At 45.7% G+C, this 288358-nt stretch overlaps 5 protein-coding genes across 10 annotated transcripts; 1 reads left to right on the top strand and 4 right to left on the bottom strand.

Annotated features, from left to right (window-relative positions):
• The first annotated feature begins 52228 nt into the window (after window positions 1–52228).
• LOC147437331 (uncharacterized) lies at window positions 52229–52618 on the top strand. The gene has a single exon (XM_086485927.1). The coding sequence runs from the start codon at window positions 52229–52231 to the stop codon at window positions 52616–52618; it is 390 nt and encodes a 129-aa protein (XP_086342053.1).
• A 13394-nt stretch (window positions 52619–66012) lies between these two features.
• Window positions 66013–275757, bottom strand: LOC147437327 (uncharacterized). Of its 6 annotated transcripts, XM_086486880.1 has the most exons (28): window positions 275599–275757; window positions 257855–257966; window positions 257611–257720; window positions 257275–257358; window positions 235072–235152; window positions 234828–234988; window positions 234644–234719; window positions 234453–234536; window positions 229303–229446; window positions 228295–228429; window positions 227978–228208; window positions 227763–227885; window positions 199562–199713; window positions 198997–199150; window positions 153429–153545; window positions 153185–153310; window positions 152554–152637; window positions 152362–152474; window positions 141394–141484; window positions 140492–140680; window positions 89619–89674; window positions 89446–89533; window positions 85581–85673; window positions 85304–85420; window positions 70831–70923; window positions 70667–70738; window positions 70482–70568; window positions 66013–66517 (listed from the first exon to the last, which is right to left on the bottom strand). In XM_086486880.1, exons 1-28 carry the CDS (start codon window positions 275686–275688, stop codon window positions 66491–66493), a joined length of 3090 nt encoding a protein of 1029 aa, XP_086343006.1. In that variant the 5' UTR covers window positions 275689–275757; the 3' UTR covers window positions 66013–66490. The 6 variants fall into 6 exon arrangements, with proteins under 6 accessions (XP_086343006.1, XP_086343007.1, XP_086343009.1 ...); XM_086486881.1 differs by lacking the exon at window positions 85581–85673; XM_086486882.1 differs by lacking the exon at window positions 229303–229446 and having other exon boundaries at window positions 66014–66517.
• Window positions 174352–175143, bottom strand: LOC147437330 (uncharacterized). The gene is made up of 2 exons (XM_086485926.1): window positions 175001–175143; window positions 174352–174905 (listed from the first exon to the last, which is right to left on the bottom strand). Exons 1-2 carry the CDS (start codon window positions 175043–175045, stop codon window positions 174471–174473), a joined length of 480 nt encoding a protein of 159 aa, XP_086342052.1. The 5' UTR covers window positions 175046–175143; the 3' UTR covers window positions 174352–174470.
• Window positions 175297–176364, bottom strand: LOC147437329 (uncharacterized). The gene is made up of 2 exons (XM_086485888.1): window positions 176341–176364; window positions 175297–176285 (listed from the first exon to the last, which is right to left on the bottom strand). The coding sequence occupies exons 1-2, from the start codon at window positions 176362–176364 to the stop codon at window positions 175722–175724; spliced, it is 588 nt and encodes a 195-aa protein (XP_086342014.1). The 3' UTR covers window positions 175297–175721.
• Window positions 176284–177262, bottom strand: LOC147437328 (uncharacterized). The gene has a single exon (XM_086485925.1). It carries the CDS (start codon window positions 177223–177225, stop codon window positions 176428–176430), a length of 798 nt encoding a protein of 265 aa, XP_086342051.1. The 5' UTR covers window positions 177226–177262; the 3' UTR covers window positions 176284–176427.
• Window positions 275758–288358: the final 12601 nt, after the last annotated feature.

Here is a 288358-nt window from a genome sequence, read left to right as displayed (position 1 = left end):
GATAACGATCTTTAGTAGTCTTCAACATGTCCTGATGCTTCTAGGGAGAAATAAATATTAAGGTTGTAAGTTATTGTTACCATATACATGTGGTAGTGATGTGTGTGAACACACTAGGACCGCCGGGGCATTTTTTCCCTCTTTAGGAGGTTTTTTCCCCCGTGCATTGTATATACGCCCATCACTCTAGGGCTATCTATCTTTCCATTGCACACTAAGTAACACACTCTCTATTGTGTGCCTTGAGCTTCCTTCATCTTCTCCAAGCTGTGTGCATTTCGTTGCAACCCTAATTCCAACAATTGGTATCAGAGCAGGTCACGTCCTCCCAGGCTTAGTCGCTAGCTGCTCCAACACACGCCTGCTCACTTTCTCCGATTTCAGTGAGCTTTGGCGAGCCTTCGCAGGTCGACAAATATTTTGGGTCAGCTCGAAGAGCTGGGTCTGCTCAGAATTTTGATTTGGGCTCATTTCAGCCTCCGTTTCCACTACAGGTAGTACTGCACAGGCTATTTCGTCATTTTGTGCAGAATTTCTGTCAGTGCCGTTTTCAGCATAACAGGTGCCTTATAGTCTTCTACGGTTTGTGCTATATAGCACAGGTTGTTCCCGCTCCGTTTCTCCTATTTTCGGGCAGTTTTCACATCAGGTGCAGCATTTACCATGGCTGACAACAACAACACAGATGTGTTCAAGATGTTTGCTGCTAAGGACAGGTTGGATGGGGACAACTACCCTATGTGGGCTTATATGATGCAACATGTTCTTGTGTCAAAGGGTGTCTGGAACATTGTGCAAGGCATTGATGTACGTCCTGGTTCTGAGGATGTAGGCGATGTTGAGGATGTTGCAGGTCTTGCTGCAAGGATTGTAGCTGTTAGAGTTGTTTTGCCTATGGCAGAACAAGCTCGTTGGGATCTTAAGGATGCGCAGGCTCATGCATTGATTGCGTTGTCTGTGAAGCGCACCATTGTTCCTCACATCCGTTCAGCAAAATTTGCAAAACAGGCTTGGGATATTTTAGCAAGTCTTTATGCAAGCCGCAATGAGGCTAAAATTGCTTTGCTGCATAAAGAGCTGGAGTCGAAGATTATGCATGAGGAAGATGATATGGACACTTTCCTTGCTAGTGTCAAGGATATCAATGAGCAGCTTATTTCTGCAGGTGAAGTCATTTCAGACAGTTCCCTTGTGCAGACTGTTCTTGATGCCTTACCAGATTCCTACCAGACTTTTGCTAGTACTTGGAGACTGATGACCGAAGGAAATCTTGAAGTTGTCAAGTTTGATGCATTATGCACATTGTTGTTGCAAGAGTCACTTTTCAGAAAAAACAGGACTAGGCAGCGTGCAGTTGAACAGGCTTTTATTGCTTCTCAAAGAAAGGGTGGTAGCAGCAATGCAGCCACTTCTTATGGTTCTGCTGCGAGTGGCAAAAATTATGTTCCTAATGCTTCTGCTGGTAGTACTTCGTCTGGCAATTCTGGTGATAAGGGCAAAAAGAAGATGCGTTGCCATTATTGTAAAGCCAATGATCACTTGATCAAGTCGTGTCCTAAGTTGAAGGCCAAAGAGGCTAAGAAGAAAGAGGGTGGTTCCACTGCAAATGCTGGTTCCACTACAAATGCATCCATTGTTGAGTCTTCTGTGAAAGGAGACTGTGTTGCTGATGTTGATGTAGAATGGGCTTTTAGCGCAGAGTGCACTTACAATCTTGCTGTCCATGATGCATGCTTGTCAGTCGTTGCTGCATATTCACATGTGTGGTATTTCGACAGTGGTGCTATAAAGCACATTACCTCACATCGTGAATTGTTTACCTCTCTCTCGTCTGTCCCTCATGGGAATTCAGTCACTTGTGCCAACAATGCCTCTTATCCAGTTCAGGGAGTTGGAAAGATTGTGCTCACTGTTGCTAATGGAAGTTCCTTCACACTTGTTGATGCACTTTATGTACCTGGGATCAAGAAGAATCTCTTATCTGTATCCGCACTTGCTAGACTTGGACTTGTAGTCAAATTTGTGGATGACAAATGTACAGTTCATGATCTCAATTTTGGTGATGAAATTGTTGCATCTGGGCTTTTGTGCCGTGGGCTGTATAAGCTCACTTTGTATGACAAGTGTGGACAAAATTTTGCAAATGCTGTTGTAGATTCAAGGGCTATTTCAGATGCAAAACTTTGGCATGCACGTTTTGGTCATCTGAGTTTTTCCAGTTTGCTACGTTTGCAGAAATCTGATATGGTTGCTTCTTTGCCACCTCTTGAAGCACCTGTCAAACATGTTTGTGAAGGCTGTATTTTGGGTAAGATGCAGCGTTCTAAGTTTCCAAAGGATGGTTCAGTTCGGGCCACATGCAGGTTGCAGCTTGTGCATAATGATGTTTGTGGGCCCATGCAAACTCCTTCCTTGGGAAATTACCTGTACTTCGTGACTTTCATTGGTAATTACTCTAGGCATGCATGGGTATTTCCGCTTAAAGCGAAGTCCGAAGTTTTTATGTGCTTCAAACAATTTCTGGCTATGGTTGAAAATGTCTCGAAATGTACTATGGGAACCCTCCGTTCCGATCGAGGGGGGGAGTATATGTCTCATGAATTTAATGCATTTCTGGCTAGTCGTGGGATAAAACACCAATGTATAGTGCCTTATACGTCTCAGCAAAATGGTGTCGCTGAGAGGAAAAACAGGTCACTGACGGAAATGGCACGATGTATGGTCAAAAGTCAAGCTTTACCGCATTCTTTTTGGCTTGAGGCCATCATGTGTGCCGCTTATGTACTTAACAGGTGTCCTATGAAAGCTTTGCAGTCTATTAATCCATATGAAGCATGGCATGATAGAAAGCCTTCTATTGAGCACATGCGTGTTTTTGGTTGTTTGGCATATGCTTTGGTGCCACAAGTGCAGCGCAGAAAATTGGATGATAAGGCTGTCAAATGTATTTTTGTTGGTTATAGTGCTGAAAGCAAAGGTTACAGGTTGTATCATCCGCAAACAAAACGTATTCTTGTTTCTCGGGATGTAGTGTTTGTCGAAGATTCTGTTCAGCCCTTGCTGTCATGTACTAGAGATAGTAATGTAAGCTCACAGGACATTTATGACACTTTGTTGCCTCTTTTTAGTGGTGGAAATACGAATGTAAGTTCCAATGAGGCAAATGTACAACCAATGGGGGTTTCTGAAAATGTTTTAGATCAGCCTATTACTGATGCAGATGTACATGATGTACTTGATGAGGAACGGGCTGAAAATGAGCAGGCTAGAGGTATGCCAAAATGGCTGGTGCACACTTTGCGTGACAGTAAATTGGATGAACCTTTGTCTAGTCATACTCGTTCAGGCTCTCGCCATGCATCTTATGCATCAGATTGTTATGCTTTGGCTGTGTCTAGTTTACATGATGTTGAGGACCCTCTGTCTTTTGATGAAGCACAGAATTCAGAAAATTGTATGGCTGCCATGCAATCAGAATATCATGCACTTATAGAAAATGACACATGGACTTTATGTGATTTGCCTCCTGGAAAAAAGGCCATTGGTACGAAGTGGGTTTACAAGTTGAAACGCAAGCCAGATGGTGAGATCCATCGCCATAAGGCTCGACTTGTTGCAAAGGGTTATGCACAGCAAAAAGGCATAGATTATGAAGAGACTTTTGCTCCCACTTGTCGTATGACTACTGTGCGTTTTCTATGTGCATTGGCAGCTCATTTTGGTTGGGATGTACATCAATCAGACATTGTTACTGCTTTCTTGAATAGTGACATGTTTGAGGAAGTTTATGTAACGCAGCCTCGCGGTTTTGTCATAAAAGGACAAGAGGACAAAGTGTGCAAATTTAACAAGGCTTTGTATGGGTTCAAGCAATCTCCTCGTGCTTGGTATCAGAAAGCTGACACTCATTTGGTCAAACAAGGCTTTCGTAACAGTCCAACAGAAAGCACATTGTATGTAAAGCGTGAGGGTGATGTATTTCTCATCGTGGTTCTTTATGTTGATGATTTGCTGATCACTGGACCAAATGATAGACATACTGCTGAATTTAAGACTGATTTGAATGCTACTTTCAAGATGAAAGATTTGGGGGTGTTGCATCATTACTTGGGTATACAGTTTAAGCAGTGTGATGGTGGTATTGCCTTGTGTTAGAAAAGTTACATAGAGACATTGCTATGTAAGTTTGGACTTGAGGATTGCAAACCTATTGCCACTCCCATGGAAACAGGATTGAAGTTGAGTCTACATGATGCTGGTGATCCTGCTGATGTCACTCTTTACCAAACTGCTGTTGGCCGCCTCATTTATGTATGCAACACGAGGCCGGATATTCAATTTGCAGTCTCACAAGTCAGCAGATTTATGCATAGCCCAGGGTCTAAGCATTGGCAAGTTGTCAAGAGGATTTTCTGCTACCTTAGTGGCACTTTACATCTTGGCTTGTTTTATCCCAAGGGGGGATCATTGCCGCCAGACTTACATGCTTTTTCGGACTCAGATTGGGCTGGTTGTTTTGACACGCGAGTGTCCACAAGTGGTTTTTGTTTCATGCTTGGCAGTTCATGTATATCATGGTTGAGCAAGAAGCAACCTACTGTGGCCACTTCGAGTTGTGAGGCTGAGTACAGGGCAGTCTTGATAGCTATGGTTGAGTGTGTATGGCTCAGACGCCTTATGGCTGATTTGGGTGTTGGACAGGACACTGCCAACACTATCTACACTGACAGTCAGAGAGCATTGGCAATTGCGAGGAACCCAGTTTTTCATGCTCGCACAAAGCACATTGAGGTGCATTACCACTATGTTAGGGAGAGGATCTCAGCAGGAGAGATCAACTTGGCTTATGTGCCAACACAGGACAACCTTGTAGATCTTTTCACAAAGGCATTGCCTCGTGAGAATCTTGAAGCTTTCCGCAAAGCTTTGGGCTTACTCCCCTTTGTGGACTGATCTTGTCCTCAGGGCATGGCACTTCCCTTTACTCAAGTGCCAGCTCTCGTTCATCGCATCACTCCAGGGGGGATTTGTTACCATATACATGTGGTAGTGATGTGTGTGAACACACTAGGACCGCCGGGGCATTTTTTCCCTCTTTAGGAGGTTTTTCCCCCCGTGCATTGTATATACGCCCATCACTCTAGGGCTATCTATCTTTCCATTGCACACTAAGTAACACACTCTCTATTGTGTGCCTTGAGCTTCCTTCGTCTTCTCCAAGCTGTGTGTGTTTCTCTGCAACCCTAATTCCAACAGTTATGACCATATTACAAAAATTGTCAAATCCTGTTTTTTAGCCAATTTTAGCTCTTCTATGATTCTTTGGGTGGATTTCATGATATCCAAATGCATTTTTTTTTTCTATTTAGCATACTGTAACATAAAGCTAACATTCCTTGAGTTTTGGGGCACCTAATACCCTATTTTGCATAGTACACAACGATGGTTGATTTTTTCAATTATAGAAGAAAACGAAACATTCTAGTATATCAAGTATAGCTTTTTCAATATTGTTAGTTTCTTGTGACAACTACATGCATTTTGTAGGTAGTAACCATATCTAGTCATAAGGATCAATTTTGGCTAGATATTGAATAGTTTCTATGGGATTATACAACTCATAATGTTGAACCCAGTTTTTTTTCATGTTTGCTGTATTTAACACTTCATCTTTGTCCCCAAGATTCCCCTTGGTAAGAGATGTATTATTCTTTTGACATGATCCATGGCTCCTTATGAACATAAAGGACAATAGGTAACTAAGAAAACATGCATATATTATTTGTATTGAGCGTGGCTATAGAAACTTTGATGATATGTTTGCAGAATAGTAAAACTTCAACTTTTTTGAACCTATTTATATTAGCAAAACAAAAAATAGTGAGTGAGAAGCAATGATATGTTCTGATCACCAACCCATTGAAGTTAACTAGGGAATTTATCTCAAGTCCTACAAAAATCCCTAATCTTATTTTTATGCAACAAAACGTAAGAAATGACTGTTTTGATGAAAATGCACTGGTCCATCAACTTTGGAGGCTTGGTGTGACCAAAAGATCAAAAATTTTACAAGTTTCTTATTTTTTCCATATGTAGTAGGCCTTGAACTATAACCTCATGAAAGGATTTTACAAAATGAGTGGATCTACTATGGTTTTGGAGGTTTTTTTCAAAACCCTGAAAGGACACTTTTATGTCCTGTTAGGTTACCAACCTAGTGTTAAGCTAGCAGACTGGCCACAGTAGGGATCCAAAGGAGGGAAAATAGGGATCCAAAGGGGGGGCCATCTGTAAAAGACCCATGTGCAACAATGGGCTTAAAATACCCTAAGGTTCAGCCCATTAAGACTTCCAAAATGCTAAGGTTCCCCAAAATTCAAAGGTTGTGTCCAAAGGTCAAACATTGGGGAAATTGGATGCTTTGTGTGCATCCCAAAAGTCTTTAACAATCCCTACATAGGAGGGGGCGAGCCTTGCAAGTAGGGGATGAGAGAGAAACTCACACACACACACACACACACACACACAAGATCCCTTTACACAAAGGCAATGAGGGACACATGTCAGCTCCCTAGCCGAGATGCCCACAAGGTATACCCAATTCCTATTGGATGGCCTTGGAGGTAGACCAATGAGAATTAGGCTAGAGTAAATATAGTTTAATTAATTTAAAAACACTTAATAAAAGAACCAATAAGAATTAAGCTCTCTAGAAGACTATTGGACAGTCTCCCAAGGGGACCAATGAGCATTCAGTAGCCCAATGGCTTGCCTGATTCCGATTGGCCAGGCGGCAAAGGGGTCCAATGAGAGTTTAGTTGAATTAAATAATTACGTGAAGCTCTCACAAAAGGCGAAAGGGGGACACATGTCAAAAGGCTATCACTTATGCTGCTTAATTACCATTGGCTAAGCCTGGGGAGGTCCAATAGGATGCTAGCAAGAGCAAATAGTAAGAGGGGTCGACCAAGAGAGAGAGGGGGCTGAGTTTTCAAAGGCATTATCACCTACACACTCACACTACCTCATGTGTGAAGTAAAGAAGACTCTCTCTCCTTCTCAAGCTTAATGGAAAGCTTATCGCCTACTCCAAGCTTGTGAGAAGGAAGGCCTACACCAACAACTCTTGGCTTTGTGATGCAAAACCAACCAAGAGCCAAGCTTCATTGCATGTTCATCTCCTCTACCATGCTAATTACTAAGCTAAGCTATGCTAATATGAGTGATTATGTGAGGAGATGTACATCTTTCTCATAAGAATACTCCTTCTTCCTCTCAATCTACTCTCATACCTTGCTAGCTCTCACCATCTTTGAAGGTGTGTGAGGTCTTGGATCTGAGACCGTGAGGTAATTGATGTTGTGTTTGATAAGTGTTTTGCTTAGTGCATGAAGTTTCCATTTTCATTGCACTAGCTAGTATTGAAGGAACACAAGAAATTGTGTTGTAAAATGTCTCTCTTGATGGGAGAAACCATAATACAAAGCCTTTTGGAGGGGGACTGGCTCCATGCAAATCCGGTCCTCCATTGTTGTCAATTGATTAATTTCTCTCTCTTTTGAAGTATTGTTCATGCTATCTAACTAGGTGTTATGCTTTTTGTTGCTTTCTCCACCCAAGCACTCTTGTTAATCTCATTAGGAATCTATTCTAACGAAGTGCTCACTATGTTCATGCTATTTTCCGCTACACACAAGTTACTAGGCCAATAATGTTACATGGTCTACCTATGTACGCAGCTCTACTGCTAAAATTGGAAGCCATCATGCAGATTCCAGTGACTCCTTGTAGCTCCACGTGTGTGCAAAGTTATTTCTTGCACAGGTAGGTAGGCTGAGAATAGGAGCATTAACATGCATGGTTGGGAGTTACGAGCTCAGCAAGGACAGGGGACGAGGTGATAAACATGTAGCCCATCCACAGTTGACAATATGGGGAGCCCTGTTGTGCCAAGGTGGTGGTGGATGCACAGTATGGCCAAGGACAACCCTTCATTCATGGCAACAAAGATGGAGGGGGGAGCGCTATGCAGACCTGCATCTATGGTCTGACGGAGGCGAGGAGAGAGACGCGTTTATTTTTTTGTGTGTAGGCTATCAGGATCGAATTGAGTCACTTGCCGATGCACGTGGTTGAAAATCAAGATGGTGTTACTCTGATGGTGCTACTCCCTTGTTACAAAACATGATACCCGACTGTAATGTAGACCTAGATCATATACAAAATAGTTTTTACACCCCATTAGCATTCAAAGAGATGATCATATTCTGGATCTTTTCTATGAAGTCTCTAGCTTTGGAGACCGTCTCATTAGCCTCCTGCATAGCTTCTCGATTAGCAGCCAGCATATTCTTAATTTTTGTAAGTTTCCTCTTGTTGATGAGAAACTCCGAATCCTCCTCAGCCATCTCCATGGGTACTCTGTGCGCATCTTCGACAATCTTGTTTCTGAGATAGTAGATGTTGACTTCATTGATTTTAAGTTTGTAAACCTACAGATTGAAATCCACAAAGAGAGGTTCAGGTTCGGAGCCTGGTGAGCCTCATTAAACACACAGTTGTTTCTCAGTTTCCAAATGATCCACAAGAACTCAGCCCTAGTGCGGTTCCAGTAGTAGGTTAAGATGCCTAAAGAATCTCCTAGAAGAAGTCGTCTCCAAGGGATTGGCTTTTTAAGGACAGTTCTAATAGGGGACAGAATGACTTCAAATTGGGGACAATTTATAAAATAAGTGACCAATCAATTCTACCATTGATTTGCATTTGAAGCAGATTCCGTAAGATTACCTTGCATTTAAACTTTTCTCCCCAGTCCATAGGGCTTTATGGAAGATGAGCCATAGAAGGACCGATTTCTTAGGTTGAATTGTCTTATCCCACAATTTCTTGAACTCGAACATCCACTATCTCCTATCTAGACCAATATTCCAGCGATTTTAGAGTAAATTGTAACGAAGGACTTAGTTCACTGTATCTCATATGCAGATGTTGCAGCTTATAACCCCCTTGCCATCTAAAAGCATTAAGAGGGACTAAATCTTTGTGGGACAACTTCCATAGCTCAGACCTGGGAAGTACTTCAATTCTGGATAGTATGAGCGTTAGTCCCATGGCTGGAGAGAAAACTGTAGCAGCAATTCCTCAACTGATTTCCACCTGTGAAGCTAAGCATTCCACAGTACTCCCCATGTGGTTACTCCTTTCTTGTGACATCGAAGTGCAATCCTTATTTATTAGTACAATCAAGGTTAGGGGGCAAGAGGCCAGCCTTGTTAGTAAGTCAGAATACCAAAATATTTTCTCGAGACCTATTCCAAGCTCCCCATAACGAGGTAAGAAAATCAGACCCTTTTGCCTTGATGGGGAAGGGCCCAAAGAAGATAGTGTCCCATTTCAGGTTCTTCCATTGCTTTGATTTCTCCAAAGAGAAGTTGCTGAGCTTTCTGAGCAAGAGAAGGGCCCATTCCTGGTTAGTGTCTTCTAGGGCTCGGATGAGCAGTTTAACTACAATTTTTTTTGTCCAATTGTTCACATTTTTAATACCTAATCTCCCTTTATCTATCGATAAACAACAGATTTTCCATCGAACTTTAGCGCTGCTTTTTTAAACGGATCTCCCCCTAGAGGAAGCTCCTACATTACTTATTAATGATGCCAAGGTGAGAGTCAAAAGGACACCAACAACTGAGAAAGAAAAATATATAAGAATTGAGAAAGTGATTGATTACTATCACTCGGTCAGCTAGTGAGGCCTAAAAGCCTTTCCATCGGTCCAGCTTGGACATGAACCTTTCTAGCACCCAATCCCACCTTTATCTGAGGGAGACTTTTAAACCAAATGGGATACCCAACAGTCTGAAAACTTTACCATCATTGATCGGTTTACACCCTTGATTGATTCATTCTTGACCCAGAAGCAGAACAGAAATTTTCCATAGCAGTCCAAAACGCTTGTAGTGAATTAGCCTCGTTGCACAGCAAGGGATTCGTGTCATCAGTGAACTGTGAGAGACATTTCTGGTTGACCCTATCTGGGAGTGGGATACCTTTGATGACACTCTCCACCATATTTCCTTTGAACAGACAGTTGAGACCATCTACACTTATTGCAAACAGAAGAGGGGCCAAGGAGCAACCCTGTCTAATCGACCTATTAAGCTCAAACAATTTTGACAGCTCCATTGAAGGAGACCCTAGCTCTAGCATGACTAAAAAGAGTGGTTACATTTAACCAGATCAGTCCCTTACCAAATCCCATCATAAGCACGACTCTAGCTTCAAGTGTTCATTGATTTTGTCCATGAATTTTAGAAAAGAAAAAAGGGCCATAGGGTCATGCTAAGTCCCTAGGGACCCTCAAAAAGAGGGGCACAAGGCAGCACCATATAGCCAAAAAGGGGGTTCTTGTTTGGAAGTTTTTGTAATGGAATTGGCCTATTAACTTGAGAGTAGAGGAAATTAATGAGAGTACTTTTGAGAAATTACTTTGTGAGCATAGTGGGTGAACATAATTGAATATAGCAACATAAACATAGCAATTAGTTAAATTGGCATGAACAATACTTTTGCAAGAGAGAGAATTTAGAGAACATGACAATAGTTGAGGACCGGATTTATGTGGAGCCGGTCCCCCCTCCAATAGGCATTTGTATTATGATTTCTCCCATTAAGAGAGACTGCTTACAATACAATCATTGTGTTCCTTGTGACCTAGGTGATGCAATGAAGATGGAAAGATTCATGCATCACAAGCATAACATAAACTTTGAGGAAAGCATTAACTATCCCAAGCCTCAGTCCCAAGACCTCAAACACCTTTGAATGTGGAGAGAGCTAGCAGGGAATGAGGGTAGGGAAGAGGAAGAAGAAACATTTCATAGGAGAAAGAATTAGTTCCTCACTTATCATCACTCTTCTTGCTACATAATAGCATAGTAATGAAGATGGAGAATATGGCAAGCTTAAGCATTGAAACATGGCTCTTGGTTGGATTTGCACTCCATAGCCAAGAGGTTGGTGTAGGCTCTCAACCTCTACTTGCTTGGAGAAGGAGAGGGAGCTCTTGCACTTTGCACAATGCACAATGAGAGTGTGTGTGAGTGTGTGTGGGAGAGTATACCCCCTAAGCAGGCCCCCTACTTGCTTTGGTCACCCCCCCTTGTAGCTCATGCTTGAAGCTCATTGGACCCCTCCAGGCCTAGCCAATCATAACCAGGAGTCATACGAAGCAATAAGGGTAGCCTTGGGACAAGTGTCCACCTTTCCCCTTTGAAAGAGAGGACTTGATAAATTCCAAATCAATTAATTAATTGTGCTAAATTATCATTGGACCCCTTGGAAGGCCAACTAATAGGCTTTAGGCACACTTTGGCCATCCGTTTGTGGGTGACAGGCCAAAGAGAAATTCAATCTTGCTCCTAGATTTTCAAAGAGACCTTTCCAAAAATTAATGGTCATTCTAGGATCTCTATCTGACAGGATGAATGTTGGTAATCCATGGTGTTTGAAAATTTGAGATATGAAGAGAGTTTCCATTTGGTGTGCCTTAACACTAGGTTGGTAACCTAACAGGACATAAAAGTGTCCTTTCAGGGTTTTTAAAAAAACCTCCAAAACCATAGTAGATCCACTCATTTTGTAAAATCCTTTCATGAGGTTATAGTTCAAGGCCTACTACACATGGAAAAAATAAGAAACTTGTAAAATTCCTCATCTTTTGGTCACACCAAGTCTCCAAAGTTGATGGACCAATACATTTTCATGAAAACAGTCATTTCTTACATTTTGTTGCATAAAAATAAGATTAGGGATTTTTGTAGGACTTGAGATAAATTCCCTAGTTAACTTCAATGGGTTGGTGATCAGAACATATGATTGCTTCTCACTCACTATTTTTTGTTTTGCCAAAAGAAATAGGTACAAAAAAGTTGAAGTTTTGCCATTCTGCAAACCTATCATCAAAGTTTCTATAGCCACGCTCAATACAAATAATATATGCATGTTTTCTTAGTTCCCTATTGTCCTTTAGGTTCATAAGGAGCCATGGATCATGTCAAAAGAATAATACATCTCTTACCAAGGGGAACCTTGGGGACAAATATGAGGTGCTAAATACAGCAAACATGAAAAAACTGGGTTCAACATTATGAGTTGTGGAATCCCATAGAAACTATTCAATATCTAGCCAAATTTGATCCTCATGACTAGATATGGTTACTACCTACAAAATGCATGTAGTTGTCACAAGAAACTAACAATATTGAAAAAGCTATACTTGATATACTAGAATGTTTCATTTTCTTCTATAATTGAAAAAATCAACCATCGTTGTTTACTATGCAAAATAGGGTATTAGGTGCCCTAAAACTTAAGGAATATTAGCTTTATGTTACAATATGCGACATAGAAAATCAAAACTACATTTAGATATTATGAAAGCCACCAAAAAAATCATAGAAGAGCTAAAATTGGCTAAAAAACTGGATTTGAAAATTTTTGTAATTTGGTCATAACTTACAACTTTAACATTTATTTCTCCCTAGAAGCATCAGGACATGTGGAGGACTACTAAAGATAGTTCTCTATCATTATAGACCTCACAAACATGAATTCTAGAGTGGTATAGTTGCAAAAAGTTGAAAAAAGCCAAAAACAGGACCCGTTTTTTCACACAGTTTAGGTTGTGAAATGTTGTGCAAGGACAAGGTTAAAGATGGAATTGATATTCCAAAAAAATGTCGAGTTTTTTTCAGCTCATGAGACAACTTTCTAGATAGATAGCACCTCAAAATCCATTTTGAAACTCTTGACATAATTCAAGGAAAATGGTCACTTAACAGGACATAAAAGTGTCCCATTACCAACCTAGTGTTAATAGTCTTTTTTACAGGAATAAAGTGTGCTTGCTTGCTAAACCTGTCAACTATTGTCCATATTCCCATGGATAGACTTGGGCAATGCAAAGATGAAATCCATGGATATACTCTTCCATAATAAATTTGGGATAGGCAATGGCTGGAGTAATCCAGGTTGCTTCCCTCTATCATACTTAGTCTTTTGGCATACTACGCATTTTGAAACATTCTCTTGTATGTCCACTTTCATGGTAGGCCAATAGAAATACGTCTCTACTCCTAGAAGAGTAGGTTGAAAACCTCTATGCCCCGCATAGGGAGGAGCATGGAATTCATACATAACTTTCTCATGAATGGAATGGGTAACACATAGCCTATTTCCGTGGAGAAGATAACCATACTGCAATGTGAATGGTTCCTCTTTCTTCCCCAAAGTAAAGGCTGACATTTTGTCTCTAAAGTTAGGGTTAGTAGTATACTCATCTATCAATTACAAGGCTTTTTTTAATAAAAAGGATTGAATACAACAAAGTGTGGTTTGTAGACGGCTCGTTAGGTGATGGCCCACTGCATCTACCAAACATTCCCCCTTCCTATTCATTGCACGTCCTCATGCAACTGCATTTGGTGTTGGCCCAATGATTGTATTCTTTAGTAGTCCATCATTCTTTTTTCTAGCATCCTTGTGAGTGGCTCGAATGTCTCTACCCGTGCTTTGATCTCGATCTTTGTTGCCAGCTCTCTGAATGGGTTATTGTTGAGAGTGCTCTGATATGCAATATGTCGATCAGGCAACTCCTTGGTCATGGGATTGAATATGGAGGACTCAACTCAAAAAATCCGGTCATGGGTGCCTCCTTGAAGGTTTTCATGTAGTGTGAGGGCAAAAACAAGACTCTTGCATATAATCCCATGATGATGTTTCTGTTGGGGACTTCAGTTTCCAGATTCTAGCATAAGCCTGTGGTTCCTTCCACAAACACTTGCCAGGGGTGCTCCGCTGCTTCAATATCATTAAACATTGTGATGCACGTGATTAGCAGCTTTTTGACAATTTTCACTGGCATTTGACATGCGATATTTGGCACCTCCTTTCATTATGTTGATGACTCCGTTGAATGTGTGAGTCATATATTTCTCTGAAGGAAAGAGATTATTGGTTGACTTTGTTGTGGGGTAGTTGAGCACTCTGGGTCTTTCGCTTTTCCAGGAATAGAAACTGTCCCAAGATCACCTTTTGTTGATGGGACAATAGGTCAGGTCGATCCGAAGATGCTATGGGACATTTCTGTACATTAGGAGAAATATGAACTTTGCATGGACCTTGTAAGGAATTCTAATTTTTAACGATTGAGACTAATGTAGTGTAGGGTTAAGGGGATAAAGACATTCAAGAAGGTAGTTTTGAGTATGCTTTTCTAGCCTTTTTTAGACAAATGTAGGATGTGGACCTAAGAGGTTACTTTCTCTCTCTAGCTTTTTGAAAGTGAAGGGAGTAAAGGGTGTGGCCACATCAGCAAAAACGTGGGTCACTAAGAGACAAAATTTGTCGTTTTTAAACAAAAAACTCATTTTAACTTATTTTTGACTTAAAACTCCCTCCCAACATATATACATATCCAAAAATCATTTTTTGACCCTTTTTTTAACCTACAAGCTTTGAAAGTCCATTTTTTCAAAATATTTTTCCCCAAAAAATTAAAAACAATTTGTTCTCTCCTCCTCCTCCCTCCTCTCCCTCCTTGCCTCTACATTCCTCCTCCTCCCCAATCTCTCCCTCGGCCCCCTCTCCCCTTCTCTCCTCCCATCTTCTTCCCTCTCCCGCCCCCTCTCTCTTTTCATCCTTTGATTCCTCACACAACAGTTGTCATGGTGCTCACGACATCACAAATCATTTACTTCCACCACCATGTACTCCGCACACCAAAAGCATACATATTCGCTAAGCTTGTTCTCCCTCAATGCTTGAAAAATCACTTGGAGATGTTGCTTGTATTCCTCCAAGGACTTGGAGTAGATAATGATATCATCAAAGAACACTCTTGTGAATTTACAGTAGGGTCTAAAGATTTTCTCCATTAGACAATGAACGTGGCCGGTGCATTAGTCAAGCCAAAAGGCATGACTAGATATTCATAAAGGCTAAACGTTGTACGAAACACGGTCTTTATGATATCTTCATCTACTATCCTTATTTGATGATAGACACTTTTAAGATCAATCCTACTGAAGTAGGTAGAGCCTTGTAGCATATCACGCAGATCTTCTACCCGAGGCACGGGAAATCTATTTTTGATAGTGATATGGTTTAGTGCTCGATAGTCCACACACATATGGTATGTACCATCTTTCTTTTGCACTAAAAGGACTGGAGAACAAAAGGGAGAGGATCTAGGCCTCACCATCCCTTTGTCTATCAATTCTTGTACTTGCCTCATGATCTCCTCCTATTGAGCTTGGGAAACTCGATATGGAGGCTTGTTAGGCGGTGGGCTTCCTGGTAGGAGCTCAATTCGATGGTCATCATCCCCTCGTTTTGGAGGTGTAAGTCTATAGGGATATCATCAATGAACACATCTTGGAATCCTTTTAGAAAATTAGAAAAGTCTTTATTCCTACCATTTACATTTGATAAAACATTACGATCTTTTAGGGACTCCTTGATAAAAATCATGTACGCAAAAATTGAGCTCTTCATTGATTTATCAAAAGCAGGAGGATTTACAAGTGGTATAGTACGATCAAACTCACTAGCATCTATATAAATGTTCTTTCCCCTGTAGGTGAAGTAGATTCTCCTTTCAAGGAACTTCATGTTGGCAACCATGCGGTTAAACCATGGTGTCCCTAGGATAGCATCCTCATGTTGGAGAGGAGAGATGAAAAAGTCTTCTTTGTCGACATAGCTTTGGACATGAAGCCTCAACTTCCCAATCAAGGGAGTAACGGAGATTTTTCGTGCCTTGAAAGCTGTGTCAGCTGTTACAGTATCTCCCATCTCAAAAGCTTGAATGCCCAACTTGGTGGCCAACTCCATTGATATGAAGTTGTGAGTAGAGCCAGGGTCAAACAAGATGAATGCATCATGCTCCCTTACCTTTCCCCAAGCATAGGAGAGAGGTGATCCTTTGCAATGAGCATCCTCTTTTGGAGCTTCGATGGTGGAATCTCTAGAAGTCTCATTGCGGGCATTTCTCTTGGGGCAAGAATGATAGCCATGTCCTTTCTCCCCACACTTAAAACATTTCAGGTCCTTGTGAAAAGCTTCAAGCTCTTCAAGAGAGAGTTTTTTTTTACCTTTGTAAACTCCCTTCTCCTTGAATTGATTGTTGTTGTTGTTGTTAAAATTGCCTTGGGAAGAATTTTGGGCATTGGTATTCCCCTTTGCATCACTTTTGTCTTTGTTTTCCATGGGCTTGACATTCCATCTAGCCCCTTCTTGGAAATTGATCCATGAAGCAACCATGGTGTGGTGGATTACTTCGGTGATAGAACCAGGCAATTGGGAGTTGACATGCTCGGCCATTTCTTCAGGTAATCCTGCACAAAATTGTTGCTTTTGCTCCGATGAAGTCTATCTTTTGGAAGACAATAGCCTTGAGATATAAATCCCAAAATTTTTCCACATATTTGTGAATAGATTCATGGGAGAGAAGCTTTAAAGTGTGCCATTTGATAGCACTTTGTCCTTTGCATCGCTTGAAAGGAATTGCTTCATGATGAAAACTCGTAGAGATTTCCATGTCTTTGGGGCTTTGATGCCTCCATGAAGGCTAGCCCACCATTGACGAGCCGATTTTTGGAAGTGCATATCTACATGGCGTAGCTTCTTGGAGGAATCCGTGAAGCCCTCGTCTCCAAAGGCCACATCAAATTGTTGGATGAAGGTCAATACTTTGTTGGTGGCACCAAAGGTGCTATCATAGGTGAGAAAAGAGATAGTCTCTCCTCCCTCTTTGAAATTCTTAAGATTTTGTGACCTTTGCCATGCAGGGTAAGATTTGCAATGTCCTGCCCTCTTGTATTCTCTAGGAGAATAGCCATAGCTTTTGTTGGAAGAGGAGGAAGGTGAAGAAGAAGGAGAATTGGGTGACCTTTTTCTTACCCTTTTATTCCTTTGTTTCCTCTCTTCCCTTTTGGAGTGACGAGGAGAAGTGGGTTGATCGTTTCCTCTTGGGAGGAATTGGCGACCGTCTAGACCGCCATCTTTGTGGAGCCACATCTTCAGAGGAACTTAGAAATTCATTACTTTCCTATTGTTTGGATTCCTCCTCTCGTATGGGAGAAAGTCTTCTTTTGGGAGTCTCATCAAGAGGTCTCCTAAGCTCTCTCTCCTCTTGGAGAGTAAGGGAAATCCCATAAGCACGAAGTTGTTGAGTAACTTCGGCTTGCAAAGCAGGGTTGCCCATAGCTTGCTGCAACCCAGTAACAAGATAATTGACAAACATGGGGGCATCACTGTTAGCACCTTCATGTGAAAAATCAACGTTTCAATGTTCATTCTACTCTCCTTGTTATTGTCAGCCATGTTAACAGAATTTGTGTGTTTACTTAATGTATTCTTTGGCAATTCAAAACCTTAGTTGCTACTCCTCTCAGCCTTTGAAAATCAACATTTAAGCATCTACACCCACAATTGGAATTGGTTAATTATAGAGAGTAGTAGAGTGGGTCTAATATTGCGGAATTGTCGAGGGATAGCTCTTTTCGGACTTATTATGGCTCAATAATGGTAAAGCCGTAGACAAGTCTAAAAGACCCCATTATTAAGATCAAAGCTTCCGAGGTGTGCACCATATCCCACATAGTGGGCTCAACAAAACGGATAATAGATCCTAGTCCCATTTACCCTAATATAATTAACAAAATCAACCATTGATAGGATATTTAAGAACCTCTCTTCTTAAGCAAGAAAAGAGAAACCAAATGCTCTAATACCAATGTAATAGAAATGGCCTATGAACTTTGAGAATAACGCAAGGAGAATAACTGGGAGCATTTTTGTGAGATTACTTTGAGAACATAGAGGGTGAACTTAATTGATGGTAGCAACATAAATATAGTACATAATTAACTTGGCATGAACAATAATTTTGCAAGAGAGAGAGAGTATAGATAACTTGACAGCAGTGAGGACCGGTCCCCCCTCCAATAGGCATTTTTATTATAGATTCTCCCATTAAGAGAGACTTGGTACAATACAATCTTTGTGTTCCTTGTGACTTAGATGATGCAATGATTTAGAAAGCTTCATGCATCACGAGCATAACATAAACTTTGTAAAAAGCATTAATTATCCCAAGCCTCAGTCCCAAGGCCTCAAACACCTTCGAAGTTGGAGAGAGCTAGTAGGGAATGAGGGTAGGGAAGAGGAAGAAGAAAAATTCCATAGGAGAAAGAAGTAGTTCCTCACTTATCATCACTCTTCTTGATAGCATACATAGTAATGAAGATGGAGAAGATGACAAGCTTAAGCATTGAAGCATGGATCTTGGTTGGATTTGCATTCCATAGCCAAGAGTGTTGGTGTAGGCTCTCAACTTCCCTATTAACATGGAGAAGGAGATGGAACTGAAGATGGAGAAGATGGCAAGCTTAAGCATTGAAGCATGGCTCTTGGTTGGATTTGCATTCCATAGCAAAGAGTGTTGGTGTACTCTCTCAACTTCTCTATTAACATGGAGAAGGAGATGGAGCTCTTGCACTTTGCACTTCACACAATTAGAGTGTGTGTGAGTGTGTGTGGGAGAGTATACCCCCCAAACAACCTCCCTTCTTGCTTTGGTCAACCCCCGGTTGTAGCTCATGCTGTTCCTAGCCAATCACATGCAAGAGGCATATCAAGCAACATGGGTAGTCTTGGGACAAGTGTCCCCCTTTCCCCTTTGAGAGAGGAGGACTTGATAAATGCAAAATAAATTAATTAAGCCAACTAAATTATCATTGGACTCCTGTGAGGCTATCCAATAGGATTCAAACACACCTTGAGGGCAACATGGATGGGGGCTTGACATGTGTCCTTGCTGTCTCTTGAAGCTTGGCTTACCTTGTGTGTGTGTGTGTGTGTGTGTGTGTGTGTGTGTGTGTGTGTGTGTGTGTGTGTGTGTGTGTGTGTGTGTGTGTTCTCTCATCCCCCTAGATTTGGGGCTCACCCCCTCCTTTGTAGGGATGCTTTTGACTTATGAGACACAAACATCTTAGTCATCAAGAAATACAAAGCATCTCAAGCTTGGGTAGTGTTCCCACACGCACTTCAAGCTCCTTAGTCGGCAACCATGATAAGCACCTCAAGCACCTTAGTCAGCAAGCACTACAAGCACCTCAAGCTTGGGCAAGCTTCCCACCTCAAGCAGAATCCTAGCTTACCTAAGGTCAAAGGACTTTTAACACTAACCATTGGAGGTATTTAATGAAGCTAACCCTAAGGTCTTTAAGCTCTATTAACTAACCTTTCTCTTTGACATATCATCCCTCATTTGGACCCCTTTACTATTGCCCCCATGTTGAGATAAACCCGTATAAGCACATGTCTCTATTCTAAACTCTTGTTCTAGTCTATTCTCCCACATTAAATGACCAGTTTAATATGAGAAAATAATTTGGGTTGGTTAGATATTAGATTTTATGACATAGGTCTACAAGAATAGAAAATAATAAGAGAATTTTATGAAATAGGTCTTAATGAGGTCCTTAAATGAAAGTTCTCTTTCACAAATAAAAATATTATTATTATTTTCATTGAGTCAATACTTCACATCAGGATTTAGAGGATCAAACTCCTATGAATGCACTCCTTAGGATGGATCTGCATGGCACATACACTCATAATCAATTTTGTCTTCATGCGAAACTACAACCATCACATTTTTGCATAGTCCTTCAACGTGATGGAGGTAGAAGAAGGATTTTCCAACTCTGTCGATTTTGGCAGATTTGAGAAGCTTGGTCTTCATTTGTTGACGGAAGCAAGCTGGGGTTCTATCCTAGCCCATGCGGATCCACCCTTAGTCTCTTGTTCTTTAAGACCTTTTTGAACATGCAAAAAGGCAAAAAGGACTCATTTAATATAGTAAATCCAAAAGGACATTCAAGGTTCACTCATTGAAAACATTGAAAGTATGCCTAACACAACTCTCCTCTAAGGCTTCTATACTATATATAATTGACCTTAAAATTTTCAAGGAAAGAGAGGGCTTCCATGTGTCACTCTCTCCTTCATTTCAAGAACTTACTTTAAGAAACATTTGGTTAGAAATGTAAAAGTGAAGGGTAAGTAGCAAGTACAATAATGGTAGAAAATGAAAAGACTTGGTTTTGATTTCTTCTGTCAAAAAGTCACAATATTTAGTACTATATATTTTTATATTTTTTAGAGTCTTTAGCAAGGCCATGGAGTTTCACTCCAGCCTTCAATTTTGAAGGGTGATTACTTTTGTTTTTGTAAAGGGTGGCTCTACTTCGTACCTTGGGAAAATAACGGACAACGAGCTATGTCACACGTCGATAAGTTGGTCAGCCTTGAATGTGTGTGTGGGTGTGTGTGTCTGTGTAAGAGAGAGAGAGAGAGAGAGAGAGAGAGAGATGCAGCACATCGCACGTCTGAGAGAGAGAGATTATGTTTCATTTTCTACGGCACTATTGTGTGTCACAGATTTGTGTGTGTGTGTGTGTGTGTGTGTGTGTGTGTGTGTGAAAGAGAGAGAGAGAGAGAGAGAGAGAGAGAGAGAGAGAGAGAGACGTCTTCATTATTTGTTGTATCTGTGTGTGTGTGTGTGTGAGAGAGAGAGAGAGAGAGGGGACAATCCCATTTAGTCCTACTGAGGAGTGTGTATGTCTATTTCTGTTCAAAAGAGAGAGAGAGAGAGAGAGAGAGTGCCATTGATTGGCCTTGGCGCTTAACAGAGAATGCCTCCCCCCCCTCTCTTAAACTTGATCATGAACACAACCCGCCATTTACTTCATGTATAACTTCTCAAATGTTGTTGCAATAGGCCTCATATAGTCTCCTCTATCAACATCCCTGGTTGCCAACAGCTAATACGCCACGAGCTGCACACCCTTATACAACTTCAATCCCTTGTTGGTCGGGACGCCAAGACTTTGGATCCAATATATGTCCCATTCGCCACAAGTGCTTGCTGAGCCACCTACTCCAAAAACGTTGCCTATCCGCCACCCTTGATATCGACGAGCTCCATTTTTGCCTAGCTGCGACCCTCCACACCACGAGAGAGAGAGAGAGAGTCCCACATTTGTCTCCACACTTTCTTCGTCTTTTTTGGCCAGTCAGCGGATGCTACAATGTTGAGAGCTCCAACGTGACCATCTAGGCTTTTTAGCTTTCCCAAGTTTTTACATCTCGAACTCCTGACATAGAAGAAAAAAGGGGTTTCGCAAAGGGGACAAGTGGCATTGCTTGCTGCAACAGTGCTCACGGCAACGGTCATGCAAGGTGGGTCTTCCATTCAATGTTTGGAAAAAATGTGTTTCACCTTAATATCATGCCGTTTTCAATTTCAAAAATGCCGGTTGAGGGCAAAGGGAAAAGGAGAAATCCCACCCCAAAATAGAGGAAAATAGTGTAAAAACCTACAAAATAAACCTAATTTTCTCTTGGAAAATTAAACGAAAGCAATTTTGTACGTTTGAAAAAATGATTTTTCTAGAACACTGACGTGATTGCATTAGAGGATGATCATTGCCAGTCGAGGGTATTGGCCTTGGTCTTGGAGTTAGCAATCATTTGCTCATTTGGATCCTCCTTGGTGTTACATACCTAATGTGGCCTCCCCCTTGAAATGATGACTCCAGTCTCTTATTGTAGGGCTACCTCCGTGCACGTGCCTCCATTATAGGACTGCCTCCATGTCATTTTGATTACATTTAGAGCCTCGTCACTTTGGAATGGCTAAATAGCCTTCCATCTTTGTTTGCAAGTCAAGAAAACTGGTGGCTTTTGGAAGATAAATTCTTGATTTGATTGAGTGATGAGACAGATCTTGAGCAGGTTCTTGCTAACCGAGAGGGCCTCAAAAGTCAACCATGTGAAAGGCTATGCCCGTTTCAAGGCTCTTAACCACCACAATTAGATAGGTAGAGAGAAAAGAGCCGGCTCGTGACCGAGCAGAAAGTAGTCTCGCTGGTACACACGACTAGGCTCTTCGCCTCTCACATGCTTCATTTTAATACTACAAACTAGACACACACACACACACACACACACACACACACACACACACACACACACACACACACAAAGAGAGAGAGAGAGAGAGAGAGAGAGAGAGAGAGACGTTTTTCTTCCTACTAATGTGGTTTAAGACCCGTTAATCTTGAGACCAACTAATCTCGACTCTTAGCTATTAAGTCTAGGCAAACCTTATCCAATCCAAACATTGTTAGCAACAAGTCGTATGCTGCATAGCAAGTTAGAAGAGAGAGAGAGAGAGAGAGAGAGGAGAAGAAGATCACAATAGACCTAAAAATATTAGCCGATGAACGTTGATTCTTGAACTCAAGGGCTTGCATGCTCACATACTTATACAAGGAGTGGGGGACACAGTGGCCTCAAAGGTTAACGCGAGAGAGAGAGAGAGAGAGAGAGAGAGAGAGAGAGAGAGAGAGAGAGATCATCCTTAAAGGTGAGATTTACCTATGGGACCGAGTACAACATGGAACATGCTCCAAGACTATGGATATAAGGGTGGCCACTGACAAGTTGAATCCATGAGTTGGCTAGGAGAGAAAGGTATGTAGGCCATGGTATGGGCTAAAATGTGTGTAAAGAAAGTTTGATGTGATCAAAAGTTGAGCACTCATGTAGGGTATGATGATCGCACTCTCAAATTGTTAAGGGATATTATTTCGCGTACAAAAAGGTACTCTCCTCCATGTAGTGCCTCAATGCTCTATCTCACATTTAAGGGAGTGGAAGCTAAGCCAATTGGCTGCTATGGTATAAAATATGGGTAAGGGCAACCATGTGAATGGTTGAATACAATTTTCTCTCTCAAAGAAGAACATGCATGTGTGTATGGTTTTGTGTGTGTCTCTTGCAAAGAGAAATGATTGAGTGAACTTTTTTTACTTTCATTGCACTCACATTTTAAGGTGCCAATGGTGCCCAAATGTACATAGAAAACAATATGCGACTTATATTACTAACATGCTTATGGTCAATTGCACGAGACCTCAACATACATGTGACGAGTCTTGGTAGATGCAAGTGTACATGCTCGCTAGATTGAGTGAAATCCAACCTGTAAATTTTAAAATCTACCCACATATAGAGACAAAGTTGCTATAGCTATGCAATCACCCCCAGGTCACACACCCATCATGAATATTGCCTTTGAGAAGCAAACAACACACTACTCACCAAATCAGTTGTGCATACCAATGGAAAAGTTTCTTCTACTACTATGTGGTGTAATGTTGGCATGTTGGGTCATGGCTGGTACATGCATCCTAAGTGCCAACAAATAGCAATTGATAACTTAGTTGACTCTGATGCCCCAAATGCAAGACTAAAACTACACGAGAGAAAAATGGGAGAGTTGCTATCATGACCAATGCCTTGATTGGTAAGGATGGTGAGAGGGGATGCTAACGCATCTAAAGAATTTGTCGTTCAATGCAAACACTATATCCAAATAAGGATACCAGCTCTTTATTAGTCTATTTAGAGGGCCACTACCACTCACCAGGGTCCCATATCAATTGTGTGAGGGGGACGTCTCTAGCCTAGTCGCAGATTTGTTGCCTCCTTAGAAAGAAACATAGGATGTTAAGACAAAACATCATGCAAAGGGAGCCCATTACTTAACTCATTCCCAAGGGACCTCAAATTGACCTGATAATTCTTGACTCAACACACACACACACACACACACACACACACACACACACACACACACACACACACACACGGATAGAGAGAAGGGGGGGTAGGGGGGAGGGACAAACTTGCCATGATTAGGAAGAGTATATTGGAGCTTGGCATGGCCAACTAGAAGGAGATTTGTCCTTGGTCAATCCACAAGAATGTGGAGAGTAACTACACTTTATTAGTTGTTCGATCTTACACTCGAAAAGGTAGACATAGTGTTGATCCAAAAGATAGATTTGTGCTTGGTTGTTGTGAATGTGGAGGGCACTTAGACCTTGTGTGTTGTGATACATTGCCATCTAGAAAGTAGTTATAGTGGTGGTTGATGCACAAGTGTATTAAAGAGCTATAAAAGCTCACATAAGAATCATAGGCATTTGCCCACATTTGCCCTCCCCATGAAAAGAAGGAGAACAATGGTTTCTTCAAGTGATGCACATGTAGCCGCGGAAATGCGTAGGTCACATACTAGTCTTTTAGAAATCCAAACAATCAAACACATGTGCCCCCCTTCCCCCCTCTTCTTTCTTCCCCCTCCCAAATAACGAATTTACTTTTTGTGTTTGTCTACCTATAAGGGAGATTCACTCTCTCACTCTCTAGAATGCAAAGTCTCAAGCTTTTGCCCCAGTTTACATGTTGCCTAAACCCCCATTGTCCTTCGACACCCTAGCTCTGTGAGAGCCAATATGTAGACAACATCTAGATTTTTATCTCTGCTCTCAAAATTATAGGCCAACCATGGCTTCAATCAACTTATTTTTGTTCTTGTCCCCCCCCCCCCCCCCCCCCCCCCCCTTTTTTCTTTTGGTGGTGGCATCCAAATCGCCCAGCTCAAGTCCCTTTCCCTCTCTTGTTGTTCTCTATGTACTACTGAACTACCCTTTGTCTCTCGTGCTCCTTGATTGAAGCGCTATCATGCATAGAGGTGGTATTATGCTAGGCTCATGCCCACCGCTCTCCATCACATGCATCGTACCCTACCACTCCCTCCATCCTCTCATGTGCTGCCTTGCAGTAGCTTCCCATGGTCGTGCTACTCGTCCTCCCATTCACTGCTCTCCATCGCATGCCTCGTACCCTACCACTCCCTCCATCCTCTCCGTGTTGCTTGCAATAGCTTCCCATGGTCGTGCTACTCGTCCTCCCATGTACTGCTCTCCATCGCATGCCTCGTACCCTACCACTTCCTCCATTCTCTCGATGCTCCATCAGTGTATAAGCGATTACACCAACATGGAACTACCTGGTGTTTTGATCAACAGATAGAGAGAAAATGAAAATTTAAAAGCAAAAGGCCTGGCAGTTTTGGTTCACACATCCACCCTCTGCCCTTGTTATGCCTCTACCCCACTCATAGCCTCTGCCCAACAACACACATACAAGATTTTGCAGGAGGTTCTACCTTGGGACACATCACCTTGACCATGGCAACATCTATGGAGAGAGAGAGAGAGAGAGAGAGAGAGAGAGAGAGAGAGAGAGATCCTTGACCCTGCGCTGCCTTTGCACAAACCCTCTATGTCTCCTCCACGAGCACAAAGTTTCCATATTCTGCCTCCTCCCACGCGACGTTTTGTTGGCTCCTCACCCTTGTAAGCCCTGCCCTGCCTTGCCTCCATTGCTTTGCACAAGTAGTCATGGAACGGAGGCAAGGCAGGGTAGATCTTACAAGGGTGAGGAGCCAACAAAAAGTTACTTGACACATGGTGGCATCTCTCTCTCTCTCTCTCTCTCTCTCTCTCTCTCTCTCTCTCTCTCATTCATCACCTTGATAGTGCATGCAAAAAACAAAATCCACCACTGTTGCTCTTGTGTCGGCCTCTGTCTCCATCTATCGTCATGCCAAAATCTTGCGCTAAAAGATGGCGAATGAGATCTCAGGCTCTCGAGTCTCCTCACCCTTCCCCTTTTCCATTTGTATTAGCCCCCAACATTAAGAAAAAGTTGATCTCAGCTTCCTCTAAGTTTCATTTCAACCTCGTTAAAACAAATAAAGAAAAGTTTGGGCCACCTGCTCTGTACATCACTACATGCATTTCAAATACTAGAAAGTATTGATGAAAGCAATTGATAAACTTTGATATGTATTGACTTTCTGCATTAAACATACTAGTATATGACCCGCATTGCTGCGGCTAGAAGGAGAATGGCCTTTATTTTTGAATTCTATCTCCCCTTGAAGGCACAAAAATATCAATGCTTTTGTTCAGGATGCTCATAGTACATCATCACCTAGTCTAGAGTAGTCACTCAAGAGGATGTCCCCCCCCCTTGATCTACCTAGTGTTGTTGGAAATTGGCTACCAAGTCTAGTGATACAAATTGGATAAGTGGGCAAGGTGTTAAAACATGAGAACCTATAATTGCTAGCGAGACTCGAGTTGGTTCCAATGTAATTGGATTGTTTTCAAGGCCCAAGAATGGAGATGACTGTGACATGGCTTCCACATTGGGAATGCAATCGGCCCCAATACCTATACATATGGCTCTACCTTGTTTGCTCCCATCTTTGCCACCCAGCTAGATACAACACAGTGGATATGAAGTAAAAGAGGCCATTATCCCCTTGGTCTACCTTTGGCTCATTGTGATACGAATCTTGGACATACAAATGAACTATGTCAGCATGTCATTGAGAAAACATGAGGACTCATTGTTGTTGCCGATGTAACAATATAGCTTCATGCTCCCAAGGGTTCAGTTGGCTTTAATGCAATTGGCCTCATCATGTAGGGTGATTTCTAGATTCCCCACTTCCTAGGTGTGCGTTGGCCTCACCATGTAGGGTATGGTCTAGATTCCCCACTTCCTAGGTGTGGTAACATGGGGACACCAAACATCTAGTCACAACAATGCAAATGTAGATTAGTTCTATAGGGGGCATGTAGTTTATTGGTGTATATATATTGCTCATATATTGCAAGCCCTTAAAACCAGACAATAATAGAAAAAAAGAAGGTTTCTTAGTTATTTAACTTTAAAAGTGTTTGGGTATCATGCTAAATTGAAGGGTGCATTACAAAATGGATTTCGTCGCCCCTCTCTCTCTCTCTCTCTCTCTCTCTCTCTCTCTCTCTCTCTCTCTCTCTCTCTCTCTCTCTCTCTCTCTCCCCAAAAAAAATTGCAAAAGAATTTACTTCTGTAATAGAGGGGATCGTCCTCAACCGTACACATCCTTGTTTAGTTCCCACTCATCATGTTGTTAGATGGGTCATTAAAACACAGGGGAAGAGTCTCTTTGTGTATGAACACAGCCGTAGCAAGTTTTAGAGTCTAAGCACCATAACCTACCTATGTGCTTAGCTTCTGATCGCATTTAAGCTTACTCCCCCCCCCCCCCCCCCCCCCCCCCCCCCGCCCCCTGCCGCCCTCTTTATAGCATAAACCATTCCCTATGTACCTCTCTTTCCTATCACTTCCTAGAGTCTGTAAGCATTGTGAGTCGTTGATCGGTTTAACATCCAGCATGAAACGTGTTCCATTTGGTTGCATAGGTCATATTTGGCATAGAGTATATGACACATTCTATTTGGTCTTGTAAGTCATATTTGATCTTCAAGGAGGATAATACGCGCACACTCTCTTTCTCTCTCTCCGCCACCTCCCCCCACCCCAAAAGCAATTGACCTCAAGTAGAGGTCTCTTGTACTACTATTCCTTTTCTCTCTTTCTTTCTCTCTCTCTCTCTCTCTCTCTCTCTCTCTCTCTCTCTCTCTCTCTCACACACACACACACACACACACACACACACACACACACACTCACACACATTCGCAATAACAAAACAACTTAATTAAAGAAATAAATGGACAATGCAAGTCTGCAAAATACGATAAAAGATTATGTGCATGCTGAGCTTGATTTTTTTGTCGTTTAGGTGAAGATAGACAAAATTGAGATTGGTTGGTATACACAATCTTTCCATCTAGGTTGATGCAGCATGAGTGTGAGCTAAAGCATCTGCTTATCCCAGGTAATGAGCAAATAATAACAGTTGGCAATAACATTATGGACACTTGAGTTGCATACCAAGTTTTCCTTTTCGTTGCTTCATCGAGATTCAACATCGACATGCCCAATACCATTGCATGAGTTTAAAACGCCAAAGTCAATAGCCTATACCTTGACCAAATGATTGATGGTCATGGCTGAAAGGTATAGCCAGATCTCTTACCTAATTGTACCACGATGCTACACAAACCAAGAAAAGCATCTACCAATTCTATTAAGTTAGTTGTACACAAAATCGTCACCACATACATACTCTGTCTACTCTCCTCCTATCAGAGAGAATCTTTGTAGATTCTTCCACATCGAGCATACTTTGGGATGCTCATATTAAAATCCCATCATAGGACTCAAACACGTAAGAATCAACCACAAACTCTCTACTCATTGAGCTAACCAGCATGCCCAAGAGTTGCAATTGCGTTAGGTGTGAGCTTTGCTAGTTTTACAAAAACAACACTCGACCTCAGCTCTCATGACACTCCTGTGTCCCTGCATGGCCGCCACGTCCGTTGAGCACGCAACATCATCGCCAACGTATGCTTTCTCCGTTCTTTCATCCTCACACTTGCTCGTACACTGCCCGCCACCTGTGTCTCGTGACCTTGTTCTGTCCTCTTGCCATTCACAATAGGTGGCAGCTCCCTCTTCACCTCCTATTTCTTTACATTCCAAAGCATGGGGATCTCCCTATGATTTCCCATAAAGAAATGCAAGAAGGAAAGAAGATCTTTGCTTGAAAAATATCTGAATTTCTTGGGAATCAAGTTAATCAACTCCAAAAACTTCATTTATTTCAACCTGGTAAGGAGCCCCGAAATAGCTTCATGGACTTGATTACACAAAGAGGAGCTCTTGCTTGGACTCTGGAGTCCAAAAAGCTATAGGGAATAAATGTACTATGACGCATGGAAGTGGTCCCCACCTCTAGTTCCTACATGGACCATTGCTTTCTATACACCCCTTGGGGTCCTCCTTTAGCCTCCTCTCTACTTGTACTATCATACGGGCTCCTACATCTCACAGGCCCCGCCTAGGATGGTTGCCAAAAGAATTTTTGTGCCAAAGATGGATGCTCCACACCAATTATAGCGTTCATAAGTCATCAGAGGGATCCCAACAGTAATCAATAATTTGATAAAAATGATGACGACCAGCCCTTTGAAGGTCTTACCCAACATCTTTCGAATGTCTGCTCTATGTGTGTGTGTGTGTGTGTGTGTGTGTGTGTGTGTGTGTGTGTGTGTGTGTGTGTGTGTGTGTGTGTGTGTGTGTGTGTGTGTGTGTGTGTGTGTGTGAGAGAGAGAGAGAGAGAGAGAGAGAGAGAGGTATGCATACTTGTGACATGGCTCTATATTATCTTACTCATAAGCACACTTCTCTCAACCAGACACATGAGTAATCTCTCGTGCACACACACACACATACAATTTCCAACTACTATGCTCACATTTTGTACTGCAACAATGTCATGCACCTTGTCAAGATTTGGGCCGCCAGTATTGCAAGAAAATGTGTTGTCGTCCCATGCCAATGCGAGGCATAGTTTTTCTCTTCAAAGCCGACACCAAAGCTGTAGTTGACGTTGTCCCATGCCAATGCAAGGCATAATATGTTTACCCTTCAAAGACCACGCCGAAGAAGCTGCATCTGGGCAATTTGACTTCACAACCTGCTTGTTTGTTGGGGCTTAGAGCATGCAACTCCTAGCTTCTCCTTTCTGCGGGCATGCAAAAGGACCCAGCCAGTTGAAGCATCTCTTGTTTGGACCCAAGGGCCAACACCTCAAGCATCTCTTGGTCATAGGAGCTGCGAGAAAATCCAGAGAGCCTAGATATTGGAGGAGGAGACTTGGCGAGGCAAGCAAAGATAGATAGGGAGCGCAAACAGCTTTGAATTTTAACATTGAATGAGGGCGAGACACTGGCGTCATGGTCACACTACTGTTCACTTGAAGTTTGGAAACATGATTGGACACGCACCGCGCAAGGGGGGCGAAGAGAGAGAGAGGGAGGAAATGTGGCCAGACTTGTCACTTATTGCCACGTGACAGTCTGAATCTCTCTCTAAGTACTGAGTCAATAAAAAGATAAATACTAATAGTAAGTCAGTTTTTTGACTTTAGAATGTTAGAACTCTTGAGTCTTTTTATTTTCTGCCAAACTTTGTTCTCTTTGAAATAAACCAAAATGTGACTCTTTCCTCCAAAATTTTAAGCTGCATTATAGAAGTATAGATTTTTCAAGAATTTGACAACCTATCTCCCTCAACTTGTTATAGGTACGTTGAAATTATCGAAAAGCATTTAAACATTTAATTTTTGTCCAAACGTGAGTTGCATTGAATGGCCTATCGGCCTACCGAGGGCTTTCTCTCCAAATGATGCAAACCAAATCCACACCTCCATGCCATGATCAACCAGCCAACTGGCATGATCAACCCACCAACTGCAGCGAGAAGACATTTCCATGAGAGCAGCCCCCACCCCGAAAGCAGACCAACAAGATACTGGATCCGAACCTGACAAGCTTTCTACACCTCGGGAGGAAGTGCGGGGTTGCCGCCAAACCCCAAGGCAAAAAATAGGAAGGGTGAAGAAGCTAGCCAAGAAAGAGGGGAAAAGGTCGGCTAGGGTCCTCCTCCCGGGTAGCAAGAAGTACCCAGGCCCCTGCGCAGGCCGCTCGAAGCGCCCCCACACTCATGTATACCTCATAGAGCAGACGGAGCACACCATGCTGCTAGGGTTCCTTGCACCTGTCTTTTCATTTCCTAAACTCACCCTTCATTTTTGAAATAATTTTTATTTTTTCGAGATTGAGGAGACCTAATCAATCAAAAAATTAAAAGATATTCCTAATTCAAAGATTCCCTCAATAACAACAAAAACGATGCGCTAGTGTATATCACGCAACAAACGAGCAAAGACAAAGCACGTAGATTTGCAACAATATCAATTGGATGTGAGAAAGACAGATGCAACTTTGTGTGCCACGCACGCGAGAGAGAGAGAGAGAGAGAGAGAGAGAGAGAGAGAGAGAGGACACTTTAAAGAGAAGAAAATGCTAAAAAGGAAAAAGAAACATAAATATACAATATGAAGTTCAACACCTCTTCATATGGACACGAAAGGTCTTTTGACTTTCCACCTCCATGTGCCCTTCACTTACGCACTTAATATGGTTTGAAAGACTTTTTATTTTTTCAAGATTGGAAAGACCTAATCAATCAATAGTTTGATTAATTTTTAAAAATAATTAAGTATAAAAATGACTTAATAAAAATATTGTCAAGCAAAAGATACTCTATTGAATGTAGAAAATTATAATTTTTAAAGATTTTTTTTGTTAGTAAACGTGGAGGAGAATATATTTCAAGATTTTTTTACATTTTAATATATGTTTTTCTACATAATATTGACCTTGCTCTTAATAGGTATACCTAATGGCTTCAAAATAAATATATTCACTACTTTTTGGCCAAGAAGGCCATAGGAGGGTGGTAGAGAAAACTTGCAAAGCTATCACCATCCAATGGTCACAATCAAATTAAGTTTGATTGTTGACATATTTAAAACAAAACTCAAGTCTCACACCGTGTTAATTTGATTGTTAACATATTTCAAACAAAACTTAAGTCTCACACTATATAATTTTAAAAGATGATGGTTCAGAGTACTTGGCCTACGCTACAAAATTTCAATTAATTCATCCATCAAAATCTTTGAATTTTAAAGAAAAAGAAATTCAATTCGCTGTCATCCTCGTTCCCCAAAGCTCGCCATTGCGTCTCTATGTGTGTGTGTGTATTCACCACTCTCTCTCTCTCTCTCTCTCTCTCTCTCTCTCTCTCTCTCTCTCTACCTTTGCACGCAACATCTTTGTCTCTTCCTCTCTATGTTTGAGGTGTAGCATTGAGTTGCAATCTACAACAGGAGAAAAACCTCGCAATGTCACCCCTCCATTCTCGGGTTGACTCTTTGGCAATGGCAACACATTGTAGATCTTGGCCTCACATCAACACAAATATATATATACATCTCTCCCTTCAACTTCTCTCTCTCTCTCTCTCTCTCTCTCTCTCTCTCTCTCTCTACGTGCCATTTCCCCACTTTTTTCTCTCAAACAAAAAGGAATCATCTGTTCAGATTCTACTTAATGAAACCATTTTGCTAAGGTTGAACACTCCTACCCTTGATTCTATGGAATTTGCAAATTTGAAAGGAAAAGAGCTTGCCTTGTCGCTATCATCAACTTTGTGGAGCCCTCATGACTCGCCATCGCCGCCTTTGTACAATCTTGTCCCCCTCTCCCTTCCCTTGATGTGTAGCTCCTGACATGTGTCCATGTGCCCCTTGAGAAAGGGGGTGCCCTTTGGGTGAGTGGGAGGTTAAGTGAAAGATTCCTCTAACTTTGGGGCTTTCCCCCTCCTTTGTAGGGTCTCTTTTTGACTCAAGCACCTTATCCCCCATGCATGGGAAGATTCTCAAGCACCTTCCTCATCAAGCATGACAAGCACCTCAAGCACCTTAGTCAACAATCACGACAAGCACCTCAAGCACCTTAGTCAGCAAGCATGACAAGCACCTCAAGCTTGGGCCGGGTTCCCACTTCAAGCACATCCCTAGCTTGCCTAAGATCTAAGGACTTTTAACACTAACCTTTGGAGGTCTTTAATGAAGATAACCCCAAGGTCTTTTAAGCTCCATTAGATGCACATTTCTCTTTGATAGATTACCTCCATTTGGACCCCTATTGAGATGTAACCATCTCTCCTGTTGGTCCCCGGCTGAAATAAGTCTAGAAGCATTTATTGCACATTTCTCTTTGGTAGACCATCTCCTTTTGCACCCCTATTGAGATGCAATCATTCCTCCTTTTGGTCCCCTACTGAGATAGGTCTAGAAGCAATTATTACACATTGCTCTTTGGTAGAACGTTTCCTTTTGGACCCCTATTGAGATGCAACCATCTCTGCTTTTGGTCCCCTGCTGGGATAGGTCTAGAAGCACATGTATCTATTCTAACTCTTGTTCCGGTTTATTCTCCCACATTAAATGATCAGTTTAATATGAGAAAATCATTCGGGTTAACTAGATATTAGATTTTATGATATTACCTCTCTCTTGAAATTATAGTCGTCCTCGACTATGAGGTAGAGAAGATGAATACTAGTCATTAGTCCATGTTTCTTAGCGGTTATCCTACGTCATCATTCCAAGATGGATGACTAATCCATTTGTTGCTTGGGAGACTTAGCTTCCACAAGCATGTCTGCTCTTTAGTCCATATCATACTTCCAAAGTAGAGTGACAAGTTTTATTTGGTGTTTGGGAGACGTCGTCACCACAAACATGATTCTAAGCATGCATACTATTTAAAGTTGTGCATAATAAAAAGAGAATTAGTCTTAAAAGACAAAAACATTGTTCATTTAAAATGCATTTTTGTTTGCTTACTCTAATGTAGCATTGCAAGCATTGACAAGGTTCATATTATCCTTAAGTTAGATTCCTTGCATCCATCTAGCATCTTTAAAAGGATAATTCTTAAACTTAATAAGATATCATCGGATAATCTTACCGTTTCTTAATACCTTGTCTTCATGTTGTAGGATAGACTCAGATTGAAGTACTTCTTCTTGATCTTCAATTTTTGGAGGGTCTGCAACTATTGCTTCTTTTGGTGGCGCTCCTTTGGAAGGCTTAAGTAGGCTCCCATGGAAAAAATTATACATGAGCCAATGGTTGGGCAACTTTAATTGATAAGCCATCTCATTGATTGGCTTAAGAATTTGAAAAGTACCATAGTATCTTTTTGCTAGTTTAGCATAATACTCTTGGTTGGCCCGTATGATTCTTGCATGTAGTATGTCTTAGACGAGACTTGAGAAACTTTAGCAAAACCCAATCATTTTCCTTAAAGGCTAAGGCTCTTCTGTGCTTATTAGCAACAGCCCTTTTTTCCTTTGCTGTGAGATGGATATAACCATTTTAATCTTTAGAAAAGATTCTTCTAAGTCTTGGCTATATTCATCAGTATAGCGAAGATCTTTCCATGTACTTTAAGTAGTAAGGGACTTTTGGATCTTCCCTCTTTAACCTCGAAAGGTGCCTACTCCATAGAAGTATGTACAATGTCATTGTACGCATACTCTATAAGAGGTAGGTACTTCTATCATTGAGAACGTTGATCTACTTCCATGACATAGGCTTTTAGTAGATTCAAGAATCGTTAAATTAGTCATTTCACTTGGGTCATTCGTTTGTGGATGATAGGCCGAAAGAGAAATTTAATCTACTTCTAGAGACCCTTCTAGAAATTACTCGTCATTCTCAAAGAGAACCTTCTAGAGATTACTCGTCATTCTAGGATCTTTGTCCGACACTATGGATGTTGGCAAGCCATAATACTTGAAAATTTGAGATCTAAAGAGGGTTGCTGTTTGATGTGCCTTAATGTCTTTTTGACAGGCCTAGAATGCGTTTTCTTGCTAACCATGTCGACTACAACAATCCAAGTTGCTTCCCTCGATCAAATTTCAATTTTTAGTATACCACGCATTTTGAAACATACTTGTGTATGTTTACTTTTCATGGTGGACCAACATAAATACATTTCTACTCCTCAAAGAGTAGATTATGGAATACCTCTTTGCCCTACATAAGGAGAAGCATGGGATTCATACATGACTTTCTTATTGTATGGGTGAGTAACACATAACCTATTGCTGTTTGGAAGATAACCATCCTTCAAGGTGAACGGTTCTTTTTTCGTCCCTATTGCAAATCTTGTAATTACGTACTTAAAGTCTCAGTCAGTAGCATACGCATCTATCATAAAAGATACATCATTGTGAGTTGCTATAGACACCACATTTACCCTTGGCCGTTGTGAAAGTGCATCGAACACTTGATTGTGCTTGCCAGCAATGTGAGCAATATGAAATTTAAATTGCAAAAGAAAATTTTTCCACGTCATTTGTTTGTCGAAGAGCTTGGTTTGCGTTGTCATGAAGTTCTTGAGGCTTTGTGATCCATTCGTAGGATGAATGGAGTCCCCAAGTGTTACCATATACATGTGGTTGTGATGTGTGTGAACACACTAGGACCGCCGGGGTATTTTTTCCCTCTTTGGGAGGTTTTCCCCCCCGTGCATTGTATATACGCCCATCACTCTAGGGCTATCAATCTTTCCATTACACACTAAGTTATACACTCTCTGTTGTGTGCCTTGAGCTTCCTTCATCTTCTCCAAGCTGTGTGCATTTCTCTACAACCCTAATTCCAACAATTGGTATCAGAGTAGGTTGCATCCTCCCGGTCTTAGTCGCCAGCAGCTACAGACATGCTTGCCCATTTAATCCACTTTCAGTGAGATTTGGCGACAGCAGCTCCAGACATGGTTTCTCATTTTATCCGCTTTCAATGAGCTTTGGCGAGCATTCACAGGTCGACAAATTTTTTGGATTCGGGCTCATTTCGGCCTCTGTTTCCACTACAGGTAGTACTGCACATACTATTTTGTCATTTTGTGCAGAATTTTTGTTAGTGCCATTTTCTACATAACACATGCCTTACAGTCTTCTACGGTTGGTGCTATATAGCAAGTGTTTTTCCCGCCTCTTTTTGGGCAATTTTGACATCAGGTGCAACATTTACCATGGTTGACAAAAACACAGATGTGTTCAAGATGTGTTCAAGATGTTTGCTGCTGCTGCTGAGGACAGATTGGATGGGGACAATTACCCTATGTGGGCCTACATGATGCAACATGTTCTTGTGTCAAAGGGGATCTAGAATATTGTGCAGGGCATTGATGTATGTCCTAGTTTTGAGGCTGTAGGCGATATTGAGGATGTGGTAGGACTTGCTACAAGGATTGCTGGTATTAAAGTTTTTTTGCCTATGGCACAACAATCTCGTTGGGACGTAAAGGATGTGCAAGATCATGAATTGATTGCATCTGTGAAGCGCACCATTGTTTCTCACATTCGTCCAACAAAATCTGCAAAACAGGTTTGGGATATTTTTATGCAAGTCGCAATGAGGCTAAAATTGCTTTGCTGTGTAAAGAGCTGGAGTCGAAGATTATGCATGAGGAAGATGATATGGACACTTTCCTTGTTGGTGTCAAGGATATCAATAAGCAACTTATTTCTGCAGGTGAAGTCATTTCAGACAGTTCCCTTGTGCAGACTGTTCTTGATGCCCTACAAGATTCTTACCAGACTTTTGCTAGTACTTGGAGACTTATAACCCAAGGAAATCCTAAAGCTGTCAAGTTTGATGCATTATGCACATTGCTATTGCAAGAGTCACTTTCCAAAAAAAACAGGACTAGACAACATGCAGTTGAACAAGCTTTTACTGCTTCTCAAAGAAAGGGTGGTAACAACAATGCAACCACTTCTTATGGTTCTACTGCGAGTGGCAAAACTTCTGTTCCCAATGCTTCTGTTGACAGCACTTTGTCTGGCAATTCTGGTGATAAGGGCAAAAAAAAGATGCGTTGCCATTATTGTAAAGCTAATGATCACTTGATCAAACAGTGTCCTAAGTTGAAGGCCGAAGAGGCTAAGAAGAAAGAGGTTGGTTCCACTGCAGATGCTGGTTCCACTACCAATGCAGCCATTGTTGAGTCTTCTGTGAAAGGAGACTGTGATGCTGATGTTGATGCGGAATGGGCTTTTAGTGTAGAGTGCACTTACAATCCTGCTGTCCATGATGCATGCATGTCAGTTGCACCAGATACACATGTGTGGTATTTCGATAGTGGTGCTACAAAGCACATTACCTCACATCGTGAATTTTTCACATGTCTCAGTCTGTCCCTCATGGGAATTCAGTCACTTGTGCCAACAATGCCTTTTATTCTAGTTCAGGGAGTTGGAAAGATTGTGCTTACTGCTGCAAATGGCAGTTCTTTCACACTTGTTGATGCACTTTATGTACCTTGGATCAAGAAGAATCTTTTGTATGTATCTGCACTTGCTAGACTTGGACTTGTAGTCAAATTTATGGATGACAGATGTACAGTTCATGATCTTAGTTTTGGTGATGAAATTGTTGCATCTGGGCTTTTGTGCCGTGGGTTGTATTAGCTCACTTTGTATGACAAGTGTGGACAAAAGTTTTCAAATGCAGTTGCAGATTCAAGGGCTATTTCAGATGCAAAACTTTGGCATGCACATTTTGGTCATCTGAATTTTGCCAGTTTGCTGCGTTTGCAGAGATCTAATATGGTTGCTTCTTTGCCAGTCTCTTGAAGCACCTACCAAACATGTTTGTGAAGGCCATATTTTGGGTAAGATGCAACATTCAAAGTTTCCAAAGGATGGTTCAGTTAGGGCCACATGCATGTTGCAGCTTGTGCATAGTGATGGTTGTGGGCCCATGCAAACTCCATCCTTGGGCAATTACCTTTACTTTGTGACTTTCATTGATGATTACTTTAGACATGCATGGGTATTTCCACTTAAAGCGAAGTCCGAGGTTTTTATGTGCTTCAAACAATTTTTGGCTATGGTTGAAAATGTCTCGAAATGTACTGCATCATAGGTGAGAAAAGAGATACTCTTTCCTCCCTCTTTGAATTTTTTCAACTTTTGGGACCTTTGCCATGCAGGGTAAGATTTGCGATGTCCTCCCCTCTTGTATCCTCTAGGAGAAAGCTATTGCTTTCGTCGAAAGATGAGGAAGGTGAAGAAGAGGGTGAAATCTTTCTTTACCTTTACTTTGTGACTTTCATTGATGATTACTTTAGACATGCATTGGTATTTCCGCTTAAAGCGAAGTCCGAAGTTTTTATGTGCTTCAAACAATTTTTGGCTATGGCTGAAAATTTCTCGAAATGTACTGCATCATAGGTGAGAAAAGAGATACTCTTTCCTCCCTCTTTGAGTATTTTCAGCTTTTGGGACCTTTGCCATGCAGGGTAAGATTTGCAATGTCCTCCCCTCTTGTATCCTCTAGGAGAAAGCTATTGCTTTCGTCGGAAGATGAGGAAGGTGAAGAAGAGGGTGAAATCTTTCTTACCCTTTTCTTCCTTTGTGTCCTCTCTTCCCTTTTGGAGTGACAAGGAGAAGGATTTTGGGTTGACCGTTTCCTCTTGGGAGGAGTTGGCGGCCATCTAGACCACCCTCTTCGTGGAGCCACATCTTGAGAGGAACTTAGTGATTCACTTCTTTCTCGTTCTTTGGATTCCTCTTCTTGTATGGGAGAGAGTCTTCTTTTGGGGGTCTCATCAAGAGGCCTCCTAAGCTCTCTCTCCTCTTGGAGAGGAAGGGAAATCCCATAAGCACGAAGTGAGTAAATTTGTCTTGCAAAGCAAAGCTGCCCATAGCTTGTTGTAACCTAGTAAGAAGATAATTAACAAACATGGGGGAATCAGCATTAGCACCTTCATGTGAAAAATCAAAGCTATCAATATTCATTCTACTCTCTTGGTTATTGTCAGCCATGCTAATTATACTTAAGTATAAATCACTTTGTGCTTTGGTACCTCAAAAACCTTTTGCTACTCTTCTTTACCTTTGATAATTAATTCTCAAGAAGCCATACCCGTGGTTTAGACACTATTGATTGCAAAGACTAGTGGAGAGGGTCTAACATTGCTCTGTTGATTATAGTTCCTGTTGAGCTTGCTAGTAGCTCAAGAATGGTTAACCCAAAGACAATCCCCGAGAGACTCCATTATTAAGACTATGGTTCACAACAGTGTACCTCAAACTAAGTCCTTCTCAACCAAGATAATAGATCCTTGTCCCACTTACCCTATTGCAATGACCTGAACGAACCTTTCATGGACACCTTAAGGACGTCTCTTCTTAAGCAAGAAAAGAGAAACCAATAGCTCTGATACCAATGTAATGGAAATGGCCCATTAACTTTGAGAGTAGTGGAATTAAGAGAATTAGAGTGAGCATTTTTATGAGACTACTTTGAGAACATAGTCGGTGAACTTAATTAAAGGTAGCAAAATACCATTATACTGAATTAACTTGGCATGAACAATACTTTTACAAGAGAGAGAGAGAATTAGAGAACTTGACAACATTTGACGACTGGATTTATGTGGAGCCGGTCCCCCATCCAATAGGATTTATAGATTCTCCCATAAAGAGAGACTTGGTATAATACAATCTTTGTGTTCATTGTGACCTTAGTGATGCTATGAAGATAGAATCTTCATGCATCATGAGCATAACATAAACTGTGTAAAAAGAATTGATCATCCCGGGCCTCAGTCCCAAGGCCTCAAACACCTTCAAAGGTGGAGAGAGCTAGCAGGGAATGAGGGTAGGGAAGAAGAAGAAGAATCATTCATAGGAGAAAGAAATAGTTCCTCACTTATCATCACTCTTCTTGCGAGCATACATAATAGCATAGTAATGAAGATGGAGAAGATGACAAGCTTAAGCATTAAAGCATGGTTCTTGGTTGTATTTTCATTTCATAGCGAAGAGTGTTGGTGTAGGCTCTCAACTTCTCAACAAGCTTGGAGAAGGAGATGGAGTTGTTGCACTTTCACCAAGTGAGAATGTGTGAAAAATGAGTGTGTGAGAGGGTGTATACCCCCAAGCACACCCGTTGCTTGCTTTGGTCAAGCCCTCCTTTTTGCTCAAGCTTGAAGCTCAATGGACCCCTCTAAACCTAGCCAATCACATGCACAATGCATTTCAAGCAACATGGGTAGCCTTTGGACAAGTGTCCTCCTTACCCCTTTGAGAGAGAGAGCTTGAAAATATCTAGATATTTGTTGAATTGAACTAGAAGCTCAATGGACCCCTCTTTAGTCCAGCCAATAGAATTCAAACACACCGTGTGGGTAAGCATAGGGAGATATTGACATGTGTCCATGTGCCCCTTGAGAAAGGGGGTGCCCTTTGGGTGAGTGGGAGGTTAAGTGAAAGATTCCTCTAACTTTGGGGATTTCCCCCTCCTTTGTAGGGTCTCTTTTTGACTCAAGCACCTTATCCCCCATGCATGGGAATCTTCTCAAGCACCTTCCTCATCAAGCATGACAAGAACCTCAAGCCCCTTAGTCAGCAAGCATGACAAGCACCTCAAGCTTGGGCCGGGTTCCCACCTCAAGAACAACCCTAGCTTGCCTAAGGTCTAAGGACTTTTAACACTAACCTTTGGAGGTCTTAATGAAGATAACCCTAAGGTATTTTAAGCTCCATTAGATGCACATTTCTCTTTGCAAGACTGTCTCCTTTTGGACCCCTATTGAGATGTAACCATCTCTCCTGTTGGTCCTCGGCTGAAATAAGTCTAGAAGGACTTATTGCACATTGCTCTTTGGTAGACCGTCTCATTTTGGACCCCTATTGAGATGCAATCATCTCTCCTTTTGGTCCCATAATGAGATAGCTCTAGAAGCACTTATTACACATTGCTCTTCGATAGACAGTCTCCTTTTGGACCCCTATTGAGATGCAACCATCTCTCCTTTTGGTCTCATGCTGAGATAGGTCTAGAAGCACATGTCTCTATTCTAACTTTTGTTCCCATTTATTCTCCCACATTAAATGATCACTTTAATATGAGAAAATCATTTGGGTTAGCTAGATATTAGATTTTATGACACAACGTGCAATTGAACATGCCTTTATTGCTGCTAAAAGAAAGATTGGTAACAAGAATGTAGCCACTTCTCATGGTTATTCTTGAGTGGTAAATTACCTGGTCCTAATGCTTCTGCTGGCAAAAAATTTGTCTAAGAATTTTGGTGAAAAGGACAAAAAGAAGTTGTGTTGCCATTATTGTAAAGATAATGATCACTTGATCCAGGAGTGTCCTAAGTTGAAGGCCAAAGAGGCTAAGAAGAAAGAGGTTGGTTCCACTACAAATGCAACTATTGTTGAGTTTTCTGTGAAAGGAGACTGTGATTGTGATGTTGATGCAGAATGGATTTTTAGTGTAGAGTGTACTTATGATCCTTCTGTCCATGATGCATGTTTGTCAGTTGCTACAAATGCTCATGTGTGGTACTTTGACAATGGTGCTACAAAGCACATTACCTCTCATCATGACTTGTTTACCTCTCTTGAGGATGCCCCTCATGGGTAGTCAGTCACGTGTGCCAACAATGCCTCTTATCCGATCAAGGGAGTTGGAAAGATCGTGTTAACTGCTGCAAATGGTAGTTCTTTCACACTTGTTGATGCACTTTATGTACATGGAATCAAGAAGAATCTTTTGTCTGTATCTGACTTGGTTTTGTAGTCAAATTTGTGAATGACAAATGTACAATACATGATCTCAGCTTTGGTGATGAGATTGTTGCATTAGACATTTTATGTTATGGGCTTTATAAGCTCACTTTGTATGACAAGTGTGGGTAGAATTTTGCAAATGATGTTGTGGATTCTAAGCCTATTTCAAATGCAGAACTTTGGCATGCACGTTTTGGGCATCTAAATTTTGCCAGTTTGCTGCATTTGCAAAAACCTGAAATGGTTGCTTCTTTGCCACCTCTTGAAGCACCTACCAAACATGTTTGTGAAGGATATGTTTTGGGTAAGGTGCAACATTCAAAGTTTCCAAAGGATGGTTCAAATTGTGCATAGTGATGTTTGTGGGCCCATGCAAACTCTGTCCTTGGTAAATTACCTTTACTTCGTGACTTTGTTTGATGATTACTCTAGGCATGCATGGGTGTATCTGCTTAAGGAGAAGTCCAAAGTGCTTATTTGCTTCAATTTTTTTTTGGATATGGTTGAAAACATCTCAAAATGTACTATGGGGACCCTACGTTTAGATCGAGAGGGGGAGTATATGTCTCATGAATTTAATGCATTTCTGGCTAGTCGTGGGATAAAACACCAATGTACAATGCCTTATATGCCTCAGCAAACTGGTGTTGCTGAGAGGAAAAACAAGTCACTTAAGAAAATGTCACGATTTATGGTCAAAAGTCGAGCTTTGCCGCATTTGTTTTGGCTCAAGGCCATCATGTATTCCACTTATGTACTTAATAGGTGCCCTACAAAAGATTTGCAATCTATGACTCCATATGAAGCATGGCATGATAGACTCAGGCTTCTATTGAACACATGCATGTTTTTGGCTATTTGGCATATGCTTTGGTGTCGGAAATGTAGCGTAAAAAATTGGACGATAAGGCTGTCAAATGTATTTTTGTTGGTTGTAGTGCTAAAAGAAAAGGTTACAGGTTATATCATCTGCAAACAAAGCGTATCTTGGTTTCACAGGATGTTGTATTTGTGGAAGATTCTGTTCAGCCCTTGCTATCATGTACTAGAGACAATAATGTAAGCTCACATGACATTTATCACACTTGCTGCCTCTTTTCAGTGGTGGAAGTTCGAATGTAAATTCCAATGAGGAAATGTATAGCCTATGGGGGTTTCAAAAAATGTTATAGATCAGCTTATGATTGATGCAGATGTACATGATGTACTTGATAGGAAAGAGTTGGGAATGAGCAGGCTAGAGGTATGCCCAAATGGCTAGTTCATACTTTGCATGATAGTAAATTGGATGCACCTTTGTCTAGTCGTACTCGTTCTTGCCATGCATTGTATACATCTAATTGTTATGCTTTGGTTGTGTCTAGCTTATGTGATGTTGAGGAACCTCTGTCTTTTGATGAGGCACAAAATTCAAAAAATTGGATGGATGCCATGCAATCAGAACATGATGCACTTATAGAAAATGACACATGGAATTTATGTGATTTGCCTCCTCACAAAAAGGCCATTGGTACAAAGTGGGTCTACAAGTTGAAACGCAAGCCGGATGGTGAGATTGGTTGCTATAAGGATCGACTCGTTGCAAAGGGTTATTATGCACAACAAAAAGACATAGATTATGAAGAGAGTTTTTCTCCCACTTGTTGTATGACTACTATGCGTTTTCTATGTGTATTGAAAGCTCATTTTGGTTGGATGTACATCAATCAGCCATTGTTACTGCTTTCTTGAATGGTGACATATTTGAGGAAGTTTATACAATGCAACCTTGCGGTTTTGTCAAGAAAGGACAAGAGGATAAAGTGTGCAAATGTAAGAAAGCTTTGTATGGGTTGAAGAAATCTCCTCGTGCTTAGTTGAATGCTCATACTCATTGGGTCAAACAAGGCTTTTGTAATAGTCCAACAAAAAGCACATTGTATGTAAAGCGTGAGGGTGATGTACTTCTCATTGTGGTTGTTGATCACTAGACCAGATGAGAGACATATTTCTGAATTCAAGGCTGATTTGAATGCCACTTTCAAGACGAAAGATTTGGGGCTACTGCATCATTACTTGGGCATACAATTTTAGCAATGTGATGATGGTATTGCCTTGTGTCAAACAAGTTATATAGAGACATTGTTATATAAGTTTGAACTTGAGGATTGCAAACCTATTCTTACTCCCATGGAAACAGGTTTGAAATGGAGTCTTCATGATGATGGTGATCCTGTCAATGTCTCTCTTTAGCAAACTGCTATTGGCTACCTTATTTATGTATGCAACATGACATCGGAAATTCAGTTTGCAGTCTCACAGGTCATTGGATTTATGCATAGCCCAAGGTCTAAGCATTGGCAGGATGGCAAGAGGATTTTTTGCTACTTGAGTAGCACTTAACATCTTGGCTTGTTTTATCCCAAGGGGGGATCATTGTCGCTAGATTACATGCTTTTTTGGACTTAGATTAGGTTGGTTGTTTTGACACGTGAGTGTCCATGGGTGGTTTTTGTTTCATGCTCAACAGTTCATGCCTATCATGGTTGAGAAAGAGGAAACCTATTGTGGCCACTTCCAGTTGTGAGGCTAAGTAAATGGTAGTCTTCACATCTACGGGGTTGAGTGATTATGGCTCAGACGCCTTATGGATGATTTGGGTGTTGGACAAGACACTGCCAACACTATCTACACAAACAGTCAGAGCACTTTTGCATTTGCGAGGAGCCTAGTTTTTCATTCCTGCACAAAGCACATTGAGGTGCATTACCACTATGTTGGGGAGAGGCTCTCAGCAGGAGAGATCATCTTGGATTATGTGCCAACACAGGACAACATTGCAAATCTTTTCACAAAGGCATTGTCTCATGAGAAGTTTGAAGCTTTTCGCAAAGCTTTGGGCTTACTCCCCTTTGTGGATTGATCATGTCCATGGCACTTCCCTATACTCTATGTGCCAGCTCTCGTTCACCGCATCACTCCTAGGTAGGATTTGTTACCATATACATGTGGTAGTGGTGTGTGAACACACTTAGGACCTCTGGGGCATTTTTTCCCTCACTAGGAGGTTTTCCCCCCATGTGCATTGTAAATACGCCCATCACTCTAGGGATATCCGTCTTTCTATTGCACACTAAGTAATACACTCTTTGTTGTGTGCCTTGAACTTCCTTCGTCTTGTCCAAGCTGTGTGTGTTTCCTTGCAACCCTAATTCCAACAAGACTATTGAATTAGAAATGGAGCAGGCAAAAAAACCTCAATACACCATAGACCATAATTTATAATTTGGTTTGCCAACTCCTTAGTATTATCTCACAATATGCTACTCTCTTACAATCCAAAGGGAAAGTGTAAAGTACATCCCCACACAAAAATAGCAATGTCAAAATGGAGACCAAGGAAAAAAAGGACGTCCCCGTTGGCTTCATCAATGGCCTCCACTATCTCTCTGTCTCTTGATTGAGTATAAAACTCTTCATCTATTGACTCATGGCCTTGTTCCACATTTGAATGTGTACCATAAGTGTGCTGGGTTGTAGAGACATCCATCTCCTTCACTTTACTTAGAAATGGGGTGGTCAAAATGGTGTCCATTCTCTTGTCAAATATTGTCATTGTGATTGATGCAAGAGTCTTGTCGTACTTGAACCGCAAAAGCCTTAGGGAATTGACATCACGGGGCATCACAATAAATTTGTGGACATGGGCTATGAGGACATAGCTATCCTAAAAAACCTCATTAAGAAAGTCCTCGGCTGCCACATGTAGGCAGCCCATTGTATTTTTTGCCCACCTGAAAATGAGGCCAATCCCTTCAATAGATTTTGTGTGAAACTCTTTGAAAGAAGAGGCCTCCTAAGGTGAAGCAATTGAGGAGACTCCATTGATAAATCTCAACGTGTTCGCGATGGATGTTGGTGACAAGACACATTATTCAAAGAAACCAAAGCATGTGGAATTAGCTATACTCACATTTTTAAGGGTACCCTTCAAGAGTAGTCCAAGTCCTTTTCACCCCAACAGGCTCTAAAAAGGAAATGGGTCGCCCACTAGAAGAAACCAATGCACTCATATTATAACTAGCGATTGTGCCCCCCCCCCCCCCCCAAAAAAAAAAAAGGAAAAAAAACCCCCCCCACCCATCGTCACTTCCTTTGATGAGATCTTTCCTAGTAGTAGGAGGTGATGTAATTTCTTGGGTTTATCTCTAGAAACATCTTAAAAAGCAACCTATTTGCCTTTTTCTTTTGATGAGCTCTTTCGTAGTAGTAGGAGGTGATGGAATTGCCAGCGTCTACCTTTGGGTTTATCTCTAAAAACATCTTGAAAAGAAACCTATTGTCCTTTTTGAGATGGTTGTGAGTGGGATGGTTCATTGACTTGAGGGGGAGGCATAGCTGCAATAGATGGTTGTAGCAGTGCATTCACAAGACACGTGTCCCAACTTCTTACTAGTAAAACATGCACCAACAAATACTTCTCATTCAAATCAAAGTATGCACACTCATAAAAACTCCATCAATGTAAACCATTATGGACACCACATGGGTAATATTCGTGTTCCAAATAATGAGAGATCTATTTGCATGCCATTGGGGTTGGGTAGATAAATTACCTTTTCCAAATAGGATTGATTGGTGCAAAGCAACATCCAAAAATTGGAAAATTTAACAACGTCAACCCATACTAGGCATTTATGATGAATCAAATGTTGATAATATTAAGTGGATGTCCATGGAATTACACGTGCCATCTCTGTCCCAAAAGCATCTGCTTAAATTGTACTTGTGATCATAAGATCCCATAAAATCCATGAGCAACATAATAGGCCTCATCGATGCCACATGCTCCCAATTGCAAATTAAGCCATCGAAAAAATTCATTTGCATTTGGGATTTTACCAAGGAAGAACAAAATAATAGCATTCTCTGTGAATCATTGTACTAGAGACACAATTATATCAAGTAGGGCAAGCATGACTACATATTTCAAAGGAGCCTTATCAGCCATTTTCCATGCACAGACAATTTCAACAAACCCTCATGGCTGAAAGCAAAGGATGGTGGTACAAAAAAAGGGCCAATTTTTTTCCCACTTGTTTGGTCCTTTGGAGGGAAAGTTTTGAGGCCCAAAAGTTTTGGAATTTGTATTTTTTAGCTATAATTGTATCTAAAAAATACAAGTCGTGCAGTTTCACAATGGGCAGCCCGTGTGAGAGTAGTGGTGTAATTAGTGGATTTAGTGGTCCGAACTACGCCCGTTTGAATTGAGCGCTTTCTGCCAGTGCTTGGGCTCTCTCTCCCCCCTCAGACTCGTAGTAGAGCTGCTCTCTCTCTCTCTCTCTCTCTCTCTCTCTCTCTCTCTCTCTCTCTCTCAGCATTGTAGCAGAGCTGCTATCATGTGAGTTCTCCCACCATGAGGACCCCAAAGGCCAAGGGAGTTGTTGCTAGCAGAGCGTCACCTTCAACATGCAAGCAGAAAGGGAAGGCCAAGGAGGGAATCCCCACACATGGGAGAAGCAACAACAAAGGTTCTTCCACCCCCGCCTCTCAACAAACAGAGCTGGAGAACAAAAGTAGTCCCAACACAAGGGCTAGTGCAAAACAGTTCAAGGATTCTGAAATCGACTCCGAACGGACCTCACACCGTGTCGATGAGGATGAAACAAAATCTACCAACAAGTCAAGACATGGTAAGCTATTCATTGGAATCAGGCTTGTGTTAATTAGATGGTGTAAAATTTTGAATTTAAATGTTCAGTGTAAAGTTTGATACCTTGGAGCATCGCATTTGTAATCCATATGCATGTGAGAGAAAATTTAGAAAATTGACTTGGACCATGCTAATTATCTAGCTTGCTCTATATTATTAAGTGTATTTTTCTAGGATATTACAGAAAAGTGGTTGTGGAGCTTCAATGTTTGTGGATAGAAAGGTTTAGCTGAGACAATGTACATGATTCTATAGTTTCCCTGCTTTATGTTAGAGCTTTGTATATCATATGTCAAGGATTAAAACTGAAGTTATTGCAGACTATTGTTGAAGTTTCGTGGAAATAGAGTATGGATAAATCATATGGTAAACACATTAGTTATTAGTTATTAAATGTACAGTAACAAATGTGGTACTTTGGATTTGTTTCACAATAATTTCTGATTTGCTTGACATTTCAGGTAAGAATAAAATGGAGGAGTACCCTCAACAAACCAGGTTCTGTTATACAGCAGAGGACTTGCATGAGGAGTATGGCCTTAGTCTAGAAGGCAAACTTCGTAAGGACCTGACTGATGAGGACTTGCCATCCGAGCAGTGGTTATCCGTTTTCAAGTGCAAGTTCCAAAAGAGCAGCAAAATTTATTTAAATCATTTGTATCCACATCTGGTGGATGACTGCAGATTTCTATTCTCCAAATTTTATCAAGGACCCCCTTCATGCGGTGAACTGACCACCAAATTTGCCAAGGGTTATGCGTTCGAGAAATGTGATGCAGCGAGAAAAGACCCAACAGGGCATAGAATAGCATGGGCCCGGTTTGGGGAAGGAGTGTTGCAGATGATATCATTTAGGACTGGCGGTCTTGACCGTAAAGTTGAGAAATGGAGGAAGCAAAATGATTCCTCCCCTGGAAGTGTCCCGCAGTCAGTTAAGAAGGCCCGCATGACTCAAAGTGGCAGCAACATTTGCACAGAACCAGAGCAAGGTGTCAAAGGGGCAGTGGCTGACTACCTACCTGACTTAGAGGCATTGCTCCAAAGACTCCAAAAGCAGGTGTCACATCCAGGGTCATCAAAACTAACAGACCTGAAGGCCTCTATTCAAACAAACAAGGACCAGCTCTATTGTATATGAGGGTAAAGAGGGCGTGGCAAAATGTTTGATGGAGGATATTGATACCCTGGAGGTGCGCATCGGCATCAAATACCTATCCCTGATGAAGAGATCAAAGAGGTGGAGGCTGAGCTGGGAGCAAGTCGGCGCTTGTTACGACGGCACGGGGTTTTTGAAAATATCAAGAAGCTCCAAGCTAAGGTTGAACAGTAGGAGGTATTGTATTTCTGGCTTATTGCATTGTGTACGACTGTTGAAAGTTTTTATTCTACACAAGGTTTGTTGATTTGGCATGTTTCACTTCTTGACTGGTTTATTTGCTGACATTTTTATGGGTTTTAGTACTATCTTGGACTGATTTGGTACTCTCTCTAACTGTTTTGGTACTTTTATTTAACACTAAGGGCAGTGCTGGAACTTTCCTTAGTACTTTATGCTGCTGCTTCATTTCATTTGGTACTCATTTGAACTACTTGGTACTATATTGGTACTTCCTTGTTTCTAATTTTTGAGTCTTACATTGTACTATTTGTTTTGTTTTGGATTCTATAATGGCACAATCCATGGTACTTTTGGTTCTTCTTTGATTATTTGGTCTCTTTCAATTCTATTTTGGGACTGCTATGGTACATGCTGCTTAGTGCTTTGGTATCTTCTTTAAATGTCTTGGTACTTTCCAATTTTTTTTTGAAAGTGGTTTGCTTATTTTTGGACTGTTTTTGTACTTTTTAAACTGATTTGGGTATTTAATCGAACACTAACTGCTATCTTCGTACTTCCCTTGTAACCTTCTGGTGCTTAATTATTTTAATTGGTTCTCCCTTCGATCATTCTGGTATTGGCTTGAGAATTTTTGGTACTCATATAGTTTACAGATATTGTCTTCGGTGCTATGTGGCACAATCTTTGGTACTCTGGGTGCTTTTCTGTTCATTGGGTACTCTTAATATTACTTATTTTGGAACTTTCTAGTTACAGTCTTATACTGTAATGTTGAGTTTGACTTGGGTACTTTTGGTGCTTGATACTGCTTTGGTACTCTTGAAACATTTGGTACTTCAACCTATTTTGGTACTTTTGGTACTTCCCTTGTAACCTTTTGTGCTTCTTTATTTTATTTGGTTCTCTCTTTGACCATTTTGGTACTGCCTTGAGAATTTTTGGTACTCATATAGTCTATAGATTTGCCTTGGGTGCTATGTGGCACAATCTTTGGTACTCTGGGTGCTTATCTGTTCATTGGGTAGTCTGATTACTTATTTTGGTATTTTCTAGTTACAGTCTTATACTGTAATGGTGAGTATGACTTGGGTACTTTTGGTGCTTGATACTGATTTGGTAATGTTGAAACATTTGGTACTTCAACCTATTTGGTACTTTCCTTGTAACCTTTTGTGCTTATTTATTTTATTTGGTTCTCTCTTTGACCATTTTGGCACTGCCTTGAGAATTTTGGTACTCATATAGTTTACAGATTTGCCTTGGGTGCTATGTGGCACAATCCTTGGTACTCTATGTATTTATCTACTCTTTGGGTAGTCTGATTATTTATTTTGGTACTTTCTAGTTACTGTCTTATACTGTAATGTTGAGTATGACTTGGGTACTTTTGGTGCTTGAAACTGCTATGGTGTTGTTGAAACTTTTGGTACTTTTGGTACTTATGGTATTTCTAGTACCTTGATACTACATTGGTATTTGCTTCTAATAATGTTTTCTTTGTGCTAATTGTTTGATTTGGTACCGTCTTAGTTCTATTTTGTAACTGTTGCAATAATATTTTGGTACTGCATGTGTTATTCCTTGCTAGCAGTCAATTTTGGTACTGGTTTTGGTGCCTGTTGGGTACTGTTTTGTTCTATTTTGGTACTCTTTCAATATTTTTTTGCTATTGCATGTGTTCTTCCATGCATCTTGGTTGTTTTGGTAAGTAAATTACGAGAGCATTCTGTTTTGCAGAGAGAGTATGCCAGGCTCTACAACGAGTCCCTGGAAACCTAAGACCAGGTTGAATTTGTAAGCAAGCTCTCTGCTAATGTGAAGAGAGGGATGACTCACATGTTGACTCCAAGGCCTCATGTTGTGGACCCTGAAAACACAATACATGTGTTTGGTTCTTGTGTTTCCTGTGGGGAGGCTTTGGAGGCTTCTTACGTGGTTGGTACCTTCATGCTTCCCTGCAGGCATCAGTACCATCCACTCTGTTTTACAGGTGTATTGAGAATGGAAGATACGTACGTGAAGGCACTTTGCAACACTGCAATCCCTTCGGAGGCAAAGGCCTGGGTTTCAGGGAGGTCATTATTGAAGAGTAAGTGGGGTGTTTGTGTTGGACACTACATGCTTATAATATCAGTTGAATTTATAGTCTAATCTTCTCTTTCATCTTTGTGTATATGTAGGGAGAGGATCTTTCGGTGCGGACACCCATGACAACACCAACACCCCTATGGATCGGAAGGATCTTCCTCGGTACGGAAAGTCAAATGCCAGTCACATGTTCCAGGAAGATCCTTATAAGTCAGTGCATGAAGTACTGCATGACATTGGTGCCAACACGATGGAAGGCAAAAAGGGTGAGCTTGCTCTAGACTCCAGTTTGGAGGAAGATAACACTAAAGCCGAAGCGCAGGAAAGCCAGCAAGGCCCTAATGCCAGCACAGTGGAAGGGAAAGGGTTTGAGGCTGGTGTGGGCTCTGGTATGGTAGAAGCTAAACTGAAAACTGAAGTGCAGGAGAAGGATAAACAGGAAAGCGAACCGATTGAGGAAGTTGATGACATAGAGATAGAGCTAGGCAAGAAGTACAACGCAAAAATTCAGGCTGATGAGGAGGTGGTAGTGGAATTTCCCTTGGCGGCCGAGTGTTTGGATGCAACTCCAAAGTATGTAGAGGAGAAGGCAGGTAGAAAGACGAGGCAGCAGACAAAGAGTGAGGTGGAACTTGCTGACAGTGCGAAGGAGACGGAACATGCTGAGGGTGCGAAGGAGGCTGTGAAAGAGTATGGCACGGAGGAGGCAACTTATTTTGCGGAGGAGAAGAAAGCCATGGAGGAGGCCGAAGGTGCGGGGCAGGCGACAACCTTAGAAACAGGTTATAGCATTGACTGTGCCACACTCTCCGAACTCTTCCTTATGAAATGTAAAAAGCGCTCCAAAGGTTGTGGTCTCAAGCCACGAACCTCCAAGAATTAGCAATTTAACAGCATTTTGTACTTGCTTTTGGCTTATCATGAAATACGATCCCATTTTGCGTTTGTCAATGTTTGGTGTCATGTCAGTAAGATGTTAATGTGTCCGTTCCTTGTTATGTCATGCTGTCAACAATTGGTAACCTTTAATGGTGCTAAATGTCCACACTTTCTATTGCCAAAAGGCTGGGTGTTCCTTTACTCATTTTGCTTCGTGGTACTTCAGTGAGGGACATGCGGTGGATGAATGAAAAGCGATCGGATACATCAATGCCGCTGGACGTCAAGGCGAGCACTAAGCGCCTTGTCATTCTGGATGTGAATGGAGTCTAGTTGAAGGATTTTCATAAAGAACCAAAAGATTTGTGGTGTATCCCATTTCCAGAGGGATATAGGCCCCGATGCGTGCAGGTCTTTCGGCACAAATACTGCGTGGTCAGACCTGATGCGGAGGATTTCATCCTTAGCCTGAGGAGGCAATTCTACGTGATGCTTTGGTCCTGCAGCCAAAGACACAATCTGATGACCATACTGCATGCTTGCTTCCCTAAGTTGATGAAGATGCAAAGTCTCTTTTTAGGTATGAATCCCTTAACTTCCAAACTGGTTTGACTGATTTTGGTACTGTATCTACCTTTGCCTGATTTGTACATATTCTGGTACTATTGGTTCTTTTTGTACTATTTGGTACTATCGTGCATAGGATTTGGTACTGTTTTTACAAATTGATACTGTCCACACAATTTTGGTAATGTTAGCACAATTTGGTACTGTTTGCACAATTGGGTACTATTTGTTTCTTTTGGTTCTTTTTGGTTATTTTTATTCATTTTGGTCCTTTGGTACTTTTGGTACTACTTTCACAACTTGATATTGTCCATACAACCTGGTACTATTTGCACAACTTACTTTGGTACTTTGGTACTGTTATGTACAGAACTTGCTGTTTTTTAGATTGTGGTGATTTAAGTCCTTTGGTACTTTGGTACTTTGGTACTGATATGTACAGAACTTGCTGTTTTTCTTTTTTTGGTGATTTAAGTCCTTTGGTACCAAAATACTTTATGTACAAAACTTGTTGTTTTTCAGACTTTGGTGATTAAGTCCTTTGGTACTTTGGTGCTTTGGTACTGTTATGTACAGAACTTGTTGCTGTTTTTCAGACTTTGGTTCTCTGAACTGTATACCTGCTCTAACAACTTAGTTTACTTGACACATATATTTTTGACCAGTCCCATTGTGAAAAATGGGCTTCCTCTATGAAGGATGTGGTAGGCCTTTTGGGTCAGTTCGGCGACAAGCCCATTTTCCTGAAGCTCCTGCGAACAGTTTGGCGCAAGCATCCTCAATTTAACGAAGCTAGCACGCTCCTTGTGGATGACACAAGATACAAATCATTGAAGAATGATTATGAGTCGTGCTGCTATATTCGGACATATGAGCCAAACTATTATGATCCGAACAAGCCGAAGTATCTCATGGATGTCATTCTGCCATGGATCACAGGATGGCTAGATGAGAAGTTCCCCACCGCTTATAGCCGGCGCACACCCCTGTTTGATGTAGAGGACGACATCTCCCTGTATGTTGCTGACTACTTTGTATCTTTGGAAGGGTACTCGTACCGGTTTGACCCCCCTGATGTGTAAAAGATTCTGTAAAAGACTGGCATTTTCGTGTAATAAGAAACTATTGTTGGGCATGAACCTTCGTCTGCAAAATTTTTACACATGCACTTAATTTTTCTACACATGATCTTTTTCTTGCCACTTCTTTGGTAATTTTTATGTTGCTATTTGCATGTGAAGCCTGAATCAGCAGAAATGTCAAATAACCCATGAGCATTGATTACTCCTTCCCACTTTAATTTCTGTCCCATTGATAACTAAACCCGGATTCTTGCACCTGCCTAAGATATTTTCAACCATATTAAAGTATCCTGCTATCAAACAAGGATTAGGCAGTCTGGCTATCAAACTTGGTACTACAAGAGTCAGTTGAAAACAAATTAGCAAGTACACACTACTGATCACAGCTATTAAAGAGAATTACAACTGTTGCTGCCAGTGGCTAGACTTATAGTTGGGGTTTATGCTGTATGGCTCCCCTCGTGGTCACTCCCTTCGTCATATGGCATATTGTTGTAGATATTTTCATATATCTCTGAGGATAGTTTAAAATGGTTATGCAGGCCCTGTTTGACCTCCATGGGGAACCATATGGCTCTAACAAGATGGGAGTAGATCATGACCGGTGGTTTCTCATTCAATAGGGTATAAGTATCAACTTTGCCCTCAACTAGGGCATAGTACAAACCCTCAACCAGAATTCCACCCTTTACAATCTTATTATACCAAAGGTCCTTTAGTACTCTTGGTGCCTGGTACATGGTTTTGGTGCACTTTAGAAGGTAGAAGTCCTCTTTCTCCTCGGCTGCTTTCACTGCAAAGTTATCCCCAATGGACTGTAATTGGCTCAACACCTTAGGGTCTCCTTCATACATAGGCATGGTTAAATCCACACTCACTTGGGAGGAAAGCAGATCATTGTAGTTCTGCTCATCATCGTCGTCCTCATCACTACCTACTTGTACAGACTCTGTCAATGGAGAGATATTTCCATTCTTCAGTGCGCTGTTTATTATTGCATCTCCTCCATTGCCCATGCACACAAGGATCACAAAAGCAAGACAGCGTCCAAAAACGCATATCACATGGATTGTGTGTTGAGTAGCCATCAACACAATGGAATGAGCGAGACCCTGCAATTGGTTTGCAGTCCCATAGTGGAGAACGCAACACATCATTCGATGAAACCAACCAAAAGACCCGTCTTGTGCTGGGACCCCCACCTTCCCTCGTTGTGTTAAACCTCGCGTTTAGAAAATTGACCACATTAGCCGCACACTACATGGGCCAGCCATCGGGCTTTAGCTCCTCATGCGTCAAAGTTCTCTTGATAACAGCACCTGCACCATCATGCTCTCCTTTTCCATGTCCTGAAGCGGAGAAGTTGTGCATCATATGCAATCCTGTCAACTGATAATACCTGGCTACAAAATAGTATGGTCGTCGTGCCTTGAACTGTGAAGCGGCACCATCTCACCAAACCCAATGATAACGGAAACATTGTCCTTGTTGTTCATCCAACTGTCATGCAAGAGAAAACAATGCTGAACAAAGAGCATGTCATGGAACTTATCGTGTGATATGTAAAAATGCAGAGTCTTCTCAATGGCTCCTACTGAATTTCTGATATAAGAGATGTGCACCAGTATTGTGACCTGTGTTGACCACCAATGCATGGAATGAATCTCATTCTGGACTTTAAAGCTGTAATTCTCTGCAAAATCAACAACAGAAAACACAACGTCGCTTGGAAACTTTAGCAAGCAGTCTTTAAATTGTTGGGCCTACCACCAAAAAACAAAGTTGTGCTTGACAAAGCTTTTCAGATGATCTGAAAAAAGATGAATGAAAGTTGCACTTTTCATCCTTTCCATGACTAACTCCTTTCTTTTCTTCTCGTTTCCTTCAGCATTAACCTGTCCAATACCCACATCCTTAAATATCTTAACAATCACCTCCCTGCTATCTGCTGCAATCTCGTCTGGGCAGAATGACAACTTCCTTACACCACATCTAGGGCACTCTCCCAGCAAGTGTTGGGGTAAGCCCAACTTGTGGTGACAAAGTGGTGTTCAGCTATGAGCCTTGCATAAATTGGCTAGACCAGAGGTCCTAACACCTTAAGGTTTTGGGGTCTAGATGGCTAGACCAATTTGTGGAACGTCATAGTTAAGCGCATATGCACGAGAACAGTACTGGGATGGGTGACCTCCCGGGAAGTTGTTGCCCCGAGCACCTACAACTGGTATCAGAGCCATGGTTCAAAGTCCAACCTCTGAGTCCATGGAATGGGACATGTTGATGTTGACTTCAACCTCTGAGCTAGATCCCGGCCACGTTGAAGCTCTCAACCTCTGATCCTAGAAAAAGGCGAAACACGTTGGTACTCAAGGGGATGGGAAAGTCCCAAGTTTGGCTTAAGGGGGCGATTGTTGGGGTAAGCCCAACTTGTGGTGACAAAGTGGTGTTCAGCTATGAGCCTTGCATAAATTGGCTAGACCAGAGGTCCTAACACCTTAAGGTTTTGGGGTCTAGATGGCTAGACCAATTTGTGGAACGTCACAGTTAAGCGCATATGCACGAGAACAGTACTGGGATGGGTGACCTCCCGGGAAGTTGTTGCCCCGAGCACCTACAGCAAGCATCTCTGTGCATGATATTCATGATCCTTAGGGCGAGGGAAAAATATGAAATCCACCAAGATACTTATGTGTTGAAAATTGCCTGGTTTGCAGAACACTCACCTACTTCACACTGTGTACCACAAATGGAGCATGTACATGGATGTTCCTTTGCGTGATGCCCAAACTTGTTCTGGCCCGTTTGATTGAAAGCATCCTTAAAGTATACCATCTGGATATGGTAAATACAACAGCAAGTATAGCGCTCCTTTAATTTTCGGACAAAGAATGGCTTGAGTGTCTCAAAGGACCTAAGTGACAACTCCACTGCAGGATACATGCTTTTGAATCTTCTGTAGAGCTCCACCTATATACAAAATTTGATCCACATTAGAGCTCAGAATATTACTATAAAATAGCAAAGCACCAAAGTAGTTTACAGTACCAAAGTTAACAATGTAAACCACCAACTCATTCTAAAATACCAAATTTGGCACTGTATTGCCAGATTTCAGGCTATAGTACCAAATTAAGTGCAGAAAAGCACCAAACTGGATTGATAGAACCAAAGTGGATTCATAGTACCAAAGTGGGTACATTTCTGTACATTGCATAGTACCACCGAATCCATAGTACAAAACAGGGTCCCTACTACCAAATTCTGTACATTGCATGGTACCAGCCTGAATTCAGAGTACCAAACAGGATCCCTAGTACCAAGTTTCGTACATTGCATAGTACTAGCCTGAGTTCATAGTACCTAGCAAGATCTCTAGTACCAAATTCTGTACGTTGCATGGTACCAGCCTGAATTCATAGTACCAAACCTAGTACCAAACAGGATCCCTAATACCGAATTCTGTAAATTGCATGGTACCAGCCTGAATTCATAGTACCAAACATGATCCCCAGTACCAAATTCTCTACATTGCATGGTACCAGTCTAAATTCATAGTATCCAAAAGGATCATTAGTACCAAATACTGTACATTGCATAGTACTAGCTTGAATTCATAGTACCAAAAAGGATCCCTAGTACCAAATCCTGTACATTGCATAGTACTAGCTTGAATTCATAGTACCAAAAAGGATCCCTAGTACCAAATCCTATACATTGCATAGTACTAGCTTGAATTCATAGTACCAAAAAGGATCCCTAGTACCAAATCCTGCACATTGCATAGTACTAGCCTGAATTCATAGTATCAAACAGTATCCCTAGTACCAAATTCTATACATTGCATAGTACGCCTAAATTCACAGTATCAAACAGGATCCCTAGTGCCAAAGTGGGTACATGTCTGTACCCTGCATAGTACCAATTTGGAAACCTAGTACCAATTTGGGTACTTTTTTGTATACTGCAAAGCTAAAAAAAGAATCCATAGTTCCAAAATAAAAACTTTCCAGATACAAAAAAGTACCTAATTGGGACTATGCATCGTTACTTTGGAGCATTTCTACCAAACAATGGTACTATGCATCTGTTTGGTACTATTCAGAATCTAGAGAAGCTTCAAATTGGGTACTACTGTGGTAGGAATTGGTACCAGGTTTGGCATGTTGGGAATTGCTCAAATTTTGTCATGCTGGAAATGGTACTATGGAGTTGAGTATTCGTACAATGATTGTTGGCTAACAAGTTGTGGTATTCTGTGTTAATCCAAGAGTAAAAAGGCAAGCAAGGATTACAGTGTGGGCAACACATATTACCTGAGAATCATCTAGAAGATGTATGGGATGTTTGATGACACATTTTGCCTCGATCTTGTGCTTACAGATATCCTTTTGTTAGCAGAAACTCTTGTCTCGAATTTCCAGAAAGCGGCCACCAAATCTCTAGTTTTGATTGTGATACTTGTATGCAGAGGCAACTGTCTGTGACAAGCACTAAGTGGCAACACTTCATCCTCATCCTTCATTCCCAGTTGACTGCTTGCTGTCTCTAGTTTCGATTGTGATACTTGTATGCAGAGGCAACTGTCTGTGACAAGCACTAAGTGGAAACACTTCATCCTCATCCTTCATTCCCAGTCGACTGCTTGCTGTCGCTATATTATGTCGATGAACACCCAAGGCAGCAACAATTTTGGACTGGTTCACAGTGGTTATGCTCTGATCACCATTGTTCAGTATCATCGTCAAAGAGGTTCTCTTCACAAAAAGCTCAGTTGAAGAGTGGGGCACTTTCAAATGAGTCAATGTGTTGCGAACGCTGGAAAGAAGACTCGATTGCACATCCAAACTCCTCAACTTGGAAAATGGTTGATGATGCATGAGCTGCTCTAGAATTTCTTGTTGTTCTAGTGTTGTTAGTCCTTGGGTCTGCCGAAGCCAACATCTAGCCATGGCTTTGCATATATTGTTCCTTAATCTGGTTGTAGCAAGTCCAGCTCTCTTAGCAGGGTTGCGCTCCTTGTGTCGTTGCTCACACTTCTTTTGTGCCCAATAGTCCCACAAAAATACTTGGTTGCTGACAGGTTCATGAATGCTCGTGGTTTCCATCATAGCCCCCTCTGTAGATGCAAGTACCCCTAACTGGAGATAGGTAAAGGAATCACGCTCAATATCCATCGTCATCTCTAAAGATATGGTACTGGCCTGAGCTGCCATGGCTGTATGGTGGGGGAGAGAGAGAGAGAGAGAGAGAGAGAGAGAGCCGAATCTCCTTCCCCACTTCTTGCACCCATGTCGTTTATCTGTTATAACCCATTTCGGGAAAAAAGAATAAAGTAGAGTAAATTATAAAGCCTCCAAGAAATTGATTTTATTTTTTCTCCTTTTTGTTCAATTTTTCATCTTTTACTTGGTTCTGATTCTCCTTACCACACCCACCAAGCCTAGGGTAAAGGGGCCAACTTGAGGCCACCTAAGAGGAAACACACACTTCGGAAAGCACGCTAAATAGAATCGAGTGCTTAGACGCTCAAAATGAAGATCGAGATCGTCTCTACCAGCAGCAAAAATCTGGAATCAAGTTGCATTTATACAGGCAAAGAACGCCCGCACAACATTTTTTATGTGTATAAAAAATGGGTGTAAATAGGAAACCAGAATGGGGGGGCATTTAGAGCCATTGTGCCAACAAGGCTTGAACCCAAGATCTAATGGCCATGATTGCAAGTTGGCTACATTGTCCACCCCAATTCTCACCCATTTGTGTCTCACAATGGGTCCGAAAGTGCACAAAAAAACTGGCCCCGGCAGTCCTCCTAAAGGGGGGTGGTTTTTTATTGGCCCCTTTACCCTAGGTGGTGTCAAGGACAACCAATTTTGTACCACCATCCCTTGCTTTCAGCCTCATGCATGGCATCAAACACAATTGGAGCATCTTCATTCTCTCGATGTAGAATTCGTTGTTCAACTTGCTTGCACTGAGATATTCAACAAAGACATTGCACACACTTTTGCTATGTAAGTGTGGGCCCTAGTTTTGCACTAATTTTGCAAATTCTAGATGGAAATTTTCCTCTTTCCCCAACTCATATGCAGCATTCTTGAATCCTCAAGTAGCACAATTGTAAGTTGAGACACACATTTCCTGAACATTGGTTGGCAAGAAACGTGTCAATCATGCAAGAAAATGTACGAGTGGTGTGAGTAAGGAATGGAAAAAAGAGAAAATGGAGATGGTTTTTTATGAGTATTTCATAGAGAAATATATTAGGATGGCATTTAGATGGTGCACTCACATCACATTTAATAATAGAGTGCAGTCATAGTGCACCCACATTGAGTCTAAGCATAATGATGGAGGTATTTCTTTAAAGCAAGAAAATAGGTCCATCAAAGAACTAATAGTGCTCTCACAACATTTTCTTTCGTTGTTGATTGCTCAACTTGGCAAGGTAATTTGCCCTCCGAAATTGGATGTGAACACCAATAGGTTTTGCATTTTGTGGGATACGGATAAGCATATCCCGGATGGAATTATGGTGGATTCAGGGGATCCTTGGGTGGGCAAGCGCCCTTTTAATATCAAATGGGGATGCTGGTTCGGCATGAGCTTCAACCAGTTCTTTTGTATAATGATCTGCATGGCCGTTGGATGGTGATTCAATGCTTGTTGAACGGTCAGGTGTATGAATTTGGAGGCATCTATGCCCATACATCATCTGGACAAAGGGCTGCTCTATGGTGAGACATCTCTTCTCGCTCATGGACCTCAAATGCATTCATTTGCGGTAATAATACCCCTAAGATGGATGATAGTACCAGTGGTAATTCACATATGTTGTTTGCGAAAAGGAAAGAATGGGATAATCTCTTTGCTTCTACTCAGATGATTGATATATGGCGACATTTGCATCCAAATGCCTCTGGTTTTACTTTTCAGCATGTTGCCCACTCTTCTTATCGAGCACGGTTTGATAAATGGTATTTGCTTAATTTTCAACAAAATGAGGAATTTGTATGTGAGGTCAACACCGATTACACCTTGTAGTTATCGGATCATTAGCTTGTTTTGCTAGATGTGAGTTTTGGGTAGACTCTTTGTGATTGGGCTCTTCCTAGGAAGCGTCTGCTACTTATTAACAATGCTTATCTCACTCATGAGGTTTTTTGTGACATGATTTTTGAGGTTATTCCACCTCTACTTGCTCACATGATCTTGATCTTGATCTTGATGGTGCCTGGTATCACGTTGTTATGAGGGTGCAAAGTGTTATTTGTGACTATGGCACGCATTACATGAGTGCACTTGAGGGGATGCCAAAGATGCAAAGAAAGCTTGTCAATGACTACAAGCGTTGGCTGATTTGCTGCCTCTGTCTAATTCTGAGATGTCAGAGTTATGTGAAGCTTCTGTGTGTACTCAACGTAATGACAAGCGAAATTGCTAAATGACAGACGCATGCCCGTCAAAACAGGCTTTCATGGATAAAGGCTATGCTTCAAAGCAATTCTTTAAGCATTTGCATCATTCAAGACTCTCACGGGCAATCAAGCGGGTTATGCTTTCCTAGGTGTTTGGACTTCTTCAAAGCAAGAACTTGCGGATGCCATGGTTTTGTATTATCGACAGGTGTTTGCTGCTCCTTCTCAGGCATCTTTGGCTGCTTACCATGCTCGTCAATTGATGCTTTCCTTTGTTACTCCGATCATATCTCCGCAAGATGCATGTGGCCTTGAGGATCCCTTCACTGCTTCAGAATTGCATAGTGTGTTGCTTGCTTTGGGCCATTGGCGGTCTCGCGGCTGGGATGGGCTTATTGTGGAATTTTTCCTCTCCTTCTGGGAGGCTCTTGAACATCCAGTGCTTTTCATGATAATTGTGGCATGGGAGAAACAGGATTTTCCACTATCTTGGAAAGAAGGTTTACTTAAATTTCTACCCAAGCAAGCGCTTCGTGAGAGATTCTCTCATTGGTGCTCGATTAATTTGATGCCGGTGGTTTATAGGATATTGGCTAAGATGTTGGAGCACCGCGTTAAGGACCATCTTTTTGTAGGACTCCATCAGGCTCAATATGGTTTCATTCCACATCGCCAGATTATGGATAATCTGGCTAATGTTATGATTGGCATAAAGTATGCAAAGTACACTCAACAGGATGTGCTAGTTATGCAAGTTGACATTGGAAAGGCCTTTGACACTGTACAATGGGACTTCATTGCCGCCACGAGGTGCTTAGGGTTTGTTCCTAAATTCGTCAATGTGGTTTATTTTTTGTATGCATGTAGCACGTCTTCAGGGATCTTGGAAGGTGAATCAACTGATCTTGGCCTCTTGGTTGTTCGGTCAGGCAAGGTTGCCCTCTTTGTGCTCTATTGTATACTATTGCCACTCACCCACTGTTGACTTATCTTGATCACTTGACCTCTGTTGAGCGTCTTCATGGTCTGTGGTTACCTTGTCGTGCATTCGTTGGCTAGGTTGACGCTGATGATTCGTTGTTTATGTCCCGTAATCAACGGGTGGATGTCAAAGTGATTATGGAAGCTTTAGAACTTTTTGGCATTGCGGCATGGACTTAGAGTCAACTTTTGTAAATCGAAGCTTCTGCCTCTTCGTTCTTGTGATTAGCATAGTGTGTTGTGGCCAGGTGAGATTGTGTCTTCAAATGTGATCACTAGGCATTTGGGTTATCCAATTGGATGGAATGTCACTCACTCTCATAAAGTGAATTGGGTTATGCAACATTTGAATGTCAAATTGCATTACTGGAAGCTATCCACTTGGCCCTTGCATGTTCGTCTGCGAATTGTTTAGAGTATCCTGTTGGCATATGTTCAGTTCTTTTTGCCATTGATGCATTGGCCTCGCCGATGTCTTGATTCTCTTATGTCGAACATTATGTCCCATTTGTGGCGGACTTATGCTCTCGAAAAAGGCTTACGCTTGATGTCAATGGAGAAGCTTTGCACTCTTAAACGTCTTGGTGGACTTAATATCTTGGATTTGCGCAGGCATGTTCTTGCGAGAAAGATATGTTGTTGCCTACTCTTCTGCAAAAAATTCAGTCTTGGACTCTGATGTTTGCATACCTCGGTCAGCATGTTGTTACTTCTGCTTTTGGCCATTGACAACCATCTATCTGGGAGGTGGTTTTTGGCAAGATGGAAGGGCACATTCTTGGTCCTCTTGCTTCCACTTTAGTATCTGCCTAGAAAGAGGTTACGATTCATTTATCGTGGATTCCTCGGCAGGAAGGTGATTCAATTCCTTTGGAAAGTCTCCATTGGAACCGGGCATTCTCTCTTACTTTGGTCAACCGCTCCCCTCGTCAGGCTTACTTTCTCTCTAGTCGTGGCATTCGTGTGGTTGAGGATGTGGTCAATGAGGCCGGATATACTTTTGAGTTTCCCTTTGTCGCTAGCCGTTTTGGATTGGGCATGCATTACCCTTAGATTTGGAGAGAGCTTCAAAGCATGCTGCTTGACCTTTTGCCTGTTTCACCTTTGCCTAATGGTAATCGCATGTCTGATTGGCCCTTCGGAAAATGCCTTTTCGAGATATTTATGCAGGTCAAATTTATGCTCTTCTTCTACCACAACCATGGCTTGATGGTCATTGTAATGCCCATTGGCGCATGCACAAATCTGACCTCTGGTGGAGCAGGCTCATGTCTGCCTTGTGGAAAAGCCATTTGCCTTTGAAAGAGCGTCTGTGTCTTTGGTGTTGTTTGCTTGGAGTGCTTCCTGTCAGCACTTTTCTTCGGGCACGTCATATTTGTTCTTCTTCTTGCGTTCGTTGCTCGACTGCAGAAGAGGATATTTGCCACTTGTTGTGGGATTGCTTCGTGGGGTTGTCTTTCACAAAAGGTTCTTGGCATTTGGCATTTTCTCACCGACACTACATCGTTCTGCGGTCTTCTTTATGCGGGTCAGATACTGGGCTTTTGGACCTTGTGGAGTCAGTGTGATGCTTACATGTTCCATTGTACTCATGCAAACCCATTCCAACTCTTCAAGCTTTCTCTTAGGCAATCGTTACGGTTTGCTTTGGAAGTTGGTGATATCACCATAGAAAATAAAGGAAAACAAATAAAAAAGAATGTAATACTTAGAATGGTGTTTTTAAGGTCTCAAAGAAAGATCTATCCGCAGTATTTGGGTTTAGAGAAGATAACATTTGACTTCATTAGATCTTTGGAGTCGAAGAAAATGGCTTGTCGTTTGAAATGCCAATGGCTAAAAGAGGAAAGATTAACATGTTTTAGCTTGATAGTCAATTCGGGAGAACTTTTGTGGTGCATGGTAGCTTAACAAGCACAATAACCTCAAAAGAAGATTCATTGGTACACATGAGCATTAAGTAATATGACTTCAAGTTTCAGTGTGATAGACATTCTTAGAAACCTTCCTAAAAGAAACTTTGTTAAAGTAAGTTTTTCATTGGTCATAGAGACACAACACATTGTAGAGCTCCCAAAAAGATATGATGAAAAACATTATTTGAGTTTCTTTTCAACATATTAGGTCCAAAAACTAGAGAATAGAGAATAACATTGATGGGAATGGCAGCAACGTTGCTGGGTTTCAAGGGACTCTGAGGAATAGAAAGTGTTGTGACCACCTACAGTGCATGGATCAACTATGCTCAGACATTTTACGATCATAGGAATTAAATGAGAAGCATTGGGTTGGGTGACTGTCTTGTTGGCAGCAGTACAAATGTGTTTGGAGTTTGAATTGTTTCTTTGCTTTGTCACTCATGTACATTTTTGAGTGCTTGTGTAAGCTATTTACTCTTTTCCTTTAATAATTGAAAAGAAACAAATAAGTAGAGGAGTTATATATCTTGGCTATAACATGCATATGTGACAGAGGGTGTTACAAGGCAAGCACTAGTTAAGATCTAGACAAGGGTCAAGGAGCTAGTTTCTAAAGACTTTACTAGAGACCAAGATTAAAGAAATCTTCTTCTCTCTTACAAATATGGTGACACTTATGAAATCAAATTATATACAATTGAAGGCTTACATAAGTATATTTTTGAATCAAGTTGTGATTTGTTTGTGATATAGTTATGCAATCACAACATATTTTTTAGGGGATTAAAATCTAAACTAATGATTTAAGTACATTTTTTCTTATTCAAAGGCTTATCTTCAATTTTTCTCATTTCATGGTCAAACATTTGAGCATAGTAATAAGAAGCTATATAAAACTTAAGAATAACATGGCACAATTTTTTACATTGATTAATATGTTAAAGCTTATGTATGCTTTTAAACATTTCTTCCATTTTACTTTTACAATTGTTAAACTCTTGAATACTAAGCTATTATTGAATTGTTAAATCCTTACTCGCTCGTGTAATGATGATCCTTGTTGGCAATGAACCTTGTTAAATTGTTGGTTCAACATCCAAGCTATCTTTATCTCTCACTTAGTCTACTGTGTGGGTTTTTCTTGGGCTATCAATGGGAGTCCAATCTCTTTGTTACTTTCATTTCCTCCACTAATCACATAATGAGTAACCCTTTGTTATGAAAAACACTTCCATTTTTTGTAATGTCCGTGGTTTTTTTATTAAGGGATGTGTATTTTGGGGCCACCTCTTGTTGCCGCTATCTTCCTCTAATGAGCAACAAAAGTAAAGTATGATTGGGTACAATTTTTTTGATATGTTTAAGAATGTGTTCAATGCTCCAACTGTGATGAGTGGACACTATATAATTTGGGGAATCTCAATATGTGTAGACATAATCGAATGGGTATAGCTAATTCACCTATAGTTTGGAAAAAATATTGAGGGCTTTTACTTGACTAGAGTGCCTAAAAGGGCACTTCTCACAAAATTTTGAGATGTTTAAGATTTGGGATGATTAGATTTGATACCCTCTTCATTTGGGGAACTCTCAGTTGGCTAGCTACTTTGAGGCTATACAACACATGGTATGCTACTTGGAACATCTTCAATTTTAGGGAACCTTAAAAAAAAAAAAAAAAAACAATCTTTGTCCCATTTGAATTATTTCATTATTTGACAAGCATCTATTGGGAATGTTCAAGACAATTGTAGTACTATGGTCAGAACTAAGGAGAATTGCTAGGGGTTTAATGAAGGAAAAATCAAGCCACCTACCAATCCAAGTTTGATCTGTCATACCTTATGGGTTATCAATGAATACAACTATGGAATACACACCTAATGCTTTGGTTTTGCACTAAGGTATTGGCTACAGGTCCTAAAATTTAACAATTGTAGTACTTGAGCATATTGGCATGGTAAATTTGCTCCTACCTTTTAATTATTGTTTGTAGTGATAAGCTGTTTCTTGCATCTCAAATGACTAAGTAAGCTTCAAAAGGCACTTGCCTTTTAGTATCTCAATGGTAATTACAAAACAAATTCTTTGTTTTTAGTTTGTTGAAGTATGCTTGCTTACTTGAGTAGGAGCCATGTTTGGATCTAAATATTAAACCTAGTTATGTACTAATCCATTAAGGAAGCTAAAAAGGTTTATTGTCTTGGTCTTGCATGCTTAGAATTAGTCATGGGAGTATAGAAACAAATATTTCACCTTGCTTCATCGACTCAAGTAAATCTAATAGCGTGAGGTGCTTTATCATTTATATTTTTTTTGATGGGACAAATAATAGGTAATTGTCTATAAAGCTTGGCTCTTAACTTCTTAGCCTAACAACTTACGAGGAAAAATAATGAATATTTTATTAAGTTTGTGCATTAACAAGCGGGACTTGGGGTTAGGGCTCAATATTGGTTTTCATTTTCTGTAAAAGGATTCAAGGCAATTCCAGGACCTTATGTTTTTAGCTTCATGTTATGTGGATTGACAGATTGCCAACACTAAAAAAATTGGTATACACAAAAAGCTTATTAAGGCAATAGAATATACAGAATATAAAACGACTCGATTGGCAAGCTAGATAAACACTCGAGGATCATATGACCACCAACAATGGGCCAATCAACTTGATAGATGTGGGCATAGATTCTTCCCTTCTCTTTGATGTGCGATGCTTGGCTTGAAGATTGCTAGATTCCAAAGATGGTTCTTTCATCATTAACTTTTCTTGTAAACATTGGGGATATGATAGATGTCTTTATTGTGAAAAATGTACAGATTTCTACTCAAATGAGATTTTGTGAATCCTTTAGAGTCGTTTGAGGGAGCTATGTGTGCCCTAGACTGTTTATGTTCTTTGTAATTTGTATAGTATTTATGATGCAAAATCAATTTTCTTACACACAAGATACATGTAATCTCATTTGTGACTAAGTATCAACCACTCAAACGCCTTCTGTAGGATATGCAATCTATTGAGCATGTTGATTGTGTGTAACATCTTGACTGCAATCCATAACTATCTTCCTTGACCACTTCATGAAATGTTTAATTAGCTGTTGCAAAATTCTACAGATTCCCAAAAAGTCGGTAGAGACGATTGCCACTTTACCCATGGTGTTGCCCTGTAACTAGGGCTGGTCAGAGGGCAGATATGGACCACAAAAATAGACAACTAGAAAATTCAATAGAGAGTTAAGAATTTTACAAAAATTCCATCTCAATTTCAGGATGGTGTATTTAATGTAGTCAGTGTCAATGATGTCATATTCATCCATCTATGCATACATTTGCACATAGACAAAAAACACCCATAGAAAGTGCCTGCTCAAAACAGGGTGCAAAACAAAGCGCAATCCCTTACTGAAGAATTTCCACAAAGGCCTCAGACTGCACTTATTGGTACGAAGAAGAATTGTATCTCTTCACAACTGTTATCCACTCCATGCAAGTGTTGCAATTACAACCATTATTGCATGCTTTCGTTGGTGGTAGTTGAAGCCTATTTGTTGTTACTCCACTGCCTGTACACCATTTGCCTAAAACAAGAATCACAAGCACGTCGATTTCAAATCTAATCATCACATGATGGTAGAAGAGCTCTCTCTCTCTCTCTCTCTCTCTCTCTCTCTCTCTCATATATATATATATATATATATATATATATATATATATATATATATATATATATATAAACACTGGGAGGAGGGATTCTGGCCCCCCCTTGGCCACGTGGCACCCTCTCCTACATCCGGCTGCCCTTCGGCCAATATATATATACTGGGAGGAGGGATGCTGGCCCCCCCTTGGCCACGTGGCACCCTCTCCTACATCCGGCTGCCCTTCGGCCAGTGGTATGGAGCCCAGCGACACAAAAGACAGCGTGCACGAGAGAGAGAGAGAGAGAGAGAGAGAGAGAGAGAGAGAGAGAGAGAGAGAGAGAGAGAGAGAGAGAGAAATGAAATGAAATGAAATGTTATATTAACGTCTTCAAAAGGCCAAAATGACCTATGAGACCAATCAGTTACAAAATAGTGAATCTAATACCATGTCTGGGTACAAAAGAACTAGAAAAGAACTAGAAGTGGAACAAAATACTACTACTACTACTACAATCTAAAACTACGTGGGTGTAGCAGCTGATACAATAGGTACCCGGTAAACTGGATGTAACAGTGTGTGAAACAAAGATGGAAGAAATGGTGAGGATCCATCCTCATCTGCACTCTGAATGTCGAAAGAGTATGGCTCGAATCTTCTGTTGTAGTCTCCGTCGATGCTGTGTAGCTCCTCTCCTCAGTCGCGGTCGTCTGTATCTCTGTAGCTCCAATGCTCGGTCGATGAGAGTGCCAATAGTGGTCGAATGAGTGTGGGACGAGCTCTGCAGTGGTGGCTGCTCCTCTGGCTGTCCCATATCTAGTGAAAAGAAATCTGTAATGTGTCTCTGGGACTGCCTCTCTCTAGCTCTCCCCAGTAAAGTGTCTCTATACCTGTGTAACTCAAGTAGATATAGTCCAAGACATCTCTGATCCTCATAACTCATGACCCTAGATAGAGGACCAAAACCCTATCTGAATAAGCAGTGGAAACGCCCCCGTATCTCATAGAACACTGTGCAATGACATATGTAGTGCAACTCTGTCTCTGGCTCTCTTTGGCATAATCGGCATATCCTGTTGTCTGATGGTATCCCTCTGAATCTACCAGTCTCAATCTCGAGCTGATGTGAGGATGTGCGTATCTGACCAATGGCACAACGCAAACCATGAGACATATGTGTGTCCATGTAGCTGGGTCGAATCACAAACCCATCTCCTGTGAGGTGGAGAGAGAGAGAGAGAGAGAGAGAGAGAGAGAGAGAGAGAGAGAGAGATATGAAAGGAGATGTTATATTAAACGTCTACAAAAGGCCAAAATGACTATGAGATCAAACTGATACAATCTTGGTGGATCTAATACAATGTCCGAGTACAAAATAAAATGAAGTAAAATAAAAGCTAAAATGAACATCAGTGTCCAAGGATGTCTGGCATCGGGCGCTGTCCGAGGATGTACTGGATGGGTTGCTGAAGAGCATTGTCAATGTCCGCCTCTATAAATAGTCGTACTGGACGCCTCCCATGTTGTGTTAGAATAGTCTAGATCCTCTGATGGAGCCTCTGTCCATGTCGTGCTGGCCCTCGAAGACGTGGGCCTCTCAATGGCTATGTCAGTCAATAAAACTCTGGTATAGGTGGACTTTGAAGTCTACTATGAAGCTTGCTCATCTGACTACTGAGTCTTTGCTCTAAAATAGTCAGTGATCTCCCTCTGTGAATGTCTCCCATTGTCTAATCTTCTAAAAAGACTCTCCCTGTGTCTGCACATCTTTGATCCTCATATCTCATGACTCTAGCCAGTGGTCCAAAGCCCTCCTTGAATAGACAGTGAAAACAGCCTTGTATTTCATAGTATACCGGACAATGACTTATGTGATGTAGCTGTGTCTCTGGCTCGAAGTGACACAACAGGCAAATCCAGGCCTTTGCTCAGTCTCAATCTCTAGCTGATGCAATGATGCGTAGTCGAAGCTTCTGCCGCTCAATCCTTGTGATTGGCATGATCTGTTGTGGCCAAAAGAGATTGTTCCTCTGAATGTGATTGCCAGGCATTTGAGGTATCCAATTGGTTGAGATGTCACTCACACTCAAAAAGTGGACCGGATTATGCGAGGCTTGAATGTCAAATTGCATTACTGGAAATTATCCACATGGCTATTACATGTTCGCTTGCGAATTGTTCAAAGCATCTCGATGGCTAATGTTCAGTTCTACTTGCCATTGTTGCATTCGCCTCGCCATTGCCTCACTTCTCTTATGTCATCGATTTTGTCTCATTTGTGGCGAGCTCATGCTCACAAAAAAGGCTTGCGTTTAATGTCAATTGGGAAACTTTGCACTCCCAAGAGCTTTGGTGGTCTCAATATCTTGGACTTGCGCCGGCATGTTCTTGTTAGGAAAGCTATGTTGTTGCCTGCTCTTGTGCAACAAACTCATGCTTGGGCTCTTTTGCTTGCCTGCTTGTGTCGGCATGTTATTACTTCCTCTGGTCATTGGCAACCATCTCTTTGGGAGGTCATGTTTGGTAAGATGGAAGGACACATTCCTGGATAATCTGTTACTTTCAGTTTGATTTCTGCTTGGAAAGATGCTACAATTCATTTATCATGGCATGGTTGATAGCAGCGGGAAGGGAATTCGCTTTTGGAGAGTCTTCATTGGAGTCGGGCATTCTCTCTTACTTTGGTCGACCGTTCGTCTCGCTAAGCATACTTTCTCTCTTGTCATGGCCTTCGAGTAGTTGGTGATGTGGTTGATGAGGCGGGCTACACTTTTTAGTTTCCACTTGCCGCTCCACGTTTACTAGTTTTTCCGGGACACGCCTTTTGAGTCCATGTCTGCTAGTCAGGTTTATGCTCTTCTTATACCGTGGCCTTGGATTGTTGACCACTGTAATGAACTATGGTCAATGCACAAGTCTGATATCCGGTGGAGATAGCCACTCTCTGCCCTCTAGAAGAGCCGCTTGTTTCTATGGAGATGCCTGCTTGGAGTTCTCCCGGTGGGCTCTTTTCTCAACGCACGTCATATCTGCTCTTCTCGTTGGCCATTGCTCGACTTCGGAAGAGACTGTCAGTCACCTGCACTTCTTGTTGTGTCCGTTTCTCGACTTCAAAAGAGACTGTCAATCACCTGCTTTGGGATTGCTGCATTACTAGAGGTTTTCTTCGTTGTATAGCAACTTGTATGCGGCTCCATTTCCCCTCCATTTCCTTGCAGCGATTTGCGGTCTTCTTTACGTGGGTCAGATTTTGAGCTTATTGGACCCTATGGCGTCAACGTAACGGCTGCATGTCCTTCACTTTGATGCAAACCCTTTTCAGTTTTTCAAGCTTTCCCTTGGGCAATCTTTACGTTTTCCCTGATAAGTTGGTGATATCAACCCAGAGATGCATCAACTTTCCTATGAATGCTTTTATCCCTCTTCACAGCTGAACACTTCTGTGTTCGTGCTTTTGTATATGATCTTTTCTGTGGTTTTCCTTGCCTTGAGGTTTCCCACTTGTAAATTAATCCCAAAGATTTACCAAAAAAAAAAAAAAGTATATATGTATATGTATTTGTATATATAAACACACACATTGGTTGATTGCCATATTGGCTGGGAGGTCTCATTGAAAGACGAAGTTTCGCGATCAAAAGAAACAATGGCTTGCTGCAATCACTTGGTTTTCACTCATTGTCAATCAGCAATCCTCTAACCCAAAGCTCACAGATAAGAACTCTATTCTGGTATGGAAGTACAGATATTATGCACTTTTGTATAGATATTAGGAACCTTTCTAGTGATGTGTGGGGTCGATGAATGTTTTAGCACTTAATGGAAGCACGTGTCCCCAAAAAAATGAGATTAAATATTTTTTTTGTAATGGAGAAGCAAAGACATTGCACAGTGTATACTAACCTCGTAGACAGAGTTGATAATATTTTGATCAACAAAAGCACTAAGGGGAAGTTTACAGCTGCCCATTGTCTGTAATGTCTCATATGCCTGCGAACAAACGAAAGACAAAAAACTTCTTTTACTACCCATTTCATTTCAATACCCTGTTTTTACTTGTGTCATAGTAGCAACAAAAAAAAACCTACAAGACTCATGTTGCCTTCCTTATGGTAATACTCAATCAGTAGAGCGTAAAGGTCCCCAACCCGTAAAGCTGCCTGCATTTTAACGTGATTATGACTTGTGATGATTTTCATAGCAATATAAGCAAACAGAATACTAGAAAATTTTGACCAAAAACATTTATCACCTGCCCATTTCTATCTTGTAAGCTTAGTTCTGTAAGAAGAGTAGTACAAGCAGAGATCATCCCATTGGGATCGGACTTGGCCAGTCTTCTTGCCTGATAGAGAAACAAAAGTCAGAAATTTTCACTTATTCTTCCAGCCCAGAATATTATCTGATAAGGTATTTTTGATGAGAACCGATTCTTAACCTTCTGAGATGCAAACAATCCAACTGTGCCTCTACTAAAATCCAATGGGTTCAAACTTTCATGTTTTTCTATATAATAAAGCTGTATGGCTATGGGTAAGGCTGTGAAATAAGCCATGGGGAGATGCCTAAACGAGGGACCTTGTAGCAACCAACAATACACAGCCTTGGTTGAGGGGCTGAGGCTTGCAAGGCTCAAAGGGGTGGTGGGGTTTAAGACCGAACAGGCATCGGCTAAAGGCTGCAGGCTAAGGGCGACTCTAAGAGGAGAAACCTTTGTGTGCACAGAGTTGGCATACCTACTTAACAAAGAGCAGACAATCAACACATTGGAGACCAGATTGCAAGCAAGAGAGCTATAACAACAACAGAAAAAACAGGAAATACAATTAACAAAAACTGGCCCCTTCATCAATCTCGAGAATCTCCTGCACATAGAGGTCAAGGGAAAACATGCAAATGTTAAATATCTAAACATGAGGGAGAAGATAGCAGCAATGAAGCAGATCAAATCTTTAAAAAAAGCCAAACAGTCAAAGAAGAGTCATCAACTACATCAACAGCAAGGCCCAAGGGTAACTCTCGCTGCTGCTGTACGCTGCCCTCCCCGCCATCGCTGATCACCCCCCTTTCACCCTCGCGCTGCCCTCTGCTCTGTGCGATGGTGCTGCCTGCCCTTGCGCACAGCCCGCTTCCCCCGCTTGCTCCTCTGCCCTCATGCGCCAGCCCCCCGCTCGCCGCCTCCATCTCTCCCCTCCCGCAACCCCCCCCCCCCCCCCCCCCCCCCCCCCCCCCCCCCTTATGCCATCGGTTTCTCCTTGCGCCTCGACCTTGAGGGCTTGTCCTTCACCGTCGGAGCTCCTCGGAAGTCGTGTGGCTCTTGTCATCCGCCACACTCACAGCACTAGACACACATGAAGGCTCATGCTCGCCGATAGAGCAAGCGAGCCTAGCCGCCGCAGAGGTGGGAGCGCCTCCAAGCGACCCCGAAGGTCATCCTACTACCTCGGGTGAGTGGCGGTTGGTTCCACCAGAGCGTGGAGTATTCGGACCTCCCGAATCAATGTTTTATTTGTCGTAAGATGGGCCATCTTGCGAAGGCCTCTCCGTGGAGGAGACCCCAACCTTCACCTCAGGCTCAGCCCCAACCTTCAAGGGCTGCCCAGCAGCAGCAGCAGCAGACAGAGTCACACGGTACGCAGACAGAGACATCCTCCAAGCCTTGGGCTCAGGCGGAGGAGGGCTGGCAGCAGGTTCGTGGTCGGCGTTGACAGGGGCCACCACGTCAGCCTGGCACTCAGAGTGGCCCCGAGGCTTCAGGCCAGAAGCAGTGGGTTCCCACAGGGAACCGTTTCGACCCTCTTCAGAAGGATGAGGTCCTAGCTCCACTCTCCACCTCACCCTCACCTCCGACAGCCCCCCCCCCCCCCCCGCGCCCCGAGTTCCCCTCCTCCCCGCCTCCTTCTTCCTCCTCTCCACCTCACCCTTCTGCCTCTGTTGCTCCCTGCTCCCCGTCCCCCCCACTCCTCGTCCTCCCACTAGCCCCCTTGCCTCCACATCTCCGCCCGCTCCTACCCCACAGTCGACCCAGGGGGCAGGACCATCCTCGGCTGCTAGGAGATCTCTTGGCAACGCCTTTGCCATGAGTCGCTTGGCAAGAGAGGGACAGCCTTTCTTGCGACCCCCCCTTCTGTTTCAAGAGAGTCCTGCGTGTCCAAACCCTCTATCCAAAGAGCCCCCACTAGCTCTCTGAGCTCAAAGTCCAACAAGATCCTCTCAGGGATGCGTAGCATCGTGCTCCCCCTTCTGTGTCTATCTGTCACTGTGAGGATCATTGGTGCATGGTCCGAAAAAGATGTCCCAGCCAGAATGCAAACTGTCCCACCCAATTCACAGATGTGGTCACTAGTGTAGAAACGATCTATCCAAGATAGATTCACTCCTCCCACTGTGCGGTCCGAATGAACGAGAGAAGGCCGATGGGCTGTCTGGGAGCCTCACAAAGCCAGAGTGCTCGCAAACATCTGAAACCCTTAAAGTCATACATAGCCTCTCCCAAGCTGCCAACTAAGCTACATGCACAGTAGTATGGCTACCTCCAATCCTGTCAGAGGGGTCCTCCAACATGTTGAAGTCACCCCCAATGCACCATTGCTATGCCTGCGGCAAAGACTCTACAATGTGAGACCAAAACTCTGCACGTGTGTAGCAGGGCTACAGTGTCACTTCACAGGATAGACAGTTGGACAGTTGGTTACACTTGGTCTGGTTCACACTGGACTGACCCTCTGGTCTCCGGAGTGACATGTGGCAGGGTACCTACCGACGGTGGTCTAGTGGACCTCGTGGCCAGGTCACCACATGGCTGACATTTATGAGCCGTTGGTGGCTCTTTATGGTGATATATGAGTAGTAGCGTTTGGTAGGATTATCTTGTACGTAGTCATCTAGAGTGGGTCTTTACACAGAGCACGTCTTCACCATCCCGTCACATCTGAGCCTCGACACCCCCATTGTACCTGTGAGTCCTGGGCTGGAGCTGAGTGTGCTGCCACGCCAGAGTCTGTATCAGTCTTTGAGATAGTCGAGTCATATGTTCGGGTCTGCTGTTGTGTCTTTGCGAGCTCTGTTGACGTCTATTGTTTCTTTCTATTCAGTTTGTTTGAGGGAGATTCAGTCTGTTTGAGTGAGATTGTCACGCACATTGCACTGAGGACTACCCACTGTAGAGAGCACGACACATTATCCGCGCTACACGTGCTCTCATTTTGGCGATCACGGTGGGACCTCAACTGAAATCTCACTCTGTGAGGTGCAAATCTTGAAGCTAGTTAGGTTTATCTAGCTTCGCCTACCTTGCCTAGCTTCGTCGACCGGCCTTGCAATGTTCTCCTTTCGCCTGGTCCAACTGGTCTAGTCCCCTCTCGGCCGGTCCAACTGGTCTAGTTCTCTCTCGCCCTGGTCCAACCTGTCCTCGTCCCTGGTCTAGACCTCCTCGACCCTGGTCTAGTCCTCCTCGTCCTTGCTCCAACCTAGTCTAGTCACTTGCCTGGTCTAGTAGAGTCTAGACCAGTCTTCAGCCAGCCAGTTCAAGGTTGACTTGTCCAAGGTTGGTTGGATTGGTGGTCATTGCATGACACATACAAGGCGGTCAGTCGAGCGTCAAAGCGCACTACTGAGCCCTCTGAAGCACTACAACAGAAGACGACCTTTGGTACCGAGTAGAAGTCCATCAACTTCGTCAACTATCCCTCCACATACATCACCCATTCCTTCATCCGCTTCCACATCTTCCTGATCACCTTCTCCAGTAAAGCTCTCTCCTATTCTGCTACAGGCTACTGTGCTACATGCTCAGCAAGGGGCCATGGAGCCGTTGGCTAGCGTTTTGGCTAAGGTAAACATCAAGTTCCCTACATTCAAAGGACTCTCTTCAGAAGATGCTGACAACCATGCAAGGATGTTTGTATCTCTCTGTAGGGGTCGTGGTCTTAACAGGGAAGATGCTTACTTGGTACTCTTTCCATCCACCTTGGATGGCTTAGCAGACAAATGGTACAGTCGGTTTGCAGAGAACCATTTTGCAACTTGGGCAACCTTAAGGCAACAGTTCTGTGCAGCTTTCAGGCCCGGTGACTACTAGGAGAAGGTGTTGGATGAGTTAGCCAACATGGTGCTCCAGTCAGAGGAGACTTTTGCAGAGCTTATGACTAAGACCAAGTCTCTGGTTGCCAAGCTTCCTCAGCAACCCGGTGAATTCATGGTGAAGAAGTGGGTGGAGAAGGCGTTTCCCAAAACTTCTCAACAAAAACTCCGAGAGAGTCTCCGGCCCGACGCCACTTTGGAGTTGTTCATCGCAGCTGCTACTAGGATAGAGGGGGCTAGGAAGCTGTTCAAAAACTCCCCTCACACAGAGACCTCCTCTGTGTTTCCGGAAAGTCCTGCTGATCCGTTGACTTCTTTACGTAGAGAACTTGAAGCCCTAAAACTACAACGCGCTCTTCAAGAGGAGAAAAATCTCTCTCTTCGCCAGGAGAAACCCCCACATCTTGAGGCTTTGGATCAAATCAAGAGAGAGCTAGAAGAGCTTTGGTCTCAACAAGAGACTAAGGCTATGGTATGGTGCAGCTCATGTCGCTCTCCAGGGCATCCTCCACAGGACTGTCCCCTTCGGGCTTATTGCCACTTCTGCGAAAAAGTTGGGCACGAAGACAAGGATTGCTACTATATCAAGGGGTTGCGGCAAATACAACAAAGTCTAGGTCCTTCTCTCCAACAAGGACTAGCACCTGCATCGAACATGGTCTCGACTCTCACCCTATGGCTATCAAAACCCGCTGCCACCTCTGCTGACAACACCTCCTATGCAGCAAGGTAAGCACAATAACTTTGCATCTCCCAGCATTTATTATGCTAGTACTCCTTCAGTTCCCCAAAGCTTCTACACGTCAGTCTCCGGTCCCATGCAGTAAGGGCAGAGACCACCTCGCCCCTCAAATAGGCCAATTTTGTGCTACAAGTGCGGTGAGTATGGACACTATCAGAGAAAATGTCCCTTACCAGAAGGGTCCCCTCCTTGCCGAAATTGCCCTGAAGCTAAGGATCACTATAGTAAGGATTGCCCAAAACAACGAGTGTCCACATCTGCAAGCACAAGCCAACAGGAGTTTACATTTCCAAAGCTTAACCTCATCACAGTAAGCTCCATTCCATAGGCACCGCCTTCCACTCTTGTAGTTGCCTCTGAAGAAGGGTTGAAGCAAGTGGAAGAGCCGGCCGGGGTGCTCACACGGGCACAGAGAGCTGCTCTTGGCCTCAGCCTCCCTGGTGGTCGAATCTTTCCATCTCCTGTCATACAAATGAGTCAACCTCCAGTAGTAGCTGAAAAACCAGCAAGTAGTGTCAAGAGCCAGCCTACCTCGCTTCTATCAGATATTGATGGTGCTTTCATCGAAGCAGTAGAGGACTTGCAAACGCTTAACATACCAGTGCAAGCTCTAATCAAAGGAAACAAGCCCACAGCAGAGTCTATCTTGAAAAACACTTTTCAACAAGTGTCACTGTACGACATGCTTCGACTTGATGCAAATTTTAGGAGTGACCCTTTCCATCATCCAGTCTCTGTACCCTGGTGCAAGGCCTAGTGGCGGGCACCTACCTGTGCAGCCCTTGGAGTCCTACATGATTTCATATCCAGCTGCTCCCCTCACCGACTATAAAAGTCCTCGTCTCACTGTGTCTATTCTTGGGCATCAATTCTCAGGCGTCATAGTGGATGGTGGATCTGGGATCAATCTGATGCCAGAATTTACTATGTTGGCCTTAGGCCTGCAGCCTACCCGCCCTGCTCCATTCACTGTTACATTGGCAGACCAGAGGATAGTCTACCCTGTGGGCATAGTAGAGAAGGTGCCTCTGATGATACAAGATTTCACATTTAACTTGGATTTTGTTGTGGTTCGCCTTCCCCGGGTTGAGGGCGGATTTCCTTTGCTCATTGAAAGACCATGGCTGCGACACACTAAAGCACTTCATGATTGGGGAAACGACGCAATGTGGATACATACTTTTGGCTCCCTGATGCAACCCATCCTCTTAGAAGGAGGTATGGATCCAGTGGTGCAGCAAGTTTCTTTGTCAATGGAAACCAACCCTAAACAAGAACAACCTACTACACCTGAAGGGTCGGACGAAGATCTGTTGGAATGGTTGGAGGCTACCTCTCTATGCCTTGTTATGGAGTCTCTATTCACTCTTTGCTTGAAGGTACACCCTCTTCAAATGGTTTCACAGTAACTAAACGTAATGGGCTACCTAAGCCTATGAAGATTCATAGAAGCAGGAAGAAATTACCGCTACAAGAGTTCACCCCTCTTCAAACATCAGTGGTGTCTGCTTCTACGACCAGAACAAATCTCTCCTCTGGGTCTGGAGAACTCCCTTCACAGAGCTCGGCCTGCTTGAAGAAATCCCTCCTCTTGATAGTTGTCTTGTTCATGGTAAATCCTCTTGCTCTCCATCGACTACCGCGCTCTGTAGCAAATCAACTTTCAGCTCTTGCTCTCCATCAACTGCCGCGCTGTGTAGCCTATCAATTTTCAAGTAGTCCTACATTTTTTCCCCTCCCCCTCACCCTCTCGCCCCTACCCACCCCCTCACTCCCCCTCGCCCCTACCCACCCCCCTCGCTTCCTCTCGACCCTACCCTCCCTTGCCCAACCCCTCACCTCCCCCTCGCCCGTACCCACCCCCTCTTGCCCTCTTGCCCCTAGCCCTAACGCTCGCCTTCCCTAGCCCCTCGCCCCTAGCCCTAGCCCTACCCTTCCCCCTCGCCCTCGCCCCATGCCCCTAGTCCCTAGCCCCTCGCCCCTAGTCCCTAGCCCCTCGCCCCTCGCCCCTCGCCCCTAGTCCCTAGTCCCTCGCCCCTAGCCCTAACCCTACCCTTCCCTCTCGCCCTCGCCCTCGCCTCCCCTTGTCCCCTATTCCATCGCCTCTCGCCCCTACCCTCTCTTGCCCTCGCCCCTACCCACCCCCTCTCTTACCCTCTCGCCCCTACCCTCCTACCCACCCGCTCTTGCCCCTACCTAGCCCCCACTCGCCCCTACCCACTCCCTCCCTTCCACTTACCCCTATCTAGCCCTCCCCATCCCTCTCAGCCTCAGCTAGTTTTTACCCCCCACCCCTCAAGTTCCCCCCCCCCCCCCGCATGATCAACTGGCTCTCAAGATTTCACTTGGCTGCCATCCTGTTGCTGTGAGGGCTTTTTCGTTCTGCCATCATGATGGAGCATAACCCTATTTGCAGTGTTACTCGGGCTTATGGTCATAGCTCTTTTCGAGAAGAGTGTTGTTGCAAAAAGTGTGGCAAGGTTAATCTGCAACCAGGTCATTTTCCTATCACTATGGTTAGGGAAGATAAAGATGCGCTGGAATCCAACTGAGCTTATCTCTTTACTGTAGAGCCTCATCTTTTGCCAATTGGGATTCTTAGGCTATGCAATCATGCATACTGGGTTCCTGCCTAGTTAGAGGCTTAAGGCGATTGCAAGCAGTATAGTGTTTTTAACTCCACTTTTGAGGTATGTATGGTCATGGGCCTAATACCTACTTCAAGAAAGATCTACGGATGCAGTACCTAGTCGTTTTCCTTCACAGTTTTTTGAGTATTCCTCTCACCGAGACGATGAGCGGTCTTGTGGCGGGCAACCTGTAGCAGGGCTACAGTGTCACTTCACAGGACAGACAGTTGGACAGTTGGTTACGCTTGGTCTAATTCACACTGGACGGACCCTCTGGTCTCGAGAGTGACACGTGGCAGGGTACCTACTGACGGTGGTCTAGTGGACCTCGTGGCCAGGTCACCACATGGCTGACATTTATGAGCCGTTGGTGGCTCTTTATGGTGATATATATATGAGTAGTAGCGTTTGGTAGGATTATCTTGTACATAGTCGTCTAGAGTGGGTCTTTACACAGAGCACGTCTTCACCATCCCGGCACATCTGAGCCTCGACACCCCCATTGTACCTGTGAGTCCTGGGCTGGAGATGAGTGTGCTGCCACGCCAGAGACTGTATCATTCTTTGAGATAGTCGAGTCATATGTTCTGGTCTGATGTTGTGTCTTTGCGAGCTCTGTTAACGTCTATTGTTCCTTTCTGTTCAGTCTGTTTGAGTGAGATTGTCACGCACATTGCACTGAGGACTACCCACTGTAGAGAGCACGACACATTATCCGCGCTACAACGTGCACTCGCCACATTGGGCGCATAGATGTCCAGGAAGCCCAAGAGGCAACCCTGAACGTGCATAGTAATCCACTAAGTCGTGCCAAGCACAATAATACCTCTGTCCACAATGGCCTGCTGCCAAGAGTCCGCAATAGTCGTACATACCCCGCCTTGGATACCACCGGGAACAAATGCAGCTGACCAAAATGTTTCATATTGCCTACGTAAAAGCTGACCACATCCTCTAATGAGGCTCTCAAACAGATGATGCTCCTATAGCATAAGCAGATCAATCTCTCCTCCCACAAGGCATCGCTAAAGGTCCTGACGTAGTCGGCTCTCTAACGTTGAAACTAGGGCCCACCTAATCCCTGCACGTTCCATGAGACGATCCTCATGGAGAGCGAGAGAGAATTGATGCTGCAGCAACAACTAACCGTGCTATCTTCGAGGCTAGCTTGGGTGAGGAATAATCCACATCCAAGCTTCCCCGAGATAGGCGTGACTGCAAAGAGTATCTAGCCCATGCCTAAGAAGAACGAGTCGTGCGCTGGGCAACCTCCTCTGTCCAGGAGTCCTCATGTATGTGTACATAGCATGGCGGGCTCTGCGTGTCAGCAAAGAAGTGTACCACAATGTGTCTACATCCTACCGAGCCTAGAGGTGTCACTCAGAACTTGGCCAATGGCCACAGAGTCTGAACCAATTATGTAACCCCTAGGTCTCTCATGTGGTGGGAGAACTCCAGGGCCTGTGCCTGCAGCCACTCCAACGCTGGATCCAAAGTCCACTCAGGCTGGTCCCTGCAACATAGGAGAAAAGAGAAGCCAACCGTTGAGTCCTGGGCCTCTATCCCTCTAGCTGCAAGGAACAGTACATAAACTCTGAAGCAAGCTCCCTCAAGGTCTGGTAAAGGGTCGCTGAGAAAACGAGTGAAGTCGTAGGCAAACAAGTGCCACCGACAACGAATGTCGAAGCTCGTCAGTCCACGAGGAGCTGTTGCAAAGGAAGCCATCTGCAACAGAAGGGGTGAGATGCGTAGAGTTGGCCTGAGCAGGAGACTAGAGGATCCTTTTTCTGTGAGCTTTCTTCGTTCCTGAAAGGAGCTGCGGAGAGGCCTGGAGCAGCACCAACCCACTTGCACGGATGAGCGCCTGAGACAATCCCTTGTTTGGAACCCCATTATCAGCACTCAGAGAGGCCACTTGACTGGTGGCCTCATATTTCTTGGGGTCCCATGGCAGAGGGTCCAGCATGCTCTTTAGGTGACTGGCTACAGTTCTCAAGTTTGTCAGAGGAGCTTCAGAGCATCCAGATACAGGGCATGAGAGGGGTGCAGAGCAAGTGTCAGGACATCATAGCGGCAGTACCAGCTGAGTGGCCTACATCTCTTGAGTCAGCAGCACCCAGATTGATGGGGGCCTTCACGTGACTAGAGGTCTTCATCGTAGTTTAGGCTTGCTCAGAGACTGTACCCTCCATGTTTTTCGAGCTACGGTGCGAGGGTCGATTACACAAGAGTCTCAGTAGAGGTCCCAAAGGTTGCCGAGTGTTGTTTTCAGAACATCCGAGTTGTGGGCATCTATGGGAGGACTTGTGTCATAGATCCTGACCCAGCAACTCTTGAGACAGGCCACTGGAGGCTGTGCGCTTGGGAGAGCTGTCCACTGGCATGAGTGCAGTGGGATCCTGGAGAGTGGTTTTGGAGGGACCCTTTCTCCTCAGCGGACCATCCAGGGGTCCCTTTCTTTCAGTACACTCTTCGACTGAAACGTCACATACTGACGGCACGAAGAGAGGCTTGTCCTGCTGCAACACCTCATTGGCAGGAGGAGGGTCTCACAGCTCAGTTCTTGTCAGCTTTTTGGGCGAGGTTGTGCCAAACAGCCGTGGCGAGTCACGTTATTCCAGTGGCTGGTTGCACATAGAGCTACAATAGTGGGGAGAGGGCTAGTAAATAGTGGCCTTTCGATAGCATGTGCAGCTTGTGACCATCCTTTGGAGAGCAGCTCGCTGTCTATGGAACTGCCCTATGGCACAACAGGTTTGGCTTCGGGTCCTTCGGCTGATGCCAACTCTTTCCACAGCACGATAGTACACTTGAGGGGCAACTGCTTGGTCTACTCTCATGGGCCCTGCATTACAGTTTGAGCTATCCTCCACCAGTAGGATGATAGTGATACAGGGGAGTCGACCTACACTCCAGCCTACGACAGAGCTTACTCCACAGGAGTCGCGCAGTGAGAGAGAGGTGTGTTGGGAGCTCGTCTGTGGCCTGACACTCTCGTTCATGTGGCGGGCCTGCTGCTTCCGCATCTTTGAGGCTCGCCTTGTGCCACCAGTAGAGACTCTTCGAAATTTTTGGTTGGAGCTGATGCATACTCTCAGGGGACAGTTCGAGAGGGTTAAGGGCAGCTCCAATCGCATGCGGGAGCGTAGAGAGGCATTCCTTTGACTCTGGCGCCCTAGGCCTTTCTTCACCATGGTCTGGGGTGTGCTCAGATGGCACTACCGTCCACCTGTGTGGCTTTTCCCTCCTCCCATCTCCTCATTGAGCCCTCATTATACATATGCTGTTTTTTCATTGGGAGAGTCTCCCCTTATGGTTGTTGTAGCCCTCTCTAGTAGAGGTAGTTGTAGCCCTATGGGCAGTTTCATTAACTAAAAGAAGGATTTTTTTCTCAGAAAAAAATTCTTTGAAAGGAACTTTCAGTATGCATCTTGGATGAACTAACCCCATTGCAGCTAAAGAACAGAGTCACTGAGCTAGCCACAGTCAGAGGTGCAAGAAAAATGGGAGGTATACAGAGGAGGCAAAGCAGTTATCAAAAAGTTTAATTTGCAGTTCATTTCTCTCTCGATACACTCCAAAGTGAATTGAGGCTTTACAGCACCAATGTATCATTGCTTGGGAGATTCCATAGGTTCATGCTTCATACGTTACACCACATATGTTGCCCCCATCTACAAAACCATCTTTTTCTCCGAGCCAGGCAGCTGCACCCATCCTTAAATGCTTGGCCCCATCCCCTTGAGTGCGCTCCATGCTATCGCTTCCATCCCGCTCGGGTCTCATTCTCTACGATGCAAGACAAAGCATTATGGTACTGGCATGCACTTTATGCCCCTAGCAAGTTAAGGAGTCTGAGTATCACACCAGTGCTCGGCTTTTGATCAAAGTGAAGCTTGCTTTCCCCACATTTTTCTTTGTTGTGGACTCTCAATTGCAACGCTCATTTCAACAATTCTTGGGTATAGATCCACACATACCCCATGATATATATTTTTTAGTCCCGTGGGTTATTTGACCTTCAAGGATGATAAGGAATCTCTCTCTCTCTCTCTCTCTCTCTCTATCTCACGGCCTACGAGACACATCACTCAAAGATACACATGGCGGTATGGAACTGCAATGGTTCCTTGTGGATGCATCCCGGGAGAGTAGAGGAGGTGATGGAGGATCAAGATATCATACTTCTCACAGAGACACATGAGAGCCCAGAGAGAGGACTACCGAAGGTACAGGGATATGTATGGGAGTCATTGCTCAGGAACTTGGAAGGGTAGAAATACTATATAGACGAGAGCTACAAAGCAGGATACAGATTGTGGCTAGAGACGCGGAGGCGCACTTTATGTGGATCGCGGTAGAGTTACACGAGGGGAGTTTTATCTATATAGCCTTATGCTATTTCGCCCCATCAGGATCGAGGTTTGCTACAGTCAGTGGAGACACAGCAAGGGGTGACACAGTTTTAGGAGAGAGATGGAGAGGCAAGGGGAGAGACACTCTCGCCTTATGCATGCTTGACAGAGGGGATCACAGAGTACTCCAGCCTTGACGAAGTCTCTCTCATGGGAGACTTTAACGGATAGACACAAAGCAGACAGTGCAATACCCATGACTTTGAGGATTCCGAGCTTCTACATCCACTAGATGAGGTAGGAGTGGAGAGGACATCAACAGACACAACACCTCCAACACCCTATGGGAGACATCTACTCAGACTAGGCTCACATCATCATCTCGTTACCTACAACGGGATGACCCAGTGGCCGGACTCAAGAGGCCTCACATGCATCCCTTCATCAGCACCACACGGAGGGAGTACAGTGGACTATGTCATTGGATCTAGAGAGGCCACACACTTGATCACATCTCTTACCATCCCACCCATACCCATTGGGGCGGACCACACCTACATTTTACTCTCATTGGATAGTACACCCCCATTATACACATTAGCCACCCACACATCTCACACCACTATCTACTTCACACATGCTCTCTTTGACATATATACTCAGCATGTTTATAGCAGCATATACCAGCTTGATCCATCTGCACCCCTCGACACACTTACATCACAACTCTCATGTGTCCTACATGACTCAGGACTCACCAGCTTCCCACATCACACACACGCTGGTAGCACTACTCCATCTGGGTCCATGCCCAAGAACAGATGGTATGATGACGAGTGCAGAGATCTATACAAACGCCTACGCGCGTAGCACGCTGCGGGTGAGATCACAGAGAAGGTCATGTATCTCTCTTTCCTCTTCTTCTGTCATCCTTAGTCGGATCTTGTTTGGTCCTTGATGTCAAAGGTTATAAGTTAGATTACCCGAATGCATAGCAAACCCTTGCTTAGCATGTCCCATCAGTTGCTGTATGGACTTGGACTTTTGTAATAGGCAGTAATCTCATATCTCTTTGGGATAGCCACAGCAGAATCGCTCACTTTGCTACTTAAAGGAAATATTTTCAGAAAAAGAGGCAGGTAGAAAAGTATCCCAAAATCTCTCACAATAAAGATCCAAAGTATCTCCCTTGGTCATCTGAAGATGATTCCAAGCGGTTCACATCACGTTTGTACTGCTGAGTGAGCCACGAGGAAATAAAAATTCGCTTGAACTTTAGACACTTTGTCAGTGCTTCTTTTCGTAACAAAAGAGTGGACCACCATGTCCGTGCATTTCTTCCAAATAAGATACCACCCTTCTAATCTTGGAGTGCTCTGAATAGCGCCCTCCAGAAAAAGCTATGTCAAACTCTTGAATAAAAGCGAGGGCCTTGTGAGCATCTTGAAAGCTTGAAAAGGTATCAAATTTTAATGCTTGTCCACCCTCCTTGAATCCTTTGGTCTTCTTACTCTTATTCTCGAGAAAGTTGTATTGATTGGCTCTATAAAAGGACTTCCTCTTAGAATAAAACATCTGGTCATCAGAGTCCAAACTCTTAGCAAAGGATGAATCCTCAAAACTGTCAGAAAGTTTCCGAGATCTGCGGTGGGATCTGCTTTTCTTGGCCCTCTTCTTGTTCATTCCATGTCTTTGGTTCTTCTCTCATTTCTTGTCCTTTCTGTCCTCATCCCTCGAATTAGAAGAGAAAGAGCTGTTAGAACCGTCACAAGAGGATGAGAACGAACTGGATACACCCTCGAAGCGTGAACGCTTCTTGGCTTTTCCTGCATTTGCAAACAAAAACTATCGACCCAAATAACCAAGGTAGTTTACTCCCTTGCTGCATCTCTTTGGGGGCTTCATGGTCTTCAATATCTGGTTGACTCGTTGTTCGATCACATCAAGTTCATCTTCAATGTGCATCCGCCGGGTAGGCGGTTTCTTCAATGCGGACTTTAATGGTGAATCGATGGCTGTATGCCATCGGGAACGCATCTCATCAATCGGGTGCCGGGTCAAAAATTTCGCGTACTGAGGATCTTTCGAATACTGGAGCATCTACTTAGCACAAGCATCAACCTGCTGTTGACGTTGTGTCTCCATTCGTTCATACTCCGTAGGTCGTGGTGGCCCGTACTCTTCTTTTGAATCGTGAGAAGGTGGTTGTTGTCCATTTGTATTTTCCGTGCTTTCACCAAATCCGGAATTGTCGGGTGGGTTCGTTTGATTCTTGTGGGATTCATCACTTGAATTCACGTGTAATCTGGGATTCTTTATGGCTTATGCCCAATAAGACAGAGCGATAAAGACGGGACCGCACCTGATGCGCGATGAAGTAAGGGTGGGAGTGGCTAATAAGTCCGGGGTCGGGACACGAAGATTCTTTGATAAAATTTCCTATAAACTTTGGAAGCGCCGAAGTGCTCTATTTGCTCCCAGACATCCCGTCTGCTCTCGTTCGGAGGATTTCCAACATACAACAAAATGCTCCACACACATCCCGTTTGCGTCATTCCAAGGTTTTCAAGCATACAACAAAACGCTCCCCAGACATCCCGCTTGCGTCGTTCCGAGGTTCATACAATACCAAAACAACATTTCTCACTACTCCACCTAGGAGTAAATCACCAAGCATTGAAACCAGTATGAAAACCACAGTCAAACAGTTCAAATCAGGCACCAAGACCGGTTTTAAAACAGATACCGTCCATTTCAAAATCACCAAACAAGTTCTCAAATAGATTCAGAAAACTGCTCATTGAAACTGAATAAGCATTCTCGACATCAGTCGAGTTCAAAAGTGGATAAGACTTCCATCCCGAAACTGCTTTGAATTTAAAGTTATCTTTAATGATTGACGAACGATGCTCACACCTGTACAAAGCTCTCCACCTCTTCTATTCGAATCTTCAAGGACTGCATCTTTCCATTTCTACGAGGACTTTGCACCTTCGAAAAGAACTTCCAGGCTTCTTTCATTGCACTTAGGGCCTAGATTTAGAGATCAACAAGAGACCAATAGCATATTCTTTGAGAAGAGACAATTTATCTCAAATACAGTGAAAAGTATCTACATTACACCTCAACTAATTTAACTGCTTTATGATGTTCCGTAAGGGTTTCTTCAAAGTTCTCGCTGCATGAATTTCACCTTTTCATAGTCCCGGAAACCATCAATTTCAACTTGTGCACAAGCCTCATAAAAGGAACCTAACAATTCCATTTCTCCAGCTTTTGTATACATCTAAGCCATGATAAGTATGAAGGAAATTAAAATCTTTTTGTAATGAAGTTAAAGAAAGAGCCAAACTAATAACAAATGAACTGTGATGTGAGTGAAACTTATAACAAATGAACCTGAAAAAAAGTACAATAGTGGTGCTATTTTTATCATCAAAGCAAAGACACTCATAGATGGCCTCCACTTCATCACAGCAATAAAATTTGAAGATCTCTTACATCCTAGCAGTAACATCCTTGACGCATGAGCTCATCAGATTGCTGTCCCCAGCAGGTGACGAGGCCCTTAACATCATCCTTGGGATTGTCCTCAGCTTTTCCTTCTTGCTCCAGTTGATACTTTATAGAGCATCCTTCAATTTAGTGAGGTTCTATGTGATGGAGTGAATTTGGTTAAAACCACCAAAACTTGGCGTGTGACCTCCTAGGGAGGAATGTCTTGTGGGTATGGTGGACCCTCTCCTAGTCATCATTCCCTCAACGCTCCTCACTGATTCAAACTTACCTTCTCTCACCCTGTTCCCCCATTGCCTCAGAACTTGGAAACAAACCCTCTAGACCTCTTCCCTTCAAACTCTATGCAAAGCCTCCTCAACAATTCCACCTCCCGCACAGACGTCATATATGGCATTGAGCGGCTACCTCAAAAGCTCCATTTAGGAGAGAGTGGAACTACTACTGGCAGCGTCCTCACAGATATCCAAGATCACCTCACCCACCAACATTCACAAAAGACTAGGCAATGGAGATGCTTGCGCAATCCTCTCCGCTTGCCAATCTCCCTTTAGGAAGAGAGTGAGGTCTAGGAGGAAGTCAACCCTCTAGTAGTATGAAAGTGAGCATCGGACAATTGTTGGATGCAAACAGGCTACAACAACTTGTTAAATTAAACTTAAATTTTCCCTCTAAAATGAAATTTGAAATCTAGTGTGAAAAACTATATCACATAACATATCTATGGAAAGGGGTCAGTGTGTCGATTCTAAATCTATAATCTCCGCGCTAAAATTAGAGATTATATACTAGAAGTAAGGTAATCTCGAAAATCATAAAATTGCCCTCCTCTTTTAGGGGGAAAATTGCATCCTTTGACCACTCGTACACCTCTCTTACACACGAACATTCTTGCACACATGCCATACACCTATTTGTCAAAATTTTATTAACCTCCATAGTCGCATGGCAAGTTACAAGGTCCTCTTAGACCCCATTCCCTTCCTAATGGCCCGCCCATTAAATTTCTAAGACAATGATTGCTTGTTCAATGGCCACCCAGAGGTGCAAAAGTGCCCCGTCGAATGCTTAGACAGTTCGAACTGTGGATGAGTGCTCAATGGCTGCCCAGAGGCACAAAAGTGGAGAGAATTCAAGATTTCCCCAAAAACTATTAGTTGATTTTTAAACAAAATCGCTAAACTGACCTCCAACATGCTGAGTGCAAGGCTGTGGGTGATATGTAATTAACTCTCATGTCTGCTCAATGGACTAAGAACTTCAATCCTGTTGATACCTCACAGTTTTGGTACCCTGTGTGGGTGGTGCTGTCAAACCATGTAGTAGGTGAAGATCTCACACAGTAGGCAATCGAAAGGAAGAAGGAGCAGAGTGCAAGTGAGTCTTAGAGAGCTGATTTTTTTTTGTCCGTGTCTATGTACGCACACTTTCAAGGCAAATTCTGGTTCCAATTGCTACGACAACACGCACACAACCTCGAAAGTATTCCCATTAGGTGTTCTAGAGGATTATCATCCTCAAAATCTCCTTATGGGTGGTATGTGAAAAATAGATTTTTGATAGCTATTTTGGAGCTCAATTGAGCCTAAACATGCCCCGAGCACGTGGCAAAGACAAGTTCTCAGTGCCCATGGATTCACACTTTGAGAGAGCCACATAGCTTGGAGGTGTAGTTTTTGAAACATCAATGGTATAACTGATCCCACTATGGCCCGTAGCTTAGTTACCTGGCTTAAGCTCAATAGGGTAAACAACATAGCATTGCAAGAGATCAAAGTTACAGACAGTGACCTGGATGCTCGCCTTCAGTTGTTGTTGTCAGACCATTTCTAAGCGTGGTCCACTCACTCTAGAGGTGCAAGTGGCACCGCTCTTGGAGTTCCTGTGGATTGGGACAGCTGCTCAGAATGTTCAAAGACGCCAGAGAGACACCAAATGGTGTTCCTTCCCCTTGCCTCTAGTTTGTGGAGGGAAGATGGTCTTTGGATACGGCTGGGGCTCTGTAGCAGAGGGAACTAGACTATGGAGAGATGTGAGCCAGGTCCAAGACACTGTTATTCCGGAGGTGTCTTTAACAAGGTGGAAGATTTTGAAGGCAGGTGAGAGAGAAAAGTGCTTGTCTTATCAGGGTCAGATGGGACCCCATGGCAAGAATGGAAGAACACTGCATACCTTTAGATGTTGGACAGACCAGTGAGTTTACATGGCAGATGGACTCTATGGAAAGAAAGCTTGAGGGCCTATGTTGCAGGCTCGGTCTTCCACATGATCAACAGGGCCAAGGGTCAGTTTTGCATCTCATCCTGGACACCTAATCACTATCCACTGGTTGTCACTCTAGAAGACCAAAGTTATAGGATCTAATCTCCTACCAATAAAGTGAAGCCTATGCATATGGAGTGTAAGCATATGGAATGAGCTTACCTTTAAGCCAAATGTTAATCATAGTGTCTAGTTCCTCAGGTTTACAAATTGTTGTTGTGGTGCTTTAAATTTGCTAATGTCACATTCATTATATAGCTTTATTGGCATGGAAGCTGCAATATCTAGCACTGCTTCTACATACATAGAGTAGGGGCCGAACCAGAAATTTCTGAGCGAGTTTGTCAAAACTGATGCTCTCAAAAGGAGTGAAAGTACCCTTCTTGACAGGGATGTGTGAACAGCCTTTAGAGAGACCAAAAGGAAGAAACTGGAACCGTCCATCTAAAGTCACCCTGCTTATGCTTTTGCTTTCATGCCGAATCGTTTCTATAACTGAGATGGACTTCTCAAGAGAAATAGATCTGTTACACCTGATTAGCATAGATAGATTAGAACTCATGCTAAGCAGCACTAATGCATGATTATCTGAAGCAGCAAAATTCAACTGATTAGCCTGTTCCAACATCTCCACTGAATAATGAGATTTTTGCTTCAGTAATGGTCTTGTAGTCTCTGATCAGTAGTCTTATGATCATCCCCATGTTTTGAAGCACCTCCTCGATCAGGATTTTCTTGCACAAACAATAATAGTGGTCACTTGCAGGAATCTCTCACGGGTTGAAGATGAATCGCCTGGGCAATACAACTTGTGGCCTTGAGTTAGTGCAATTGAACCCTGGGAGCAGCATTAAAGATAGTGGGTTGCTGTTGGAATCACCCTCAATCAAAAGGGACTCAAGGAAAGACAATGCATCAGCCTCAAGCGAGCTCTCATGGAGCTATGAAGTGTAGGCCATGGCTTCCTGTACAGACATGGCAACTAAAGATCCAAAGTTCTCTCAGCACTCATTCTTTCATTGAAAAGGCTAGAGCCTTACATGGCCGAAGATAAAAAAAAAGAGAGCATACCTCGTGATAAAGTAAGGATTACTTCATCCATGACATCATGAGAGAGTAGAAGGGTCACACACAGGGCAGGGCTTACCCAATGACAGCAAAAGTGTAACCTTCTAAACCATGTGAAAAATCTATCTAAGAATCTATTTCTTGGATTGCAAACATCAGGACTTTTCAGGATTAACACATAGACCCACAAAAATAAGAAAACTTGAGCATACCTGAACAATCCTCTTCATGATATTTGCATCATGGTGCCAATTTAGAGTCTGCAAATACCCAGCAGCAAGCACATATAGTTGCTTTTGTCTGCACAAAATAAACAAGCCTCAAACATCAATTGTGAATGAAGATATGGCCACTCAATAGATCAATTTGTTACAATAAAACTCACCTAGAAACATTTGCATATATAAGAACTTTCTCAGTGTCACCTGATTTCATCAAAGCCTGTATAAACAATTAAAGATTCAATATCATGAAAATCTCTTTCAACAAACTTATTTACTTAATGCTCTTCATGTGTGTGTGATCGATTTCATCAAAGCCTGTCCAAACAATTAAACATACAATATGATGAAAACCTCATTCAACAAAGTTGTTTACTTAGTGTTATTCATTTGTGTGTGCTCGTATATTAAAACATCCCCCGAGTGCAGGGTGAAGGCTATAAAAAAGAATCAGCAATGTGGTGTGTTCTCTCTTAGCAATAAGTGGCTAATGATCAAAGCATAACAGAAAGAAAGAAAGAAATTAAGTAAGAAGAAAGAAAGCTCTATTAATGCCTTCTAAAGGCCAAGCACAACTTTTGAGGCAGATAAGAGTATATGAGTGTTTTCTTTGGCTATCCTAAAAGCAAAAAAAGGAACATAAAGAAATACTTTCAAAATAAACCGAAGGTTGCAAGTAAACTACCCATTAAGTATGTGGCCGGTGGATGGATGGATGAATCATGGGCTCGAACAATATCTGCCTGTTGTAATGTGACACCTCTTTGAATGTTGGTAGGTGGTACTAAAGCAGCTCTCTCCCAAAAGTCTTGTGTTGGGTTAAAGGCCCAAATGGCCCCCTTTAATGTATATTTTAAAGGTTACTAACCTTTGGCCAAGTTCACATTGAACTTGGCCACTAACTTATAAATTGGTACAAATAATAAAGGGAAAAGTGAGTTTCAATTAGCTCACTCACTTATTCCCCAACAACATAGCGTGCCCTCTCTCTCTCTCCCTGTCGTTCTGCTAGCACCTCCTCTCTTGCTGGCCTTCGCCACCCCTCTGCACACACATTGCACTTCCTCGCGTGCTCTATCACTTGCACACACCGCCGCGCGCTCATCAACTGGTATCAGAGCCCGATTAGGGTTTGCCCCCAAACCTGCAAACGTTGAATTTCAGCCAAGAAGGTCAACTTTCACGCGAGATTTTGCAATTTCCTCGCCAAACGACTCGTCCCGAGGCACTATAGAGCTCTCGGCAACCAAAATTGACCTAAAACAGGCTGAAATTAGGTCAAAAACAGGAAATTACAGGTTATGACAGCAAAATACAGGTTTTGCAAATGATGTATTAAGGTGTGGGAATACTTTTGCTAAGTCCCCGCTACCCGAAAACCCTGAATTTGCCGAAAAACAAGCCCTCAAACAGGCCTTTTAAGCAAATTTCAGATTTATGTAGGTTTTTGCAAGTGTTTTTATGGTGCGATTACATTGGGGAAAGTTCAAATAGATGCAATCCACGCACATTTGACAAATTTTGTCGATGTATGACCATCTGTGGCTCAATTTCATGCAATTTTGATGCTACAAATTGGGGCTTTTGCGCTTACATGCTTCTAAAGGTTGTGTATTAGCCTTATGTATGTCTTCTGATGTTAAAAACAACTAAATTTGTTGTTTTCGAGCACAAATTCGCTCGCTAAAATTTCTTGCGCATAAATTTCAGAAATTAAATTGTGCCCAAATCGTCCTATTTTGCCCCAAATTGCTCCTGTGACCATTTGGATTTGTAGTGTACATCTCTGTGAGGCTATACTCCGATTTTTGCGCATTTTGCCCAAAAATTTAGCATATTATCCCTCTTATTTCGTGCAACTATGGCCTCATCTTCTTCGGATGTGAAGAACCTCTTCGAGATTAGGAGGTTCAATGGAATAGGTTTTGATCTTTGGAAAGATAGGATTCAGGGAATGCAACTAGACGAGTCCAAGAGCGCGGCAGAGCACTTGTCATTGTTCGCAGGTACTTTGTTGCAGTTACAGGATTCTCGCTTGCCCCCTTTTGATGATAAGCTAAAAGCTATCTTCTTGCTTATGACCTTACCTGAGTCATGGGAAACTTTGGTGGTTTCGTTGTCCAATAACCCCAATTTGACCTTTGATGGTGTTAGGGGTTCTATCTTGAATGAAGAAATCAGGAGGAAAGCAAGTGGAGAGGGAGGCAGCTCTGCCAACATGGTTAGAGGCAGGACAGAAAAGAAGAATGCTTATGCACAAAGGAGTAAGAGTAAGAGTAAAGAAAGGGGAAATGCAAGCAAAGGCAAGGTGTAGCGCGGATAATGCGTCGTGCTCTCTACAGTGTGGGTGCCCCTCAGTGCAATGAGCGTGACAATCTCACTCAAACAAATGAAAACTCTCAACAGAATGAAACACAAAAACAACGGATAACAACACAGAAACAATGGATAACAACAGAGACACAACAGTGGACCAGAACATGTGGACTCGACTAGCTCAAAGAACCATGTACAGACTCTGGCGTGGCAGCACACTCCGCTCCAACCCAGGACTCACAGGTACAAATGGGGTGTCGAGGCTCAGATGTGCAGGGATGGTGAAGCAGTGCCCTGTGTAAGACTCTCTAGACGACTACGTGCAAGATAAAAACCCCCACTCTCCCAAAACGACTACTGATATGTACAACCATAAGAGCCACCAATGGCCCATAAATGTCCAGCCAGCTAAGTCTATCTCCAAACTGAGTGGTGGTGGTGACCTGGCCACGATGTCCACTAGACCACCGTAGGTACCCTGCCACGTGTCACTCCCAGACAAAGGGTCCGTCCAGTGTGAACCAGACCAACTGTAGCTAACTGTCCAACTGCCTGTCCTGTGAAGTGACACTGTAGCAGGCTACAAGTTGCCCGCCACAAGACTGGTCACCGTCTCGGTGAGCCAAAACTGAATGAAACTGCAAAAGTAACTATATGTACCATGAAAGATGAGGTAAGAGCACAGTCCTGCCACCCAAGGGAAAGGGTCGTCCCCACTGCTGCTCCAGAAGCTTCCGGATCGGGAGGAGCGATCAGATCAATAGTGTAACCATGCGGTTGCTGTCCTGTGCTTTGCATACCTTGATTTCCTGTGGTTGTAGCAGCCATCTGCTGCACAGCGGATGGGAGTACCTGCCCTGAAGTGAACTCCGGACGCCTAGTAACGCAACCATGGCGGTGTGCACCAGTAACACCGTCACAGCAAGGAACACTCTGGCTCTGCATGTGTGGCATCTGGATCTGAGACTCTTGCTGAGTGAAGTACTGGACCTGGGGCTGTGGGTAGTGTCCCATGAACTCCTAAGAGGGCTAAGAGGGACCTGCTGGCGCTGCAAAGGTGGCTGGACTTTGGACCTGTATCCCTGGCCTAGTCCATCCATATCCCACAGTAGCCTGGGTAGGCCTGTTATCATACATAAGCATTTCTTGAAATCCTTGCACCTGTGCTTTGAGGTCATCAATAATTCTCGACTTTATCTTCAATGCCTGCTGTAGTGCAAAAATCGTTGCATCTCGATCTGCGATGGCACTCTCGGCAACTCGCAGGGATCCCTCCATAGCTGCGTATGTGGCGGAGTGATGCTGGTGGGTTGCAGCTAGCTGCTCCACGCCTAGCTCGATGGTGGCAATAGCAGCTCTGGAGTCTTGAAGCAACTTCTCTGAAAGCTGAAACAGAGAAGTGGAGTCGGTCCTACCTCAAGATCCCTCAGATGGATGTGATGCTGGAGGGCGCACATGTGGCACTGCCGGCGAGCTAAAAGTAGGTGCAGATGGTGGCACAACCGGCGAGCTAGAAGTAGGGACACTCGGTGTAGAAGGTGCCTCCGAGATTGTTGTTGTAGATGCAGCGAGTGATATGTTGACCGGTGTATGAGTGAAGATGGGAGAAGAAGGAAGAGGATCCTGTAAGGGTGAATTGACCATCCTGTCCTGAGGAGCGGCAGTAGACACTGGTGTCGGCACAGCAGAACCAGGTGTAGCAGTAGCCGTATGACGCTGAAGATGTACCCTAGTCTGCTGTCTCTCAGAAACTGGCAAGGAGAGTAGAGACTTCACTGTATCCTTCATCACTTTCGCCTTGATCTTCTTTTTCTTGGTGACTGTGGGGTCTACTTGCATGCTCACGGGTTTCCTTTTCCCTTTCGAGGTTCCTTGTTCCTCATCCACTTCATTTATGTTAATAGGTATGTTTATGATCCATGCCAAGAGAGGCGCTGCAAAACATCTAAAAGTTAACTGCACAGACTGCACTTGGGCCCGAAATCTTTTAGCCCTAGACTGCAGAGAGCTGAAGAGAATTTGGTGGAATCCACATGGGATAGTGTGGATTAAACAGTATAGCCCGTCGCAGTGGGAGAATGTAGTGAGAATATCTGTTTGTACCTTGTCTTCTTTGGCATCCCGAGCCAGAAAGTAATACCTGAACATTGCGAGAAGCCGTCTGTTTCGCTCATAATTGGGGTGATCCGAGCTCAATAGCTCTTTACATGCTTGAATTGTCGCGTCCTTGGACAACAAAGAGAAAGTGCGAGTAGTAGACTTCATAGCTAGAAAGTTGGTCATACCCATGGCATGGCCAAGCCTTGTAGCTGTTAGCTTGTGGCCCCGGACCTTTGGAAAGTTTTTCAGCAGTTGATATATCAGTTCTGCTGGAATAGTATCAGGTAAATTTGCATCAGCCAATTCTGTGAGGCCCAGAGTCCGTAGCTGAGCAATCGACAGCACCTCGCTGAGAGATGGTCGAGGTTGCTGCATATGAAAATGTAATGAAAATGCTGTGCGATTTTTTGAAGAAGCAGGCCTCTGGATTTCATAAGTGAGAATTTGCTGCTTTTCTGTTTTCTGAGCCACCTTTGAGTGTTCCTCTTGATCACTGGATGCACTTGAGTCGGAATTGACATCGGAATCATCAGATGCTGCTGAGTCTACTTTGTAGCTCTCATCACTTGGGTCACTGGAGGTAAAGTTCTCTATGTCATGGCTGTTGCTGCTTGCAGATACTTCATCTGCTTTGCTCTCTGATGCAACCAGAGCTTTCCTCCTCTTCAACTCTACCTTTTTCTTGCTACTTCCTTCTTGTTGTTTCTCCTGTTGCTTGCTACCCCCTGCCATGTTGAGGTCGGATGACAAACCTAGCCTCTGAGTAGTCAAGTGATGGAAAAGCACTCAATATAGGCCAGGTTGGAAGAAAAGGCCAGGTTGGATTTTCTTCGGCAAAACGATTGAGGCTGGAAATGGAAAAGCACGTGACGCTTTAGTTTTGCTGCAAAACACAATTTAGGGCAGCAAATTCGAACCAGTAGGGCGAACCAGTAGGGCAAGTAGAGGGCAGGGCGAGAAGGGCGAGAGGGGTGCTGAGAGAGAGTAGGGGCTAGAGTGGGAGGTTAGGGCGAGAGGGGACGGTTAGGGGCGAGGGTTGCTGTGAGAGGGTAGGCGAGAGGGTGGGGGAGAGGATAGGGGCGAGAGGGGAGTATAGGGGCGAGAGGGGGTGCGGGGGAGGGTAGGGGCGAGAGGGGAGGATAGGGGCGAGATAATAGGGTAGGGGCGAGAGGGGAGGATAGGGGCGAGAGGGGGTGGGGAGAGGGTAGGAGCGAGAGGGGAGGGTAGGGGCGAGAGGGGGTGTGGGAGAGGGTAGGGGCGAGAGGGGGGTGTGGGGGAGGGTAGGGGGCGAGATAGGAGGGTAGGGGGCGAGAGGGGGTGTGGGGAGGGTAGGGGGCGAGAGAGGAGGGTAGGGGAGGATAGGGTCGAGAGTTTAGGGTAGGGGGCAAGAGGGGGTGAGGAAGAGGGTAGGGGCGAGAGGGGTTGTGGGAGAGGGTAGGGCCGATGGTCACACTCGGTACTCGGTACAAAGTGATAGCAGAAGCAAATAGAAGGTACAAAGTGCAATTTTATTTTTTATTTTTAATTTTTTTTAGCAGCTACAATTTTCGAGCAAATAAAAGGGAGGGTAATTTTGACTCATTGGGAGACTAAGGTTCCTGCAGTAAAGCCTATATTCTTCCCATAGACAGTATGGCATTGGGAGTCCCATCAAGCCAAGTCCTTGATTACACCTTGCTCATTATCCCAATTGCTATCTAAGCAGAGTCCCCACTAGTCCCCAAGCAGATTCCAGTTGTCAGACTGAACAAGACTGAACAAAGTCACGCAAGAAGCTTGACTGAAAGCAGTTTGGAAGGATCTTAATACTTAACTGCAAATAACACTGAGGATAGAAACCATTAGAGGAATTAGAAGAGGGACTGATTATAGGAGGAGTCCAGTGAGGAGAGGGACTCATGCAGAAGTTCCCTATAATACCCAATTACCAAGAGGACTTAGTGGAGAAAAGATATCTTAGAGGAAAGGCGGAAACTTACAAACATAGCAAAAACTGAGACAGTAACAGAACATCTATTCTGGTGGAAAGCTCGAGGGGAGGAGAGAGATGGGCCATAGAACCTACAGATGGGGGAAAGTTGCATACCCTTTACTCAGAGGAGTAATAGCACTTGATTCTAGAGCCATTTACCAGTGGCAAAGGGACGCCTTCCAAAGTGACTAACCGGACAGTCCCCTGTGGCAAAACCTCCTGTACTCTAAAGGGCCCTTGCCAAGCTGGAACCAGCTTCTTTGCTTTTTTCAAATATTTTGCCTGATAGAGTAGCACCAATGTGCCTTGCGTTATTTTTGGCTTTCTGAGGTGGCGATCATGCCACGCTTTGCGACGAAGTTGTTCTGCTTGCAGAGCACGAGAAGCTAAAAGGCGGCTTTCATCCAATAAGGTGAGACGCGAGATAGAGGCAGATTCCATGCCCCAACTTGCACGCAGCCTGCCCACCCTAGGGGAGCCGGAGTTGAACTCAAATGGAGCTATGGCTTCCAAACCGAAAGCGAGTTGAAAAGGCGTTTGATTCGTTGTTGCTTTGAAAGATGTGCGGTATGCCCAAAGAGTGCCGTGCACAGCCTGAGCCCACGATGCTGGATGGAGATGACATGCTTTCCTTAGTAGAGTGATCAGAACCTTGTTTGTGCTCTCGGCCTGTCCATTGGCTCTAGGGTAATAAGAGCACGACTTGCGATGAAAAATCTTGTAATTGGCCAGCAAATTTGAGATCATGTCATTGACAAAATGACTGCCTCTATCACTGGTGATCTCTAAGGGACATCCAAATCTGCATAAAATATTTTCATATAAAAATTTGGCCACTGTATTGCCGGTGCAATCTACTGTCGCTAGTACCTCTGCCCACTTTGTTGCATAGTCTGTAGCCACTAGCAGATATTTGCGATTACCTGGTTGAGCCGGGGGATATATTGGTCCCACAAAGTCCAAACCCCATCTCTCAAAAGGTAGCCACGCCATCGAGACCTGCAAAGGACGGTTGGATTGCTTACTCGGCTTCGGCCCACATCTCTGGCACACATCACAAACCTTAGAATATGCTATTGCATCCTTAAAAATGTAGGGCCACCACAGACCACTCTGTAGTATCTTCTGAGCAGTGATGTGACCAGGGTAATGGCCACCAGTGGGACCATTGTGGGCATCCTCCAGAATATGCTCCACCTCATGAGGCGAGACACAACGCTTCAGAACACCATCTGGTCCCGCTTTGTAGAGCTGGCCCCCGATCAGAGTGAAAGGCCTGGACTTCAACAGCAATCTCCTCTTTTGCAGTGGGGATGCCCTCTCTAGGTACAGCCCAGTAGATAGAAAATGTAGGACCTCGCCGTACCATTCCGGTGTTGTATCTATTTTAAAAAGACTGCTATCTGGAAAGTCATCCGCAATCCCGGTAGCTTCTTCGCCTATGTAAATGCGAGAGAGGTGGTCAGCCATTACATGATGCTTACCAAGACAGAGTACCACTTCAAAATCAAACTCCTGGAATAGGAGGAGCCATCGCCATACTCGACCTGCAACCTGTGGCTTATTAAGCAGATAGCGCAAGGCATGGTGATCAGTGATAACTGTGAAGTGGATCCCTAGCAAATAGTGCCGAAATTTGTGTAGAGTATACACTATAGCCAATCCTTCCCTCTCTGTGGTGCTATAGTTTCGCTCTGCTTTGGTGAGCAGGCGACTTGCATAATGTACAGGGCGATCCAAGTTGAACTCTTTGCTAGGCTGAGTCAGCACAGCACCCACAGCCAGCAGACTGGCATCTGTATGCACATGAAAAGGTAGGACCCAATCCGAGGCAACTAGAATAGGCGCTTCAGTGAGACGTTTTTTGAGGTATGCAAATGCTTCGGCCTCAGGTGTTGACCATCGGAAGGGAACAGCAGCACTGGTGAGCCGGGTCAATGGTTGAGCCACCTGTGCATACATACGTATAAACCTGCGATGATAGCCGGTGTGGCCCACAAAGCTCTGAACACCTTTGGGATTTATGGGAGGAGGTAACTTCAAGATGGCCACTATCTTCTCTGGGTCCGGTGCCAAACCTTGAGCAGACACCACATGGCCCAACAGTGTGCCCTCTGTGACCAAAAAATGACATTTGTTCGGATTGAGCTTCAAACGTGCCTCTCTGCACCTGAGGAAGACTGCAGAGAGCTGAGCAAGATGCTCCTTTAGATTTTCTACTGGGGTCGAACATTGAGCACCCGAGAAGGTGGAAAAGTCATCCATGAATATGCAAAGGTGATCAGTAAGCAGAGGACAAAAGATGAGATATACTATGCGATTGAAAGAAGGCGGTGCATTTTTAAGCCCAAAAGACATTCTAGTGTAGATGAAAATACCCCAGGGAGTCACAAAAGCTGTTTTGATTTGGTCGTCAGGATGTATTCCTAACTGATTGTAGCCGTTGAACCCGTCCATAAAACTATACAGTACATGGCCAGCGACATCTTCGAGGACTCTCTCAGTAAAAGGTGTCGGAAATCCATCCGGGATTGTGACCTTATTCAAAGCCCGATAGTCGACACAAACTCGAATTTTGTTGGACTGCTTCTTTGGGGCAATAACCATAGGAGACAACCATTCTGAGTGCTCTACTGGTACAATAATACCTGCTTCTTGCATTTTTTCCAACTCGATTTTGACTGCTTCTGCATACTTGGGATTCAGTTTGTAAGCACGTCCTTTGACCGGCTTAGCCCCCTCAACCAGAGGAATTGTGTGGACTCCTAGCTCTGCTGGGATTCCTTCTAAATCGTGGTAAGACCAGGCAAACACATCTTTGAAAGAGCGCACGAAGGAGATTACCAGGTCGAGTAGAGCGGGGTGATCCCATAACCAAGTGGCTAATAAGATGGGCTGATGGCTGTCAGGGCCTCCTAGGTTGACCTCTCTGACTGGGTCAGGCGGTGCAGTGGTCGAGGCTGCGTCAGGTGGAGAAGATTGTGCCACCTCTGTTAGCCTTTGGACATTATGAGCTGGCGTCTGATCAATGTTGAAATCAGCATACTCTTCCTGCAACCAACCTGATGGAAGCTCTGCAAATGGTAAATCCTCACATACCTCAAAGTGCTCCGGCATGGGTGGAGAGTCAGATGGAGTAGAGGCTAAGGAGGGAGCTGGGGTGTTGGCCAACTCTTGCAAGGGAGACTTTTTTCCCCTTCTATGGTGGGTTATAGGCTCACCCAGGCCGACGGTTTCCATCAAGGGACCCTCTGAAGGATGGGCACCAGAGACCGGTCCACTTGGTTCTGACTCACTTGAGACTGGTCCACTTGGTTCTGGCTCACTTGGCCGACTGGGATTCTTGGTCTCAGGTGTAGCTTCAGATGTAGGATCAGGGGGATAGGGTGAATCTGTTGGCAAAGGTTGAAGAGAGACTCCATAGCATTGCATCGAAGAGGTGGCTTCTAACCACTGCAGTAAGTCTTCATCGGACCCATCGGGAGGGACCGGCTGCTCCAAGTCAGGGTTGGACTCTACTGACAAAGAGCTATGCTGAACGACCGGATCCATACCTCCTTCGAGACGAATTTGTTGCATTGGAGAGCCACGAGTATGTATCCACATGGCGTCAGTTCCCCAGTCGTGAAGTGCTTTCGTGTGTCGCAACCATGGCCTACCAATCAGCAAGGGATAACCTCCCTCTACCAGGGGAAGATTAACTACCACAAAATCCAAGTTAAGAGTGAAATCTTGTACCTTCAGAGGCACCTTGTCGACTATGCCCACTGGGTAGACTGTTCTCTCATCAGCCAATGTAACAGTGAAAGGAACAGGTCGGGTAGGCTTTAGACCTAAGGCCATCATAGTGAATTCGGGCATCAAATTGATTCCAGATCCTCCATCAACGATGACACCGGATAGCTGGTGCCCAAGAATAGATACAGTGAGGCGAGGACTTTTATAATCGGTGAGGGGAGCAGATGGATAGGAAATCAAATAGGACTCTGAGGGCTGTACAGGGAGGTGCCCGCCACTAGGCCCAGCCCCCGGGTACAGAGACTGAATGACTAACAGGGTGTCACTTCTAAGTGTTGCATCAAACCTTAGCATGTCGTATAGTGACACCTGCTGAAAAGTATTTTTCAAGATGGCTTCTGCTGTGGGCTTGGCGCCTTCGAACTGGGCTCCTTTTGTGACCTTAATCTGTTCCAAGTCAACCACTGCTTCTAAGAAGGCTCCATCAATGTCAGATAACAAGGAAGTTGGTTTGCTCTCAGCAATTGGAAAGGACTTGTCCTTTGGGTCAGGTAGACCAGAGTGAGGAAGTGGAGACTGGCGAGGTGGACCTGTGGGTAGACTGAGACCAAGAGCTGCTCTTTGTGCCCGAGTAAGGACACCAACAGGCTCCTCCACTTGCAGAGGCTTAACCACATGAGTAGCAGGTGAAGGTTGAGGCACGGTGTTCACAGTAATCAAATTTCTCTTCGGAAAGGTGAATTCGGGTTGGTGCTGAGTCGAGCCTGAAGACGTGGATGCCCTTTGCTTGGGACAATCTTTACTGTAGTGATCCTTCGAATCAGGGCAATGACGACAAGGAGGGGACCCCTCGGGTAAAGGACACTTGCTCTGATAATGCCCATATTCTCCGCATCTGTAGCAGAGTATGGCCCGATTGGAAGGACGAAACGGGGGACGAGGTGGTTGCTGCATGGAATTTGAGGCTGAGGTGTAGAAACTTTGGGGAACTGAGGGAGTACTGGCATGATAAAAACTGTGGGGTGCAAAGTTGTTGTGCATACCTTGCTGCATAGGGGGTGTTGTCAGCAGAGGAGGCAACTGGTTTTGATGGCCGTAGGGTGACACCATGTTGGATGCAGGTGCTAGCCCTTGTTGGAGAGAAGGACCAAGATTTTGTTGTATTTGATGCAATCCCTTGAGGTAGTAACAATCCTTATCCTCATGTCCAGCTTTTTCACAGAAGTGGCAGTAAAACCGAAGGGGGCATTCCTGTGGTGGGTACCCTGGAGAGCGGCATGAGCTACACCAAACCATAGCCTTAGTCTCTTGCTGACACTTGAGCTCTTCTAACTCGCGCTTAATCTATTCCAATGCCTCATTATGTTTAGGCTTCTCTTGTCTAAGAGAGAAGGACCTCTCCTCTTGAAGAGCTCGTTGTAGCTTTAGGGCTTCCAGTTCCCTACGTAAAGAAGTTAAAGGATCAGTAGGACTACCTTCCGAGAACACACAGGGAGTATCTATTTGAGGAGAGTTATTGAAGAGCTTCCTAGCTCCCTCTATTCTAGTAGCAGCTGCGATGAACTCGTCGAGAGTGGCGTCGGGTCGGAGACTCTCTCGGAGTTTTTGCTGAGAAGTTTTGGGAAGCGCCTTCTCCACCCACTTTTTAACCATGAATTCACCGGGTTGTTGGGGAAGCTTGGCCACCAGCGACTTAGTTGTCGTCATAAGCTCCGCAAAAGTCTCCTCAGGTTTGAGCACCATGTTGGCCAACTCATCCAATACCTTCTCCTGGTAGTTACCTGGCCTGAAAGCTGCACAGAACTACTGTCTTAAGGCTGCCCAAGTTGCAAAATGGTTCTCTGCAAATTGGCTGTACCATTTATCTGCTAGGCCATCGAGGGTGGATGGACATAGTACCAAGTAAGCATCTTCTCTGTTCAGCCCACGTCCCCTACACAGAGATACAAATCTCCTTGCATGGTCGTCAGCATCTTCTGAAGACAGCCCTTTGAATGTAGGGAACTTGATGTTCACCTTGGCCAAAACACTAGCTAGTGGCTCCATGATTCCTTGCTGAGTCCGTTGCACAATAGCTTGTTGTAGAAGAATAGGAAAGAGCTTTTCTGGAGAAGGTGATCGCGAAGAAGGGGAACCTGACGAAGGAATGGGTGATGTGATATGTGGAGGTATAGGTGATGAGGTTGAAGGATTTCTACAAGGTGTCAAAGGTCGTCTTCTGTGATAGTACTTCAGAGGGCTCAGTAGTGGGCTTTGACGCTCAACTGACCTCCTTGTATGTGTCATACAGTGACCTCCAAACCAACCAAGCTTTGGGCAAGAAAACCTTGAACAAGCTGAAGACTGGTCTAGACTCTACTAGACCATACTAGACCAAACGAGTGTCTAGACCAGCTGGACCAGGGACGAGGAGGACTAGACCAGGGTCTAGGCTGAAGACTGGTCTAGACTCCACTAGACCATACTAGACCAGATGAGTGTCTAGACCAGCTGGACCAGGGACGAGGAGGACTAGACCAGGGTCTAGACCAGCTAGACCAGGGTCAAGGGGGTCTAGACCAGAGACGAGGGCAAGTTGGACCGGGGCGAGAGGGGACCACACCAGCAAGGCAGCAAGGCGAGAGACTTAGACTGGACAGGCGAAGCGAAGAAACCAGCTACTCAACAGAGTGAGACTTCAGTTGAGGTCCCACCGTGATCGCCAAAATGAGAGCACCTGTAGCGCGGATAATGCGTCGTGCTCTCTACAGTGTGGGTGCCCCTCAGTACAATGAGCGTGACAATCTCACTCAAACAAATGAAAACTCTCTCAAACAGAATGAAACACAAAAACAACGGATAACAACACAGAAACAATGGATAACAACAGAGACACAACAGTGGACCAGAACATGTGGACTCGACTAGCTCAAAGAACCATGTACAGACTCTGGCGTGGCAGCACACTCCGCTCCAGCCCACGACTCACAGGTACAAATGGGGTGTCGAGGCTCAGATGTGCAGGGATGGTGAAGCAGTGCCCTGTGTAAGACTCTCTAGACGACTACGTGCAAGATAAAAACCCCCACTCCCCCAAAACGACTACTGATATGTACAACCATAAGAGCCACCAACGGCCCATAAATGTCCAACCAGCTAAGTCTATCTCCAAACTGAGTGGTGGTGGTGACCTGGCCACGATGTCCACTAGACCACCGTAGGTACCCTGCCACGTGTCACTCCCAGCCAAAGGGTCCGTCCAGTGTGAACCAGACCAACTGTAGCTAACTGTCCAACTGCCTGTCCTGTGAAGTGACACTGTAGCAGGCTACACAAGGGTGATGTGACTTGCTATCAATGTGGCAGGAAAGGTCACAAGAAACCCGATTGCAGGTACTATAAAGCTGAGTTAGAAAGGAAAAAGAATGGCGGAGACAAAAAGAAAGAGAAGAAGGAAGTAAGGCAGATGCACAGGATAGCTCAAAGGAGAAAGAGAAGGCCAATGTGGCTTCTATTGTCGTGATTGAGGAGCTGTCAGATGTAGAGGACATCTTGTGTGCCACTTTGTCAGATGATGATGCTTATGACTTTGATGCCTCTCTAAATGTTCATTTACAGGACATGCAGATCACCAAGAGTGATCTTATTGATGCTTTGTTTACTGTCAATGATACATTGTCCCAGACTTGGATTGTTGATTCCGATGCTTCATTCATGTGACTCCTATCAAGGAGTGTTTCTCTACTTTTGATGCACGCAAGCGTGGCCATGTATACCTTGGAAACGATCATGCATGTTCCATTGAGGGTATTGGCACTGTGCATCTCTCTATAGATGGCACAAATGAGCTTGTCTTGCATGATGTTAGATATGTGCCGAGAATCAAGAAGAGTCTGCTTTCTGTTGGTCAGATGGATATGCATGGTTACAGCATCTTGTTTGAGAGAGGATCATGGAAAATGACTAAAGGCTCAAGGCTGATTGTAAAGGGCACAGAGAAAGGGACACTTTACTGCATGCATGGAAAGGCCGTGTTGAGCAAGTTTATTCCATTGGCTGAAATTAACTCTCACATGGAGTTGTGGCACAAGAGGCTTGGCCATATGAGCCAAAAGGGCCTTTCTAAGCTTTCTACTTTGAACAAGCTTGATGCTAAAGGCACAAAGCTTGATTTTTGTAATGAATGTCAATATGGCAAGCAAGTAAAGCGTTCTTATTACTCTGGTGTATCTCGTAAATCTTGTGTGCTTGATCTTGTACATTCTGATGTATGTAGCATGCCTAATAAGTCTATGGGTGGTGCATGTTATTTTGTCTCCTTTGTTGATGATCATTCTAAGAAAATTTGGGTTTATTTGCTTAAGTCTAAGGATGAAGCCTTTGCTGCGTTTAAGAGATTTCATGCATTTGTGACCACCCAAACTGGTAGAAAGCTAAAATGCTTGCGTACAGACAATGGGGGGGAGTACACAAGTGCTGAATTTAACAAGTTTTGTGAAAATTTGGGCATTAAGAGAGAGCTTACTGTGCCATACAACCCCTCTTCTAATGGTGTGGCTGAAAGATTCAATAGGAATGTATGCTCAATAGAAGCTTGTATGGGCTGAAACAATCATGTAGACAATGGTACAAGAAGTTTGATCGCTTCATGCTTAAACATGGTTACAAAAGAAGACATGTAGACCATTGTTTGTATATTAAACGTGATGAGGATGGCAGCCCTATCATTCTTGTGCTCTATGTAGACGATATGTTGATAGCTGCAAAGAAAAGAAGCACTGTAGATGATCTTAAAGGGCAGCTGAAATCTGCGTTTTCAATGAAAGATCTTGGGGTAGCTGAACATATACTTGGAGTGCGTGTTACACGGCAAAGAGACAAGCGTCTATTGTATTTGTCGCAAGAAAAGTACATTGAAAAGGTGCTAGACAGATTTAACATGGCTGAAGCAAAGCCTCTTGGTGTGCCATTACAGCCATATGTTAAAATCTCCAAGGATGATTGTCCCAAGTCAAAGGAAAAAGCCAATGACATGCAAAGTGTGCCTTATGCTTCAGCTTGTGGTTCACTTATGTATGTTATGGTTGCTACTAGGCCTGACATAGCCCATGCAGTGGGAGTTATTAGCCGATTTATGGCTAATCCAGGCAGGTTGCATTGGGATGCAGTGAAGTCCATTATGAGGTACTTGAAAGGGACTAAAAACAAATGCCTCTGCTATGGTAAAGGACAAATGGAATTGAAGGGATTTTGTGACTCTGACATGGCTGGTGATGTGGATACACAGAAGTCCACAAGTGCTATGTATTTGCGGGAGGTGCTGTTTCATGGTGTTTTAGATTGCAAAAGATTGTTGCATTGTCTACGACAGAGGCTGAATATATTTCAGCCATTGAGGCTTCAAAGAAGCTATTTGGTTAGCACGCCTATGCAGTGAGTTTGGTTTGCCTGCCAAGGCACCTATGCTTGGTTGTGATAGCCAGAGTGCCATATGTCTGCCAAAGAACGCCATGTTTCATGCACGCACAAAGCATATTGATGTGCGGTATCACTTCATACGAGAAGTGCTTCAGGATGGCCTTATTACATTGGTTAAGGTCCATACATCACAAAATCCAGCCGATGCTCTCACTAAGTGCTTACCCAAAGCACAACATCATCTATGCATAGAGATGGTGGGAGTCACGTAGCTTAAAGGCACCATTTATGCCTTTAAGTGGGAGGTTGTTGGGTTAAAGGCCCAAATGGCCCCCTTTAATGTATATTTTAAAGGTTACTAACCTTTGGCCAAGTTCACATTGAACTTGGCCAGTGGCCACTAACTTAAAAATTGGTCCTATACAAATAATAAAGGGAAAAGTGAGTTTCAATTAACTCACTCACTTATTCCCCAGCAACATAGCGTGCCCTCTCTCTCTCCCTGTCGTTCTGCTAGCGCCTCCTCTCTTGCTGGCCTTCGCCACCCCTCTCTACACACACACTGCACTTCCTCGCGTGCTCTATCACTTGCACACACTGCCGCGCGCTCATCATCTTGGAGCTATCACTATCCATTGGAGTGTGCGGGTGGCCGAGGAGAGTCTCTCTATGTCTCTGAATCTCTAGTAAGAAGCGATTCAGCTGTCTCTTGACTCGACTCCAATAACACTTAGTGTAGGCTGTTCGGTGGAAAGGGCTCTACATTGGCCTCATATGCTTTTCTATTCTGAGCATTTGCATACATAGCGCTCATTGCTTGCCACCCACCTCTACATACCCTTGTAGTTCCTTGGTCTCTCTTAAGTTGGGCCATCTGCCTAACCTCGATCTGTAGTTTGTAAGATAAACCCCTGAGCTGTTCAATCAGCAAACTGAGTCTCGGTTGAATTGAAATGGTGGCAGCCACTCTATATCCAGAACATGTGTGCTCAACCACTATGTCATCTATGCATACCATGTTCTTCTGGTATCCTTTGTCTTTTTCTGTTTCTTCCTCTTGATTCTTGTCTTCATTTTTGTTTTGCTTGCCTTGGGTTGTTGGATTGCTGGCTAGCTGATCTACTCTCTCCTCTCTCTACCAACTTTCTACAGCAGGTTTTAACATGGTCATCGTCATCAGAGTCTCCTTGGAGCATCAGCTAACCCTCCCAGAGGAGGAGAGGACCCGGGGTTTCTTAAGTCAATATTCGGAACTTGAGGATGCCCATTGCAAGAAGGAGATGTGGACGGAGGACCAGATAGTTCAATGGGTTCTAACATCAAGGTCAGGGGCGGCTTACAGAGACTGATGGGGGATCTTTATTTACAAGTAGAGAGAGCCTCCACGCAAAACAAGCGTGAGCTGCCCCCCCTATTGTCTAGCACCATCTTGGCCAGTCTGCCCTATCCTATATTGGTTCCGCTGAGTTCTGGGTTATCGAGGTTGGCAGCCATCCCCTCTTGATACAAAGAACTTGTAAATCTCCTCGTCGACGAGGAGAGCAAGGCTATAACCAGCACATGCTACCTGCTCTTTTCTTTAATTGGCCTAGGAGCCTGTCCCTTTTTCCAGCCTAAGTGCCTCGTGCAGCACCTTTTTGCCACCTCATACGCAGAACTCGCCAATAACTTGCAACTAGTGCCAAAGAACTCCTATGGTGCATCCACCCTAGCCAACCTAAGACACGATCTTAAGAGGGTAATTCGCCAGTAGTTCTTTCCGATGAGCTCACCTTGGAGGAAATTGACATGGTGGCATGTCACACCGGCATTTACGCTGGCCAGATGGGCCACACTAAGGCGCCAATACTGAGAAGCATACCAGTCCGGGTCTTTTTGGTCCTTTGTCATGGATAAGTGGGGAGACAGGTGCCCCAAGCCCCTCCTAAAGTGGGTCCTTTACTCAGATTCAAATGGGGCCAACTTGACTAGTCAGACTGGAGCTATTTCATCGTGCATTAAGGAAGCACACCAGATGTTCCCCTCCACAAATTCCATTGACTTTCAGAGGAAGGTCTTTGGACACCCCATCCTATAAGAACTCGCCCTTTTTCATGATATGGTGGGCTCTAGAAGCTTAGTTTATCTCCCCTCCCAGACAAATCCGTACTATGGGAGGCAAGAGGAACAGTCTTTAAATTAATCCACACTCGCTGCTCGCTGCCCGCCTTCGCTATCGCTCAGCCCCCCCCCCCCCCCCCCCCCCCCCCCCCCCCCCCCCCCCCCCCCCCCTCAGCGCCCCCCCCCCCCCCCCTCTTCGTGCATCCTTTCCCTGCCCTAGCCCGCTCCCTGCTGCGCGCTGCCATTGAGCGCTGCTGGCTGCCCACTGCTGTTGCGCGCTGCAGGGTGTCCACTGCCCGCTGCCCCTCGTGCCCGCCTCATCCTCCCCTTCCCCCACCCTTTCCCCCCTTGCACGTGCCCCTTCCCCCGCTCCATTCGCCTCGCCCTATCCCCCCGAGTCACGCCCTCAGCCCACAGGCAGGCTGTTATCTTCGCTCCGCCCCCTTCTCCCCCCCCCCCCCCCCCCCCCTCTCTTCGTGCACCCTTTCCCTTCCCTCGCCCGCTCCCTGCTGCGCGCTGCCATTGAGCGCTGCTGGCTGCCTGCTGCCCACTGCTGTTGCGCGCTGCAGGGTGCCCACTGCCTGCTGCCCCTCGTGCCCGCCTCATCCTCCCCTTCCCCCACCCTTTCCCCCCTTGCGCGTGCCCCTTCCCCCGCTCCATTCGCCTCGCCCTGTCCCCCTGAGTCACGCCCTCGGCTCGCAGGCAGGCTGTTATCTTCAGCTTCCTGGTGAGCGCCTTGCCGCCAATGCCCTGCTCGATTCAGCAGCAGAGACAGAATGGCGGCTTCTGCTCCACCTCAGAGGGACTCCACAGAAGCCCCCTTGCCCGACACCGCGGAGCCGACCCTTCGACTTGCTCTTTCGCCAGAAGAGCAAGCGAGCTTGATGGCCCAAGTGGAGCGTTTGCAGGCCACTTCCATTATCCGTAAAATCATTGGCACTCGGCCCAGTCGGGGCAAAGTTCGGGATTTACTGCAGGCCCGTCTTCTCTCCGATGTGGGCAAGATTACAGATGTCCAGATCCTTGGGAGAGGGTACTATCAGGTCGAGTTCGAGTCTGCAAACATGGCGACCAAAGTTATCTCGATGAGCCCGCTTGGCATCAGAGCAACTCGAGCTTACTTCCGACGTTGGCATCACGATTTCGACCCTACTACAGATGTGCTCGAGGAGGAGGCAGACTTGCCGATTTCGGTTTGTTTTCCAGGCCTGAGGCGAGAGTACCATCCCCTCCTACCCAAGATTAGTTCCATGTTCGGGATAGTTTTGGAGTATCCACGCACGTCAGCTTCATTTGTGGCCAAGGCCGCAGGTCTACCTACTGTGCGGGTTCTTGTTCGTGACACACTCCCTCCCCAAGGTGGTACTGCTGCCTAGGGTGAGTGGGGGATGGATTAGACAGAGTGTGGAGTATTCGGGTCTCCCGAACCAGTGTTTCATTTGCAGACAGATGGGCCATATGGCAAAGGCCTGTCCTCGCAGGAGACCTCGACCCACAGCGCGTGCGCAGCCGCCCAAGGCTGAGCATGCCAAGCAGCCAGGTACACAGGATACGCAGGCTAGTACTTCGACAGAGACTAATGACCAGCCAGATGATGGTTGGCAGCAAATGCCTCGCCGTCACCGTCAGGGGAGAGCTCACCCCACTGCTCCTCCTGGTGGCCGACCTGCTGGCAGCTCAACAGCACTGGGTTCCGACTGGGAACCGTTTCGACCCCCTTCAGCAGGACCTGCCTGAGGAGGCTCCGTCCACCTCTTGTTCTCCACCATCGCCTCCTCTTCCCTCGGCCGCTGCTGCCTTGCCTCCCCACCTCCTTCCCCCCCACCCCCCCCTCCAACTCCGCCCCCCCGTTCCTCACCTCTCCTCGATGGGGCCCACAGCCTCGTCTCCGGACCCCTCCGGCTCTCCTCCTCAGACACAGGGTACTGGCCACGTTTCTGCCGCGAGGCGTTCTCTTGGTAGTGCTTTCGCTACGAGCCGTGTGGCTCGTGAGGGACAGCCCCACTTGAGGCCGCCTTTTTTGGTGCTTACTTCTCGCAAATGCTAGGATTTCTTCGATTACAGCTTCACTCGGTTTCTGGGTGATTCCTCTTCCGACTTGGAGGAGGCCAGCTTTCGAGTCCACGTCCTCTTTCTTGCACTAGAGGCAGTAAGGCCCTGAACACAACGGTGGGTTTCTCCTTTCCGTTGTGTGGTAGGGATACCACAGAGTGTACCCAACACACAGTCCTGGACTGGCTCCAGACACAGGATATTGAGTTCTCAGATCACACAGGGGACTTAGCCGTGACAGATCTGGTACACACTTTGGCCTCTTGCCAAGTTCAGCGTGACACCTCCAGATGCAGCAGGTTGCAGGCACATTGTGGTACACTTGTTTGCTGACACTCAGTGCCCTCCGTGTTATGTTTTTGTGCATGAGGATTCTAGGACAAAGGATGTAACCCTTCGGGCTGCACGCTCGGCTTGGGCCTGGGCGGGACAGTCACTTCTTGCGCGCTTGTCAGCTTGTCTAGAGGTCGTTCGGATGCGGATTACTCCCCATCCAAACCTGCCTCAAAGATAGCAAGGTTGGCTGCTGTTGCAGCATCTGTTTTCTCTCACTGACTCCATGAGGATCATCTCATGGAATGTGCAGGGATTAGGAGGCCCCCAGTTTCAACGACAAAGGGGTCGGCTGCGTCAGAAGCTGCAGAGATGCCTTGTGGGTGGTGAGATTGACATTCTTATGCTGCAGAAGCATCATAACCGCATTCGGCGTTGTGGTCAGATTTTGCGTGGTTGCTGTGAGACTTTTTGGTCAGCTGCTTTTGGACCTGGAGGCATCCAGGGTGGCGTATGTATGCCTATTGCGAAGTCTCTACAACAGGCCATTGTGGGCAGAGGGATTATTGTGCCAGGCAGGGCTTAGTGGATCACTATGCAGGTTCAAGGTTGCCTTCTAGGCTACCTGAACATATATGCGCCCAATGTGGCAAGTACACGAGCACAGTTTTGGTCACAAATTGTTGAGTCTCTGCCGCAAGTAGAGCAGTGGTGCATTGGGGGTGATTTCAATATGTTGGAGGACCCTTCTCACAGGATTGGTGGTAGCCATGGTACTGTGCAGGGAGTTGAGCGGGCAGCTAGGGAGAGGTTTTGTATGACTCTGAGGGTTTTTGATGTGTGGCAGCACTCTAGCTTTGTGAGGCCCCCAGACAGCCTGGCCTTCTCTCGTTCGGACTGTAGAGTGGGAGGAGTGAATCTATCGCGGATAGATCGCTTCTACACTAGTGACTTTTTCTGTGACTCGGGTGGGACAGTTGGCATCCTGGCAGGGACTTCCTTCTCGGACCATGCACCAGTGATCCTCACAGTGACAGATAGACAAAGGCGAGGGAGCACGATGCTACGCATCCCTGAGAGGGTCTTGTTGGACGCTGCACTCAAAGAGCGAGTAGAGGCTCTTTGGACAGAGAGCTTGGACGTGCAAGATTCTCCTGCTGACAGAATGGCCTCAGGACTAGCTCAGTTTAGTCGTTTCTTTCTCCAGGAGTCCTTGACTCGCCTGACTGCAGCGAGAGAGGAGGAGCAACGTCTCAGACAGGGCGTTGCTTCCTTGCAGAGGATGCAGGAGCAGCATCCAGACAATCCTTGGTTGGCGGAGCAGTTACAGCAGGCTCATCAGGAGCTTGGTAGCATAGAGGAGCGGCGCCATGAGTTTGCTTTTCACCGACAGCCATCTCAGTGGATGCATGTGGGTGACAGAGTGACTTGTGCTTTCTTCGAGGCAGTGGGACCTCAACATACTGCAGCGAGAGAGCAGGAGCAACGTCTCAGACAGGGCGTTGCTTCCTTGCAGAGGATGCAGGAGCAGCATCCAGACAATCCTTGGTTGGCGGAGCAGTTACAGCAGGCTCGCCAGGAGCTTGGTAGCATAGAGGAGCGGCGCCATGAGTTTGCTTTTCACCGACAGCCATCTCAATGGATGCATGTGGGTGACAGAGTGACTTGTGCTTTCTTCGAGGCAGTGGGACCTCAACATACGCATGCCAAGGTCAGTCGGTTGAGGAGGCCAGACGGGTCAGTTGCTTCTGAGCCAGAGGACATGCGTGCAGTTGCTACTGACTTTTACGCTGAGTTATTATCTGCAGAGCCTCAGTTAGCGAGTCAGGATGCATGCAAGGAGCAGGTGTGGGCGCAGATGCCTTGCCTTGTGACTGAGGAGATGCGCCAAAGACTTGAGCTTCCACTTTAGCTTAAGGAGTTGCACACGGCTCTTAGTGCACTCCCCCGTGGTAGTTGTCGAGGTGAGGATGGCTTCACTCCCAAATTTTTCTTGGAGTACTAGGACTTGCTTGGCCCTGATCTCTGTAGTGCTTTCTAGTACATCTTGCACACAGGAGAGATGCTTTGACAGCATGAGTGAGGGTCTGATCTACCTCATTCCCAAGGAGGGTGGCTCCTTGGAAGAGATTCGACAGTGGCGCTCCATCACCATCCTCAACTCAGCCTACAAAATTCTTGCCAAGGCTCTGAGTTTGAGGATCCAGCCACTTCTAGAGAGCCTCATACATGGGACCTAGACTGGTTTTGTCAAGGAGCATAGTATCCTTGACAACATCTTTTCTTTTTGGGAGGCTTCTGCCCTAGCGAGGCTTCGTGGTGAGGATCTGGTGATTCTTCTTCTCAATTTTGAGGAGGCCTACAACAGAGTTGACTCGGACTTTCTGGAGGGCACTCTACGTAGGATGGGCTTCTCAGATGCTTGGATCAAAGGGGTGTCAGCTTTGTACAGACGAGCACAAAGTCACGTACTTTTGTCAAGCGGTAGAGGCGATCGATTCATGCTCACACGTTCGATCAGATTGGGCTGCCCTCTTGCCCCCTTCCTCTTTCTGTTCTATGCTGAGGCGATGAGCAAGTTCTTGGTGACGCAGCAGGTTGGTTTGCGGGGCTTAGCACTTCCTATTCGGAGAGATGAGCTTCTGGACACTGAGTTTGCTGACGACTCAGCCTTGTACTTGGATGGCCAAGAGGCCAACCTTCACAGGTGTGAGCAGGCTCTTGAGACCTTCTATTGTGCATCTGGCGCACTGATCAACTGGAGAAAGACAATGGCTTTCTCGGTTGGTAGTGCTCCTGTGCCTGATTGGATGCCAGGAGAGGGTTTTAGGTGGATTCCCCGAGGGACTGCAGTTCGGTACTTGGGCTGTCAAGTTCATCTAGACTTGTCTCCCGAGCAACAGATTGCTCCCCTCCTCTTGTCTAGCAAGAGGAAGTTGTTACACTGGAGCTCAGCACGACTTTCTTTGGCTGGCAGAGTAGTAGTAGTGGCCAACTAGGTGTTGTTGGCGACTATGTGGTACATCACTTCTTGCTGGATCTTCTCGAGTTCTTGTATCAGCCACGTAGAGAGGCTGATCAAGAACTTCCTTTGGTCAGGACGTGGCACTCAGATAGCCCGAGCCAAAGTTGCTTGGCATGTCATCACTCTTCCTTGTTCACAGGGAGGGCTTGGGATCATTCACCCAGCACAGCAGAGTAGAGCCCTTCTTGAGAAGTTCATAGTCAGAGGACTTCTTCCAGGTAAGGAGCCTTGGAAGGAGTTCTTGCTACAGCGGCTTCGTGCTAGGGTGCCTCAGGTTGGAGGCCCCTGGCGACCTTCGACCAAATGGATCTTCACAGAGATGCGCAGAGTTGGTTTGAGCAGGAGACTGGAGGACCGCTTCGCTGTGAGTTTGCTTCGATCTTGGGAGCACTTGCGGCGAGACTTGGAGCAACGACAGCCTACTTGCACGGAGGAGCGCCTACGACAACCCCTTGTCTGGAACCCCATGGTTAGCACTCAGACAGGCCAATTGGTTGGTAGTCGGCCTCATGTTTCCTGGGGTCCCATGGCAGCGGGTCCAGCGCGCTCTTTAGGTGACTGATAGAGTTTTCAGGCTTGTCAGAGGAGTTGCAGGGTTTCCAGTTTTACAGGACACGAGAGGGATGCAGAGCATGTGCCAGGACATCACAGAGGCAATTCCAGCTGAGTGGCTCACACCTCTCGAGCTAGTAGCACCCAGGTGGATGGAAGCCTTCACACGACTGGATGTTCTCATCTCAGTCCGAGCCTGCTCAGAGAATGTTCCATCCCTTTTTTTCGAGTTACAGGGTGAGAGACTTACAGCGAGTTGCAGTAGAGGCCCTGAAGGTGGCAGAGTGTTGTTTTCAGAGGATCGGAGTGGTGGGCATCTGTGGGAGGACTTGTGTCATCGATCGTGACCCAGCAGCTCTTGAGACTGGACATTGGAGACTGTGGGCTTGGGAGTGCTGTCCATTGGCACGAGTACAGTGGGATCCTGGAGAGTGGCTTTGGAGGGACCCTTTCTCTTCTGCAGACCACCCAGGTGTCGCGTTCTTTCAGCACACTGTTCGACTGGGACGTCACATACTAGCATCAGAGAGAGAGGCTCGCCCCGCTGCAGCACCTCATTGGCAAGAGGAGGGTCTCACAGCTGAGTTCTTGGCAGCCTTTTGGGAGAGGTTGTGGGACTCCAGACAGCCAAGGCGAGTCACCTTGTTTCAGTGGCTGGTCGCACAGAGAGCTATAGCAGTTGGGAGCTGGCTAGTGCATAGTGATCTCTCCGCCGCATGTGCAGCTTGTGACCATCTTGTAGAGAGTCAGCGTCACTGTCTTTGGGACTGTTTGGCACAACAGGTGTGGCTTCGTGTTCTTCGGCTGATGCTTGCTCTCTCCACAGCTCGACAGGACACTTGGGGAGCAGCGCCTTGGTCCACCCTCACGGGCCCGACACTTCAGTTTGAGCTATCTTCCACCAGCAGGATGATAGTGATGCAAGGGGGCGACCTACACTCCAGCCTGCCCCACAGAGCTTACTCCACAGGAGTGGTGCAGGGAGAGAGAGGAGTGTTGGGAGCTCATCAATGGCCTATCACTCTGGTTCATCTGGCGGGCCCGTTGCTTCCGCATCTTTGAGGCTCGCCTTGTGCCACCAGCAGAGACTGTTCGCGATCTTTGGTTAGAGCTAATCCACACTCTCAGAGGACAACTCGAGAGACTATAGGGCAGCTCCGACCGCATGCGGGAGCGTAGAGAGGCTTTCCTTCGACTCTAGCGTCCTGGGCCTTTCTACACCATGGTCCAGGGTGTACTCCGATGGCACTACCGCCCACCTGTGTGGCTTTTCCCTCCTCTTATCTCTTGATTTAGCCTCATTGTACACCTGATGTGCTATGGGGCACTGTGCAGTCCCACAGACACTGACAGTGAGTCTCAAGTGGGTGGTCGGTCACAAGCCGCACATGTTGCCGAAAAGCCGTTCTGCACTACCCAGCTCCTAACTGCAGTAGTTGGATGCGCAACTAACCACAGGAACAAGGCGAGTCTCCTTGGCTATGTGCCGTCCCACGATTTGTTCCCAAAACCTTGCCAAGAAGTCAGACGTAAGACCCTCCTCTTCCCAGTGAGCCACTGTAGCAGGATGAGCCTCTCTCGGTGCTGTCAGCATGTGACACCCTAGCCGAGCTGCATACTGGAAGAAGGGGTCACCGGGTGATCGGCTGAAGTGAAAGGATCTTGCCAAACCCACTCCCCCGGGTCCCACTGCACTTATACCGAAGGGCAGCTTTCCCAAGCCAAGAGCCGCTAGTGTCCTGACTCAAGATCAGCTGGGTCGGGGTCTATGACACACGTCCTCCCACTGATGCCCACTACTCCGCTGAAAGCAACACTCGGCCACCTTTGGTGCCTCGGCAGTGACGTTGTGGAGGGGGCCCTCCCTCTGTACCTCAAAGAAACTGCAAGGTCCTGTGACTGTACAAGCCGTGACTGAGATGAGAACCTCCAGATGTGTAAAGGTCCCCATCCATCAAAGAGCTGTCGGCTCCAAAGGGGTGTGCCACTCTGCAGGTATAGCCTGTATAATGTCCTGACAAATGTTCTGTGCCCCCCTCAAGCCACGCGACTAACAGTCCTAAGCCTCCTCAAAAAGTGCTATAAATTGCAACTAGTCCCCAAAAGTATAGGTTGGACCCTCTGCCATGGAACCCCAGGTCACATGAGGCATGCTACCAACCATGTGTCCTCGCTGTGTGCTGACCAAAGGGCTCCAAACAAGTGGCTCTCTCACTCCCTCCTCAATGCATGTGGGCTGGTGCTGTTGAAGGCCACATTGTAACTGCTCCTAAGACCGAAGCAGGGTCGCAGCAAAATGATCCTCCCATCTCCTGCTCAGGCCCACTTTGCGCATCTCTAAGAAGATCCAACGGGTGGAGGGCCTCCATGGGCTGCTCGTCTGTGGGACCCAGAACTGAATCCGGTGTAGCAACAGCTCCTTTCAGAGCTCCTCCCTTGGAAGAAGTCCTCTCACCACAAGCTTCCCAAAGACTGCTCTACTATGCCGTGCTGGATCGATGATCCCCAACTAGCTGGCTGATACAAGAGCTCGAGAAAATCCAGCAAAGACATAATGTGCCACACAGTAGCCAACACTACTTGGTTGACCACGACAACCTTGCCAGCAAGAGAAAGCTGTGTTGAGCTCCAATGGAGCAGTTTCCGCCTAATGGAAAGGAGGAGAACAGATCTAAGCCAACCTGACAGCCCAAGTAACGTATTGATGTCCCTAGAGGAATCCACCGAAATCCCTCTCTAGCCAACCAATTGGGCATGGGAGCACTACCAACCTAGCAAGCCACTGTATCCCGCCAGTTGATTAGTGCTCCCAAATGCACAAAGAACACCTCAAGAGACTTCTCACATGTGTGCAAGTTAGCCTCCCGACCCTCCAAACACAAGACTGAGTCATCAGCAAACTCAGCGTCCAAAAGCCCCTCTCCCCGAATGGAAAGCTACACTCCCACCTATTGTGTTGCCAAAAAGCTGCTCATTGCCTCAACATAGAGGGCAGCCCTGTCAAACCGATCATGTGAGCATGAAGCCTTCCCCATTTCCCCCTATCAATAACACCCGACTATGGACACGCCTATAAAGAGTGGACACTCCTCTAATCCATGCATCTGAAAACCCCATCCAACGCATAGTGCCCTCAAGGAATCCCCAGTCAACTCTGCCATAGGCTTTCTCAAAGTGGAGGAGTATCACAAGATCCTCTCCTCGGAGACGTGCGAGAGTAGTCGCCTCCCAGAAGGTAAAAATTTTGTCAAGGATGCTGCACTCCTTGACAAAACCTGTCGGCGTCTCATGTCTAGTCCTCTCAAGTAGTGGGTGAATTCTCAAATTCAGAGCCTTTACCAAAAGTTTGCAGGTTGAGTTGAGAAAAGTGATGAATCGCCAATGTTGAATCTCGTCCAAGGAGCCTTCCTCCTTGGGGATAAGGTAGAGCAATCCCTTTCTCATGCTGTCGGGCATTTCCCTAGTGAGTAAAATGTGCTAATAAGCACTACAAAGATCAAGACCAAGCACCTCCCAGTACTCCAAGAAGAAACTGGGAGTCAAACCATCCTCAATTGGGTAGTGGCCCTTGGGCAGGGATCTGAGGGCCTCCTGTAGCTCCTCAGGCTGGAGCCGGCACTCAAGCCTCTGACGCATGTCCTCAGTGACTAAGCAAGGCATCTATGCCCACACCTACTCTCTGCATACATCTCGACGCTTTGACTGTAACTCTGCTGAAAGTAGCTCACGGTAAAAGCTAGTAGCAATTGCGCACATATCCTCGTGCTCTGCAGACAACAACTCACCCATTGGGCCTTCACAACTGACTAACATTGGAGTGAGCATGAAGAGGACCCACAATCTTAAAAAACTGACTAGTAACTTTGTCACCTACTTGAGTCCACTGTGATGCCCGACGATGGAAGGCAAACTCTCCTCGATGGTGATCAACTCCTATCGAGCCTGCTCCATTTGCTCCTCGATCCAAGGACAATCTAGGTGGCGCTCCTGCATTTGTTGTATGGAGGCAATGCCTTGTCGAAGTCGCTTCTCCTCCTCCCTCGTGAGTCGTCGCAGCCACGCGAGCTGCAGAGTGTTGGAGGAAGAATCGACTAAGCTCCCTAAGGCGAATGGTCGCTCCAGAAGCCCGGTCCCGCGGAGAGTCCAAACTCTTAGTTCATAGCACCACAACCTGCTCTCTAAGCTCAATATCCAACAAAATCCTCTCTGGAATGCATAGCATAACACTGCCACTCCTTTGTCTATCGGACATAGTAAGAATCATTGGCGCGTGATCGGAAAAAGTAGTCCTTGCTAATATGCATACTGACCCGCCCATGTCCCAATAAGAATCACTGGTGCGTGATCAGAAAAAGTACTCCGTGCCAATATGCATACTCACCGGTCCATGTCCCATAGATGGTGACTTGCATAGAAACGATCTATCCTTGATAGAGTTTCGCCCCCTACTTTGCCGTTAGACCTAGAGAAGGAGAGGCTATCTGGGGACCCTATATAGCCTGCATGCTGCTATACATCCGAAATCCTCAGTCACACATAGGCGCTCACAACCAGCCAACTCAGCCCCATGAACAGTAGCATGGCTGCCTCCAATCCTATCCGAGGGGTCCTCCACCATGCTGAAGTCCCCCTGAATGCACCACTACTCTGCCTGAGGTAAGGACTCCACAATATGTGACCAAAACTCAGCCCGTGTACTTGCATGGTTGGGCGCATGAATGCTCAAGAAGCCCACAAGGCTACCTTGAACCTACATGGTGACCCATTGGGCCCTGCCTGGCACAATGATACCTCTACCCACAATGGCCTACTGCAATGAGTTTGCAATAGTCGTACATACACCTCCCTGAATGCCGCCAAGCCCAAAAGCAGCTGACCAAAATGTGTCGAACCTACCTCGCAAAGCGTGTCCACAACGCCGAATGCGGCTCTCAAACAAATGATGCTCCTATAGCTCCACCCACAAGGCATCTCTAGAGCTCCCGTCTTAAAATGGCCTCGATGGCGCACAAACTGTGGCCCTCCAAGGCCTCATATATTCCATGAGACAATCCTCATGGGGTCAATGAGAAAAGACTGATGCTGCTACAATAGCCAAGTGAGCGATCTTCAAGGCTGCAATTTGGATGGGGAGTAATCCACATCCGATCAACCTCGAGATAAGCAGGTCTACATCACATGTCCCACCCATGCCCATGAGTCAGTGTAGTCCTCTGAGCTACATCCTCTGCCCAAGAGTCTTCATGAGTATATGCATAGCAAGGAGGGAGTTGCGCATTTGCAAAGAAATGAACAATAACGTGTGTGCAGCCTATGGCATCAGAGCATGTCACTATAAACTTGGTCAACAGCCACAAAGTCCGCACCAAATCTGTGATCCCAAGATCCCCTATGTGATGAGAGAACTCAAGGGCCTAAGTTTGAAGCCAACCGAGTGACGAGTCCGAGGTCCAATCCTGTTGGTCCCAACCACACAGAGGAAAGGCGTATCCCACCACAGAGTCTAGACCATCTGTACCACATGCCGCAAAAAAAAGGACATGAACCCGAAAGCAAGACACCTCTAACTCAGCATGAGGGTCTTCAAGAGAGCGAGTAAAAGCAGAGCTAAATAGATCTCACCGTTTGCTGATGTCGAAACTGGAAAGGTCCTCTAGATTAGCCCCAAAGGCCAAGGTCTCAACCAAAAGGAGAGGCCACAAGAAGAGTTGCCTCTCCCAAACAAGCCTACTCGCAACAAAAAACCTGCCCAACGATCGATGGGTAGCACGAACGTGCTCCGACACAGCAATTGGACGAGAGGAAAGAGAGGGCGACGGTGGAGGATGTGAAGTTGGCGGTGGGGGGAGAATGGGGATGTCGGTCGAGGGTGGGCAAGGGGGGGGCTGGGACGCTGGTTTGGGGTGGGGGGCGGTGGGGGAGGGGTTTGATCCTCTTGCACATAAGAGGTAGAGGGTGTCACAAATTGCTACGTGTCAAGCCACTGATGAACGGAGCCAACCTGCAGATCCCAGAAGAGGAGCCTAAATCTTAGAAGAATCAGAAGCAGTGGAAGTTCTTACTAACTTATAGATCCTCGACGAGTGGAGCGAACTCATTAAAGTTTTACCAACTTATGGGACCCCATATGATAAGGGGCCCAAGTCACTTGAAAATAAACGGCATTCACACTGATGACATGGCAGAGCTGTAAGGATCACCCGCAATTTGCGATGGACTGTTGACGTGGCAAATGTACGGAACTTTGCATTTTACGCTAACAGTGCTGACGTGGCAGATGTACGGATTTTCGCAAAATGCACTAGCTGCTTTTACCACTGGAAGATTTTTGGACCAGATGCTTTTAGGACTTGAAGCTTTTCATGTAACTCCTTTTAGAGGCCAAAGGCCTTTAAATATGACCCATAGGCCTAAAGCCATGTTCTTGAAAATACCTCCCGGAAGCTGAGAGACATCTCCAAAGTTGTGTTGTGAAGAATCAGTCGCGTAAGTTTGGGGAGGATCATCACGCTGCTCGCTGCTGCTACACTGCGCCATCGCCAGCCTCAAACCCCCCCTTCCTCCTTTCCCTTACCCTCGCAGCCTCTTCCACTTTGAAGTTTCATCTGTTGTTTTGGTCACCAGCCATGCCAACGGGGAAACGCCTAACCCTGACCTCCTCGCAGTAGCAGACACAGATGGAGGCTTGTGCTCCGCCATAGAGGGACTCAGATAAAGCCCACTAACCCGACCTCACCGAGCCAACCATCCGACTTGCTTTGTCACCAACAGAGCGAGCAAGCCATCAGCAGAGGTGGAGCGCCTTCAAGCCACCTCTGTCATCTACAAGATCATTGACAGTAGTCCCAGTAAGGTGAGGTGCGCGACCTCTTCCAAGCCCACCTTCTAGCAGTGGTGGGAAAGATTATTGACATCCAGCTTCTTGGCCGAGGATACTACCAGATTGAGTTTGAGACTCTCGAGATGGCTGCCAAGGTCATTTCAATAAGCTTGTTGGCCATCCGGACAGTCAAAGCTCATTTAAAACAATGGCACCATAGTTTCGATCCAGCTTCAGATGTTCTTGTCGACGAGGTAGATCTGCCTATTTTGCTCTGCTTCCCTCGCGTGAGGAGAAAGTACTTACTGCTTCTTTCCAGGATTTGGTCCGAGATCCGGACAGTCTTGGAGACCCTGCGCACGACAGCTTCAGTTGCAGCCAAGGCTATTGGTGTGCCTTCAATGCGCGTTCTGGTTTGTGACACTCATACCCTCCCGAAGATGGTTCTCTTACCTAGGGTGAGTGGGGATTGGTTACTCCTGAGGGTAGAGTATTTGGGACTCCCGAACTAGTGCTTTATTTGCAGATAGATGTACCACTTAGCGAAGGCTTGCCCTCGCAGGAGATCTTGGCCCACATCGCATCCCTAAGCCCCCAAGGCTGAAGACAGGTACCCGGGAAACAGAGGCTAGCACTTCGATAGAGGCCAGCGATCAACCAGTTGTCGGTTGGCAGCAGATGCCCGACCGTCGTCGATAGGGACAGGCTCGTCACACTACCCCCCTTGGTGGCCGACCTCCTTCACCTCAATAGCATTGGGTTCTGAGAGGGAACCGTTTCGACTCCTTGCAGCACGAGTCCTCTGAGGAGCCCCCCTCCACCTCAGCCTCACCACTGCCACCACCTCCCCCCCCCCTCCACCCTCAACCTCCTCTAGTCCGCCACCACCCTCTCCCCCCCCCCCCCCCCCCCCCCCCCTCTGCTCCTCCACCCCTTTTACCTGCTCAGCCCTCAGCCTCATCACCCGACCCATTCGACATCCCTCCTCCAACAAAAGGGACTAGACACTCATCCGTAGCTAGACGCTCTCGTGGTAGTACTTTCGCTTCGATGAAAAAGAGCTTTATGCGGTCCACCCTTTCAGGAAGTGGCAACACTATGTGTATGCCTCTACCTTTGTTGCACAGTCAGACCATCATTCTTTGCTCTATGACTGTGATCATGGTCATCTCAGAGGCCAGAAGGATAGATGGGTTGAACTTATGCAAGAGTTTGACTTTGAGATCCGTTACAAAAAAGGATCCAACAATCGAGTTGCTGACGTACTGAGCCTAATTCTTGAGGTTGATGCCTTATCTATGGCTGAAATCTCAATGGATTTCTATCTCTCCGAGGGCTATGTAGTTCTGACAGCCACTTAGGCAAGATAAGGAACGAGGTGGAAGTAGAGCGTGACTTGCATACAAGCTTGGGTGATACGGAGACCCAAGTGAGTCGTGTCGGAGAGACGAGACAACAACAATATTCCATTAAAGGTGGATTATTTTTTCGAAATGGAGAAGTCTGCGTGCCGGAAATCAATGAGGTTCGACAAAGGATTTTGTTTGAATTCCATGAAGTTACTGGAGTTGGGCACCCAGGCATCCAAAGAACTTTAGCATTGGTCAAACGATGTTTCTATTGGCCAAGGATGTGCTCTTACATAGAGAGCTATATGAAGAGATGCACCTAGCGTTAGGTCAATAAGGCAGAACGCCTTGGGAAAGCTGGCCTACTACATCCATTGAAAATCGAGATGCCAAGTGGCAAAGTATTTCTATGGATTTGATTGTTGGTTTGCCAAATACTAGTCGTGGCAACGATGCCATTTGGGTTGTGGTCGATAGATTCACAAAAATGACAAAGTTTATACCAACGAAATCGACTGTAAAAAGCCATGCGTTGGCGGTTTTATTTGTTGATCAACGTTATAAGCTATATGGTTTGCCAGAGGCATGGTAGTTCTCGTTCGATGTATGGGACGTCTCGTTGCGTCTGGCAGATCCCGTCCCATACCGTTCGTTGCGTTCGTTTTGTACGGTCGATTTTTTGCAGCCGTTTCTAGCCGTTGGGATTTTTTGAATGCTACTGACCACTGACCGTTTGGAGCAGCTTCTGGGGCTGTTTTGGAGCGCAAATTCAAGCTTGTTTAGCAACTTTAGCCACATTGAATTCTATCATCTATATGCTAGGGCTCTTGAGTTTTGGATGCTCCCCCTTCCACATGTGGCATGAAGCCCATGATCCATCATCCATGTGACCTAAAGGCTAAATTCTAATGACATTGGATGGCATTGCAATTTGCCACTTCTCTCATGCTCTCCCTCTCTCATCAACTTTCAAGAGTCATCATCCATGCTCTCCCTCTCTCTTCCACTCCCTGTGGTGGTGGTACAGGCAGAGCATTAACAACACCCACGGAGGCTCCTAGGACCTATGTGCGGCGAGGCTCCAGTAGCGGCTCTTTTGTGGCGTTCATCACTATGGAGGATGTTCCTAATACTAGGAGTGTCACAAGGACGTGGCAACTGTTGACTATGTCGCGAGGACGTGGCGATTGCTAACCTTAGTTGTTGGTTTCTTTTCAATGTTTTTTGTTTAATTTTTGAGACCCTCTTTTTGAAGTTGCAAATGGTCGGACATTGTATGGCCAATGTGAACGGTGGTTTCATCCGTAGACCTAAAGTTGGTTGGCATTGGAACTCGTATAGTAAAAGGATGTTTAGGCTCAGTTCAAGATCACGTAGGTCCCCCCGTCGCACTTAGTAAGTCGGTGGATACTAGGAAGTGAACTCAATAAAGGCACAATGCCAAGGTGGGATTACCAAAGGAAAGTACTTGACAGCTGGGCTACATTGCATTTTTGGATGCGCTCCCAGTGGGGATAGATGGTCAAATGACTAGTGGAAGTCCAATGGAAGCATACCCTAAAATTTAGGGAACTGCTATTTTGGACCATAAAATCTATCCGCATCATTACCTCCGGAATGACAAGGGAAACATTTTAGAGCTCTACTGCAAAGTCAACCGGGCAACTAGTCGGGAGATTTTTAAGCGGGAAGCCCAAAGCGGGAAATTGCTTATAAATGTGCCAAGTAGCACACTGTGGTGAACTTTCCTCATGCAGCAAGAGATAGCGCTCAATTTCTAGCTAGGAGAGCCTCGTTTGCAAGCTTGTTACAGGTTAAGAGCTATTGACTGCAACCTTTCCCTCTCATGTACAATGTAGAGCAAGAAGTCATGCCCTGTACACCTTACACTGCTCTCTCTCTCCCCTATGTGCAGTAATGTGGTGCCCCAAAAGAGGCCTCTTCATTTGACTCATGTACAACTGTGTGGTCATATGCGTTTTTGTTGAGGCAAGAGCCTCTCTGAGCAGGAACAGGAGTAGCTAACTACTGTCCCAGAAGCAGGCACCGGTGAGGGTGATAACCTCACCGTATAGGTTTGTTTTCAGCGCTAATTAAGTGCTGAATTTGGACTGTTTTTCAGCCATAGGGATGCCAGAACCATTGGGAACAGTGCCGCACTCTTAGGGACAGTTCAGAGACTGTTTAGGGCTGAAAAAAATGGGCAAAAACCAGTATATACAGCGTGCTGTATTTGCTGTTTTTGGGCAGAAAACAGAGGGTTTATGCTAGTGGAAGTGAGTTCTAGCAGGGGAATTGGTTTCGGGCAAGTTTTGGGGCCTACAGGCTGTCGGCGTCTGCTCGGAGCATTCTAGCTTCCGAGCCGTGTGTGTGCTTTACGTGTTAATTTCCGTTGCAGGATACCTTTGCAAAGTTCTCTTTGTATGTAAAAATCTAAAGTAAAGTAAAGAATTTCGGGTGAAAGCCATAGACTACCGTCCTTCGGGCCGGTTTCAAGGTTCCGTTGCCAAGATATAGCTCACTTTTTCCTCAAGAAGTAAGCCTCGGTCGTTTTGGGTAAAGACATAGAGTACAGGAACGCGAGATTACACTATGGCCGACAAAGGGAAAGGTATAATGGAAGAGGGTTCCTCTTCGAAGGACAAACAAAAAAATCCTACAGTGTTTCAGGTTGGCGAGAGTTTTAAGGCCACATCTGTCTCTACCTCCTATTGATGTGAATGTTCGCCAATGCAGGGCTTTATGACTGGACAACTTGAAGATGATGCGTTCAGGACTCGGTTGGTTGTCGCAGTGAATGTGTTTTCTCGACTGGTGCAGAACCCAAGGTTTATGGAGTTATTGCAAGTGCCACCAGTGTCATGAGGACGTGGCAGTTATTAACCATGTCACAGAGATGTGGCTACTGCTAACCTTGGTTGTTGGTTTCTTTCCAATGGGGTTTATTTTATTTGTTTTGAGACCCTCTTTTTGAAGTAGCAAACGGTCGGACATTGTATGGCCAATGTGAATGGTACATTCACCCGCACACGGGAAGTGGTCGGCACTGGAATTCGTATGGTAAGAGTATGTCTAGGCTCAGAGCAAGATCATATAGGTTCCCCCGTCGCACTTAGCAAGTTGGTGGATACTAGGAAGTGAACTCAATTAAGGCGTAAAGTCAAGGTGGGACTACCAACAAAAAGTATCCGACAGTTGGGCCACATTGCACTTTTGGATGCGGTCCCAATGAGGATAGATGGTCAGAAGACCAGGGGGAGCCCAACAGAAGCATCTCCTAAAATTTAGGGAGCTACTATTTTAGGCCGTGAAATGTGTTCACGTCATTACCTCCGGTATGACTAGGGGAACACTTTATAACTCTGCCGCGAAGTCAACTGGGCAACCGGTCAGGATATTTTTAAGCAGCGAACCCGAAACGGGAAAATGCTTGTAAATGCGCCAAGTGTCACATTTTCATGCACTTGCCTCTTCCATAAAAATGGGCGCTGAATGTTTAAGCTGGGAAGGCCTCATTATGCAATCTGTCCACAGGTTAAGAGCTATGGAGTGCTTCCTTTCCCTCTCATGTACAGTGTGGTGCTAGGAGTGATGCCTTGCACACTACACATTGCTCTCTCTCCCCTACGTGTAGTTATGTGATGCCCCACAAGAGGGCTCCTCATTTGACTGATGTACAGCTGTGTGGGTTCATGCTTTCGTGCTGAGGCAAGAGCCTCCTTGAGCTGGAACAAGGGTAGCTAACTGCTACTCCAAAGCAGGCACTGGTGAGGGTCATAACCTCACCATACAGGTGCAAAATCAGTGTTGTGTATGCGCTGTAATTTGACTATTTTTCAGCTATACGGACACCAGGACACTTGGGAATCGTGCGCCACTGGCAATGGACAGTAAGGGGACTGTTTGGGGCTGAAAACAGGGCAAAAACCAGTAAATACAGCGTGCTGAATTTACTGTTTTTGGGCAGGAATCAGAGGGTATACGCCAGTGCAAGTGAGTTCTAGCAGGGGAATTGGTTTCGCGCAAGTTTTGGGGCTGTTATGCTGCCGAAATTTGGCCAAATCAAATGGTATCTAGGTGGATACACGTGAAGGATTCCCAAGACCTTACCTTGTAATTTACCTCCTAAAGAATAAAGAAATACCGAAAGGGGCGCCAATTTTGGGGCCTACAGATTGTTGACGTCTGCTCGGAGCATTCTAGCTTCCGAGCCGTGTGTGTGATTAAGTGTTAATTCCCGTTACAGGTCTCCTTTGCAAAGTGCTCTGTGTGTGTGTTTAAAGTAAAGAATTTCGGGTGAAAGCCAACGCATACCGCCCTACGGGCCGGTTACATGGTTCCGTTGCCGGGACATCAATCACTTTTTCCTTAAAGAGTGAGCCTGGATTGTTCAGGGTAAAGACAAAGAGTGCAGGAGCACGGGTATTACACTATGGCCGACAAGGGGAAGGGAATTATGGAAGAGGGTTCCTCTTCAAAGGACAGGCCGGAGATTCCTATGGTTTTTGAGATTGGCGAGAGCTCACGGCCACGTCAGTCTATACCTCCTGTCAACGTGAATGTCCCTCCAGTAGTACAGGGCTTTATGACAGGGCAACTTGAGGATGATGCGTTCAAGACTCAGTTAGTTGCCGCGGTGAATGTCTTTTCGCAGCTGGTGCAGAATCCGAGGTTTATGGAATTGTTGCAAGCGCCACCAATGCAACAGCAAAATAGGCAACCTACGCCGCGTACGGAGCTTGTTGATGCTCAAACCCAGGTACTTCATGTGACGCAGGAGGAAAGGGAACACTCGCATGTTGCGGAGTCGGGGGCTCCAAAGCAGGTTCCTCCCATGCTTGAACAGGTGGCTAGAATGCCTTTTAGACAGGTTATGCCAGTTCAGCCTACCACCTTTCAGAGCCAGCATGCTATCTTGAATGGACAGGGAGCTAGATACCAGGCTACGCACTCACTTTTTCCACCACCCACGGTACATCCTGGGCATTTCAGGGTGGATCAGTGTTCCAAAGTATGGCTGGTTATGCGCCTGGAAGTCAACCGTACATGCCAGGAACAGTGTTCGGGGGTATGCAAGGCATCATGCCAAACCCCATGTATGGTAGTATCGGCATGCAGCAAGGTTTTCAGAGCAACCACGGCCAGTTTGGGGTGCCACAAGGTCATTTTGGCATGGCTGGTTTTTCTGGACAGCAGCCAGATATCGCACCTCTGATGCAAAATGTGAATGGCCAAGACGTGCCGATGATGCTTAGTACAGTGCCCATGTTGCAGACCATTCCGTACGACAACTTGGGGGCACTAGAGAAGCCGAAGGCTTACAAAGAAGGTGGTGCAACGGTAAAGTTCAGTACCTTCAGTGGTTTCGAGGATAAGACAAAGGCACTCACTTTCCTCGGACCATCGGATAGATTTGGTGCCATGGTGTAGCCCACCAAATAGACCTCCCTACAGGGTTAGTGCGGTGCAGCAGAAAGAGATTATGGGCCAGGTTGAGGAGTTATTAGAGAAGGGGCTGATTCAACCTACTTCTTCACCCTTTTGCTCCCCAGTGCTCCTAGTGCAGAAGAAGGATGGCTCATGGCGCATGTGTATTGATTACCGTGCGTTGAATAAGAATACCATCAAGAATAGGTTCCCTATTCCTAGAATTGATGATATTCTCGATCGTTTAGAGAGTGCTACAATTTTCAGCAGGATAGACCTTAAGAGTGGGTACCATCAGATTCGTAAAAGGCCAGAGGATGTGCACAAGACTGCGTTTAGAACGACATTTGGTCTTTATGAGTTTCTAGTGATGCCGTTTGGGCTAACAAATGCTCCTGCCACGTTCAACAGAATGATGGACCGGATTTTCCGCTCGCATCAACAGTTTGTTGGAACGTTCTTCCATGACATGATAGTGTATTCGAAGAATGAAGAGGAGCATAGGCGTCACTTGACCATTGTGTTCGAAGAGCTGCGCAGTCACAGGTTACTTGTCAATCCTAAGAAAAGTGAATTCTTCCTCGAAGAGATCCACTTTCTGGGCCATATAGTCTCAAAGGATGGTGTTAGAATGGATCCGGCAAAGGTCGAAGCTATCAAGACATGGCCAGACTTGAAGACTGTGCCCCATGTCAGAAGCTTCTTGGGATACTGCTGATGAAGATTTTGCAAGGATCTTTGAACAGTTACAAGAGGGGTAACACCACGAGCACTACCTCCTCACAGATGGTTTTAGGATGATGCATGGCAAACTTTGTGTCACTAGGCCACTGCAACATAAGGTCATGGAAGAGAGTCAGGTCCCACCGTATGCAGGGCATCGTGGCATTGATCCAACAGTTAAAGCGGTAGAGACGTTCTTCTATTGGCCTACCTTGAGGAGAGATGTGCATGCCTTTGTGCGAGCATGCATAGTTTGCCAAAAGGTCAAGTTTGACAGGCAAAAGGCACCAGGGTTGTTACAACCACTACCGATTCCGGATAAGCCATGGGAAAGCATTGCTATGGAATTTATCTTTGATCTTCCAAGGACGCCAACAGGGAATGATGGTATATGGACCATTATCTACAGGTTCAGCCAAGCAGGCCCATTTTATCCCTGTCAGGAAGAAGATAAAATCTGATCAGATGGCACGCTTGTTCATGTACAATGTGTTTAAGTACCATGGTATGCCACAATCGATTATCAGTGATCGTGATCCTCACATGACCAGTTTGTTCTGGAGAGGATTGTTTGAGAACATGGGCACTACGCTCAAATTCTCGTCTTCGTTTTATCCACAAACTGATGGACAGTCAGAAGAGGCTAATTCTACTGTCTTAGATCTGCTGAAATGCTATGTGTCAGATAATAAGGGCAAGTGGGAACAGTATTTGCCTATGCTTGAGTATGCGTACAATAATACGGTGCATTCGTCTACTGGCAAGGCACCTTTTGAGATTGTCGAAGGCGGCAAAAAGATTCCTCCCATTTTGCATACAAAGGACAAGATCTTTGAGGCAGATCGATATGTTGAGAACATAGATGAGATGTATAAGAAAATTAAAGTTGCCTTGGAGAAGACTCAGGCAAAGCAGAAAAAGGCTGCTGATCGTCACCGTCGTGAATTGCTACTATCACCATGTGATTGGGTTCTGTTAAGGTTCGAAAAGGCAAGGTTAAAGAAGATGAAGGGCAAGGAACGGCTGTTTCCTAAGCTCAGCATGCGTTACTATGGGCCTTTTCAAGTGCTTGACAAGATCAGCGATGTGGCTTACAGGTTGAAATTTCCTGATGCATGGAAGATTCATAATGCGTTTCACGTGAGTCTTCTAAGACCCTTCGTGGGTGATGTGCCAGAAGATATGCCACATGAGGATCAGCCAGAAGTTGAGGAACTTGATGAGATCGTGGTACCTGAGCAAGTTTTGGCACATAAGGACAAAAAAGTTAAAGGACAAGTTGCAAGACGCTATTTGGAAGAGCATGAACTGTCAGAGTCACCAAATGTATTGGAGCTTTACCTTGAAGCCTTTGGGTTACAGCCTACTTATGTCCCAACCCAACGTGTGCAAAACAGGGGTAATGATAGAGCTAGTACATCAAATGTACATATGAATTCAGTGCCATAGATGAGAATGGCAAAAGTATGAAGGCCTCATTAAGTCATTTGTATCTATGTATGTTACCACCTTTCTTGCGGATACATGCGATGATCAAAGAGTGTTAATAGCACAAGATCATCAGTGGCGTGTATTTATGGTATGCAATCGAGGACGTTTGCGATTTCAAGAGGGAGGTATGTCACGAGGATGCGGCAATTATTAACCATGTCACAGAGATGTGGCTACTGCTAACCTTGGTTGTTGGTTTCTTTCCAATGGGGTTTATTTTATTTGTTTTGAGACCCTCCTTTTGAAGTAGCAAACGGTCGGACAATGTATGGCCAATGTGAACGGTACATTCACCCGCAGACGGGAAGTGGTCCGTACTGGAATTCGTATGGTAAGAGGATGTCTAGGCTCAGAGCAAGATCATATAGGTTCCCCCGTCGCACTTAGCAAGTTGGTGGATACTAGGAAGTGAACTCAATTAAGGCGTAAAGTCAAGGTGGTGAGGTATCCTACAGTTGGGCCACATTGCACTTTTGGATTCGGTCCCAATGAGGATAGATGGTCAGAAGACCAGTGGGAGCCCAACGGAAGCATCTCCTAAAATTTAGGGAACTGCTATTTTGGGCCGTGCAATGTGTTCGCGTCATTACCTCCGGTATGACTAGGAGAACACTTTATAACTCTGCCGCGAAGTCAACTGGGCAACCGGTCAAGATATTTTTAAGCGGCGAACCCAAAACGGGAAAATGCTTGTAAATGCGCCAAGTGTAACATTTTCATGCACTTGCCTCTTCCAGAAAAATGGACGCTGAATTTTTAAGCTGGGAAGGCCTCATTATGCAATCTGTCCACAGGTTAAGAGCTATGGAGTGCTTCCTTTCCCTCTCATGTACAGTGTGGTGCTAGAGGTGATGCCCTGCACACTACACATTGCTCTCTCTCCCCTACGTGCAGTTATGTGATGCCCCACAAGAGGGCTCCTCATTTGACTGATGTACAGCTGTGTGGGTTCATGCTTTCGTGCTGAGGCAAGAGTCTCCTTGAGCAAGAACAAGGGTAGCTAGCTGCTACTCCAAAGCAGGCACTGGTGAGGGTCATAACCTCACCATACAGGTGCAAAATCAGCGCTGTGTATGCGCTGTAATTTGACTGTTTTTCATCCATACGGACACCAGGACACTTCGTCATTGTGCCCCACTGGCAGAGGACAGTAAGGGGACTGTTTGGGGCTGAAAACAGGGCAAAAACCAGTAAATACAACGTGTTGAATTTACTGTTTTTGGGCAGGAATCAGAGGGTATACGCCAGTGCAAGCGAGTTCTAGCAGGGAAATTGGTTTCGCGTAAGTTTTGGGGCTGTTATGCTGCCGAAATTTGGCCAAATCAAATGGTGTCTAGGTGGATACACGTGAAGGATTCCCAGGACCTTACCTTGTAATTTACCCTCCTAAGGAATAAAGAAATACCGAAAGGGGCGCCAATTTTGGGACCTACAGGTTGTCGGCATCTGCTCGGAGCATTCTAGCTTCCGAGCCGTGTGTGTGATTAAGTGTTAATTCCCGTTACACGTCTCCTTTGCAAAGTGCTATGTGTGTGTGTTTAAAGTAAAGAATTTCGGGTGAAAGCCAACGCCTACCGCCCTACGGGCCGGTTACAACCAGTGCCACAATAGTCAAGGCAAGTCACACAGCTCGCCGAGCCTGTTGAGGCTCAAGTCCAAGTATTTCACCCGTCCCAGCAGGATAGGGAGCACTTGCATGTTGCGGAGTCACGGGCTCCAAAACAGGTTCTTCCTGTCCTTGAACAGGTGGTTAGGACGCCTATTCTACAGGCTTTGCCAGTTCAGCCTCCCACCTTTCCAAGCCCGCATGTTGTCTTAAATGGACAGGGAATTGGTTACCAGGCAATGCATAAGTTTTTCCACCATCCACGGTACATCGTGGGTATTTCGCGGGTGGATCTGTGTTCCAGAGTATGGCTGGTTATGCGCCTAGAAGCCAACCGTACATGCCACGAACAGTGTTTGGGGGTATGCAAGGCATGATGCCAAACCCCATATAAGGTAGCATCGGCATGCAGCAAGGCTTTGAGAGCAACCAGTGCCAGTTTGGGGTGCCACAAGGTAATTTTGGCAAGGCTGGTTTTTCTGGACAGCAACCAGATATTGCACCTATGGAGCAAAATGTCAATGGCCAAGACGCGCCGATGATTCTTACTACACTGCCCATGTTGTAGACAATTGCTTATGACAATTTGGGAGCACTAGAAAAGCCGAAAGCTTACAAACAAGGTAGTGCAGCTATAAAGTTTAGCACTTTAAGCGGCTTTGAGGATAAGGCAAAGGCTATTACTTTCTTCCACTAGTTTGATACAGCTTATGCAGGAGGGAATTTTACAGAGGCCTCTAACGTCAGGAAAGCTGTCACTTTCTTGAAATACAATGCGCTTACATGGTGGACGACATTGTTAATGCAAGGACAGGCACCCGCCACATGGGTCTACTTCAAGAAAATGTTTGCATGCGCTTGGCTGTCAAATTAATTTGAAGTTGACGTCATGACAGATTGGCACCACCTTACTTCGGCTACTTGTAAGAGCTTGCTGGAGTACAATCGGAGGTTTTGTAAAGCATTACTCTCAGTAACCTCCTACAAATTTGTGCCATTGACAGAGCAGATAGAGAAGTACTGTTGTGGGCTGCCTAGAGGGCTTCGAGATTACTGTACCAAGAACAGAGTGGCTACCCTCACCCAGCTCATGGAAGTTGCTAACACTGGTCTTGCCTTGTTGAAAGGAGAGGATAGTGGGTTTCCAAGCAACGAAAAAGGAGGGCAGCAGAAGAAAAATTCAGCGAAGAAGCCATTTGTGAAAATGGCTCCTGAAGCGTCACAAGGGTGAGAGAAGGTCAATAAGGATAAGGACTCAGCCGAGACTTCTGGAGCACAAGCAAATAAACAGAAAAGAAAGCCTTTTGTGCGTAAGTCGCTCGAAGAAAAGAAGGTCTAAATGGTTGAAAATAAATGCTTTATATGCGAGCAGCCTGGTCACTTTGCTACAAATTGTCCACAAAGGAAAAGACGAGCTGACTCAGATGATAAAGAGGACCAAAAGGGCAAGAAGCCTAAACTCACGGCAGGTTTGGTGCAAGATATGGTGGGCGACAAGCCCAGCAGATGCCAGCGAGTTATGCAGAGCATGGGGTAAAGTTAGAGATCAGACGGCACTCATCTTCTATGATCCAGGTGCCAAAGCAAATTTTATCTCACCAGAATTAGCTATGAAGCTGGGCATCAAAGCTGAAGAGATAGGGTATACGGCAGAGGCAGGGTTGGCATGTCCTGGCCACTCAGAGTGTGTTACTCCCATTATTGGAAAGTTGCGTTTGCATATTGAGTCATATGTAGACACATAAGAATTTTATATCATGCCATTTGAATGGTGCGATGTGCTACTTGGAATTCCGTGGATGTTCAGAGAGTACATGGCATGCTCCATGCCTTCAGCAAGACGATCACCCTTCAGCATAGGGGCAAAACTCATGTTTTGGATGTAAAGCTCAAGGGGGAGTCTGTCCCTATTGTATCTGCTTCGGCTATCACTTCTGTAATAAAGAATCATCCATCTGTGTACTCTATTTTTGCACGTGATGTCTAAGATAATTGTTAGTCAAATTTATTTGTGTTAAATAAAGAAAAGTTCAGCATTGTTGCGAGAGTTTAGTGTCTGTTTTTTTGCTTCATTACCGTCGCAATTGCCGCCAGAGACACCTGAGGACCATCGGATAGATTTGGTGCCAGGGTGTAGCCGACCAAATATACCCCCTTTCAGGGTTAGCGCGGCGCAGCAGAAAGAGATTATGGGCCAGGTTGAGGAGTTATTAGAGAAGGGGTTGATCCAGCCTAGTTCTTCACCCTTTTGCTCTCCAGAGCTCCTAGTACAGAACAAGGATGGCTCATGGCGTATATGTATTGATTACCTTGCGCTGAATAAGAATACCATCAAGAATATGTTTCCTATTCCAAGGATTGATGATATTTTTGATCGTTTAGAGGGTGCTGCAATTTTTAGCAGGATAGACCTTAAGAGTGGGTACCATCAGATTTGTATAAGGCCAAAGGATGTACACAAGACTACGTTTAGAATGACATTTGGTCTTTATCAGTTCCTAGTGATTGTGTTTGGTCTAACAAATGCTCCTGCCACATTCAATAGGATGATGGACCGGATTTTCCGCTCGCATCAACAATTTGTTGGGACATTCTTCGATGACATGATAGTCGCTTGAAAGAATGAAGAGGGGTATAGGCGTCCCTTGACCGTTGTATTCAAAGAGCTGTGGAGTCACATGTTACTTGTCAATCCTAAGAAAAGTGAATTCTTCTTGGAAGAGATCCACTTTCTTGGCCACATAGTGTCGAAGGATGGTGTCAACATGGATCCTGTAAAGGTCAAAGCTATTAAGACATGGCCAGACTTGAAGACTGTGCACGATGTCAGAAGTTGACTGGGAATTGTGTTCCTACTATAGAAGGTTTATCGGGAATTTTGCAGAGATAGCATCACCTCTTCACGCTTTCCAAAAGAAAAAGATCACTTTCAGATGGACCCAAAAAGAGATTTTAGCTTTTAGTCTCTCAAAGGAAAAGTTGACTTCAGATCCAGTAATTGTTTTGCCAGATCTCATGAAGTCATTTGTGGTCCAGTGTGACGCATGTGGCAGTAGCATCGGAGCAATGCTGATGCAAGATGGACGGGTAGTAGCTTAAGAATGCCGAATTTTGCAAGGGCCTGAGAAAACTATGCAAGTCTATGAGAAAGAGCACTTGGCCGTGATTCATGCGGTTTCTAGTTGGAAGCACTACCTCTTAGGTGCTGATTTCGTTGTCCAAAAAAACATCAGACCTTGCGATACTTGTTGACACAATCAAAGCTATTCGAAAATCATATGCGATGGGCAAACATTCTTTCTATGTTTCAGTTTCAAATTATGCATGTGGAAGGTAAGAAGAATATTGTGGCTGATGCGTTATCAAGAAAGCTACAAATTTCAATTGTGCAATTCCTTATCATCATGAGCTTGATAACATGAAGGAACAATATGCTACAGATGAAGATTCCTCAAAGATTACTTTGTCGCCCATTCCTAGGATTGTGATAGTCTCTCCTATGGGGAGAAGTTGCTATAGAGTTCAGTTTGAGACATCGACCGAGGTTAGTCTAGCAAGTCATACGATCCCCTCACCTTCAAGAGAGCCCATTTCTCCTTCTATAGATGGAGGCAAGGGATACATTTTGCTAGTCTTGACAACAGTCTAGCAATTAAAGCCAGGTTTCCACAACGATTGGCAAAGTTCGAGCCACATATTATAAAGATTGATAATAGTTTTGGGTGAGGTGGTGCGCTGCCCGATGGTTTACACAACCCCAACTTTAAATTGATTCTTCACCCCTCTCTTGTCTCGTGCACATCTAACCCCATGTGCATGTGGACAAGTTGTAGCTCCTATATCTAGGGTTTAGGACAGCGTAATAAGTGTTCTAGCAGCCTTGTGAACCAGCACGCTGGGCGTGCATGTCCAAGCACTCTAGAGTAGCTCCATACCCTCTGATTGCACATGAGCACAACCAGTGACTGTTAGGTGTAGGGATTGGAGGGTGTTCCCATATAGCACTATTAGTATCCGAAGCACCTCTTATCAGTAGTTTATCAACTTATTAATAAGTGACATATTAGCATTATTTTATAAAGTCGTTGGGGCTCAATTTGACACTGCTTGACCCCAACTTTTATACCTATATAGGAGACAGTAGGGCTCACCTCTCCAGACATCCAGTACCCGTAGTTCAAGTACACACAGCACAAGCATCTTCAGCATATTCAGCCATCAGCCCATCGCTAGCATTAGCAGAAAAATCAGCCCAGCGTTTCCAGATTTCCTTGTTAGCCTCACCATCAATCACTTCCGCCTTTTAGACATTAAGTGGTTTCATGAGCATGATCCATAAGTTAGTTGGAAAGAAAGCACACTCGCTCTCTCTCACGAAGGCACCTCTCACGTGGTTATTCGTGGTGAGCAAGGCCTCCATTCTTTGCCTCTAATCTCTCATACGTCGAGAAGCTCGGGCGGCATTCATTTATGCCATTCCAATTGCTCAGGACCTCAAGACCACAAAACAGTACTCAGTTTGCTTAAGAAGTATGAGCATCTATTCTTGCAGGATGACCTCCCACCACGCCTCCCTCCGGAGCATCCGGAGGATCATCGCACCAACTCTTGAAGGGAGCGCAACCTCTTAGCAAGGCTCTCTACCGCTTGAAAAATCTTAAGAAGAGGAGTTAGAGCGGCGGCTCACCGAGCTGGTGGCCAGGGGATTCCTATGACCTAGTGTAAGTCCATTTGTTGCTCCTATTTTGTTTGTCCAAAAGGCTTCTCGTTTGTGTGTAGATTACAAGGCACTCAACAAGATGACAATCAAGAAGAAGTTCCCTATGTCTCGCATTGAGTATATCCTCGATAGGCTCACGGAGGCAAAGGTTTTCAACATATTTAGCCATCAGCCCATTGCTAGCGTTAGCAACAAAATCAGCCCAACGTTTCCAGATTTCCTTACTAGCCTCACCATCAATCACTTCCACGTTTTAGACATTAAGTGGTTTATGAGCATGATCCACAAGTTAGTTGGAAAGAAAGCACACTCACTCTCTCCCATGAGGGCACCTCTCACGTGGTTATTCGCGGTGAGCAGGGCCTACATTCTTTGCCTCTAATCTCTCATATGTAGGCTAGGCACGAGCTACGTCGAGGAGCTCGGGCGGCATTCATTTATGCCACTCCAATGGCTCAGGACCTCAAGACCACAAAACAGTACCCGGTTTGCTTAAGAAGTATGAGCATCTATTCTTGCAGGATGACCTCCCACCACGTCTCCCTCCCAAGCATCCGGAGGATCAATGCATCAACTCTTGAAGGGAGCGCAACCCGTGAGCAAGGCTCTCTACCGCTTGAACACATCTTAAGAAGAGGAGTTAGAGTGGTAGCTCACCGAGCTGGTGGCCAGGGGATTCCTATGACCTAGTATAAGTCCATTTGTTGCTCCTATTTTGTTTGTCCACAAGAGAGGGGGGTCTTCTCGTTTGTGTGTAGTTTACAAGGCACTCAACAAGATGACAATCAAGAAGAAGTTCCCTATGTCTCGCATTGAGTATATCCTCGATAGGCTCACTGGGGCAAAGGTTTTTAGCAAGGTCGATCTCAAGAGTAGGTACCATCAAGTAAAGGTATTCAAAGGCGAAATCTACATGAATGCCTTCTGGACTGAATGAGGGAAGTGGGAGTGTATTGAGAGTGGGTACCATCAAGGGTATTCAAAGGCGACATCTACAAGAATTCCTTTAGGACGAGTGCGGGCAGTGGGAGTATATTGCTATGCCTTTTGGATTGACATGCACTGTGGGTACTTTCAATCACCTCATGGTAGGTCATTTTGGCAACATGATTGGCATACGTGTGTTTATTTTCCTCGACGACGTTCTCATTTTTCCACCATCATGGGAACAACATGAACGGGATGTAGAGAAGGTTTTAGCTCATTTAGATGAGTGCCAGCTATATATTGTAGCTAAGAAGTCGGGATTTTTCCTGACTGACTTTACTTATATAAACTGTGTCATCTTTGCAAACGGAGTCAAGTTGGACCCCGCGAAGGAAGAATAGGTTCGTGACTGTGATTTGCACATAGTTCGCATATAGAGAATTTTAAACGCATAGCCACACCAATGAGTGATGTTTTGAAAGGGGTTAAGACTTGCCGTCAAGGCGTTGTCTTGCCCGAGGCAACCATTGAGGCTTTTGAAGCTCTCAAGGTTGCGGTGACTGAGCCTCCGTGTCCTTCAACAGCATGGCCATTGAGTTCCATTTCTCAAGAGGAAGTTAAACAATGTAGAAAATAATTACGCTGTGTACAATAAGGAACTTCTCTCTATCATTCATTCTCTAAAGCATTGGAAGCATTTTTGGTATGGTAGAGATTTTATTGTTAGTACTCATCATCAAGTCCTCAAGTGGCTGCAATCTATGCCTAGTGTACATTGAAATGACCGCCACGCAAGGTGATCTCATTTTTTTGAGCAATTTGGTGGTTTGATTGAATATTTTTCTGGTAAAGCTAACCTCGTTGCAGATGTGTTAAGTCGCAAAGGACAAATGTTGGCTATTGAGTCGAGTTCCATAGTCTCCATTCAAGGAGTATCTTAAAAATCAATATGCAGATTCCGAGTTTGGTAAGCAATGGTTGCAAGATCTTGCTGCTAGATAGTATGGCTCAAATGCTCTGTCGTAGTCTCCATCGATGCTGTGAAGCTCCTCTCCTCACTCATGGGCATCTCGATCTCCCTAGATCCAATGCTCGGTCAATGAGAGTACCGCGGGTATGCGTAGGATCTGAGCTTTGCAGTGGTGGTTTCTCCTGTATCTGTCTAGTGTCTGGTGTAAGAAATCCATAATTTGTCTCTAGGATTGTCTCTCTGGAGATCTCCTCAGTAAACTTCCTTTGTGTCTATGTAACTCAAGTAAATATAGTCCAAGACATCTCTAGTCCTGATAGCTCATGACTCTAGAGAAGGATCGGAAGCCCCCTCTGAATAGACAGTGGAAGCGACCCTGTATCTCGTAATACACTATGCACTGACATATATAATGCATCTCTGTCTCTTGCTCTGTATAGCATAGGCAGGATATCCTGCTAGTTGTTGGTATTCCTCTGAATCTACTAGTCTCAATCTCAAGCTGCTGTGAAGATGTCTGTATCTCACCAATGGCACATGGTAACCTGAGATAGATGTGTATCCATATAGCTGGGTCGAATCACAAACCAATCTCTTGTGAGTTGGAGAGAGAGAGAGAGATGAAATAAAATGAAATGAAATGATATATTAACGACTTCAAAAGGCCAAAATGGCCTATGAGACCATCAGATACAAAGTGGTGAATCTAATACAATGTCTGAAGTACAAGTACAAAAAGTACTGAATGTAAAAAATGAAAACTGAAAATGAAGTGTGAAATGTGAAATGTGAAAATGTAGAGTAGCCCTCAATGACACTCTGAGAGTCGTGCTAGAATGCCTCAAATCCTCTGCTGGAGTCTCCGTCGATGGAGTGTGCTCCTATGTCTCGGTCGTGGTCGTCTGGATCTCCCAAGCTTAGTCGCCCTGTCAATGAGGGTGCCTTTGGTATGAATGTGGGTACAACCCTATGCTGGTGGTTGGTCTCCTGGCTCCCTCGATCCAAAGAAGTCTGTGATCTGTCTTTGTGACTGTCGTACTCCATGTCTCCTCAGCAGACTATCTGTATGTTGGTGTAGCTCAAGTAGATATAAGCCAAGGCATCCTTGATCTTGATACCTCATGACTCTATCTAGGGGTCCAAAACCCTCCCTGAATAAGCAATGGAAGCGCCCTCGTATCTCATAATACACAGTGCAGTGGCATGTGTAGTGTAGCTCTGTCTCTAGCTCTCTATTGCATAGTTGGCATATCCTAGACTCCGGTGGTATCCCTCTGAATCTACCCGTCTCAATCTCGAGCTTGTGTGAGGATGTGCGAATATGACCAATAGCACATCGCAAACCATGAGACAAATGAGTGTCCATGTAGCTCGGACGAATCACAAACCCATCTCCCGAAAGTTGGAGAAGATGCTCTTTGTAGAAAGCCATCTTCGTGCCCAACTCCTGCATCGGCTCTACCCATGTCCTCCTAGTGTCCAACTGTATAAGATCCTGACGAATGAGTCTAATAATCTCCGTCCATGTGACTGGCAGGGAGGGTGCATCCAAGGAATACTGAAAAGGAGGCAATCTATCCATGTTGAAGACATGCCTCTGAAACCATGAGGTCATCTGCGCATACCAACATGATGCGTCTCCCTGCATCGCTAACTGTCTAGAGGACTCGAGAGCCAATCTAGTATATCTGCGTCTATGTGTATCCCATAGATTGTGCATAAAGGACACTGATCTGGTAAGAGCCTCAATCTCTATAGGAGGGGCAGCTACCTCCGCTCGAATAATCGCATGTGATACGGAGGCCTTGACTCTAATCATCCGGAATATCATAACTACCAAGGGTCTCTCCATGCTCCTCCAATTGTCATGTTTCACAGATGGTCCCCAAACCTGGACCCCATAAAGCATAGCTGAAGCAACCAAAGTATCTAAGAGCCATAGCTTTGTTCGTGGTTCTTGAAACTGAAGCTGCGAACACATCCTCTCTAGCCCCTCCCAATGCCGCATAGGCTCTGGACAGTCTAGTCTCTGCTGCTCTCCTTAAAGTAAATCTCGGTCCTGTGAATACCACCCCCAGGTATGTATATTCATCTGTGTACTCCACAGTATCCTGACCATATACGAGTGTAGGTGCCGATATCTTGACCCACTGTGGTGTGGTGTTAAACACCATAACCTTGGTTTTACCAAGGTTCATAGACAATCCACTATCCTCTGCAAAGCTGTGCAATGCATCCAACTGTCTCTGCATGCCCTCTGGTGACTCTGATATCAACACAATATCATTAGTATATAATAATAAAGGGATCCATGTCCCTGCTAGCTGAGCGCCTCTGTCGCCCTCTCTGTCAATGTAGTCAGAGACCTGATCTACATACATACCAAAAAGTGTAGGGGACAAAGGACACCCCTGCTTCACTCCAATAGTGGAATGAACAATGTCAGAAATCCCCTCAAGAGTGCGTACCTGGCCAGTCACTGAGCCGTATAAAGCTCAGTCATAAATGAAATGACGAAATGATATATTACGTCTTCAAAAGGCCAAAATGACCTATCAGACCAAGCCGTTACAACATAGTGAATCTGATACCATGTCCGAAATAAAAAAGAACTAAAACAAAATACAATGTGTAGTACAATGAAAGAAGGGGGGGGGGGGGGAGATCCATCCTCATCTGCACTCTCGCCGTCGAGAGAGTATGGCTCGAATCCTCTGCTGTAGTCTCCGTCGATGTTGTGTAGCTCCTCTCCTCAATCGCGGGCGTCTAGATCTCCCTAGCTCCAATGCTCGGTCTATGAGAATTCCAATAGCGGTAGTATGAGTGCGGGCAGAGCTCTACAATGGTGTCTGCTCCTCTGGGGGTCCAATATCTAGTGTAAAGAAATCTGTAATCTGTCTTTGGGACCGGAGAGAGAGAGAGAGAGAGAGAGATTGTTTTTTTTTTTTTTGTTGGGGGGGGGGGGGGGGGGGGGGGATGTGCTTGAATGTTCTTGGATTCAAATAGTGAAGGCTATACGCTCACAGCTTTAGATAAGCATTTCATAGTCGTACACATGAGCAAGTTTGATTTGAGGATTCTTCTAAACCTTTGTTTGGGTAAACCTTGAGAGCAGGCTCCAAAGGCTTGAGAATCATAAATTTATGAAGTCCCCTAACGCTAATCATATTCAATGTTCTTGATTATAATGTGATTAATGACACTGAGGCTTCCTATGACATCAATAAACATTGGAAGTCCTAGAATCGTTTATTTGGCAGTTATTATTGCTATAAACTTATTTCAGGCTTCCTATGACATCAATAAACATTGGAAGTCCTAGAATCGTTTATCTGGCAGTTATTATTGCGATAAACTTATTTCAGACCATAAACGGAAGATGCAGGCAACATCCGGGAAAAAGAGGCCATGGACAGTGAAGGTGACCTTCAGTCTACTTATTGAAAAAAATTTAGAAGGCTTCAAATATAAAAACAAACCTTCATGGCATTGACTTTGTCTCCTGCTTGAGTATATGTTCGACATGCTAAATGAAAAGATCCTTGACTATCACAAAACTCAGCCAGTGCTACTAATAGCTGCTTCGAATCCTCCGGATTCTCTTCAAAGATCTGCTTTGAGAAGAGCTCCATCATCTTATCCGTGATTTCTACACCCTCGTGAATACACTAAACAACAAAAATGTCAATACATTCAATTAACGCAAGTGAAGAAGCAGTATGTAACATGGCATTCACATAAACATCTGTCATTTACTTACACATATGTCTTTTGACAATACCTACAAAGGTCCTGCTTAAATTTATTCTAAACTTAAATTAGTCAGAAACCACCGCGTGATCTTGTATCTCTTAGGTTTAACAAATTCTGATCAACCGTTGCCATGCTCGAAGTTGTAAGATTAACTACCTAGTACAGAGATACATGTTTGATGTATAATAAACTATGCCATAGGGGTGTCAAATTTAATCAAAGATCCAAGGCATTGCCTCCTAGGTTTCCTGCACTTCTACTATGAGAATTTGCATGAGATGATAAATCTCTAATGCTATCACTAATTTTGTTTCCTGCAACAGTTCCATTGATTAGTTTAGGGCACCCACTATGAAAGAACAGGTTGAGGTGACTTGCGATTTTAGAACTTGGCATTTGTGATTGTTTCCTACATTTTTTTGGGGAAGCGCCTTGCAATTTGTGATAATTTTGCACAACAATCCCTTCAATCTACCCTCTTTACCTTCCTAATTAAAGAATGTAAACAAGATCAAAATTTTGAAGACGTGCGTTGCTGTTTTAGATGATTTTGCAGTGTTTCTTACTATTCACTTTCTCACTTTCCCGATTCAAAGAAATCCAACAAGGCATATGCAGTCTGTCATACCAGCTCAAATGCTCGCCGATGTTGTCCTGCAGCAATAAGAAGCAGTGTTGCCTTGTCATAGTGCTTGTGTGACAAAAGAAAATCTCCACACCTGAAAATTTGAGTTCCTCCAGTCATTATAAACCAGGTTGAGAGACTTATGGTCAAGCAGTCCATATAGCTATCAAAGCTTGATATCTGAATTTTTAAAAGGGCTACTTGATATGCGATTAAGAAGTGCCACTCACTCTTCCGATGTGTGTGAACCATAGAGAAATAAACAAGCGTTTGTGAAAAATAACTCCCTTCATAGGATAGAAGATCTGTTTGATAAGATTCAAGGGTCTTGAAAGGACAAAACTCAAGAGAGATTATCATCAGATCGGCATTGTACTGAGCATATTCATAAGACTGCTTTCCACACGTTCTTCGCTCTCGAACGGACCAGCTACATTGAGTCAAATGATTTACTGCATCTTTCGTACTATGCATCATCACACTTACACAAGACTGCTCTCTGATATTTTGACCATCTACTCCAAGTCGCTTGAAAAGCATATGAAACAAATCTAGGCAGTTCTCAAAGAACTATGTGACAGCAAGCTCTTCATAAATAGAGAAAACAGTGACCTCATTCTACTTCAGATTCAATATCTAGTTGGCTTTATACAAAGCACATAAGGTCAAGCCAATGAACACAAAGAGTGGCAGGGGATGATCAACCCTCAGCCAAAATCATAAGCGAAGATAAAAGTGAAACAACAACATCAGATGTAACAGCCGCAAAGGCCACCCTACTCGGGCTTTCTCAGCCGGCATCCTATGTTTTCGGATATGGCGGCCAAGAGTCACTTTGGTATGCCTCTAGGGGGTTCGGTCCCTATAGAGCAGGTGCTTTTGGACCTTATGGCACACGTGCTTTTGGTGCTAATATAACAGGAATGAGTAGTTTTGTGGCAGCGATATATGGCATGATGCCTAATATGGAGGGATACCCTAATGGATTCCACCAAAGTGGGATCAATGGTGTGTACAGAGGAGGGCCTACCTTTGGCACTACTTTTGGCATGGAGGACAACACGCTCTGCATCCTAACGTGTATAGTCACTTCTTTTATTCAGCAGTTTGATACATCTTTCTCTGGGGGAAACTCCACAAAAGCCTCCAAGATCAGAAAAGTGCCTTTGACAAGGGGGATGCACAACAGTGGTGGTCAAATTTATAGTTGCATGGACAAGCACCATGGACTTGGATGGAATTCAAATAACTGTTTGCTTCCAATGGTTGACATCAACGGTTTTGGGATACTATTCTATCAATGGCTTCTTTCCGGATGGTCAACCGTGAAGAGTAGATGGAGAGGTATTATTGTGGATAGCCCCTTGAGTTGCAAAGATATTTCCTAAAGCAAAAGGCTTTGAACATACACCGAAGGATGGCCCCACTCAAAGGATGTCTATGTCTTGCTCACAGGGTCGTTGATAATTGAGGACGAGAAATCTGACGAGGAGTCTGAGGAGAAGTCACAAGACAAGGATTAGAAGATGGGTAAGAAGAGGACCAAGCAATTTGTCAAGAGGAAGTTGGGTCGGAGGAGGAGCTAGCCGCAATTAACATATGAGTAGAAACCAGAATGGTTCAAGAGGAAATTGCTACAGGGTGAAAGCATGTTAACCTGTCGCGCTTTTTGTGCTAGTTAGCAGTTTCAAGTTAGCACGTCTTCAAAAAGTTGGGCGTCCGGTAAATTTTTTACAAATAATATAAAAATTTGTCGGAGGTTGTACATTTGGATTCCTTGTTTCAAGTGCTTTCTATTGATATATCATATGTCATAGATCTTGAAGATGTAGCTCAAGTTATTGTACTAGTTAGCATATGTCAAGATTGTGCTAGTTAGCATTGTCCGGGACATGAAAAAGCATGACAGGTTAACATGCTTTCACCCTACATGGGTAGGGAAGAGGGCCACATTTCGGCCACATGTCTAGAAAAGGAGAAAAATAAAGCAAACAAGCGTGACGCATCTAAAGCAGTTGAGAAGCGGACGGCCGCAAAAGCAAAGACAATGCAAAACTTGTGTCAGATCTTTTGAGGATGCAGTAGGATGTTAAGTTTTCAAAACTCTAAAGAGTGTGACACAAAGTACGAGATCAAGAGGTATTGACCTTCGACAATGGAGCCAAGGCCAACCTAATTGTACCAAAGATGGCAGCAAAGGTGAGAGTTAAGCGTGGGGAAACGGGGCCATACATGGATGCAACATTAATGGCAACATTAGTGGCACCGGAGTACAAGGTTGAGGTGACACCTGTGATTAACAAACTCCTTTTGCATGTTCAAGGGTATGCTGGGCAAGAGGACTTCCAGATCATGCCTTTCAAGGGTGTGATGTTCTTTTGGGGATGCCTTGGCACCACAAGAATGGTGTCATAGTCAATTCTCACCCTAGGAAACTCTAGCTGAAGAATCGGGGCAAGCATCTTGTTACTGATGTAAAGCTCAAAGGGGAATCTATCACTCTTGTATCAACCTCTGCCATTGCTAAATTAATGAAATCACACATTTTTGCTAACATGTCTTTGTTAGTGAGAGGGATACATCTAAGAGTCTGAGTTGAAGTCACAATGTTTGTATTTTCGACTTTGAGGGGTTCACATCCCAACAAACCTCCGTAGAGAATTATCCCAGCACAGCAAAAAGAGATCATAGGCCGAGTGAATGAGCTTCTGGCCAAGGGTTTGATTCAACTGAGTTCATCTCCCTTTTATTCACCACTGCTTGTTGGTCAGCAAAGGACGGACCTTGGAGAATAAACATAGACTACAATGACCTCCATAAGATCACAATCAACCTTCCAATACCCACGACTGATGATATACTTTACAGATTACAAGGTTCTACTTGCTTCAGGAGGATCGATCTCAAGGGTGCCTACTGTCAGATCTCGCTCGGTCCTGCAGATGTACACAAGACTGTGCTCAGGACTTCCTTGGTATTGTATGAGTTTTCGATGGTGTCGTTCAAGATTACCATTGCTCTTGGCATCTTTAATAGGAAGAGAGACCTAATATTTCGAGAGCATAATCAATTTTTCGAGACCTGATAATGCTTCCAAGGTATGTCAAAAGATGATGTGCCAGGCACAATACAACATTTACCAATTCCAGAGCAAGCATGGGAGAGTAGACTTAAATATTTTAATCTCCCAAAGATGTAAGGTGGGCATGATGACGTAAGGACTGTCATGGATGGATTCAGCAAGCAGGCTTGCTTTGTACAAGTAAAGAAGATGATCAGGGTTGATCACAAAGCTAGATTGTTTATTGCACAAATATTTAGATATCATGGGATGCCACAGTGTAGACAGAGATTGTAACGGGCGACGCCTTAAAACTTGAAAGAGAACTAAACACAATAAACAAGAGACACCGATTGCCAGGGTTCCACTCTCAAAAGCATTGGTCCCTCGACTAGGCATCCCTTGCGGTATTTCTTTATTCCGTAAAGACTGAAATCGAAGTTACAACTCAGCGAGGCACTCTCTCGCTTTGAGTCATCCATAAAGTTGTAGTCAATTGGGTCAATTTTCTCCTATGGCACCCCTTGCCTCTCTTTTGTTTTGGCTGGAAATGAGATCCTTCCATTAGTTAATGATAACTTCCCGAAGGCTACAAACCACCTCTACGAGAGAGGGCCTACAATAGAAAACATGGGGAGACTCTCCCAGTGAGAAAAAGTATGTACAATGAGGGCTAGATCACGAGATGGGAGGAGGAAAATGCCACACTAGTGGCCGGTAGTGCCATCTAGGCACACCCTCAACCATGGTGAAGAAAGGCACTGGGCGCCATAGTCACAAGAAAGCCTCTCGGCGCTCCTATCTGCAGTCGGAGCTGCCCTGAAGTCTCTCAAACTGACCTCTGTGTGTGTGTATCAGCTCCAGCCAAATGTCCCGAAGAGTCTCTCAAGCTGAGCCTTGAAGATGCAGAAGCAACAGGCCCGCCAAAGGAACCAGAGTGTAAGGCCACAAATGGGCTCCCAATACCACTCTCTGTCACTGCACCACTCTTAAGGGATGAGCTCTGTGGTGAATGTCGACCCTCCTGGATCACTATCCTCCTGCTGGTAGAGGGCCTCAAAATGGAGTGTTGGGCCTGTGAGAGTGGACCAAGCTGCAGCACCCCAAGTGTACTATCGGGTTGTAGAGAGGGCTGGCATCAATTGGAGAACCCTAAGCCAAACCTGTTGTGCCATGGGCCAGTCCCACAAACAATGTCGCTGACTCTCCACTCAATGGGCACAGGTTGCACATGCTGCCCAAAAGTCGTCGTATACCAACCAACTCCCAGCTGCTATAGCCCTGTGCGCTACCAGCCACTGAAACATAGTGACTCTCCTCACCTGCCTGTTGTCCCACAATCGCTCCCAAAAACCTGTCAAGAACTCAGCTATGAGGCCCTCCTCCCACCAGTGGAGTGTTGTAGCTAGGTCTCGTCGCACGCGCTGTGTATTGGAAGAAAGGAACCCTTGGGTGATCGACTGAAGCTAAGGGATCCCGCCAGAACCACTCTCCTGGGTCCCACTATACTCGTACTAGAGGGCGGCTCTCCCAAGCCCAAAGCCGCCAGTGTCCTGTCTCAAGATCTACCGAGTCAAGATCAATGACACAAGTCCTCCCACAGATGCCCACAACTCTAATCCTTTGAAAACAGCACTCTGCAACCTGTGGTGCCTCTATTGAGACCCTGTGAAGCCGCCCCTCCCCTTGAATATCAAAAAACATGTGGGGCACTGTCTCCGAGCAAGCCTTAACTGCAATAAGGACCTCCAAGTGTGTGAAGGCCCCCATCCATCTAGGAGCTGCTGCCTCAGGAGGGGTGTGTCACTATGCTGGTAAAGCCACTGTAATATCCCGACACATGCTCTGCACCCCCTGCAAGCCTCGTAATTGGATGCTCTGAACCTCCTCAAGAAGGTATGAAAACTGCAATCAGTCACCGAATGTGCAGGCTGGACCCCTCTACCATGGGACCCCAAGAAACATGAGTCCTGCTGCAAACCAAGTGGCCTCTCTGTGTGCTAACCATGGGGTTCCAAACAAGAGAGTGTCTCAACGGCTCCTCCATGCAAGTGGGCTGGTGCTGCTCTAGGCCACTCCTCAGCTGCCAACCATGGGGTTCCAAACAAGAGGCTGTCTCAACGACTCCTCCATGCAAGTAGGCTGGTGCTGCTCCAGGCCACTCCTCAGCTGCTCCCAGCATCCAAGCAGACTCGCAGTAAAGCGGTTCTCCCAACTCCTGCTCAAGCCAACCCGGCGCATCTCTATCAAAATCCACCTAATGGACAGACTCCAAGGGCCACCCGTATGAGGGGCTCGAGCACGAATTCGATGTAGCAACAACTCCTTCTAGGGCTCCTCTGCTGGAAGACCTCTGGCCACCAGCTTCCCAAGGAGGGTTCTGCTCGGCCGTGCTGGGTCGATGATCCCTGGCCCTCCTTGAGAACAAGGTAAGGTGATGACCTGTCAAGACACCCTAGCCCTGGCAAACTGGGTGTCGCGCCCTGACCACAAAAAATTCCTGATCAGCTCTTTCTCCAGTTGATCACTGCCCCCTCATGCACAACAAACCACCTCAAGAGCCTACTCACACCTGTGAAACTTGGGCTCATGGCCCTCCAAGTACATGCCTAAGTCATCAGCAAACTCAGTGTCAAGCAACTCATCTCTCCTAATAGGGAGCTCTAAACCGGCAAACCAACCTCTTGTGAAGTCAGAAATCTACTCATCGTCTCAGCATAGAAGAGACAAAGGAAGGGGGCAAGAGGGAAACCCTGTCTAACGGAGGGCGTGAGCATGAAGCGTTTCCCTCTTCCCCCTGCCAAGAGCACCTGACTGTGGGCACATCTGTAGAGAGTTGACACCCCTTTAATCCAAGCATCTGAGAAGCCCATCCTATGTAGAGTGCCCTCCAAGAAATCCCACTCAACGGTGTCGTAAGCCTTCTCAAAGTCGAGAAGGAGTAACACAAGATCCTCTATTCGGAGGCGTGCTAGGGCCGACACCTCCCAAAAGGTAAAGATGTTGTCAAGGATACTGCGCTCCTTGACAAATCCTCTGTGAGTCTCTGTATAATGCTCTCAAGTAGTGGTTGAATTCTCAAACTCAAGGCATTCGCTACGATTTTGTAGGCTGAGTTGATAATAGTGATGGGTCGCCACTAGGGAATCTCATCCAAGGAACCCCACTCAATGGAAATAAGGTAAATCAACCTCTCACTCAAGGTGTCAGCATCTCTCCAATGTGCAAGATGTGTTGATAGGCGCTACATAGATCCGAACCAAACAGCTCCTAGTACTCCAAGAAAAAACTGGGTGTCAAACCATCCTCCCCTGGGAAACTACCTCGGGGAAGTGCTCTGAGGGCCTCATGTAGCTTCTCTAGCTGGAGAGGCATCTCTAGTCTCTGACGCATCTCCTCAGTAACTAGGCAAGGCATTTTCTCTCTGCATGCTCTCTGACGCTCTGACTAAGGCTCAAATGAAAGCAACTCGTGATAGAAGTCAAAAGCAACCGCACGCATGTCCTCAAGCTCTAAAGCAGTTGACCCATCAGGTTTCCTCAACTAGCTAACACAGGTACGCGCATGGCGTGGCCCCCTAGTCTCAAAGAACTCACCAGTCACTCTTTTGCCCACCTGGGTCCACTGCTGCATTTGCTCCTCTAACGAAGGATTGTCAGGGTGGCGCTCCTGCATCCGCTGTAGGGAAGCAATGCCTCGTCCGAGCCGCTGCTCCTCCTCCTTGGCCACAGCCAAACGAGCTACAACCTCCAGAAGGAAGAAGCCGCTAAGATCAGCAAGTCAAGTGGCCACTCTATCAGCAAGGGAGCCTTGAGTGCCCAAGCTCTCTATCCTAAGTGCTACCACCCGCTCTCTGAGCTCTCTATCTAGCAAGATCCTCTTGGGGATGCGCAGCATCACACTCCCACTCCTTTGCATGTCTGTCAAATAAGAATCACGGGCGCATGATCCGAGAAAGAGCAAAGAGATCCTCCCATGTCACAGAGACAGTCGCTCGCGTAGAAGCGATCTATCCGAGATAGATTCACTCCTCCGATTCTGCGGTAAGAGCAAGAAAAATACAAATTGTGTGGAGGCCGCACAAAACCTGCATACTGCCACACATCTGAAATCATCAAGGTCATACATAACCGCTCCCAAACTCCTATCTCAGCCCCGTGCATAGTAGAATGACTATCTCCAATCTGATCTGAGGGGTCCTCCAACATGTTAAAGTCTCCCAAAACACACCACTGCTCTGCATGCGGAAAAGACTCTACAATATGTGACCAAAACACAGCTCGTGCACTGCCACATTGGGCCATTACCACTATGTCAGGAGAGGCTCTCAGCAGGAGAGATCAACTTGGCTTATGTGCCAACACAGGACAACCTTGCAGATCTTTTCACAAAGGCATTGTCTCGTGAGAAGTTCGAAGCTTTCCGCAAAGCTTTGGGCTTACTCCCCTTTGTGGATTGATCATGTCCTCAAGGCATGGCACTTCCCTCTACTCATGTGCCATCTCTCGTTCACCGCATCACTCCAGCGGGGATTTGTTACCATATACATGTGGTAGTGATGTGTGTGAACACACTTAGGACAGCCGGGGCATTTTTTCCCTCACTAGGAGATTTTTTTCCCCGTGCATTGTATATACGCCCATCACTCTAGGGCTATCTATCGTTCCACTGCACACTAAGTAATATACTCCCTGTTGTGCATGCCTTCAGCTTCCTTCGTCTTCTCCAAGCTGTGTGTGTTTCCCTGCAACCCTAATTCCAACAAGAACAATGTGCAAGGTCCACTCTCTGTGATCCCTACCGCACAACGGAAAGCAGAAACCTACCACTATATCCAAAGCCTCGGTGTCCCTGGCTGCTAGAAAGAGGGCATGCACTCGAAAGCAAGCTGCTTCAAGATCGAGAGAAGGGTCACCGAGGAAACGAGTGACGCTGTAGTCGAAAAGCGTCTGCCAATATAAAAAATGGTCAGCCCCATCGGGGACTGCTGCAAAAGGAGAGGCATGAATTGGAAGTGGCGTCCTCAAGTAGGGCTGTCCCTCTCGAGCCATTCGGCTCAAAGCGAAAGCACTATCAAGAGAGCGTCTAGCTGCGGATGATGCGGATGAGTGTCCAATCCCCTGTGTGGGAGGAGGGGTGTGGGATGGGTCAGGTGATGAGGCTAACGGCCTAGCAGGGGAAAGGGCGGGGCGGGAGATGAGGGTGGAGGAAGGGGAAGGAGGGGGTGGGGGGGCGCGATGGTGAGGCTGAGGTGGAGGGGGGCTTCTGAGAGGACTCCAGTTGCCCATCTGCCTACAAATGAAGCATTGGTTCGGGAGTCCCAAATACTGCACCCTCTAGCGTAACCACCCCCCACTCACCCTAGGTAAGAGAACCACCTTCGGAAGGGTATGAGTGTCACGAACCAGAATGCGTATTGAAGGCACACCAGCAGCCTTGGCTGCAATTGAAGCTACCGTGCACGGGGTCTTCAAGATTGTCCTGATCTCGAAACCAATCCTCGAAAAACGCGGTAAGTACTCCCTCCTGAGGCTAAGGAAGCAGACCGAAATGGGCAGATCTCCCTCCTCGACAAGAACATCCAAAGCTTGATAGAGACCATGGCACCACTCTCTGAAATGAGCTCTAACCGCTCAAATGGCCAACATGCTCATCCAAATGACCTTGACAGCCATCTCCGGAGTCTCAAACTCAATTCGGTAATATTCTCGCCCCTGAAACTGGATGTCAGTAATCTTTTCCACCTCTGCTAGAGGGCGGGCCTGGAGGAGGTCGCGCACCTCACCTCTACTGGGACGATTGCCAATGATCTTGCAGATGACAGAGGTGGTCTGAAGGTGTTGCACCAGAGTCTATCCACATTTCTCTATCTTCTCGAGATGAGATTCGGGAAGCTGTCTTGATACGCCTCAAAGCCCATGCAAAAGGTGTGAATCCATGTACCTTGGCCACAACTCCCATTAATGTAAAGAAAATGCATTCCCGTTAATGTAAAGATAGAGCTCTTTGTATAAAGCCATTTTCTTCCTCAACTCACGAGAAGAAGTCACCCATGTCCTATGTAGATCAATTTGGGAGAGACCCTCTTGATAATCTTGTTGATCTCTAAACATGTGCATGTAAGCGAAAATGAATCCATCGAGTATTTATAAGGGTGGCAATCTGTCTATAGTAAATCCATGCAACTCAAACCGAGCTACAACCCTGTGTGTACAGGCATCTAGAGTCTCCCTCTTGCCTAGTTTTCAAGATGACTCGAGGATCAATTTAGCATAACAATGACTTCAAAGCTCCCAGAAGCAATGCATGTAAGATATTCATCTAGTAAATGCCTCAATCACAATCGGTGTAGCTCCCATTTCTGCTTTGACGACCTCAGGTGGCAATGTGAGCTTACATTCGATCACCCTAGAGATCATAGTGCTAGAGGTCTCTCCATATCTCTCCATCCATCATACATCCAACCGAGCGACAACGAAGGTCTCTACTACGCCGCCAAATCTACACACCATACAATTATGTAGGAGTCACCAATGTCTCAAACAGCCATAGCTTAGTGCAGGGCTCCTGAAATTGTACCAGTAAGCACATCCGCTCCAACTGTACAAGGCCGGATATCCTCATGTTAGCAGTGTGACATGGAACGTTTCAGGGTTTAGTGAGTTTCGGGGTTTCGAGGTTTCTGGAACATTTCCTTTCGAAGCTCAAAGAAAGAGAAACACAGGTTTTGTTTTACATGTATGTACCTATAGTTATACATTGAATATACATACAAATTCACCTGTCAAGACATGTGAAATACCAAAATCTAGATGTGAGATTCCAGTCATGAGTGAACAAGGTAAGATACATGGCTTAAAAAATCCCGAAACGGGTGGTTTGAGGTCAACTGGTCAGAAGGAGGCCAAAAAAAAAAATCAACTCGTTTCGCCGAAAAGTTTCGGCCGTTTCGCCCTTTCGGGGTTTCGGAGGGCCGAAATGCATTTTTATGTCGTTATGCAAGTTAGTCTCGAGATTCCTGCTCCTCTCAAAGAGAAAGAAGATCTTGTAGAACTGAGTCCCATATATGTGTCGGATTCTTCCGTACTCAAGCATATCTTGACCATATGTGAATATCGGCGTTGATACCCTCATGCATTGTGCTGTAGTGTTAGATATCATTACCTTGGTAGATAAAAACCATGATAAAAGATAACACATAGTACCTAGAATACATGATGTATAAGTAGACCACTAGTAGGTGGTAGGAAGAACGCGCAATAGTTATGTGGACTACATGCTTTGTAGAAAAACTAACATGCAGATGTCGTGTTTTTATTGCCTATCACGTTTTTTATTTACTATTTACTATCAACTATCACAGTTTCATCTACTATCGACCTACTTAACACATTTTCTATCCCTCTGCTATCATGTTTTCTATCTTGTAGCAGCCTACTATTGCATTCTTTATCTTCTCTCGCCTTTTCTATCTACTATCAATCTCGCATATTCTAGCTACTTTTGAAAAAAGATCTGATGTCATGCACATAAGTTTTAGCAAAGAGAGATCTGCTTTTTCTGACTGTAGCTTGCTCTTAGCCAGTGTGCTGTGAATTTTGCAGCCATTATACTCTTCATAAAGCATTCCAAAATAGTTGCCAATTCTTCCATTGTCTCCATGGGCAATGTGATCGAAGCACTTTAAGTTCCTTACTGCATGCAATGCACCAAAGCAACAATCTTTGACAAGTGACCAATCTGTGCACTAAATGAAGTAAATACACATTTATCAGCAATAAGCACTGTCAGAGTCTCCTCTCAGCATAAAGACCGTAAAGAACACACTAGCACATCCATATCTTAACAATATGGTAAAAGGCTTGTGCTTTAGACCAGTTAGTATGATGTCAGTGACAATAGTGTCAAACCTTACTAGAATTGAGGGATCGGTTCCTTCATTCAGATTGTCTGCGATGGCCCTCAATGCATCAAAAAGTTGAAAGTGGACACAAACATCGACAGCTTTTTCAATGTCACCACCCTGGAATTTGACATTTTGCAGCTCAGACTAGTTCACAAGCTTATAACCATCCAATCAATGTTCACGTTATACATATTACCTTCTGGTAAAGTAATACAGCTTCTTCACAACATCCTTTCTCCTCAAAATACTTCGCTGAAGAAAGCATTGTTTTCTTTGTCCCCTGCTTGATGTAGCCATAGCATTGGTTTCCTAATATCAAAAGTACTCCACTAGAGGAAAAATTCTACAATTCATTCTGATGAAAATGTAAAACAATATATTGCTCAGATCCATGCAATTCAAAAGCACTATGATCACAAATAACACTCGTTCTTTGTTTGCCTATATAAGGGGGGCTCTACGGATAGCCTATTGTTTTCTGTTGTCTTTGGTTGAGCTCATCCGAAGAAGATGAAACCTTTTTGCTAAATCATAGGGCAAGGTTTTTAGTTCTCGTTGCGCAACCGAAGAGAACCAAAAACCTTGCCCTGTGATTTAGCAAAAAGGTTTCATCTTCTTCGGATGAGCAGGAACACAAACAATTTAATTGGATAAAAATCACAAATAGCAATAGCTTGAATGTGTTGTGGCATCTATGTCATTAAATATAAAAAAAAAACCCACATAGCCATAGCAGAATGTGTTGAGGTCTCACTTGAGTATCTACCAGACCAAATTGATATATAAGGTGTAAACTAGAGCATTGAACAGGAACGTGCAAAAACTACCTGCAGTGCCAATGAAAGTAACTCTTTGTCAATTTCATGCTTCATTGCAAGATTAGCTGCACAATCGGTCCTTCCTGCCTTAGCAAATAGTTGCATGGCTCGAGCAATGTTCCCTAGTTTTTCATGCTTTTCAAGACAAACCGTCAATCTTAATTCAAGAGGTACATATAACACTTCTAGATAATTTTGCGGCAAAATCTACCCTTTCTGAGAATCTCAAGAGTTTTTTCTTGAAACTTTTTACCTGCTGGCCAAGATGAAAAGTGGCCGATGGGTCAGAAGTTTCAGTCACAATATTTTCTGCTGTTTCCAAATCCCCAAGAAGACATTGTACTCTTACTACTGATGCAACTTCACCAGCCTGCAATAATTACAAAAGAGAATTGGAAGCCGCCTTTGTTGAATGCATATGTTATTTGCCATCGTAATACATGGGGCAGGATCCAGTAGAATCTGCAACATTTAAAGATCTTAGACCACCAATTTATCTACATGATGAATCTTGCTGATTTAAAGGCCAAGTCTCGACTGTAAGAGAGTGCTAGTGGTACACCATTCCAATGTACCAGAGACAAAACAATAGCGATGGATGGCAGCATATGGAAGTGGCCCTTGTGCTGATGATTTCACAAATAATTCCTGAAAGACTGTAAGTTATCACTACCTACATGAGATTGTTAGCGTAGAGATGAGGGGACTGCTCCAGTTGACACTGAGGCACTGTTCCAAAGCAGTTGACTTCTCTAAAAGACATGGGAGCTACTTAGCAGTCATCTCCTCCAAGAAATCTGCTGATAAGAGGGACATCCAGGTCTAGTATGCCCAGACATGCACATGGATCAACATGGCTTGAGTATTGATGCACTCCCACCTTTCAATTCCCATTTCATTGATCTAAGTCGCACAGATCTAGTTGGGTTATTCAGATGAAATTCGATATTGAGCAGAAACCGACCAGGCCCTCACAACCCTGCGATGTGCATGAACATGGCGCGCTACTCAAGCCAATTTCCATAGACCTCTCTTGAAGAAATTATTATGCCCCCTACAAATACACACCCCTCACATGGTATCAAGAGTGTTGCTGAATAGATGTGTACCTCCTCCTCACACTGTAGATATGAGGGCAATCGCACGAAGACAGCATGCATGATCAAGATGTGGAGGCAGAGGAGTGTTACATATGGTGCTGTATTCTGTTCTTTGAGAGCTGAGGTAGCATCACCTTTTTTCATGCCCATTGTGTCAAATCATGAGCTTTAAGAACCAAAGGTGCAGTGGGGTCTTTTTTTGAGCGAAGTGCTATAGAGAGACTCACGCAAAATAGAGGTGGGCAGGGCCTCCAACATAGAGAGCTCTCACAAAATTTCTCCTCGCCAATCTTGTGACTTAGACAGCCTCTACTTCCCTATCCGCAGATCTTATGGTAAGACCCCTCTCTATAGAAGTAACATTGAACAAGACCATTTTCATCTGTAGAATGCGAAGTCCATGACCACGAAGACCATTAGAACATGGGCATTGTTATCTCTCATGGTGAGCTCTCCAGCAAGAGCTCTTGGACATACAAGCACTGAAAATGAACTCTCCATCCAATCATAGGAATCCCATATATATAGAATGGTCTTGGCATGATCACACTTGGCTGGCACGAACATTGGCTAAACATGCTCAAGCATGTGGTGTGTCAGGCTACACACCCATGTGGCTGTTCGCAGCCTCCTGACAATCCCGTGTGGCCATCTCGCCTATTCTTGGACTCCAACACTATGCTATATGCGCACGGGGTGCACACTATGCACTCTATCCACGCAGGTTAAGTGTGCACCGTGGTCCCACTATTATTAGTGACATTACATTACCTCCCACTAAAGGAAATTCACATCCTCATAGAAATTATGAACCCATAATGAGAGAAACATCAGGTAAACACTCTCCTTGTCTGGGTTCATGTCATAAAATCTAATATCTAAGTATCCCAAATGATTTTCTCATATTGAACTGATCATTTAGTGTGGGAAAATAAATGGGAACAAGTGTTTGAATATAGATATGTGCTTTTAGACCTATCCCAGCATGGGACCAAGGGGAGAGAAGGCTACATCTCTTGAAGGGTCCATAAGGGAAATGGTCTATCAAAGAGCAATAAGCAGGTAATGGAGCTTAAGAGACCTTAGGGTTAGCTTCATTAAAGACCTCCAAAGGTTAGTGTTAAAAGTTCTTAGACCTAGGACCTTTAGGTACTCTAGACCTTAGGCAAGCTAGGCCTATGCTTGAGGTGCTTGTCATACGTGAGCTGACTAAGGTGCTTGAGGTGCTTCATGACTAAGATGCTTGAGGAGCTTGAGGTGCTTGAAGTCAAGGTGCCTACAAAGGAGGGGGTGAGCCCAAGAAGTAGGGGAAAGGAGAGCACACACATGCACCCTCTCAAAGGTCACCCCTTCCACAAGAGACATATAGCACACATGTCAAGCTCCTAGCAAGGTTGCCCTCATAGTGTGCCTAAAGCCTTTTGGATGACCTTTAAAGAGATCCAATGAGAATTTAGGTTAATTAAATAATTGTCCAAGCACCCATAGTTACATGGGACAGCAGGTCGGGGTCGGGAATGGGGACGGGGACGGGACGGAAAAAGTCAGGAAACAGGGACGGCGGTCGGAACGGCCAAAAAACAAAAAAAAATTTGGCCATTTTTGAGCTACACACATGCCACATACAATAGAGCATCACTTTGACCACAAATTTACACTAAATAGACCAAAGAGAACGAGTCATATAGGCGCAAATGTGCTAATAAAGCATTGATGGATACAAAATGAAAAGTGCATGCCACAAGGGCTCAAAAAGGACTTAAGACAAGCCTTAAGGATAACAAAAAGTACAAAGGGCTAGGTAGTAGGTAGACTCTAGGGGAGTAGACTCTAGACTCGAGAGTGATCAATGATCTTCAAACTCAAGAAGTGCTCGCTTGCTGAATCTCCATCTCGTCGTCATAGTCGAGGTCGTCAGCGACATATGAGGCCTCGCGAGGCTCGCATTGAAGCTCGAAGTCCTCCTCTAGCTCCGACAAAAGTGTCTCGTCCATAGATGGATTCTCTTGTGACATCTCCGACTCAGTGGAGGGATCTGCCTTGTGTGTGACGCTCTTGGCTAGCATGCGCAAGTTAGCGTTCACAAAGACCAAATCATTGGCCCTCTGGAATCTAAGGCGATTCCTCTTCTTAGAGGCAATGTGGCATGTATACACTCCATAGTTGCTCCAAGCAACTAGTGGTACATGCTTGGCTAAGGACACGAACAGCCAAGCATTGCAAATGTGGGCCATCTCCTCAATAGTCCTCCCACCACAAAACCGAGCCAATCTTGTTGCGATCAATCTGTGCATATACACATCCATAGAAGCCCTTCTTTTGCCTGTAGTTGAGTAGCTGGTCTCTAATCTTGCACCTAGTGTCACTGTTAAGCTCAAGGCGCTCCAATGCAAGCCGCCATCCTTTGCTCACCTCCTTGTCGGTCTCTTGACACCTTCCTTGAAACTCGGGGTCAAGCACATAAGCTGGCGCATGAAGTGGAGAGTAGTATCCATTCCACTTCGACTCACACAAGCCACGAATCTCCGCATATTGAACAGGGTCGGACACAAGCTTCTCAAGTGCCTCTATCATCCGATCCATAGCTTCGTAGACTTTGTCGATGCATGGTTGCAAGCCATCCACAACTCGAAGTAGGTGTAGAATAGGCTTGACCATGGCGTCAAGAGTCTTCACCTCCTCCCACCAAGCAGCGTCATCGGCCCATTCGCGGCATTTCAATCCTGTTTTGCTGATGTAGACTCGGGTATGGCCTGGAACTCATCATTGAGAAATAAGCCCCTTAAGGCTCCGCCACATGTAGACAAGCGGCCTAGCATAAGCCAATTGAATGCAAATCTTGTCTCTGAATATTTGAGCAAGGACAAGTGGCTTCTCTTTAAGAACTCATGGCGCACTTTTTGATGGTTGAGTACAAAGGAGACAATTTGAGAGGCGTCACCAATGGTGAGAGAAATCCATGACAAGCTTCCTATGTCCTTGAGGAGGTTATTGAGGCAATGCGCCATGCAAAATGTGACATGGATGCTGGGATACATGACCTCAATGATAGCCCCAGCTGCTCTATTTGACGCCTCTCCATCTGCAACCATACAAAGGACATTCTCCGGGCTGGTGATCTCTATGGTGCTTGTCCACTCCGCAGCAAGCATCTCCGCGGCCTTGCCACTGTCAGATGCATCATGTGACTCCACAGAGTACATCTCCCCCCGAGAGTAGGCCACCACTCCGTAGATGGACCGCTTGCGGGTGTCGCTCCATCCATCTACAAGGAGAGAGACGCCATTGGTCTCCCACAAATCCTTTGTTGCGTGGGTTGCTTGCTCCACGGCAAGCTTCTCTTTGTCAAGGAGGGTGGTGCGACACCTCTCCGATGAAGGTGGCACATAAGAGGAGCCATATTCCCTTGTTTTTGTAACCATGGTTCAAAAGTATGGAGACCTATCCACACAAAATAGAGCATGTTGTGTTAGTATGGAGAGTCGAGAGTCGAGACCCCATAATGAGTACAAAATGGGAGATTGCAATGTGCATATGCTAGGGGAAACTCACAGCGAAGCATGGAAGGCAATGTGGTCGTGGAAGAAGAATCGGGCAACCGATCTATCCACCTCTTCCTTCAATTTAGGATTCCAATTTTCTGAGGGTGCTTCGGCGATGCGCAACCGAAGAGGACGGTGTAGATGCATTTGTCTTGAACGCTTGAGAGGTGGAGTCAAGGTTGGCTTCCCTTTGCTCTCGCAATGTCGCTCTGGCGGAGGGATCAACGGCAACAAAACGGCCCCTCTTGGCCGCTTCCGCAACCTCATACACCGCGAGCTTCTCAAGAAGCTCCAACCTCTTCTCGGAGATACTCGAGGACAAAACTTCACCTCGTGACCGGGTTCATGAAGAAGATGGGCTCGCACTTTGTTTGCACCACCCGTTCTCTTGTACGAGCATAGCTTGCACGTCCATGGTCTTCCACCGCCACCTTTACCACACGTGGAAGAGTCGACTTCATCCCACCACGACCATGTTTGCACGGCGGGCCTCCTGCCAGAAGAGCCGACTTGAGAAGTGGAGTTAGCTTGAGATGACATGATGGTGGACAGAGAGTAGAGCTAAGAGGAGAGCTTCAGAGTTGAGAGGATAGAAGAGGGAGAGAGTGGGTAGAAAGACTCAAGGGTAGAGCTTGAGCCTTGAGTGCCCGAGGTAGAGCGTAGACGGCGTAGAGTCTAGATAGTAGACGGAAGAGAGGAGAGCCTTCATTGAACTTGAGAGAAGATGAGGCCCAAGGGTGCGTTTATAGCCTCCCAAGGGCCAAAGCCCCCCCAAAAAACTAGACGTTGGCTGCAAGCGTTCGTTAAAAATGGTCATTTTTTTCAAGTTTCAAATTTCTGCTCGTTCCCAACCGTCCCCGTCCCCGTCCGCCAGCAGCCTACGACTCTGCCAATTGGATGAATTTCTGGCCGTTCCCCTCCGTCCCTAGCCCGATTACGACAGTTAGGGGTCTCTAGCATAGTTACCCGGAACGGGAAATGGCAACATGCATGATATGCCATTCCCTGTTTCAGATACTCACGTTTGAAACACGGAACGGGGATTCAGAACGGGAAATTGGGATGGGAATGGGGAACGGGGACCTAAAAATGGTCATTCCCTGTTACTATGGTCTCTAGGCCCCGTCCCTTCCGTCCTCTATAACTATGTTCAAGCCTTCTCTCTCAAAGGGGAAAGGAGGACACCTATCCAAATGCTACCTCTATTGCTAGTTATAACCAAGGCCCTTGATTGGCTAAGCATGGCATGAGCCAATGAGAGGCAAGCAAGAGTAGGGAGTGAGAGGGGTCCACCAAGGCTAGGAGAGGACTTTCTTTTTTCTCATTCTCACACACATACACATTCTCTCATTGTGTTCAGCAAGAACTCCATCTCCTTCTCGAAGCTTGAGAAGTAGAGAGCCTACACCAACACCTCTTGGCTATGGAATACAAATCCAAACAAGAGCCAAGCTTCAATGGCATGCTCATCTTCTCTACCATCTATATTACTATACTAAGCTAAGCTCCGATAGTAGTCTATGGTTAGGAAAGTACTTCTTTCTCGTATGCTACTTCTTCTTCCTCTTTCCTTCCCTCACTCCCAGCTAGCTCTCTCCACCTTTGAAGGTGTTTGAGGTCTTGGGATTGTGGCTGGGGATAAGTTAATGGTTTTACTATATTAGTTACGGGCATAACTTTGGTGCATGAAGTTTACCATCTTCATTGCATCAACAAGGTCTCAATGAACATAAAGCATGTATTGTACCAAGTCTCTCTTCATGGGAGAATCTATAATACAAAAGCCTTTTGGAGGGGGGACCAGCTCCAGTAAATCCGGTCCTCAATTGTTCTCTTAAGGAAATGCTCACTATTGTTGCTTTAATTCCACTATAATCAATGTTATAGCCATATTTCGTTACAATTCAACTCTTAGAATTCCTCAATATTTGCCTAGTGAGTTCTTCTTTGAAAACTTCCTCTGACCTTTTTGAGTTTACTATTTTAAACTCCTTTTGCTTTGATTGCAACCCCTACTAAACGTTTTAGGTTCTATAGAAACATACACTTACTTAGCACTTTAGTGGTAAAAATACATTTGCGAAGCATCCTATACTACTTTGTTGAACAGTGCAATGCTCAAGATGAGGTAATTTTCATCCATTCTACTGTCGGAATCTTTATTAACCAATGCTCAAGTAACATCTGTAAAGATTCAAGAGCGTTACCCAAAAAGTTCAGTTTTATTGACTTGGCTTCAGCCTTCTATCCATGAACTTGTTCCAAGCCAATAGATTGATTTTTTCCACAAGTTTATATACCCTTCCTAGTTGGACATTCGTAATTTGTTTGTTTACGTTCACCAATACGTGAATCGGTTTTGAAAGGCTCTAACCTTATGGTGAGCTATTGGGTAGGATGACTGTCTTTTTTGAGGCGTGCAAGTCCTCTTTCTCCTTCTTCCATTGTGCGCCTTCATTGAGAAACATTTGAAGAAGGTTGGCCTTCTCTTTCCACCATCCCTCTGTCTCTGCTTTCCATTCTTTCATCTCCCTTTCCATTTGTGTTATCCGCTTGTTTGTAAGCACAAAGGTTGCTTTCGTATGAGGCTTACATACTGGCGAAACGATCATGGCCTCCATTGGCGAAGCGTTCATGGCCTCCATTGGCGATGTGGGTATCGGCTCTACCAAGAAGGAGTAAATAGGGGTTCGGAGCACCACGGCTCACCCTTCAACTGACATACAAAAGTAGGGGCTCTAATACCACTCGAGAGACCAGCCAAATACTCAAAAGTACCTCGACAGTCTAGCTCAGCTGAGACCAGGTGGAGAATCAGTCATCCACAACCCGTTGCGGGTACATTCACATTTCCAGCCCACTGTGGGTATCAGCGCTAGAATAAGATGAAGGGCCTTGCGCCCGCTGTCATGCAATTGAACCTGCCCAGAACTGTCCAACATACAACCGGCTACCCCCCTTGAGCTGGGTCAGCTCGCTGCCAAAAGGTTACCCCGCAGGACACAACGGTATATTCCACACCAAAGACAAGAGATGCAGCCCCAGCGGGTCTGCACCCGATTCAAACACATACAACACCTGTAAGGGAACAACACACGCAGCCTCCAGCTGGATTGGCCTGCGATACCAATACGCCCTCTCAGGGTGCTGATTGCAAACACGAAAGCGGCCCCCACTGTGGGAGAGGCCTGCTGTCCACGCACCCGAAAGTTGAAACCTATATTGCTCGAGGAGCAGCCTTGCTGTATACTGTTGAGAGAGAGAGAGAGAGAGAGAGAGAGAGAGAGAGAGAGAGAGAAAGAAAGAAGAAAGAAAGATTTTTAACGTCTATGTCAGGCCAAAATCGGCCTATGAGACAAATCAAATGTACATGGTGTGTATGTCATCCGTCTATCGGAAAGACAAATGAAACAAAACTGATACAAAACTGAACTGAATGTAGGTAGTGGAGTATCTGAGGAGGGATGGAGCTCTATCTCTAGGGGTATATGCATGTCTATATGCTCAAGGTAGTACAATCATGAGAATGCATCAAGCTATCTAGCTCCATCCTGTACTAATGGGGGGATGTAAGATGTGGTACATGGGCGGGTCTGGTGCCAAGGCTACCCGGATGAAAGCTGTCGGGTCGGCCCTCATCTGAGCCACTCGCTCCTCAGTGGCACGGCGCTCCCGGGCTCGGATCTCCTCGATCTGTCGGTGGTGGGAGCTCGCGCCCCTGTAGCCTGTGACTCGTGGTCGTCGTCTAGCTCGGCTCACCTCCGCCTGTGGGAGTGTCACTCCCCTCTGAGTGTCTAGTGAGGGAGGGGTGGCAATCCTCTGAAAGAAGTCTGTGAGCTGCGACTGTCTCCCCTCTGTCTGTGTAGCTGTGTGTGGCTGTAGTAGTGTGTCCCGATGGCTCTATACCTCTAGTAAGAAACGTCCGAGTTGTCTCTGATCTCGAGACTCCATGATCTCTCGGAGAGTGGGCTGTCCTCTGAATAAGGCCTCATACCTGCCTCTGATCTCAGTGTATGCTCTGCATCTACATACAAAGTGCTCCTCACTCTCCACCTCCTCTGTGCAGGCTCTACAGACTCGCTCCTCCCTGGGAACACCAGTATGTCTCCCGATCTCAATCTCTAACCTGTGTGAAGCCACTCTCAGCTGACCAATCGCCACCCGTGAGCTATGTGGCATATATGTGTCCATGTAGCGTGGTCTCAGTATGAACCCCCCAGACAATATGGTGAGAAACTGGTCTCTGTAATCTGACATCCTCGTCCCCAAGCCAGGTGACTCCCAGACTCTCCTAGTGTATAGCTGCCACAGATCCTGTCTCAATACCAAGTTCCTCTCACTGCGAGAGAGGTGAACATATGGTGAGTGGGGGTCGTACTGGAATGGTGGTAGGCTCTCCATGTCAAGACCGTGTCCCTCAAACCATGCTCTGACCTGTGAGTACCATGCTCTCTCATGCCCACTCTCTGATAGCTGTATAGCTGCCTCAAATGCTCTACGAGTAAGTCTGTCAGGAGGTAGCTCTCTCATCCTCTGGATGAAGCAAACTGTCTGGAATAGTGCCTCTACAACCATAGGTGGTGTGGCGAGCTCGGCTCTAATAATGTCATGTGGCACTGTCTTCTTGCTGCGGAGCAAGCGTGAGATCATACATACCTGTGGCCTCTCAAGCTGTGTCCACTGGTCAGCTGTCAATCCTGGTGCCCATACTGCCGCCGAGTACATCAAGGCCGGGGTGACTAAGGTGTCGAAAAGCCACCCCTTCGTGCGGGGCTCCTGAAAGTGTGCCTGGTGGGATCTCCGCTCTAGCATGGCCAGAGCTGCATATCCTCGGGTGAGCCTGTCAGCAGCAGCCTGCCTCATAGTGAAGGGTCCTGGTAGGCTGGTGAATGTGATGCCAAGGTAGACATAGGAGGTGACTACATCAACCTGTCCTCCTGCTGCTGTGAAGGTGGCAGCGCTCCTCACTGCACTGGATGTGTGAAAGATCATAACCTTGGTTTTGCCAAGGTTCACAGTCAACCCCCTCTGTGTGCTGAATTCGTCCAAGCCCTCAAGATGGCGTTGCAAGCCCTCGGGTGACTCTGAAATCAACACAATATCATCAGCATATAACATGATGTGGACCGGAGTACCTGCCAAGTCGCTCCCCTCTCCACCTGCTCGCAGTATGTAGTCAGAGATCTCGTCGATGTAGAGCCCAAAGAGTGTCGGGGAGAGTGGGCATCCTTGATTAACACCAATGGTGCTAGCAATGGTCTCTGAAAAACCGCCTGGGCAACGAACTCGACCCGTCACCCTCTCGTAGAGAGCATATATGGCCCAAATCATCTCTGTTGGTACCCCAATGCTATGAAGGCGCTGGAAGAGTCTCTCGCGTGGGACTGTGTCAAAGGCCTTGCGGAAATCCAAAAAGCAGCAGTAAAGCCTCTTCTTCCGCGCCTTTGCCCCATCAATGAGGTAGCGCAGATCGAAGATGTGATCAGTGGTGGAGAAAGCTCGTCTGAAACCTGCCTGGCCTGGAGCTCGTAAACCCTCGATCTCTGCGTAGCAGCTGAGCTGTGCCTCAAGTACTGCACCATATAGCTTGGCCATCGTGTGGCCAATCATGATAGTCCTGTAGTTCCCTGGGTCCAGGGTGTCGCCAGATTTGTGGATAGGCACTATGGTGTGCTGTGTCCACTCCTCTGGGAAGCCCTCCCCTATAGCCCGGTTGAAGACATGTGCAATCAACGGGGCTTTAGTGGAGGCCGCATAAATGATGTGCTCACTCTGTAATCCAGTATGGTCAGCTGATCGTCTGTGCTGCATGCGGCGTATGGCCCTCTCTACCATCTCTGCTGTAAAGAAGGAGCAGCACGTGGGGCGTGGCTCGTGTGGCTGTGGGATAGGAGGCTGCCCTCGCACCTCATAAAGTCGCTCTGCATAATCATGCCATATCTGTGGATCCTCAATAGCTGTAGTCGGACGTGGCTCGCGCAGGGTGCGCCATGCCGTCGCGCTATCCATGCTCATTAATAGGCGGTATAGCTCAAGCTCCTGTGCCTCTTCGAATGCTCGCCGCTTTTGGCGTGTCAGCGTCTTCATATGCCGTCTGGCCTCTCTCTCTGTGATCTCTCCTAAGGCTCGCCGTGCATGGAGGCGTCGGTATAGCTCTCTGCACTCATCATCATACCAGCGGTTCTGAGGCATAGTCCCGGGGGGGGGGGGGAGTGCGTCCTGTGTGAGTGGTGTGTGGAAAAGAGCTAATAGCTGAAGTGTGGAGAACGGAAGAGATATGTGATGTGAGAACTGAGAGTGGTGTGGATGGGTGGAGGAGGCATAGGCCATGCTCGACCTCGGCCCAGTAAAGAGAGGCTAGCTCATGTGTGAAATGGATGGTGGTGTGAGGAGTGTGTGCTGTGGAGCTGTGTGGGATGGTATCTCCGGTGATGGAGAAAGAGAGGTATGTGTGGTCGGCTCCGATGGGTATGGGTGGAATGGTGAAGGATGTGATAAGGTGTGTAGCCTCCCTGGGTCCCAGAATATAGTCGACTGTACTCCCCCCTCCCTCTGCAACTCCATGTGACATACAAGTCAAGCCCCCTGAGGTGGGCCACTGGACCATCCCGTTATAAATAACGAGACGGTGCTCGGAGCCAAGTCGAAGTAGATGTCGTCCGTAGGCTGTGACTGGAGCTCTGTCTGCTGTATCTCTCATAGTAGCCTCCTCATCTAGAGTGTGTAGTGCCTCTGGGTCCTCGTGGTCATATGCCTCACACTGCTCACTGCGCGTACGAGCATTGAAGTCTCCCATAAGGAAGACTTCACCCATCTATTCTTGTTGATTTGATACTCTTAATGTTAGGTTTTGTGTTATGTAGTATTTTTTGAGTCCATCTGCTGTGAAGCCCCTGTCTAAAGAGTATGGCCACTCCTCCTGAGCCGCGAGTGGTGTGCTGGCGCATACATCCCCGATGTAGAGACTCCCACTGGAATCCATGTATCCTTGGTAACCCTCTCTCTGGGCTCTCATGTGTCTCTGTAAGTAGAATGATGTCTCGACCTCTCATCACCTCCTCAAGTCTCTCTGGGTGTGTCCTTAGGTCTCCATTGCAATTCCAAACCGTGACATGAATCTCCTCGTGTGTCCCACAGGCCGCGAGTCCCTATGCGATGGTCTTGCCATCAATGATAACCCTACCATCTCGATATACTGCCTTCTTCCCTTCTTTGCGGGCTTGGTGGACTCTAGGCATGCACGCGCGACAGTGATCTTGTTGCATCTTTGTGAGGTCATCATCAAGATAAATCGGGGGGCCTTCTAGCCCTCTCAAGATGACCCTCTTTCGGAGGAAAGAAGTTCGAGACTCCTCGGAGGCGAATTGGAGGATGAGAGAGAGAGAGAGAGAGAGAGAGAGAGAGAGAGAAGCAATACATGCTGCTATTGTGCACGGCGGAGAGACCTGCTGCTGTTGGGCACAGGCGAAAAGACCTTTTTAGGACAGGTTTAGACTGCGCAGAGACAGCTGGTCCGCGTCTGCGCCATTTCCATAGCTGTGCATTCCCACAGTCAACGGAGCCTAAGTATTGTTGCTTGCTGCAAACCCTGTTCACTTGTCTAGTCGTGCATAGATTGTCATTACTACTGCATACGACCCTTGGTTGCTGCCTTGTATCTGTCCGCACAATTATTTGCTGCATTACTGTAGGCTTTTTACGCACTTTAACAGCAGGCGTACATGAGCAGGTGCAAGTGGGCAGTGCGCTGGTGAGCACGTGCAGGAGAGTAGCAGAGGACGAACGTGAGCAGGTGTAGAGGGCGAGCAGGTAGCAACATGTCACGAACAGGTGATGGTTGGTAGCAGCACGTCACGAGCAGGTAGCTTACTACTATACTGACACAAACACTGCATGATGCACCAGCAGAGGCATACCCACATACCCAGCCTGAGCAGAGATGCCGTTCGGGGAGCATGCCCCAGAAAGTTGGTATGATGAGGAATACCAGGACGCTAGAGCGAGACTTCAGAGGGAGGTGCTTTTGGGGGACACCACTCACAGACAGTCACAGATTGACTTCCGACGCCTAGTGCGGCGGAAAAAGAGGGCATTTTTGGCTCGCCTAGAGCAGGATCTATACCAGCTATTCTTGAGTCAGGGCTCATGTGACGCGTGGCAGCTCTTTCATGAGCACTCCCTCCCCCCTGCCATCACTTCTACAGAGGCTTGGGGCCAGTATGCATCATCTCTGTACACAGTTCCTGAGCAGGCCCCCCTTCCCGACCCCCTTGATCCATGCCCACACATCTACTTTTTTCACCGTTGAGATGGTGAGGAAGGCCATTGACAGGATGAGGACTGGGAGAGCATATGATCATGATGGCTTAGTGGCTGAGCATTTCACGCATTACTAGCAGAACTTCTAGTAGTTATGTTTAACCGTGCCATGTGTGAGGGCTTGCCTGATACTTGGAGCCTATCTACTATTGTACCTATCTTCAAGTCGGGAGACCCTATGGAGCCTGGGAATTATCGCACTATCATGATTGGACACACATTGGCACGATTGTACGCATCTATTCTTGAGCAGCAGCTGAGTAGATGGGCAGAGAGGGAGGGGATACGCGCAGCCGGGTAGGCAGGTTTCAAGAGGGGTTTTTCTACTCTTGACCATATCTTGACACTCAGAGCCATGAACCCATGCGCCTGAAACCCGATGTCATCTCCCCATACCAGCATGCTGTATCTCCCGGCATGGCTAAGTGTCGAGAGGACTCAAGTGCGAGGCGTGCATATCTATCTCAGGGAAGTTCCCACATGCAGTGTATGAAGGAGACAGATCTGCTGAGCGTCTCAACCACTAGTGGAGGGGCAGCCAGCTCTGCTCATACAATAGCACGTGGTACTGAAGCCTTGGCTCTAATGAGCCGCGAGATCATAGAGACCAGAGGCTTCTCCATGTCCCCCCATCCATCACTGCGGCCTGTCCTCCCGTGATGATCCAGTAAAGGTCCCCAAATCTCAGCTCCATAAAGCAATGCAGAAGCCACCAAAGTGTCAGAGAGCCAGAGCTTCGTCCGAGGCTTCTGAAACTGAACCTGTGAACACATCCTTTCCAATCTGCCCAATGCTGCATGGGCTTTGGTCAATCTAGTTTCTGCTGCCCTCCTCAATGAAAATGCTTGCCCACTAGAAACCACTCCAAGGTAAGTGTAAGGATCTGTATACTCCACCTTCTCTTGGCTGTATCTGAATGCGGGCGCTGACCTCCTGATCCACTGTGGGGTGGTATAAAATACCATGGCCTTGGTTTTACCAAGGTTGACGGACAAACCACTTTCCTGGGCAAACCTATGCAAAGCATCCAAGTGACGTTGCATCCCCTCCGGAGAGTCGGAGATCAACACAATATCAAAAGCATATAACAATAGTGGAATCCATGTCCCTGCCAGCTGTGCACCTCTATCACCATCTCTCTCAATGTAGTCAGAAACCTCATCCACATACATACCAAATAGAGTAGGAGAGAGCGGGCAGCGCTGCTTCAGCCCAATAGTGGAGTAAACCGGTGTGGATAGACCCTCTGGGGTGCGTACATGCCCTACTACTAACCTATATAATGCCATGACCCCCAAATGATCTCTGTGGGTACTCCCATCTGCTGTAATTTGCGCATCAATCTAGCTCTGGGCACTCTGTCAAATGCTTTGTGGAAATCCACAAAGCTACAATAGATCCGTCTCCCACGCGATCTGCCCTCCTCAATGAGCATAGACAGATTGCCTCCCTTCCAATACTCACTGGATGCGCCCTCTCTGACTCTTACACAGTCCGAGATCACCAGGCTCATTCGCCACGACTTGACTCAGCTAGACACCAAGAGGACATGGATACAGCCAGCACGGGAGCTGGGCACGAAGATGGCTTTCTATAGAGAGCATCTCCTCCAGCTTACGGAGGATGGTTTTGTGACGAGGCCCAGATACATGGACACCCACTTGTCTCATGGGATACGATGTGCTATTGGCCAGATACGCACATCCTCACACCAGCTGCGGATCGAGACTGGGAGATACAGTGGAGTACCAGCAGAGGCCAGGACATGCCCCCTATGTGACATCGAGCCTGAGACAGAGTTGCACTACACATGCCACTGCCGTCTCTACTACAAGATACGAGGCTCCTTCCATTGTTGTTCAGAGAGGGCTTTGGACCGTTCTCTAGAGTCATGAGGTACAAGGATCAAAGATGCCTTGGTTTGTTTTGCTCGAGCTGCGCAGACACAAAGAGAGCCTGATGAGAGGAGAGGCCAGCCAGCCTCAGAGACAGATCACAGACTTCTTTAGAGCTGCCACTTCTTTAGATCCCGGCTAGCTGTTTGGCTGCTTAGTTCACACCTACCAGTTCAGAATTTCGTAGTATTTCTTTTTGTCATTTTGTCATTTTGTCATTTCTGTCATTTTCTCATCTTGTTACTCTGACTTTGTATCAAATCCACCACATTGTAACTCCTCCCTCTCATAGGTCACTTTGCCTTTTGAAGACGTTAATATAACATTTCATCTCTCTCTCTCTCACTGGATGCGCCCTCTCTGACTCTTACACAGTCCGAGATCATCGGGCTCATCCGCCAGGACCTGACTCAGCTAGACACCAGGAGGACATGGATACAGCCAGCACGGGAGCTGGGCACGAAGATGGCTTTCTACAAAGAGCATCTTCTACAGCTTACGGAGAACGGTTTTGTGACGAGGCCCAGATACATGGACACCCACTTGTCTCATGGGATACGATGTGCTATTGGCCAAATACGCACATCTTCACACCACCTGTGGTGGAGACTGGGACATACAGCGGAGTACCAGCAGAGGCCAGGATATGCCCCCTGTGCAACATTGAGCCTGAGACAGAGTTGCACTACACATGCCACTGCCCCGTCTACTACGTGATACGAGGCCGCTTCATTGCTTGTTCAGAGAGGGCTTTGGACCACTCTCCAGAGTCATGCGGTACGAGGATCAGAGATGCTTGGATCTGTTTTTGCTCAAGCTGCGCAGACACAGAGAGAGCTTGATTACAGGAGAGGCTAGCCAGTCTCAGAGACAAATGACAAACTTCTTCAGAGCTGCCACTGGACACCCGGAGGAGCTACTACCACAGTAGAGCTTGTCGCCTCACACCAGAGGCACACTAATCGATCGAGCGACCGAGCTAGGGAGATCCAGACGCCCACGACTGCGGAGAACTACACAACATCGACGGAGGCTGCATTAGAGGATTCGGATCACTTTGGCCCGACACGCACGACGCCCGGTCAGACTACTGACCATGGAGGAAATTGATGAGATCCGACAGGGATCGATGCTTGATCTCTTGTGATCTAGCTATCCCAGCTAGCGGCTTAGTTCACACCTAGCAGTTTAGGATTCCATAGTATTTTATTTTGTCATCTTGTTACTCTGACTTTGTATCAGATCCACCACATTATAACCTTCTGGTCTCATAGGTCACTTTGGCTTTTTGAAGACGTTAATATAACATTTCATTTCATTTCATTTCTCTCTCTACCACTACCGGCACTCTCATCGACCGAGCACTGGAGCTACGGAAATTCAGACGGCCACGATTGAGGAGAGGGCCGACACAGCATTGACGGAGACTACAGAAGAGGATTCGAGCCTTACTCTCTCGACATCCAGAGTGCAGATGAGGGTGGAATCTAGTAGTAGTATCTTTGTTCTAGTTCTTTTTTGTACCCAGACATGGTATCAGATTCACTATTTTGTAACAGTTTGGTCTCATAGGTGATTTTGGCCTTTTGAAGACGTTAATATAACATTTCATTTCTCTCTCTCTCTCTCTCTCTCTCTCTCTCTCTCTCTCTCTCTCTCTCTCTCTCTCTCTCTCTCTCTCTCATTAAACCACACCTCTCTGCCACGCCCGTCTTCCTCATCCCACCAGCGCGCCTGCGCGCTTCAGTCCACCTGCGCACCAGCCCACCATGGGCGCTGCATCCCCGCCATAACCACCTGACAGCTACTCTCTCTCTCTCTCTCTCTCTCTCTCTCTCTCTCTCTCTCTCTCTCTCTCTCTCTCTCTCTCTCTCACAGGTGCAGGAACCGAGAAATCGGCGCTATGCTCGATGCAAGACATTTGGGGTTTTATCTCATCCTTACAGGAAATGGTGATGAAGCAAGGTGAAGACATCAAAAATCTTGCACTAAAGAACCAGGAATTGGAGCACACAATCCAGATACAGAATTTGAAAATGCAACATCAAGATGAGAAAATTCAAGCCCTGAAAGATGCATTAAACAAACAGGTCTCCAATGTGCAAGATGCTCTAGCTACACACGACGAGAAGCTTGCACACATCAGTGATAATGCAACAGGAAATACGACCTTCTGGGCACATGTAGTAAGAAGTACTCCAAATGCCATTCCACAGACACATGAGACGTATGCAAATGTAGATGACACAGAGTATAATGAGCGAGAGAAACGCAGTATGAATATTGTGATCCGAAGCATACCCGAATCTGACAATGAGAACGTACTCATGTTGAATGCCGAGGTCACGGACCTCCTTGCAAACACATTTGGCATGCATGATGTAGTGGTGTATCGGGCACACCGTGTGGGTAAAAGCAGAGACCTGAGAACAATCGCGCAATTGTATACACAATGTTGGATGCACGTAAAAGAGCCATCATACTCGAAAATGCTCACATTTATCTAAGGGACAGCCCAACTTACATCAATGAAGACAGGACACCCGCGAAACAAAAGGAAAAAAGACAAGCATATGAAGAACGAATGAAAAAGAACACCCCCACAGGGGCAACACCACCAAAAGCATGACAGGGGGAAACCCATGGGACCACGAACATACATATCACAAGTTGGAATTGCCGAGGTTTCCCTTGGCACAAAGGGGAAGGATTGACAGAGGTTCTACCACAAGCAGACATACTTTTTCTACTTGAAACGTGGGAACAGGACACATGTAGACTGCCAAGTATTCGAGGATATATTACACACTCGGTTTGGTAGCCTCGTACTAAGATGCGCAGGCAAGGGGGTGTTGCTATAATGTACAAGGAGGAAATGCAAAATCAGGTTAAGATATGCAAGATAGATGAACACAAACGGTACATATGGGCTGAGATTTGTACATCTAGGAGATCCATGTTCATTGCGGGATGCTACATCCCACATCGGGAATCCCCGTTCTATGATTTGCATAATCTCTCCAAGAATGACCCTTTTGCCGACCTATATACAGATATTGCAACCTACACACCACAGGGGGTAGTGATGATACTCGGGGATCTTAATGCTCGCATAGCCAACATACAGGTTCAATTGGTTGACTACTCAACCCATCCCGCCGACAAAGATGGCGATCTTGTATTAGATGCAATATGGGATAGATACTCATGCGATCACCTCATGAATGAACAAGGTTCGGCTTTGATATCCATGATGAATTCTATGCAACTTGTAGTCATGAATGGCACCAAGAAATTTGCAAGCTCCGGAACACACATGCTATACATCAAACCATGGAAGAAGCGCTAATGACTATGCGTTAGTTAGCCACAATGCATTGGATTTAATTGGACACTTTAAAATTGGGGCTCGGTCACTGAACTCGGACCATACTCCAATTCATGTATGTCTAGACCTCCCACACATGCCTACACAACGCATCCAAAAGGCGACAAGTTGGGCATATGGAATGCAAGCCACAAAGAAATTCGATTATGCCACTTTTCTGGACAGCCTATTGAGTAGCCAATGCATGTCCCAAAACATTTCAGAAAATTGGGCTACCTTCGTCAAGCAATAGAAGAGGCTGCAGAGGTCACTATGGGGCGATCTAAAAGAAATCACCAACAAGTGAAAGGTCTCCCTCATAACCCATGGTTTGATGCAGAATGTAAAGCAGCCAAACGCAAGTTAAAGTGCTTCAATAAGTCCACGAAGGAGTGGGAAAGTGCAGCCAAGGAATACAGGATGCTGAAAAGAAAAAAGAGAAGGATGCATGAACTTTTGAAGGAGGAGCAAGAGGTGATCAGATTTAAGAAAGAGCCCAAGAAAGCATGGCGCAACATGAAAGGAAAAAAGGAGGATATAATGGGAAATTTTAGCATGGACAAAATGTATGTATATGCACAAACACTCTATGCTCCCACCGATGCTCAAATAATGATGAATGCTGAAATTCAGGTTGACACTAAGGAACCTATAACTTTTGCAGCGGCTTTGAGAGGTTTGAAAAAACTAGCCACTGGGAAAGCCTTTGACATTTTGCACTTCAACTCCGAAATGCTGAAATGGTCGGGCAATGAAGCCAAGAAATGGATACACTGCATGATGAATCAAGCTATCCACCAAGGCATGCCTGAAGATTGGCAAGAGAATTGGGTCAAAGCTTTGTTTAAAGGCGGAGACCGTAACCTACTCACGAATTACAGCACCATCATGGTGGGCTCTTGCATGGCAAAACTTTTTGGGAGCCTGATAGAAAAGGATATTAGCACATGGGCTGAAAATAGTGGAAAGAGGGCTCTCGGTCAAGCAGGTTTTAGAGCAAAACATAGTACCATAGATCACTTGATTACAATCCGGATTATGATAGAAGAGGCGCGACTCAAAGGGGAAACTATGTACTGCTGTTTTGTAGACTTTAAGAAAACGTTTGATACGGTACCTCGTCATGGGTTATGGTCCCACATGGAGACCATTGGGGTTCCCATACACTTGAGGGTTGGGTGGCACGCCTATACCATGCGATTCGATGTAAACTGAAAATGCAAACAAGCTTCTCCAAAGAGTTCTTTAGCACACTAGGGGTCAAACAAGGATGTCCTTTGTCCCCAACATTATTTGGGCTATGCATAGATGAGCTTGATGACTTTATCTGCCAAACGACGCAAGATAATGGAGATGCACCAAACATAGGTCTCATTACTTTGCTACTCCTCATTTATGCTGATGATGTGGTTCTTTTAGCACATAGCATGTCTCTCTTGCAAAAACTTTTTATGCGGTACATACTTTCTGCGAAGCCATAGGACTTTCAGTGAATGTCACGAAAACAAAATGTATGGGGATTTGTACACACAAATCAAAGGATCAGCCCGCCCTTATGCCCTTATGTATGATGGGCAAGAGATTCAAGCACTGTGGACAGCTTTAAATACTTGGACATCATTATACCCTCGAATCATAGACGGGGGCAATGTGCAAAAACAAGAATTGAAGCAGGACAAGCAAGGTATTACGAGTTTGAAAACATGTGCAAACAAAGCGTCACTAGACGGTGGGAAATAAAGTCCATGGCTTTCAATGCGTGTGTGGTCCAAACGCTATTGTATGGGGTAGAGGTATGGGGACCAAGTATTCCGGCCAGCACATGGAATGACATTGAGAAAATTCAGAAAAAGTTCTTATGTAGACATATGGGGATAAAAACCACAACACCATACTCAGTGATGCTATTGGAGACTAGACAAAGACCATTGGAAATGCTTGCCTTGCAAAGAATGCATAGATATCTCTTGAAGGTGAAGCTGATGCCTCATAACCGTTTGCCTCACATAGCATGGGAGGTAGGATGTAAGCCGCAAAAGAACCACAAAAGCAAGTTTCTCACCTCTAGCCTTGTTGAGGACATCAGGAAATGGTTCTCTAAATGGAATGTGGGTGCACATGTGGACATGCATGTAGAGGCAGGTACCGAGCATGAGCACGAGCTGAATTTTGAACTACAATTACTTGAGGCCCTCCACAGCAAATGGAAGAATGCAATGCACAGGTCCAAGTTTGAATACTATTGCAAGCACATAAACACGAGATACTGGGAAGAGTACAAGACAAGGGAAACCCAAATACATATCTGGACACCCATGTCTTACCCTGCGAGACGGGCCATCACGTTGATGCGGACAAGATCACACATGCTCAAAAGTGAAACGGGAGGATGGCTGAATATTGATGCAAACATGAGGAGATGCACTCAATGCAACTTGAACTCATTGGAAAATGAGGCACATGTAACCCTTGAATGTCTAGCATATGCACACATTCAGGTCGACTTTCCCCAACTTATTCAAGGATGTACTACATTTGAGGAGCTTCTCTCAAGAACACATCCCTCTCCAGTAGCACTAGGCATCTATCTTGCCAAAGTGCTAGAACATCACACCACACTCACAAACAAAATCACCACCAAGGTTGTAAGGTACGTAGTATTCGGTACGTGTTCGGTATGTACTGTACGTTGTACCGTATGGATTGGGCCATAAGGTACGTAAAATTCGTAGTATAGTTTTTAAAAGCTAAAAATACAAAGAATTTCAAATTTATATACAACCTATCTAGTTTAAAAACACTGCACAATACTTAAACATAGCCACAACTTTCAAAAAACACTTAAAATCACCCCACAAGTTAAGTAACCGCTACAATCGAGTCCAGACCACATGGCATAGTGTAAGTCAAGACTCAAGAGTCAAAAGTACATAACCGAATGCTGAATCCTGATACAAAAATAACATAGTCACTCAATAAAGAGTCTGGGTGGCTCAAGCAACAAAATAAAAAACATAAATGAGTCATGACAAATGTCCAAGTCCCAAGACCCAAAGCACTGGGCAATCACTACTACTCAAAATCATCATCAGAGGCTAATGAAGACTCAGAGAGCATGTCTCCATCTGTCAATACATTGCCCTCATCATCATAATCGGGCTCTCTCTCCTCTGGCACAGATGCTAGGGGTGCATCACCCTCATCTAGATCATCAGCCTCTGAACTCCAGGTGTGGATGAGTTGAACAGCCTCATTGGCTCGTCTACGAGCAGGCCGAACGGGTAACTTTCCTCTGCGAATGCTCTCTCTGTGTGCAACCTCAGGATTTGCAGCAGCAATGCGACAAGGAATACTGTAAGCTCGAGAGCGAGATCTAGTGACCCGGTGATCCACGCTCTCTAGCTCCTTGTGCAACTCTCGAAGGATCTCCTCTTGCTCATCTCTAATCCGTGCATCGACCTCCTCCGCAGTAGGATCTGTCACCATCTTCAACTCTGTGGGATCCACCTACAATGACAAGACAAAAGTTCAAACAAAGTCCATGATTCAACACTGTCTTTTGATCATTGACTTGTTTTCATAAATGTGCATGTAAATCTCACCTGCTTGGGTGTCCCCAAGGCATGAAAGCTGCGCACAAGCCGCATGTTAGCACGGCAATAAACCAGTCTCTCTAACTGCTTGGTGCTAAGACGATTGCGGATCTTCGTGTGAATAAGAGAGTATGCACTCCAGTTGCGCTCGCATGCCCTAGCGGAGCAATCCTACAGCAATTCAAATAGCGAACACTCATGGGTCACAAGTGTCACGTGTGAAAATATAGATTCATCATTCAATAATTATAAATTATAATTCAGACTTGAAACTTCAGTATTCACCTGAGAAAGGATCCGCAATGCAAGGTGGCGCAACTTGGGAAGGCCCTGGCGTCCATAGTTCTGCCACCATGTTAAAGGAAGCTTGGTAGCTTCCTTTCTCAATGCTACGGACCGCACAAAGGTGGGTCCTAAACTATTCATGTAGCTACTCATCTCTAAATCCAGAATCAATTGCTCATCCTCATCATATATAATGTTCAGATATTCAGAGCGTAGTGTGAGCAATGAAGCCTCCTCAAACCATTCTTGGCTCTTGTAGAGAGGATGGAGAACTGCAGCCATCCCATGGATGGGACGACGCATGAACTGCCATCGAGTCTCTACAATAGCCAAAATATCATCACGACTGCAAACAAATTTCAAAATAGTCACAGTAAGTATGTGTTTTGAAAAATTATAAATAGACATGTCACATGAGGACATTAGAGCACTTTGTAGTTTGTACTTACCGATCCTGTGTCAATGAGGTACATACAGAAATGTGTGTCTTCATCTGCATAAACAGATGATACACCAACCCAAGTGTAGAGCCCTCCATGTCCGTGACCCGTAGTAGTACATACAATGGCTGTAGAGCCACTGCCAAGGATTGCACCTGTGTCCAAAAGGTCTCATCAAGAACCTTTCTTTGAATGTACTTGGTCGCCTCTGACTGAGCATGGTGCATCAATCTCCATTTTGGATCCATAACTGTCTGCAACATTGGATCTCTCAATCTGAACAGCCTCTGAAGCACGAGATACATGTATGCAAATCTGGTCTTTGAGGGACGCACCATGTCTACTGTGCTGTGGCTCCTGAAGATTGCCAAGGCCTGGTGTTTTTTGCGGAAAAAAGTGGTAAGCTTGGACGCATCAGACACTGTAGGGTGCACCCAGGGAAGTTTGCCTATGTCCTCCATGAGAAGGTCTAGGCAATGTGCAGCGCATGGTGTCCACACAATGTGCTTGAACTCAGCCTCCACCATATCCCCCATGGCCTTGCAATTGGAGGCATTATCAGTGACCACCTACAATGAGTCATGACAAGATATTAAATGAAGTGTGGACATTATTACGTTGGACAATGTATGCAAAATTCATGTGCATGCCACATGGTCAGGAATCAGTATCTACCTGCACGACGTTCTTCTCCCCAACCTCCTTGATGGCCTAGCGAATATGTTTGAAGATGAACGCCGCAGAAATGCGTTCTCCAGCTTTCCCTGCATCCACGGCTCGTAAGAAGTATGTGCCCAAGCAGGAGGAAACAAGGATATTGATAATGTGACGCCTCCGCGTGTCACTCCACCCATCAGAAAGAATAGTGCATCCAAATTGTTGCCACCCAACCTTCACTGGAGTCAATGCTCGGTCTATGATCTCTTTTTGGTCGTCAAGCATGGTAGTGCGCATCTTTTGGTAGTCAAGACCATTCCAGGAATCTTTAGCACCAACCTGTGAAATAGCTCTCACCATCCTCTTCCATTGATCAGTCTTCAACACATTGAATGCAATGTTGCACTCTATGAGAGTCCGCGCAATCTCCATCTCTGCAACTTTCTGTCGCTCTTTTACCCATGAATCACTGTGTACACGTGATGGCAATGTGGTTTGCCTTGGGCCACGTACACCCTCAACCCCACTTGCACTTGCTGTTGAAGCACTAGCACCCTCATCCTCAGCCTGTGAAGCACGATCTCTCTTTCTACTAGTGCCTGCTAATGATGGCGCTGCAGACGCAAAGCCGCCAATATCTCCAAATAATGCATCCTGCAAGGCATCCTCTGCTGCTGCTACTGCTGCTACACGTGCTCCCCCTGACTGTGACGATGCAGTAGATCCTGGAGGAAAATGCTCCAAAATCAAGGCATCCCTCAATGCTTGCAGGATAGCCTCACAACCCCCACAATGTCCAGTGGTGCCAATACCAGTGAGGTGCTTCAAAACCCTGGTAATTGTACTGGTCATCTGCTCTCCGCAATACTTGCACACCCAAGTGCGAGTCCCTGAACCTTCTTGGCCTCCTGTGTTGACAACTCTCAGGACATTGGTGTGCTCGGCCCAAAGAGGATTAGGTCTACGAGGCATGATAACTCTGCAAGCAGCAACACAATTAAAGCACGAATCAAAGTTGAATACAAAACTTACACATTTTTCGCGAGGTCAGGACATCTAGAGTGCCTCCTTGAGGCTTGCAGACTCCAAACACAAAGGAAGGGAGGGAGGGAGGGAGGGAGGGAGGGAGGGCAGGACCTTATCGGTGGCGTTCCACCCTTCCTTGGTCTCGGTGCAGAAACTGTGCAGACTCCAGAGACTTCTTTCTGCAACTGAGTTGTGGTAATAAGAGGTATAGCATAGGTTGGCATATAAAAAGCCTCGCCCAAACTGTCCGACTAGGCGGATAAGGAACCGACTGGCGAAAAAAAAAATTAATGCCCTGCACGTACGAAATGATACCGTACGTACGGATTCGGTACGGAGGTACCGTACGGTACTGACTTCAGCCGTACGTACGTACGGAAACAACCCTGATCACCACAGAATCATGACACGTCCCCTCCTTCACATGGGAAGGGGGGAGTCTCATATATGAGATTTTGGGTCCCATGGGTCATTTTGGCCCCCCGAGGACGTAAATACATCATCATCATCATCATCATCTCTGAGACACCCATGTACTTCTGTGTGGCTATTGCATGACTCTATGCAATCATCGTACATTAACCAAAGGATATCAAGAAGCGGTCGAACAATGAGCTCATCACCTATCAAAACAATGCCGAAGGACACGACCCCCACGCCCCCCAAGGAATCAAGGGACATGACAATTACATGTACTACCCAGGACATATGGGGATTGCTATTGTCTATCTAGGAACAGGTACGACAACAGAATGAGGTGATTTCACGTCAAAATGACGACATCAAAGCCCTGACACTGCGCAACCAAGAGCTCGATCATACCATTAAATTACAAGCTCTAAAGCTTCAGCAACAAGAAGACACTATGAAAACGCTACAATCCCAAGTGTTGGAACAAGGAAATCACATAATACAGGTCACCAATAATGTAATCGATGCACCCGAGGGGTCTCCTCCATCTTGGGCACAAATAGTAAAACAAGAGAAGACAATGGGGCACATGATAGGAGAACTGTTTACGCATGAGAGCATGTATACGCATGAGGATCCTACTGAGTACAAGGAACGGGAGAAAAGATCCCGAGACATTGTGATACGAGGCATGCCAGAACCTGAGGGGGAAACAGTCATGTCATTGAACGTAGATGTTACCACCTTGTTAGCAGAAAAGCTTGACATGCAAGATGCAGAAGTATATGGGGCACATAGAGTGGGCCAGAAGAAGACTGATGCTCATCGAGCAGTTGTATGCACAATGTTGGATGCTCGTAAAAGGAACATAATTTTGGAAACTGCACGCTTCTACTTAAAAGGCACTCAGTACTATGTAAGTGAAGATAGAACACCGGCACAACAAGCAGCAAGAAGGAAAGCATATGAGGAACGCCTCAAGGAGAAAACACCGACATCACCATCTAAGGATGCATAGGGGCATGCGACCCATGGGATCACGACCATACAGGTTACGAGTTGGAATTGTAGAGGTTTCCTATGGCATAAGGGAGATGGGTTGGTAGATATTCAACCACAAGATGACATACTCTTTCTATTGGAAACATGGGAACAAAACACATGCAACTGCCGGACATTTGTGGGTACATCAAGCACTCAGTATGGTAGACTAGTACCCAAATGCGAGGACAAGGAGGTGTAGCTGTAATATATAAGGAAGAGCTTCAAAAGATGTTTGATGTACGAAAGGTTGAGGAGCACAAACGCTATATATGGGTTAAGGTTTGCTCATCAAAAGGATTGATCTTTATCGCAGGATGCTATATCCCGCATCGAGAGTCACCTTTTTATGACACAAACCAGCTACCTAAAAAAGATCCCTTTGCTGACCTATGTACAGACATTGCAATATATGCACGTGAGGGAGCAGTTGTCATTCTTGGGGATCTGAATGCCCGGATGGCAAACACACAGGTACAATTGACGGACCATTCACTGCACCCTGTGCATAAGAATGGAGAACTTATGCTTAGTCCTATGTGGAACAGATGTTCAAGTGATAACATCATGAATGCACAGGGGTCAGCTATGATAAGTATGATGAACTCAATGCAGGTTGTAGCCATGAATGGTGCGGATAAGTTCATACACTCTTGATCATACACTTGTTACACGGCAAGTCATGGGAGGAGTACAAATGATTATGCCTTGGTGAGATACGATGAATTAGACTTGGTCCACCGTTTTGAAGTGGGTAGCAGGTTACCGACGTCAGACCATACACCAATCCATATATGCCTACACATGCCAAGTATGCCTATTGTCAACATAACGTATAAATACACCGAACTGATCATACAAGATGCAACTCACGAAAAAAGAGGACTATGCTAGTCTCTTAGATAGCTTACTGTTTGACCGGAACATGCCTTGTGACATTGAAGAGACGTGGAAGATCTTCCGACATGCAATGGAGGAAGCGGCAAGAACCATTATGGGCAAATATCGAAGTGGCAAACAGATTAGGAAGGGTTTACCTCATAATCCTTGGTTTGATGCAGAATGCAAGGAGGCCAAACGTAAGATGAGAGGCCTATCACAACACTCAAATGAATGGGAATGTGCTGCTAGAGAATACAATACACTCACGAGGAAAAAGAGACATATGTATGAACTCTCAAAAGAACAACTAGACTTGAGCAAGTTCAGGAAAGAGCCAAAGAAAGATTTGCGTAACATGAAGGGGAAGAAAGGGGACGTGATGGGAGATTTCAACCCACACGAAATGCATGCTTATGTACAAACTTTGTATGCCCCGCCGGGGGCTCAAGAGGTGATATACACAGGGCCTCAGGCTGAATATCCAAAGCCCATCACCTTCCAGGCAGTCCTTAAAGGCCTCAAAAGCCTGGCGAATGGAAAGCAGCTGACACATTACATCTTAACTCTGAAATGCTGAAATGGTCAGGTAGTGAGGCTAAGAAATGGATACACCTTATGATGAATCAAGCAATCAGCCAATACCTACCTCAAGACTGGCAAGAGAACTGGGTGAAAGCGCTCTTTATAGGAGGTGACCGCAATTTGCTTACTAATTATCGCACCATCATGGTGAGCTCATGTATGGCAAAACTTTTTGGAAGCATTATCAAGAAAGATCTTAGCACATGGGCTGAAAATAACGGGAAATGTGCCATTGGACAAGCAGAATTAAGAGCCCGCCATAGCACGGTAGACCACCTGATGACACTCTGGGTCTTGATGGAAGAAGCCAGGCTAAAAGGCAAAACTCTGTATTACTGTTTTGTGGACTTCAAGAAAGCGTTTGACACAGTACCCCATCAAGGTCTATGGTCACGTATGGAAACTCTAGGAGTTCCTATGCATATCAGGGCAGCCGTAGGGCGCCTATACCAAGAGGTCAGATGCAAACTCAAGACAAAAACAGGTTTCTCACAAGAATTCAGGAGCACCATGGGAGTTAAACAAGGATGCCCTTTGTCACCTACGCCTTTCGGACTATGCATGGACGAGCTTGATGACTTCATCAACGAGGCTATGAGAGAGGGGAGAGATCACCCTAGTATTGGCACTTTCACGCTTCTTCTCCTCATATATGCCGATAATGTAGTTCTCCTTGCCTACAATGCCCTCATTCTACAGAAACTTCTGGATGCAGTACATGCATTTTGCAATGCAACGGGCATGTCAGTCAATGTAGCCAAAACAAAGATTATGTCAGTCCACACATGTAGAAATGAGAATCATCCCATCATCACGTATGACGGGCAAACACTCCATGCGGTTGAGAGTTTCAAGTACTTGGGCATCTATGTTCCCTCAAACCATGCATGGGGGAGTTGCGTGCAAAACAGAATTGATGCAGGACATGCAAAATACTATGAATTTGAGAACATGTGCAAGCAGAGTGTCACAAAGCGATGGGAAATTAAGTCTATGGCATTTGATGCATGTGTGGTCCAAACAATACTTTACAGTGTAGAGGTATGGGGGGGAGTATTCCCGCTAGCACTTAGAACGACATTGAAAAGATACAGAAGAAACTCCTATGTAGACACCTGGGATCAAAACTACCACCCCATACTCAGTGACGCTTTTGGAGACAGGCAAGAGACCTTTGGAAATGCAAGCCTTACAGAGAGTACACAGATACCTCATGAAAGTTAAGATGATGCCAGAGAGCCATCTACCCCACAAGGCATGGCAAACCGGATGTAAGCCGCAAAAGAATTACAAGAGTAAGTTTCTCACATCTAGTCTTGTAGAAGACATACGGAAATGGTTCTCTAGATGGAATGTGGGAGACCATGTGGACATGCATATAGAGAAACACACCGAACATGAACATGAGCTGAAGTTTGACATAACCATACTTGAAGCCCTACACACCAGATGAAGACAGCAGTACACAGGTCCAAATTTGAGTACTACGGCAAGCACATCAATACACAATATTGGGAGACCTACAAGACTGGGGACACCTCAGATGCATATAAAGACACCCATGTCCCACCGGGCAAGACGAGCCATTACTTTGATGTCGACGCGATCACACATGCTCAAGATTGAAACAGGAGGGTGGCTGAATATTAAGGAAAATAGGAGGACATGCCCACAATGCAAGTTGAACAAAGTGGAAAGCGAGGCTCATGTCACCGTTGAGTGCCTAGCATACGCACACATCCGTGTTGAATTTCCACAGCTCTTTCAAGGGAATGTCACCTTTGAGGAGCTTCTCTCTCGGATACACCCCTCGCCAGTAGCTTTAGGCATCTACTTTGCCAAAATATTGGATCATCACACAACCACACAAGAAAGCTACTAGCCCACTACCCCCTCCCACATGAGGGGAGCATCTTGTAGACCTTTTGTGGTCCCATGGGTCATTTTGGCCCCCCGAGGACGTAAATACAACATCATCATCATCATCTCTCTCTCTCTCTCTCTCTCTCTCTCTCTCTCTCTCTCTCTCTCTCTCTCTCTCTCTCTCTCTCTCTCTCTCTCTCTCTCTCTCTCTCTCTCTCTCTCTCTAAGGGATGGTGATGGGCAGCACATCTAAGGTCTTTCTCTAGCAACCTCCGGCTGAGCCCCGCGTTGACCTGCCTTCACACCCACCTCGTGACGCGCCCCTGCAACACTATCGAGTCCCCCTTTCCTCCTCTGCACTTGCGCCAACCTTTCTGGGTCCTCTAGCCCCACGGGCCCACACGGCCATCCCACCCTCTCCCTCTTCTATCGTGTACGTCGCCAGACTTCTATCGCAGCCAGGTCATCTATCGGACAACTTACCCTCCCTGTCTTCTATCGCCCAGTGCTCGAGACATCTTTCGTGCAAAGTGCTCAAGACATATAACATGTAAATTTTTAAGACATCTATCGTAAAAATATATCCCTCTAAGGGATGGTTCACGCGAACTCACACACAGATCACACAAGCGTGCGTATACGCAAGCAAGTGGGCCCAGGTGAAGCCTTCATCTTGTTAAAATCTTTTTTCCTCCCAAAAAGGGCTTTTTGCGTGCTCTCAAAGGCGGCACATAGCAACACGTCACCACTCTCTCTCTTCACAGGCCCAAGCAATCCCATCGCAAGGAATTGTTGGAGTGCTTGGGGATGGACCAAACAGTCGACGTTAGGGATGATAGCATTTATGAAACCCTGCCTAAATCGAAAGCTCTAGGTGGAGGTTTCGAGAAAGCACACTATCGCCAGGTTCTGTGAGAGCAGAGAAACTATCTAGAGTCAAAGATGACTTAATGTATGAGAAGGTACAGGTGATGATTAAAGCGGAGCTGAGCCTCTTAAGGGGTGACATTGAAAAAGAGATGTATGCAAATGTGGAGACTTACAAAAAAGAAGTTACGTATGCTTATATGAGGAAAGAATTGGACAAAGAGATGCTTAGTAAGAGTGAAGACGTGTACATATCATTGAAGACCGAAATACAGACGATTGTCAAGGCAGAAGTGAATGTAACGGAATGTGTGATGCAAAAAAGATTAGAGGATGCACTTGCTATGTTTGAATCCTTGAAATCAAAAATGGAAGAACACATGAATGAAAAGAATGCAGTGATTGAAGCACTTAAGGGAGACCTTGCACGTTGCAAAAATACCCCCGCAAAGGAGATAGAAAATCAACCCTCAATGATCAAGGAGCTCGAAAGCATTAAGGAGCAGGTGAAAACTCTACGAGAAGAGGACGAGCACAAGGCACGAACAACCTCTTCGTGGGCGAAGCACCTATTCAAAACACAAGACAAGGTTGATAAAGCTGAAAAAGTGGATCGAGGACGCAAAGAAAGGAAAAGATAAGACGTTTGAAGCCACACCGACATCGATCATCAATATGAGCAAAAGAGAAAGACTAGAGACCTTCATGTGCGTGTTACGGGTCTCAAAGACACCGGAAAAGTAAAAGAAGAAGTGCAAGAGCTCTTGAAGCGCATGGGTATTTCTAAACACCCACACACACGTGCTTGGAGAGTTGGCAAGAGGGGAAGTGATGAGAAAGAAAGGCCCAAGGAAAGAGCACTCATTATACGTTTCCCTACATTGGAAGCTAGGAAGGAATTCATGAAGCAGAGACCAACACTCAAGCAAACTGGGATATTTTTGGGTGATGACCTCACTCTAACACAAGTAGCACACATGCAAGAGCTAATGCCAAAGATCAAGGCGGTGAGGGAGAAAGGGAAAATTGCTTTCTACAAGGGAGGGAGAGTAGTGGTGTTGAAAAAACGCACCGGATGACTGTACGAGACCTATAGGACCAACCTCAAAATGGAAACATGGAATTGTAACGGATCAATGAAGCTAGATGTAGGTGCATTTGAGGAAAGCTTTGAGGGAAGAGACATTATTTTTTACTCGGAAACGCATCAAACTCCTGGTGGCACATTACCTAGAGTGACGGGATACCATTGGCAGACTACTTGTAGGCAAAAAGTGAGATCAATGCATAGAGGACACAGGTCAAGTGTGGCAGTCCTATTCTAGGAGGAGCTGCAACCGCTCATTCGTATTGTTCGGAGGGATGAGAAGGCCAGATATAAGTGGGTCAGAGTGATAGCAGAGACAGAAAGACCACTCTACATTGCAATATGCTATTTGGCCCCCGGCACATCTCATTATGCATCACCCAAGGGGGAGTCACCCAACATGATATTGGATGACGACATATGGGAGTTCTCTAGGGATGGAGATGTCATTCTTTTGGGAGACATCAATGCCAGGACAAGCAGTCTCAGATAGCTTTCTACAATACCTTAGAGGGAATGTTAAGAGAATTGGATGTCAATGATATGGGATTCGCCAGGTGTTCGTAGGATGAAGAGCACACTCGATACGGGGGATTCTGACAAATTTGGGGACTGCACATGGATTGGCCATCTTGAATGGCCTCCACAGATTTCCAGCGTCGAGTGCGTTCACTTGCTTTCATCATAGACATGGGCCAGCACAATGGATTATGTTTTGGCTCAACCCACTTTCATACCCTCTATTCAGGACTTTACAGTCAGACCCAAGCCTATTGGGGTAGCAGCACATCATGCTCTCCTCACGCTTACCGTCTCATTCTAGTTCAGAACAGCTCAACTGGCACAAACAACTATGCATAGCCGATACACTTTTACTTCAGAGACTGATTCTGTCTATGTAGATGGTATCTACAGAGGGTTATGCAGTGAGGATCCCGGGAGACCTTTAGGGGAGCTCACTTATATATTGAAAGAGACACTTCAGGATGCAGCACCAGAGGCATACCCCCATACTCAGCCTACGTAGCGCCGACGTTCTGGGAGCACACCCCAAAATAGCTGGTATGATGAGGAGTGCAGAGAGAGAAGAGCCCGACATCAGAGGGAGGTACTTCTAGGTGTCATTAACTACATATACAAGGGCAGATGCGCACATCATCACATCAGCTAGAGATTGAGACTGGCAGATTTAGGAGAGTACCAACAGACGCCAGGATATGCTAGTTATGTCATATAGAGCCAAAGACACAGTTAGATCACATTTGTCACTGTCCTGGTATACTATGAGATACGAGGGCGCTTTCACTGTCTATTCAAAGAGGGCTTTTGGACCATTGGCTAGAGTCATGAGATATCAGGATCAAAGATGCCTCGGGTTGTTTTTGCTAGAGCTGCGCAGACACAGGAAAAGTCACTTGAGGAGACCAGGTAGTGGGGGACATTCACAGATGGAGATCACTAACTTCTTCAGAGCAGGGACTCAACAGCCGGATGAGCATGCTTCGTAGTAGACTTCAAAGCCCACTTCTACCAGAGGTATATTAGTGGGCATAGCCACTGAGCTCGGAAGAGCTAGACAGCCACGTCTACAAGGGCGACCACGACATCGACTGAGGCTCCACCAGAGAATCAAGACTATTCTAGCACGACATGGGAGACGCCCAGGACGATTATTTACAGAGGCGGATATTAACAAAGCTCTTCAGCGATCGATGCAATACTTTCTTGGCCAACGCCCTTTGACGGGCATCCTCGGGCATGGATGATAATGTTGATGATTTTCAGGCTGACAACTTGAGTCTTTAAGTCTTAGTCTTTCACTTTACTTCATTTTATTTTTGTACCTAGACATTGGATTAGATCCACAAGGATTGTATCAGTTTGGTCTCATAAGTCATTTTGGCCTTTTGAAGACGTTTAATATAACATTTGATTTCATTTCCAGAGGTACCAGAGGCATACTGCTTGATCGGGCGATAGAGTTGGGGTGGTCCCATCGCCCACGGATGAGAGGGCCCTCTCGATATCGACGCAAACTACGACAGAGGATCCATACCATACTGGCGCGACATAGGAGCCGTCCCGGATATTGATGTATATGTATATGATGCCTCGACTGTCAAAGAGATCCATTGTATCAACTCACCCTTTGTCTTCCCTTTGTATCAGCTTTCACCCCACCCCTACCCACTATTTTCTTTTCAGTTCTTTGTACTTTTTTTTTTTCGAAGAAAAAGATCCTTCTATTAGTTAATGAAAACTGCCCGTAGGGCTACAACCACCTCTGCAAGAGAGGGCTACAACAAACATGATGGGGAGACTCTCCCAATGAAAGAACAACATATATACAATGAGGCTAAATCAAGAGATGGGAGGAGGGAAGAGCCACACAAGTGGTCGGTAGTGCCATCTGAGCACACCCTGGACACTGGTGAAGAAAGGCCCAGGGCTCCAAAGTCGAAGGAAAGCCTCGCGGCGCCCCGCAGTCAGTCGGAGCTGCCCTGTAGTCCCTCTAGCTGTCCTCTGAGAGTATGGATCAGCTCTAGCCAAAAGTCACGAACAGTCTATACTGGTGGCACAGAGCGAGCCTTAAAAATGCGGAAACAATGGGCCCGCCCGATGAACCAAAGTGTCAGGCCACTGATGAGCTCCTCCCAACACTCCTCTCTCTCACTGCACCACTCCTGTGGAGTAAGCTCTATAGCAGGCTGGAGTGTAGGTCGCCCCCCTGGTATCACTATCATCCTGCTGGTGGAAGATAGCTCAAACTGAAGTACCGGGCCCGTGAGAGTGGACCAAGCCGCTGCCCCCCAAGTGTACTGTCTAGCCGTGTAGAGAGTAGGCATCAGCCGAAGAACTCGTAGCCACACTTGCTGGGCCGAGGGACAATCCCAAAGACAATGACGCTGACTCTCCACCAACTGGTCACAGGCTGCACATGCGGCCGAGAGACCACTATGCACAAGCCAGCTCCCTACTGTTGTAGCTCTGTGTGCAACCAGCCACTCAAGAAGGTGACACGCCTCGGCTATCTGGAGTCCCACAGCCTCTGCCAAAAGGCTGCCAAGAACTCGACTCTGAGGCCCTCCTCCTGCCAATGACGTGCTGCAGCTGGGCGGGCCTCTCTCTGTGCTGCAAGTATATGACGTCCAAGCCGAACAGTGTACTGAAAGAAGGGGACTCCTGGGTGGTCCCTCCATAGCCACTCACCAGGATCCCACTGTACTCGTGCCAGTGGACAACACTCCCAAGCCCATAGCCTCCAGTGTCCAGTCTCAAAAGCTGATGGGTCAGGGTCCATGATGCAAGTCCTCCCACATATGCCCACAAATCGAATCCTCTGGAAACAGCACTCTGCTACCTGCGAAGCCTCTATTGCAACTCGCTGTAATCGTCCCCCACCTTGAAGCTCGAAGAACACGGCTGGGAAAGTCTCTGAGCAGGCCCTGACTGAAATGAGGACCTCCAGTCGTGTGAAGGCTCCCATCCACCGGGGTGCTACTGGCTCAAGAGGCGTGAGCCACTCTGCTGGAACTGACTCTGAGATGTCCTGACACATGCTGTGCACCCCTCTCATGCCCTGTAGAGCTGGAAACCCTGCACCTCCTCAGACAAACCTGTGAACTCTAGCCAATCACTTAGAGAGCGCGCTGGACCTGCTGCATGGGACCCCAAGAAACATGAGGCCGACTACCAACCAAGTTGGCTCTCTGAGTGCTAACCATGGGGTTCCAGACAAGGGACTGCCGTAGGCGCTCCTCCATGCACGTCGATTGTCTCTGCTCCAGGCCACACCGTAACACATCCCAAGATCGAAGCAAACTCACAGTGAAGCGGTCCTCCAGTCTCCTGCTCAAACCAACTCGGCGTATCTCTGTAAAGATCCATCTGGTCGAAGTTTGCCAAGGGCCTCCTGACTGAGGCACCCTGGCACAAAGTCTCTGTAACAAGAACTCCTTCCAGGGCTCCTCACCTGGAAGAAGTCCTCTGACTATGAACTTCCCAAGAAGGGCTCTGCTCTGCTGTGCTGGATCAGTGATCCCAAGCCCTCTGTGAGAACAAGGAAGTGCGATGACCGACCAAGCCACTTTGGCTCGGGCTATCTGAGTGTCACGTCCTGACCAAAGGAAGTTCTTGATCAGCCTCTCTACCTGGCTGATACAAGAACTCGAGAAAATCCAGCAGGAAGTGATGTACCACATAGTCGCCAACAGCACCTGGTTGGCAACTACTACTCTACCAACCAGCGAAAGTCGTTCTGAGCTCCAATGTAACAGCTTTCTTCTGATGGACAGGAGAAGAGGAGCAATCTGCTGCTCGGGAGACAAGTCCAAACATCCATGACAACCCAAGTACCAAACTGCAGTCCCTCGGGGAATCCACCTAAAACCCTCTCCTGGCATCCAATCTGGCACAGGAGCACTACCAACCGAGAAAGCCACTGTCTTTCTCCATTTGATCAGTGCGCCCGATGCACAACAGAAGGTCTCCAAAGCCTGCTCACATCTGTGAAGATTGGCCTCCTGGCCATCTAAGTACAAGGCTGAGTCATCGGCAAACTCAGTGTCCAGTAGCTCATCTCCCCGAATAAGGAGTGCTAAGCCCCGTAAACCAACCTGCTGAGACACCAAAAATCTGCTAATCGCCTCTGCATAGAACAAAAAGAGAAAGGGGGCAAGAGGACAACCCTGTCTGACCGAGCATGTGAGCATGAAGCGCTCACCTCTCCCTCCTGCCAAAAGCACCTGACTGTGAGCCTGTCTGTACAAAGCTGACACCCCTCTGATCCAAGCATTTGAGAAGCCCATCCTACGTAGAGTGCCCTCTAGAAAGTCCCAGTCAACTCTGTCGTATGCCTTCTCAAAATCGAGAAGAAGAATCACAAGGTCCTCACCACGGAGCCGTGCCAGGACAGAAGCCTCCCAGAAAGTAAAGATGTTGTCAAGGATACTGCGTTCCTTGACAAAACCTGTCTAAGTCCCATGTATAAGGCTCTCTAGAAGTGGCTGAATCCTCAAACTCAGAGCCTTGGCAAGAATTTTGTAGGCTGAGTTGAGGATGGTGATGGGGCGCCACTGTCGAATCTCATCCAAGGAGCCACCCTCCTTGGGAATGAGGTAGATCAAGCCCTCACTCATGCTGTCAAGCATTGTTGGGTTAAAGGCCTAACTAACCCCTTTTTGTACATTTTTATACTTTGTCCAGGTTCATATTGAACTTGGACACATTTTTTAAAGGTCACTTATAATAAAAATGAGAAAACCCAAAACTCACTTATTGAGTTTTCCCCAAAAACGTGAGCCCTCTCTCTCCCTCTTCGTTCTGCTAGCGCTTCCTCTCCTGCTGGCTTTCGCCACCCCTCTCTGCACACACACTGCACTTCCTCGAGTGCTCTTTCAGTTGCACACACCGCCACGCGCTCAACAATTGGTATTAGAGCCAGATTAGGGTTTCAGAAGCTTTGCGCAGGTGGCTGGACAGTAGGCGAAAGGCTTCTCTCGCGTCAAATTTCCGCTCTCATCGCGAAGCCCCTTGCTTCCGGTGTCACCTAGGGTGGTTAGGGTTTCCAAAACAGCCTAAAACAGGCTGAAATTAGGTCAAAACAAGTAAAAACCAAAAAATTACAGGTCAAAACAGCAAAACCCAGGTGTTCTAAATCGATTCCCGTGAATGCCCCTTGCTTTTCCCACTCAAAACAGTTCCATTTGATGCAAATTGATGCGCCAAAACAGTAAATTTGCAGAAAATTCAGTATTGGACTGTTTTTATGTACACAAATTGAGGTTTATGTACGCCTTTTGTGGGTTTATGCAAGTACGCATTGGGGATACTTGTTAATTGCTGAAATTTTCAGTACATTGTATGCAACGTGCGGTACATTGTGATCACTGAAAATTTTCAGATTTTGTGTAGACACTTTCTGCTGCATTTTTATCCGTACAAATGACCTCTACTTTCTCGTCGTCTGATGCCAAGAGCTTGATGAAAATCAAGCGATTTGACGGTACAGGTTTCTACCTATGGCAAGACAGGATGCAGGGGATTTTGTTCCTCAAGGATTGTGAGGACGCCCTTTTGGCTGTAAAGCCTGAGGATATGCCGGATGAGGATTGGCCAAGCTCAACAAGAGGGCAAAGGCCTATATCAACATGGCTGTGACCGATGACATTCTGGTGGACATAAAGGGCTTGGACAGTGCACATGCAATTTGGTATAAGTTGAAGGCCACTTATGAGAATGCCACCCCTGTGAATCAGGTGCATTTGATGCGCAAACTGGTGAACATGATGCTTGATGAAGCCAAGTCGGCTTCTGAGCACTTAAGTGCTTTCACCAGTGTTATGAGTCAACTACAGGATACTGGGCTTCAACCTTTTGATGACAAGTTGAAAGCCATATTTTTGTTGATGACTTTGCCAGACTCTTGGGAAACGCTTGTGGTTTCTTTGAGTAATAGCCCCAACCTCACATATGATGGAGTGCGAGGCTCCATCTTAAATGAGGAAATTAGACGCAAGTCTAGTGGTGGGGAAGGTGGCAGTTCTGCTTACAATGCGAGAGGCAGAAGTCAGAAGCAAAATACAAGTACCAAGACTTGTGCTTCGGTTTGAGCTTCCTCCCGTACTCTCTCTTTTTCTTTCATTCTTTGCTTTCCTTGATGAATTTGTTGGAGCATCTCCTGTGTGAGCAACTCTAGGGATAAGGATGTGACTTGTTATCAGTGTGGCAGAAAAGGCCATAAGAAGCCAGATTGCAGGTATTTCAAGAAAGAGAAGGAAAGAAAGAAGGAATCACAAGAGAAGAAGAAGACAGAGGATAAGAAAGGGGAAAAATCAGCAGGTACCTCCTCCAAGGATTCGGAGACTGTCAATGTATCCTCTAGTGTGGTTATCACAGAGTTATCCGACAGTGAGGAGATCTTGGTTGCAGCTTCATGCCCCTCAAATTTTGTTGTAGCAAATGCAGAAGACATGCTTATCTCACGTAGAGATGTCATTGATGCATTGCTTATTGCAAATGATGGCCTTACAACGTCTTGGATAGTAGACTCGGGTGCCTCATTTCATGTGACTCCATCTGTGGAGTGTTTTTCTTCTTATCATGCAAGCAAGTATGGCAAACAAAAGAAGTCTTCTTATTATTCTGGTGTCTCGCGCAAAGCTAATGCTCTTGATTTAATTCACTCCAATGTATGTTCAATGCCTGTTAAGTCTTTTGGTGGTGCATCATACTTTGTTACATTCATTGATGATTGCACTAGGAAAGGCTGGGCATATTTGTTGAACAATAAGAGTGAGACATTTAATGCATTTAAGAGGTTTCATGCTTTTGTGACCACGCAAAAGGGTAGTAAGCTTAAATGTCTGAGATCTGACAATGGGGGGGAGTACACATCTACTGAATTTCAGCGTTATTGCGAAGAATATGGGATTAAAAGGGAGTTGACAACCCCTTATAATCCATGTTCTAATGGTGTGGCTGAGAGGTATAACCGTACTTTATGTGAGAGAGTGCGTTGCATGTTGTCCACGGCTAATCTCCCTCATGGGTTTTGGGGAGAGGCTTTGAAAACTGTAGTTCATGTATGCAATCGCTCTCCTAAGAGTACTCTAAAAAATGACATTCTAGAGGAGGTTTGGTCTGGCAAACCTGCCTCTTATGATCATTTGAGAGTGTTTGGCTGCGAGGCTTTTGTCCATGTTCGTAATGACTTGAGGACAAAGCTATAGATGCCAAGTCCATCCAAGGACTCTTTCTAGGTTATGGGGAAGAGGGTGAAATGGGCTACAGGATATGGTTTCCTCAGTTTAAGAGGGTAGTACGCAGCCGAGATGTAGTGTTCAATGAGGCTAAATTACTGAAAAATGCTACATCTTTTGAAATTGACAAGAAATCGGTCAAATTTCAGCCTCTCTTGCCACCTATTGATGTTGAAAAAGAGCCTCAGGATGCATTACCGCAAGCTGAAATTGATAATCAGCCGGTTAACCTTCAGCCAAAAGAGGTAGGACATGATTTAGATGCTCCAAATGAGGATGGACAGCCACCTGTCATGGCTGAAAATGATTTTCAGCAGCATGAGCATGCTCAAAATGAGTTGCCTCCTCATGTAGAACCTGTGCCTGAGAATGTAGATCATTGGGTACGCACGTCTACTCGTGTCAGAAGGTTGATACAGCGCTTTGACCCCTCTTTGCATCATGTTATGTTGACAAATGAGGGTGAGCCTCTTACATATAAAGAGGCAAAATCATGTGAGTTAAGCAGTAAGTGGGAGCTTGCGATGCATGAGGAAATCAAATCTTTGCATGCAAACAATACTTGGAATCTTGTGACATTGCCTAAAGGAAGAGAGGCTCTTCCTAACAAATGGGTTTACAAGGTCAAATGTGTTGATGCAAAGCCCAAGTATAAAGCAAGGTTAGTTGCCAAAGGGTATGCAGAGAAAGAGGGGATTGACTTTCAAGAGATCTTTTCTCCTCTTGTAAAGCTTACGACATTGCGTATCCTTTTTGCTCTCCCTGTAGTGCTTGACTTAGAATTGAATCAAATGGATGTAAAAACAGCTTTTCTTCATGGTGACATTGATGAAGATATCTACATGAAGCAACCTGAGGGTTTTGTAGTTCCTGATAGAAAGGACTTGTATGCAAACTAAGAAGGGCACTGTATGGTTTGAGACAGTCATCACGTCAGTGGTACAAAAAGTTTGATACTTTTATGCTGTCTCAAGGCTTTAAACGCAGCCATTCAGACCATTGTTTGTATACAAAGAAGAATAATGATGGAAGTCCTATAATCCTTGTGCTATATGTAGATGATATGTTGATTGCTGGGAAGCATGAGTCTACCATTGATTCTCTTAAACGTCAGCTGAATTCAGCTTTTGCAATGAAGGATTTAGGTGATGCTGAGCACATCTTGGGCATGAGAATCAAGAGAGATAGAAAGCTGAAATTGCTCTTCTTATCTCAAGAAAAGTACATTGCTAAAGTACTTGACAGGTTTAACATGGCTGAAGCTAAGTTACTTGGAGTACCTTTACCTCCACACACAAAACTTAGCAAATCCAATTGCCCAAAGGATGACGTGGCAGTGAATGCTATGAAGGGAATCTTTTATGCATCAGCTTGTGGTTCTCTTATGTATGCTATGGTTGCCACTCGTCCTGACATTGCCCATGCGGTGGGAGTTGTTAGTAGATACATGTCCAATCCCGGCAAAGCACATTGGGAAGCTGTGAAATGCATTCTGAGATACTTGTCAGGTACACAATCTAGGTGTATATGCTATGGCAAAAGTGACCTGAAGTTGCAGGGCTATTGTGATGCAGATATGGCAGGTGACTTGGATACCAGGAAGTCCACTAGTGGCTATGTGTTTGCTATTGCTGGTGGTGCTGTCTCTTGGTGTTCACGACTGCAGAAAATTGTGGCATTCAGTACTATTGAGGCTGAATATATTTCAGCCACTGAGGCTTCTAAAGAGGCCATATGGTTGGGGAGACTTGTCAAAGAGCTTGGTATGCCTGCTAGTACTCCTGTCTTGGGATGAGATAGCCAAAGTGCTGTCTATTTGGCCAAGAATGCCATGTTTCATGCACGGACAAAGCACATTGATGTCTGATACCACTTCATACGACAGGTATTGGAGGATGGTCTAGTCACCTTGACTAAGATTCACACACAGGAGAACCCTGCAGATGTTCTCACCATGAGCATTGCATACATGAGCATTGCTAAGGCTCAACATGAGCATTGCATACAGCTGGTCGGAGTTGGTTAACTTAAAGGCGTTATTTATGCCTTTAAGTGGGAAGTTGTTGGGTTAAAGGCCTAAATAACCCCTTTTTGTACATTTTTATACTTTGTCCAGGTTCATATTGAACCTGGACACATTTTTTAAAGGTCACTTATAATAAAAATGGGAAAACCCAAAACTCACTTATTGAGTTTTCCCCAAAAACGTGAGCCCTCTCTCTCTCCCTCCTCGTTCTGCTAGCGCTTCCTCTCCTGCTGGCTTTTGCCACCCCTCTCTGCACACACACTGCACTTCCTCGCGTGCTCTTTCACTTGCACACACCGCTGCGCGCTCAACAGGCATCACTCCTGTGTGCAAAATGTACTGAAAAGCACTACAAAGATCTGGGCCAAGCAAGTCCCACTACTCCAAGAACAAGCTGGGAGTCAACCCATCCTCACCTGGACAGCTACCACGAGGGAGGGCCCTAAGAGCCGTTTGCAGCTCCTCAAGCTGAAGTGGCATCTCAAGCCTCTGGCGCATATCTTCTGTCACAAGACATGGCATCTGTGCCCAAACCTGCTCCCTGCATGCATCCTGCCGCTTTGACTGAGGCTCAGCCGACAATAACTCACGGTAAAAGTCAGTAGCAACTGCACGCATATTCTCGGGCTCACAAGTAACTGACTCATCGGGCCTCCTCAACTGAATGACCTTGGTATGCGAGTGCCGAGGTCCCACTGTCTCAAAAAAAGCACCAGTCACTTTGTCACCCACCTGAGTCCACTGAGATGCCTGTCCGTGAAAGGAAAACTCATGACGCCTCTCCTCTATGCTAGCAAGCTCCTGTCGAGCCTGCTGTAACTGCTCCTCCAACCAAGGACTGTCTGGATGCTGCTCCTGCATTCTCTGTAGTGAAGCAATGCCTCGTCTGAGACGTTGCTCCGCCTCTCTCGCTACAGCCCGACGAGCCAGAGACTCCTGAAGAAAAAAGTGGCTAAGCTGAGCTAGGCCTGAGGCCACTCTGTGTGCAAGTGAAACCTGGCTGTCCATGCCCTCTGTCGAGAGAGCCTCTACCCTCTCTTTGAGTGCTGAGTCCAACAAGACCCTCTCTGGGATGCGAAGCATCGTGCTCCCAGTCCTCTGCCTGTCTCCCACTGTGAGAATCACTGGTGCATGGTCCGAGAAGGATGTCCCTGCCAGGATGCCCACTGATCCCCCCAAGTCACTGAAGTGGTCGCTAGTGTAGAAGCGATCTATCCGCGATAGATTCACTCCTCCCACTTTGCAGTCTAATCTAGAGAAGGCAAGACTGTCTGGGGACCTCACAAAACCACAGTGTTGCTATGTATCCGAGACCCTCAAAGTCATACACAACCTCTCCCAAGCTGTCAACTCGACTCCATGCACAGTAGCATGGCTGCCACCAATCCTGTCAGAAGGGTCCTCCAACATGTTGAAGTCCCCTCCTATACACCAATGATCGGCCTGCAGCAAAGACTCAACAATCTGTGACCAAAACTCTGCACAAGCACTCGCCACATTGGGTGCATAGATGTTCAGGAAGCCCACAAGGCCACCCTGAACCTGCATAGTAATCCACTGAGCCCTGCCTGGCACAATAATCCCTCTGCCCACAATGGCCTGCTGCAATGAGTCCGCAATAGTCATACATACCCCACGCTGGATGCCTCCAGGTCCAAAAGCTACTGACCAAAAGGTATCATATCGTCCACGCAAAATCTGACCACATCGTCGAATGCGGCTCTCACACAGATGGTGCTCCTGAAGCATAAGGAGATCAATCTCTCCTCCCACAAGGCAACGCTGAAGCTCCTGACGCAATCGGGCCCGTTGTCGCTGAAACTAGGGCCCACCTAGTCCCTGCACGTTCCATGAGACGATCCTCATGGGGAGCGAGAGAGAACAGATTCCGCCGCAGCAACAAGACGGGCTATCTTCGAGGCTGGCTTGGATGGGGAGTAATCCGCATCCGAGCGTCCTCTAGATAGGCATGACTGCAGTGAGTGCCTAGCCCAAGCCCAAGCAGAGCGAGCCGTGCGTAAAGCAACCTCCTTTGTCCAAGAGTCCTCATGAATGTATACATAGCAAGGAAAACACTGCGTATCAGCAAAGAAGTACACCACAATGTGCCTACATCCTGCTGAGTCTGGGGGTGTCACCGCAAACTTGGCCAATGGCCACAAAGTCTGCAGCATATCTGTAACTCCAAGTTCTCCCATGTGGTGAGAGAACTCTAGGACCTATGTATGCATCCATCCCACCACTGAGTCGAGGGACAACTCTTTCTCGGCCCTACCACAGGGGGGGAAGGAGAAGCCAACTGTCGAGTCCAAGGCCTCTGTCCCCCTAGCGGCGAGGAACAAAACATGGACCCTGAAGCAGGCTGCCTCATGGTCTGCTGCGGAATCACCGAGAAAACGAGTAAACCCGTAGTCGAAGAAGTCCCAGCGACGTCGGATGTCAATGCTACTCAGACCACGAGGGATAGCTGCAAGGGAAGACGTCTGAATCTGCAAAGGGGGCCGCAACAAGGGCTGACCCTCTCTTGCTAGGCGACTCGTGGCAAAGGCGCTACCAACAGATCTCCTAGCCGCCGGAGAGAGACCTGTCCCCTAAGTCAACTGTGAAACTGGAGCAGGAGGGGGGGGAGAAGGAGCTAGGGGAAGCGGAGGAGAAGAGGGGCGGGATGGGGCGACAGAGGTAGAGAAGCGAGGTGGAGAGGCGACAGGAGAAGAAGGCGGGGGGGAGGATGAGGAAGAGGGGGGGAACTCTGGGGGGGGGGGGGGGGGGGGGGGGGGGCTCGGCTGTCGATGGTGAAGAGGAGGTGGAGGCTAGCGAAGGGATCTCCTCCTGCTCAAGAGGACCAAAGCGGTTCCCCGTGGAAACCCACTAGTAGGCACCTGAGGGCCACTCTGAGTACGAGGCTGACGTTGTGGCCCCTGGCGTCGTCGGCCACGGGCCTGTTGCCATCCCTCCTCCGCTGGAGCCCCACACTCAGAGGGTGGCTCTGTATGTGTGCGCTGTGCCGCTGACTGTGGCTGCGGGCCAGCCCTGTCAGGCTGGGGTTGAGGCTGTGGTGCAGGTCGCGGCCTCCTCCGTGGACACGCCTTCGCTAGATGGCCCATCTGTCGGCAAATGAACCACTGGTTCGGGAGGCCCGAGTAATCCACACTCTGTCTAAACCAACCCCCACTCACCCGAGGTAGAAGGATAACCTTCGGAAGCGTGTGGGTATCTCTAACCAAAACTCGAACTGAGGGGATGCCTACCGCCTTGGCAGCTACTGATGCTGCACTTTTCTTAGTGCGCGTCATATCCGCCCTTCTTCTTGTGTTTGGGCTTACTCGACCCTATGACACGAGCGTAATGTCTATATGTTCCACCGCATTGATGCAGATCCCTTTCCGTTCTTCAAAGCTTTCTCTTAGGCAATCTTTACGGTTCGTCTGGGAAGTTGGTGATATCACTGTAGAGATACATCAGCTTTCCTACGAATGTTTTTAGCCATCTTGTACAGCCAAACAATGTTGTGTTCTTTCCCTTTCATATGATTTTTCGGTGGGTTTTCCTCGCTTTGAGGTTTCCACTAGTAAATTAATCAAAATGATTTACACAAAAAAAAAAGTGTGTATGTGGAGAGGATGTGTTTGCAAGTGTAATTCCAGGAGCCCCGCACAAAGTTGTGGTTATTTGATACTCTACTTAGATTTACTATGCTCTATGTTGTCCATGTGTGGGGCCCTAGCAAGGATCATGGCAAGAGACATGATCAGACTTTAGGATGGATGGAGGTCAATCGAGAAACCCTTGGTTACCACGATATCGAAGATGATCCGGAGTAAAGGCTCCGCCCACATGAGATTGTTAGAGCAAAGATTGGTGGTACACCTATCATAGTGGAGGCACTCGCTAGATCAGTATCATTTATGCATAGCTTATGGGAGCTTCTGTGACACAAATATGCTTGGATAGCCTTAAGAGTCATCTAGGAAACTTGCAGAGAGAGGAGACCCAAATGTTGGTATGTACAGATGTCAACATGGTTGAATCTACATGGATTTAGTAACGTACAGACTACCACCACTTCAGTATTCTCTTGATGCTCCTACTCTAACCTTGAACTGATCTGAGATCAATCATCTCATCAGGTAAGACATTACACAGCTTTTGACATTTTTAGGAGGACATGGCTTACACCTACACAGGAGCTAGGTACAAAACTGCCATTCTACAGCATCTTCATATTACTGAGGATGGCTTTATCATTTTCTGTAGATATATGGACATTCACATGGGTTGAGATCTGTCATTGGTCAGATACGCACCTCCTTGCACCTGTTGGAGATAGAGGTTGGGATCTACACTGGAGTGCCTTCAGAGGAGCGCATGTGCCTCGTTTGTAGGCTGACACTGGAGGACAAGGAGCATTTCATCTTCCATTGCCCTGCTTATTATGAGGTAAGAGGACTTTTCCATTTCTTATTCAGGGAGGGATTTAGACCACTTTCTGGACTACCCAGATCAGAGGTGTCTTGGTTTATACTTGCTAGCGCTTCGCAAACTCACCGATACACTTCTGACAGATAGCACACCTGTGCAACAAGAGCCTATTAAGAGAGGCATGACAGATTCTTTCACCTCCCAAGCTGACACACAGGATACAGTAGAGCTCCCAGCATTTAGAGATAGCGCCTCGAGACGTCCTAGACTTCGGGGCAAATCATTGTAACGATGTCCCTTACAAAAAAAGAGGATCCAGGCTATCATGATGAGATACCGGTAAAGAAGTCAATTCTTTACCAGGGGACTATCATGCCTTCAATTTAATCCATCCTTGCGGCGATTTTAATGTCTTTGCTTCTAATTGGTGAAGACAGCCTGCACATGTGAAACTGCCAACATTTGAATTTCAACAAGACCAGGGTAAACCACAAACTATGGTAATGCACACACAAAAAAATCCACTGTCTGCCTTTAGATTGTTTTATTTTTATTAATTGCAAAAAATTGTAAAGAAGAGTAAATGCAAGGTAAGGTAAAGCTATACTTATGAGATTCCTCATGGTAGACAAGATTAAGCTAGCTTAAGGAAGTCATACCAGTTTGTAGTGATCTATGGCATTGTGAAGCATGCCCTTTGCTTCACAATAATTTGCCCACCATCGATGTAGGCTGGGGTCCTTTTTGTCAACCACATATTTTTTCAAATCATCCACTTTGCCAAGAGAATAAAGCATGCGAGGGACTTCATATCTGTCAATAATGAGGAACAAACGTTTTCTTTACATAAAAGAAATGAAACATCGTATCTGATAAGGTATTCCATTAATCTCTTAAGTGAATTATTTCACAACACACTAAAGGGAACGGTAGATGGTTTATCCCAGGATAACTAACATTATCAAAGACACACTTAATATTCTAGATGGTTTACCTAGACCTAACACTAGTATATCCTGAATTTATCAAAACGTCCACACTTAGGTTGACAGATTACACAAAAGATACTTGCATAAATATTGAAGATTCTTGCTTTAGTAGAAACATTTCAACTAAAACTTGAAATTATATAAAATTTTTGCAAGGATATTAAATTTAAGAACATATCCTCAACTCTTTCAACAAGCATCTTTGCTAGATCTCTAGCATCTCACATTAATGTACCTGTGAGTATTCGACAATTCATACTGATGTATTGCCATTTGCATATCGCCAACAGCCTCTAAATGTTTTGCATAAGCATGATGAACATTTTTAAGGTTTACATGATCATATTTTAAGGCTATTTCAATGGACTTTTCCCAGAATCCACAGGTCTACAAGCAAAATGTATAGAATTAGTATGCTCAATATGATTCCAAGAATCAAGTCTGCATTTAGAAACTTCATAGTGTAAGAATATGTTGCATTCAGCAGGCTAGCACTTAATCAAAAATAACATCATGTCTAATATGCTTAATATATTATGCACGACCACTTAGGTTGTTAATTACTAATCATATTCAACAATTATTTCTTGGTCAACATAAAAGAGCATCAAACATCTAAAATCCGAATGGCATTGAATTTGCGATAAAAACGTAAAAGCACTCCAGCTATCTCTCGGGTACCATTGCCTCCAAAATTTGTTAAAATGCCAAAAAATTTACAGTTACATAGAGGGAGCACATTTTCTCAATAAAATATTGAGCTAGATGCCATGTAATCATCAATATGACATAGAGGAGGCTATATAAGTGAAGACATGGCTATACAAAGGATATCACAGGACATAGTTATAGGAAAGTATATAAGAGACATTTCTTTGCTCTGTGAAGTGCACACGGTTTGCTTATTTTCAATGGCTTTTCATAATGGCCAGCATTTGGTGCATTACATACTACAGACAAAAAGGGGTCCAGGTACCATGGACTATCTGATAAGATCCCTCACTGATACCTGATGTGCATAATGTCACTTTTCTAGAAGGCCGCATCTGGTGCATTACATACTACACAAAAAGGGGTCCAGGTACCGTGGACTATCTGATGAAATCCCTCACTGATACCTTTTTTTTTCCGAGAAAAAGATTCTTCTATTAGTTACTGAAACTGCCCATAGGGCTACAACCACCTCTTCAAGAGAGGGCTACAACAACCACGGTGGGAGACTCTCCCAATGAAAACACCAGCATATATACAATGGGGCCAAATCAAGAAATGGGGGGAGGGAAAAGCCACACAGGTGGTTGGTAGTGCCATCCGAGTACACCCTGGACCATGGTGTAGCAAGGCCCGGGACGCAAGAGTCAAAGGAAAGTCTCTCTGCGCTCCCGCATGCGGTCGGAGCTGCCCTGTAGTCCTTCAAGCTGTCCTCTGAGAGTGTGGATCAGCTCTAGCCAAAAATCGCAAACAGTCTCTGCTGGTGGCACAGGGCGAGCCTCAAAGATGCGGAAGCAACGGGCCCGCCAGATGAACCAGAGGGTCACGCCACTGATGAGCTCCCAACACTCCTCTCTCACTACACCACTCCTGTGGAGTAAGCTCCGTGGCAGCCTGGAGTGTAGGTCGCCCCTCCTGCATCACTATCATCCTGTTGGTGGAAGATAGCTCAAACTGAAGTGCCGGGCCCGTGAGGGTGGACCAAGCAGCTGCTCCTCAAGTGTACTGTCGAGCCGTGGAAAGAGCAGGCATCAGCCGAAGACCTCGAAGCCACACCTGCTGTGCCGTGGGACAGTCCCAAAGACAGTGACAGTGACTCTCCACAAGATGGTCACAAGCTGCACATGCGGCCGAGAGACCACTATGCACTAGCTCCCAACTACTGTAGCTCTGTGTGCGACCAGCCACTGAAACGAGGTGACTCGCCTCGGCTGCCTGGAGTCCCACAACCTCTCCCAGAAGGCTGCCAAGAACTCAACAGTGAGACCCTCCTACTGCCAATAAGGTGCTGCAGCGGGGCGGGTCTCTCTCTGTGCTGCTAGTATATGACATCCCAGTCAAACAGTGTACTAAAAGAACGGGACACCTAGGTGGTCTGCAGAAGAGAAGGGGTCCCTCCAGAGCCACTCACCAAGACCCCACTGTACTCGTGCCAGTGGACAGCACTCCCAAGCCCACAGCCTCCAGTGTCCAGTCTCAAGAGCTGCTGGCTCGGGATCGATGACACAAGTCCTCCCACAGATGCCCACTACTCGGATCCTCTGAAAACAGCACTCTGCCACTTGTGGGGTCTCTAATGCAACTCGCTGTAAGCGTCCCCCACCCTAAAGCTCGAAGAAAAGGGATGGAATAGTCTCTGAGCAAGCTCTGACTGAGATGAGAACCTCCAGTCCTGTCAAGGCTCCCATCCACCTGGGTGCTCCTGGCTCGAGAGGCGTTAGCCACTCAGCTAGAACTTCCTCTGAGATGTCCTTGAACATGCTCTGCACCCCTCGCATGCCCTGTAGTTGGAGACCATGCACCTCCTCTAACAAGCCTGTGAACTCTAACGAGTCACCTAAAGAGCGCACTAGACCCGCTGCCATGGGACCCCAGGAAACATGAGGCCGACTACCAACCAAGTGGCCTCTTTGAGTGCTAACCGTGGGGTTCCAGACAAGGGGCTGCCGTAGGCGCTCCTCCGTGCAAGTAGGCTGTCTCTGGTCCAAGCCTCGCCGCAAGAGCTCCCAAGATCGAAGCAAACTCACAGCGAAGCAGTCCTCCAGTCTCCTGCTCAAACCAACTCTGCGCATCTCTGTGAAGCTCCATCTGGTCGAAGGTCGCCAGGGGCCTCCAACCTGAGGCACCCTAGCACGAAGCCGCTGTAGCAAGAACTCCTTCCAGGGCTCCTCACCTGGAAGAAGTCCTCTGATTATGAACTTCCCAAGAAGGGCTCTGCTCTGCTGTGCTGGGTCGATGATCCCAAGCCCTCCCTGTGAACAAGGAAGAGTGATGACCTGCCAAGCCACTCGGGCTCGGGCTATCTGAGTGTCACGTCCTGACCAAAGGAAGTTCTTGATCAGCCTCTCTACCTGGCTGATACAAGAACTCGAGAAGATCCAGCAAGAAGTGATGTACCACATAGTCGCCAACAACACCTGGTTGGCCACTATTACTGAGAGTCGTGTTGAGCTCCAGTGTAACAACCTCCTCCTGATAGACAGGAGGAGAGGAGCAATCTGCTGCTCGGGAGACAAGTCCAAACCAACCTGACAGCCCAAGTACTGCAGTCCCTAGGGGAATCCACCTAAAACCCTCTCCTGGCATCCAATCAGGCACAGGAGCATTACCAACCGAGAAAGCCATTGTCTTTCTCCAGTTGATCATTGCGCTGCGCCGGATGCACAACATAAGGTCTCCAGAGCCTGCTCATACCTGGGAAGGTTGGCCTCCTAGTCATCTAAGTACAAGGCTGAGTCGTCGGCAAACTCACCGTGCAGTAGCTCATTTCCCCGAATAGGGATTGCTAAGCCACGTAGACCAACCTGCTGCGACACCAAAAACCTGCTCATTGCCTCCGCATAGAACAGAAAGAGGAAGGGGGCAAGAGGACAGGCCTCTCTAACCAAATGTGTGAGCATGAAGCGATCACCTCTACCTCCTGCCAAAAGTACGTGACTGTGTGCTCGTCTGTTAAAGCTGACACCCCTCTGATCGAAGCATCTAAGAAGCCCATCCTGCGTAGAGTGCCCTCTAGAAAGTCCCAATCAACTCTGTCGTATGCCTTCTCAAAATCGAGAAGAAGAATCAATAGGTCCTCACCACGGAGCCGTGCTAGAGCAGAAGCCTCCCAAAAAGTAAAGATGTTGTCAAGGATACTGCGTTCCTTGACAAAACCTGTCTGAGTCCCATGTATAAGGCTCTCTAGAGGTGGCTGAATCCTCAAACTCAGAGCCTTGCAAGAATTTTGTAGGTTGAGTTAAGGATGGTGATGGGGCGCCACTGTCGAATCTCATCCAAGGAGCCACCCTCCTTGGGAATGAGGTATATCAATCCCTCACTCATGCTGTCAGGCATCACTCCTGTGTGCAAAATGTACTGAAAAGCACTACAGAGATCTGGGCCAAGCAGGCCCAGTACTCCAAGAAAAAACTGGGAGTCAGCCCATCCTCACCTGGACAACTACCATAGGGGAGGATACTAAGAGCCACGTGCAGCTCGTCAAGCTGAAGTGGCAGCTCAAGCCTCTGACGCATCTCCTCAGTCACAAGACAAGGCATCTGTGCCCAAACCTGCTCCCTGCATGCATCCTGACGCTCTGACTGAGGCTCTGCAGACAGTAACTCACGGTAAAAGTCAGTAGCAACTGCACGCATATCCTCGGGCTCAGAAGCAACTGACCCGTCGGGCCTACGCAACTGAGTGACCTTGGCATGTGAGTGCCAAGGTCACACTGCCTCAAAGAAAGCACCAGTCGCTCTGTCCTCCACCTGTGTCCACTGAGATGCCTGTCGGTGGAAAGCAAACTCGTGTCGCCTCTCCTCTTTACTAACAACCACCTGTCGAGCCTGCTATAGCTACTCCTCCAACCAAGGACTGTCTGAATGCTGCTCTCCTGCATCCTCTGTAACGAAGAAATGCCCCGTCTGAGGCACTGGCTCCTCCTCTCTCGCTGCAGCACAGCGAGCCAAAGACTCCTGGAGAAAGAAACGGCTAATCTAAGCTAGTCCTGAGGCCACTCTGTCAAAAGGAGAATCTTGCCTGTCCAAGCTCTCTGTCCAAAGAGCCTCTACTCGCTATCTGAGTGCAGAGTCCAACAAGACCCTCTCTGGGATGCGAAGCATTGTGCTCCCTCTCCTCTGCCTGTCTGCCACTGTGAGGATCACTGGTGCATGGTCCGAGAAGGAAGTCCCTGCCAGAATGCCAACTGTCCCTCCCAAGTCACCGAAGTGGTCACTAGTGTAGAAGCGATCTATCCGCGATAGATTCACTCCTCCCACTCTACGATCCGAACGAGAGAAGGCAAGGCTATCTGGGGGCCTCACAAAACTATAGTGCTGCCAAACATCCGAGACCCTCAGAGTCATACAAAACCTCTCCCAAGCTGCCAACTCAACCCCATGCACAGTAGCATGGCTACCACCAATCCTCCTCCAACATGTTGAAGTCCCCCAGTGTTCTGCCTGCGACAAAGACTCAACTATTTGTGACCAAAACTCTGCTCCAGCACTCGCCACATTAGGCACATAGAAGTTCAAGAAGCCCACAAGGCAACCCTGAACCTGCATAGTAATCCACTGAGCCCTGCCTGGCACAATAATCCCTCTGCCCACAATGGCCTGCTGCAAAGAGTCCGCAACAGTCATACATACCCCACCCTGAATGCCTCCAGGTCCAAAAGCAACTAACCAAAAAGGATCATATTGTCCACGCAAGAGCTGACCACAACGTCTAATGCGGCTCTCACATAGATGGTGCTCCTGAAGCATAAGGAGATCAATCTCTCCTCCCACAAGGCAGCGCTGAAGCTCCTGACGCAGTCGGCCCCACTATCGCTAAAACTGGGGCCCATCAAGCCCCTGCACGTGCCATGAGACGATCCTCATGGGAAGCAAGAGAGAACACATGCTGCCGCAGCAGCTAAAGGCGCTATCTTCAAGGCTGGCTTGGATGGGAAGTAATCCGCATCCGAGCGTCCTCTAGATAGACGTGACTGCAACGAGTGCCTGGCCCAAGCCCAAGCAGAGCGAGTTGTACGCAAAGCAACCTCCTCTGTCCAGGAGTCCTCATGAATGTGTAGCATGGCAAGCACTGTGTATCGGCAAAGAAGTAAACCACAATGTGTCTACATCCTGCTGTATCTGGAGGTGTCACCGCAAACTTCGCTTGGCCAATGGCCACAAAGTCTGAAGCATGTCTATGACTCCTAGTTCTCCCATGTGGTGAGAGAACTCTAGGACCTGTGTGTGCAACCATCCCAACACTGAGTCGAGAGTCCACTCAGTCTGGTCCTTGCCGCAAAGGGGAAAGGAGAAGCCAACTGCTGAGTCCAAGGCCTCTGTCCCCCTAGCTGCAAGGAACAGAACATCGACCCTGAAGCACGCTGTATCATGGTCTGCTGAGGGGTCGCCGAGAAAACGAGTAAAGTCATGGTCGAAGAAGTCCCATCGACGCCGGATGTCGATGCTCGTCAGACCACGAGGGATAGCTACAAGGGGAGACGTTTGTACCTGTAGAGGGGGTCGCAAGAAAGGCTGTCCCTTTCTCGCCAGGCGACTCGTGGCAAAGGCGCTGCCAAGAGATCTCCTCGCAGCCGGAGAGGGCCCTGCCCCCTGGGTCGACTGTGGAACTAGAGCGGGAGGGGGGGGAGAAGGAGCAGGGGGGAGCGGTGGAGAAGAGGGACGGGGGGAGCGCCACAGGTAGAGGGGCGGGGAGAAGAGGCGGCGGGAGCAGGAGGCGCGGGGGAGGATGATGAGGAGGGGGGGAACTCTGGGGGAGGGAGGGGTTGTCGAGGGTGAGCCTGGGGTGGGGGCTGGAGCAGGGACCTCATCCTGCTCAAGAGGACCGAACCCACTGCTGCTGGGTGGGCGCCTGAGGACCACTCAGAGTGCTAGGCTCTCGCTTTGGCCCCTGTCGTCATCGACCACGGGCCTGCTGCCATCCCTCCTACGCTGGAGCTCCAGGCTCAGAGGGTGGCTCTGCATGTGTGTGTTGTGTCTTTGTCTGTGGCTGCTCGCCAGCCCTTGCAGGCTGGGGCTGAGCCTGTGGTGTAGGTCGAGGTCTCCTCCATGGACAGGCCTTCGCAAGATGGCCCATCTGTCGACAAATGAAGCACTGGTTCGGGAGGCCCGAATACTCCACACTCTCTCTAAACCAACCCCGACTCACCTGAGACAGAAGAATGACCTTCGGGAGGGTGTGAGTGTCTTTGACCAAAATGCGAATTGAGGGAATGCCAACTGCCTTGGCAGCTACTGAGGCTGCCGTGCGAGGTGTCTCCAGGACAGTCCCAATGGCTGAGCCTATTCTGGGCAAAAGTGGTAAGTACTCCCTCCGCAAACTCGGAAAGCAGACGGAGATGGGGATGTCTGCCTCCTCTACTAGAACATCCGAGGTAGGGTCGAAACCATGTGTCCACTGTCAAAAGTGGGCTCGTGCTGCTCGGATGGTCAGTGGACTCATGGCAATGACCTTGGATGCCATCTTGGAGGTCTCAAACTCGATCTAATAGTAACCTCGTCCGAGTATCTGTACACCCAAGATCTTGTCCACCTCTGCGAGAAGGCGGGCCTGGAGAAGGTCACGCAACTCTCCTCCGCTAGGTCGGGTGCCGAGAATCTTGCAGATGACAGAATTCGCCTGCAAGCGCTCTACCTCTGCGGCAAGGCTCGCTTGCTCTGTCGGTGAAAGAGCAAGTCAAATGGTGGGCTCAGTGGGGTCGGACGAGGGGGCTTCGGACAAGTCCTCTGTGGCGGAGCTGGAGCCTCCATCTGTGTCTACTGCTGTGGCGAAGAAGCGAACGGAGAAAAAACCTCTGCAATCGAGCGCACCAAGCACTGTCCAAAGAAACAATGCCGCCAGAGCCAATTGCAGGGAGACTTCGGGAAAGAGGAAGGCGGGGGGGAAAGCGGATAAGGCGGGCTGGGGGATGGCAGTTCAATAGGCAACGGGCGGGGGGGTGGCGACGCAAGAGGGCAGCATGCGGGCTGGGCTGCCGCGCACGAGGGTAGCATGAGGGAGGGGGCGGCAGCGCGAGGGCAGCGAGAGAGAGGGGGGGAGGGGGGGGGTTAGCAATAGCGAGCAACGCAGAGTTCAATACCCTCACTGATACCTGATGTGCATAATGTCACTTTTCTAGAAGGCTTATTGATGAGGCAGCAAAATATGCATATTTATGATTTACTGTAGCATGTAGGGGTCCAATACACACACTATCCTTGCCAAGCTCTTGCTATCCTAAATACTAATTAGCACAACAGACTTGCAAGTATATTTTGATGCAGTCTCCAATGGTTCGCTCCCTAAGAAGGGCTGACAAAGAGCTTGAGCGCCCAAGACCATGATGGCCTTGCAGCAATATACTTCTCTTATGTAAAGAAAGACACGCAACAATCTTAGCCTACATGTGTAATAGAGCCATTTGCGAGAGTTCTCCAACCATTCTCACAGACAACAATATTGTGCATTCGCTTAAAAGTGAAGATCCCATTGTGCCTAGTAACTAATGCACTATCAAGGTTGTCTACTATTTGGCCAAAATCTATGCATCTATTTGGGAGTAAAAGTTGAGCCATTGTACTTCAAGGCATGGATATGAAGCAATGGCTACTTTCAGGATACACACAGCACCTGGATAATATACTCACCCTAACAGCCTTGATTGAGGAGTGACACACCAACAAAGAATATTGCTATGCTGTGAATTTTTGCAGATCATTTGACACCTTGCCATGTATGAGACTGATGAGGATAATGGTGTGCCTTGGGAGATAATATACAAACTATGAGTCAATGAAACCAAGAGTATATGCTCTAAGGGGGTCTTTCACATGTAGTGAGGAGTACCATAGGGGTGGAATGAAGCTGCCTGCTTTCACCCACACTTTTTGGAGACTCTCCATTGATACGACTTGGAGTCTATGCATACTATGGGAGGCCTAGGGCGAGTCTAGCTGGGGGTGTTGGTACCCGTCCTGTATATACGCGTGACATTGTGTGTATTGAATCTCTCAAGCGGTATTACAACAAAATCTAAACGCACTGGAATCCCATTTTATACATATCGGCCTCATGCCATGAGTCTAAGCAAGGGGAGCTAGCACTATTGGTGTGCTAGTGCAGTCCCACGCTGTTCCTACCTTGTATTCGAGTGTGTGGGAGTTCCAATTGGGGTTTTCCCTCTTCAACAAGGTGTGTGGGCTTGTCTACGGAAGTGCCCAAGCTTCCATGAAATGGCCTCGACGAAGAATTGAAGGAAGAAGATAGGGTTTTTTTGCAAGGCATACAAACACTATATCTGTGTAATTGGGGTTGAGGTTACATGAAATCACCACACAGCAAGATTTCTACTCCCCCCGTAAATAACCGCAAGGGTCCATGAGTAAAAAACAACACTTTTCAAACATTCAATACTCCCCTTGCAAATAACCACAGGGGTTTGGACCATGAGTATGTGCAAGCATTCTCAAACATCATTTCACTACTCAACCCGAGAGTAAATCACCAATTATTGAAACCAGAATTCAAATCAGAGTGAAAGAGTTCAAATCGGCACCAAGACAGGTTTAAAGCAGATACCATCCATTTCAAACAAATGTCAAACAATACTTTCTCAAACAGAGTTCAAAAGTATCTAATCTATAAAACAACTAGAGAGTTCATTCAGCTTTTTGTTCAAACAACCGAACTTTGAGGACAACACGCTTGTCCTTCTATATCAGGGTAATGGTTCGGTTCCGGATGTGGAGAGTCGCATCAATCTTGTCATGCCAAGGCATACCCAAGAGAACGTCGCAATTGCCCAGCTTCATAATGTGGAAATCGGCTTTTCCGTGATATCCTTGTATGGTCATTAGAAGAGCACCAATAAAGGTACCACTTTCTGGGTCTGATCGGTGGCTAATTTGGCTTCGATTTCACCACCCTGTGGATCATAATCAAAGTCCATCTCCTTCAAAAATTCTCGTTGGATGAAGTTTTCTGGTAGCTCCCGTGTCAAAGAAAATTAGGGCTTTCAAGCCATTGACTTTGCCATATGCTCGACACAATTCATTTGTACTTTCAAGGCGTATGTCATAGATGTCAAGTACAAGTCCAATGGCCGCTTTAGCTCGTTTAGCTGGAGATGGTCCTGGGGTTCTGTCGACCGTCGGCACGGGCGTCGGCTCCGCTGGTTTGTCAGTGCTTTGGGGACAACCAAATTAGTTATGTTCTGTTTGAAAGCATCTAAAGCATCAGCCTTCTTGTAATAAGGTATCTCCTTGTTGAGGCGTCAAACGAGGCCTTTGAGGTTGGGTTTCACGAGACTCCCAAGAATTTGTTCGTTGTTGTCGAGAGTTTTGATTAGTGGCTGGAGGTTCTTCTGTGGTAAACACCAGCTTTCCCTTCATCAGTTTGTAGCCGACATCGTTACTCAGAACGGGGAACGGGGAACGACAACATGCATGAAATGTCATTCCCTGTTTCGAATACTCATGTTTGAAACACGGAATGGGGATCCGGAACGGGAAATTGGGATGGGAACAGGGAACGGGGACCTGAAAATGGCCATTTCTTGTAACTATGGTACTACTAGCCGACCGTGGCATCGTCCATAAGCTCTTGCATGGTGGAGACTTTCTTGGAGAGACAATATTCCTGCAAAATGGTGATGGTAGTCCAATGGTGTATCGCTCGCACTGGTCCTCCAAAGAAATGAACTTAAAGAAGGACACCGGGAGATAGTCGTCAAGAGTGAGAGCCTACAGTTCATATTTAAAGGCCCTTGGCCATTCAAAAGCAGTTACATGAAAAGCTTAAAGTTCTAAAAGCATATGCTCGCCCGCAAATCACGGAAATCCACATAGGCTGCCACATGGCAACTGTCAACACAATTCGCAAAAATCCGTACTGCTCTACCACGTCATCAGCTGGTACACAAAAGAGTATGTGTCTCTGTGCTAATGCTGCTTTATTTAATCTCGGGCCCCATTGAACGGGATCCCATAAGTTGGTGGGAACTTCTTCTTCTTTTGTTGCTGCTTCTTTAGGGTTTAGGCCCTTTGACCGGGATGTGCAAGTTGGCTCTGTTCTTCAGTGGCTTGACACGTCAGCAAATTGTGACAGATCCCCCTCTTCCTATATATGCCAGTAGGCTGGCTGCCCGGCCCAGCCCTCAGCCCCCACGACCATGATAAATAGGGATAGGGTGGCAAGTGGCACCAGATGCCCATGGGGCACACGGGAAAAATATCACAAGGCTAGGGAATAATATTCCCAGCCTGCAGGAGCACAAATGGCCATGGAACAAAGCCCAAAACCTGAGCTAAACATGGGGTGAAAAAGGGCTTTAGGTGCCAAAATCGCAAGAAGGCCTTGCAGCGCTTCCACCGCCTTGGAGTCTCTTAAATTGGCCCCTGATTGTGGATCAGCTCCAGACAAATGTCACGGACAACCTCCGCCGGTGGGACTGGTCGAGCCTTGAAGAGGCAAAAGCAGCGAGCTTGCCAAATGAACCATAGTATCAGGCCGCAAATGAGCTCCCAACACCACTCATTATCTATGCTCCACTCTTGAGGGACTAACTTTGTGGCTCGCTTGAGTGTGGGCCGGCCCTCCGATATCACAATCATCCTGTTAACTAAAGCCATCTCAAACCGAAGTGTAAGATGGGCCTATGAGTGGACCAAGCTGCGGCTCCCCAATGTAATTGCTAGCTGTAGAGAGTGCAGGCATCAGCCGAAGAATCCAAAGCCAAACCTACTATGCCATGGGGCAATCCCACAGACAATGACGTCGAGTCTCAAGTGGGTGGTCAAAGGCAGTACATACTACAAAGAAGCCACTGTGCACCAACCACCTCCCAACTGTAGTAGCTCGATGTGCAACAAGCCACTGAAACATGGTGACACGCCGCGCCTATCTGCTGTCCCACAGGCGCTCCCAAAATCCTGCCAACAACTCGGACATGAAACCTCCTCCTGCCAGTGAATATTGCAACAGAACGAGCCTCCCTCCGCGCTGTCAGTATGTGGCGACCCAGCCAAGCGGTGTGCTAGAAGAAAGGGGTCCCTGAAGTAAAGGGATCCCACCAAAATCACTCCCCCATGTCCCACTGCATTCGCATTAAAAAGCCACCTTCCCAAGCCCAAAGCCACCAGTGATCGGTTGGAGTAAAGGAATCCCGCCAAAATTACTTCCTCAGGTCCCACCGTACTCACATCCAAGGGCGCCTTTCCCAAGCCCAAAAGCCACCAATGTCTTGACTCAAGATCTGACGGGTCTCGGTCTATGACACAAGTCCTCCCACTGATGCCCACAACTCTAATCCGCTAAAAGGAGCACTCGGGCCACCTCTATTGCCTCGACAGTGACTCTATGGTGGCGGCTCTCCCATTGAACCTCAAAGAACATGAGGGAATATGTGTCTGAGCAAGCCCAAGCTGAAACGAGAACCTCCACTCGCGTGAAAGCCTCCATCCAGCAAGGAGCTTGCAGCTCCATAGGGATGTTCAAGGCCAACCCGCAGCTGCTCCCTACACCGAAGCAGGCTCGCAGCAAAGCAATCCTCCCACCTCATGCTCGGGCATACTTTGTGCATCTCTGTGAAAATCGAACAGGTGGAAGGGCTCCACAGGCCGCCCATCTGTGGGACGCGGGCCCGAATCCGGTCAAGCAAGAGCTCCTTCCAAGGCTCCTTCCCTAGAAGAAGTCCTCTAACCACGAGCTTCCCAAGGAGGGCTCTACTCTGCCTTGCTAGGTCGATAACCCCCCCCCCCCCCCCCCCCCCCCCCCCCCCCCCCCAATGCACCACTACTCTGTATGAGGCAAGGATTCCACAAGATGTGACCAAAACTCAGCCTGTGCACTGAGCTCACCCCCCCCCCCCCCCCCCCCCCCCCCCCCCCCCCCCCCCCCCCCCCCCCCCCCCCGCCTCTCGCCATCGCTCGCACCTTCCCCCTCTCCCTCACGCTGCGAGCTACCCTACGCGCTGCCTGCCCGCCTTTGTCCCAGCCCATCAGCACGCTGCCCGCTGCCCTGCCTGACTGCGGCATAGCCAGCCTACGTGCTGCTCCCTTGCCCTTCCCCTCACGCTCCCATGCTCCTCCGCCCCCTTTTCCGTTCTCTGCCTATCATCCCCCTGAAGGCGCCTCTCGACTTGCTCCGAAGGGATTAACCTCATGCCATTGCTTGTTGGGATTTCCTCTGAGGGCCGTCTTCTTCCGTCTCGCGTTCCATCACAGCAGCAGACACAGATCAAGGCTCATGCTCCACCTCAGAGGGACTCTCAAGAAGCCCCCTGGCCCGACCCTGCAGAGCCCACCATCCGACTTGCTCTTTTGCCGACAGAGCAAGCGAGCCTCGCAGCAGAGGTGGAGGACCTCCAGGCGACCTCCGTCATCTGAAAGATCATCTGCAAGCTGAGGTGGGCAAGATTCTCGATGTTCAGTTCTTCAGGCGTGGCTACTACCTGATAGAGTTTGAGAGTCCCGAGATGGCGTCCAAGGTCATTGCGATGGGCCTCTTCGCCATCCTGGCAGTTCGAGCACATTTTCGACAATGGCGTCACGGTTTCCACCCAGCTACCGATGTTCTTGTCGAGGAGGCAGACCTGCCCATCTCAATCTGCTTCCCCGTCCTGCGAGGGAGTACCTTCCGCTCCTTTCCAGGATAGGCTCAAAGATTAAAATTGTTTTAAAGGCACCTCACATGGTAGCCTCTGTAGCTGCCAAGGCGGCCAGCATCCCCACAGTATGTGTTCTGGTTCGGGACACCCACTCTCCCAAAGGTCATCCTACTACCTCGGGTGAGTGGAGGTTGGTTCCTCCAGAGCGTGGAGTATTCGGGCCTCCCGAATCAGTGTTTTATTTGTCATCAGATGGGCCATCTTGCGAAGGCCTGTCCAGGGAGGAGACCCAGACCTACACCTCAGGCTCAACCCCAACCTTTAAGGGCTCGCCAACAGCAGCAGACAGAGTCACAAGGTAGGCAGGCAGAGCCACCCTCCGAGCCTGGGGCTCAACCTGAAGAGGGCTACAGAGCAGGTTCGTGGTCGAAGTCGACAGGGACCACCATGTCAATCTGGCACTCATAGTGGTCCCCAGGCTCCAGCCAAGCAGCAGTGGGTTCCCACAAGGAACTGTTTTGACCCTCTTCAGCACGACGAGATCCCTGCTCCACCCTCCACCTCAGCCTCACCTCCGACAGCCCCTTCCTCCCCCAAGTGCCCCCCCCCCCCCCCCCCGGCCTCCTCCCTCCGCCTCTCCACCCTCTACCGCTACCCGACCCCCCTCTCCTCCTCCCACTAGCCCCCCTGCTTCCTCATCTCCTCTCGCTCCTTCCCCGTAGCCGTCCCAACGGGCAAGACCATCCTCGGCTGCTAGGAGATCTCTTGGCATCGATTTTGCCACGAGTCGCTTAGCGAGAGAGAGACACCCTTTCTTGCGGACCCCCCTTCTGCACTGACGAACTTCAACATCCGTCGTCGTTAGGATTTCTTTGCCCACGACTTTACATGGTTTCTCGGTGACCCCTCACCACACTTTGAGGCAGCTTGCTTCAGAGTTCATGTAATGTTCCTTGCAGCTAGAGGGATAGAGGCCTTCAACTTAGCAGCTGGCTTCTCTTTTCCCCTATGCGGCAGGGATCAATATGAGTGGACTCTAGACTCAGTGTTAGAGTGGTTGTACACACACGCTCTCAAGTTCTCTTATAACATGGGAGACCAAGGGGTTACAGTCTTGGTTCAGACTCTGTGGCCGTTGGCCAAGTTTTCAGTGACACCTCCAGATTCGGCAGGATGCAGACACATTGCGGTTCACTTCTTCGCTGACACGCAAAGCCCCCCATGCTATGTACACATACATGAGGACTCCTAGACAGAGGACGTTGCCTACGCACGGCTCATTCTTCTTGGGCTTGGGCTAGGCACTCTTTGCAGTCACGCCTAACTAGGGGACGCTCGGATACGGATTATTCCCCATCCAAGCGAGCCTCACAGAAATCACGTTTAACTGCTGTTGCAACATCAGTTGTTAGGTGCAGTGGGATTACTAATGAACTTTGCTCAAGATGAGTGCTCCGAATTGTGCTCAAGGTTCCTTGTACTTTAGGGAAGGTAGAGCCTTCCGTTCTTTAATGAAAGAGTGCAATGGACACAAACGAAGTGAATGGACACTGTGAATGGAAGTGCATGAGACTAGGAGATAGAGAGAGAAGAGAATACGACACTAGAGACGTTGTAAAACCCTCCTCCGAAGGCCCCACTCTCGATGGTGAGAGTGGTCTACTATTGATTGCACAATCTGGTACAAATGAATCTGGAAGCTAACTGATGCGAGTCTAATGGGCTATGTCAAGGCCGACGGTGATGATACTATAGCTGAAAACTGAATGCTCGATGGGTCTGCAAAGGGATAGAAGATGACTGACTGATCTGCTACCGTCTTTCTTGCTAAGCTGTCTGCTAAAAATTTTGTTTGAAAACGCTGGCTTTGGCTGAACCAAAAACGCTGACTTTGGCTGAAAACAAAACGCTGATTTTGGCTGTTTGTAGGCGCCTTGGGGTTGCTTGAGAACACTGCTACCTTGTGCATCTGCTGGCTAAAATAGCCTTGCTGAAAAACACTAGACAACTGCTGCAAAACGCTGAAGGAACTGGCTGAAATCGCTAGACAGTAAGGGGACCCAAAAACGCTACTAAGAGAGCCTCTTGTTGCTGCAGTTCCTGACTAAAAACGCTGAGGGGAATCGCCAGGTAGGGCTGAATTTGCTGAGCAAAAACGCTGGCTGAGGCTGCTCCAAAACGCCAGGTTGAGGGGGGGGAATTGTCTTGCTAAGAAGGGTCTCCAGAGGCCTGCTGCACTTGAGTGCCTGATGCTCTCCTTCTTCTGCCAGATAGTGCTAGCCTTGGGTTGCTTATATATTATCTTAGCAAAATTTCCCTACCTAGTTCCCAACAAAAGTCACTTAATAAATAAGTGAAAAATGTCAAAAATAGGAAAAATGGGTTTGCATTGGAAAATTCCCCTGATGGATTCTGATGGGAATGCTTATGATCATGCTGTGTGCAACCGGAGGATATGCATCTAATCTAAGTGACTGGTCATGCACGGTCTGCGAATAGACTCACAAAAGTGTCAGATCACTTCCTATTCTAGACTGACTTGACGGAACTGAACCCTGGTCATGCTGCAGCTTGTCCACGGACACATAGGTATGGATGTGTCACGTGACATCCCCTCCTTTCCAAAGTGAGGTACTGGTACCGAACTGTATGGCGTCGAGGGAGATTGCCAATAACATCCGGAATCCTCGAAAGGACTCTTCGCCGGCCCACTCTGATGTGTGGGTCATGCAATACTTGAGCTTCATAAAGGTTTGCAACGCTTGCTTCTTTGGGCCATGCCGAAAGCGACACAAAGGCTTCTGTGGCTCCTTCGACGCTTCAACTTCGTCTCATGCTTCTTTCTTCTTCAAGAATCTCCATGGCTGAAATTCCTGAAACCACTCCAACACAAAAACATGAACATACCTATTCCATGTAAAGTGCCTGGGAAAAATATTGTCTTCCTAAAAGACTGTGCATGCAATGTAGAGGAACAAATAGACGGAGTGCCAAACCATTCACCACACACAGGCAAACAATGAGATCGAATCGTGTCTTTCTGACCTAGGCTCGAGAGCCAAGATCGGTTCGTCGTGTTTGATCGAATCTGCCTGGGGGTTTGCTGTGGATCTCGACTCAAAAGCCAAGATCGATTCTTCGTGATTGATCAAATCTGCAACGAGGTTAGCTTCGCTAGAAAAAGCATCAACTAAACCATCATCCTTGTGAACTATCACGTCTTGATCATACAAGTCATCATGCAAAAACACATCTTGATCATCATGCAAATCATCATGCTTGTGAGAAATCACATCTTGATCATGCAAATCATCATGCATGGCATTGTCATCCAAATCATCATGCGTATAATGATCATTCAATTTAGCATGCTTATCATCATGCAAATCTGTGTATATGCTTTGGAGAAGACGAGACCAAGAGAGTCTCCTTCTCCTGAATCCGTTCAATCTTCACCTGCACATTAGAAATGAGAGATGAAGAATTAACAACTTGCTCTCCACGAATGACAATGGGAGAGTCAATTTTGACATTGAAAGTGAACCTATTTTCCGCCCAATCAATGAGAGGGTTATGCTCACGAAACCATCGAATGCCCAAAATCATATCACATCCTAAAAGAGGAGAGACTAAAAATTTTCTTCGGAAAGCAGCTTGTTGAACTGTAAACAACACATCAAAGCACTCCCTCGTGTGATGAGAGACTCCATACCGAAAGCGAAGCCAGAGACCTCAATAGGAGATTTCTGACTAACCTCTAGGCGGGCTCTCTCAACAAGAGAGGGACTAATCACATCATGCATATTGCGTGGGTCAAACAATATGACAAAACGTTGCCCCGTCATATGACCATAACATTTAATGAGAGACTCATCAATGGGAGGATCATGAGAAACTTGGGGCACACTCGAGTTGTCATTTATTGAATTGACAGAGGAAGTGGGTTCTATGGATTCTTTAGATTCATTAGAGTCAAGCTTAGGACATACTCTTTTTATGTGACCCTTAATGTGGCAATGAAAACAACGACCTTCCTTAGAATAAGTGCTTTGCTCTTCTGACGTGATGTATCCTCCTAGAATTCCTTGTGCTACCTTTTCATATGGAGTGAGCTTAGGTTTAGCAATTGTGGTAGCCTTACCCTTAGGTTCATTTTGAGAGTTCTTTTCTCAGAGACTATTGGAAGATTGGTTAGAAGAGTTACCGTTCTTACCGTTCTAAGGTTTTGAGAAGTCTGAGATGTACATGTCGAAGTCTTGTTTTCCTTGGGCTTTCCCTTGTTGTGCTTCATCTCTTGTGCGAGAGCAATCGCTACCGCCTTGTTGAGATTGATTGGATCGAGCACCTCCACATCATACTTAATATACTCGTCCAATCCATAAAGGAATGCCTCCTTGCGCTCCGCTCCCGCATCCAATTTGCATAATTGAGTGTCGAGCTGCAAAACACGATTAGAGAAAGATATAACTGGCATACCATTTTGCTTGAGACCGCGCCAATCGTCCTTCAATCCTGCGAGGTACTAAGGTGGCATAAACCGCGCCTTGAGCTTGTCTTGGAAATCAACCCAACTGAAGGAAAGGGGCATGAATTCGTCGGCTTCCTCTAGGTGCGCGGCTAACTGTGCCTCTTGCCATGCGTGGTACCAATTGATGGCATCACCGGCAAGGTACATAGCTGCCGTCAAAACCTTGCTATTTCCTATCTTCTTAGTTGTCGCAAAATAGGCATTAAATTGATGCCACCAAGAATGAATAACCGTAGCATCCATCTTACCATCATACTTACTGAAAGTAAACTTCTCTGTGACTGGATTGTTAGAGTCCGAATCTCGGCTTGCGCCACTTGAGGAACCACCAACATCTTTGGCTAGCTTGGACTTCGAGTTTGAGAGCATGTCGGACCAACTCTTGCATGCATCGTTCACTCTGTGTCACACGCTCTGCTTGTCTTTCCTCGGCCGCCAAACGATTCGCTTCTTGTTGTGCCATCATGTCCAACATTGTCTTGACCAAAGCCTCCATAAGATTTGGTACAATCCGTGGCGTAGACGGGGAAGGGGGAGGGTCGGGAAAACCTCCTGGTGGGGAAAACTCTTCTTCGCCACTCCCATGCTCACCACCTCCATGCGAAGTATCCATTCCGCTTCGAGTGATGACCATACACTGTGATCTTGGTTCTTAAGTTCTCGAGGAACTTGGGTTCTTGTGGGTCTTGGGTTCTTGAGGGTCTTGAGATTCTTGAGGGTCTTTAAGTTCTTCTTTCGCTTGCAATTTGTGTTAGAGAAGGATCTTCTCTTCACTCGAGTTCTACTCTTTTCCGCGGGCGCACTCCTTGGCGGCCTTGCGCTAACACCAAGGTTGCTTTTTCCCACCTCACGTCGATTGGCCGGCCGCTAAGTGCATGGTCCGCTCTCAATGAGTGAAAAGAGGCACAAGGGGAGGCTAGACAAGTCCTCTTGGGTGTGTCGATTCCTAATGGGGTTTTTGAAGAGTGACAGGAAACCCAAGAAAGAAGGGCAAACTTAGTGGTTCTTGTAGTTCTTTCCTTGAGTGATACAGAACACTGCCAAAGCTCTGATACCAATGTTAGGTGCAGTGGAATTAATGATGAACTTTGCTCAAGATGAGTCTGAACTGTGCTCAAGGTTCCTTGTACTTTAGGGAAGGTAGAGCCTTTCGTTCTTTAATGAAAAGAGTGCAATGGACACAAACAAAGTGAATGGACACTATGAATGGAAGTGCATGAGACTGAGAGGTAGAGAGAGAAGAGAATACGACACCAGAGACGTTGTTCAACCCTCCTCCGAAGGCCCCACTCTCGATGGGGAGGGTGGTTTACTATTGATTGCACAATCTCGTACAAATGAATGTGGAAGCTAACTAAGGCGAGTCTAATGGGCTATGTCAAGGCCGACGGTGATGATACTATGGCTGAAAACTGAATGCTCGATGGGTCTGCAAAGGGGTCGAAGATGACTGACTGATCTGCTACTGTCTTTCTTGAAAAGTTGTCTGCTGAAAATTCTGCCTGAAAACGCTGACTTTGGCTGAAAACAAAAGGCTGATTTTGGCTGTTTGTAGGTGCCTTGGGGTTGCTTGAGAGCATTGCTACCTTGTGCATCTGCTGGCTGAAATAGCCTTGCTGAAAAACGCTAGACAACTGCTGAAAAACGCTGAAGGAATTGGCTGAAATCGCTAGACAATAAGGGGACCCAAAAACGCTACTGAGAGAGCCTCTTGTTGCTGCAATTCTTGACTGAAAACGCTGAGAGGAATCGCCAGGTAGGGCTGAATTTTCTGAGCAAAAACACTGGCTGAGGCGGCTCCAAAACGCCAGGTTGAGGGGGGGGGGGATCGTCTTGCTGAGAAGGGTCTCCAGAGGCCTGCTACACTTGAGTGCCTGATGCTCTCCTTCTTCTACCAGATAGTGCTAGCCTTGGGTTGCTTATATATTATCTTAGCAAAATTGCCCTACCTAGTTCCCAACAAAAGTCACTTAATAAATAAGTGAAAAATGTCAAAAATAGAGATGGGTTTAATGCACTGGAAAAATCCCCTGATGGATTCTGATGGGAATGCTTATGATCATGTTGTGTGCAACCGGAGGATATGCATCTAATCTAAGTGACTGGTCATGCACGGTCTACGAACAAACTCACAAAAGTGCCAGATCACTTCCTATTCTAGACTGACTTGACGGAATTGAACCCTGGTCATGCTGTAGCTTGTCCACGGACACATAGGGTTGGATGTGTCACGTGACATCAGTTCTCTCTCGCTCTCCATGAGGATCCTCTCATGGAACATGCAGGGATTAGGTGGGCCCCAGTTTCAGCCCCTGAGGGGCCGACTACTTCAGGAGCTTCAACGATGCCTTGTGGGAGGAGAAATTGACCTTCTTATGCTACACGAGCATCATCTGTGTGAGAGCCGCATTAGACGATGTGGTCAACTTTTGCGTGGGCGGTATGAGACATTCTGGTCAGCTGCATTTGAACCTCGGGGTATCGAGGGAGGGGTATGTATGACCATTGCGAACTCTTGGCAGCAGGCCGTTGTGGACAAAGGGACTATTGTACTTGGCAGGGATCAGTGGATTACTATGCAGGTTCAAGGTTGCCTCTTGGGCTTCCTGAACATCTATGCGCCCAATGTGGCGAGTGCATGTGCAGAATTTTGGTCTCACATTGTAGAGTCTCTGCCGCAAGCAGAGCAATGATACATTGGAAGTGACTTCAACATGTTGGAGGACCCCTCTGACAGGATTGGAGGTAGCTTGGGAGAGGTTATGTATGACTGCGGGTTTCAGATGTGTGGCAGCATTCTAGCTTTGTGAGGGCCCCAGACAGCCTGGCCTTCCCTCGTTCGGACCGCAAAGTGGGAGGAGTGAATCTATCTCGGATAGATCGCCTTTACACTAGTGACCACTTCTGTGACTTGGGTGGGACAGTTTGCATTCTGGTTGGGACTTCTTTTTCACACCATGCACCTATGATCCTCACAGTAACCGGTAGACAGAGGAGGGGGAGCACGATGCTACACATCTCTAAGAGGGTCTTCCTGTGCGCTCAGAGAGCGAGTGGTGGCTCTTTGGACAAAGGGCTCAGACATGCAGGACTCTTTGGCTCTTTGGGAAAAGGGCTCAGACATGGAGGTTTCTCCTGCTGACAGAGTGGCCTTTGGACTTACTCAGCTTAATCGGCTCTTTCTTTAGGAGTCTACGGCCCCCTTGCTGCAGTGAGAGAGGAGAAGCAACGTCTCCGACGCGGCGTTGCTTCCTTGCAGAGGATGCAGGAGTTGCATCCAAACAGTCCCTGGTTGGAGGAGCAGTTGCAGCAGGCTCGCCAGGCATGAGTTTGCTTTCCATCGACAGGCATCTCAGTGGACCCAGGTGGGTGACAGAGTGAGAAGGGCTTTCTTCGAAACAGTGGGATCCCGACATGCGCACGCCAGTGTCAACGAGTTGAGGAGGCCTGACGGGTCAGTTGCTTCAGAGCCAGAGGACATGCATGCAGTTGCTACTCACTTTTACCGTGAGCTATTGTCAGCAGAGCCTCAATCACAACGTCAAGATGCATGCAGAGAGCAGGTTTGAGCACAGATGCCTTGTCTTGTGACTGAGGAGATGCGCCAGAGGCTTGAGCTGCCTCTTAAGCTAGAGGAGCTCCATGCGGCCCTTAGAGCACTTCCCCATGGTAGTTGTCTAGGTGAGGATGGTTTGACTCCCAGCTTTTTCTTAGAGAGCTGGGACTTGCTTCGCTCAGATCTCTGCAGCGCTTTTCAGCACATCCTACACACAAGAGAGATGCCTGACAGCATGAGTGAGGGCCTGATTTACCTCATTCCCAAGGAACGTGGCTCCTTGGATGAGATTTGACAGTGGCGGCCCATCACCATCCTCAACTGTCAAGTGCAGCGGAATTGAAATGGTGAAGATCTAGTTTTACACTTCCACAAAATCCTTTCCTTCTTTCCTTGCGATAGTGAATGCTTTGTTCTTCAATGAATGTTCCTTTTATGTTCCCTTGAAGAGAGGGGCTGAGAGAAAGCAATAGAGATGTGTAGAGGCCCGAGGGAGAGAGAAAGAGAGAGAAGAAGAGAACGACACCCGATGGGGTCCCAACCAACCCTCTCAAGGGCCCCCCACACCGTTACCGATGTGGTATTTGCTTTATATTGCGTAAATGGAATGTATACACAATGCAAACTCTACTAACTTGACGATGACAAATCACCGCGGTAACTCCTTAGGAAGAGGCACCTCCGGGGCTGATTTGATGCACCTTGGATCCTTCTCGATGTGGGAATTGTGGATGACCACCACGGGCTCATTTGCACTCCCGATGTGAGAAGTATGATGGGCTGAAAACGCAAATCTCGACGAGGTCAATGATGGACAGCGATGGAGCACTCAATTTCGGCGAGGGAATTGCAGAGAGGAGAGATCAATTTGTTGCCGAAGTACCGGACCGCATCCGTCAATGGGAACCGCTACGGATCTCTTGCACACCCAGCGAGGGATGGGCTGAAAACTGTAAAACGCAGGGCTGATCTGTTGTTGTTGCAACGCTTGGGCTGGAAACCAAAACGCTGGCGGGTATGGCTGAGAACTACCGCAATGGGGCTGAATTCTGGAAACGCTGGCTGCTGGCTGAATTCTTCAAAAACGCTGGATGCTTCTGCTGAGAAAACGCTGGCTGTCCTTTGCTAAAACGCTGGCTGAACTGGGCGCTTCCTCCTCCTTGCTCCACGTGCTGGGAGATGGTTCCCTTTATAGGTGGGGAATGGGCCTTGAGTAATTATTAAGGCCTAGGTAGGGCAACTGTCCACCAAGATTTCCAACAAATAAATCATAAAATGATTTATTAAAAATTGGTCCAAACTTGGTGAGATTGTCGCACATCTGCCCACCTAGGAATCCGATCAACGAGCGGTCTGGCACGTCGGATTCCTCTAACCTAGAACTACATGCTCGTCATGCCAGATGCCCACCGTAGTGTAATAACATCTATCAAAACGTGTATACAAACCATTTATGGAAGAGGGTTCCAAACTGGAAAACCTAATCTAATGGACTTGTTCAGACATGCAGGTCCTGCGAATAGGCTCACAAAATTGCCGATACTAATCCTCCTAGGATTCTAGACATCCCTATATAGGAAGAAGGGGAAAACTGGCTCTGGAAGTCGATGAAGTATGTCCACGTGGCACACAGAGCCATGTGCATGTGACATCAACTCAGCCTACAAATTCTTGCCAAGGCTCTGAGTTTGAGGATGCAGCCACTTCTAGAGAGCATTATACATGGACTCAGACAGGTTTTGTCAAGGAGCGCAGTATCCTTGACAACATCTTTACTTTTTGGGAGGCATCTGTCCTCGTGCGCCTCCATGGTCAGAATTTGGTGATACTTCTTCTTGATTTTGAGAAGGCCTAGGATAGAGTTGACTGGGACTTTTCAGAGGGCACTCTACGCAAGATGCGCTTCTAAGATGCCTGGATCAGAGGTGTGTCAGCTCTTTACAGAAGGGTACATAGTCAGGTGCTTTTGGCAGGTGGTAGAGGAGACAGTTTCATGCTCACACATTCAATCAGTCAGGGCTGCCCTTTTGCCCCTTCCTTTTTTTGTTTTATGCTGAGGCGATGAGCAGATTTTTGGTTTCACAGCAGGTTGGCTTACGTGGCTTAGCGCTCCCTATTCGGGTCGACGAGCTACTGGATACTGAGTTTGCAGACGACTCAGATTTGTACTTGGAGGGCCAAGAGGCCAACTTGCACAGGTGTGAGCAGGCTCTTAAGACCTTTTGTTTTGCATCAGGCGCTCTGATCAACTGGAGAAAGACAGTGGCTTTCTTGGTTGGCACTACTCCTACGCCTGATTGGCTGCCAGGTGAGGGTTTCAGATGGATCCCCCCAAGGACTACAGTTCAATACTTGGGCTGTTAGGTTGGCTTGGACTTGTCTCTTGAGCAGCAAATTGCTCCCCTCCTCCTGTCCTTTAGTAGGAAGCTGCTACATTGGAGCTCAGCACGACTCTTTCTGGCAGGCAAAGTTGCAGTGGCCAACCAGGTGTTCTTGGCTACTATGTGGTACATTACATCTTGTTGGATCTTTTTGAGTTCCTGCATCAGCCACGTAGAGAGGCTCATCAAGAATTTCCTTTGGTCAAAGCGTGACAGTCAGATAGCCCGGGCCAAAGTGGCCTGGCAGGTCATCACTCTACCTTGTTCTCAGGGGGGGGGTTGGGGATCATAGACCCAGCACAGCAGAGCAGAGCCCTTCTTCGGAAGTTTGTTGTCAGAGGTTTGCTTCTAGGGGAGGAGCCCTGGGAAGAGTTTTTGCTTCAGCGGCTTAGAGCTAGAGTGCCTTAGGCTGGAGGCCCTTGGGACCTTCCATCAGATGGATTTTCACAGAGATGCCCAGAGTTGGCCTGAGCAGGAGACTGGAGGACCGTTTTGCTATGAGTCTGCTCCACTTCTGGGAGCAGCTACGGAGAGGCCTCGAGCAGGTTCAGCCTACTTGTGCAAAGGAGCGCCTGAGACAGCCCCTTGTTTGGAACCCCATGGTTAGCACTCAGAGAGGCCACTTCGTTGATAGTAGGCCTCATATTGCTTGCGGTCCCATGGCAGAGGGTCCAGCACGCACTTTAGGTGATTGGTCACAATTCTCAGGCTTGTCAGAGGAGCTTCAGAGCATCCATCTACAGGGCATGAGAGGGGTGCAGAGTATGTGTCAGGACATCACACAGAGGCAATACCTGCTGAGTGGCTCACACCTCTCAAGTCAGCAGCGCCCAGATGGGCCTTCACGCGACTGGAGCTCCTCATCGTAGTTCGGGCTTGCTCAAAGACTGTACCCTCCATGTTTTTCAAGCTACAGTGTGAGGGTCGTTTACATCGAGTTTCAATAGAGGCCCCACAGGTTGCAGAGTGCTGTTTTCAAAGGATCCGAGTTGTGGGCATCTGTGGGAGGACTTGTGTCATAGATCACGACCCCGCAACTCTTGAGACTAGCCACTGGAGGCTGTGGGCTTCGGAGTGCTGTCCACTGGCACATGTGCAGTGGGATCTTGGAGAGTGGTTTTGGAGGGACCCTTTCTCCTCAGCCGACCATCCAGGAGTCCCTTTCTTTCAGTACACTGTTCGACTAGGACGTCACATACTGGCAGCACGGAGAGAGTCGTCCTGCTACACCACCTCATTGGCAAGAGGAGGGTCTCACAACTGAGTTCTTGTCAGCTTTTTGGGCGAGGTTGTGGGACGCCGGTCTCCCGGCACCATGTGCAGCTTGTGACCATCCCTTGGAGAGTCAACGTCACTGTCTATGGCATTTCCCTATGGCACAGCAGGTTTGGCTTCGGGTCCTTTGGCTGATGCCAGTTCTTTCCACTACACGGCAGTAAACTTAGGGGGCAGCTGCTTGGTCCACTCTCAGAGGCCTTGCACTACAGTTTGAGCTATCCTCCACCAGCAGGATGATAGTGATACACGGGGGTCGGCCTACACTCCAGCCTGCTATACAGAGCTTACCCCACAGGAGTGGTGTAGTGAGAGAGAGGGGTATTGGGAGCTTGTCTGTGGCCTGACACTCTGGTTCATCTGGCAGGCCCGTTGCTTCTGCATCTTCGAGGCTTGCCTTGTGCCAACAGCGGAGATTGTTCGAGATTTTTGGCTGGAGCTGATCCATACTCTCAAGGGACAGTTCAAGAGACTTCAAGGCAGCTCCGACCGCATGAAGGAGCGCAGAGAGGAGTTCCTTCAACTCTGGCCCTGCGCCTTTCTTCACCATGGTCAGAGGTGAGCTCAGCTGGCACTACCGTCCACCTGTGTGGCTTTTTCCTCCTCCCATCTCTTGATTTAACCTCATTGTACATATGCTGTTTTTTCATTGGGAGAGTCTCCCCTTCCGAGTTTGTAGCCCTCTCTAGTAGAGGTGGTTGTAGCCCTATGGGCAGTTTCATAAACTAATAGAAGGATCTTTTTCTCGGGAAAAAAAAAACTCAGCCCGTGCACTGGCATGGTTGGGCGCATAAATATTCACGAAGCCCACAAGGCGACCTTGAGCCTGCATGGTGACCCATTATGCCCAGCGTGGCACAAGAATACCTCTGCCAACAATGGCCTACTGCAGTGAGTCCGCAATAGTCATATACATAAATCACCCTGATGCCACCAGGCCCAAAAGCGGTTAACCAAAATGTCTCATATCAGCCACACAAAATCTTTCCACAACGCCAAATACGGCTCTCACAAAGGCGGTTCTCTTGCAGCATAAGAATGCTATCATGCCACCCACAAGGCATCTCTAAAGCTCCTATCGCAAGCGGCCTTCTGGCGTAGAAATTAGTGTCCACCTAGTCCCTGCACATTCCATGAGGCAACCCTCATGGGGTCAGTGAGAGAAAACCGATGTTGCCACCGTAGACAACCTCCCAACCTTCCAGCCTCGAGGCCAGCTTGGATGGGGAGTAATCTGCATCCGAGCAACCTCGAGATAGCCGTGTCTAAAGTGACTGTCCAACCCATGCCAAAGAAGAGCATGCATTCTATAAGGCTACGTCCTTTGTCGAGGAATCCTCATGTACAAATACATAGCAAGGGGCACTCTGGGCATCTGCAAAAAATTATATCACAATGTGTCTACAACTAGCTCCATCACGCGACGTCACACTAAACTTGGCTAACGGTCAAAGTGTCTGTAGCAAGTTTGTCACTCCCAGGTCTCCCATGTGGTGCAAGAACTCAAGAGCCTGAACCTGGAGCCAATCGAGTAATGTATGCAACATCCACTCAGTGTGATCCTTGCCACACAATGGAAAGGAAAAACCAACCGCTGGATCCAAGGCCTCCATGCCTCGGGCTGCCAAAAAGAGAACATGTACTCTGAAACATGTTGCTTCGAGGTCAGGGGATGGGTCACCAATAAACTGCGTGAAATAGTAATCAAAGAAGTCCTATCATCTGTGAATGTCAAAACTGATCAATCCACGCAGGACTATTGCAAAAGTAGAAGTATGCACCAAAAGTGGCGTCCTCAGGCAGGGCAATCCCTCTCGAGCCAGCTGGCTTGTAGCGAAAGCATTGCCAAGAGATCTCCAAGTAGTTGAGGAGTGTCCTATCCCCCAAGCCGGTGGTGTAGTGTGGGAAGGTCCAGGAGAGGAGACTGGTCACTGCGGGGCCAGCACGGAATTGGGGGGGGGGGGGGGGGGGGGGGGGGGGGGGGAACAGGAAGCTCCTCAGGAGCATTCTGTTGTAGAGGGTCAAAACCATTCCCTGTAGGGCCCCAATGCTACTGACCTGTCATGGGTCGGCCACCAAGGGGCGGTGTGCCAAGCCCATCCCTGGCGGCGGTGGCTATGTACCTACTGCCAACCATCAGCTGGCTAGCCATCCACCTCTAAAAAAGTGACAACTCGAGCCGGTGCACCCTAAGTCTCTGTCTGCTATGTCGGTCCAGTCTTGGGAGGCTAAGCCTTTGTCGCGGATTGACGTCTTCTACGAGGATAGACCTTCGCAAGATGGCCCATTTGTCTGCAAATGAAGGACTGTTTCGAGAGACCCGAATACTCCACGCTCTGTCGGAGCCAGCCGCCACTCACCCTCGGCAGAAGAACTACCTTCAGAAGAGAGTGGGTATCCCGAACCAAAACACGAATAGTAGAGAACGTGAATAGTAGGTATACCTGCAGCCTTGGCAGTGACTGAAGCTGTCGTGAGCGGCATCTCCAAGACAATCCCAATCTCAGAACCAATCCTGGACAGAAGCAGGAGGTCCGAGGTACTCTCTTCTCAGGCTGGGGAAGCAAACCAAAATGGACAAGTCTGCTTCCTTGACAAGAACATAGGAAGTTGGGTAGAGACCATGGCACCACTGTCGAAAGTGATCCCTGATTGCTTTGATGGCAAGCAAACTCTTCGAAATGACATTGGCAACCATCTCGGGAGTCTCGAACTCAATATGATAGTAACCACGCCCAAGGAGCTGAATGTTGATGATCTTTCCCACCTATGAAAGAAGGTGGACCTGGGGGAGGTTGCGCACCTCACCTCTACTGCAAGGTCGGGTGCCGATAATCTTGCAAATGACGGAGGTGGCTTGAAGGCGCTCCACCTCTGTTGCAAGGCTCGCTTGCTCCGTCAATGATAGAGCACGTCGGATGGTAGGCTCTGCAAGGTTGGGTGAGGGGGCTTCGTCAGAGTCCCTCTAGGACAGAGCATGAGCCTCCATCTGTGTCTACTGCTCTGAAGTCGGGGACGAGGAAGGCGATGGCGAGTCAGAGCCGATGGAAACGAAGAGGGCGAGAAACGAGCTAGGCTACAGCGCATAAGCAGGGGGGAAGGGGAAAGCGTGCGGGAGAAGGGAGCACAGGCAGCAACGAGCTCGTATCCCCCTAGTAACACCTTTATCCTAACCTTAACATCATTGGATTATCTACTGACATCTTTATTCTAAATTTGACATTATTCAAACCTTAACATCATTGGCCTGGCATCTTTATTCTAAATTTGACATAATTGGGTTATCTGTTAACTTCTTCTTACATGTGCATAGTGTCATGCTCCGACAAAATACAAGAAACTCCAACTCTGCTGAGAACGGCCATGCTAAAGATTTTAGCCGTGCAAATACATGCAACATACCTGGTAAAGGTCAATGAGGAGATCAAAGCGTTTGCACTCTATATATTCTTGTTCTGCATCTGCTACACACCCTAGCTGAATAGCCATAGCTGCAGCAGTTGTCCCCTTGTTTTGGTCACTCAACTGAATATCTCATAAAGGACAAGCGAAAAAAGTTTGATGAACAACAGAAGAGCTGCTTCATTTTTAACTGTACTTTTGAAAAGCCTTATCACCTGATCTTTCATAGTGTCTATTGCTGAGACAGCATATGCACGGCCCATGTTCACAAAGCATTGTGTGGCAAACTTGTGTAGGTGGTGCTTCATGCAGTACCTGACAATTTTCTTCAATATTCTCTCATCCTTTATGGATTCTAGGACCTTGAATGCATCAACATCATGCCCCATTAAGACATAATAACTAAAATTTACAACATCCTGCCGAACTTTGCCATCCAGCTTTTCCTGACACCAATTTTGTGGTAATTGTTACGACTGGAAACACTTGTGCTTTGCTTACTGAAAGAATAGCAAGGCCCTTATATCACTACCATGCCTGTCAGGATCCCCATTGGCATTTTCTTTATTACAGGTGAGCTTGACTCATCATTGCAAAGCCCCTCATAAAGGAATACATATGGTTCACGTTTAGCTATGAGACCTGTTTTCTGAGAGCTGATTTCAACCTGCCACAAGACAAAAGTTTGACATCCATGATCACCATAACATCTCCCTTTCTCGCTTCCTCGCTCTTCTTAAAATCTATATATACCTAGATGAATCCAGGATAAGCCCAGATTCACCCTTAAAAGGAAAGTGCAAGGTATAGACTCATGGTAGTCACCCACAAGACAGTATAACCGTCAGCTCCATCATGCATAGTATTGACTAAATACCACCCCACTAATGTCATCAGTGGCCACCAGTGGGTGTAGAACTAGGTACTAACATATGATCCCAAACACAAAACACACCACACGGGCGCACACACGTGAGCATACATCAACACAATGTTCAGTGTGCTGAGTTTCTGTCATGACTCTGGAGATCAAGGGCAGACTCAGCCATAATGAATCCTAGCACTAAAAGAAGTGTTAAATCGGAAAAATTAGCACAAAAATGTGGTAGTTGATAGGGCGTACGCACCACAACAGATGGAAAGAATCAGCACAATATCAACTTTAGATTACACAATGGATGTCCAGACGAAACTCTATACCATCATTTTGAACTACGGAAAACAGTGAACGCTATAATCAATCATGCGCAGTGAAAAGTACCTCATATGACACCAGACATAAATCATAATCTCATAAAAATGACAAAATCCATTAAAAAATGATATATCCAATGATCGCAAATAGCACCTTACAAGTGACAAATTACAAGCCAAGTCTTGATGTAAAGTTATTACACAAAAGTCAAATCATAGTCTCCTTTATATACAAGTCTATTAGGTTTACTCTATAAGACCTTCCCTAATGGTTGTTGGAATTTACGAATCCATGTACGTTACGTTCCGTATGGTATGAACGCTCCGTACATTGTACATATCCTACCTTGCATGATCTCATGACTAGGAAGTCATTGAGGGAACAAAACCATATCGTATTGCAAGGGTACCACAAAAAGTGCCTTGATGAGGCAAGCAAGAAAATAAGATCCATACCCTCCCACCTCCAAAGTAAGATGGACACCCAAATCTGCAAAGCCAAGTCACGGCACCCCAAGTGAGTCGTGACAAATTTAGCATGAAAACCTGCCCTAGATATCAATTAGCAAACGAGACACCAAAGCAAGTGTGCCCTAGAAAAACAATGCTTTGCAACCTGCAGGTGGCATCGCAAACATCGCCAATCATGACACACAAGCAAAGCTCAAGGACAACCCACCATAAGCAATCATCACCATGACCTAGTCTTGCTTCCAAGGCATGCGCTTCATGTAGGCTGCCTATGATAGGATGGACAACAACTACATAAGAGGGAAAATTGGAATGCTCAACCAGGTAGTATAGGATCCTTGGTTTATGTATTTCAGGCACTGAAATGCCACGGTAATTGTCTATCACTAGACAACCAAAAAAGGTTACCGGTTGCCATAAGAGGGGTTTCCATTGATAAACTCACAAGATAAATTAATATATAATAGTTCTCAAAGTGAGAACTCAAAGTTTAAATCAGTTTAGGAGAACCTCTCATTAGGGGTAACGGGAATTATCACTTAAAGCACACACACGGCTCGGAAGCTAGAGTGCTCCGAGCAGACGCCGACAACCTATAGGCCCCAAAATTGGCGCCCCTTTCGGTATTTCTTTAATCTTAAGAGGGTAAATCACAAAGAAAAGTCCTGGGAATTCTTTACCTATTACCCCCCCCCCCCCCCACCCCCCTTCAAATTTATTTTCCCCATTCCTCAGGCCCTTTTCCTCCAACACCGTCCCACGCTTCTGTTTCGGCGTACAAAGCTTGTGGGCTGCCCTCAGCACACAGGTTCTTTGCATCAACATCTTCGCCTTCTTCTCCAAAGCATCAGGCACAGAATGGCAGCCCCTGCTCCATTCTAGAGGGACTCCACAAAAGCCCTACGTCCAACACCGCAGAGCCGACCTTTCGACTTGCTCTTTCACCAAAGAGCGACCGAGCTTGATGGCCAAGGTGGAACGACTTCAAGCCACCTCGGTCATTTGCAAGATTGTTGGCACACGGCCCAACAGAGGCGAGATTCGCGACTTGCTCCAAGCCCGACTCCTCACCGAAGTTGGCAAGATCATCGATGTGCAAATTCTCGGGAGAAGCTACTACTAGATAGAGCTTGAGTCTCCAGAGATAGCAACCAAAGTAAAACAGTGGCACCACGGTTTCGACCCGACCACACATGTGCTTGAGGACGAGGCAGATCCTCCCATCTCAATTTGCTTTCCAAGACCGAGGCGGGAGTGGAGACCCCACGCACTTCAACTTCAGTTGTGACCAAGGCCGCAGGGTTACCCACTATGCGGATCCTTGATCGGGAAACACACACTCCCGAAGGTGGTTATCCTACCTCACGTGAACGGTGGTTGGATCAGACAGGGTGTGGAGTATTGGGGCCTCCAGAACCACTGCTTCATTTGCAAGCAGATGGGCCATCTTGCGAGGGCCTGTCCACGCAGGAGAGCTCGCCCAGCTCCACAGCCCCAGGTCCCTAAGGCGGGCCCTTCAATGAGTTCCGAGGTCCCCCCAACAAGGGCTTCGGAGACCCCCAGAGACCCAACCTCAGCAGCGAAAGATGACCAGACTCAAGAGAGATGGCACCAGGTTTGGGGCGCCGTCCGCAGGGCCAGGCTCCTCACCCTAAAGGCCGCCCCATTGTTCCTCCAAAGGAGTGGGTTCCTACGACATTCAACTACGTGCTTGAGGGGGGCAGAGAGCATGTGACAGGACATTATAGATGCAGAGCACACACCTTTGGAGCCGACAGCTCCAAAGGGGGCCACAAAGTATGTGTCAAGACATTATAGAGGCTATACCGGTAGTGGCACACCCCTTTGGAGTCGACAGCTCCTTACTGGATGGGGACCTTCACGTGATTGGAGGTTCTCATCTCAGTCACGGCTTGTACAGTCACAACATAGTTACTTGGAACGGAAACGAGGGGCTTTGGAACGGTACCGAAACGGGGAGGGGGACACCGGAACGGGAATGCCGGAACGGTACACTAAAAAAACGCTAAAATCGGCCTCAAAACAGCCTATAAGTTAGTAAACAACTATAAGCCAAGCTTCTAACATCTAGTTGCACACTTAGAATCATGGTTAGGTATGTTTCAACATGTCGCTTGTGCATGTTAGTGGTTGCGGACGGAGCTTGAGAGAGAGGGATGGAGCTTGAGAGAGGGAGAGGGGGATGGAGCTTGAGGCCATAGCCTTGAGAAAGGAATGGACTCCGATGGAGGGATGGAGCTTGAGAGCTTGTGGCTTCAAGCTTGAGAGAGAGGGTGAGAGTGCCTTTCAACTTCAAATTTCTGAAAATGGCTATTTTTTCAAAATTTGCCCCCCCCCCCCCCGTTCCGGTTGCCCGTTCAGCCCGTTCCGGCTGCCCGTTCCACTGTTACCTTCCGGTTCCGGAACGTTAAAACGTTCCCGGCACCGTTTTGACACCGGCTGGAACGCCGTTTCGATGCAGCAAGGGGCCATTCCGCCCGTTCCCTTTTACACTGAGTCACAAAATCCTACAGTTTCTTCGAGGTACAGAGGGAGGGCCACCTCCATAGCGCTGGCCGAGTGCTGCTTTCAGCGGATTAGAGTAGTGGGCATCAGTGGGAGGATGTGTCATAAACCCCGATCTAGGTGATCTTGAGTCGGGACACTGGCAGCTCTGGGCTTGGGAGAGCTACCCTTAGGTACGAATGCAGTGGGGACCCGGGGGAGTGGTTTTGGCGGAATCCTTTCACTTCATCCGATCACTCGGGGACCCCCTTCTTCCACTACAGAGCTCAGCTGGGTCACTGCTGCAGAAATTCATTGGCAGGAAGAGGGTCTTAGGTTTGACTTCTTGGCAAGGTTTTGGGAGTGTTTGTGGGATAGAGACAACTGAGGAGTCACCATGTTCCAATAGTTAGTTGCACATCGAGCTACTGCAGTTGGGAGCTCGGTAGTGCACAGCGGCTTTTCGGCAGCATGTGCGGCTTGTGACCACCCACATGAGACTCGGTGTCACTATCTGTGGGCTGCCCCATGGCAGAGCAGGTTTGGCTGCGGATACTTCGGTTGATGCCTGCGCTTTCTACAACCATTTTGTACACTTGGGGTGCGGTGCTGCAGTCTAGTCCACACTCACGAGCCCAGCGCTTCCTTTTGAGATGGCTTCAATCAGCAGGATATAGTGATCCAGGGGGGCCGGCCTACACTCCTGCCCGCCACAGGCTCGTCCCTCACAAGTAGAGCAGTGATAGAGAGTGGTGTTGGGAGCTCATCTGCGGCACTGTGGTTCATCTGGCGAGCCCGCTGCTTTCGCATCTTCGAGTCTCGACCCGTTACACCAACGGAGACAGTTCACGATATCTAGTTGGAGCTGGGGTCCATACACTCAGGGACCAGTCTGAGAGAATCCAGGGCAGCTCCGACTACATGCGGGAGCACCGTGAGGCCTTCATGCGACTGTGGCATCCAGGACCCTTCTTCACCATGGTCCATGGCGCGCCTAGATGGCAATACCGTCCACCAGTGTGGTTGTTTCTCCTCTCATCTCCTGATTTAGCCTTTTACATATCTTGTTTGTCATTGGGAAAGCCTCCCCACATGTTGATGTAGCCCTCTCTAGCAAGGGCAGATTGTCGCCCATTGGGCAGTTTTTTAACTAATGGAAGGATTTTTCTTTAAAAAAAGGTCCTGTTGTGCTCTAATCTCTTTGAGTTCCCTCTCGACCTGTGCCAAGACTTCATTTTAAAAGACTTAGTCTTGTCTTGTCTTGTCGGGTGGGTCTATTCCTCCCATAGAGCCCGATGTAGCTTTAGTGCCCAATGCGTAATTGCCTCAGAGACTCTTGCAACTCTTGCTATGAGGCTTTGGGACGGGACTTTTCTACCCATTTGCATGTCATAAAATCCCTTAGTGGTTTCACTCTAAAGACTACCATCTGTGATTGCCCCCAGATGAGACCATCAACGTCCAGCCAATTACCAGATGGAGACTTTACCCCCCCATCAATATGATCTGTGTTAGTGCTGCAGCGTCTCAACCAGCACCCTCCACCCGTGTCGTCTCCCATCAAGATTACATAGGTATATAAGAAACCCAAGGTGTTTTATTCCGAGCACAAGGGCTGCTCTTGGCCTCTGTCTCTCTGATTCTGCATCCACCCACAGCAAAGCCTCAACATGTCCCCGATCCAAGGCAGCTTCTTCACCAAGTCTACACAATCCTTATGAACCTCTGAAGTGGGTAGGAGCCTTTGTGAATGCAATTAAACATCTTCAATGCTTGGAGTTTAAAACTAGTACTCCCCAACTCGTAAAGCTATCAGTCTGGTTCCTTCTGCAGAAAAAGTCTTCAAAGGAACAATCAATGAGCGCCTCTCCATGAGTTGTTGCACCTTGACTCCATGCCCTGCAGTGACAAATTTGCCTTTTGCCCCTGTTCCATAGAATAGACCCAACTTCCATCAGAGATCTCTTGCCATCGAGTTCACCTCAGACAACCCGCCTAGACACTCAGATTATCAAGAGGCCTTGAAATGGCTGGCAGCAACTGAATTGCTTACTTGCTTTGTGGTCACCTCTAGTCTGGTATAGCTTTGAGTCTATCTAGTCTAATCCAGTTCTGATGATTGTTGTCATTTCAATATGAGACTTCAAGCATATTGCTCAAAGGTTACCCACATCACACAGCAAGCATTTTGTACAGGTTTCTCTATTACAGACGTCTGCTCCACCAAATCACGAGGGATAATGAGCTTGAATATTGCTAGAGCAGGCACATTGGCATACAAAGCCTCGACATCAAATACACAATTGGATTAAAAAACCTATCACTACGGTGCCAGATCCTTCCTACGGAAGCCTACTGCATCACTTCAGCATTAAAAATAAATTGCAGAATCAAAGTAAACGTGGAAATTGTTTAAGCATCAATCAAAGAGCATAAGCTGTACCCCAAATACTTCTACCCTACCAGAAACATCAACCAACATCTGTTACATGCATAAATTGACTGTTCGGTGCAAACTACCTTGTCCTGCTTGATTAGCCGCAAATCAGAGTCCACAAAATATGTGACAATCTCTGTGATGGTATTTGTCTCATGCGTCTCCAGCTAAGAAAAAAACACACCAAAATAAGGAAGCTATTAAAAGCAATTGATTCCTTTATGAAGATGTTCAATCAGTGCATGTGTCTCAGTCTTACAGGGAACAAACTTACCGGAGTCAATCCACAAGCAAGTTGATGGAACTCTTCACTATCCCAAACGAGACTCACAAGTAATTTCCCCTCGAGCCTAGCGTTTGAGGTGTGTTACATATGTAAGTAAAATACAGAATTTTAACAGTGATTAAATTGAAGGCTACAAGAACTCTTTAATGACCTCCCTTTATATTCATACTACCTGAAATCGTGTTGAGAAAACTTGTCAAAATTTGCATCATAGATGTACAATACAGACTCAACGCTATCTCCTTCGATTTTTGCCAAGAAGCTTACTTTGGTCCCATTGTAGTTACACATTAGGGTGTCAATATTGCACGCACCCTCTTTAACAAAGGGAACCTGTCATGAAAGGAAAAGAAAAATTTCAACACTGCCTACAAGTTAATAACCTGCTTTAACGATCACAAACAGAAATTTCTCACTTTCCGGCCGAAGCCTGGGAGCCAGCTATTATCAAACTCATCTTCGAGTTTCCACATCTGAATGAAACTGTTCTCAGTAGCCTGAAAGGCGACAAGTTGCAAACCATCAAGCTCTAAACCAAATGAAAGATTTAGAAACCTTGTTTATAAGGCATAATTTTAATCCATACATCTAGCACAAATTCTTTCACTTGTCATGATGAATGGAGGTGCAACCAAGTCTCTCTTGCTTACTCCATCGAGTCCATTGTTAATTACTAATCCCACACATCCTACTATCTATGCTTTTGCATTTGGCTGCAAATCAAGAAGTGATTGGAGTTTGGGGCAGGAATTATTTCATCAAGCACTAACATTGTTGAATGTCTAACAAGCATAATATAATGGGTGTAGTCCTTCGTTAGAGCATCTGTTTTGCATATCAATATGAAAAATATTTAAGTTAATTAGCTGTATTCTCTTTGCCTTCAGGACAAAATGGTTGTCAAGCACTTGCAGATCACTCTTTAGTGTTCCCCAAGGCTGAGAAGTGGAATGTTCAAACGCAATGGATGTGCGGTCCTTGTTTGCTAGAGCATCCCGGTTGCATATGAAATATGAGAGAATAGTTGCATATGTATGGATGGGAAGGGGAAGTTGTGCATAGAGGTAATCTCTTCCATCACTTAGGTTACCAAATTGAATCTTTTGTCCCTTCATCACAAGTATTACAAATATTTCCGGACACATTTAATATAAAAGTTTGTGAACCGCAAATCTCAAGCTTGACCTTTTCATGTTTGTTTTAAAGCGGCATGAGCAATCATGTTGCCCAAGATCTCTTATTTTAGTCCTTTAATTCCATGGTCCAAAAAGGCTTTTCTTATCTTCACAAGACCTAGTCTTTTAATGAAGCAGAGAAGATAAGCTTTGAAAGCTGGTTTGACTGAATACCATGCCGCATCTATGCCAACTTAAAATGACGGGTGGAGCATTACCACAAGTGCGCTCAAAGATGGACTTTGTTTTAAGGTACGTGTGAAGGTGATCAGTCTTAACTGATAATGCTATGCATTTCATTGATCAGGCTGTTTTACTTCAACGGAATGCTCATATTCTGACGCAAGTGACAGCACGTGGTGAATTCAAGTCAAGCTACCATGCCTATATGATCAACGTGACACAAGATCAGTTATCACACAACATGAGTTCTCTCTAACTTGTTCCTTCTATATGAAAAATGTTCCTTTTTTTGTCTAGTAGATAGAAGGAAAGAAAGAGTATCTTAATGTCTCTCAAGGGCCAATGTGGCCTATAAGACCAAAACAAGTCAGCAGCAGGCAGTGAAAAAAACTTTCATCAAGCTCTATCCGGATGGCACTGAACTTGAATAAAGAGAGAAAGAAAGAAATATTTTTAACGTCTATATGAGGCCGAAGTCAACCTATGAGACAAATCAAGTATACGAGTGTGTATGTCCTCCAACTATTGGAAAAGACGAAACAATCCAAACTGGTACAGAATAAAAGAAAAAAACCCTGGTGTATAATGGGATCGGGGGTGGGGGAAGATGGGATGTAGCTCTAGTATTAGAGATATGTGCATGTCTATATGCTCAGGGTAGTACAACCATGCAGATGCATCAAGCTAGCTAGCTCCATCCTGTGCAAATAGGGAGTCGTAAAATGTGGTAAATGGGAGGGTCAAGAGCAAGGGATCACAAATGAACGCAGTTGGATCAGTCATCATCTGGGCTCATCTGTCCTCAGCAACTCGACGCTCTCGGGTCTGGATCTCCTCAATCTGTATGTGGTGGAGTCGTGGGGCCTGGCATCCGGTACACGGGCGTCATTTGGCCCACCTCATCTCAGCCTGCTGGAAACTCACTCCCCTCGATGGATCAAGGAGTGGAGGGGGTGTGGTCCTGTGGAAAAAATCTGTAAGTTGTGACTGTTTTCCCCCCACCTGTGTCTCTGTATGTGGTTGCAGAAGTGTATCTCTGTGCCTCTGTAGCTCTAGCGGGTAGCGCCCCAATTGTCTTTGATCTCTAGAGTGCATGATCTTACGGAGGGTAGGCTCCCTCTGAATAGTGACTCGTATTGCCTCTAATATCATCATAAGCTCTGCATCTGCAAACAAAGTGCTCCTCACTCTCCACCTCCTCTCTGCATACTCGACAGACTCTCTCCTCCCATGAAATGTCATGAGCTCGCCCCACCTCGATCTCTAGTTTATGGGATGCTACTCTGAGTTCACCAATTGCCACCCATGAGCTATGTGGCATGTAGGTGACCATATAGCGTGGTCGTTGTATAAGGTGTGTGTGTGTGTGTGTGAGGCATAGTTCGCTCTGTCTGCGTGTGAGAGAAATCTTGCGCGAGGACCTCCTCTCTACACCTGCACGTTCCTCTGCAGTGGGCTCAACTCCTCAGCAGTGTGTGTCAGTGAGAAGTTTCCTCCCTGCCAATCCTCTGTGTAGCGTGACATTGCTGCAGTCTACCCACGTCTGCACACGAGCCCTGTCTATTCTGTGCGACTGTCCTGAACCCTGCAGGTATTCAGCCCTCGTTGTCCCCAACCTGTTGTCCCCAGCCTGTTCATTGCTGTCAGTTCTCTGCACGACCTGCTGCATCATCAACGCCAGGCACTTTACTACTACTGGCAGTTTCCTGTACTACAAGCACAGTTAATTTGCAGTGTATTCCAGGCACAGTTAATTTGCAAATGTATGCATTCTGTGGGAGAGTGATGTTGGCTCGTGGGTGGTACCTAAAAAGACAGTGAAAATTCATACTCCACTTTCCTCCCGTAATTATGTTCCACTGGTTAACGCCAATAAGAATGTATCATTTAAGCAGCTTCCCTGCAATGACAATCGGACGTTGATGGACGCTTGGGAAAAAGCAATGCACTAATTATAAGGATGTACTTTTGGGTGAGGCTTCCACTTCTCAGGCAGTTTCTATCGACAAGTTTCCTGCTTTGACTCAGCGGATGGGTTGACTCAGCGGATGGGTTCTGGCATGGATGTGGTGGATGCAGATGTCCATATGGGCATCTCGACTTGATCTTTGCGTTTCTTGCCGTTGTAAATATGGTTTCCAATGCATAGTCGCATTAAATGCATCTCATATAATGAGCGTGGGTTATGTAACCTTGATAAATTGGTGACTGGCCTGGCGCTATGTACATACATGTAAGGCAGATATCGTGGTTTTGCAGGAACACAATCAGCATGACTTTGCTTGTCAGTGTTCTTATTTTGCAGGTTACTGGATTGCATATGCTGGTTTGCAAGATTACTCAGGTTTATTGATGCTAGTTCGACATGAGCTTCAGCCAGTTCTCTTGTTTAATGATCTGCATGGCCGCTGGATGGCAATTCAATGCTTGTTGAACGGTCAGGTGTATGAATTTGGAGGCATTTATACGTATGCATCATCTGGACAAGGGCTGCTCTATGGCGAGATATCCCTTCTCGCTCATGGACCTTGAATGCATTCCTTTGCGGTGATTTTAATAATACCCCTCAGATGGATGATAGTACCACAGGTAATTCACATATGTTGTTTGCGGAAAGACAAGAATGGGATAATCTCTTTGCTTCTACTCAGATGATTGATATATGGCGGCATTTGCATCCAAATGCCTCTGATTTCCCTTTTCAGCATGTTGCCCACTCTTCTTATCGAGCACGGTTGGATAGATGGTATTTGCTTAATTTGCAACAATATGAGGAATTTGTATGTGAGGTCAACATTGATTACACCTTGCAGTTATCAGATCATTACTCTGTTTTGCTGGATGTGAGTTTTGGGCAGACTCGTTGCAATCGGGCTCTTCCTAGGAAACGTCTGCTACTTGTTAGCAATGCTTATCTCACTCATAAGCTTTTTCGTGACATGATTTCTGAGGTTATTCCCCCTCTGCTTGCTCATATGCATCTTGATCTTGATGCTGCATTACATGCACTGCACTCGAGGGGATGTCAAAGATGCCAAGCAAGCTTGTCAACGACTGCAAGTATTGGCTGATTTGCGGCCTCTGTCTGATTCCGAGATGTCGGAGTTATGTGAAGCTTCTGTGTGTATTCAGCGTAATGACAAGTGAAAGCTTGCTAAATGGCAGACGCGTGCCCGTCAACCGGCTTTCATGGATAAAGCTGTGCTTCAAAGCAATTCTTTAAGCATTTGCATCATTCAAGACTCTCACAGGCAATCAAGCGGGTTATGCTTTCCTCAGGTGTTTGGACTTCTTCAAAGCAAGAACTTGCAGATGCCTTGGTTTTGCATTATCGACAAGTGTTTGCTGCTCCTTCCCAGCCATCATTATCTGCTTGCCATGCGCGCCAATTGATGCTTTCCTTTGTTGCTCCGATCATTTCCCCGCAAGATGCATGTGGCCTTGAGGACCCCTTCACTGCCTCAGAATTGCATAGTGCGTTGCATGCTTTGGGCCATTGGCAGTCTCCTGGCTGGGATGGGCTTACTGTGGAATTTTTCCTCTCCTTCTAGGAGGTTCTTGAACCTCCACTGCTTTTCATGATGAATGCGGCATGGGAGAAACAGGATTTGCCACTATCTTGGAAAGAAGGTTTACTTAAATTGCTGCCTAAGCAAGCGCTTTGTGAGCAATTCTCTCATTGGCGCCTGATTACTTTGATGCCGGTGGTTTATAAGATATTGGCTAAGATGCTAATGCACCGCATTAAGGATCATCTTTTAGCAAGACTCCATCAGGCTCAATATGGTTTCATTCCACGTCGCCAGATTATGGATAATCTAGCTAAGGTTATGATTGGCATGGAGTATGCTAAGTACACTCAACGGGATGTGCTGGTTATGCAAGTTGACATTGAAAAAGCCTTTGACACTGTACAGTGGGAATTCATTGCCGCCACAATGAGGTGCCTAGGGTTTGGTCCTAAATTCATAAATGTGGTTTATTTTTTGTATGCATGTAGCGCGTCTTCAGGGATCTTGGAAGGTGAATTAACTGAATCTTGGCCTCTTGGTTGTTCGGTCAGGCAGGGTTGCCCCCTTAGTGCTCTGTTGTATGCTATTGGCACTCACCCGCTGTTGACTTATCTTGATCACTTGACCTCTGTTGAGAGTCTTCATGGTCTGCGGTTACCTTCGAGTCGTACATTCATTGGCTAGGCCTACGCTGATGATTGGTTGTTCACGCCCCGTAATCAGCAGGCGGATGTCAAAGTGATTATGGAAGCCTTGGAACTTTTTGGCATTGCGGTTGGGCTTAGAGTCAACTTTTGTAAATCGAAGCTTTTGCCTCTCCATTCTTGTGATTGGCATAATCTGTTGTGGCCAGTAGGTGAGATTGTGTCTTCAAATGTCATCACTAGGCATTTGGGTTATCCAATTGGATGGAATGTTACAATGGAGGAGAAGTCGAGGTCGTTCGAATACAAACCTTGAAGTGATTCCAGTTCTTGGTGATATACAAAAGTAATTGTATTCACCCTAAGCCGTCTAGACAATGCGTCTGCAGCCACGTTCTTACTCCCAGCCTATGAAGGATCTCGAAGTGAAACATGGACAAAAAGTTAGCTCACCTCATCTGCTTTTCAGATAATTTCCGTTGCGTAAGGAAATACCGCAAACTCTAATGATCGGTTTTGATCACAAAATCCGCTCCTAGAACATAATGCGAGGCATGCAATTCTCCATCCTTAAGCCGTCTACTTTCATAATCCACTGCAAGGGCTTCTTGGTTAAGCACTGCACCAATGCAATCACCTAAAGCATCGCAATGAACCTCGAATGGTTTCCTTAAGTCCGGCACTATCAAAATAGGTCCATGGTCTAATAGATACTTTAGCCTATCAAAGGTACCTTGTTGTCTCAACCCCATATATTCTTCCTTGTTAGGTCATGGAGTGGTCCTGCTACTTAAGCAAAGCCTCGGATAAACCTTCGATAATAGGACCACAATCCCAAAAAGCTACGTACATTATGCACAGTGGGAGTGGGCCAATCTTGTACAACTTGGATCTTTGCAGGATCCATACTCACTTGGTTGTGTGAGACTATATGGCCGAGACAGTGTACTCACTCTTCTTTGCATTCACGTGCAACTCATGCTTTCGCAATTCCTGAAACACTATGTCCAAGTGCTTCCGATGTTCCTCATCGGTCTTCAAAAAGACGAGTATGTCATCAAAGAACACTCCTGGAAAAGCTCGGTGTGGGCTGAAAATTCGATCCATCATTTGATTGAATGTGACAGGAGCATTGGTCAAGCCAAAAGGCATTACCAAAAATTCATAAAGTCCAAAGGTTGTGCGAAAGGCAGTCTGATGGACATCCTCAGGGACTATGCGTATCTAATGATACCCGCTCTTTAAGTCAATGCGACTAAAGATGCTTGCACCCTGCAGTTTATCGAGAATATCATCAAGCCGAGGAATCGGAAAGCGACTCTTGACAGTGATCTTGTTTAGAGACTGGTAGACTATGCACATTGGAAACGTGTCATCTTTCTTCTGCACCAGTAGAACTAGAGAGCAGTAAGGCGAAGTACTTGGTCGTACTAGACCTTTTTCCAGAAGCTCGTTGACTTGCTTCAAAATTTCCTCTTGCTGAGCAAGACTAACCCTATAAGGGGGTTGGTTTGGGGGAGAGCTTCCCGCTACAAGATCAATGGGGTGATCTTCCGGACGTTCCAAAGGTAGCTTGTCCGGCAGAGTATCCGTGAAGCAATCTTTATACTTTTCAAAAAATTGAGAACGTTTAATTTCCAAACTAGAGAGCGAACCCTTATTAGTTTTATCATTTTCTCATGCGAAGATCAAGCGAAAACGCACTTCTTTATTTCCTTCTGAATGAAGATATGGCCTACAATAGGGAATAGCCAATCCCCTGCATCACCAAAAATTTTGATGTTCTTGCCCTCATGCTCAAAAGCGAGGGTCTTTTCTACATAATCTAGGACAGGTTGCATACGGTAGTGCCATGGCATACCCAAGATGATATCACATCCCTCGCTGGGTGCCATCAAAAACAATTCGTGGTCCTTGTACTCGCCAATCTAAAGATTGAGATGTCCTTGCACGGGAGTTGCATTGGTGGTCAACCCTTCGAATGCCGATCCGGAAGTGACCAGAGTTCCAAGCTGAGCTGGTGTGAGCCTCAAGAGTTCTGCAGTTCCCAGTGAGATGAAGTTGTCCGTTGATCCACGGTCGTAAAGGATCAACACCCGCTAGTTATTCACGGATCCCCAGTCTTTAAGGAGCTAACGCTTCCCGTTTTCGGTTTCGGTATTCCCTTGCACATCAGGAATGGTATTCAAGCTCGGTGGAGCGGGTTCCTTCTTCGAAGATGCTTGTTCCTGCCGTTGCTACCGAACCGGGCAATCGGTCTTTATGTGTCTTTTCTCACCACAATAGAAGCACCTTCCTTGCTCTTTAAAGGTCTGTACTTGAGCCGTTTGCCAGTACCCTCTAGCCTCTTAGGCTGATCCGGGTCCTCTGGGGGACGCTTTCTTCCTTGGTTACCATGGTCATCATGTCACAAGGCGGGCACCACGTGCCAATAGAAAAGAACAGACTGAACAGCTTTAAGCACTTCAAATAACAACTGAATTGAAATAGAGAGAGACGACATGCGACACGGAGTGACGGAATTCCACCCCAAAGAGTATTGGCCCCAAACCTTGGCGCCCCTTTCGGTATTTCTTTATATTACTCTTGATTCGCAAAGTACAACAGCGGGGGAGCACCTCCTCTGCAATCTGCACGCTAAAGAGTGCCACAGAGGGCCCCCAAGGCTCATATTTAAAGGCCCAAAGCCTAAAAGCATCAAATATGAAAAGCTGATCCTAAAAAATCACTTTCCTAAAATTTCGGGATTTCCCTAAAAATCCGCTATGAATTCCGGAACGTCCGTACAGGTGCCACATCATCATATTTTGATGTGCAAAGTCTTTTGAACGTCTTTTGCTTTATTTTTAATGCCTTTATGTCACTTGGGGCCCCATCGGACGAGGTTCCCATAAGTTGGTAGGACTTCTTTTTCTGTTACTTGTTCTTCTTAGGGTTTCTAGAATTAGGGTTTGCAGGTTTTAGGGTTAGGTTTTCTAGAATTAGGGTTTGCAGGTTTTAGGGTTAGGGTTTCCAAAATTAGGGTTTCAGCAGTTAGGGTTTCTGGCAAAAATTAGGGTTAGGGTTTCTGCTCTCAGGCAGCCACATCATCTATAAGTTGGCTCCATTCTTTAGACTTTGACACATCAGCAATTTGTTACATCTCCCCTTCTTGAAAGAGAGTAATCGTCCGCGATTACAGCATATCTGCAAAACAACTCAAGCTAGCTCAAAAATTTCCGAGGGTCATTCCGAGGGACATTCCTAGGGACAATCAGCTTGCTCTTTTTATTAAGGAGTTAGGTTCTCCTTTCTGCTCTTTTGATCAAGGAGTTAGCTTCTCCTTTCGGCTGTTTTGATCAAGAAGTTAGCTCCTTTCATCCATATCGGAACTCTTGATATTCCGGCGTAGTAAAATTAGCCATCACACCCAGACCGTACTGATCTTCCACGGGTGTCTTCATGCACTAAAATTACATACCCAAGCAATCTCATCCAATTAGGAATATTCAGTAGTTGGCACATCACAATGCAACACAAATGCTTACATATGCATGTTACAAGACATAGAAACATAAAGCCGCCAATGAACACTCCTCCCGCATAACCTAACAAGGTCCGGGCCGGGAGATATAGAGGCCTTTTACAACCAAATGCCCCCCAGACCGTAGCCTGCGTCGTTTGGAGGTGCTGAGAGTAACCACTACTCAGACTTCTTAATACTCCTCCCGCATAACCATCCAGGTCCGGGCTGGGAGTCACAACACCAATTATTTTACAAGCATACAACCAAACGCTCCCTAGGCATCAGCCTGCGTCGTTCGGAGGTTTTCAAACATACAACGAAACGCTCCCCAGGCATCGGCCTGCGTCGTTCCGAGGTTCAAACAATACCAAAACAGTATTTCTCACTTCTCCACCCCGGAGTAAAATCACCAACCATTGAAACCAGTATCAAACCAGAGTCGAACAATTCAAATCAGCACCAAAACAGGTTCAAAACAAATACCATCCATTTCAAACAAATTCCAAACAGGATCACGAAACAAGATCAAACAGAACTCAAACTTAAAAAGCAATCTCGACATCAGTCGAGCTCGAAAAGTCGACTGACTTTCCATCTTGAAACCTGCACCAAAAATTAGGGTTAGGTTCCATCCATGAGGTCGTAGCCGAGCACAGCATGGTCTGTCAGCTCTTGGACAAACAATGTTGCTTTGGTGGCGATGGTAGTCCCAAGATAGCAATCGCACTAAACCTCCAAGGTCATCTGCTCGTGAAGAGACATCTACTGAGAGATATCGAGAAATTTCAAGTTATAATCTGCTAGGTTTCCATGGCAAGCATTTCAAGATACCCCACTCTACCAGAAGTTGCACTCCAAAGGAAGATGTCAGAAACCATATAACTTCGGGCAAAAATTTTCTTGAAAGCTTGACAAGTACTTGGAGTATGCTGCTTGGGTAGTTGTAGACATCAACATCTGCATGGCACTGCTTCTGAGAAAAATAGTGACTCGAAAGAAATCTGGATCCTTCTCTTGCAAGTGATCTTAATTGGCTTATGCCCTGTAAGACACGAGCGGTGAAGACGAGAGCGCGCCCAATGCGCGATGAACTAAGGGTGGGAGTGGCTGATACCTCAAATATAATTCAATTCCAATAGCTATGCCTGCTCTTTTGTAGGACCGGTATGCTTTCAAAAAAGCACACGCCTGATGCTCTGATACCACTGTCACAAGGCAAGCACCACGTGCCAATAGAAAAGAACAGATTGAACAGCTTTAAGCACTTCAAATAACAACTGAATTGAAATAGAGAGAGACGACATGCGACACGGAGTGACAGAATTCCACCCCAGAGAGTATTGGCCCCAAACCTTGGCGCCCCTTTCGGTATTTCTTTGTATTACTACTGATTCGCAAAGTACAACAGCCGGGGAGCACCTCCTCTGCAATCTACGCGCTGAAGAGTGTCAAAGAGGGCCCCCAAGGCTCATATTTAAAGGCCCAAAGCCTAAAAGCATCAAATATGAAAAGCTGACCCCAAAAAATCACTTTCCTAAAATTTCGGGATTTCCCTAAAAATCCGCCACGAATTCCGAAACGTCAGTACAGGTGCCACATCATCATATTTTGATGTGCAAGGTCTTTTGAGTGTATTCTGCTTTATTTTTAATGCCTTTATGTCACTTGGGGCCTCATCGGACGGGGTTCCCATAAGTTGGTAGGACTTCTTCTTTTGTTACTTGTTCTTCTTAGGGCTTCTAGAATTAGGGTTTGCAGGTTTTAGGGTTAGGTTTTCTAGAATTAGGGTTTGCAGGTTTTAGGGTTAGGGTTTCCAGAATTAGGGTTTCAGCAGTTAGGGGCAGAAATTAGGGTTAGGGTTTCTACTCTCGGGTAGCCACATCATCTGTAAGTTGGCTCCATTCTTTAGACTTTAAAACGTCAGCAATTTGTTACACATCATAAATTGCTCTTTGCCTTGCCACTAGTTGCTTGCTGTCTCCTTGAGATGCATCCCAACATGATGCAACTTGGATTTTCCGGTGGAGTTCCTATTGGCAAAAGCAACTTCAAACTGCCTGATGAAAGATAGTGCCTTGGAGATATCTCTGCTCCTATGTAGTTGTCAAACTTCACATCCTTGTCACCGGATTTGAAAACCTGCATCCTACGGTGACGCTTGCGGCTTTCCTTCTTGAACTTGGGCTTTTCTTTAGTATTACGTGTCACGTGACACATCCAACCCTATGTGTCCGTGGACAAGCTACAACATGACAAGGGTTCAGTCAGTCCAGGTAGTCTAGCTTAGGAAGTGTTATGGCACTTTTGTGAGTCTGTTCGCAGACCGTGCATGACCAGTCACTTAGAGTAGATGCATATCCTCCGGTTGCACACAGCAAGATCATCAGCATTCCCATCAGAATCCATTAGGGGAATTTTCCAATGCATTAAACCTATTTTCCCTATTTTTGACATTTTTCACTTATTTATGAAGTGACTTTTGTTGGAAAATAGGTAGGACAATTTTGCTAAGTTTATATATGAGGAAACCAGAGCTATCACGTTCTGGCAAAAAAGTCAGCAGAAGCACCTTGCTCAACAGGCAACTTCTCAGCAAGACCAACCCCGCGACAACCCTAGTGTTTTCAGCATTGCAGAAGGCCTAGCGTTTTTGCACCAAATCAGCCAGTGTTTTTGCATTTGCAGATTCACGGCAACAATAGACAGCAGATCAGCCCTAGCGTTAGCAGATTTTCACCGCAGAACCCCAAATCAGCCTAGCGTTTTTGGATCAGCCAAAGACCTAGCGTTTTTGTAGATCTTCGCGACAGAAGCAGCAGTAGCACGGCGTTTTCAGTTTTCGGCAGTCAGACTCCGAGTAGAACCCCCAAACCTCGCAGGTCTCACCTTCCCACAGCAGATCCTCGCTGCACGGTCAAATCCAGTGTAGTTTGCAGATTCAGCCCGGAAAACGCAGATTTCAGCATCTGCGTTTTCACTGTTCAGCGCGTCGTCGTCGCATCGTCGCCATCGACATCGTCACCGACATAGAGTCAGAATTCAGCAGATAAAGATTTGCAGATTTCAGCCCCTTAGCATTTTCAGATTTCAATCGTCTCGTCGTCGTCCTCATCATCGTCGACATCGTCGGAAAGTCCAGGCATGGTAGAGATTTGTGCAATCGTAAGTAGACCGCTCTCGCCATAGAGAGTGGGGCCTTCGGAGGAGGGTTAGACAACATTCCGGTTGTCATATTCTCTATCTCTCAGTCTCATGCACCTTCACGCACAGTGTCCATTCACTTTGTTTGTGTCCATTGCACTCTCTCATTAAAGAACGGAAGGCTCTCCCTTCCATAAGAAAAAGGAACCTTGAGCATAGTTCGGAGCACTCATCTTGAGCAAAGTTCAACATCCACTTCCGCTGCACCTTACATTACGTAGGGAAGGAGCAGGATTTTTCTTCTTTGGAGAAGATTTAGATATTGTATGAGAAGTAGATGTAGTAGTAAGTCGAGAGAGTATGATGGAGAAGAGATAGAGACATCCTTGCTTTCGTTAAGCAAAGAAAGTTCTTTTTCTTGCTTCTTAATTCCGTCCAAAACCTTTTGGACAGCCGGCAACGAGATAAGTTGCTGCAATTCCGCGAGTTGAACTCGCATTTGCTGAAGTTCGTCTCCAGCGATTCTTCCTGGCTCGTCATTGTTCTTCCCATTTCGTCCTCCTTTGCAAAGAAAGGGAGGAATTCGAGCTCTGAGACCACTGTCACAAACGGGAGCGCACACAAATAATCAACAAGCTGAAAATAAATAATCTTTCAACTTAAAAAGAGATGAGGGAAAAGATCGACACAGTATTTGGGACCAGAAGATGGGCTGGTCCCCCCTCTTAAAGAGAATCTTTATTAGGGAGAATCTTTTTTACCAGCACAAACCGAAGTGACCCCTCCGTTCTAAATCTTCCGACTCGATGGTCAATTCCTTCCCATGCGGGATATTCCCGAAAGCCGAGCTCTCAACTCTGTTTCCATTTATTCTTAGAGCATGAAGCTCGACAAACCGTTCCCGATTCCATTCCCGGAATCTCTGAGCATAGGCCGAGGCCTCCTTGCTCCTGCTCCGTGATGAAGTACCTACAAAAGCACAAACTCGAAACAACAACTCGATTCACAAATTCATAATTGGTACCTGTCGCTCCAAGTACGTGAACGCAAACTCCGAATACCAGTCTCACTCAATCACTTGCAGATTCCTACCGGAAATTCTCCTTGTTGCTAGCGCTGGGTTTTCCGTGTGACTCTGAGAGTGAGAGAGAGAGAGAGAGAGAGAGAGAGAGAGAGAGAGAGAGAGAGAGAGAGAGAGAGAGAGAAAGAAAGAAGAAAGAAAGAAAGAAAGATTTTTAACGTCTATGTCAGGCCGAAATCGGCCTATGAGACAAATCAAATGTACATGGTGTGTATGTCATCCGTCTATCTATCGGAAAGACAAATGAAACAAAACTGATACAAAACTAAACTGAATGTAGGTAGTGGAGTATCTGAGGAGGGATGGAGCTCTATCTCTAGGGGTATATGCATGTCTATATGCTCAAGGTAGTACAATCATGAGAATGCATCAAGCTATCTAGCTCCATCCTGTACTAATGGGGGGATGTAGTATGTGGTACATGGGCAGGTCTGGTGCCAAGGCTACCCGGATGAAAGCTGTCGGGTCGGCCCTCATCTGAGCCACTCGTTCCTCAGTGGCACGGCGCTCCCGGGCTCGGATCTCCTCGATCTGTCGGTGGTGGGAGCTCGCGCCCCTGTAGCCTGTGACTCGTGGTCGTCGTCTAGCTCGGTTCACCTCCGCCTGTGGGAGTGTCACTCCCCTCTGAGTGTCTGGTGAGGGAGGGGCGGAAATCCTCTGAAAGAAGTCTGTGAGCTGCGACTGTCTCCCCTCTGTCTGTGTAGCTGTGTGTGGCTGTAGTAGTGTGTCCCGATGGCTCTGTATCTCTAGTAAGAAACGTCCGAGCTGTCTCTGATCTCGAGATTCCATGATCTCTCGGAGAGTGGGCTATCCTCTGAATAAGGCCTCATACCTGCCTCTGATCTCAGTGTATGCTCTGCATCTACATACAAAGTGCTCCTCACTCTCCACCTCCTCTGTGCAGGCTCTACAGACTCGCTCCTCCCTGGGAACACCAGTATGTCTCGCGATCTCAATCTCTAACCTGTGTGAAGCCACTCTCAGCTGACCAATCGCCACCCGTGAGCTATGTGGCATATATGTGTCCATGTAGTGTGGTCTCTGTATGAACCCCCCAAACAATATGGTGAGAAACTGGTCTCTGTAATCTGACATCCTCGTCCCCAAGCCAGGTGACTCCCAGACTCTCCTAGTGTATAGCTGCCACAGATCCTGTCTCAATACCAAGTTCCTCTCACTGCGAGAGAGGTGAACATATGGTGAGTGGGGGTCGTACTGGAATGGTGGTAGGCTCTCCATGTCAAGACCGTGTCCCTCAAACCATGCTCTGACCTGTGAGTACCATGCTCTCTCATGCCCATTCTCTGATAGCTGTATAGCTGCCTCAAATGCTCTACGGGTAAGTCTGTCAGGAGGTAGCTCTCTCATCCTCTGAATGAAGCAAACTATCTGGAATAGTGCCTCTACAACCATAGGTGGTGTGGCGAGCTCGGCTCTAATAATGTCATGTGGCACTGTCTTCTTGCTGCGGAGCAAGCGTGAGATCATACATACCTGTGGTCTCTCAAGCTGTGTCCACTGGTCAGCTGTCAATCCTGGTGCCCATACTGCCGCCGAGTACATCAAGGCCGGGGTGACTAAGGTGTTGAAAAGACACCCCTTCGTGCGGGGCTCCTGAAAGTGTGCCTGGTGGCATCTCCGCTCTAGCATGGCCAGAGCTGCATATCCTCGGGTGAGCCTGTCAACAGCAGCCTGCCTCATAGTGAAGGGTCCTGGTAGGCTGGTGAATGTGATGCCAAGGTAGCCATAGGAGGTGACTACATCAACCTGTCCTCCTGCTGCTGTGAAGGTGGCGGCGCTCCGCACTGCACTGGATGTGTGAAAGATCATAACCTTGGTTTTGCCAAGGTTCACAGTCAACCCCCTGTGTTGGCTGAATTCGTCCAAGGCCTCAAGATGGCGTTGCAAGCCCTCGGGTGACTCTGAAATCAACACAATATCATCAGCATATAACATGATGTGGACCGGAGTACCTGCCAAGTCGCTCCCCTCTCCCCCTGCTCGCAGTATGTAGTCGGAGATCTCGTCGATGTAGAGCGCAAAGAGTGTCGGGGAGAGTGGGCATCCTTGCTTAACACCAATGGTGCTAGCAATGGTCTCTGAAAAACCGCCTGGGCAACGAACCCGACCCGTCACCCTCTCATAGAGAGCATATATGGCCCAAATCATCTCTGTTGGTACCCCAATGCTGTGAAGGCGCTGGAAGAGTCTCTCGCGTGGGACTGTGTCAAAGGCCTTGCGGAAGTCCACAAAGCAGCAGTAAAGCCTCTTCTTCCGCGCCTTTGCCCCATCAATGAGGCAGCGCAGAACGAAGATGTGGTCAGTGGTGGAGAAAGCTCGTCTGAAACCTGCCTGGCCTGGAGCTCGTAAACCCTCGATCTCTGCGTAGCAGCTGAGCTGTGCCTCAAGTACTGCTCCATATAGCTTGGCCATCGTGTGGCCAATCATGATAGTCCTGTAGTTCCCTGGGTCCAGGGTGTCGCCAGATTTGTGGATAGGCACTATGGTGTGCTGTGTCCACTCCTCTGGGAAGCCCTCCCCTATAGCCCGGTTGAAGACATGTGCAATCAACGGGGCTATAGTGGAGGCCGCATAAATGATGTGCTCACTCTGTAATCCAGTATGGTCAGCTGATCGTCTGTGCTGCATGCGGCGTATGGCCCTCTCTACCATCGCTGCTGTAAAGAAGGAGGAGCACGTGGGGCGTGGCTCATGTGGCTGTGGGATAGGAGGCTGCCTTGGCACCTCATAAAGTCGCTCTGCATAATCATGCCATATCTGTGGATCCTCAATAGCTGTAGTCGGACGTGGCTCGCGCAGGGTGTGCCATGCCATCGCGCTATCCATGCTCATGAATAGGCGGTATAGCTCAAGCTCCTGTGCCTCTTCGAATGCTCGCCGCTTTTGGCGTGTTAGCGTCTTCATATGCCGTCTGGCCTCTCTCTCTGTGATCTCTCCTAAGGCTCGCCGTGCACGGAGGCGTCGGTATAGCTCTCTGCACTCATCATCATACCAGCGGTTCTGAGGCATAGTCCCGGGGGGGGGGAGTGCGTCCTGTGTGAGTGGTGTGTGGAAAAGAGCTAATAGCTGAAGTGTGGAGAACAGAAGAGATATGTGATGTGAGAACTGAGAGTGGTGTGGATGGGTGGAGGAGGCATAGGCCATGTTCGACCTTGGCCGAGTAAAGAGAGGCTAGCTCATGTGTGAAATGGATGGTGGTGTGTGGAGTGTGTGCTGTGGATCTGTGTGGGATGGTATCTCCGGTGATGGAGAAAGAGAGGTATGTGTGGTCGGCTCCGATGGGTATGGGTGGAATGGTGAAGGATGTGATAAGGTGTGTAGCCTCCCTGGGTCCCAGAATATAGTCGACTCTACTCCCCCCTCCTTCTGCAACTCCATGTGGCATACAAGTCAGGCCCCCTGAGGTGGGCCACTGGACCATCCCGTTATAAATAACGAGACGGTGCTGGGAGCCAAGTCGAAGTAGATGTCGTCCGTAGGCTGTGACTGGAGCTCTGTCTGCTGTATCTCTCATAGTAGACTCCTCATCTAGAGTGTGTAGTGCCTCTGGGTCCTCATGGTCATATGCCTCACACTGCTCACTGCGTGTACGAGCATTGGTGTGGAGTACTCCATAATCTCCTCCGTGAGGCATGCGTACGGTGACTCCTGCTCAATAGGGGCGAATCTGGAGCCTGTGGGAGCAAAGTAGCAAAGGGCAATGTAGACGATCCTGTCTCGTGAGAGCTCGAGGCGAATCCACATGTAGCGGGCCTGTGGGTCCCGGGCAACAATCTGTAGTCTGCTGTGAAGCCCCTGTCTAAAGAGTATGGCCACTCCTCCTGAGCCGCGAGTGGTGTGCTGGCGCATACATCCTCGATGTAGAGACTCCCACTGGAATCCATGTATCCGTGGTAACCCTCTCTCCGGGCTCTCGTGTGTCTCTGTAGGTAGAATGATGTCTCGACCTCTCATCACCTCCTCAAGTCTCTCTGGGTGTGTCCATAGGTCTCCATTGCAATTCCAAACCGTGACATGAATCTCCTCGTGTGTCCCACAGGCCGCGAGTCCCTATGTGATGGTCTTGCCATCAATGATAACCCTACCATCTCGATATACTGCCTTCTTTCCTTCTTTGCGGGCTTGGTGGACTCGAGGCATGCACGCGCGACGGTGATCTTGTTGCATCTTTGTGAGTTCATCATCAAGATAAATCGGGGGGCCTTCTATCCCTCTCAACATGACCCTCTTTCGGAGGAAGGAAGTTCGAGACTCCTCGGAGGCGAATTGGAGGATGAGAGCTCTCTTCTTTGGATCTTTGCCGGCTCTCCAAACTTTGGAGAAAGGGATCTCTTCTTCCTTGTATCCCACTTTCTTGCATAAAGCTTTCCCATCGCTCTCGGGTGTAGACCCTTCTTCTTCTTTGATGCCGGTCACTCGCACATTGAGACGGCGAGCTTGTCGCATCTTCTCCTCTTCGATGGTTGTGTGTACGATGAGTACCTCATCTTTTTGGGCTTCCTCTCTTGCTACCTTCTTGATGTTCTTTTTGACCACTTCGACCCATCCTTCTTTGGTGGCCTCTAATTTGTCCTCAATGCTTGCGATGAGGGCTTTGGTGATCTCCTCCTTGAGGGCTTCCTTAGCCTCCTCTTTAATCTCTCCTTCCTCGGGGGTGAGGGATGTGATGGAAGCATGAAGGAGATCGATTTGTGCCTTCATCTCTTCTTGCTCTTTCCTCCATCTCTCCCTCTCCTTCTCGTTCTTCCGTTCCCTTCTCTCCTTCTCCTCTTTGAGATTTTGGATTTCCGCTCTCATGTCCTTCTCTTCGTTCCATAGCTTGATGAAGGTGGCTTTCTCCTCCTTCCATATCTCTCTCTCCATCCGCCATTCTTTCATGTCCTTCTCCAGTTGTGCAAGCCTCTTGTTCGTGAGCATGAAGGACGTTGTCTTCGTTGTCGGTGTCGGCGTCTTGATGATGGGGGAAGACATGGTTGTCTTCGTAGCTACCCTCTCTTCATATTGTGAAGAAGAGGGGAGAAGGGGAAGAGAGCACTCAACGTGTGTGTATGTGTATGTGTGTAGTGTGTGTGTGGGTATGTATCCGTGTGTGTGTGTGTGAGAGAGAGAGAGAGAGATGGCTGCGGGTACGGCAATAAGCAAGACGGTCAGAGAGCAGGGGGCAGCGGGCAGGGGATGGGGATGGGGTGTGTGTGTTCAGTGGATGGGCTGGAGGTAGCGCGCTGGCCGTCTTGGCGTGCAGGGAGCAGCGCACAGGGGAGGGGCAGCGCGCAGGAGGGAGCAGCGCACAGGGGTGGGGCAGCACGCAGGAGGGAGCAGCGCGCAGGGGAGGCAGCGCGCAGGAGAGAGAGAGAGAGAGAGAGAGAGAGAGAGAGTGGGTTGCTTTTATACGCTCCTGCACCCGACAGGAATAGCCGGTGCGGAGCCGGCTGGAATAGGGCAGCCAGGTAGCGCTAGTAGGGGGGCCTTGCAACTGAATTTGGCAAGCGCTGAGGGAGAGAAAAATCGCACAATCTTTTTTTTTTGTGCCAACCACGGCTGGTCTTTTTAGAGGCCTTGGTTTTTTATTAAAAGAGGGCTGCCCACTTATTATGTGGGCGGCCGGTCACTTTTTAAAAAAATGTGAACCTGGACAAGCCTCAATAAAACAGATTGAGCTGAAAATTTATGCTATACACACATTCCAGGCATCCCCGTATGCAGTTCTTAGGCACGGATGCAATGCAAACACAGATTCCTCACGAGAAAGCATGTGCTTTTCCCAAAAAACACTTTAAGATATTCCGCTTTTTAGAAAAAGCTTCTTTGAGCCCATCTTTATTCTTGTCCTTGCGTCATTACGCTTATTTTTTTTTCCAATTCGATTCTCCTACCAGACCAAAGGAATATTCCCTTTTTCGATGCTCCCGTCACCCATCACGTGACACATCAGGAATATCCGTTTCCCAGTCTCCTACCCAACTAACAGTTCAACCCCTTCACGATGCTTAATGTCACCCATCATATGACATATCAGGGTTGCCCGTTGCTGATGGCTTTCAATAGATCCACTAGATCTACAATTCCTAACCTCACGGTTCAAGTGCACACATTTAAATATCCTAATTTCAATAAAAATAAATTACTCAAAAAATTAAGAAAATGGTCCATTTAGCAACACTTAAAGGCACTTTTATCCAAAAACATTTGCACCCAAAAGCTGGCGTAAAAACTTGCCCACAACTGCCATTGCAAAATGCAAATATATGTACAACAGTGCCACGTGGCAGTCAGCGCGATTTGCAAAAATCAGCTCGAGTGATCAAGCTTTTGATGATTGGGTTTAAGGCCCCTCAGCCAGTGCTCCATAAGTAGGTAGGGGTTAGGATTATTAGTCACTTCCTGACCCCTTCGTTACTTTGGGCCACTCAGTAGAACTTTAAAAGTTGTGATTTCTTTTGTTTCTTATGCTCTACTAGTCTTTAGGCCTCTCGGCTGGTTCCAGCAAAACTCAGTCAAGTTAGTCCAAGACCCAAAGGTCACACAAATGTTCCTAGCACCATATAGATGATTTCAGATGCAAATTCCACTTAGAGAGAACCGATCATGGCACAGAGGATTTTACACTGCCCACGTGTCCTCAAAAGCAATCTCATTGTAGCGCAGATAGTGTGTCGTGCTCTCTACGGTGGGTGCTCCTCAATGCAATGTGCGTGACATCTCACTCAAAACAGAATGAAACAAAGGAAACAATGGATAATAGTTGATCAACACAGAGACACAGCAATAGACCAGAACATATGGACTCGACTATCTTAAAGAACCGATACAGACTTTGGCGTGGCAGCACACTCAGCTCCAGCCCAGAACTCACGAGTACAATGGGGGTGTCGAGGCTCAGATGTGCAGGGATGGTGCAGACATGCTGTGTGTATAGACTCACTACTCCAGACGACGACGCTCGACCATATATGAAGAAGATAATACTGCCGATGACCCAACAGCTACTACCCATATGTACAACCATAAAGAGCCACCAACGGCTCATAAATGTCAGCCATCTAAGTCTATCTCCAAACTGAGTAGTGGTGGTGACCTGGCCACGATGTCCACTAGACCACCGTCTGTATCCCTACCACTTGTCACTGTCCAACCCAGAGAGTCCGTCCAGTGTGAACCAAACCAGACCAACTGTTCTATTGTGTCATGTTACACTCATGCACATTTGCAATGCTGACACATACTCCCTTATGGAAAAGCACCTACTTTTTTGGAAAGCAACCAAAAAACAACTCACTTTTTGAAAAGCAACCATAATTACTGAAAGCTACTGAGAATCCATCTTCATTCATGCACTTGCCTCCTGCACGCAACTCTTACTCAACCCAAATCTACTCAACCATGGAGTATTCCCATCCTAGTGCTCCAGTCACCCACCTCACAACACACTAGAAATACCCACTCTCAAGAGTCATGGGATACGAGGATCAGAGATGCCTGGGTTTGTTCTTGCTCGAGCTGCACAGACACAGAGACAGCCTGATGAGTGGTGAGGCTAGCCAGTCTCAAAGACGGATCACAGACTTCTTCAGAGCAGACACGGGACAGCCACAAGAACCGCTCCCACAGCAGAGGTCCCCCTCGTCTCACACCAGAGGCACACTGATCGACCGAGCAACTGAACTGGGGAAATCCAGGCGCCCACGACTGCGGAGGACTACACAGCATCGACGAAGGCTACGTCAGAAGAGTCGGAGCACTTTGGCCAGGCATGCACGACACCCGGTCAGACTACTAACCATGGAGTAGATTGATGCAATCCGCCAACGACCGATGCTAGATCTCCTGCTATCCCAGCAAGCCGCCCATTTTTGCTTTAGTTCACATCGACCAGTCTAGGATCCCATAGTATATATCTTTGTTTTGTATTGTTGTTATTTTGTTACTCTGACTTTGTATCAGATCCACCACCTTGTAACTTTCTGGTCTCATAGGTCACTATGGCCTTTTGAAGACGTTAATATAACATTTCATTTCATTTCATTTCTCTCTCTCTCTCTCTCTCTCTCTCTCTCTCTCTCTCTCTCTCTCTCTCTCTCTCTCTCTCTCTCTCTCTCTCTCTCTCTCTCTCTCTCTCTCTCTCTCTCTCTCTCATATTGAACTTACGAAATTAATACTTATCATCCATCCTGACGGATCAAAAATGTCCATTCTAGATGGTCTGATATGCCTTCTCAATACTCTGTGACTCATTTGATGTGATGTGATGTACCAAAGAAGTACCCATTTCGGGTGGTCGAGCACATATTCCCTTTCACAGTGCTATATTCTCCTTGAATAATGCATTAGGAATACCTGTTCCATGATGGTCCTAGGGATATCCCGTCTCTAATGCTTAGTCATCCTTTGATGACATATTCAAAATACATCCTCTCACTTATGGACCCAATTATTCAGATAACTCAAACTGCTTTACGAAAAAGCACGTGCTTTTTTGGAAAGTTAACTCGTTTTTTCAGAAAGCAGCTGTGTTTTCTTAAAGCTACTAAGAACCCATCTTCATTCATGCGCTTGCCTCTTGCATGTGACTCTTACCAAGTCCAGAATCCACTTAGACCATGGAGCATTTTTGTCTCAATGCTCCTTTCACTTTCACCACTATAATGCTGGCTACTGGTCCACCATGCTCTAGAGAGAGCCAAAAAGTTCATCTTTGTCAATACTTTGTTCACTATGTTTCTTTGCTATTGGAAGGACCTAGCATCTAGCATGAGCACCTACTAGGCTAACAAAGTCTTGCTATTGGAAGGAGCAACTGCGCTGAATTCAATGAGAAGGTAATGCCAACACTAACGGCAAAGGTAAGGACATCGCAGAGAAAAGAAAGTTTGTCAGCCTGATAGGTGCTTATGCTAGATGCTAGGTTTGACTAGAATGTGCACTTTGCCTTGTGACAAAAAGACAACCTTATCCTCGCAATCTACGTGATTGGATCCAGCTTTATTAAAAGACTTCTAAATCTGAGATTGGCAGCAGCTGGATCCAATCTAGCATGATTGAATCCAGCTTTATTAAAAGCCTTCTAAATCTGATATTGGCAACAGCTGTAAAATTTTATAGGAGCCAACTGGTTGCATTGACACTTACAATGCCATCAAATCGTGATGTTGCTACCAGAAACCAACTAAGCAAGAATGCTTTTCGTTCCAACAAGTATACAACCAGCCAACAGGCCGGGTGTCTCTATTCACAAAAGAAGTAGAACACACCTGCAAACGATACTGTAATTTATTGTTTTATACTGTAGCAGGTATCCCATGGGCAAAAATATGATAGTTTTGCAAAATCTTCCATAGCGAGTAAAATTCCATACCATACCACAAGAAAGAAGTCCAAACAAACATCTAGGGAAATTGCACGTCCTTGCGGTTCACTGAGCTCCAGCTTGTGTCTCAGAGTCCCCTATAAGATAGCAATTATCATTGCAATCACATACAAAGTATTCAAGTTATGACCACTGTCTGTTTTCACCTTACGTTTCTTTGCAAAACTAGCACATATCTTTGTGAAACAAGCATACACTGTTATACGTGTGCACCCACGCACGCACATGCACACGAGTTCCATTCTACCACACAAACAAGCACGGACACACACACTTGTGATAAGTCCAAAGGGCTGCCAGCATGCAACATTAGTTCATAAGCATTATACCTGGAAATCCAGAACTTCAATCGTCAATCCTTGCACCCTGAAAATATAATTTTGGTGCAGCGCATAATAACTGCAACCAAAAGAAGGAAGCGAAGCAACCAACCGATGTCCTGCTTGTTTTGTCATACAGATAAAGTACAGAATTTGTAAACTAAAAAGGCACAAAAGAGCGTGCATAAACAGCCATTTAATTTTCAGGAAATCTTACGTACAATAGATTTGTGTTTAAATACAACCAGTTTACCTGGTTGACCAATATGAAAAAGCTCTGCACTGGTTTCAGACCAAAGCAATGCATGGGAATCCCAGACATCAATGCCAAGAATAGGCAAGGTTGAAGAAAGAATCTGGATATTCTGCATGAGACAAATTGTTGGTGAGCTTTTCAGGAAAGAGCTGGTGTCTTGCACACCAAGTTAGAATTGATTAAAATCGAATGACTTTAACTTTGGAACGAGTCCGCTCGATTCCAATCAAGATTGTGCAATAATTACCAATTATGTGAGTTGTAGAGCTTTAGGCATGCATGCCTACATCAAAACTGGTGCATGTGCCCCAACATAAGTGTGTATGGTAAGCCTTGTGGTACATGCAAGAGATGTGTACCAGGAAAATGTGTGTGCACTAGTGCTCTCAGTGTCGTGGGCACCTTAATGAAGCCTCACTCAAGAAACTACAATGAAGACAGCTAGGCACAATAGACAACATAGGCACATTGTAGCAAGATAAGACTGAACAGTGATCCTCAACACCAAGCAGGTAGCAGACAGAAGGTGATGGGCTCCAGACCAAGGTCCAAAGTTCCAAATACCTGGGAAGCATCACAACTCAAATATGTAGGAAAATGAAAAATGCACGACTATGAGACAGACTCTCGAGACTGTATGAGACTACGCTACATATATATCCCACTACAGAGACACTCCAGACATATATAAAGATCCACCAGCAATTATTAGTAGATGTGCTAGTGAGTAAAATGTATGACGAGCTTCCCTAGCTCTAAATGATAATCATATGGGTGGGAGGGGATCAAGGGCCGAGCGCAAGGTCGAGGTCATGGCCCGTTGATCTGCACATCCACGTGATTATCATTTAGAGCTAGGGAAGCTCATCATATATTTTACTCACTTAGGCTTCCATAGGTGCACTATTTTCATACTCTTCCCCTACCCACCCCCATATACCCCACATAAGAGGCTGCCAACCACATAACGAGCCCCACGAGATGGGAATAAGGGCCAAATAAGGGACATGATGGGAAAAGAAGCAACAGAGGCACCTAAGGATCAAGGGAAAATAAGGCATTGGTACCTTTTTATCATCAGGTTTATGAGGACATTGATACTGCATGGTTCTAGTTTTGTCAATGTATGCAAGTTGTTATTATTGACTATGGGCGGTCTTATATGAATGATATACAAGAAGCAGTCCAGTAAAACAAGCACGTGAATCTCTCGCTGCTAATGGTCAACAAAGGCCACTTTCAAAGCGTGAACAAGAGGAGTTGTTGCGGGCAAAGAATGTTATTTTGCTCAAGGATCAACAGAAACTACAAAAATGGATGACTGTTGCTCCTCTAAATAGTTTTTCAAGGGTTTGGATGCGTATAGGCAGAAGGAGAATATTCACAACGTCAAAACGCCGAAAAAATTTGGTATAATTCTATACAAGAATTGGCTGACTGCACTTGATTCTACTTAGCATTAAAGGAACCTTTAACAAAAGAGGAGATAAACGAAGTCTTGTGTTTGATGGGCAAATAGAAATCACCTGGCCAAGATGGTTTAACATTTGAAATTTTGTACTGCTTTCTGAGCCTTTTTGAAAAAACCGATTTTGTTTATGATCAATAAAGCATGGAAAGATGAATGTATGACAGTTTCTTGGAAGTAAAGATTAGTCAAGCTTTTTCCCAAAAGATGTCGGGTGCACCAGAATTGAAATGGTGAAGATCTAGGTTTTACACTTTACTTCTTTCCTTGTTTTAATGATTGCAACTTGGTATGAATGATGGTTTCTTTTATTTCCTTGAAGGGAGAGAGGTAGAGATATGGAGATGGAGAAATGAATGAAATGAAATGTTATATTAAGGTCTTCAAAAGGCCAAAATAACCTATGAGACCAATCTGTTACAAAATGGTGAATCTAATACCATGTCTGGGTACAAAATGCATCATGCACCGTCTTCAAATTTGGCCATGACTTGATCGCTTCAACTTTTGCAAGATCCATTCTGACATCATCCTTTGAGACAATGTGTCCCAGAAAGTGAATCTCTTCCAGAAAAAATTCACTTTTCTTTGCATTGATGAGCAACCTATGACTGCGTAACTCTTTAAACACAATGGCCAAGTGATGCCTATGCTCCTCTTCATTCTTTGAGTAGACTATCATGTCATCAAAGAATGTACCAACAAACTGCTGGTGTGGACGGAAAATTCTGTCCATCATCCTATTGAACGTAGCAGGAGCATTTGTGAGACCAAAGGGCATCACTAAAAATTCGTAAAGGCCAAACGTCGTTCTAAAAGCAGTCTTGTGCACATCCTCTGATCTAATGCGGATCTGATGGTACCCACTCTTTAGATCTATCCTGCTAAACATAGCTGCTCCTTCTAATTTGTCCATAATATCATCAATTCTAGGTATAGGGAACCTATTCTTGATGGTATTCTTGTTCAGTGCACGGTAGTCGATGCACATACGCCATGAGCCATCCTTTTTCTGCACCAACAACACTGGAGAACAGAATGGAGATGAACTCGGCTGAATCAGCCCCTTTTCTAACAACTCCTGTACTTGGCCCATTATCTCTTTCTGCTGAGCCGCACTAACCCTGTACGGAGGCTTATTTGGTGGGCTACTGCCTGGCACCAAATCTATCGCATGGTCCTCGGGTCTCTCTGGCGGTAATTGAGACGGTAATGAATCGGAAAAACAGTCACTATACTGTTGTAAAAACATTGACCTTTCTTTATCTAGCACAGATAAATTTGATTCATCACAATCTGACACTTCACGTGCAAAAACCAAGTACGCAGAAAGATGCTTTTTCATTACAGAAGTAATAGCAGAAGCTGATACAGTAGGAATAGACTCCCCTTTAAGCTTTACATCCAGAATGTGAGTCTTTCCCCTGCTCTGTACAGTGATCTTTTTGTTGTAGGCATCCATGATTCCCTGTACACGAAACAACCAAGGAATACCTAGCAACACATCACATCCGTCCAGTGGCATGATGTAAAATTCTTCAGCATCTACATAGGACTGGATATGTAGACGCAACTTTCCAATGATGGGTGTCACAGCCTCTGTATGGCCAGGACATGCCAAACCTGCCTCTGCTGTATACCCCATCTCTTCAGGTCTGATTCCCAACTTTGAAGCCAATTCTGGGGAAATGAAGTTGGCTTTGGCACCTGGATCAAAGAAGATAAGCACTGTTTGATCCCTGACCTTTCCCCATGCTCTGCAAAGCTCACTTGCATCTGAATTTGGCTTGTCGCCCACCATATCTGGCACTAGAACAGCCATGGCCTTCTTTCCTTTCTTGTCTTCCTTGTCATCAGAATCAGCTGGCCTTTTCTTTGTAGGACAATTGTAAGCAATGTGGCCAGGCTTCTCACATATAAAGCATTTGTTCTCTGTCCTCAGGACCTTCTTTTGCTCTTCTGACTTGCGAGGAAAACGTCTTTTCCATTTCTTTGCCGGTCCTTTTTCTGATTCAGCCGTAGCTTTGTCTTTCCCTGTGTTGGCTGACTCCTGAGTCCCTTTAGGAGCCTCATTGGGAACGTGCTTCTTGGCTGAATTTTTCTTGCCTGATCCTGCCTTGACGCCAGTGTTAAATTCACAATCTTCTCCCTTGAGCAAACCATTGCCAGTGTTTGCTACCTCGATGAGCTGCGTCAAAGTAGTGACTTTTGTCTTCGTGCAGTATTTTCTCAATCCTTTGGGTAGACCACAACAGTATTTTTCAATATGTTCTGTCAATGGCACAAACCTATAGGAAGTTACTGGAAGTAGAGCTTTCCAAAACTTCCGATTGTAATCATCCAGATTTCTGCAAGTGGCAGCATTTAGCTGGTGCCATTCTGTCATGACATCTGCTTCAAAGTCATCAGATAACCATGCTGTTGCAAAAATCTGCTTGAAGTAAATCCATGTGGACGGAGCTTGCCCTTGAAGCAATAAAGTTGTCCACCATTGTCCCGCATTCCATGTCAAGAAAGTGGCTACCTTGCGGACCTTTGAAGCCTCTGTAAAGTTTCCCCCTGCATAGGCCTTGTCAAACTGCTGGAGGAATGAGAGAGCCTTCTTCCTGTCATCAAACCCTGTAAAGGTCGTGAAAGACACACCTTTGCCACCTTCTTTATACGGAGTTGGCCTCTCCAGCGGCGTTAAATTGTCATATGGAAGTGACTGAAACATGGGAACACTATTAGGGTTCATCTGTGTTCCTTGGCCGCTATTAACTTGACCTGGAAATGCCATATTTGGCTGCTGATTTGTAATTCCAGCCATACCAAAATTTGCCTGTGGCATTCCAAATTGGCCCTGAGTGCTTTGAAACCCTAGTAGCATGCCTGTGACACCATACATGGGGTTAGGCATCATTGTTTGAGCACCCCCAAACACTGTTCCTGGCGTGTAAAACTGATTTCCAAGTGCATGACCAGCCATGCTCTGGAATACCGATCCACCTCCAAAATAGCCAGGGTGTGCTGAAGGTGGTGGGAAGACCTGTTGCATAGCCTGTAGGTTGCTTCCCTGCCCATTAGAACCAGCTATAGGCTGCTGAAAGGTGGCGGGCTGAACTGGTACAGCTTGAAAGACTGGCATCTCAGCCACCTGTTCTTGCACCCTAGGCATAGGTTGTGGAGACTGCATGTTCTCTGTCAAGTGTACAAGTGTTTCCATTGACTGTGCGGTATGAATCACCTATGCTCGAGCCTTAACAGGCTTTTCAACATGATCCAGTGACCAAACTTGCTGAGACGGAACAGGAGGTTGCAGAAAGGCTAAAAACCTCGGGTTCTGCATTACTTGTGTGAACATAGCCACAACAGTAGCCAACTGGGTCCTGAATATATCATCATCCGTCTGTGGTGGTCTTGAGGACTCACCCACTTCATGTGTCTGTTGACCCTGTGAAGAGGAAACCTCTTCAGTCACATCATCTGGTCTGTCAGCCATAATTGCAATTCCTTGTGTCTGGTCTATGATCCCCTGTGTCTTCAAGCCCAAAACTGCCCAAGGCTCACTTCTATGGGAAAAAGTGATTTAATCCCGGCAATGGAACCATGTAACCGGCCTGTTCAATCTAAAAAGGGCGGTAGACTTTACTTCAAACCTTGATTTAGCTTTCACCCATTATTAGTCGTCTATTTTACCTTCGCTATAGTGACACAAGAGAGGGGAATGGGATACAGATGCTAGAATGCACCTGTATGAGAAGACCGACACCAGATTGGCCCCTAACTTAGGCGCCCCTTTCGGTATTTCTTTATTCTTTAAAAGAGGGAATGAATGCTGTGGATCCCTACCAGCTGCCCCGCACAAATTTGGCTGAATTTCAACTGTTCCGGCCTGATTTCGGCAGCATAACTGTACTAGGACCCTTCACAATCAGTATTCCCACGCATTGACTGACTTTCCCAACGCATACGGGCACTTTGCAAAACCTGGCGAGAATCTGCAGCACGCTGAATTCTCTGTTTTCAGCCCTGAAAATGCGCCAGATCACCGGTACAGCGGTCCCCTTGCGTCCCCGAACCTCCTGGGGGTATTAGGGTCTGTTTAGGGCCAAAACCCTAAACCTGCAAAAATACACAGCAGGCTGTAATTTACTGTTTCGGGCTCCGTTTCGCGTGCCAGTCGCATCCGTAGCAAGTCCTCGAGCTCCCGCACCTGTAGGGCTACTTGCCCTTTGAATCGGACGAGATTTCTGGCGTGAAACCTCTCCGAATTCACCTGTACTTGCGGGGGGATTAGCCGCTAGCTAATCCAGTACCTGTGCAAGAGACTCTTGCCTCGGCAATCGCGCATGAACCCACACAACTGTACATTGGTCAAATGAAGAGCCCACTAGAGGGGCATAACATACTGCCAAAGGGGAGAGAGAGGGCAGTGCGTAGCATGCAGGGCATCACTCCTAGCACCGCACTGTGCATAAGAGGGAAAGCAAGCACTCCATAGCTCTTAACCTGTGACAAAACTGAAAATGAGGCTCTCTCCCTCCTAAATTCAGCGCCACTTCTTGTTGCATGAGGCAAGTGCACCAAAAGGTGCCACTTGGCACATTTATAAGCATTTTCCCGTTTCGGGGTTGCCGTCTAAAAATATCCCAGCCGGTTGCCCAGTTGACTTCACGGCAGAGTAAGAAAATGTTCCCCTTGTCATTCCGGAGGTAATGACGTCAACACATTTTCAGGTCCCAAAATAGCAGTTCCCTAAATTTTAGGAGATGCTGCCATTGTATCTTTCTAGGTCATCCGACCCTCTTTGTACATTGCGGCCACATCCAGAACTGAAATGTAGCCTCTGTAGCAAAAGATTCCACTTTGGCTAGTCAATGACCCCACTTGGCTAACCATAGTCCTTGTCCAACCTTAGTGCTCTCTTGCCCTCAGGCCTGGACTCCCTCTGGACAGTTCCACACTAGCTATGCAATGCAGGGCAGTTAGATTTCCCGAGGGGTGTTTCCAAAAAGTGAAAATAAATAGATAATAAGAAAGAAATCAACAAAAAGGATAGATAGTAGTCACACGCTGGTGACACACACCTCGAGAGCTTTGGTTTTAATAATGGAGTCTTTTTAGGCTTGCCTACGGCTTTACCATTATTGAGCCATAAGAAGTCCGAAAGGAGCTATCCCTAAGTAACTTCGCTATGTTAGACTCACTCCACTACTCTCTATAATTAACCAATTTGAGTCGTGGGTGTAGATACTTAAGTGCCTATTTTCAAAGGCTAAAAAGAGTAGCAACTAAGGTTTTGAATTGCCAAAGCATACACTAAGTAAACATATAAGTTAATCAACATGGCTGACAATAACCAAGAGAGTAGAATGAACATTGACGAGTTTGATTTTGCACATGAAGGTGCCAATGATGATGCCCCCATGTTTGTTAATTATCTTGTCACTAGGTTGCAACAAGCTATGGGCAACCCCACTTTGCAAGCCGATGTTACTCAACAACTTCGTGCTTATGGGATTTCCTTTCTTCTCCAAGAGGTGAGAGAGCTTACGAGGGCTCTTGAAGAGACCCCCAAAAGAAGACTCTCTCCCATACGAGAGGAGGAATCCAAAGATCAAGAAAGCAATGGATCCCTAAATTCCTCCGAAGATGTGGCTCCACGAAGAAGGCGGACTAAAAGATTGCCAACTCCTCCCAAGAGGAAACGGTTAACCCATAGTCCTTCTCCTCGTCACTCCAAAAGGGAAGAGAGGAAACCAAGGAAGAAAAGGGCAAGAAAGAGGTCACCCTCTTCTCCTTCTTCTTCACCTTCCTCCTCTACCGATGAAAGCTATGGCTATTCTCCTAGAGAATATAAGAGGGGAGGACATCGCAAATCTTACCCTGCATGGCGAAGGTCACAAAAGCTCAAGAAGTTCGAAGACGGAGGAAAGAGTATCTCTTTTCTCACCTATGATGGCACCTTTGGTGCTACCGACAAAGTAATGGTCTTCATCCAACAATTTGATGCGGCCTTTGGAGAGGAGGGCTTAACGGAGTCGTCCAAGCTACGCCATGTAGCTATGCACTTCCAAAAATCGGCTCGTCAATGGTGGGCTAGCCTTCGTGGCAATGGAGAAGCCCCAAAGACATGGAAAACTCTACGAGTTTCCACATGAAGCAATTTTTTGCAAGCGATGCAAAGGACAAAGTGCTCACCGAATGGCGGAGTTTAAGGCTTCTCTCTCATGAATCTATCCACAAATATGTGGACAAGTTTTGGGATTTACATCTCAAGGCAGTTACTGTCTTTCAAAAGATAGACTTTGCTGAGCAAAAACAACAATTCTGTGCGGGATTACCTGAAAAGATGGCCGAGTATATCAACTCTCAACAGCCTGACTCTATCAGCGAAAAATCCACCATACCATGGTTGCTTCACGCATCAATTTCCAACAAGGGGTTAGACGGAATGTCAAACCCATGGAAAATAAAGACAAAAGTGATGCAAAGGGAAAAATTAATGCCCAAATTTTTTCCCACGGCCATTCCAACAACAACAACAACAATCTGTCCAAGGAGAAAGGAGTTTACAAAGGTAAAAATAAACTCTCTTGAAGAGCTTGAAACTTTTCGCAAGGATCACAAATGTTTTAAGTGTGGGGAGCAAGGACATGGCTATTGTTCTTGCCCCAAAAGAATGTTGGGGTATAAAGCCCAATGTGGTCGCCCAGGTAAGTGGGCGGGCCGCCAGGTATGTACACATATTCTTTTGTTAAAACCTAATAAGAACTCACTATGCTCTACACATTACAGTAGAGCGAGTTCACCATATCGTCGTGCTCTTCTTCTCGCACTCTCTCTCGCGTCGCACTTCCGCTCGTACTCCTTCAACTAGTATCAGAGCTCAGATCGAGGCTCGAGGCAACATTTGCAGGTAGCCAGAGTCACCTGCTCAGATTGGAGTGAGATTCGACAGACGAAGACACGGCCCCAAATCCTGTGGGTGCGCCTGAAGAGCTCGGTGTTCTCAAAATTTCATTCTGAGGTCATCTCGGCCACCGTTCGGCTTCGACAAAGCTCTGCGAAGGCCATTTTCGACTACGTGGTCTTGGCGGGTACAGATCCGACTCTGCAAATTTGGAGTTCTGGCCTACGACTGCAGGTGCTGAGGATATCAGCACTCCCAGAGTGCTGATTTGTGGCTGTCTACACATTGAAGGACGGCTCACGTTCTTGGAGGCGTGTCACATACGACACGGGTGCATCTACACACAGACTGTAGGCGACATCCACTAGTTCATCAGGTAGCTTGTGTTTGCTGCTTGATATTCCAGATTTCATCCTGACATTGCAGGTACTTCCACATGGGATGTATTGTCAGAGATGATGTATGTCTGTTGAGGGTTTGCTGGCTGTGAGTCACACAGCAAACAACCGCCGCAGCGGTTACAGCATATAGTGGGAAATTTGTGGCTGTATGACTTTGTGGGAAGTCTATGTATTGTCAGATTTACTGCACCCTTTGTTTGAGGGTCGAGTGAGGTTTTATTGACCTGGGGGATTCTCGAATGTTGAGATCCTTTCGGTGATACAGGTCTTGGAGCGACCCCTCGAGCACCCTTAGATAGACAGCTAGGATGTATTGACTGTGAGTTAGACAGTTGGGATTGCATCTTTGCTTTACTGCCGTTGAGGCATTGTCGCAGTCTATGCTTACAGGACAGTGACAGGATAGTGACAGACAGTACAGGTGCAGGATAGGTTTACCCACAGCTGAGGACACCTTACAGTGTTAGAGAGACAGTGGTTTTTTGAGCTGTTTTTAGTCTGTTTTTTGAGTACACCATAGCCATTTTACAAAGGAGACTCTGCCGAAATTTCTGCAGAATCTGAAGCTTTCTTGGTTCATTTGATAAGTTGATATTGGTTCAGAGGTCAGTTTACAGCGAAAACTCTGCCGAATTTTTCCCAGGAAAGTAAACTACTGTGAAGCGTAGTTATGGCTGGATCACAGGACACTGCTCTTTACAATATCAAGAAGCTGGATGGAACCAATTTCCCATTGTGGAAGAAGCAGATTTGGCACGTGTTGGTACAAAAGAAGCAGATAAAACCTATAAAGCTCAAGGGGATAAAACCAGAAGATATGGGCGAAGATGAATGGAGCGAAATGGATGAATTGGCACTTTCTACCATTGTGCTGACTTTGGCAGAAAGCGTTTACTTCAATGTAGCAGACGAGATGTCGGCTTATGAAGCATGGACAAAGCTGAGTGATCTTTATGAGAAGCAGAGTGCAGCTTCACAGGTATACTGGCTTAAGAAGCTTGTTGACTTGAAGATGAAAGAAGGGACACCTATGTCCAATCATCTGAATGAATTCAACACCATCTACAATCAGTTGTCAGCTCAAGGTGTCAAGTTTGATGAACCTGTTAGAGCTATGTTCCTATTGATCACATTGCCGAAAAGTTGGGACACTTTTCGCACAGCTTTGAGTAATTCTGCACCTCCAGATGGTTTGACCATAGCAGGTGTAGAAGGCAGTCTGCTTACTGAAGAAACCAACAGAAAGACAATGGACAAAGGCAAAGGAACAGCTTTAGTTGTCAGGGGAAGGACCAAAGAAAAGTACAAAGGTGGGAAGAGGAATCAATCTCGTAGCAAATCCCGCAGTGCTAAAGGCAAGAGTGACATAAAATGCTACCATTGTGGCAAGAAGGGTCACATGAAAAAAGACTGCAGAGAATGGAAAGCAAAAAAAGGCAAAGAGAAAGTTGAAGACCATGGTGAGAAGAACAAGTCCTCAGTGAAGATTCAAGAAATAAATGTGACAAACACTGTTGCAGAGGATGACAGTTTAGTGTCAGGAGACATCTACTTCTTGAAGAATACAATGGACTCAGCTCTTCTTACAGCATCTGATGGAAATGCACTGACTGACTGGATTATAGACTCAGGGGCATCACTTCATGTGTCTCCAAACAAGGAGTGGTTTACCTCTTATGTGACCACTAAAGATCATGTTCGGCTAGGCAATGGGCAGACATGTGAGATCTTAGGTGTTGGAGATGTTCAATTGAAGTTTCAGAATGGCTCTTCTTTCACGCTGAAGAATGTGAGACGTGTTCCCGCAATTACAAAGAGCTTGATCAGCACCGGTTTACTTGATGATGCTGGCTAAGTCACCACTTTTGGACAAAACATGTGGAAGATATCCAAGGGTTCTATGACAGTAGCACATGGAGTAAAGTCTGGAGGACTCTACATGATTTATGTATCAAATGTCTCTAAAAATGTAATCAATGTAACCGAGCAGCCGAACGTTTCTTTGTGGCATAGCCGGTTATGACATATGTCCAAGAAGGGAATGGAAATCTTGTCTCGTTCTGGTTATTTGCCTGGCTTTTCATTTAATGATTTTGAATTTTGTGAACATTGTCTGTATGGTAAGCAAACACAGCAGCCACATAAGCATAGAAGCAGTAGAAGAGATACACAGTTGGCACTTGTTCATAGTGATTTGTGTGGACCTATGCCTAACCTATCTCTAGAGGGAGCTTCTTACTTTATGACATTTATAGATGATTACTCGAGGAAAGTATGGGTTTACTTTCTCAAGCACAAGGATGAAGTGTTTAGTGTTTTCAAAACGTTTGTGACACTTGTGGAGAATCAGAGTGGCAAGCAGCTTAAATGCTTACGCACTGACAATGGTGGAGAGTATGTTTCAACGGCCTTTCAAGACTTTTGTGAGTCAAAAGGTATAAAACGTGAACTTACTGCTCCTTACAATCCTCCTCAAAATGGTGTTGCTGAGAGGATGAATAGGACCATACAAGAGAAGGTCAGAAGTATGTTGTCTAATGCACAACTGCCAAATGGGTTTTGGGCTGAAGCTGTACCAACAGTTGTTCATCTTATAAATAGATCTCCTAGAAAGGTTTTGCAGAAGGATTCAGTGGCAGATGGTATGGTCAGGCAAAATGCCCTCATACAAGCATCTCAGAGTCTTTGGCTGTGAGGCATATACTCATGTTCCAAAGAAGTTTAGGAACAAACTTGAGCCAAAGAGTAGAAAGTGCATCTTTCTAGGCTATGGTAATTCTGGTGAGATGGGGTACAGACTTTGGGATCCCGAATCCAGAAATGTTATCCGCAGCAATGATGTTCACTTTAATGAAGCCAAATATCATTCTAAACCAGAGAGGGTTGAGGAGATTAGAAGAGTTGTCTTTCAAGAAGATGGACCTGCACGTGCAAGACAAAATGTCAGGGCTCAAGAGGAGCAAGGACAGGATAGAGTGGAACCACAGGTTGTGGCTGAGCCTCAGCCACCTATTTTGTGTAAATCGGGACGGATCTCACGACCTCCTGATCGGTTTGTTCCATCTATGAACTATGTCATGTTGACTGATTGCAATGAGCCTTCATGTTACAAGAAAGCAGTGCAAATGAAGGACTCCGGGAATTGGCAATTGGCCATGCAGTCAGAGATGACAGCTCTGCATAAAAACCAGACATGGAAGCTAGTTAAATTACCACGGGGCAAAAAGGCTCTACCTTGTAAATGGGTTTACAGGTATAAGATCACCACTCATGATAGTCAGCCAAAGTACAAAGCAAGGCTTGTTGCCAAGGGCTTTAAGCAAGAACAAGGCATTGACTTTGATGAAGTCTTCTCTCCAGTGGTCAAGATGACTACATTGAGATGCTTTCTTGCATTGGTTGTCATATTAGATTTGGTGTTGCACCAAATGGATGTCAAGACAGCGTTCTTGCATGGTGATTTAGATGTGGAAATTTACATGCAGCAGCCAGAAGGGTTTGTTGAGAAAGACAAGGAAGATTTGGTATGCCAGTTGTTAAAGAGTCTTTATGGCTTAAAACAATCACCGAGGGCATGGTACCATAAGTTCCACAAGTTTATGCTTTCTCAAGGCTACAAACGTAGTGAGTTCGATCACTGTCTATATACAAAGAAGGCTAAGGATGGCAATTGGCTGATCCTTATTTTGTATGTGGATGACATGTTGATTGCTGACAAGCACTTGGAAGAAATTTCAGCTTTGAAGTCAAAGATGGCAAAATCGTTTGACATGAAAGACATGGGTGAGGCAAGTCATATACTTGGTATGCGCATTGAGAGAGACAGATCAAAGAAGTTGATTTGGTTATCTCAAACAGAGTATATTGACAAGGTTTTGCAACGTTTCAATATGGAGAAGGGAAAGGCATTGAGTGTTTCATTGCCACCATATGTGAAACTTAGCAAACAAAATTGTCTTGTGTCTGAGGAAGAACGGGCTGAAATGGATAAGATTCCATATGCGTCTGCAGTGGGTAGTTTGATGTATGCAATGATTGCTACCCGCCCAAACATTGCATTTGCAGTGGGAGTAGTAAGTCGATACATATCAAACCCAGGCAAGAAACATTGGGAGGCAGTGAAAGGAATATTGAGATACCTGAAAGCTACAAAGAGTATGCGTATATGCTATGGGAGTCACGAGCTAAGTGTAAAGGGTTTTACAAACTCAGATTATGCAGGTGACTTAGACAACCGAAGGTCTACGTCAGGGTATGTCTTTACATTGGCTGGTGGAGCAGTATCATGGCGTTCTAGATTACAAGATTATGTTACTCAGTCTACTACAGAGGCTGAATATGTTGCAGCATAAGAGGCATGCAAAGAATCAATTTGGCTTAATCGACTAGTAACAAATTTGGGAATCAAAGAAGAGATGCCTATGTTATATTGTGATAGTCAAAGTGCTATACAATTGGCTCGCAATCCAATTTATCACTCAAAGACAAAGCATGTGGATGTGAAGTATCATTTCATCAGGGAAATGCTCGAGGATAAGCAACTTCAGCTTATCAAAGTTCACACCACAGAAAATCCTGCTCATCTACTTACAAAAGGACTTCCCTCAGAGAGCTTTGCACATTTTCGCAAGCAGTTAGGTGTAGGGTAGTACATCACTTCTCTACATCTCTTGTATATTAGCTTGTATAGTAGCTTCTCTCACACTTAGAGTACCACATTGGACTTTAAGTGGGAGGTTGTTGGGGTATAAAGCCCAATGTGGTCGCCCAGGTAACTAGGCGGGCCGCCAGGTACGTACACATATTCTTTTGTTAAAACCTAATAAGAACTCACTATGCTCTACACATTACAATAGAGCGAGTTCACCATATCGTCGTGCTCTTCTTCTCGCACTCTCTCTCGTGTCGCACTTCCGCTCGTACTCCTTCAAAGAAATGCTCGCAATGAGACTCTTAGAGCTTCCACTATCGAAGTTCCAAAAGAGGATACTCATTGCAAAGGATCACCTCTCTCCTATGCTTGGGGAAAGGCAAGGGAGCATGATGCATTCATTTTGTTTGACCCTGGTTCTACTCTCAACTTCATATCAATGGAGTTGGCCACCAAGTTGGGCATTCAAGCTTTTGAGATGGGAGATGTTGTAACTGCTGATGCCGCTTTCAAGGGACAGCAAGCCTCCGTTACTCCCTTGATTGGGAAGTTGAGGCTTCATGTCCAAAGCTATGTCAACAAAGAAGACTTCTTTATCTCCCCTCTCCAACATGAGGATGCTATCCTAGGGATACCATGGTTCAACCACATGGCTGCCAGCATGAAGTTCCCTGAAAGGAGAATCTACTTCACCTACAGGGGAAAGAATATGTATATAGATGCTAATGAGTCTTGTTGTACTATACCACTTGTAAATCCTCTCGCCCTTGATAAATCAATGAAAAGCTCAGTTTTTGCGTACATGATTTTTGTCAAAAGGTCCTAATGTTTCATCAAAGGTGAATGGTAGGAATCAAGAAGAGTTAGACTTGTCTAACTTTCTAAAAGGATTCCAAGATGTGGTCATTGATAATATCCCTATGGACTTACCTCCAAAACGAGGGGATGATGACCATCGAATTGAGCTCCTATCAGGAAGCTCACCGCCCAACAAACCTCCCTATCGAGTTTCACAAGCTCAACAAGAGGAGATCATGAGGCAAGTACAAGATTTGGTAGACAAAGGAATGGTGAAGCTTAGCTCCTCTCCCTTTTTCTCCCAGTCCTTTTAGTGCAAAAGAAAGATGGTACATACCGCATGTGGGGACTATCGCGCACTAAACCATATCACTATCAAAAACAGATTTCTCGTACCTCGGGTAGAATATCTGTTTGATAAGCTACAAGGCTCTACCTACTTCAGTAGGATTGACCTTAAAAGTGGTTATTATCAAATAAGGATAGTGAATGAAGATATCCTAAAGACCGCGTTTCGTACAACGTTTGGCCTTTATGAATATCTAGTCATGCCTTTTGGCTTGACTAATGCACCAGCTACCTTCAATCGATTAATGGAGAAAAATTTTAAACCCTACCGCAAATTCACTGGAGTGTTCTTTGATGATATCATCATCTATTCCAATTCCTTGGAAAAACACAAGCAACATCTACAAGTGATTTTTCAAGCATTAAGGGAGAATAAGCTTTTTCTCAATCAAAAGAAAAGTGAATTTTTCCTTCAAGAGATTCAATACTTAGATCATATTATCTCTCGAGATGGTATCCATATGGATCCATCAAAGTTGGAGGTAATAAAAGCAAGGCCTAATCCAAGGAATCTACATGAGCTAAGAAGCTTTATTGGTATGTGTGCATACTATAGACGCTTCATAGCAAAATTCTCTCGAATAGCAGGACCATTACATGACTTAACAAAGAAAAACTTTAAGTATTCATGGACTGCTCAGGAGCAAAGTGCTTTTGACAAGCTCAAAGAGAAGCTTATCTCCCAACCGGTCCTTATGCTTCCGGATCTCTCAAAGCCATTTGAGGTCCAATGTGATGCTTGTGGTGATTGCCTTTTAGCAGTCTTACTTCAAGAAGGGCATGCCATAGCATATGAGAGCCAAAGGCTCAACACGGATGAACGGATCTTAGGCATTTATGAGACAGAGCTGTTAGTTGTTCTACATGCCCTAGACACACGGAAGCACTATCTATTGGAGACTCCATTCATCTTACGAACAGACCATCAAAGTCTCAAGTACTTCATGACGGAAACAAAGCTTTCCGACAAACAAATGAGGTGGACAAATTTTCTTTCACAATTTAATTTCCATATTGCTCACATTGCTGGTAAGCACAATCAAGTGGCTGATGCACTTTCACGACGACCAAAAGTTAATGCTGTGTCAATAGCAACTCACAATGATCTATCTTCTATGTTAGATGAGTATGCTACTGACCCTTACTTTAAAGACATAACGTCAACCCTTGCTTTGAGAAAGAAAGAGGAACCATTCACCTTGCAGGATGGTTACCTTCTCCATGGCAATAGGCTATGTGTTACCCACTCCCTTCGTGAGAAAGTCATGTATGAATCCCATGCTCCTCCCTATGCGGCGCATAGAGGCATTCAACCTACTCTTTGAGGAGTAGAGACGTACTCTTATTGGCCTACCATGAAAGTGGACATACAAGAGTATGCTTCAAAATGTGTAGTATGCCAAAAGACCAAGTATGATAATGGGAAGCAACCTCGATTACTCCAACCATTGCCAATTCCTAATTCACCATGGGAGAGTATATCCATGGATTTTAAAAATCTATCCATGGGAATACGGGAATATGGACAATAGTCGACAGGTTTAGCAAGCAAGCACACTTTATCCCTGTCAAGAAGACTAGTAAGGCACACCAAATGGAAACTCTCTTCATATCACAGATTTTCAAACACCATGGATTGCCAACATCCATCGTGTCAGATAAAGATCCTAGAATGACCAGTAATTTTTGGAAAGGTCTCTTCGAAAATCTAGGTACAAGATTGAATCTCTCTTCGGCCTATCACACACAAATGGATGGCCAATGTGAGATAACCAGTCTTACGATTCTTGATCTACTAAAGACCTATGTTACAGAAGTAGATCAACGCTCACAATGGGAAAAGTACTTATCTCTTGTAGAGTGCGTATAATAATATTATCCATACTTCTACGGGAAAAGCGCCTTTTGAAATCATAGAGGGAAGACCTAAAAGTCCCTTGCTACTTAAAGTACATGGGAAGATCTTCGTTGCCGATGAGTATAGCCGTGACCTGCAAGCATCTTTTCAGAAGATTAAGGAGGCTATATCCATCTCCCAACTAAGGCAAAAAGCTGTTGCTGACAAGCACAGAAGGGCCTTAGCGTTCAAAGAAAATGATTGGGTCTTACTTAAGTTTCCTAAGGCTCGATTGAGGCAAACGATGGACAAAAATCCTACGGGCCATCAAAAGTATTATGCTAAACTAGCAAAAAGATACTATGGTCCTTTTCAAATTTTGAAGCCAATCAATAAGGTGGCTTATCAACTCAAGTTGCCTAACCATTGGCTCATACACAATGCTTTTCATGTGAGCCTACTCAAGCCCTACAAAGGAGAGCCTCCAAATGAACCAATTATTGAAGACCCTCCCGAAATCGAAGATCAAGAAGAGGTACTACAACCCGAAGCTATCCTTCGGCATGAAGACAAGGTACTACGACATGGACTCTTTATAAGACCCTTGGAGCCTCACTCTGCAGAGCATCTCGATGCACAGTCTGAGAGCAAAGGACCCTCAGGAGTTGTACTATTGCGAGCATAATAATAAAGAAATACCGAAAGGGGCGCCAGTCTCTGGGGCCAGTGATTCTAGGCGCATAACTCCACCGTGCCGTGTCGACTCTCTCTCTCTCTCTCTCTCTCTCTCTCTCTCTCTCTCTCTCTATATATATATATATATATATATATATATATATATATATATATATATATATATATATATATATATAGAATAAAGTTCAGTGTTTTTGTGATTTTGTAGTTTATGTTCATGTGTTGCTATTGACTTCTCGCTTGGAGTGTCCAAGCCTGTATCAGCTTCCTACTTCCCTAAGATCTCATAAGATCTTCTTCTTCTGGTTGCGCTTCTGGTTACTTTGGGGTACTTGAAACCTCAGAAACCAGTCGATGTTTCGTCAACCTCGCTTAAATATCTTTGCTGCATTCAAAATCTCCTTGAGATAGACTATACACGTTCTACTTTGACAGTGGTGACCTATCTTTGGATACTTTTGAGCTCTTTTCCATTTGTTTCTAGAGCTCTCTTTATACTTGCATCCTTTTGATGCATTTTTCGTGGTGGGTTTTCCTCTTGCTGAGGTTTCCCACACATAAACTTTAAAGAAAGTGTGTGTGTGTGTGTGTGTGTGTGTGTGTGTGAGAGAGAGAGAGAGAGAGAGAGAGAGAGAGAGAGAGAGTACCGAGGTGATGAAGGAGTACACAGCCGTAGACGTGGGCGTTAACTGCAGAATGGCAGCGTGCTGCCGGCACTTGACGAGGGGTGCTGCCATGCTGTCGTGAAGACCTCAAGAACGTCAACTTCACAAGTAACCAAGAAAACGAAGCTCTAGCTAAAGTATCGATATCCATTTGCGCAGGTGTGCATTTTAAATTTGGGCCTTGATTTTTTTTAAATGGAAAATTACCAAAATACCCCTCAAATTTCAAAAATTACTAACTTGGATTGCTCAAGATTTTCTAATCTTTATTCTTTAATGACACTTAAGATCCCTTTTTGAGTGGTTAGCATGTAATTTGTCACAAATTACCTCGCAAAAAAGGTTAGTTATGTCTAACAATAATGAAGAAATTCATCTCCAAAGCCTACATAACAGACCCAAATTCTAGTTTTAGCGTCTTGTATTGATAGACTTCTTATGAAAAGCTACAGATTATTTCGTCTTTCAAGAAATTTAATCTTACGACCACGGGTATTTTGGAAAGTTTGGAAAAATTGAAGGGCATTTTGGGAATTTGTGACAAAATATTGGGGATGTTTTGGAAATTTTTGAAATTTGAAGGGTATTTTGGGAATTTCCACAAATTAGAGGGGTATTTTGGAAAAATTTTCTTTTTTAAAAAAATCAATCAATCTCTCTCTCTCTCTCTCTCTCTCTCTCTCTCTCTCTCTAACCTTCACTAATTTTCACTCATAAGCTCTGGTTGGTTGTCTTCCAAGCTTCTCTCCTAGCACATCTTAGTTGCATGAGTGTTGGAATTAGGGTTGCAGAGAAACACACACAGCTTGGAGAAGACGAAGGAAGCTCAAGGCACACAATAGAGAGTGTGTTACTTAGTGTGCAATGGAAAGATAGATAGCCCTAGAGTGATGGGCTATATACAATGCACGGGGGAAAAAACCTCCTAAAGAGGGAAAAAATGCCCCGGCGGTCCTAGTGTGTTCACACACATCACTACCACATGTATATGGTAACAAATCCCCCCTGGAGTGATGCGTTGAACGAGAGTTGGCACATGAGTAAAGGGAAGTGCCATGCCCTGAGGACAGGATCAGTCCACAAAGGGGAGTAAGCCCAAAGCTTTGCGGAAAGCTTCAAGCTTCTCACAAGACAATGCCTTTGTGAAAAGATCTGCAAGGTTGTCCTGTGTTGGCACATAAGCCAAGCTGATCTCTCCTGCTGAGAGCCTCTCCCTGACATAGTGGTAATGCACCTCAATGTGCTTTGTGTGAGCATGAAAAACTGGGTTCCTTGCAACTGCCAATGCGCTCCGACTGTCAGTGTAGATAGTGTTGGCAGTGTCCTGTCCAACACCCAAATCAGCCATAAGGTGTCTGAGCCATACACACTCAACCGTAGCTGTGAAGACTGCCCTGTACTCAGCCTCACAACTCGAAGTGGCCACAGTAGGTTGCTTCTTGCTCAACCATGATATACATGAGCTGCCAAGCATGAAACAAAAACCACTTGTGGACACTCGCGTGTCAAAACAACCAGCCCAATCTGAGTCCGAAAAAGCATGTAAGTCTGGCGGCAATGATCCCCCCTTGGGATAAAACAAGCCAAGATGTAAAGTGCCACTAAGGTAGCGGAAAATGCTCTTGACAGCCTGCCAATGCTTAGACCCTGGGCTATGCATAAATCTGCTGACCTGTGAGACTGCAAACTGAATATCCGGCCTCGTGTTGCATACATAAATGAGGCAGCCAATAGCAGTTTGGTAAAGAGTGACATCAGCAGGATCGCCAGCATCATGTAGACTCAACTTCAAACCTGTTTCCATGGGAGTGGCAATAGGTTTGCAATCCTCAAGTCCAAACTTACATAGCAATGTCTCTATGTAACTTTTCTGACACAAGGCAATACCACCATCACACTGCTTAACCTGTATACCCAAGTAATGATGCAACAGCCCCAAATCTTTCATCTTGAAAGTAGCATTCAAATCAGCCTTAAATTCAGCAATATGTCTCTCATTTGGTCTAGTGATCAGCAAATCATCAACATAAAGAACCACGATGAGAAATACATCACCCTCACGCTTTACATACAATGTGCTTTCTGTTGGACTGTTACGAAAGCCTTGTTTGACCAAATGAGTGTCAGCTTTCTCATACCAAGCACGAGGAGATTGCTTCAACCCATACAAAGCCTTGTTACATTTGCACACTTTGTCCTCTTGTCCTTTTATGACAAAACCGCGAGGCTGCGTTACATAAACTTCCTCAAATATGTCACCATTCAAGAAAGCAGTAACAATGTCTGATTGATGTACATCCCAACCAAAATGAGCTGCCAATGCACATAGAAGCTTTCGTAGGACACCTGTTAAGTACATAAGTGGCACACATGATGGCCTCAAGCCAAAAAGAATGCGGTAAAGCTTGACTTTTGACCATACATCGTGCCATTTCCGTCAGTGACCTGTTTTTCCTCTCAGCAACACCATTTTGCTGAGGTGTATAAGGCACTGTACATTGGTGTTTTATCCCACGACTAGCCAGAAATGCATTAAATTCATGAGACATATACTCCCCCCCTCGATCGGAACGGAGGGTGCCCATAGTACATTTCGAGACATTTTCAGCCATAGCCAGAAATTTTTTGAAGCACATAAAAACTTCGGACTTCGCTTTAAGCGGAAATACCCATGCATGCCTGGAGTAATCATCAATGAAAGTCACGAAGTACATGTAATTGCCCAAGGACGGAGTTTGCATGGGCCCACAAACATCACTATGCACAAGCTGCAACCTGCATGTGGCCCGAACTGAACCATCCTTTGGAAATTTAGAACGCTGCATCTTACCCAAAATACAACCTTCACAAACATGTTTGACAGGTGCTTCAAGAGGCGGCAAAGAAGCAACCATATCAGATTTCTGCAAACGCAGCAAACTGGCAAAATTCACATGACCAAAACGTGCATGACAAAGTTTTGCATCTGAAATAGTCCTTGAATCTGCAACAGCATTTGCAAAATTTTGTCCACACTTGTCATACAAAGTGAGCTTATACAGCCCACGGCACAAAAGGCCAGATGCAACAATTTCATCACCAAAACTGAGATCATCAATTGTACATCTGTCATCCACAAATTTGACTACAAGTCCAAGTCTAGCAAGTGCAGATACAAACAAGAGATTCTTCTTGATCCCAGGTACATAAAGTGCATCAACAAGTGTGAAGGAACTGCCATTAGCAACAATGAGCACAATCTTTCCAACTCCCTGAACTGGATAAGAGGCGTTGTTGGCACAAGTGACTGAATTCCCATTAGGGACAGACTCAAGAGAGGTAAACAATTCACAATGTGAGGTAATGTGCTTTGTAGCACCACTGTCGAAATACCACACATGTGAATCTGTAGCAACAACTGACAAGCATGCATCATGGACAGCAGGATTGTAAGTGCACTCTGCGCTAAAAGCCCATTCTGCATCAACATCAGCAACACAGTCTCCTTTCACAGAAGACTCAACAATGGTTGCATTTGTAGTGGAACCAGCATTTGCAGTGGAACCACCCTCTTTCTTCTTAGCCTCTTTGGCCTTCAACTTAGGACACGACTTGATCAAGTGATCATTGGCTTTACAATAATGGCAACGCATCTTCTTTTTGCCCTTATCACCAGAATTTCCAGACGAATTGCTGCCAGCAGAAGCATTAGGAACATAATTTTTGCCACTCGCAGCAGAACCATAAGAAGTGGCTGCATTACTGTTACCACCCTTTCTTTGAGAAGTAATAAAAGCCTGTTCAACTGCACGCTGCCTAGTCCTATTTTTTCTAGAAAGTGACTCTTGCAACAGCATCAAACTTGAAAACTTCAGGATTTCCTTGGGTCATCAGTCTCCAAGTACTAGCAAAAGTCTGGTAGGAATCTGGTAAGGCATCAAGAACAGTCTGCACAAGGGAACTGTCTGAAATGACTTCACCTGCAGAAATAAGCTGCTCATTGATATCCTTGACACTAGCAAGGAAAGTGTCCATATCATCTTCCTCATGCATAATCTTCGACTCCAGCTCTTTACGCAGCAAAGCAATTTTAGCCTCATTGCGGCTTGCATAAAGACCTGCTAAAATATCCCAAGCCTGTTTTGCTGATTTTGCTGAACGGATGTGAGGAACAATGGTGCGCTTCACAGACAACACAATCAATGCATGAGCCTGCGCATCCTTAATATCCCAACGAGCTTGTTCTGCCGTAGGCAAAACAACTCTAACAGCTGCAATCCTTGCAGCAAGACCTGCAACATCCTCAACATCGCCTACATCCTCAGAACCAGGACGTACATCAATGCCCTGCACAATGTTCCAGACACCTTTTGACACAAGAACATGTTGCATCATATTAGCCCACATAGGGTAGTTGTCCCCATCCAACCTGTCCTCAGCAGCAAACATCTTGAACACATCTGTGTTGTTGTTGTCAGCCATGGTAAATGTTGTACCTGATGTGTAAACTGCCCGAAAATAGGAGAAATGGAGCGGTAACAACCTGTGCTATATAGCACAAACCGTTGAAGACTATAAGGCACCTGTTATGCAGAAAACGGCACTGACAGAAATTCTACACAAAATGACGAAATAGCCTGTGCAGTATTGCCTGTAGTGGAAACGGAGGCCGAAATGAGCCCAAATCAAAATTCTGAGCAGACCAAGCTCTTCGAGCTATCCCAAAATATTTGTCAACCTGCGGACGCTCGCCAAAGCTCACTGAAATCGGAGAAAGTGAGCAGGCGTGTGCTGGAGCAGCTGGCGACTAAGCCCGGGAGGACGTGACCTGCTGTGATACCAATTGTTGGAATTAGGGTTGCAGAGAAACACACACAGCTTGGAGAAGACGAAGGAAGCTCAAGGCACACAATAGAGAGTGTGTTACTTAGTGTGCAATGGAAAGATAGATAGCCCTAGAGATGGGCGTATATACAATGCACGGGGGGAAAAACCTCCTAAAGAGGGAAAAAATGCCCCGGTGGTCCTAGTGTGTTCACACACATCACTACCACATGTATATGGTAACAATGAGTGAGATTCACTTGCTCATGTTGCTACCCCTGCTCCAAAGATTTAAAAGAACTTTGTATGGTTTTAATCAAGCTCTTCATGCTTGGTATTCGAAAAAACATGCATACATTTGTTGCACATGGTTTTCAAGGTAGTCAATTGAGAGCCCCTGCATACGAATGATGTCATAAAATCTAATATCTAACCAACCCAAATGATTTTCTTATATTAAATTGATCACTTAATGTGGGAGAATAAACGGGAACAAGTGTTAAGATATAGATATGTGCTTATAGATCTATCTCAACACGGGGCCAATGGTAAAGGGGCCCAAATGAGAGATGTTCTATCAAAGAGCAAGGCTAACTAATGGAGCATAAGACCTTAGGGTTAGCTTCATTGGAGACCTCCAATAATGTGTGTCAAAGTCCTTTGACCTTAGGTAAGCTAGGGTTGAGCTTGAGGCGGGAACCCGGCCCAAGCTCGAGGTGCTTGTCGTGCTTGAGGTGCTTGTCATGCTTGAGGTGCTTGATTAAGGTGCTTGACCTGCTACATGCTTGAGGTGCTTGACTTGCTACTTGATTAAGGTGCTCGAGGTGCTTTGACATGCTTGCCTGAGATGCTTGTGGGAACACCCCTAGTTCAAGTGCATTGTCATGCTTGATGACTAAGGTGCTTGAGCACCAAAAGTCAAAAGTATCCCTACAAGAGGGGGGGAGAGCCCTTTTCCTAGGGGATAGAGAGAGAACACACACTCGCACACACAAGGAAGGCCCAAGCTTGAAGAGGCAGCAGGGACACATGTCAGGCCCTACCTATGTTACCTTCATGAGATGCCTGAAGCCTATTGGTTGGCCACCCAAGGGGTCCAATAGTAATTTAGGAGATTTAATTATTGATTTAGCATTTATCAAACCCTCTCTCTCAAAGGGGAAAGGGGGACACTTGTCTCAAGGCTACCCCTACTGCTTGTAATGCCTCTGCTTATGATTGGCTAGGCCTAGAGGGGTCCAATGAGCTTCAAGCATGAGCTACAAGGGGGGGTCGACCCAAGCAAGCTAGGGGGTTGCTTAGGGGGTATACTCACCCACACACACTCACAAACACTCTCATTGTGTGCTATGCAAAGGCAAGAGCTCCCTCTCCAAGCAAGTAGAGGTTGAGAGCCTACACCAACACTCTTGGCTATGGAGTGCAAATCCAACCAAGAGCCATGCTTCAATGCTTAAGCTTGCCATCTCCTTCTTCTTCATTACTATGCTATTATGTATGCTAGCAACAAGAGTTATGATAAGTGAGGAACTAATTCTTTCTCCTACAAAATGTTTCTTCTTCCTCTTCCCTACCCTCATTCCCTGCTAGCTCTCTCTACCTTCAAAGGTGTTTGAGGTCTTGGGACTGAGGCTTGGGATAGCTAAACCTTTCTTCAAGTTTATGTTATGTTTGTGATGCATGAAGCTTTTCATTTTCATTGCATCACCTAGGTCACAAGGAACACAAAGACTGTATTGTAACAAGTCTCTCTTAATGGGAGAAATCATAATACAAATGCCTATTGGAGGGGGGACCGGCTCCACATAAATCCGGTCCTGAATTGTTGTCATGTTCTCTAAATTCTCTCTCTTGCAAAAGTATTGTTCATGCCAAGTTAACTAATTGCTATGATTATGTTGCTATCTTCAATTATGTTCACCCGTTATGCTCACAAAGTCATTTCTCAAAAGTACTCTCATTAATTTCCGCTACTCTCAAGTTAATTAGGCCAATTCCATTACAAATGATGTACTTCTAATCGTTTGTTCTCTATGTTGAGGGCAAGTTGTTTAGTCGACAATGCTTCTTTTGGGATGTCAAGCTTGAGACTCTTGCACCATTATTTGGAGCATATGGTTTGCTCTGTGTGATGGAGGTATTACTTTGTGTTAGACAATGTATATTGCAATTTTTTTGTGTAGATTCTACCTTGAGAACTACAAGCTCTTATGAAGACATGCTTGTAGGTTGGGCTCCATGATGCTAGAGCCTACTTTGATGTTAGACTCTATCAGATAGCTATGGGTTTCCTTCTTTATGTATACATTTCAAGGACATTCAGTGTGGAGACTCAAAGATGAGAAAATTTATGTATAGCTGAGTATTTAAGCATTGGTAAGCTCTTAAGCATACCTTTAGCTACTTGAGTGGCACTAGGTTGTTTTAAGCCAAGAGGAATCATTGCCACAAAACTTTCCAGGATTTTCTGAGCTCATAATGGGCTTGTAACTATGTTACTCATGTGTCCCGGCCCAAGTAGTGTATGTTTCATGCTTGGTAGTTTATGCATAGCGTGATACTAACTTCACACGTCAATGTAGCCACTATGAGTTTCTTCTTACTCGACCAATATATAAATGCATTTCCCAAGAAAAAACAATTCTCACTTGTGGAATGATGTGTGTCAAAATCAACATCCCAATTTGAATTCATGCAACCAAGAATTTGCATAGAACTAGGCTTTCCAAAGTGTTTTGAACCTACTTAGGCAAAATTGTTTCTCTGAAAGCTTCTTTCTCTTCACGCACAATCTCCTCTACCTCATGATTAAGATTACCAATCTGCTACAATTTTTAACTATTCACAAATGAAGGAAGAAAACCTGCAAATGCAAATTGTGTTCTTACATGAGTCACATCACAAGTAACCAAAGGTTGAGTAGCATCTTCTACAAATCATAACTCTCAAAAATCTTCTTTGTAAAAGGATTGTAAATTCTATAACCTTTGTTTCCACCACTATACCCTACATTTGATTGCCTTATCATCAAGCTTCCCATGTAATTGTTGGGCAAATATGAGAAGAAGGAAGACAAACAAAGACAGGTAGTTAGCTAATTGTTGAAGGCTTTTTGTCATACCAAGGCTCATATGGAGTAAGGGTCTTCAAGGCACAAGTAGGACACCTATTCAAAACATGTGTCATGCAAGCAAATGCCTCTATCCATAGCTTATAAAGCAAACTCTTAGCCTTGAGCACACATCTTGCCATCTCCATCAAAGACCTATTCATCCGTTTTGCAACACCATTCTATTGTGGTGTGTATGGGACAGTGCATTGATGTTTAATGCCTTTCTTTTCCCAAAATTCTTAAATGCACCTGACATGTATTCCCCCCCTCAATCTATACAAAGATTCTATACTTTGCAATATGTTTCATCTTCAACCATAGAGACATAATGTTGAAAAACAACAAAACTTGGAAAAATCATTGACAAAGGTTACAAAGTAAAGGTTGTCAAATGGTGTCCTTTTAGGACCACATATGTCAGTGTATAAGAGTTGTAAGAGTCTCACTAAACAATCTTGTGAAAATGGTTGAATATATGCATCTTTCCCAAAACATAACCTTCACATACATGTCTAGGTGGCATCTTCAATACACACACATCATGCACCAAATTATGACATTGTAAAGTCATCAAGCTTCCATAACCAAAATGTCCAAATCTAGCATCCCACAACTTAGCATCCTGCATGGCTTGAGTCCTTGTTTTTGCAATACATACATGAATTAGCTCCTCATAATGATCAAGCATAAATAGTCCATTTTGCAACATACCTGTAGTGATGATAGAGTAATTATTCTCTCGATCTCGTAGAACACACCTATCATCCTAAAAAATGACCAAAAACCATTTTTTTTACAAAAGAGGATACAAAGCTACAAATTCTTTTTGATCCCTTGAACATACAAGACATTTGACATCTAAACTATTTGAAATGGTAACCAAAATCTTACCGATGCCTTTGTTGAAGATGATGAAACAGGAAACAGAAGGAAGACAGCAACTCAGAGTAGGAAGAAGATGGAGAAGGAGAAGACACAGAGCTTGTGTATGAGATCTCTGTAGTATCTCTCTCTGTATTGGAATAATAGTGTATACAAACTCAGAGCTACAAAGCTTATATGAAACCCTAAGAGATAAGGTGTCCTTTCACACCAGATGTCTAGGGGGGAAAACCCAGTGGGAGAAAAGTGCCCCTGGTGAAGTGCGTATACACACTAACACTACTACATGTCTACAAATCCCCCCTGTAGTGATAGTGTGAATCCGTACAAGGTAGCAGATCATCATGTGTATGAGAGTAAGCCCAAAGCTTTTCAGAAAGCTTCAAACTTTTCTCGTGATAACGCCTTCGTAAATAGATCTGCAATGTTATCCTGTGTAGGACAGTAAGTTAGTGTGATCTCCCCTGCATGTAGCCTTTCCCTGACATAGTGGTAGTGAACCTCTATGTGCTTTGTTCTTGCATGAAATACTGGATTCCTTGCAACTGCCATAGCACTCTGACTGTCAGTGAAAATGGTAGTGGGTGCCTGTTGACACTCACAAAGATCTGCCAATAACCTGCGTATCCATACACAATCAACTGTTGCCGTGAAAGTTGCCCTGTACTCAGCTTCACAAGTTGATGTAGCCACTGTGGTTGCAAGATATACATGCATTTCCCAAGAAAAAACAATTGCCACTTGTGGAATGTCGTGTGTCAAAATCACCAGCCCAATCTGAATCGCTGTAACCAAGAAGCTGCATAGAACTGTGCTTTCCATACATATCCCCCCTTGGAAAGAACATGGCAAGATTAGGGGTACATGAAAGGTAATGAAGTATGCGCTTCACAGCCTGCCAATGATGCATACCTGGGCTGTGCATAAATCTGCTTGTTTGTGAAACCCCAAATTGAATGTCTGGACGAGTGTTGCCTGCCAAATATATCAAGCAACCAACCGTTGTTGCATAAGTATGTACATCAAAAGGTTCTCCAGCATCGTGCATGCTCAACTTTGATCCAGTTTCTACGGGTGTAGAGATTGGCTTACAATTTTGCATACCAAACTTGTCCAAAATTTTATGCAAATATTTTGCCTGCAACATGTATATGCCATCCTCTGATTGCACAAACTGAATACCCAAGTAATAATGTAGCAAACCAAGATCAGACATCTCAAAGGTTTTTCTCAAAGCATCATTAAACGCTTCAATTTCATTTGCATTATTGCCTATAAGAAGCATATCATCCACATAAAGTGTTAGCATAATGAGAACTCCATCTCTCTTTTTGACATACAAAGTACTTTCTGTTGGACTATTCTGAAATCCCTGGCCAATCAAATAAGTATGTATCTTCTCATACCATGCTCTTGGAGCCTGTTTGAGACCATACAAAGCTTTACGCAATCTACATACCTTTTTCTCTTGACCTTTTACAACAAAACCACTTGGTTGACTTACATAAACTTCTTCCTGCAAATCACCATTCAAAAAAGCAGTTTTGATATCCAACTGATGCACTTTCCAACCATGATGAGCAGCAATTGCAACTAGTGATCTAACTGTGGACGCACGAGATGTAGGAGCAAAGGTTTCATCATAATATATGCCTTTCTGTTGCGCATAGCCTTTTGCCACAAGCCTTGCTTTGTACCTGTCAACAGTACCATCTTGTTTCCTTTTTACCTTAAAAATCCACTTTGTACCAATAGGCTTTTTACCTGTAGGCAAGTCCACTAGATCCCATGTATGATTCTTATGAATAGAATCAATTTCTTGCTGCATAGCATCTTTCCACTGAACACACTCTAAAGCTTGTTCAAATGAATCAGGCTCATCTGCATCACAAAGAGTACTAAAGCAAGCCAAATCTACTTGCTCTCTGCCAAAAGTAGTACCAGCACGTGTTTTTCGTGGCAACGGTGCATCCAACTTGCTATCCTGCAAAGTTTTTTGAGCCCATTTAGGCAAGATTCTTTCTTCCCTTAGAACTTCTTGCTCTTCACGCACAATTTCCTCTACATCATGAGGTGTCACATGCTGATCAAAAGATTGATCAAGATTATCAACCTGTTGTGTTTCTTGATTCTCCACAAAAGAAGGAAGCAAACCTTCAAATACATCATGTGTCTACATATGAGGTACATCAAAAGCAACCATAGGTTGAGCAGTAGTTTCTGCAAAAATTACATCACGACTTTCAAAAATCTTGTTTGTAGCAGGATTGAAAAGTCTATAACCTTTACTTCCACTATTGTACCCCACAAATATACATTTTATTGCCTTATCATCAAGCTTCCCACGTAACTACTGAGGGATGTGAGCATAAGCAAGACAACCAAAAACACGAAGATAACTGACTGAAGGTTTTCTGTCATACCAAGCTTCATATGGAGTAATGGTCTTCAAGGCACGAGTAGGACACCTGTTCAAAACATGTGCTGCACAAACAACTGCCTCCATCCATAGCTTATGAGGCAAACTCTTAGCCTTGAGCATACATCTAGCCGTCTCCATTAAAGACCTGTTCTTCCTTTCTGCAACACCATTCTGTTGTGGTGTGTATGGCATAGTGCATTGGTGTTTAATGCCTTTCTTTCCCAAAAAATCCTTAAATGCACCTGACATGTATTCACCTCCTCGATCGGTACGAAGAGTCTGTACTTTGCAATCTATTTCATTTTCAACCATGGCGACATAATGTTGAAAAACTGCAAACACATCTGACTTTGCTTTGAGTGGATACACCCAACAAAACCTGGAAAAGTCATCAATGAAGGTCACAAAATAGAGGCTGTTTCCTATAGATGGCGTCCTCATAGGACCACATACATCACTGTGTACAAGCTGCAACTTTCGTGTTGCTCTAACTGAACCATCCTGCGAAAATGCAAATCTGTGCATCTTTCCAAGAACGCAACCTTCACATACATGTCTTGGTGGTATCTCCAATAAAGACAAATCATGCACCATATTATGACGTTGTAAAGTCATCAAACTGCCATAACCAGCATGCCCAAATCTAGCATGCCACAACTCAGCATCCTGCATGGCCTGAGTCTTTGTTTCTGCAATACATACCTGAATCTGCTTTTCATAACGATCTAGCACAAATAGTCCATTGTCCAGCGTACCTGTAGTGATAAGAGAATAACCATTCCCTCGATCTCGTACAACACATCTGTCATCCTCAAAAATGACCCGAAGACCATTTTTTGCAAGAGAGGATACAGACAACAAATTCTTCTTGATCCCTGGAACATATAAGACATCTGGCAAGCATAAATCTGAACCATCTGAAATGGTAATCAAAATCTTACCAACGCCTTTGATTGGATAAGAAGCATTATTTGCACATGTCACCTTCTTTCCTGCTGGAGCTGCATCCAATGAACAAAACAAATCCTTCCTTGAAGTAATATGCCTGGATGCACCACTATCAAAGTACCAAATCATTTGTGTCTTGTCAACACTGTAAGCAGAAAAATCTGAACATACTACAAAAGCATAAGAATCCTGCACAAACTTTGCTGACTCTTCTTTAGCTGTAGAAGAATCACCAGAAGCTGAAACAACCAAACTTGACTCTTTCTTCTTTTCTTTAGCAATTCGCTTTTTACACTCACTAATGTAGTGACCAGGTTTCTTGCAGTAGTGACATTTACCTTTCTTCTTGGACTTGTCGGAATCACCTTTAGACTTCTCTGAAGACTGTCCTGCACCAGACTTGGAGTGATGAGCACTCTCTTTACCCTTGTTTTTGTTCTGTACAACAAGAGCATGATCCATACCATCCACCTGTAAAGATTTGTTCTTACGTGATTGATCCTCCTGCAATAGCAAAGCCACTAACTCTTCAAAATGAAGAGGGTCAGGATTAGCTCGCAAAGACAGAGTCAAAG

The sequence above is a fragment of the Adiantum capillus-veneris genome, chromosome 17 (genome assembly GCF_014529385.1).
Source record: "Adiantum capillus-veneris isolate H3 chromosome 17, ASM1452938v2, whole genome shotgun sequence".
Taxonomy (NCBI): domain Eukaryota; kingdom Viridiplantae; phylum Streptophyta; class Polypodiopsida; order Polypodiales; family Pteridaceae; genus Adiantum; species Adiantum capillus-veneris.
Note: the sequence above shows the minus strand (reverse complement) of the source record. Positions and strands in the feature narration are given on the sequence as shown.

What these genes read in the sequence shown, in the direction of transcription:
- LOC147437331 (XM_086485927.1), top strand. Translation starts at nt 52,229, where the DNA reads ATGAAGGATGTGGTAGGCCTTTTGGGTCAGTTCGGCGACAAGCCCATT.
- LOC147437330 (XM_086485926.1), bottom strand. Translation starts at nt 175,045, where the DNA reads ATGCGGCTTGTGCGCAGCTTTCATGCCTTGGGGACACCCAAGCAG. An exon ending in CCTTGGGGACACCCAAGCAG is followed by an intron (nt 174,906 to 175,000) that starts GTGAGATTTACA and finishes TTGTCATTGTAG; the next exon opens with GTGGATCCCACAGAGTTGAA.
- LOC147437329 (XM_086485888.1), bottom strand. Translation starts at nt 176,364, where the DNA reads ATGCACATGAATTTTGCATACATT. An exon ending in ACATGAATTTTGCATACATT is followed by an intron (nt 176,286 to 176,340) that starts GTCCAACGTAAT and finishes GACTCATTGTAG; the next exon opens with GTGGTCACTGATAATGCCTC.
- LOC147437328 (XM_086485925.1), bottom strand. Translation starts at nt 177,225, where the DNA reads ATGACCAGTACAATTACCAGGGTTTTGAAGCACCTCACTGGTATTGGC.
- LOC147437327 (XM_086486880.1), bottom strand. Translation starts at nt 275,688, where the DNA reads ATGGCAGCACCCCTCGTCAAGTGCCGGCAGCACGCTGCCATTCTGCAG. An exon ending in TTGCTTGTGGATTGACTCCG is followed by an intron (nt 234,537 to 234,643) that starts GTAAGTTTGTTC and finishes TTTTTTTCTTAG; the next exon opens with CTGGAGACGCATGAGACAAA. An exon ending in CTTTTCATCTTGGCCAGCAG is followed by an intron (nt 153,311 to 153,428) that starts GTAAAAAGTTTC and finishes TGTCTTGAAAAG; the next exon opens with CATGAAAAACTAGGGAACAT.